Source organism: Ochlerotatus camptorhynchus, unplaced genomic scaffold (genome assembly GCF_037179485.1).
Source record: "Ochlerotatus camptorhynchus isolate MF236.1 unplaced genomic scaffold, CSIRO-AGI_Acam_v1.1 ptg000081l, whole genome shotgun sequence".
In the NCBI taxonomy this organism is placed as follows: domain Eukaryota; kingdom Metazoa; phylum Arthropoda; class Insecta; order Diptera; family Culicidae; genus Ochlerotatus; species Ochlerotatus camptorhynchus.
In genome coordinates, this window is record NW_027040571.1 from 1,462,627 (window position 1) to 1,750,984 (window position 288,358).

Genomic DNA, 288,358 nt, shown 5'->3' on the forward strand with positions numbered 1-288,358 from the left:
TACAGAAATATTCAAAACGCTTTACTTTTGGAAACATTTTTTTTTTTTTTTCCTTTGGTTTGTTTTTTCCGTCGATCTTGTTTTCCGTGCTGAGCACCAATGCTACCGACGTGCCAGGAAGGCAGCTCCCACACCTGGACCCTACCTATCGACCCATCAACTCATGAACCGGGGACCAACGGCTTTACTTCCCATCCGAAGGAAGGCGTGATCAGAGATGTTATGCCTCAGAACATCCCGGCGGTGCCGACTGGGATTGAACCCAGGCCTGCTGGGGTGAGAGGTAATCACGCTTACCACTACACCACCGGCGCCGTTACTTTTGGAAACATGGTATTCGTTGTTAGTAGCATAAAAATATTCTGAAAATGTTGCAAAATATAATTTTCCGATATTTTTTCAACCGGATACACTTTGGGAGTATTGATTCTTATAGTTGAGCCACAGACAAACAGACATAACACATTGAATATTTCTCACTGCAAAACATCGTCGCTAAAACATTACCGCCATCTGTTGAGTACACTGTGGTGGGTAGTACGCTGAACAGATGGCGGTAGTGTGTAAACGTCAAACTCAAGAGAAATGACTATGCACGCCACAGGTGGCGGTACTACCAACTATGATACTTTTAAATTGACCGTTAAATGCTTGTTCGATGAACAACTTCCAAGAGTTATGTCTGTTTGTCTGTGGTTGAGCCATTTTAGCACTCAAATGTGAAACGTTGAAAAAGGTGTCGAATTTGGCACGGTCTCGAATTTGAAAATATTGTTTTAGAGATATTTGAGTTTTCTTTCTATTTTTACTCAAAATACGAAAAAAAAAATACCATGCATATATTTTCCACAGAGAACTTATTTACAAAAACTTTCGCTCAGACGTCATTCCGATCAGAAGTCACGATTTCGTGCTACAATTTATTGCAAAATTACAAAGACACCATTTTTGTAAAATTGTGAATGATTGCCCATAACACACAATTATGTAAAGTGTTATGCAATTTCGATATTTTTCTGATAAGCCATTTGACGTTATTATTATTAGAGCTGCGACGAAATTATTGATTGCTGCCACCGTGGCTTGTATCGATTAAATTGATTTGTTTACATTTGTTACTTAAGACCTTTTGAAAAGTTATGCGAATTTTTTTGACATAATACAAAAGAAATAAAAACATGTACGTTTACGTGTAAAAGACGTGACAGAGTAACGAGCAAAATCGTGGTGAAGCAACACACTTGCCGCCATCGCCATCACGGGTGACGTCTGTCTTCGTCTTCTATCGGCTGGGCGAAAAGTCGGATAAAAAGAGTAAAAAAGAAGCATCCGGAAAAGACAGCCGATATGTCATGTGTGTAAACAAGTCGTGACGAAAATAATAATCTTGTCATCACGTCGTTCGTCAAAGGGTGGGATGGAATTTTCCGCTATCTTGTGAAATGTTGGCACTGAATACGTGCGTGGGAAAACTTCTCCTGTTGCCAATCATGGTGCTTAACTAGTAAGAATTAGGTACGTGTAAATTTTCTTCATCTTTTGGCTATTTAACCTTCTTTGGGTGTAAATATTGTGTGACGAATAAGATGTTAACGGATCATATTGATTTCAATCTATATTTGGATAAGGTTTTCGTAGTCAAACCAATGAGTTTTTATAGTCAAATTATTTTTCAGATTCTGAATTATGAGTTTCTGGTATATAGAATGCCAGAATCGATGCCGAATGGGGTCAGGTTTGACCACAGTGCCGGTATATTGGTCGCTCATCAAATATCGTAAATCAATTAGGAAATAGAGCCTAGATGCATCAACATAGTGAAATCTATACCTTACTGAGGACAATGATGGTCAGAACCAGTAATTGCTTCTAAGTTTAATGACTATTTCGTGGAGAGCGTTTCACTGATTAATCAATCTATTGAACTGATCAATGAACCGGACGAAATAAAACAGCCGATTAATAGTAACTGTAGATTTGATGGTTTTCACCCAATTACATTAGATGAACTTTAAAAAATTTGCATTTCATTAGGAAAAATGCCTGGAGTAGATAATGTTAATGCTAGAGTTATTCAAGATTGCTTTCATGTCATTCGACACACCCTGCGGGACCTTATTAATCAATCATTGCAATCTGGGCACGTGCCGCATATTTGGAAAGAATCTTTAGTTGTTCCTATACAAAAAGTTGCTGGGGCGATTAAAGCCGAAGAGTTTCGTCCCATCAACATGTTGCACACATTAGAGAAAATTTTAGACCTTGTTTGAACTGGCCTTCTACCAGCTGTGAGAATAATTAAATAGTAACTGTTTGTTGATACCGGAACAATCAGGATAACGGGAGGGTCATTCTTGTGAAACCGCGTTAAACTTAGTGTTAGCTAAATGGAAAGAAAATTTGGAGCATAAAGATACGATTGTTGCTGTGTTTTTGGATCTAAAACGCGCTTTTGAAACAATTTCTAGGCCCTTATTGTTGAGAACAATCAAGCGCTTTGAAATTGTATCTTGTCCCGTTGACAATTACCTTGGAGTGTCTCAGGGAAGTGTATTAGGGCCCCTTTTATTTATTATGCATATTAATGACATGTGACGAGTTTTACGGCTTTGTGATATTAATCTTTTTGCTGACGATACTATGTTATTCATTGCTGCTAAAGATTTAGAAGAAGCCGTTTCACGCTTGAAGGAAGATTGGCGTTCTCTAAGTAGATGGTTGAAGTATAAACAAATATAAGTAAAACTAAATTGATGGTAATTTCGCGGAATCGTGTAGATGATGATGTCTCTGTTGTTATTGATGATAAGACAATTGATCGAGTTCAGGAAATTAAATATCTTGGCGTGATTATTGATGACAAACTCAAGTTCAATTCTCATATTGACAATATCATCAAGAAAATTGCAAAGAAGTATGTAATTCTATGTCGTTTTAAAAATGATTTAACTATTGGTAGTAAAATACAGTTATACAAATCAATCATCTCCCCTCATCTAGGCTTTTGCCCTTCCATTTTATATTTGGCCAATGAAACACAAATATCGAGATTACAGCGTTTGCAGAATTAAGTAATGCGTTTGATTTTAAGATGTGATTCACTTCCTCAACTTTTATGCTGGACGCTTTGCAATGGCTGTCAGTGAAGCAAAGAATTGTGCTTTTGACTATGGTGTTCATTTTTTAAGTAGTTAACGGTATTTGTGTGATCGGATTGAAAGAGGAAGTGATTTTCATAGATATAACACTAGAAACGCGGATGAAGTAAGAACACCACATCTTTTGAATAATGCTTCACAAAACTCATTATATTTCAAAGGTATAAATGTTTTCAATTCGATGCCTAAACACATCAAGCGTGCAACTACACTTACAGAATTTCACAATGGAAGTGTCTATTCGTTTACATCAAATCTATGGATATATTAATTTTGCTAATTGCTCATTGTCCTGATTCAAATATTACGGTTTCCATTACCAGAGGCTACAATCAACTTTGTCATAAAAATGATCGTGTGACAAAACAAAACACATCAAATTCTCGATTAATTTTTCTAAGGAACGTATCAGCTTTTGTAAACATTGCATTTGATCGTTGGTTTGGCGTAACTGATAGCTCGCACACACATCAATTTGATGTGTTTTAATGTGTCACATGACCATTCTTATGACAAAAAAAATAATTGTAGCCACAGGAAACGGTATCTGGAACATTATATTTTTATTATTTTATATTTTTTTAAGTTGTTCACACATTGAATAACGTTTTCTCAAAATTTCGCGATTATTGGATAAAGTTTCGATTTTTGACAGCACATTGCTGAGTCAGCTGATTTAGATGATTTGTTGTCATAAATATCAATAATTAAAGATTCATTTAAAATACCAGTCCAATTTTGAATCAATTTGGTCACAACAAGTGTAGTTTTGAAGGAAAATAGAAAAACTTATCTAGACTAACCTGTGATTGTTTTATAATAGTGAGTGGTACAAAAAAACAGTATTATTTAAGAAAATGTATACAACACAATCTACTGAAACAGTTCGAAAAGATCACATGTTATAGATTCTATGGTAAATCGTCTATACTTTTTGAATTTATGGGCCCCGGCCTGCCCCTCATTGCCCCGAGGGGCTAAAATATCATGTTTTTGATAAATGACCTACATTGAGTAGCATCGTGAACGTAAACAGATATTTTGTTAAAGGGGTTGGAAGCGATTTTATAAAATTAGTTGCTAAGTAGAATGAATGGTCAGTGATGATGTTGTGGATTATTTAAAAAAAAAATCATTTTTCATGGACGGCACCTTTTTTGTTTTGCGTAAGGTGATTTCGATAGTAATATTGTTTTGATTTCAATTAATACATTTATTCTTTATGTCGTGTAAACCAGTGACATTATCCTTACAACATAATCGGCATCTTCATCAAAGACTAACAAATCCCGCACTTTTTCGATTAGGAATTGTTCCCAAACTACGTTGACATTTTTTTTAGATATGAGTGATATTTGCCCCTTCCTACCTCTGCATGGACAATCATCTATACAAATCCATAAACAAATAATGAACAATATTTATACACTCGAACACCCCCATCATTACCCCCTGCTCCCCCCCCCCTCACACAAACACTGTACACGTGCAATATGGACGGCCACCTACGATACTATTAACTTGCTTTAATCAGGTTTTCATTTTAAACAAGTTCTGCCGGATAGATTGCACCAAAACCATCCAGTCAAATAATCAACCATTTTAAATTACACACTTAGAAAAAAATAACACCACGTGAGAGTAGCACAGCATTTGTTTTCAAATTGCGCTATACCCCGAGTAAAACATCTCAGAAATGGTTAATAAGAGTGTTTATCGAAACAGATCTGATGATTTATTACTTTCTCAGATATGTTAATGATTCCTGAATAAGGGCTAAATTCATCAAAACAAACAGAAAAATATAATGGATTAATATAGGTGTAGCCAGTTTTGACACTAGCAGGGTGGCCAGTGAATTTTCATTTTGAAATTCCCGGTTTTTTCCCGGTTTTCCCGGTTTAAATCTTAAAAATTTCCCGGTTGTTAAAACGTGGCCAACTATAAATTTTGGGAGGTTATTTGTGGGAGTAATAAAAGTAAAATTATAGATAGTATTTGGTAAAACTTGATTTTAATGAGAATTAGAGGAAATTGTTAGGGATATCGGATAAAGAAAATGTGTCTTAACTTCGTTGTCTATACTAACATAAATATTAACCTTTCAGTACGCACGCTGATGTACAAATTTAAAAACGAAAAAAAAAATGTGTACATCCTACTGACGTTGGAACTCGCTCAACGTGAAACTAAACATGGTTCATTAAATTCAATACCCACGTCCAATAGACCAATACTGAAGAATATTACTGAAAGGTAATTTACTGAAAAAAATTACTGAAAGACTAAACAAATGTGATTTAAGAAGATTCCCAAGATTCTGGGGCAACTTGAAGAACTTTTCTTTTTTTTTCAAATTTTGTGATTGATAACAATCTGCAATGCAAGATTTGGAGAAAAAATATTCAAAATGCGAGATTTTGCAAATTTTTCAGGATCACAAATTTGAAGAAAAAAAACTACTTATGAGTCGTGGAGGCATTTTAAGGGTTATACAAATAAGAGAACAATCTATAGAATCTTGTGGACAAACCCTAATTTTTTTAGTATAATATAAAAGTATTCAATGTGTTGATTTTATACAAATATTTAGGAGGATTCGCCCAAATTTTCGAAGAAGAAGTTCTGAACAGAATTCCATAATTATTCTAATATGAAGTCCTTAGATATTTTTAGATGAGTTTTAAGGAATTTCTGAGGAAAAGAATGCAAGTTCTAAATTAAATTCTTAAATAATTTTAGTTTGAAACCTTCTTAAATTACCTAAGAATTTATTTGAGAACTTGCATTCTTTGTATCGTAGGAGTTGTGAAAAAGTTTAAGGAAAATTCCAACTAATCTGAGAATATTAGTATGGGGATCGTAAGGAAAATGACAGATAAATTCCAAGAGAATTATAACGAGAATTCAACAAGAAACAGAGTTCTAAGAGTTTTCTGGTGATACCCTAGTGCAAAAGATTAATCACAAAGCTAAAAAAATAATATAATTACTAAAAAATGCTGATCTTTACAAAGAAATTCTTTAAAATACACCAAGGAGTTCCAAAAAAAAAATTGCGAAAGATTTCTAAAGATTTCTGCTGTTTTGAATAGAGTTTAAAGAAAAAATTTAAACGAATTTCAAAGGAATTAAAGTCTCCGAATAGGTTCAAGAGAATTCTAAGGATTCCAATCAAATTCTTAGCAGAGGTTTAAAGGAAATACTAAAAAGAATTCAACTGTAATTATAACGCGGAGTGTTTTCTGGTTTATTGCAGAAGAGTTCAATGAAAATTCAGAGCAGAATTCCAAGTTAATTCTGGAATTCATATCATGAGAAACCCTGGAAAGAAATAGTTCAGTTTCGGTTTTTACAAATATTTGTTTCCAAAGTCCAGAATCTTCAATATTTTCTTTTAAGATCCATGCACATTACATCTGAAATTGAAACGATAAAAATCAATTTGAAATATTGCTAAATGATTAGATTCTAAAAACAAAGACTAAGACGGGAAACCGAAGAAAATTATGCAGCAAACGGAGCAAGACATTCATTTGGTAAATAATTACTCTTTTTAATGGTTTCTTCTGAAATTCTGTTGAAACATTTCTGCCTATGGTGTGATTAATTTATTTTTCCCGGTTCTCTCGTCGATTTCCCGGGGTTTTCCCGGTCTTCCCGGTCACTTTTCAAATTCCCGGATATTTGCCGGTATTTCCGGTTTTCCCGGTTTGCTGGCCACTCTGCACTAGTTAGAATGCATATTCAGTTTTCACATTTTATAAAATAGATAAGCTCATAAGTTGAACTAAGCTATAGCATTTAATTGAAGTTAAGACCGCTCTGAATATTAAACAGATGTGACATCTTTTAAATTAGAGTTACAATAATCTTAATAAATAATTTTAAACTTCTAGCTCCAGTGCCAGTTTGGACATCAGTTGTATGCTCGAGTTTTAGGCTTTAGTGATTATTTCAATGTAGCATTCTTCCATTACTAAAAGGTGCAATGGAATCACGCAGGTTTTGAAACATTACTCATAAATTTAAAGAATTTAAAAACCCAAGTGACAGTTGAGATCATTCCACTAGAGAGGGCTACCCGAATATCCAACAAACATATACATAGCATACACAGCTAAAAAAGTAGTGTATATTTACGTTACTATGATGTATGTATGTAATGTATGTAAGGTATCCACCATCCCTTCAGAGATCTTGTCTTGTATGCAGCTCCACTTAATAGCAAGATCAATTTGAGCTACCGATCTGAATTCACAATATCGCTGTATGAAGGGCCAAAACGGAGGGGTGGACCCGTAAGCAGAGGCACTTACGCGAAATCCACGGAAATTTAGGAATCTCCTTCCAACGATACGATCCAACAAATCGAATAACACAATTCGCAATACTTATTAAGCTACCTACAGGATGGATTGTTAAGAAGGGTGTGTCAATTTCACTGAAACTGTTGAAGTAGAATTCACACCACCACAATCAAATCGGTAGGATAAAGAAAATGATAGTGTTTATTCCCTCCTAGACCCCGGTTGTCATACCACTCCATCGTCCATTTCCAGGTCAGATGATACCCTGATACTTCCTCCCAACCCAGTATTTATTTATATAATGAAAATATATGTAATGGAGAAATGAAATATAGCAGAACATGAAATATGAAATAATGAATATAAATTTATATTAATAAAATAGTTAATATTCTGCAATGAAAATAATAATTATTTTACATAGAATAAGATGCAGCTCTATGTTTTCTCAGCTCACAATATCAAGTGGATGAAGAAACACTGAAATTTCAATGTTATATTAAGCAAATACACATTTTTATCTCTAATAACTATTACTGTAAGGATGTAAATGTAAAGTGTAAAGTGTGATGTATAACTAACATGACTAACAATAAAATGGGATTACGAGAAAAATAAAGGAGAGATCTCACCCGATATGTTACAAAGGAATCCATGACATCACGATGATTTCGAAGAGCTCCAATAGATATGCTGCCGCTACTTCTTCAACCGGTGTTAAAAACAGTACTCTCGCCTTTCGGTTCTCACACAGCAGCGCAAACCCCATCAACCACTAAACACACTCTAGCTGCTCCAACTAGACGAATCTCAGCGGAGAAAAAGTTGGAAGGGTTGTATACTAGATACGACCGCAGGGTTGGCGTTGGATAAGGTCTGTTATGTGTTGTACTTAATTGTGTATATTATATTTTTGCGAAAGTTTGGTGGCCCTGAAAAGGGCCGTTTTGTTGGGCTGATGTTGTTGGGTTTACTCTACTCTGTCCCTGGAGGAGCTTTGGAATGATGTTGGTAGTTCGAAGACAGACAGCATCTCCCCTTCCAGCGTTCCCACACCCCAGTATAGTCCCCAAATTTAAGTGTAACTGTGATATTCTGGAAAGTAATTGTCTTCAAAACTAACTCTTTGTCGAATTATTGGTGGCCCTGAAAAGGGCTGTTTTGGTTGTGGTTTTGGAATAATAGACTGAATAAATGATTATGTTTGAAAAATTTCAGTTTTTGCTCCGATCAACAACCATACGGGGCAATATGAGCACCCCAGTAAAAGTTAAGGTTTTGACAGGTTTTCACTAGAAAATAACATGCAGGAATCAAGTGAAATAGATACATAAGTTCTTTTAGCAACAGTTACGTGTATTGCTCGCTGTAGAACCAGCGGATCAGTAAAATGTTATATAGTGAATGCGATGCTTGTTTTCTTGACTGCATATCTTATAATATTCTAGAGATTTTGAGCTAATGTTATATTTCCATTATTATCTTAGACATGTAATTGAATTTTGATACGGTTTTCATGGAGATGCATATTAGAAGCATTTTCAACAAGTTTGTAAAAAAAATAGATTGAGTTAATAGGTATTATGCCCAAACGAAAGGTGGCCCATCTCGCCCCGTATGGTCTTCTTGCCCCCATCGCCTCTATTGGACTGAATTCGGAAACGCTCATGTCCAACCGGTTTTCGTTTTGGGCTGGAAATTCTCTAAAGCAACATATTTAAAAAATCTGGGAAAAGTCCGGAACATAATTAAAAATTCTTGAAATAAACGTAATAACATATAAGTGAATTATATCTGGGTAAGTATCTGGCAAGACGATTGAAAATCTGGAAAATCAAATAAATCAGGAATACTGGTAACGCTGTCTCGTTTCATGCCCGTAGAGACAACCGACACTGATCCCATTTTTGTGATGGAGTATCTGACCGCTGAAGTTCTCGAGTTGGCAGGAAATGCCGCCCGTGACAACAAGAAAACCCGAATTATCCCACGTCACCTGCAGTTGGCCATCCGCAACGACGAAGAGCTGAACAAACTTCTTTCCGGAGTGACCATCGCTCAGGGTGGTGTTCTGCCAAACATCCAGGCCGTCCTGTTGCCCAAGAAGACCGAAAAGAAGGCCTAAATTCGATCGAAGTTCCCACCCTTTAACAAAATCCGTCCTTTTCAGGACGACCAATTTGATGGCAAAGAGTTTCGTTTTCAAAACAGTTTCCTTCGTGGTGTGCAAGGAGTGATAAAATGAATCCATTAAAAACATGGTTGAATCTTTCTGTCATGCTCTCCCTAGTTAATTGATATCCTCATCGAGTAGGTTCGATGATGGTTGATTAGTGTAGGCGTGTCTTGAATTCCAAGTGCAGTGCAGTGTTATTATTCCATCCATATCTAAAATTAAACTATCGACTAAATTTTCAATAGCGCCCTAAAATATCCATCAGTACCGTCCCAACGACGCGTTCATATAGATAAGATTGGTAAATAGCAGATTTTTAGCGATGGGCCCAATCTTAGATCCATTTCCCCTACCTTGCAGAGCTGCGGTGGCCCTGGACTTATGGCCTACATTGATGCAGCGGAATGAAATTCAATATTTTGATTGCCGAAGCATACACTCAAAAAATTTACCAAATAGGTATCTAATGGATGAAAACCATGTGAATTTCACATAGCTAAAAATCCCACCACAAAATCACATGAATATCATGAGGCCGATGAAAGTCATATGAAAAAAGTGTCGGAAAGGCATTAGAAAATTAATCGTTAAACTCTTTCTTGATAATGTTGTGGCCCTAAAAAGGGCCATTTTTCCAACGCGCTCGGCGTAGTTGCCCTTGCGGAGCATACGGTGAATACGACCGACTGAGAACTGCAGCAGCTGGGCATTCCATGACGGTGGCCCAGTATACCGGAGCACTGGCACCAACGCACTCGGCGTAGTTGCCCTTTCGCCCCCAGGCTCTGCTGCCGCTGCTCTGCTGCCGTTGCTCTGCTTCCGCTGCTCTGGTACTGCTGCTCTGCTGCTCTGCTGCTGGGTCGACGATCGGATAGACAATGATGGAACGGGCGACCTTGTTGGACGCTTATATAGTAGAACAGAAAATATCAGAGGTGTCAGATACTCGCATCTGATGTCTCGGTTGGAGAAAGTATAAGAATATAAAAAAATCAATCGATTTTCACCATTTTTAGACAATGGTTTACTTTTAACCATTTTTCAATAGTTTACAGAATGAAATCAATAGTTTTGATACATTCAGCAAATTGCTAGAAATATTTCCAATCGATTGATGCCATTATCTCGTAAATCTATCGAGAGACGGTTGAGTTATTATAAAATCTTTTAATTTTTCGTAACGCATCCAAAATGACTGTTTTCAATTTTGTACCCCCGTATGTTGCCGAAAGACGTTATCCAACGTCAAAAAGGACTGCATCCACTTTCCATCATCAATCACTCGCGACACAACGGCTTCAGTTCGACAGTACACTGTATGTAATACGCACCGCCAGCTCCTCACCGCGAGAATCAACTCGCGACCAACGTCGAAATCAGAGCCGAAAACTCCAGCGACCGAAAACCCACGCGTCTATTAGCGGCACACTTCGATTGCATTTCTGAAACACAACCTCAACGCACAAACACGACGATGACAACATTCGTCCGGGAGGCGGAACGCCAGCACGCACAAACAAAGGGAAGACAAAATGCACATACTGAACACGGCACGAGCTGAACTGCTAACGTTGAAAGCCAATCGCGAACTGTGTATATTTACGTATACGTAAATATCGTATATACGTATATATCCTAGAAGTTAATATTATTGTTTTGTTTATTAATTTATTTGATAAGGCTCAACCGAATTAACTTTACAGAGCCGAGGATTCTTGGTCACTATACAATACATTTTAAAACTATAGTCAAAAGGTACAACACAATAAACACTTTATCTTCTGCTATCCAAAAAGCCTCCTCCATCAGAACTGGAGCCGCTTCCAGAAGTTTCATTGTATGGCAAATTGTTGTACGCCAACGAGGGTCAGAGCGCGTCCATTGCAGCAATGGACGCAAAACGTGGTCAACACTCAACACATTCATCACGAAACGGTTGCTTTTCAAAGTCGACGACGCATCGACCGAAAGAACTGCTGATGAAGAACAATGAGGTGGACCACACAATGGTTGCTGCCGAGAAAACAGACGATCGCGTAGCACACATCGAGAGTGGCCTGCTTTTGTCGACAGCCGAGTGAACACTGAGAAGTTAATATTATAGATCGTGTAAATTTATGAGACATGCCATGCAATATTCCATATATTGTATGCAACTGTCCACCTTTGTTTGCAAAATTTTTTGCAAGCTACTAGTTAACGTGAAAAGGAAGTTCACATGCATGAATGTTTCCATACATGGATGTTTACATCACCAGTAAAATTCAGAATTTTTTTCTGTGTAGCATAGACCAAGTCACACAATTTCGTAGGTGGTACAAGCTCTAAACTTTTGTTATGAAGAAGACCCATCTCGATTCGTAACTGTTAAATAGTAGTTTGGAATTAATCACTATCTCTTAGCTAAACGACGATTCACCTTCCAAACGCCCAAAGCTGTCCTGGTTACATCCTTTATGGAAGCAGTAAGTACTGGTTGAGAGTCTAATCATAGCCTTTGATGAACAGCCCCGTTTCATTCTAGGACCAAGATATGCAGCAGCAGTGATATTCCGGAGGTAAAACTTGGTAAGATCTATCTCATTTTAACAACAATTATGAATTATTATTTCCAAAACTACTAAATGGGGCATATGGGGCTAATTATATATGAAAGTAATCACGGAATTGGCAAGATTTAACAAACATTCTGAAACGATTTTTTGGATCACATCATATTGTTGAACATGATGGTAACATGTCACTTTATGGAAACATATGAATTATCTCATTTCATTTTAAATCGATTAAGATCACTTTTATAGTGAAATTTCCGGTAGCATTGATAATCGAATCAAAACGAAAGCAGCGGTGCCTTCTCGTTTAATTCCCCACTGATTGCTTCCACTGGCTTCTCCGCTTCACTGAACTGCCCAGACTATCAAGGATAACGTCAGCATATCCTAGATATGCTATCAACCTGTTAACATCGAAATATTCAACCCAGGAATTGCTGGGATTTAAGTTTCACCGATTGATTTAAGAAACTCAAACAACGTTTACTACCCTGATCAAAAAATTGAGGAAACTAATCAAGGAGCCAGGAGGCATCTTTTACAACTAGAACCACAGAAGGAGCAAACGAGAGCAACAGAGGATTTTGAATAAGTAATTCTTCAATTGAAAGAAACGGTTGATGCAATGAAATTGGCTTGTTAGCGGAATGCTTCAATAAAACAGCAAGAAAGGTTATCTTTCATTTAATTCCACTTAATTAATTTGGGTATCTATTACAGATACGTATTTCGACTACAATGCACACTGGGCCAGGAACCGAAATTAACAAGACAAAACCTCTGGCGCATTGGGTTTGCATTATATTGAAATGGTGTCTTTGGCAAAGTTTCTCGGTTTAACATGCGCCTTCATCTGGTAATGGAAATTAGTTCCAATTTTCTCTGCATAGATGGTGCTGCGATACTAACTTTCTTATTTCACATGATAGAAGTTTTATGTGTTGGGCAAAGTTGTAGAACATTTAAAAATGCCCACGGTTTCAAAGTTCTAGGTCTTCAATTAACAAAGATATAGTGAATATCGTAAAATTTAACTGAAATTTACGTTTTTTGTACTATTTGCCATACAAGCGACAAATCCTTCATTTTTAACGCCGTTTTTCTTTTAAGTCGGTTAATTTGCAAGTTTTAAGAAAGAGTTCTCAATGTTTTGGGTCGATACAAGCAAAATTTTAGCCAAAATAGTGAAAAATACCATATTCTTCATAATCCGGTTTCTCGAAAAGTGGCAAGTATTAGCAAAAGGTCATTTACTTTCTGAAATGTACCATTTATCATCAATCAAAGGTGAAAGTTTGCCGGACATATAATTTTATATATTTGAGATATCTGAATTCATAGACTACAATGTTTATTCAAGCAGAAACGATGGAATATGTCTCTTATGCTTCGTCAGCTGCACGTTGGCGAACGCTGTACTAATGTATGCACAAAGCTTCTTCATGTATATTCTCGATGATGATAGTGGATAGAGCAGTGCACGGTCCCTAACCTCACTTTTGGTTCCAATAATTTTGTCTCTGAGTAAAAGAGATGGCAACGAATGGGAGCCAAAACAAACCACCCAAAACTGTCAAAATTTACGGGTGAGAGAAGAGTGCATCAAAACTTCGTGCACTGATCTAATGTTGAAATGAGAATACACATGTACTACTTACTGATTGACTAACTGAAAATGTATGTACGAAAACGGAAGCTCTGTTATTTCGAAGTAATGTTGTCTCTTCCGGTGGATTATAATTTTTGTTATTTTGGAGTATATAACTGATAATTATGGCTGAAGGTAGGTTATTTTTAATTGTTCAGAAGGTATTTATTTCATGACATTGTCCCCTTGGTAAAAATGTCAAGATCACAGGTAGACAAATAAAACTACATCGGAGCTTACCTAACTAAAGAAAACAAAGGTAGACATACGAAACTTCTTACAAATGCAAACCATTTTTACTAGGCTTTAATGAAGATAATTTGCAAACTGAATAGTTTGTATCTGAGGCAATTTTGCTTGATCCTATTCCGTTTAGCTTTATAAAGACATTAATGGTGGCAAAGTTGCTTGGAAAGAGAAACTTAAAGAAGGTTAACTCCAACTTGAACTTTTCACCTGCTCTCAACACAATGTTCATGATGATACAACAAACCGCCACCCAAGCTCCTCTCCTGATCCTATTCTTGGACAATGTACCCCTCTAACCTCGGGTAAGCCGCGAGTATTCGGCCCAACTCCTAATAGAAATAAAATTGAAATCAGTCGAGTATTAGTACAAGACACTGAAGAAGTCTGCACATTGTAGACGAAATACGTGCATCTGTCAAGGATAAGCAAATAAAGTAGTGGAATTAAATGGAAAATACTAATCCTTCTCTCTCTCATTATACAGGTATTCCACTAAGACGCCCACATTCATCAGGATATATTGAATTTCATTAATTATCGGCTCCGTAAAGCTAACGCGATTGAGCTTTCCACATAAATGAACTAGATAAAAAAAACTCAATGTTCTTTGCAGTCTTAGTATGTTTAAAAAACCAGAGCCGTGAATTGAGCTCACCAGCGGTCGTGGGCATTTTTTGATATTATTTAGATGACATATAATAACTATTATTATAATTATCACGGTGGAATTAGGAAAGATCAAAATTTAATGTATTACGTAAGTAAATCATTGGAAGCCAAGGTTTACGATCCTTACGTAACCTAAATATCACTAGTGATGATGCATTTGGATAACATCATTGCCAAATTTTTCCGTCTCACGTTTTTACGTAAATATCCTTTCATCTTCTAAATTTCATCGCCAACCAAATCAAGTTCGACAAGCAATCTCCAAAACGGATGACCTAGAATCAATTTTTCAACTGCTCAATGCCAATCAACGCCTCTTCGATAACGAAAGGAACACCGTCTCATCACAACAAAGCTGAATCATATTTCATCGGTCTTGGGGCAAAATTCTATTCACGTACAAATAGCACATGATGATTAACTGTTTTCGCCCGCTGGGTGTTGAGCACATACCCGGTATGTCAGAGAGGACAGCGTAGTTGAAAGAAAAATAAAATGCCGCAACCTCCCCTATCTCCATGAAGGGCGCCGCTGCTGCCTGGTAGGCTGGGTAAACACAATTTTATTGCAATTTATTATGGAGTCTCGTAGGGGTTGTTCTGCCTTGCGGTTTAAGATGTCCTGATGGACTCCTTTTGTGGTTGACGATCTGTTTATATCAGGTCATAAGAGTGGCCCGGTTCAATGCTGAGAGGTGAGAAATTAGGAGTTGTTTTTGTTTTTTGCATCTAATTTATTTACTCTCCCTAATCTCTTAGGGTGTTCCACTGTGAGATCCTTGTTCTCGTAGCCACTTCGAAACTTTATGTGCACAAATATAAGCTTCTACAGCACGTACAATATTAAAACTATTACTTCACGTTTGATGCACTGCAGCATGCCTGAAGTAGCAATTTCAGGTGAAATGGGGCACTGTTTTCCGATATTTGCGTAATAGAAAATTCGAATTGGAAGTGCATGTTTAGCCTACTTGCCGCCACTTGTGGACTCTTCAAGGAATCACCTTAATGTTTTGTTTTATGGTGTATTTCCAAGTAGCATTGTAAGTTGTATCGAGGTCCTCAAGCATCCCAAAACAAATTTGGGTTGTTATTGTATTGTAATAAAACTTAGTTTTGGAAATAAAAAAATCTGCCTCTATGAACTTTCTAAGGCGAAAAAATTCCTCTATGGAATATTTCTTTATTGTTAAAGGTTTCATTCATCACAAATAATTTCCATTCAATAATTGCCAACATTATCATCTTTACAATCAATCATTAAAAAACCCAAAATGACCCAATTGTTACGTGTTTAAATTAATTCCACGATAGCTTTCGTCGGCTACTACGGCTGGGCATTAACCCGACCGCTAATGATAATAGAGGTAGAATGTGAAACAGATTATAATGGATAAAATGAATTGAATAGCATCCGGACGGAGCACTTAAGGTAGCAAAACAGTGGCAGTTGATCGTCAGCCGTTAGTTTGTGATCGCGTAGCAGTAAATTGGATAGTGATGGTTTTCATTGAATGCAAGCAAATTCCAAAGATTTTTATCTAATATGTAACTCATCTAAAGCAATTCTCCGCAGGTATTGTACTCACACTGGTTGTGCTAACAATCCAACAGGATACAAATTACTGTGAAGATAATTTGTGTCGATTTCAAAAACCTCATATTGCCTGCAATGCATCCTCTTCCTTCGAGCCAGAATGTGGCCCAGAAGCTTACACGGTTATGATGAACTCGTCCAACAAGGCTTTAATTATAAATCTACACAACCAATACCGGAGCAAAATTGCTCGGGGTAAGCAAAACTTCACCAGTGGAGGTTTCTTACCGCCTGCCGTTCGGATGCCCACAATTGTAAGGGTCAACCCATTTTTCTCAATTAAGTGCAAATCGATATGAACATTTATACAACCACCAGCAATGGGACGACGAGTTGGCATACATTGCAGCAGCGAACACTCGGCGATGTATCTTCAAGCACGATAACTGCCGGAACACAGCCCAGCTGATGGCGGTTGGGCAAAATCTGGCGTGGATTTCCTACTACGGCATGGTACTTACGGATGCCGACTTGATAACGCAAATGATCAACAATTGGTACGGTGAATACGCGTATGTGAATCCAAAAATCATCAAAAGATATCCGCGAGACTACCAGGGGTATGTTGATTGACTTGAACTTTGAATTTGAAATTCTATATTTTATAAAACTTACAGACCAGCGTTAGGGCATTTTACGGCTATGGTGGCAGATCGTTCCGATCGAATCGGATGTGCGATGATCAGTTTTGAAGATTCCCCCTGGCTAAGAAAATATCTGGTTTGTAACTATTCCATCACGAATATCTTCGATCAACCTGTGTACAAGATGGGTATCACAGCATCGAAGTGTGCAACAGGACAGAATCCTGAATATCCTGGTTTGTGTAGCGTGAATGAAGAGATTAACTCTAATCCATTTTGAACTGGGAAAGTGATTTTCAGTCAGTTTAGGGTTCGCGTAGTCAAAATTTCAATCACAATAAAGTTTATTCCAAATTTCAATTTCACTGCATAATTTTATTTAGACACATGTTTTGGCTCACCTTCTCGCACTCAGGTCAAATAACGCATCATTCACGTCATCATTATCGAGCACATAATACTGGAGTTACTCTTTACACTGGTAAGTCATGAAATGTTCCAACCTATTAAAATTCCTGTACCGAACTGTAAATTTATCCAACAGTATGGTCTCGCTTTCATAAATTTTCAACATTTTGACGTAGACTACGTCTCGCGGGAAGGTACTGGGGGTAAATCGAAAATCTAAAATTGCGACCGCCACGAAAAGGTGTAAGATTTTGAACGCTTATAGCTTTGTCATTTATAGATGAAATTAAAATCCAAATTCACCAATCGATAGAAAATACCTTTCGTAAGCTGTTGCAATAAACGTTTTTTTTTTCAATTTATAATAAAAAATTGTTTTAAGAATGGACAAATAAAAAGTGATAATGTTATCACTGTTTTCATGAAATAAACGTTATCCCCAAACCCAGTCCTCATAATCAAGTACAATTTGGTTGCACATCGTGCTGCTTGAATCTGAAAAGCTATAAAACAGCGCTGCTAATGAGCCTCAACTCACCTCCTTCGGCCATGGCACGAAGAACTGTCGTATGAAACCACGCTGCGACTAGTGTGCTATGGCCCACTTGACGGCGACCTGTGCTCAAGCTGATGACACCAACCCGAAGTGCGTGAATTGCGGCGGAACTCAGAAGGTGGCTACTAGCAACCAGCCAGGCCGGCATCGAAATAAACGTGCACCACCAGCCATCACGGACGAACAATACCCGGCAATCCATCCTCATCGTCTGCTCCCAAATCTTCCACCGCTACCTCTCAACAACAGTCAACGAGCTGCCCCCTCAGCTCAGCATCGCCTCACTGCTGCTACAGCTCTGCCAAATCAAGCTTCTGCCTCGGCGCCTGGACTATCGTATGCGCGTGTTGCCTCAGGTGACTCAGTTGACGAATCTCCGTTAACATCAGAGGAACTAGTAACGCTGGTTGCAGAGGTGATCGTCATTCTGCGCACCTGCAAGACTCGATCTGAACAGCTTCATGCTGCCTTGTCACTCGTCACCAAGTATGGACCGTGAAGCTATAAAAATTGCAGACTGGAACGCTTGCTCACTGACGAACAAGCATAGAGAGCTACTCAATTTCCTCAACACCAAGGAGGTCGAGCTGAAAACAATTGAAGCCATCGAAGTGGAGGTGAGCACATCACTTGGCCCAATCACCATCATCGCGGCCTACTGCCCCAAGCAAACCAACATCAGGAACGGGTCGTCCTCCGGGTGGCCCTCCGCAAAGACATCATCAAACTCACCCGGAGGAGCGGGAACTTTATCATCGCTGGCGATCTGAACGCAAAACATCAAGCTTGGGGCAACGGTCGGAGCAATAGAAACGGCATCGTCCTCAATGAAGACCTGCAAGAGGGCCACTATACCATCTTGGCCCCGGACTCTCCCACCCGGTTGAGTCGGTCTGGGGTCCATGCAACCATCGACAGCTTCGTAAGCAACATGGGACACAACGTCTCGCAACCTGTGGCATTCCAGGAGCTGAGCTCGGACCACTACCCGGTGGTGGACGAAGTTGGATCCTCGGTAAACCGATTCGAAGCTTCCCGGCGCAACTACCATCGAGTCAACTGGGCGCAATATCAACACTGCGTCGACACAACCATCGACTACGATGTCCAACCGGGGACGTCGGAAGATGTTGACCGGTGTCTACAAAACATCGAGGAGGCGATTTCCCGGGCCAGGGAGCAACACGTGCCAGTATCCAGACAGGTGAGTAACACTCTGCACTTTGACAGCCCTATCAAAGATCTCATTAGACTCCGTAACACCATTCGTAGGCAGTACCAGCGTACTGGCCTGCCTAACTTGAAGACCAATTGTAATCGATTAACAAAGATCATTCAGGCCAGGATGGTGGATCTCAGAAATAACGATTTTGCTAGTAAGATCCGCTCTCTCCCAGATTGTGCTAAGCTCTTCTGGAAACTTACAAAAATTCTTAAAAACAAGCCTAGGCCCATTCCCCCACTGACCCCACTGGATCGTCCCGGCGACCCAGTGGTTCATTTGATAACTCCTGAAGAGAAGGCTGCCGCGATAGGTCAACACTTCGTCAGCTCCCATAATCTCGGACAAAACATCGTCAGCCCTCATGAATCTGAGGTTGCTGAAAATGCAACCAATCTTCTTCAGATTCCTAACATTTTTCCAGAGGAATCCGAGATTACGGCTGACGAACTGTTGGCCTATATCAAATCATCTAAAACATGAAGGCCCCAGGTTTCGACAACATCCTGAATCTGGAACTCAAACACTTGAGTTCCAGATTCTACAACCATCTGGCACTGATTTTCAATCAGTGCCTCAGACTTGGCTACTTCCCCTCGTGTTGGAAGTCAGCTAAAGTCATACTCATTCGGAATCCTAGGAAGTATCCGTCCTCTCCTTCAAGTTATCGACCAATCAGCCTTCTCTCAGGGTTATCAAAACTGTTCGAAAGAGCACTGTACCACCGGCTCCTAACATCTGCCGATGAAAACAACTTGTTACTCGAGGAACAGTTTGGTTTTCGGAAAGGTCGTTCAACCGTCCACCAGCTGACTCGAGTAACAAACATTCTCAGACGGAACAAGTCTGTTTCGAAAACATCTGCCATGGCGTTGTTGGACGTTGAAAAAGCGTTCGACAATGTCTGGCATGATGGCCTGGTGTTCAAATTGCAGCAGGACGGTCTTCCAATCTTCCTAGTGAAGATCATAAACAACTATTTATCAGACAGGACGTTCTCTGAATGGCATCACATCGGATGCTTTTAACATCGGTGCCGGGGTTCCACAAGGAAGCATCCTTGGCCCCATCCTATTCAACCTGTTCACCTCCGATATGCCGGCTCTCCCTGATGGTGGATCGTTGTTTCTGTTCACAGATGACCCATCCATCGTCTACAAGGGTAGGGTCATCGGAGCTCTGACTGCCAAACTTCAGAGAGGCCTGAACGTCCTGTCTGAATATTTCAACTGCTGGAAGATCTGTATCAACGCGGCAAAGACCCTGGTCATTATCTTTCCACACTCTAAATCTCCTAGACTTGTTCCGTCGGAGAATAACAAATGGAATGGTCCAAAGAGGTCGTGTACTTCGGGCTAACACTAGACAGCAAGCTTCTTTTCAGGGAGCACGTTGACAAAACAAAAACCAAGTGCAACATCTTGATAAGATCGTTGTATCCACTTATCAACAGGAAGTCAACCCTGTCCCTGAAAAATAAGCTTGCTGTCTACAAACAAATCTGGGAGAGTTGCGCAAAATGCCATCACCTTAAACTCCAAAGGATCCAGAAAAAGATTCTTAGGATGGTCCTAAACAGTCCCCCGCGGACTAGAAATTCTGAGATCCACCTCCTGGCTGGAATTCAGACATTAGAAGAACGGAGAGTATTCATCCTGGAAAGGTTCAGAGACAACTGTCTGAGATCAAATCATCAGATCATACGTGATCTAGCACGTTAGGTTAAGTTATACTCGTAGTTAGGTAGGTTATCACTTTTTTCAATTCAAATAAAAAGGGATATTCTGTAAACTAGTTGAAAAACGCAAATATTAAATTAGAATATCAAATTAAACAAAGATGAAAAAAAAAAAAAAAGATGAAGAGCCAAGTAGGCTAATCAATTAAAATGATAAATCAATGTACTAGGGGAATTTACGTATTCTCGGCAACCTAAGCAGCGACCTTCTTTCTATAGCCTTTTTCTCTATGGAACGCACACATATGCAGTATTGGTTTGTTTACAATCTTTTGCTGCCAGCTGCTCTAACAATTTCAGTCGAAAGAATTGTCAAAAACTGTTTTGAAACGCTTTTACAAAGCTCCAATCTTCTCTAGTGAGAGCGAGTATTGTCGGCAACCAGTTTTTCTTCGGCAACCGTTCCATTTGAACTGCATGTAAATCTGCTGTTCTATTATCGGCAACTCGAAATCAGCTACAATTTGTAGTGCGTGTGTTTCATTTCAAGAAAACCCTGCTAGATTGCTTTTTCTCAGTGGTAAAAATATAGTCAAATTGAAGCTGAAAGCATAAAGAATCGTTTGCATGCATTCAGCGAAGTGTTTTCGTAAGAAAATCCAGTGAAAATATTGTTTCAATTTGGGTTGCCGAAAATATCCTGGCATGCCGAAGCCGTCATTTACCATAATCAACAGAAATAAACATAATTTTACTACTTTACTACTACTCCCTCCTGAAAGTCCCTGAAAATTATGCTATAGAACGGTTTATACATCCCCAGTTTTTTTTTTTTGCTGATGGGGGCGAGGCATAGCCAGCCGTTCGAGTGCATAATTCTTCAAGTAGGAGGGACTTGCAATGCTTATCTCTTAGCATAAATAGAGGTACCGCCGAGTTTTTTCAGTGCTACACAGCTAAAAAAAAAGTAGTGTAAATTTCCGTTACTATTATGCACATAAATGGAGCGTCATATATCATACAAATTTAGATTATAGATCGTGTAAATTTATGAGACATGTCATGCAATATCCCATATATTGTATGCAACTGTCCGATTTTGTTTGCAACATTTCTTGCAAGTTGCTAATTTACGTGAAAAGGAAGTTTACATGTATGAATGTTTGCATGCATAGATGTTTACATCGCCAGTAAAATTCAGAATTTTTTGGTGTGTTGGTTTTAAAATTCGAAAGTGAGCGTTCAGAAGGGTCTACTTGTAATGTTCGATTCTCTTCATCGATTTTTTGTTTACATTGCTACAGCTAAGCAAAACAATTCAATCTGAACATTGCATTAGGTCCAAAGTAACACTGACGAGATTCTCTTCGTCGACTTTCTCCTTGAATCCACTCGGCCCAGGTATTTTCAGCACACATATCGATAAAATAATATAAAATAAATTTTTAAATAAACCTGCTTATCCAGCAGACTTATTTCTGACGGACAAGGAATCAATTTTGACAGACGTTTTCTCGAAAATCGGCCGATCAACAACAGGGATTTTCGAACATCTTAATTTATTTTCGAAATGTCCAATCTAAGTGAAAATTTTCCGAATGGAACACAGCCTTAGTATTTTTTTTTTATTTGTGCAATCGATGGATAAAAGATTTACTGGGAACTTATTGGAGGGATCCGATCAACTATGAAATGTTGCGTAACATTGGTGCACTCCGTTTTTCGTTTTGAAGTTGAATCGCTGAGGAAACCTCTGATCAATCTCATTACCACATAAAAATTTCAAGAGCACAGATATCAGATCTCACAAAACTTATAACAAAGAAACTGGAACTTCACGTTTGTTGCAGTCCAGTACACAAGGAGTTTCAATTTCATGAGTGTTGTCACAACCGTCCAAGATTTGTGTCCTAGAAATCTTGAAGTGCTAGTGAATATCAGCCATCATTACGGTTATTGTTGGACGCTTCAATGAATCACCTGAAGAAAGCCTTACTCATATCAGATTGTTATTTAGGAACCAAATTTAATAGAATATGTATTCGCATTTTTATGAGGTCCTGAATTTAACCAAGTTTTACTAAGTAGGAAATCGAAAATATGTACATAGGACCGAAATCATAGGTTACTTCTACTGTATTTTAAATCAATATCTAGAAAAACGCACGAGAATTTCGCTACACAGCTTAACGTAGTCTACGTCAACCATACGGTCGTGTCTTGTACACAACCTCACCGTGCAACAACCTACAAAATATTTTTGTGGTTTCTAAGTTAAATACTAAAGCAGCTAACCCCTCATTAATTTTTACGAAGCCAAAAGCTCAATTGCCTCACAAAAGTTCTACCTACACGGCCGTTTAACTTAACTTATATTTAAATTCCGTTCACTTAAAAAAAACGTTTCGAATATGAGGAATATTGAGAGACGTTTCACTCAGCCTATTAGTGTACTCCTAGACTCAGTAATTTTGTTTGTCAATTCTCCTCATATTCGAGCAGATTTTTGAACGAGGAAAATTTTACTCAGTCTATGAGTGACCTACGTTTTTGTGATTCTGAATGAAAACCACTCAATTTTGAGTCGATCTCATCGGCCGTGTACTGTAGAAAATCCGCACAATATCGAAGACCCATTTCCGCTGCTTCACCATAGCAACCAGCACCAAACAGTTTTATGCCCACACGAAAGCATGGCCACATAAACGCACCTCGTCCCGACCCACATGGCGTCCTCACTACCACCGTCGTAGATCTTACTCGGTGCTGGAATGACGACACATTTCCACTTTTTCAAGAACGCCTCTCCTCGTGTCCGTCTTGAGTCTTCACAATAGAAACTGGTATAACGAGCTCGTTACAGGTAATAAGATAGCTACTTTAGAGAACGCAAATGGGCGAACGATGGAAACTGCCTCCCCCTTGTCATTGTGTGAGTGCCTAAAAGCTTTTGCATTCTGCCACGCGACAACGGCACCGATGATGATGTCAACGCTGCTGGAAGGCGGCAGAGCACAGACGCGACGCGACCAAGGTCGTTCGCGCGTTTATGTTATGTGAACAACACTGGCAAGCTAATCCCTGGTAGGGCAATTGGAAGGAAAATTGACTTTTCCTACGCACTCGCGCCAGGAGTGGGATCCAACGTTGGTTGTTTGATGGAGCCTGGCGAGGGTTGGGTACCTATGTATACGTAGGGTTAGAAACTGCTTGGGACCGGATTAGCGGGGGTGGAATATGAACGGATTGTCCAAATTATAGAGAACCGCTAATCTGGGATTATAGATTGTAAATTGGAGTTGAAATTAGATTTGGGATAAGCATTTGGCAGCATGTTCTGTTATTGGTCAAGCTGAAAAGTCGGAAGCAGTTATTGATCAAAAGCTGGTATACAAAACTTTTTTTTTTTTATTTATTTATTTATTTGTACAGGCTCAATCGAATAAACTTTACAGAGCCAAGTTATCATTTGCGTTATACATAGTTGATGTCTTAAATCTAGATTTAAAAGAACTGAGCCGATTACTCGCGGTCATCTCGAGGTTAGTAGAGATTTACAGTGTTATGGATGGGGAGAGGGAGGAGATATACAAAACTTTGAAAACGGCAAAACTTCGCAAGCGTTGAAAAACGATTATTAGAACGCTTAAGTAGACTGAAAAAGCCAAAATGATTTGACAAGCTGCAATTAGACCTTTCAATCGTATAAGAAAACTTAACCCTTAAGGGGAAAATTACCTAGCGAGTAAATGAAAATTCCACAAATGGATTTCTCTGTGACATCACTTTAGATTGGAACAAGCCCTCAACGATATTTTTCTTTTATTATAGTATTTCGCAAAAAACGACGAGATACTGTTTTGTGCGGAATAATAAAAGGAAAACATTGACAAGAGTTTGTTGCAATCTGTTTTGATGACTCAGAGAAAACTATCTTTGAAATTTGTATTTACCCACTTGGTCACTTTCACCTTAGGCAGTTGGGGATTATTTTTTTAAATAACCGACAAAATGGACAGAAGGGTCCCCGAATTTATTGACATAAATTTCAGAAAATTCCAAATGGTTAATATTCCCGGAAAATTTTAGTTGAAGTGGAGAGTGGATTCTTTTAGAGAGGGTCTAGTATAAGAGAGGAGTGGGCTGGCCGGTTTTGAGCCTAACTAACTGTCAAAGCCAGAGCCAATCCAGCAGCGCCTATGTTGATTGCATTGGCAGTGTCCGAACCGATGCAGGTATTTCCAGAAGCAACCGTGGCCAGACAGGAACTGCGTTAGATGGAAGTTGACTTTTTCGTGTTCTCTGTTCACCCAGGTCGTACTAGTCTATGTGTCCATCTAACGTTCTCCGTCGTATTTCACTCGAATTTCGCACTGGCACTTAGCCAATGCCTCCGCATTCACCACTTTCCGTACTCTTCCGGATTCTCTCCGCCTGCACTATCTATCCTCCACCAGGGTGATGCCGATAGGGATCATTCCGGCGATCATGCATACTGCTTCCGATGAGATGGTTCTGTACGCACTCACGACTCGCATGGCCATGAGCCGGAACGTACTGCTCAGTTTCCTTTGGTTCTGCTTTGTTTCCAGCGCTGCAACCTAGGCTGGACGTTCATACCTCAGTATCGACGACGATACACTGGCCAGAAGACGCCTCTGCTGGGACCAGAGATGTTCGGCATGATTCTAGCTATCGCGTTGATAGCCTTCGAAGCCTTCTCACAGGCATATTCGACGTGGCTGTTGAAGTTTAGCCAGTCATCTGCCATCACTCCCAGGAATTTCAACACACGCTGTGAGGCTATGGCGTGCTCCCCGACGGTGAGTTCTGCCCGCTGCATCGTTTTACAGTTACTGCACATGTGCGGGGACGCCTGCATCGCCACTTTCAACGCCACGTTGGCGATCCCGGATCCCAACTGAGAGCTTTCTTCGCCTTCAATCCTTTCGCCACTACTGCAAGTTCCTCATTGGTAACTTCGATGTTATCTCCCTCTCCGTACGGTGTAGGTGGCTAGGTGGTTGGGTCGTGTTTGGGGAAAAGTCCTTCCATGATGACTTTCAGCTTCTCTGGGCACATTTCAGCGGGCATCGTTGGACCTCTGATCTGCGCCATTACGACTCGATATGCGTTGCCCCGAGGTAGCTTGATGATATCTCGTCGAAGGTCCGCTGCCGACCCATCCCTGTTGTTGACTAGTCTGGGGCAGTAAGCCGCAATTATGGTGATGGGGCCAAGCGATGTGCCAACTTCAACCCCGATGGCTTCGATAATTTTGAGTTGAAAGTTCGGCAGCAGGTGGCAGTTGATGTTACGCCTCACAACAACGGCTACTCCCCCTTCTCTTGCACTGGTTCTGTCGAGTCTCAAGAGCCGAAAGTCCGATAGGTAGATGTTGACTTCCGGCCTCAGATGGGTTTCGGTGATGATGGTAATGTCGATCTCTTTGGCTTTAAGGAAGTCAAGCAGTCCGATATGCTTGTTTGGGGCTTCCCTTAGCTCAGTCGGTAAAGGCGCAGCTACAAAGCAAGACCATGCTGGAGGCGGCTGGGTTCGATTCCCGGTCCGGTCTAGGAATTTTTCTGGTTGGAAAATTTCTCGACTTCCCTGGGCATAGAAGTATGATTGGACTTGCCACACAATTATACCAATGCAAAAATGGTACAGGCATCGAAAGCTCTCAATTAATAACTGTGGAAGTGCATCTAGAACACTAAGTTGAGAGCACGCAATAAGCTAATATGCGATATGCAATAAGCTTAAAATGCGAAGAAGAAGAAGAAGAAGAAGAAGAAGAAGAAGAAGAAGAAGTTCTTCAGCGAACAAGTGTTCCTACTTGCAATATTTATAACTTCACGGTCCATACTTGGTGACAAGGGACAGGGCAGTATGAAGCTGTTCAGATCGGGTCTTGCAGGTGCGCAGGATGATGATGACCTCTGCCACGAGTGTAAATGGGGAATCTTCGAAGGACTCACCTGACACGATAAACATACGATAAACCAGGGGCAGTGGAGGGACCTTAGTTCGGCTGCAGCGGCCCAGCAGTGAGACGATGCTGGGCTGATGGGCGGCTGGGGGCCGCTTGCTCTGTTGGAGAATACCCAGCGGGGTGCTAAGGGCTCGTTGAAGGGAAGCGGTGCTAGGTTAGGTTCCAGTCGACGGGGCTGGATTGCAGGGTACTGAGTATCAGTGTTGGCCGGGGGCGCACGATTATTGCAGTGACGACCGGTCTGGTTGCCTGTTGCCGCCTTTTGGCGATTATTAATAAATTCTGCTCGCTTGGGGCAGTCGCAAGTGGACGCACGGTGGTTTCCACCGCAGTTGGCCCACTTTTGCCAGTTGTCATCAGTTTGACGCTGTTGGGTATCTCCACACTTGTCACAGCGTGGTTTCATATGGCAATTTTTCGAGCCATGGCCGTATAAGAGGCAGTTCATGCACTGCGTTACATCACGGTGTTGAGGTTTGTACGACTTCCAAGAGATGATGACCTGGAACAGATCCCGGATGTTGTGGGTGTTCGGCAAGGGTCACCGATTCATCGAATACACTGCCTCTGGTTGTAAACCAAGCCGCTCCAGCTCAGCCTTCACAATGGCCGCCTCGAATGACGGCAAATCTCGCAAAACTACCTTCAGTGGCTTTGGCGATGGCAAATCTTGCGTGTAAAAATCCACCTTGTTGTCCGTCAGGAAACTTCCTATCGCCATGTATTCCTCCAGACTAGAGCACATAATTTTTGTTCCGACGGTGCAGAGCTTACACCGAGGCTGTAGGTTGTGATCTGTCAACACAGTCCTTAGCTGGCCGACATCCTTCATTGAAGGGAAGTGTGGAGGAATCCCGAGCAAAGGATTATACCAAATTGTTAACAAGTTCTAATACCCGATTATCAAGATTTGATAACTGAACATGTTATCTTTGTGGTTGAATAAACAGCCAACATAACAACAATTATAACAAATTAATACTTGTTTGATATCACAAAAATAACTGATTTAGTTATAATTGAAAGCATCTTGATAACAAATCCTGTGATCCATACCAATATTATCAACAAAATTCCAAATTATTTTATCGATTTGGTATTAAAGCCGTACGTTAATAACTGAAATATAATTGGCAGTGTTTTTTTTCCCACCATGTGAAGTTTTGAACTAACCTTGCATCATTTCATTTTCTTTCATGATACCAATTGATAACAAAATAAGTCGAGGTTGATAACTAAAATAGTTATGCGATAACAACTGAAAACAAAATGATATCTGGAATAACAAGACTTGTTTTCAAGATGATATCAGGTTGTTATTTAACTTTGCTCGGGATCCGCTCCTTTTTTGTGATGGAAACGGCGTCACCAGAACCTCTATTGTCTTCCTCGAGCACTGAAAACTGGTTGCTCATTGACGCTCCGGTCTGCCTTCGGGCCTTCTTCGTAGGCCTCCCTACTGCTGATGCGCTAGTACGCTGACGCACCATCTGGTTTTGGAAAGTTGAACCAAACTTTCCAGAGCGTGTGATGATGACGGCCTTTCCACGGCGCAAAATAAAAAAACGAAGAACGAAACAAACTTAAACCAACAAATCGAGAACGGAACCGGGAATCCGAACCGAACTGAACTGCTTGACGGTCAAGCAGAGAATGCCTGATCAGCAGAGGCACGACAGCAGCGCTGTTTTATAACTTTTCAGGTTCAAGCAGAACGATGTTCAATCAACTCGAAGATGACGACTGGGTTTGGAGAAAACGTTTATTTCATGAAAAAAGTGATAAAATTTTCATTTGAACTTTTTTTTTTTTTTCCTTTGGTTTGTTTTTTTCGTCGATCTTGTTTTCCGTGCTGAGCACCAATGCTACCGACGTGCCAGGAAAACAGCTCCCACACCTGGACCCTACCTATCGACCCATCAACTCATGAACCGGGGACCAACGGCTTTACTTCCCATCCGAAGGAAGGCGTGATCATAGATGTTATGCCTCAGAACATCCCGGCGGCGCCAACTGGGATTGAACCCAGGCCTGCTGGGGTGAGAGGTAATCACGCTTACCACTACACCACCGGTGCCGTTATTTGAACATTTTCAAAAGTTGTTATATAAAAATATGGAAAAGTTTTTATCAGCAGATTTCTAGTATTATTTTCTATCGATTGGTGTATTTGGATTTTAATTTCATCTATAAATGACAAAGTTATTTGCAGCCGAGTATAAGCGACACAAAGACGTACACACTAAGAAAAAATCATGTAAATTTAGGTGCTCTGAGAGTGACATATACGAGCGTCAATTTTGACATAAATTTGAGTCATAACAGAAGTGAAATATAGCTTAATCGAACGTACTTTTCGTCGAGCATTCGTACGTCGTCGAGCTCTACGTAAAAAACTGAAATCCCAAAGCGTAAATTTTTGATTGGAGACTATTTTGGAGGGGACTTTGACTGCAAGCCATCCCCAAAAGCTATGCCGTAGACAGCTCAAAATTAATCTTTCCGTACTCTAGTTAGTTTAGTTAGTTAAATGATCTTTATTTCTTGTGTTTGTGTGGTTTACATGTATGAATTTTTTTTTTTTTTTTTTTTTTTTTTTTTTTTTTTTTTTTCAAGTGACACAGATGCGTCTTTTCAACTTTAGTACAGTGAGATTTTAATTATTATTTACAGTTTCTAGTCCTATCAGGCCTATTTTAAAGTATGACCACCTTGGTGGGATTGGTATGATTTGAATTGGAAAAAGGAGTCTACTTATAACTACTATTTACAACTACAACTAACCTACAACTACTATATACACCTAACCTACTATATACAAATTGCTTATCAAAGCATGTTCTGATAAATTACATTTTTGTGCAAATTTAGTCTTAATTTCGTTAATTTTGGAATCTATTTTGGCAATGCCTGCCTCTTCATGTAAATTTGTTATTCTAGTGTCGAAAGGACGATCAAGAACCATCCTCAGCACTCTATTCTGAGCGACCTGAATTTTGTTCCTGTGAGTCTGTGCACATGATTCCCACACCGGAGCTGCGTAGAGGATCGCAGGTGCTACGATTTGTTTGTAGACGGCCAGTTTGTTCACCCTTGAGAGGCGGGATCTGCGGCAAATCAGCGGATACAGACTCCTAACCAAGGCGGAACACTTGACTACGGTTTTCTCCACATGCGAGCGGAATAGGAGCTTTTCGTCAAACAACATCCCGAGATAGGTTACTTCGGCGGACCACTCAACCCTTGTGCCATCCATGATTACAGTACAAGAGGGAGCCGGTTTTAGTTTAGGTGATTGTCGATGGAGGAACATGATTGTTTGTGTTTTGGAAGCATTGATTTTGATTTTCCACGTGGTGGCATAATCAGCAAAGGCGTTAAGGCATCGTTAAGGCATCGTTGAAGTTTGTTCGTTATTTCGCGAGGCATCCGTCCTTTGACGGCTATTGCGGTATCATCTGCGAACAGGAAAAACATGCAACCGTCTCCGAGGGGAGGAATATCGGAAGTGTAAATGCTGTAAAGCAAGGGGCCCAGCAGACTGCCTTGCGGGACTCCTGCTGGGATGGAAAACGTGTCGGAAAGACAACCATTCAACGATACCTTAAACGACCTTTGCTGGAGGTAGCTACGGGTGATTTTAACCAGATGTAATGGAAAGTTGAAGTTACAAAGCTTGTATACAAGCCCATTGTGCCAGACAATATCAAACGCTTTCTCAACGTCTAACAATGCCATGGCTGTGGACTTGGATACAGCTTTGTTACTTCGGATGTTATTCATCACCCGCACTAGCTGGTGATTGGTGGAGTGCCCCTTTCTGAACCCAAACTGTTCCGGAAGGAGAATGTTATTTTCCTCGACAAACTTGAGCAAACAATTGAGAATGAGTTTCTCGAACAATTTGCTCAGCGCTGAAAGGAGGCTGATTGGTCTGTAGCTTGAAGCTAGCGTTGGGTCCTTCCCGGGTTTGCGGATAGGTATGATTTTCGCTGTCTTCCAGATACTTGGAAAGTAGTGCAGTTCCAAGCATCTGTTGAAGACAGCAGCCAGCAGAGAGTGAACCTTCATGCTGAGATTTTTCAACACTAGGTTGAATATTCCGTCAAACCCGGGGGCCTTCATGTTTTTGGTGCATTTCAGCGCTGAGCAAATCTGTTCCACTGTGATTCTATCCTCCGGAGGGATGGCACAAGGGGAGGAATCAAGGTTGAGTACGCATTGCTCAACCTGAACTTCGAGCGGACTTTGGATGTTGGAGCCAAGCAAGTGCGATTTGGCAATATGCTCACCAATCGCATTTGCTTTCTCCTGAGGGGTGATTATGAGCCGATCGTCATCATTTTCATCTTTTAGTGGCGGAATGGGTTTAGGGTGCGTCTTTAAGACCTTGGCAACTTTCCAGAATGGTCTGGAGCGGTCGTCCAGATTCTGGACAAGCCGCCCGAAACTTTCGTTCCGGAGTGAGACCATTCTGGAAGCAATCTCCTTGTTCAGATTGGCCATTTCACGTTTCCTCGCTAGATCTCCAGTCCTCTGAAACTGGCGTCTACGAACATTTCTCAGGCGAATTAAGAGTTGGGTGTGGGAATCAATGGCAATAAACTTACCCCTCACAGGAACTCGTCGGACGCACGCCTCGTCAGCCACGGTTATGGCTTGGTGGAGTACTTCCAACGCTCGGCGATGTCCTCCACGGAGTCAAGCGGCGGGTTGTCGATGATGTGCCTGTCTACCACGCGTCCAAACTGGGCCCAGTTTACGCGATGGTAGTCCTTGCGCAGGCTTGGAGCAGCAGCTACGTTGTATCCCAGTTCAGCCACCACCGGTTGATGGTCGGAGCTGAGTTCGTTTAAGGCTACCGGCTTGGACAAGCCGGTATTTGAAAGAAACAGGTCTAGCGTCGATGGGTTGCCTGCCGGTGAGATGAATGTTGGCTCGTCCGAGAACCAAACGGAGTACAGCCCATGCTGCGAATGGTCGAACAGCAGACGACCGTTCTGGTTCTGCTGGTAGTTCCGCCATGCCTCATGACGAGCATTCAGATCTCCTCCAACAACGAAGCGGGAACCGGTACGGGTGATGGTGGACAGGTCCTTCTTAAATTTGGCCGCTAGTCCACTGCTGGCGGCACACTGTCGAGGGCAGTAGACGGCGATATACTGGACGTATCCAGTCGACGACTCCACCTCCACACCAAGGGCCTCGATGATAGAGGTGCGGATATGGGACAGAGTGTGGTATTTTATTCCTTTCTTGACGACGACGGCAACACCACCCCCCCCCTGGAGCTGGTGCGATCAAGCCGGATAATGTTGTGGTCAGGCAACCAGAAGCTGTCGCCGGACTTTAGATGGGTCTCGGTTAGAAGGCCCACGTCGATGCTGTGCTTGCGGAGGAAGTCGGCAAGCTCAATCTCTTTTGCTCTTACAGAGCAAGCATTCCAGGTGACGACTTTCCGTACTCTAGCTTCATCGCCTGCTTAAATTTGATATTGCTTCCATTTCATCAATTCTTGATAGATTTTGATGAAACAACTTTTAATCGCCGGTGGTTAGAATCCATTCCCCTCACGTCAAAGTCACGATTTCAATTCTCACCCCAGACAAGTCACGAATGACCCAAGAGCGTTAAAGTGACTATAATTAAAAAAACAAAAAAACAAAAACTTTCAATCGATCGGAAATTGCTTCTTGTGTTCGGTTTTCTGAAGGTTGTGTGAACTGTTAGTACAAGTTTAGAATAATTAGAAGATTTATTGGCGGCAAACCATTTTTTAGAAAATAGTTTTGACGCCATGATTTTTTTTTAAATATTTTATAAAGTCAGTAAAATTGATGAACAACCGTTACAAAATCAAAAATTAAGAAGCCCCTTATCTTAGAAGTTACATCATCAAAATCAGTCAAGACATGAAACAATGGGAACCGTATAAATTCTTTAGGCGAAAAACTTGAGTACACAAAGGTTAAGAACGCCAAATATGTGAGTACTAGGTTTTATACGAGCTTAGGAAAGATGCTGTCAAATTTTGGGTTTTTTGTCAAACAATCCGAAATCATCACAATGCAACTCACGTAGAAGCTTCTGAGCATCTCCATCACTCATTGGAACAGTTTCAAGCAAAGAGGCAATGCTTTAACACAGAACCATCTTAAATCTAATATGATTAAAAATGTACACTCGCAGTGTTGTTCGGAAAAAAAAAGATTCAGAAGATAAACTTTTCAGCTTGCCAGTAACGAACACCTATTTCAACAGTCGGACACATCCGCACCAAACCGCATAGAAATTTTCGAGCAGCTCCTCTCTTATAACATTCTATCAGAAGGAGGAAACCCAGAGAGATAGTATCATCAACGCGCCTTTGGAAGTAGGTGTATACAGGCATAATCCTCGCCGTATTTGCCTGCCGAAACCATGCAGTAGCTCAACGAACATCGCCCGAAGCGCAACAACCAACAGAGGAAAGATAAATTCAATTTTTTCCTTCTTTGCTCACCTCATCACTGGCTCCTTCCGTCGCGTCGCCACACTCAGAAGAATCCGTACCCTCCCCGAATAATTTTTCCACGGAAAACTTATCTCTACCACTGTGCTGCTTCTTCTTCTTCTGTGACTTTTATACGGTCCTAATGAGACTTTACGCCGGCCCTCAACTGTTATTTGAACACTTCCACAGTTAATAATTGAGAGCTTTCTTAGCCGTTTATCGTGTGGCAAGTACCAATCATACTCTACGCCCAGGGAAGTCGAGAAATTGTTCAACCCGAAAAATCCCGGGAATCGAACCCAGCCGCCTCCAGCATGGTCTTGCTTTCTAGCTGCGCCTTTACCGACTGAGCTAAGGAAGGCCCCCGCTGTGCTGCATATCTCTTCATCCCTGGCGTGGCTTTCTTTCGGGGCTGGGCATTATCATCGTTATCCTGTTGAATGTGTGTGCAAATATTTTTTTTCCGTATATATTCGTGAAATTTCATCGTACATTTGCACCATTATTCTTGTTGTCAGCTTGTAGGGTTTTGTGCTTGGTCCTCATTTGGATTCCGGTGAGAGGTTTGCGGATTTCCGCCAGCAAATAATAGCGCCAATGTTTTGAGAAAAATTAGCACCAACTGTTGTGTGCTGCTCGAAATGGAAGTGATGAAATGATCAGGAGAGCGGATGTGGTCCAGACTGATTACGTTTGAGGAATTGTAAGGGGGTATGAATGATGCGGAAATGTGAGAATCATTTTCTGTTGCATACAATGGACAAACATAATCTTTCATCGACAATTTTCACCTGGTAGAAACACCCGGCAAAGCAAACCCAAAACGAAGAATAAATCATTTCGCAATATTCCCATTCATGCCAATTCCATAAGACTCCTTCATCCTGACGTTCATGCACTGATTCGACTGACATTGACAAATTCCGACGAATCACGTCTTGCTTGGCTGTGCCTCACTAGGCATACAAATCACGTTCACCGACAGCAGCCAGCCGGTGGGGTCCGGAAGAATTTCGCTTTGAAATAAGCTTCAATAGATACGTGGTGGCGGGAGTACCATCAGAAGCAAATATTATTAAATCTGGCAGACCAACCGACAACGCGTAGTAGCAAAGCCATACCGGAGAGCATCGACGTGAAAGTTATGAATTTTAATTCGAATAAATTTTTCATCACAGTATCAGCATGAAAGATTGCTGCAGATGATGTTTGATGCGAGATGCTTCACTGTTAGTGAGAGGTTGGATCTGTTTCGTCTGCGAAATAATTGCTTCGATGTGAATAAGAGCAAAAGTTAGCCGTTGATCGTGAGATGGGTTTGAAAGGAAGCAACAACAGGCTCAAGCTGAAGAGTAAGATGGAAATTTTAATCAAATAAGGTTCTTCTGGGGCAAACTATTCAAGTTCGGTATAATCGGGACTGGATTCGAAGAAGAATATTAATTGCATATTATATAGACAGCTCACCTTTGACTCGAAGCAATCAGTAGTCCCACAAAACGTGTATCTGAAATGGAAGACAAAGTTGTTGTTTCAGTTATCTGAGACGGATGAATTTTCTTGAATTTGACTCTATCCTGAAACTCCCCGTGCAATAACCGATGATGGATAGAAATTGTCCTTGTCCCGAAACGGACAAGGAGCTTGTCTGTCAATCGTATTCTCTTCTTGCGTAGAATTCAAAATCATTTCCTCCAGTCGGACGGTAAAAAATGTCGATTGTGCACTTTCGAGTTTTCTTTTCATTCCCTCTGCCCTGACACACACCGACAATATTCTGTGACTTTTCACAGTCAATGGAAAGCGCACCGACATGGCAAACGGAGAGATAAAAAGAGATGAAAGTCAAACCGACGACGGTCGTGTGGACAACTCTTGTGGACAAGCGAAAGATCTTTTAATCCCTCCGTAATCCTGCCTGGTGAGACGATTACGACAAATTGAATTTTATCTACCTCATTGGAAGGCGCTTCTGGAGGGGTCCATAAATGGAAGTATCATCAGGGATGAAAGTTATGCCAATCCCAGGTGATTGAAGTCTAACTGGGGGAATTTGATTGTATCACTCGCATAAAAGGTAATAGGATTAGAATGATAAATTGGTAAAGGTGAGCTTTCGTTATTACTTATTCAACTATGAAATCTAGTTCCAGTCTGGTGATATTGATAAGAAAAAAAGAATACGGATAAATCCATGCATGTACAAAACGTTAGAGACTTACGTATGTTTAATGGACATTAGGCATTATGGACGTAAGGCATGACATATTATTCTTATATGGGTGTTTTTCAGGTATATGTTCTGCTACTCTTAACTTAAATCGGGCAACTCAGTTTGCACTGAGTTCATGAAACCCTTTATTGCCTTTACAAAAAAAAAATGTTTTCCGATTGAAAGGCTTTGTGTGCCTACATCAATCGTTGAGTTATTAATCTCTTTGCTGCACCCAACCGGAAAATGTAAGATTCTATTACAGATTTGCATAAAAAGTATGTGCAAAGAAAACTGGGAACACGGCTTAGGCCAAATACCGGTTTGGCGTAAAAAAAATGTATGGCTGGCAAGGAATCAAAAATAGCACCAAATGACAAAATGACAAGCGATCAACAAGCCGAATGATAGCGCTATGTCAGAAATGGAAATCAATAATGATATAAATGTCTTCTTTTCATGCCAAACGACCAAATTGTTGGCAAGCTGCTTCACGAAGTAACGCCGAAGATGATACACGTGTGTTAATGGGATTTTGTTTATGTCTGTGCTCGATTCCGATCAAGCTATGTCCTCTACCGTGTATATCAAGCTATATTCCAGTGTTAGATCAAGCTATATTCCAGAGAGAGTTTATCCTGGTAGATAGATTGAGCATGTTTCGAGTTTTCTTTGTAATATTAAGTGAATTAAACATTGAAACTTGTTTGAAGTGCATTTATTTAAAAACGATCCATGAAACTAGTGACTATAAGCATGGACAGACGTCTCACTAGAATTGTAAGTAATTTATACAAGGAACGCATTCAGTTTAGTTGCTTAACAGAATTTATAAACAATTGTAGACGCTGGTGTTGGAACAAAACAGGAAACCAGTGTAGAAAAATAATATTAATTGTACGGAGGTGAATTGAAATTATTATAAGGAAATCCAGATTAATTGAATAATTTAAAAAAAAAAAATGCAGTTTGAGCTGCATTAACGCCTCTACAAAACGGTGATGCATTTCTTTTAAAAGTATTTCGAACATTCTAAAAAATGACAGTTCAATGACTCCCTGCGCTGCCTGCTCAGCAACTTCTGAGACAAATGAAGGGATGATTGCTGCGATGGCTGCAACGAATGATTCCACTACCGGTGTGTAGGTGTGCAGGAGAGCAATATTCGGGATCAGAAGAAGTGGTTCTTTCCGACGGAGAAGTGCCAGAAGGTTGAAAAAAAGCAGGCAAAGCAACTGGAAGATCCAAAAAAGAAAGGGAAATCTTCCAAAAAGATGCTCATAACGAGCGAGAGCTCCGACAAGTGTAGTGTCAAGTCCAATCGGCAGTCCGGTTCCCTTTTTGAGAAAAGCTAAGCAAAGAGCGAAGAAGAAAAAGTTGGAGATGGAACGTCTGTTGGGGCAAACGGGCTGTTCATTAACTACGTAGACAGTTTTTTTTTTTTATTCTTGACCACCCCCTCCCCTTGCGTAAACAATTGCCCATACAATTCACTGGAAGAACATTCGAAAGGCAACAAGCTAGCGCAGGAGAAGAACCAAAACGGATTAAAGCCGACAAAGATTACAATAAGTGGAAAAATGGAAGCAAAGCCTGTGGATTCGGAAAATGACGACAGCGAAAAAGAAAGCGGGGAAGAAGAATCTGATTCTGTAGATGACGGATTTTATGAAAAGGAAAATGAGGAATCCGAGGAAACAAACGACGCATCTGAGGAGGAATCAGAGGAAGAAGTGAATCCGCAAAAAATAACGAAGAAAAGGTAAGTTAAGAAGAAAGTAGAACTACACGGGCTGGGGCGAAAATCCGTTGGACCCACGAAGCCATAACTGGCTGCGCGGAACGGAATCTCTGGGAAAATTCTCATATTCACTGGGAAACCAGAGAAACGGCCTCTGTTCGTAACTGCGAAGCGTCGAACGAAGCATGTGGATACAACGAAATCGAAAATCTTGTTCGTCAACAAGAGAGCCTTAAAGCGCTAGCATTAGAGAGCGTTCGGGGATAGTTGCTGCTACCGAAATCCGTACCAGTTATATACAAGCTGCAACAACTCTATAGTCGTTCCGAACAACTGTTACATTACCACCTAGAGAAGGTGAAGCAGTTGGATCTTCCAAAAGCCGAGAAATTGGGAAGGTTTATTCCTTTCGGAAATATAGTAGAGCAGCTTTGTGACCACCTTGAAGCGGCGGATCTGAAACAGCATCTCGTGAATCCGTTGCTGGTACAGACTCTGGTGGACAAACTTCCTTCATCTGATAAACGCGAATAATTGCGCTTCAAAACCAAAAAGAAGAAGGCCACCTTGACGATATTTACTGATTTTCTCTCGAGAATTGTATCGGAAGCATGTTAAGACAATACCTACGTCTAAGTAAAAGGGGAAGCCAAGAAAAGTCGTTCCGGAAAAGCTGGTATAGGAGAAAGGAGCAATGTATAGCCACAACGTGACAGGAAACTCGAGAGAAAGCAACCCAGTTAGCACCACTGCACCCGAGAGCAGAGTTGCGACCTATCACAATCACGATCGTCAAACAGCTGATGGTAGTAACGCTTTATACATTCCTATCAATGTGCTCGTCGAAGCTCTCTCCATGACCATCCATCAAGTTGACGAAAGAAGTAAAAATCAACTGGTGAATGTCGTCTTCGGTTGTGATCCATCACCGATCTGGTCATTCTCGACAATCACGACACTCATCTGTGCTCGTTTTGAAGCAGTTGCTGCTTTGCTTGTTTATGTGAGTGTGTTGGTGAGTGAGCCCAACAGCTTCCGTTTAATGTTGCCTGCTTTGTTTGTAACTCACACAGTCGTGCCTGCCGAGACGAACTTGGAATGCGTAGGCATTGTTTTCATTTTCTTCTGTCGTTCCGCTTTTTCTCTGCAGAAGTATTCACTGTTTTCGTTGTGCTTTTCATCATCAGCAGCGAGTGTAACGTTTTGCTTGTGAGTAACGACCATTATTGGTGATAGTTGTTTGCCAAGGCTCTACCTCTCACTGCGAGACAAAACGTTCTGTCAGCGATAGTCGGTTGATGCGTAGACGAATGTCACGTGAGTGTCATGATATTTTGCATCACTGCCCGAGAGTCTGAAGCCTTGCAAAGTGTGCTAGCGCACAGATCACCGGCTGCGGTTTTGTCAAGACTGAAGGTCGTTGACAAAAGCAAGCTGTGTAAAATCTGCCTGAATGACGACGGAAACGCAGCTTGCCGATTCAAGATGCGATGTAACGTCGGCGTCGGCGAGTGTTGTATGGTATGAGACGAAGCGGCAACGGTAAATGGTATCTTTTTGAATTCCCAGTTGCTCACAGGTCCAGACATGCCACTCCACTACCGGGTGTTCTCAATCGTTTTCGGGAGCGACCCATCGGATTCGGCGGAGATATTCGTGAGATGTATCATCAGCTACTGATATGGGCGGCAGATAAGAAAACACAGATGTTTGTGTTCCAAAATTCATCAAACGAATCTCCAAGCGGGTTCACAATGGATGTAGTGACGTTTTGATCCAAATGCTCACCGTGCCAAGCGAGGGGCGACCCCGGCGTAGTGGTCAACATCCATACCTCTCACGCCAAAGTCACGAGTTCAAATCTCACCCCCGGACAAGTCACGAATGACCCAAGAGTGTTATAGTGACTATAATAAAAAAAAAAAAAAAAAAAACCGTGCCAAGCGCAGTTTGTGAAAAATCAGAATGCCATCGAGTTTTCCACCCAATTTCCAGAAGCAGCAGTAGCGATAATAGAGAAGCACTACGTCGACGACTACTTCGACAGCGTCGATACAATCGAAAAGGCCATCACTAGAGCGACGGAGGTGAGATATGTTCACTCGAAGAGGGGTTTTGAGATTAGCAACTGGATGTCCTACCAAGAGAATAATTCTGAGCTGCGTGATGGGATTTTTCGATCCGTTAGGCTTGCTCACACCGATCACAATCCACGAAAAAAAGGTGGTGCAAGATCTGTGGCGAACAGATTGCGAATGGGATGACGAAGTAGACGACGAAAGCCTTCATAAGTGGGAACGCTGGACGGGTCTATTGCCGAAGGTGGAAGACATACATATACCTCGCTGTTACTTAAAAAACGCTCGCCAATCGCCCATCCACTCTCTGGAGATGCATGTTTTTTCTGATGCAAGCATTCACGCTACACGGTAATGCTGTCTACTTCAGAGCTGTACTTTATCGACGGAGATGTAAGGATGCTGTAAACGGTAATATTAAACAATTCACTTCCCATTTCCAAATTCGTTCTGTTCACTGATTCGCTAACGGTGCTGAGCTGGATCCGGTCAAATCAGCACAAATACAAGCAATTCGTTGCTTTCCGAATCAGTGAAATTTTAGAACTGACATCCACTAACGATTGGATGTATGTTCCCCCATAAAAAATAACATAGACGAATGGTAGCTTAAATCATAGAACTATTCCACGAATGGAATGGATGTGTGTGTGTGTGTGTGTGTGTGTGTGTGTGTGTGTGTGTGTGTGTGTGTGTGTGTGTGTGTGTGTGTGTGTGTGTGTGTGTTTTTTTTTTTTTTTTTTTTTTTTGGCAAGGAGGAAACCTTCAAAAAGGCCATCGTGCCACCGCTTGACGACTGGGCGCACAGTCGCGGTGACACGGTGTGTGGGATTCTTACCGCACTAAAACCTCCTTAGACGCCTTGCCCTTTTCCCCCGGAACCACTTGTCGTATTACTTCGGAGGGGGCCGTGCATTACGCACCTCAATTTGTGAGCCATTTAGCTCCCAGCGTCACGTTCTACTCGGTTATCCCTGGTGGTGAATACAGCCTACTCTGACGGAGAGTTCTCCCGGCTTCGGCTTTCAGTTCGCACTTGTGTGAGCACATTTCTACTTTCTAGTTGGTCTTCCCGCCATTTTCGCTGCAGCGCTGACATGATCTGCGTTACTGCTCTGCTGACGGCGTTAAAGGTGCCCTCCTCTCGACACATTTCTTCGACGACATTCTCCGTGCTAAGGGCGAGCATATCCTCTCGCACATCATCAAATCTAGGACATTCGAAGACCACGTGCTCTGGTGATTCTTCCACATTCCCACACTCCGGACAGAAGGGTGACGTTGTGTGTCCGAACCGATGCAGGTACTTCCTGAAGCAGCCATGACCAGACAGGAACTGCGTCAAGTGGAAGTTGACTTCTCCATGCTTCCTGTTCACCCATGTCGAAAGAGTCGGTATTAGCCTGTGTGTCCATCTACCGTTCTCTGCTGCATCCCACTCCTGCTGCCACTTAGCCATCGACTCCGTTCTCACCATTTTTCGTACTCCTCTGGTTTCTCTCATCATATAGCACTCGTAGTCCTCCGCCAAGGTGATGCCGATTGGGATCATACCGGCGATAACGCATACTGCCTCAATCGAAATGGTTCTGTACGCACTCACGACTCGCATGGCCATGAGCCGGAACGTACTGCTCAATTTCCTTTGGTTCTGCTTCGTTTTCAGCGCTTCAATCCAGGCTGGACCTCCGTACCTTAGTATTGATGAGGACACACTAGCCAGAAGACGTCTCTTGCTGCTGCTTGGACCAGAATTGTTCGGCATGATTCTGGCTATTGCGTTGATGACCTTCGTCGCCTTCTCGCAAGCATATTCGATGTGGCTATTAAAGTTTAGCCGGTCGTCGATCATCACTCCCAGATACTTTAGCATGCGCTTCGAAGCAATGGTGTGCTCTCCAACGGTAATTTCTGCCCGCTGCATTGCTTTGCAGTTACTGACCAACATCACTTCTGTTTTGTGGTGGGCTATCTGCAGCTTCGCTCCTTGCATCCAGTTACCAATCGGATCTATCGCCTCGGCCGCCAACATTTCCACTTCTTCCAGCGTCTCACCGGTTACCGTCAAGACGACATCGTCCGCAAAGCCAACGATCTCAACTCCTTTGGGCAGCTTGAGCGTAAGCACGCCATTGTACATTCCGTTCCACAGCGTGGGACCTAGAATGGAGCCTTGGGGAACCCCCGCCGTGATTCTAAGCGATTTCTGCCCCGTGTCTGTCACGTAGACCAGGACCCGGTTCTGGAAGTAACTACTTAGAATCCTGCAGAGGTAGTCTGGAACCCTCATTCTATGGAGCGACTTGGCGATGGCCTCCCAGCTGGCGCTATTGAATGCATTCTTCACATCAATTGTAATCACGGCGCAGTATCGATTTCCTCTCCGCTTCTGTTTGGAAGCTTTCTCGGCTCTGTCAATCACTGTCCAAATTGCATCCACCGTCGATCTCCCTTTCCGGAATCCAAACTGTCTCTCCGACAATCCGTGTTCACTCTCCGTGCATTTCGTCAGCCTGTTGAGGATGATCCTCTCCAAGAGCTTTCCTACAGTATCCAGCAAGCATATTGGCCTATACGAAGCAGGATCCCCCGGCGGTTTTCCGGGCTTCGGCAACAGCACAAGCTTTTGTACCTTCCACCTATCAGGGAACTGACCCTCGTCCAGACATTTCTGCAGCACCATCCTGAACATGTCCGGGAACGTCTGGATCGCCGCCTTCAACGCCACGTTGGGAATTCCATCCGGGCCGGGAGCTTTATTCGCTTTCAACCCTTTCGCTGCTGCTATGAGTTCCTCGTTGGAGACTTGTTCAACGTTGTTTTCATCTACCTCGCCATATGGTGTAGGTGGCCAGTTCGTTGGGTCATGCTGTGGGAAAAGTCCCTCCACGATGACTTTCAGCTTGTTGTGACACATTTCAACCGGCATCGTTGGGCCTCTGATCTTCGCCATCGCAACTCGGTATGCGTTGCCCCAGGGGTTGGCATCGGCATCGCGGCACAACTCCTTGAAACTATTTGACTTGCTCAGCTTTATATTTCGTTTCAGTGCAGCCCTGGCCTCTCGGAACACCACCCTGCGCTCCTCTCTTTTTGCTTCTGTTCTTGCTCTCTGAGCACGCCTTCTGGCTAGAAGACAAGTAGCACGGAGGGTGCTAATTTCCTCGTTCCACCAGTAGGCTGGACGCCGCCTGTTCGTTGGCTCCAGTTTTCTCGGCATAGTTGTGTCACATGCCCTTGCTAATGATTCGGTCAACTCGTTCGCGCTTAGGCCCGGGACGCTGTTGTCTACCCTTAGAGCTTCGATGAAGAGATCCTTATTGAATGCCTTCGTCTTCCACTTCCGCTCGCTTACTTTCGACCTCGCATTTCCACCGGTGTCCGTTCGCCGATACTGTACCGGATCGCCTGATGGTCACTATGGGTGTACTCCTCGCACACTGTGTGTGTGTGTGTGTGTGTGTGTGTGTGTGTGTGTGTGTGTGTGTGTGTGTGTGTGTGTGTGTGTGTGTGTGTGTGTGTGTGTGTGTGTGTGTGTGTGTGTGTGTGTGTGTGTGTGTGTGTGTGTGTGTGTGTTTTTTTTTTTTTTTTTTTTTTTTTGGCAAGGGGGAAACCTTCAAAAAGGCCATCGTGCCACCGCTTGACGACTGGGCGCACAGTCGCGGTGACACGGTGTGTGGGATTCTTACCGCACTAAAACCTCCTTAGACGCCTTGCCCTTTTCCCCCGGAACCACTTGTCGTATTACTTCGGAGGGGGCCGTGCATTACGCACCTCACTTTACCTCAGCTAATTGGCGCTTCCAGTTCGCTGATCGTCTCTCCAATTTGTGAGCCATTTATCTCCCAGCGTCACGTTCTACTCGGTTATCCCTGGTGGTGGATACAGCCTACTCTGACGGAGAGTTCTCCCGGCTTCGGCTTTCAGTTCGCACTTGTGTGAGCACATTACTACTTTCTAGTTGGTCTTCCCGCCATTTTCGCTGCAGCGCTGACATGATCTGCGTTACTGCTCTGCTGACGGCGTTAAAGGTGCCCTCCTCTCGACACATTTCTTCGACGACATTCTCCGTGCTAAGGGCGAGCATATCCTCTCGCACATCATCAAATCTAGGACATTCGAAGACCACGTGCTCTGGTGATTCTTCCACATTCCCACACTCCGGACAGAAGGGTGACGTTGTGTGTCCGAACCGATGCAGGTACTTCCTGAAGCAGCCATGACCAGACAGGAACTGCGTCAAGTGGAAGTTGACTTCTCCATGCTTCCTGTTCACCCAGGTCGAAAGAGTCGGTATTAGCCTGTGTGTCCATCTACCGTTCTCTGCTGCATCCCACTCCTGCTGCCACTTAGCCATCGACTCCGTTCTCACCATTTTTCGTACTCCTCTGGTTTCTCTCGTCATATAGCACTCGTAGTCCTCCGCCAAGGTGATGCCGATTGGGATCATACCGGCGATAACGCAGTGTGTGTGTGTGTGTGTGTGTGTGTGTGTGTGTGTGCGTGTGTGTGTGTGTGTGCGTGTGTGTGTGTGTGTGTTTTTTTTTAACATAGACGAATGGTAGCTTAAATCATAGAACTATTCCACGAATGGAATGGATGCGTGTTTTTTTTTTTTTTTTTTTTTTTTATAGTAAGGTTTAGGAAAGCTTCAAGAAGCCTGGCCTGTAGTGAAGGTGGCACGGTGTGGTATCCACTAATTGCCTAGTGCAGCTCCACTAAAACCCATTCCTTACTCTCTCCTCTGCCTGGATCCCCCCGGGACCACTGTGAAGCGACTACTTCGGGGGGTGGCTGTGCTCATGCACTTGTCGTACTCTCAGCGCTAGCTGGCGTTGCTAGATCGCTGCTCTTCTCTCCATTTACGCTGCAGCTCTGACATAATCTGTGTGACTGCCCTGCTGACGGCATTCCAAGAGTCCTCCTCTCGACACATTTCATCAACGACATTCTCCACGTTAAGGACGGGCATCTCCGTTCGCACTGCCTCGAACCTTGGACAGTCAAAGACCACATGCTCCGGCGTTTCATCGACGTTGCCACACTCCGACGTTGCCACGCTGCGTGTCCGAACCGATGCAGGTATTTCCTGAAGCAGCCGTGGCCAGACAGGAACTGCGTTAGGTGGAAATTGACTTCTCCGTGTTTTCTGTTCACCCAGGTCGAAATAATCGGTATTAGTCTATGTGTCCATCTACCGTTCTCCGTCGTGTTCCACTCCTGTTGCCACTTAGCCAATGACTCCACTCTCACAACTTTCCGTACTCTTCCGGCTTCTCTCTGCCTGTAGCATTCGCTGTCCTCCGCCAGGGTGATGCCGATAGGGATCATACCGGCGATAACGCATACTGCTTCGGACGAGATGGTTCTGTACGCACTCACGACTCGCATGGCCATGAGCCGGAACGTACTGCTCAGTTTCCTTTGGTTCTGCTTCGTTTCCAGCGCTGGAACCCAGGCTGGACCTCCATATCTCAGTATCGATGATGACACGCTGGCCAGAAGACGCCTCTTGCTATTGCTGGGACCAGCGTTGTTCGGCATGATTCTAGCTATCGCGTTGATGGCCTTCGAAGCCTTCTCACAGGCATATTCGACGTGGCTGTTGAAGTTTAGCCGGTCATCGATCATCACTCCCAGGTATTTTAACACACGCTTCGAGGCTATGGTGTGCTCCCCGACGGTGATTTCTGCCCGCTGTACCGCTTTACAGTTACTGACCAATAACACTTCCGTTTTGTGGTGGGCTATTTGCAGCTTCGCTCCTTTCATCCAGTTACCAATCATGTCGATTGCCTCGGTTGACAACACTTCCACCTCTTCCAGCGTCTCGCCTGTTACCGTCAAGACGACGTCGTCCGCAAAGCCAACGATCTCAACTCCTTTGGGCAGTTTCAGCGTTAGCACGCCGTTGTACATCCCGTTCCAGAGCGTTGGACCAAGGATGGAGCCTTGTGGAACTCCCGCTGTGATCCTAATCGATCTCTGTCCCATGTCTGTCTCGTAGACCAGAACCCGGTTCTGGAAATAACTCCTCAGGATCCTGCACAGGTAGTCAGGGACCCTCATTCTATGCAGTGCTTCGGTGATGGCCTCCCAGCTGGCGCTGTTGAACGCATTCTTGACGTCGATCGTTATCACGGCGCAATATCGATCTCCTCTCCGCTTCTGTTTGGACGCCTTTTCAGCTCTCTCGACCACTGTCCGAATTGCATCCACCGTCGATCTCCCTTTCCGGAATCCGAACTGCCTCTCCGACAATCCGTGCTCACTCTCCGTGTATTTCGTCAGCCTGTTTAGGATGATCCTCTCCAAGAGTTTTCCGAGTGTATCCAGCAGGCATATAGGCCTGTATGATGCTGGATCCCCCGGCGGTTTTCCTGGTTTCGGCAGCAACACTAGCTTCTGTATCTTCCACCTGTCAGGGAAGTGACCCTCGTTCAGGCATTTCTGCAGCACCATCCTGAACATGTCCGGGGATGACTGGATCGCCGCTTTCAACGCTACGTTGGGGATTCCATCCGGACCGGGAGCTTTCTTCACCTTCAATCCTTTCGCCACTACTACGAGCTCCTCGTTGGTGATTTCGACGTTATCTCCCTCTCCTTCTCCGTACGGTGTAGGTGGCCAAGTTGTTGGGTCGTGCTTCGGGAAAAGTCCTTCCACGATGACTTTCAGCTTCTCTGGGCACATTTCAGCGGGCATCGTTGGACCTCTGATCTTCGCCATCACGACTCGGTATGCGTCACCCCAGGGGTTGGCATCAGCGTCTCGACACAGTTCCTTAAAACAGTTCGACTTGCTCTGCTTAATCACTCGTTTAAAAGCGGCCCTGGCCGCTCGAAACACTTCTCTTCGTTCCTCTCTGTCTGCTTCCGTTCTTGCTCTCTGAACACGTCTTCTGGCTCTGAGACAACTAGCGCGGAGAGTACTAAGTGCCTCGTTCCACCAGTAGACTGGACGCCGTCTGTTATTTGGCTCCAGTTTCCTCGGCATGGTCGTGTCACATGCTCTCACTAACGTTTCTGTCAGCTCGTCCGCATTTAGATCTACAGGACTCCCGTCCGCACGAAGTGCCTCAACGAACAAATCCTTGTCGAAAGCTTTCGTCTTCCACTTTCGGTCACAAGTTCTCGTCCTCCGTACTGCCACAGTATTCTGTTGACCGATGCCATATCGTATCGCCTGATGGTCGCTATGGGTATATCCTTCGCACACTCTCCAATCCATGTTTGCCATCAGCGACGGACTGCAGAAAGTAACGTCGATAATGGATTCTCGGTCATCTCTGCGAAAAGTGCTGCTGGTGCCTTTATTGGCCAGCATAACTTCCAGTTTTGCCAGAGCTTCCAGCAGACTGTGCCCTCTTGCATTGGAACACCTGCTTCCCCACTCCACTGCCCAAGCATTGAAGTCTCCTCCGATGACTACCGGTCGTCGTCCGACCAGCTCTTCGGTAAGTCCATCAAGCATCTCGTGGAACTTCTCCATCGTCCATCTGGGGGGTGCGTAACAACTACACATGAAGATTCCGTTGATTTTGGCGATGACGAAGCCTTCGTATGAGCTCGCAACCACTTCTTGAATGGGGTATCTGCCCATAACTTGTATAGCTGCCATCCCAGCTCTATCCGCAACCCAGTTACCGTTATCGGGAGGGACTCGATACGGTTCCGCAATGATTGCAACGTCGCACTTTGTTTCTGTTGTCGACTGCCACAACAGTTGCTGAGCAATGTCGCAATGATTGAGGTTTATTTGGGTTACCTCCATTACTGTTGGCCTGCCATCGCCTTTTTGTATGCTAGGCATTTGAAGCCTCCCGTCGTATGATCGTTACCGTCCTCTTTTTTGCAGAGCATACACCTCGGATGCTTCGTGCAGCCTCTTGCAATATGGCCTTTCTCTCCGCATTTCCTGCACAGATCAGATCTGTCAGGGCCATTGCAGTTCCTCGCCTGGTGACCGAATCCCATGCACTTGAAGCATCGCTCCAATTGCTTGGTAACCCGAGGAGTGGCTTTCAGCGAGCACAATGACCAGCCAACCTTGACCTTGCCCGTCTCCAACAGCTTATTCGCTGCAGCTGTCGAAAGCCGTATAACCGCCGTTTGCATGCCGCCGTACGCCTTCCTCATGCGGATTGACATCGGGACATCTCCCAGATCGCAGTGCACTCTCAACGCACTTCTTAGCTCCTCTTCTGTGGTGATCTCGGATGGATGCGTGTGTGTGTGTGTGTGTGTGTGTGTGTGTGTGTGTGTGTGTGTGTGTGTGTGTGTGTGTGTGTGTGTGTGTGTGTGTGTGTGTGTGTGTGTGTGTGTGTGTGTGTGTGTGTGTGTGTGTGTGTGTGTGTGTGTGTGTGTGTGTGTGTGTGTGTGTGTGTGTGTGTGTGTGTGTGTGTGTGTGTGTGTGTGTGTGTGTGTGTGTGTGTGTGTGTGTGTGTGTGTGTGTGTGTGTGTGTGTGTGTGTGTGTGCATGTATTCACTCTAACCCCCACTAACCGGCAGTTTTATTATGGAAGAACTCTCTCTACAATGTTGCATTTATGGTCATTGTTGACAGCTTTAGTCCGGGAGTTAGAAGGTGATAGCTCTATTACAGATCCAGCAACCCATTTCAGAATGTCTGGAGAGTCACGCCCATTCCGAGGTTACTTTCACTCACAATAAGCCCCGCATGTATGCATCACCGTTATCAAATGTATAACACTTCCAGGTTCGAAAATATTATTTTCAAACTTGGCATGTATTTAGTTTAATTTTGATATTTAATTTGGACAGCTCTCACCATATTCTGCTCTTCCGCCGCCGTTAATTGCTTCTTTTGGAATCCCTAGGAGTTTTTCTCTAACGCTTCGTATTTCATTCCGTGCTTCACCGGCAATTTCCTTCCGTAGACCGTCCGTGGTCAGTGTTGACATGAGTCCGCCTTTTCCGGGTTTTTCTTGTTTTCGTAGCGAGATAAATCCGCACTAATTTCCGTTCCTGGTTCGATGTTGACTCCTTCCTCGTTGGTTGTTAGTAGCGTGTAAGTTCTTTTAATTATTCGAAAATCTATTATCTTAACTCTTTCTGTATTTGGATTGGTGGCCCAGAAAAAAGCCTTTTGTTTTTCAAATAATGACCCTGAAAAGGACCGTTATTTTGTTTTCTCCACCGAAATGGTTGTTGGAGTTGGAGGGTACAGAACGAATAGGTACTAATTGCTGTTGTCTTTTGGCGCTCCTTTTATTTTGGCGCTATTTGTTGATATTGCTGTTGTATTTGATTCAGTGGATGGAGAACTAACACGAAATGCATAAACGAGCTACCAATTGACGTCTGCGGGAAGGTTTAGAGCTGAATTATTTACATAAGTTAATTCTCTCACGGAGACTCAATGACCCAAAGCCGACAGTGATTTTCTGAACACTGCTTCTTTTCTGTTATTTCTCTCCATGGTTCAAAAATATTTCAATTTTGTGAACCTGTTTTACCCACCATCTAGAGATCTTAAAAGAAATTCTATAACGTAGAAACATAATGACCCTGAAAAAGGCCATTTGGGATCCAAGAGATTTACATTGTGGTACTTTTGTGATGGCGTGCTTACACCATTGCATAGCGGTTGAAATTTTACAGGTGATCAATGTTCTAACCGAACGACTGCAGTGGAACGTCCGGAAGATGGTGAAGCTACTCAGAGAGCCTCCGATGTCCGCGTCCTTCAGGGTCCTACCACAGTTGTAGTGACCATCTTCGTCGCAAATGAAACTGCCATTTTGGATCGATGCGCACAAACTGGTGTGCTTGGGTATCTCCAGAGACAGCGTGCTCAGTTGGCTTTCCTGGCAGCAGCATTACGCAGATAGATGATCATTGTAGTCAAACTCAGCTGTGTAACGTTCGAATGATGTCGTTGCCGTTGGTGATGCTTATCATTCCGTAGTGCGCGTCCACTTTCTGGGTCTTTCAAATTAGTTGTGACGACTGTCCCCACAGCTAATGGAATTGCAACTGATTACGTTCACTGAATTACAGTCTGTTTTATACTAGCAGAATAGCTAATTAGGCTCATCCTTTTTGGAGTATTTTTCGTCGGAGCGTTCCTAGCTGCAAGTATATGGCAGCATTCACACCAGACCAAGACGTGCTCCGACCAGCATTGAATTGGATTGTTGTGAAAGAACAACTAGCGCTACTTGACTCTTCCACACCAGTGCAAGTCGATGCCAACTGGATGACGGCGACCCAGTCATGCTGCCTATTGCGGGATGGCTTTCCTCCGGTCAATGTGGGTGCATTTGTCGTCGTTTTCGTATTGGTGCGATGCGTGCTGTTTCACTCATATTTACGTCGTATTCGACGCTTATCCGTCCGTTGCTCGAAAGTAAATGACGAAGAAACCTAGTACATAGTAGTAAAATTATGTTTATTTCTGTTGATTATGGTTGTACATTGATTTATCATTTTAATTGATTAGCCTACCTGGCTCTTCATCTTTGTGTAATTTGCTATTCTAATTTAATATTTGCGTTTTTCAACTAGTTTACAGAATACCCCTTTGGGGAGGTGTTTTATTTGAATTAAAAAAAAGTGATAACCTACCTAACTACGCGTATAAGTTAACCTAACGTGCTAGATCACGTATGATCTGATGATTTGATCTCAGACAGGTGTCTCTGAACCTTTCCAGGATGAATACTCTCCGTTCTTCTAATGTCTGAATTCCAGCCAGGAGGTGGATCTCAGAATTTCTACTCCGCGGGGATCTTGTTCTGGATCCTTTGGAGTTTAAGGTGATGGCATTTGGCGTAACTCTCCCAGATTTCGGACGAAGAAACCGATTTGGCAAGCGTTTTTATTACCGCTGATTTTCTCCTCCCTTCAATTCATTGGTGAAATGGTGAGCGGTCAACCGAGCAGTGAGCTCGCTCATGTGAGCATGCGCAATGTGTCGTGTGTTCGATTTGCACTTTATCGTTACGTCCGTGTTTGGGATTTTTCGTTACATGTCTGAATTTTGGTTTTTTAATGTGACCCCCAGATAGAAAATAAATACGTAGTCCTACGTCAAAAACTTTACGAACCTGCCGAGAACACAGTGCAGATTAATCACCAGTCCTTACGGACAAGTCAAGCTGGCTCTACAAATTGAACCCGTTCATCGATGTCAACGGAATCGTTCGTATGGGAGGAAGATTAGCGCTGTCGGAATCGGTTTCTTTCAATAAGAAATTTCTAATAACCCTTCCGAAGCGGCATCAAATCACAACCATAATTATAAAATGCTACCACGAAAAATATACGGTCATGCAAACCGGGAGACAGTGAACATGGGAGTGGACTATCTGGGACCGGTAGAAGTGCTGGTCGGACGTACGAGCGAGGTGGTGACTACGCAAGCTTGCATGATGGCCATACGAACATTCATCTGCAAGCGAGGTTCGCCGGACGATTTCTTTTCGGACAACGGAACCAACTTCAAGGGTGCAAGCAATGCAATGTACAAGGCGAAGCAGAAGGTAAGTGCGGAATGCACTGAACGTGTCACAAGTCCAACGATCAAGTGGTACTTCATCCCTCCCGGAACACCCCACATGGGCGGTAACTGGTAAAGAATGGTGAGATCTGTTAAGGAAGCTATGAAGGCATTAAACGACGGCAGAAAGCTAACGGATGAATTACTCCTAACCACGTTGTCCAAGGCGGAGGATATGTTCAAGTCACGTCCGATGACATATTTTCCACAAGAAGCTGAAGAAACCGCGAGCCATCACACCGAATCACTTTTTTTTTTTTTTTGCGCGGGCTATCAAGGAAGAGGATTAGATGGTCGAGGGTGAGATCGAGCTGGCAGATACTCTAAGGAACGTTTATAAGCGGTCACAGTACCTGGCCGATAGGATGTGACAGAGGTGGAGCAAGGAGTACCTGCCCATTATCAATCGTAGGACGAAGTGGTACGAAGAGCGAAGCCCCTTGTAACTGGGAGATTTGGTGTTCATAGTAGATGATACACAGCGGAAGAACTGGGTCCGCGAAATAGTTGAAGAGGTTTTAAAAGCTGCGGATGGCAAGATCCGGCAAGCCATGGTGAAGACAAATAAAGGCGTATTTCGGAAAGCAAGTAAGTCCCAAGTAGCCCGCTAATAGTCCGATAATCGCTCTTTTTGCAATATAAGGTTAATACATATGGTTTCCATACTTTATAATAGCCATATATCAGCTTTATATTGCAAAAAGAGCAATTAACGGCTTGTTGTTTACATGGGGTGAGCAACCTTGCAGTAGTGGAGATTCCCGGTAATTCATGGACAAAAGCGGAACCAGAGTTGCCGGCTGGGTGTAAAGAAAATTGGGAACACGGTTTGAGCCAAATACCGGTCTAACGTAAAAAAAATGTATAGCTGGTAGGTATTGAAACTTATTGATGAATAGTCAAAATCAAAGAAGAGAGAAGTACACTGTAAGAAAAAAGTACCCAACGGCCAGTTTACTTTTACCTACTTTTGACTAGTTTGTCTCCTTTTCTCCTTCTAATGTTGTCAAAAACTGAGGAGTAAAACCACCCAACAGGGGTAGTAAAGTGTGGGAACCCAACGTTGAGTATAATCATAGTTACCTACTGTTGGGTACAACTAACTTACTTTTGGATTGAAAGCTAGTGGAAAATTCCATACGAATTGCACACAATTAAATGAAAATAACTTTGACCCGCCTTACCTACCATTGGGTTCCTGCACTACCCGAGAAGGAGAAAATATCTAATGAATACCTAATTATGATCTGATACCAAAATTTAGTATTGACCAGCATGACATAAGAGGTAAAATACCAAAGAATAATACCAAAAAATTACATTGAAAATACTTTGTAAATACCAAAAATTGATATTTGGATACCAAAAGAACACCTGGGTGGTATTGTTTTGGTATTGCATTATCATAATTTGGTATTGGAATGGTATTGTGGGAACATTTTTTTGGTATTATTTTTTGGTATTTTACCTATTATGTCAGGCCCATCCATACCAATTTAAGGTATCGAGATATTCGTTCCTGCTCGGGTATAGTGCCGAGATGAGTGAAAAGAACTTATTTTTGGGTGCTTTTTTTTTCTAACCGTGTAGGTTTTCGAATGGATTTAGTATGCTTCGAGTTTTAATTGTAATATTAATTGAATTAAACATTGAAACTTGTTTGAAGTGCATTTATTTAAAAACGATCCATAAAACTAGTGACTTTAAGCGTGGACAGACGTCTCACTAGAATTGTAAGTAATTTATACAAGGAATGCATTCGGTTTAGTTGGTTAACAGAATTAATTTACAATCGTAGAGACTGGTATTGGAACAAAACATGAAACCAGTTTAGGAAAATAACACTTATTGCACTGAGGTGAAGTAAAACTATGAATTGTGAATTTAAATTATTATAAGAAAATCCAGATTAATTGAAAAATAAAAAATTCAGTTTGAGCTGCAGTAACGCTGCTGCAAAACGGTGGTGCATTTCTTTCAAAAGTATTCCGAACAGTATGTATAATTTGCAATATTTCGTGACATGAACAGATTCTGTAGCATGGTCCCCGGAAGGTTTTTAAAATAATTTTGTAATTTTTATATTATATAAAAATATGCATTCTGTGAAAACTTGTACGGTGCAGTCCATTGCATGATCTGCCAATACATTTGTAGCATGAATCATATATGCAGTGGAGGTAATAAATCCAACCTTACATTAGATGTAAGAAAAATTTGTTTTTGCGTGTGTTAATCATGAATTATGAACTGCCTCATCATTTCACTCTTCAAGCAGATTCAATTACATCCGCCAAAAAGACCGACGTCAACTGGCTGCACGAGTCTGTGAACCTACATACATGTGCAAGGTATACTACAACCCACTTATCCAGTTTTACGACCCGCACTTTGCACCATCTAACGAGCAAACAAAGGAAAAACATGCCTCGCAAAGGATGGATTTACTACCACCGTCAGATCCATTCGAAACTGCAGACAAATTTTTGATTAAAAATCTGGCCCCATCCACGTGGGCTGGGATTGTTGTTGTCTTGTTGGTCTTGTTTTTTTTTTGCTATCACTTTACAGCGCGCAATAAAAGTTGACAGCGTAAATTGCAAACTTTTTTTCTCTCCCTTACTTTACACACCGAAGGAAGGGGAACCTGAACAGAAAAGTTCACCGCCAAACTTTTTCGCTCGGAAATTTAATTCTCATTTATGTAGATTGTCGCCCAAAGAGAAGAGGGCCCGCAGTGATCCCCCGGTTCAACAGTGCGAAAATGGCACAAGCATATAAAATCACGGCATGAAATTAGAAGTAAATATTGTTTATCTCGTGCTGTGCACATGGGCCACAGGTGCTGAAGTTTACTCGACCATAAAAGAATTTACGATGTTGCTACTGCTGCTCGTCGGTAGGTATAGCTAGGCTGCTATTGCTGTTACACAGCATCCCAGTATCCGACTGCAGTGCAATGTTGGGATATGGAGTGCAGTGGACTTGGAAACTGCTTACTTCAGCTGAAAAATTCTACTGCAGGAATAAATAGCTAGGTCGTTTTAAATGGGAGCCTCCAGGGATGAAGTCTGGTTGATCTCAGTGAGGTACATGTTGGCCGGTATCGATTTGAAAAAAAAACCTGTTGTTATCAAGCAACGGTCCATGTGAGAAATTTTTCAGGACATACTTATCAAAGAGATTGTTAGATGAAGCAACCATTTCAACTAATACGTCCTTGTTTATTGGCATGATTTCTATCTTTAAAAGAGGACAGCGTTTGCAAGTGTTGCATTGCTGGTCTGATCTATGTAAGTATAATAGCATTATGGTTTTAAACTGTATAATAACCATTATACCCTGTAGCGGCCGATAAACTTGACACGGAAAGTATGCAAGAATGTCGTTAGTGCCACCGGTATCTTCAGTGCTTCGTCTATCTTGCAGTTAAAATTCACTTGACTTGCACTCGAGATCTCCTTGACGCTTCATCGTCCAATGTATCCGTCCTAGACATCATCAGTTTTGTTAACATTTCATGGAGTTCGGCCGTAAAGTAAATTTGTTTCCACTGCGTTAATTATTGCTAAATTTAATGACCATTTCCAAAAGTTAAAAATTTAAGAGTGATGTTGAGAATTCGTAGAATTTCTTCGGTACTTTCAAACAATCCCTTAAAGTCTGGAAAATCCGTAGCATGTTATGGTCAGTCCGTAGATCCGTAGTAAATAAAAAAATTCGTAGATCTACGGATAAACCCCAACACTAGACTGGTCAACAGAAATAAAAGTTCGGGCCAACCTCTAGATTTGTAGGTGAGAAAACCATTTTCTAAAAGTTTTATCTCATTTGGCTGTAGGATGAGGTGGCGCTTTTAGTTTGAATTTTGTATGAGGAATTTTGATAAAATACTTGGAAAAATGACACTCCTTCTCTCTATCGATCATAAAATAGTTTCCTTATTCTCGATTTGCTTCAGATTTTAAAACCTTTTAATTCAAATCAGTGATGGAAAAAATCAAAAAATCCAAAATCAGGAACGGCCGAAAATCACAAAGCAGAAAAATCAAGGCTGATTTTAACCTTAGCTGATTTTGAGTTAACAAAATAACCAAACAGAAAATCAATAGCTTGGTATTATAGTCAAAGTAAAAAACCGACATCCACCGACATTTTGGAATCCAAGATGCCGGACCAAAATCCAGTATGGCGGCCTCCGGACAGGGAATATGCATCGAAACGCATACAATATGGGTATCTATGGAATGGGCTCGATGAGTGGATGTGAAAAATTAACATTCACCGCCATTTTGGAATTCAATATGGCGGTTCAAAATCCAATATGGCGGCCCCTGGACAGGGAATATGCACCTAACTCCATGCAACATGGGTATCTACAGAATGGGATCGATGAGTGGAAATTGACATCCACCGCCATATTGGATTTTAGTCCACCATCTTGAATTCCAAAATGGCGGCAGATGTCAAGTTTCCACTTTCACTTATCGAGCCCATTCTGCAGATACCCGTATTGCATTGGGGGACATTCCAACCGGAATGTTGACTTTAATTTCGAAATGCCCCAAACTCTAGAATTTAACATATCTTCTAATGCTATGATTTTCGATCATTTTGATCTTGGTTGATATTGATGCTGGCTGGTTTTGGGAATCAAAAATCACGGCTGATATTGATCGAAATTCACGTGTAAATTTCGTGGTGGTGATATTGGTGCCTGTGATTTTAGGTGATATTGATCTTGAAAGATAGCTGATTTTGATTTTCTGATCTTGATTTTAGCCAACACTGGTTCAAATAATGAGTAACAACATTGGTGAAGATTGCATCATGAATCCAGTTAGTTTTATTGAGGTATTCGCTTTTGAATGTATATCAAGCAGAACATTGCATTAGGTCCTAAGTAACATTGACAGATTCTCTTCGTTGACATTTTCTTTGCATCCTCACGGCCATGTTAAGATATTCCCAGCTATTTTCAGTACACATATCGATGAAAGAAGCTATTATCTATCTTCTAATACGAAAAACTATCCGTAAAAATAAAGTAGTGATCTGGTGAAAGTGAGGAGATGGTTTCTGGCGTATAATGTATTGCCGCCAGCTCAGCAACATATATGGAACAAGGAGCTTGAAGCATTCGAGAGGCGCTATGAAATTCGTTATGAATACCAAAGCCGGGGGACGCCTCTATTAGTGATCCATCTATGAAGAACGATCTTGCGGAATCAACTTGGCCAAACTTTGCAGTGTATAATGACGGAACAATCATGGAACGATGATGTTCTGGGATTCCGCGAATCTCTTGCGCCATAGATACATCAAAACTAACTGAATTGCCGAAGTCGAAGAAGCATACACGATGAGGATTATGCTGTGACGGGCTGACATCCACTGTTATCTACCCGTAGTACAATGACATAAAACGAGTTTGAGGTTTCAGCTCAAGAAGCTTCTCAAAGTTTTCGATTACCAGTGGGTTCATAACTTCACAACGGGTGAGGAGCCTGAGGGACAATTCCGAAAACCGATCAGAGAGTGGCAACATGCCCGCTAACACTTCGAGACTCATCGTATAAGTCGAATGCATGCATCCTAACGCGATACGAAGGCAACGATACTGGATCCGTTCCAGTTTGATGATGTGCGATTTAGCCGCCGACTGGAAACAAAAACTACCGTATTCTAAAACCGATAAAATCGTTGTCCGGTACAACGTAAGAAGATCTTGTGGATGAGCTCCCCACCACGTTCCGGTAATTGTTCGGAGAAAATTGATCCTTTGTTGGCATTTTCGTCTCAGATACTCAATGTGGGATCTCCAGGTGCATTTTGAATCGAACCAGACCCCAAGATATTTGAAAGATATGAAATGAGTGATCGTTTTACCCAAAAGTTGAAGCTGGGCTATGCTTCGTAGAAAAAAACGACCAACTCAGTTTTCTCCGCGGAAAATTCGATACTGGATAGCCCAAGTAGACAAATTGTCTAAGGTATCCATAAGGGCCCTGTCATAGACACTACGCCGTCATCTGTAAGTTGTCTCAACTTAGACAATTGTCAACAATTTCTCGGACGTAGAAATTCTCAGACATGAGACCTAAGGGAGACCCATGTAGCTAAATCGTGAAGCTGTAGAGTTTCCATGAGAAAAGCTCATATGTTTCTCTGACAGCAAATTGTACAAAAAACTATTAATTAATGGAGAAAGACCACAAGCGTGGAGTTTGACTGAAAGGACTTAAACCGATACTGAATCAAAAGCCCCCTTAATATCCAAGAAGACAGAAGCCATTTGCTCTTTTTTTGACAAAAGCCAACTGAATTTCAGTGGAAAGCAACGCGAGACAGTCGTTCGTTCCCTTGCCCCTACGGAAACCAAATTGAGTATCTGAGAGTAGGTGGTTCATCTCAATCCATCTGTCCAGGCAAAAAAGGATCATTTTTTCCAACAATTTTCGAATGCACGATAACATCGCAATGGGACGATACGAGTTATGATCTGACACGAGTTTACCAGGTTTTTTAATGGCTATTACTCTCACTCGCCTCCAATCATCTGGAACAATATTGAGCTCCAGGAACTGACAAAACAAGTTCAACATGCGCCTCTTAGCGACGTCTGGGAGGTTCTTCAACAAGTTGAACTTCATCCTATCAGCCCCCGAAGCCGAATTGCTACACGAAAGGAGCACGAGGGAGAGCTCCAGCATTGAAAAGGCCGGCTGATCTCGTCTACCGAATTCGTCGTTTCGCGAGGAATCATCTGTGCTGGCACAGAATCAGGACATACTTTTCGCGTGAACTTGAGAATCCAACGATCTGAGTACTCCTCGCTCTCATTGTTCGAAGACTGGTTACGCATCCTTCGTGCCGCGTTCCAAAGCGTATTCATCGACGTTTCGCGCGATAATCCGTCCACGAATTGCCGCCAGTATCCGCATTTCTTGGCTTTGATGAGGCCGTCGAATTCGCATTCCACGTTTCCGGAAAAGCTTAAAAGCTTCGGACTTTTTGCGATAAACCTCAGTGCATTGCTGGTCCCACCAAGGGGAAGGAGGTTTCCTACGGAAAGACGTCCCTGGAACCAGCCGAGTTTGAGCTTGAAGTGCGCTGTCCAAGATCAGATTGGAGAAGAAGTTATATTCCTCCAACAACGGTGGAAGCCCTTCTACCGACGTTAGTGCTTCATATATCACAGTCTTGAACTTTGTCCAATCGATATTTCGGGTAAGATCGTACGCGGGTTCCGACGGACTGAACGGCAAGTGATCACTACCGTGGGTATCTTGGATCACATTCCACGTGCAATCCAACGATAATGTGTTAGAGCAAAGTGTGAGGTCTAATCTACTTCAATTCGAGGATGGGCCAGCCAAACGTGTTACTTCTCCATTGTTAAATATTGTCATATTGAAGCTGTCGCAGAGGTTATATATTAAAGTAGAACGATTGTCATCATACAGTTCCCCCCAGCCTGTACCGTGGGAATTAAAATCTCCCATAATCAACCGTGGAGCAGGAAGTACCGATATCTAAAAGTTGTTTTCGGCTCTAGGAGGAATATAAACAGAAGCAATACAAAGGCTCTTACCTTTAATAATAGCCTGACATGTGACAACTTCAATACCTGGAAATTGTGGAAGATTCACTCTATAGAAGGAATGGCACTTTTTGATCCCCAAAAGTACTCCTCCTCAACGCGAGTCCTCGCGATCCAGTCGAATAATGTTTAAATCAAAAAAATGAAGCTCGATATCTGAAGAGAGCCAAGTTTCACAAAGAGCAAATGCATCACAATCATTATTGTGAACTAAAAACTTAAAAGAATCTAATTTAGGAATGAGACTTCGACAATTCCACCACAGTGATCAAATCCCCGACCTCGTTTGGAAAATTATCCATCGAAGGAAATGATTGCTGCAAGGAGGGACCACTTCAATGTCAATTGCTTCAAGAGTGTCTTCACAGTAGGAAGCATTGCCAGAACAATCCTTTTGAGAGTATCAGAAATATTGAGGTACTTGAGAATATCATCCACAATTTTATCAAATGAAAACAGCCCAGAAGGGGCTTCTGTTCTTAAAAATGGGATATCAGAAGTTTTAGACGTCCCCGGGAAAGGTGGAGAATTCTGGGTATAGTCAGTTCTGCGGAATCCAGGAGGAGTTGAAACTTCCTTTTTTCCACCACTCCTTGATTTGGGCAAGCTGATTTGGGGTTCCTGATCTGCAACTTTCCACGAACGGATGCGTTTTCGTTTCCGTGCAGAACCTACCGGAAAACTGAAAGAAACTCCCTCCTCAGCCAAGTCAGAGTCAGACTCGTCATCAGACAAAACAGCAAAGGGATTTTTGTCGTCGGTCGATGGTGTGGCTGTCTTTAGCATTGCAGCAAAAGACTGCCTGGAACGCTCCTTAAGAGAGCGTTCTAGTTTCTCTTCTCCCCGCGATGTTTGTACGCCGGGCACGACAGGAGACCATGAGGAGTTTCCTTACAGTACACGCATTTTGGTGCAGAGACTGTGCAGGCCCGCATTTGGAACAGCGTGCCTTGCTGCCACAGTGAGAGGTCGTATGTCCCAACTGTTTGCAGTTTTGGCAGTTCATGACCCGGGGAACGAACAAACGCACAGGTAGTCGAAGTTTTCCCAGCTCGATGTAGTGAGGAAGGGCTGAACCAGAAAAGGTTACACGAAACGAGTCTGTGGGGGTAAAACTCTTTTTACCCTCGCTGACAGATACTGAGCCCAGTTTTTGGACATCCAGTATCTTCACCTTTTTGAAACGGCCAACCGCTTGCTTCGCCAAGATCTCGGGGGTCAGACTCACTTGAGTGACCGCACCTTCGATGTCCACATCACGAGCTGGGATGTAAACTCTATACTCGAGCGTAAAGAGCTGGGAAGAAACAATCTCGTTAGCTTGCTTCAGGTTGGAGACAACAACACGAAGTTTATTGTGCCTAACCTTCGAGATTTCGGTCACGGCCGAGAACCGCAACCATCACTTATGAAATGTATTTCTGATATAGCCATAACACATTCAATGTGGTATTATTATTGCTTATGAGGTTATCTGATTATATACTCATTCAAAGTTTCATATCTAAAGAACTAAATTGTTTGAGTTTCACCCATTTTTTCTACATTCATCGAGCATTATCAAAGTAACCCCAAATCAAAATACTGAAGTTCGGTCACAAAACTAAAAAATAGTGTAAATGCTTTAATTTTCGTCAAACATATTACTAACGAATTAACTCTTGGATCCTCAGTACTTGTTTTAAAAATATAAAATTTGAAAAACATTCATTGTTGTAAAAAATATTTAGAATATACCTTAAAAAACTATCAATGTTACCCCATTTTACGGTACCATTTGATGTTGTTAACTTAAAATGAAAATAGCAACTCAAATAGGACAGACATTGTTACCGTTTGTAACATTTGTTGATGTATTTCTGTATGTTTATCGTATTCTGCATGTCCATTTGAATTTAAATAATAATTGCCAATTTGATACCCCTAGTTTTAGTACACTATACAGTACCACAGTTTACTACCAACTGCTGGAATAGGTGATGAGCCAAAAATGTGAGTTCAGTGGAACATAAGAGAATGGGTACGAGAAGTACAGAGAAAGGGAACGGCGAGTAGCACGGAAACTTCTTCCGCCACTTGCCAAGTAACCTTAAACGAGAGCAGTTGAACAATCTAAAAAAACCGTTAAAATTATAGAGAAGAAAAGTAAGAGTGTCATAGTAGCAGGAGTGGAGCGAGAGAGTCAGGTATGGTACAGGGATTGAAAAGGTCACATGTCACAATCGGGCCTAAGACCGTTTCTTTTGTGCACTATAGGACCCGTTAAGTTTTCCTATTAAGAACGCTCGATCGAGGGGTTCGGCCAGATCACGCCGACAGGCCTTCCGTGAGCGATTGACCGCTGGAGAGCCAGTTCCGTTCGACGGCCCGGAGGATAGGACCACTTTGGACCTTTCCGTTCCGAACGAGTTCCAACCGAATTCATACCCCGATCGTTCCCGCAGAGCCACAGAATCATGAGAGGGACCCGTCAGTACCCCGTGTAAGGTGCCGGGACATAACCTCCCACCGAAGAAGACACCTCTCCACAGTCCACCATTGTGACTTGGCATACCTACTGGCGCCACCAAACGCCCTTAAGCAACCACCGTCACCATCACCAACACCGTAGTCTCCGGTGTAACCACGGCCAGCGTCACCGCCATAATCGCCGCCACTACGGACGTTAACAACGCCGAATCCACCACCAGCCTGTACAGCATCACCACCGCCGTATCAACCACCACCACGTGCAGCATCACCGCACAAAAGACCCAGCAGTCGCCGGCCGGCCAGGTATCTGAAGAAAACCTACACTATACACGCCACACACACACACCCATAGAATGTAATTGGTAGGGAAATAAACCTCTAAAGTGTAATTCAGTAGCTTTTTCCCTTCAATCACACTATATCCGAGTCCTGATTAGCCCGGTAAATCACTCCAGCCGACCTTGAGGCTAAGAATTGCCCTCCAGATCGAGCTAGCCATCAAAAGAGGTCGTTGAATGACCCACCCTCATTGGTAGGCCGTTGCTTAGCCAAGCCCGCCGAGGTGTTTGTCCTGGTAGCCCCCTAGGTACCCCACCCTAGCAGCAACAACATGCGGTAAGAGACAGTGATTCTCCTGCAGTAGCTCTTATTTTACCATACGGGCAATCCTGAATATTTACATGCATGTATATCAAGTATGCTGCATTTGGGCTACAACACACAAACATTGTGCTTTTTCAAAGCTAGATGTCGGATTCCATTTCCATTTGGTGCCGGGTGTCGATAGAACTAACAAACGAAGTAGTGAATAAACTTGCTATACGTTGGTATCTCTTCCTTTCGATATGGAAATTCAATTAAGATCTTGTTTCCCTTTAAGGAAACTAAGGCACGTTCATCCAATGGAAAATTCTCTTCTGTTTTTTTTTTCAAGCCCTCAATTCAGTATTTCCCGATAATGAAGTTCGAATTTCAGTTACTGACTTCAGCAAAACAGATTGCATCACAATTTGAAGTTCCGATACGACCATAACACTTGAAGCTTTACATTCAAAATCTAACCGAATTCTTTTCCGTTCCAACCATTTCAATAGATCCAACTCAAACTCAATGCAATCCTTAATGAAAATCTGAATCCTCTTGCAGATCCCTTCTCAGCACAGTCGTCACGTAATGGCACTATGTTTCCAATGGTTTTCCATTCACAGTTTTTCCATCCTGTGGATCGTTGCTATCAGTTTTTGTAGATCTTTTTACGGCGGCGTCAAAACGAAAAGAGTGTGGTTCCGAATTGGATAAAAGAGACATTATATTTCGGAGTGGTTAAAAGCTGTTTTATACAACAGCAAGGATGCAAAGGGAATTGAAATTATATGATCAAACGTTAATTGGTATCATATGGATTATCTGGAACAATGCAAGAATAGTTGTAATGCAAACACAATTCCAAAATCAAACATCGGAGAAATGCAATTTATTCGCCATCATTACAGCCCATGCTGCATCCAAATCGAAACCTCCTTTTGGAAAATAATCAAAGTCCAATGGATTCAAAAACATCCACCGAAATACGACAACATCCATTCGCATAACTCCGGATCGAGAATGGAATTTTACGAGACTGACAAACCCTCCCTCGTGACTCGAATGTTGATGGCAATGTGCCACTATCTGGAATTTCGAGGCTCACGAGCAACAGGAGCCTTATATGTGCTCCCTCTCATCACCGCTCCGATGCTGCCTGCTACTGGGAACGGATGAAATTCGGTACGGGCTCGTTAGACATTCGGTATGGATGGAATATGCAAATGTAATTTTGTGTTGTTTGTCCCAGTGACTATAAATATGATTACCGTTCGGTGGAGAAGGTTTTGGTGGTGGTCAGGCGAAAAGGGTTTAGGAATTCAGGAGAGCGAGTTGTAATTTATTCAATGTGTGGATAGAATTTGATGGCCCAACAGCATTAGACTTATGCTGAATAATAGCATCGAATTAGCCGTGATTTATCCCATTATTGTATGCAACATAAGAATTATTAAACTTGGGCGTGATTTGAAATTTTACATGGAAATCTATCTTTTTTCGTATGGGTAAAATTGAAAACCAAGCAACCCGTGATTTTGTTACGTTAACCAAGTATTTATCGATTACTTTTTTGAAGAGACGTATCAGCTTTTGTAAACAATGCATTTGATCGTCGATTTGGCGTTACTGGTAGCTCGCACACGCTTACTAACACCACTATCAGGTAGAGGAAAATTTCCCCTATCTGATGGTAGTGTTAGCATGCGTGGGTGAGATACCAGTTACGCCAGATCGACGATCAAATGCATTATTTACAAAAGCTGAAACGTCCCTTTGAAAAAGTTATCGAGATTTAGAAAATAAACGTTCATTCCACTTCTTTCCTTCAAACCAATTTTGATTTTGTTTTGTTTGGTTGTTCATACACTGGGCAACAAAATATTAACAAATAGTAGTTAAGTAGATTAATTGGTGAAATATTTTTTTTCCTTTTTAAGCGGTTGTGCACCGCTTTTACCCAACACTTATGGCGTCTTCGGATACCTACGTTGCTAGATACTACCAACCGTCTTCGAAAGGACCATGGGTTGTCTTTTTTCGGCCCAAAAATAAACCTTTGAAAACTCTCGACATTTCGAGAGACTTGCTGCGTAAGTATCCGGGAATCTTGGTACATCAGGAGAGATTCAACAAACTGCGTGTAGAAGCACCGACTTATGATGTAGCAAATAAAATTGCTGATCACGAGTTGTTTAGTGTTGAGTACAACATCTACATCCCTTCTCGAGATGTGGAGATAAAAGGCGTGGTCTCCGACGCAAGTCTGTCTGTCGAGGACTTTAAATGTGCCTCGAATTGTTTTAAAAACAGAAAAGTCACAAGCGATCTTGTAAAGATACTGGATGTTAGGTAACTGCATTCAGTGTCTTTACAAGATGACAAGAAAGTTTATCAGCATTCAGACTCGTTTCGGGTGACTTTCGCTGGTTCAGTTCTCCCAAACTTTGTCAAAGTTGATGGTGCTTTTTTCCGGTGCGGTTGTTTGTACAGAGGGTTTATAATTGGGTTTATAACTGCAAAAGACAGGGACACTCGGCCAGCCATTGCGGTAAAAAAAACTCGTTGTGGCAAATGTGGTGAAAACCACAAAGAGGATTCTTGCCATAAAGAATCAGTAAAATGCGCTTACTGTGGCGAGAATCCTCACCCCTTGCAGGATGAACCCCAATGTACAAGCGGCACTCCGACAAAGTGCAGCGTTCAATCTCAAAACGCTCCAAGCAGACATATGCTCAAATGGTGAAGTCCAAGATGCAAACCAATTTTCGATTTTGTCAGCTAAATAATCGGACTCTGATGGAGGTGATTCTACGGTGGTACACGCACCTTCAAAAATGGACGAATCAAAAAGAAAATGCCCCTCCCCGAAAGTGCGCCGTAAGCAAACTAAAGTCACCATCAGAAGATTGGCAAATTCCCAGGGTAATGGGGATGAAAAAACGAATCCGAAGGCTTCTGCTGAACCAATCCCTGGATGCAGCAGGAATTTCCCACCATTGTCCTAAAAAGATAAGAAAAAAAAAATAAAGCTGCTTCTCAAACTTCTCAAAAGAAATCCATGTCCGAACGAGGTTTGCTAGCTTTTTCGGGCATTGTGGAATTCATATTAAATATGTTCAACATACAAGACCCTCTTAGAAGCTTAGTTTCTGCCTTGTTTCCAACATTAGAATCATATCTTAAGCAATTGACTGTTTCATGGCCCCTCCTTGCAACAATCATATTTTTCGATGGATAATTCGTCGAACGAGGTTGAAGATATGATCACTGTGCTACAGTGGAACTGTCGTAGTCTACACACTAATCGAGTCAGTACGGTTTTACTGAGTTTTTGAATTGCGGAACTGTTCGGTAAAAGTTAAAAAATCTGTGGAAAATTTATTAATGAGAAAATTTGTTCTAAACTTGTACATAATTAGTTCTTTTAACCCCATTTAATAATAGAAAATATAATTGGTCAATTTCATTGATTCTTTACGGATAACGGTCATTTGAATTTTTACCGACTTTTTCAGCAATTCAAAAACCCAGTAAAAAAATACTGACTCCTGTAAAAAAATCTTAGTGTGTAGTGCCTAAACTAGACTCGTTCAATTTTTTACTTCACAATTCTGATTGTGATATATTTGCTCTCTGTGAAACATGGCTTTCTTCCGATAAAGAACTCAACTTCCACGATTTTAACATTATTCGCCTGGATAGAGACGATTCTAATGGAGGAGTACTTTTAGGGATCAAAAAGTGCCACCCTTTCTACAAAATGTTCCTTCCTGTTTTTTTTTCCTTTGGTTTGTTTTTTCCGTCGATCTTGTTTTCCGTGCTGAGCACCAATGCTACCGACGTGCCAGGAAGGCAGCTCCCACACCTGGACCCTACCTATCGACCCATCAACTCATGAACCGGGGACCAACGGCTTTACTTCCCATCCGAAGGAAGGCGTGATCAGAGATGTTATGCCTCTGAACATCCCGGCGGCGCCGACTGGGATTGAACCCAGGCCTGCTGGGGTGAGAGGTAATCACGCTTACCACTACACCACTGGCGCCGTTCCTTCCTGTTCTATCAGGCGTCAAAATCGTCGCTTGCCAAATAAATGTGAAGAAGAAAGACCTTTGCATAGCTTCAGTTTATGTTCCACCAAGAACCTCCATTTACCGTAGTAAACTCTGGAATCTAGTTTCTAATCTTCCATCCCCAGTATTAATTCTAGATGCCATGAACTTCCATGGTGGGGCGATCTATACGATGCCAATAGAGCGGCTATTTTTTACTATTTATGCGACGATTTCAACTTGACTATTTTGAACACTGGTGAAGCGACACCAGCGAAACCTCCGGCTCGAGAAAGCCAACTTGACCTATCTTTGTGTTCAAGATCGCTATCATTGGATTGTCTATGGAAGGTTATCAATGATCCCCATGGTAGCGATCATTTGCCAATCATCATTTCAATTAAGTGTGCCCCTCACTCTGCAGAACCATCTCGAGTTCCATTTGATCTTATAAGGAACATAGATTGGCAGAAATATGCAACGGCAGTGACAATCGGTGTCGAATCAACAATAACGCTTCCACCATTGGAAGAATATCGATTCCTCGCCGATTTGATATACAAAAGCTCATTGGAAGCACAAAAAAGAAAAGTTCCAAGTGAACCCTTCAAAAGGAGACCAGCCACACCTGGATGGGACGAAGAATGCACAAAATTGTATGTAGAAAAATCTGATGCTTTCAAAGCTTTGAAAGCTTTGAGACAAAGAGGAAACAATTAATCAAAGCAAAAAAACGTGGTTATTGGCGCAATTTCCTCGAAGGACTATCACGAGAAACCTCAATGAACACCTTGTGGAGGGTGGCTCGCAACATGCGTAACCGCTCATCTTCTAATGAGAGTGAAGAATACTCCAACCGATGGATATTCGATTTCGCTAAAAAGGTCTGTCCGGACTTAGTTCCAGCACAACACATTCTCCGAGAAGCGTCTCCGAGCGGCAGCTCTCTGGATAGATCATTCACAATGCTGGAATTCTCTATGGCTCTTCTTTCATCGAACAACTCCTCACCGGGAAGCAATATGATTAAATTCAATCTTCTGAAAAATCTCTCAGATATCGCTAAAAGACGCCTGCTAGACTTATTCAATTCTTTACTAGAAAACAACATTATACCGCCTGAATGGAGACAGGTCAAAGTAATAGCCATTCGAAAACCTGGCAAACAAGCGTCTAACCATAACTCACACCGTTCGATTGCGATGCTTTCGTGCATTAGGAAATTGTTGGAGAAAATGATCCTTCGGAAACTCGATCACAGATACACAATTTGGGTTCCGCAAGAGCAAAGGAACAAACGATTGTCTAGCGCTGCTTTCCATAGATATTCAACTGGCCTTTGCGCACAAGGAGCAATTGGCTTCAGTATTCTTGGACATTAAGGGGGCTTTTGATTCAGTTTCCATTGACATCCTGTCAGACAATCTGCACAGATGTGGACTTTCCGGAATTTTAAATAATTACTTGTACAATTTGTGGTCAGAAAAGCAAATGAACTTTGCCCTTGGACAACTGACATCTTCCAGAATAAGCTACATGGGCCTGCCCCAAGGCTCATGTATCAGCCCTCTTCTTTATAACTTTTATGTCAAAGATATCGACCACTGTTTGGCAGAACAATGCACGCTAAGACAACTTGCAGACGACGGTGTGGTTTCCGTAAGAGGTCCGGATGCAAGGACCATTGCAAAGATAACTTGTCGTCTTGGGCTAGGAATCTAGGGATCGAATTCTCGCCGCAGAAAACTGAACTGGTAGTGTTTACTCGAAAACTGTACCCAGCCCAAATGCAGCTTAATATTTTGGGCAGAAACATTACTCAATCATTTTCTTTCAAGTACCTTGGGGTCTGGTTTGATTCAAAGTGCACTTGGAATACCCATATTACGTATTTGAAGCAACAACTTAAACAGAGGATCAACTTTATCCGTTCAATTCACGGCACATGGCACTCCAGACCATGCTCACTTCACCAATCGCAGTTCCTCAATTGAATATGATCTGACCATGAAACAAGCAACTCATGGGATTCCCGATCAACTTCGACCTATTATTATCCCACGTATTTTTCCTGAAAAGTACCAACACGTCAATTGCGTGAACAGATATTTTACAGACGGGTCTCGTCTCAGTGGATTCACTGGCTTCGGTGTATTCAATGAAAACTCTAGCGCCTTCCGCAAACTCCAGGAACCTTGTTCCGTTTTTGTTGCTGAGCTGGCAGCAATCAACTTCGCATTTGGGATGATATCCAACATGCCCGCAGACCATTACTTCATCTTCTCGAATAGTGTCAGTTCGATTGAGGCTATTCGGTCGATGAAACCAAGTAGGCACTCATCTTATTTCCTTTCAGAGGTAATGGAGCAGATGAGTGTGCTGGTCGAAAGATTATATATGATAACGTTTGTATGGGTCCCCTCACATTGCTCAATCCCAGGCAATGAGAAGGCGGACTCTCTCGCAAAGGTAGGCGCGCAGGAAGGCGAATTTTATGACAGGCAAATTTCACACGATGAATTTTACCATTTAGTGCGTTCGAGTACCCTTTCGAGTTGGCAAACCGATTGGGACAATGGAAATCTTGGATGGTGGTTACATTTATTTATTCCTAATGTTTCTTCGAGAGCGTGGTTTAAAGGTTTGGGCTTAAGTCGTGACGTCATTCGCGTGATGAGTAGACTTGTGTCCAACCTACAACCTACTACTCGCTAGATGCCCATCTCAATAGAATAAACCTCGTGGACAGCAACATATGTCGGTGTGGAAACGGGTACGATGACATCGATCACGCAGTTTGGCAATGTACGGATAATGACACCACCAGAGAGCGACTTTTGAATACCCTCGAGGCCCAAGGAAGACAACCCTATATTCCTATCAGAGACGTGTTGGGAACTCGCGATATCTGCTATATGCAGTCGGTTTATGTGTTTCTTCAAATGTCTATTATAAAAATTTAATTCCTTTGTCTTTTGTATCTCTTTAATAGTTTTTGTTTGTCTTGTCCCCGTGAGTCTCATCGTCGCCCACTGGTCACCATAGCCGGTCGAACTCCAGACGAAACTAGAACCGCACTGCCGTTCATACTGGCGACAACGCTCTGATGAGACAACGAAACCTGACCTCTATCTCTTCCCCTGATCCTATCCTTCGACAATGTATCTCTCTAACCTCGGGTAAGCCGCGAGTATTCGGCCCAACTCCTACTAGACATAGAATTTAGTGATTTTTTTACAAACAAAGAACAATGAACTATCGGTTCCGTAAAGCTAACACAATTAAGCCTTCCAAATCAACAAATTGTTTAAAAAAAATCTTCGCTTTATTTAGTACATTGCGGTATTTATAAGTCATACCAAGCACTTGTTTGAACATTTTTCAGGTTCTATAATTGTTTTTGACTCCCAGAAGCTCCGTTAGGGAGCATCCATAAATAACGTAGCATATTTTGATCAATTTTAGACCCCTCCCCCCCCCCTCCCCCTTCGTAGCGTATTTGGCTATATCCAATACATGGCCGGTCACAAATTCTGAAATCCCCTCCTCCCCCCTCAAATGCTACCTCATTTATGCATGTTCCCTTATCGACATGAAATTTTTCACTTCTGAATGAAAATCATCCGATGCTAACGCAAAAAAATCTGGCTGCCGGTTACTCTGACGAAAAATAAATCACAAACAGTGCTGCTTCGCAACATTTTCTCTTGGCGGGACTCTTATTACAACATCGACTCTGACCTATATTAAGCGAACCCCACACGGTAAGAAATATTGTCAATACTTACAAGTATTGACAATAATATTGATGATGTGAATACAGAAATATTGTCAATACCGATGTATTGACGTCAATATAAAATGTATTGACAATACGATTATTTTAAATAAAAGCAATCGTGTACGGTCCACATTAGAAATACTCAGAGGGAGAGATAGGCGGAGAAAACAAAATACAATTCGGCAGCAGGGATTTGTTCCTAAATTATCTTGCAACCCTTGCTAGAAGCTAGTATTTCAAATGTCTTTTATTTTTGATTCGATTTACGTAATAATTGATTGCATTGCAATATTTTGCACATTTCTTGTTGCCATTCATTAACCAACGAAGATCAATTAATCAATCGAGTTAGAATATTGCTTTTGGTTCCAAAAACTAGTTGAATTTGAGAAGCACACAAAACATAAAGGTGATTGAATTTCTGTTCGATTGCAATACTCTTAAATTTATTCTAGTAAGAATAAGAAATCCTCGGAAAAATTCTAATTGGAATGATCGATTGGCTCAAATTTTGACAATTCATTTGGCTCAAAACATTCTATCCGTCCATCTCTCCCTCTGAGTATTTCTAACCTATATGTAGTCACCTTGCTCGGTCTGACCATAAACATTAGTTTGACAGCGATTTGTTATTTATTGTCTTATTTATTGTCATCAACCGGACGTGTAAATCTCTATTGCTATTGTAATTTTAATTTATTTTGCTACGGTAGAATCTTTTATCAGGTCAAGTAAAAACCCTAGCAGGATTAAAAATAGTCATAAGTATGACTTTTTAGGTACACGTTCATAACGACAGTCCTTCCTGCAAATCCGTTGTCTAAATATTTTCGTGAGCATCATGAAAAGTTTGCACGATCTACCTGTTGAGGTAAGTTTTAGTGCGCTATTTTGTGATTATCCTGATATGAGTAAATAGATTTTTATTCTTGACAAGATTCTGGACTACATCTTTACCTTGCTACGGCTGGAGGATTGGAAGCAGGCATCATTGGTATGCCATCAGTGGATGGTGCTGTGCTCCTCTCGGAAATCTCTGGCAAATGTCGTCCTGACCTTGATTCCAGAAAAATCCGACAAAAGTGAACTATGTCGAATACTGTCCGGAAGCATTCGCAAATACCGTAATATCATATTCGAAGTCTACGAAGATGACGATTATGTAATTCCAATTATTTTGGAGACATTCCATGAGAGTCTGGAATGCGTAAAAATTAAAGGCTACTACGAGATGGTCCTGAATTTCAAAATTGATTATCTAAAGAGATTGTTTGAATGCATAGTAAAGCTGAAAGAGTTACGTGTGCAGGCTATAATAGAAATCGATGATCTACCTGAAGATGGTGAAATACTGGACCTACCCAGGATGCCTTATTTGGAAACCCTATACCTTGAATTTGAATCCTTGGAACGTGCTTGTTTCGATTGGTGTCAAATAGCGCCCAACCTCAAACATCTTTATCTAGGACGCAATCGCTTTTGTACCAATTTCAATCAGTTGATGAGCTTCTACAGTCAACAGTTGTGCAGTCTAGGAATAGCGATAGATGGGTCAAACAATTATGCTTTCGGTGCGAAACCCGTCAAATTTCCCCAACTAAAAAACCTGACCGTCCTGTGTTGGGCAGAAGTGGAGCTGAACCAGGCTGAACAGTTCTTTAAATCTTTTTCTTCCAATCTAACGGAGCTCACCCTAGGATACACGATGATTCCGGAAGTTTTGGCATCGACTTTCGTATTATTCCCGTCGTTGGAAACCGTACGCTTGTACTTCATTCTGCCCGAAAATGGCTTCCACCTTCTGTCCAAATTACCGAAATTGAAAGTAAGTGCTCATTATAAGGCAGCAATATTTTTTCATTGCGTCATGTAGGTACCTTATGCTATTCATTTTCAGCATCTATTTTTATTCCGGGTATCAATAAGCTACAGTGGGTTTGAATTAGCCGATTGTTTCAACAGTTTACAGCAGCTTTCGTTAAAACATGTTGAAATCGATGTTGTGGAAGAGTTTTTCAAAATACTTCCTGGGAAAATGCCAAACGTCACATCCTTGGAGATCACTGATGATGGAGATAACGAGACTTCTCTCGTCTGTGCTAATCTATTAAATCTACGACGATTGACTGTTTCCTGGGAATGTGTATGTGTCTAGATAAACCTCCTGAAATCGTCCAGTTTAAGATATTATTTTTCAACAGAAGATTCTGGGATATTTCTCCTGCTGTGACTTCAACCGCTTGGAACACTTACGTGAGCTGCGGCTGTTCTATAATTCACTGCGGAGTGAAGATTTTTCCTGGATGAGTTTTGCTCGCTGTCCCAGCGTTCACAAACTTCTCATCCCAGACAATATGGTTGGCAAAGTAGTTCGCGTTGTAAAAATAAAATTAATTATGTTTTTTTTTCAGATTGCCTCGTTCTGCACAGTTGAAAGGAAGACCAGTGAATGGCAAGCAATTGCGCAGAATTTTCCATTTCTGGAGAGGTTGGAGATTGTCAGAGGGACCGTTACACGATCTGATGTTGAAATTATCCAGCATTTGCTTCCCAATTGTGATGTCAGGATTGTCTCGAATCCTGTAGCTTTCCTGTCAGAAAATGTGGACGCGACGTTGCAGTTAGAAATGAGCATTTAAGAACACTGTTAATTTATTCCTGAACTGTTTATACTTAATTTGATAAATATTTACATGAGAAAGGTTATAACTACTCTCCTAACGTAAAAATAATAACTAATCTTACTGCCGTTACACGCATAAATGTCCATAGGCCATAAGGATTAAGGATTGCATAAAACATGGAACATTTATGCTCATAACGGTAGCTTTGTAACTGAGTTATATGGTTGTACCTGATATTTCGAATAAAAGTTAAAGTAATTGATAACCGACCTTTCTTATAACTGATTATCGTTGGACATGCACTTAAGAAAGTCTGATTCTTAATCCATGATAGGGTTGATATCTATAATGTTGGCCTAACTGTCCCTTATATTGGGCCCATGGATAATTTCCGAATTAATGCATGCATTGAACCGTATGAGTAAATACTGAAAATTTAAGTTAACTTTATTCATAGTGTATTGTTTGCATCTGTCATGTTTCAAAGTTATTCATACAGTAGTTCCAGCCATGTCGTCTAAACAAGAAATTGTCCGTGAACAAATTTTGTGCACTTACAATTAAAATCCAGAGGCGTCCCACCGATGGATCGTTAAAAAGCTTAGAATTGCAAATACAACTGTGCCTCGTGTGATAAGAGCCTTCAAAATGCGTCTGGGTGCCCGAGAGAAGAAAGGGAGTGGTCCAATGGACAATAAAATGGCCAGGAAAGCGGTGCAACAGTTCAAGAACCGTCCAAACATGTCAATTCGAGATGTCGCTAAAAAGTCAAAGGTGTCAGTCGGTTTTGTACAGAAATTCATGAAGCGTGCTGGGTTACATATTTACAAGGAGCAAAAAGTCCCAAACCAGAATGAAAAACAAAACATCACTGCGAAAATCCGCGCCCCCGGAAACTTGCCCGGAAGTTGCTCACCAAATCGTGTTGCATCGTGATGGATGACGAAACTTACGTCAAGGCCGGCTTCTGTCAACTTCCTGGGCAAGAATATTTCGTTGCCAAGTCTAAGTTCGATGTTCTGGAGGATTTTCGAAAAAGAAAAATTATCTAAATTTTCTAAGAAGTTCCTGATCTGGCATGCGATTTGCGGATGTGGTGAAATAAGCGCTCCCATCATCGCTTCCAGAACAATCAACGATACGATTTACACGGAAGAGTGCCTTAAAAAGCGTCTCTTGCCATTCATAAGGAAGCACAAAGGATCAACTCTGTATTGGCCTGATCTACCATCCTGCCGTATTGGAGTGGTACCGAGCAAACGGAGTCAATTTTGTGCCAAAAGATATGAACCCACCAAATTCATCGGAACTTCGCCCAATTGATAAAATTCTGGGCAATTATGAAAACGAAACTTCGTAAACATCCCAAATTTATTAAAACAGAGCTGGAGTTGAAGAAAATTTGGGTAAAAACAACAAAAACACTGGGAGAATCGGTTGTACAAAATTTGATATGTGGAGTGCAAAGGAAGGTGCTGGCATTCGGGATGGGAGACGAAATTTAAATAAACAAAGTTTGTAAATCACAACTCATTAGTAGTTGATCATTCCCTGAAAATTTCAAGAAAATCCGATAATCGGTTTAATTTTGCTGAGTAAATATGTGTGTGCCATTTTTATCGAATACACCCTTTAGATCTACAGGCCAGTATTAGAGACATTTCCTTTATATTTTACTACCAGCGGATCAAGGATGTTTCCAATATTCAAGATTCCTTAATCGTTAACATTTTTTTTAATAATATGCCGAAGACAAAAAAAAGATTTTCGGCATTATCAAAGCCTATGTGCAGTTCAGAAATTAAAGAGAATTCCTAGGAATTAGAGAAGGATTTGGTAGTTATTTCTCGATTACTTTTTCAAAGCGTAACTGATAGCTCGCCAACGCATACTAATTTCACTATCACGCAGAGGAAATCTCCCCTAGCTATTACACCAGACTTATTTCTGACAGACAAGGAATCAATTTTGACAAACACCTTTTCGAAAAACAGAGGGATTTCCGAACCTTAAAATTTATTTTCGAAGAGTCAAATTTGAGTGAAAATTCACCAAATGGAACTCAGTTCCAGAATTGGACGAGAATTGTTGAGTGGATTTCAAGAGTTTCGTGATGAAAATTTCTAAAACATTATGAAGAAAAACTTCAAGGAAATGCTAGAGAGGATTCTAAAAATTTTTGACGTAGGACTACGTCTTTGATTTCTATATGTGGGTACACTTTATGAAAACCGAAAATGGAACATGTAGCAAATTAAGAAAGATTTTGAACGTTAATAACTCAGCTGCCCCTGGTCCAATTTCAATAATTTTACTACCAATTGATCAGAAATATGGCTACGCATCGCTTTCAAATGTTGATTTTTAACAAGAAACTATTGAAAAACTGGTAAATGTCCAGTATTGTCTGCTGATGAAGAACAATGAGGAAGACCACACAATGGTTGCTGCCGAGAAAACAGACGATCGCGTAGCACACATCGAGAGTGACCTGTTTTTGTCGACAGCTGAGTGAACACTGATTGGGAAAATTTCTAAATCCCTGATTTAAAAATCTAAGAATGTAGCACATGATTTTTTTTTTTTCGACATGCTTCGGCTGAGAAAAACTCGGAAAATTTTAAAATAAGAAGGATACATTTTCAAGATTTTTTAGACGTAGGACTACGCCTTTAATTTCTATACTGGGGGTCACATTAAAAAAAATTAATTCAGTGTAAATGTAACAGAAAATCCCAAACACGGAAGCAACGATAGAACGCAAATCGAACCATCGACACATTGCGCATGCTCACATGAACGAGCTCAATACTCAGTTGATCGCCCACCATTCCACCAATGAAAGAAAGGGAGGAGAAAAGCAGCGATTATAAAAACGCTTGCCAAACCGTTTTTTCGTCATGGATTCTCTGCTTGAACGTCAAGCAGTACAGTTCGGTCTTTGCTCGCTCTGTCGAGTTGTTCGAAAGTTCCTAGTTTGTTCCAAACATTCGCAGTTTAATCGCGTAGTGTCGGTCGCTTCGTGTGATGGGAAGACCGCTCCCGGAGCAGGCTCCGTGAGAAAGCGGAAAAGAAGAACAGTGATGAGGGTAGCTTGAGTGTACCTATTTCGAATAGGTACGCTACTCTTCCCACCGATGTTGGGAATACCAAACCAGTCCCGGTGAAGCGGACGAAAAAGAGGAAGAAGAATCAAGGACAGTCTGATGTGTGGCATCTTCTCTGGTTTTAATATTTTTGGGGGGCCCAACTCGCTTCCAGCGAGTCAGCCCCAGATGAAACTTCACCGATAACTTAACGGTACGTGGATTTGATATATTTGTACAACTGGACACAACCGATGTTGGAGTTAGAATGTGCTGTCTTTATTTCTATGCATAGTAACCAGCTACCTGACTTGAAACATGCTGACGAGGAGTCATTTTTAGTTGAACAATTTACGGTGAGACACGATGGAGGCAATCGTTCCCATACTTGCTGGTTATGCCAAAATGCTGACTTAAGCAGACACTGAAGTAGCGTTGCTTAATGTGTCTATGTTAAATGTTGATGGAAGCATGTAGGTACGAGCGGACGCGACGATGTTACCGCGACGCACGCCAGCGACATTGGTGATTTCGGCTGGGCATCGCAGCTGAGTACAAGATCAGCAGGATCGGCACTACACAGATAAAAATTCTGAATTTTAATTGTGATGTAAACATTCATTCACGTAAACTTAAATTTTATTTCACACAATCGAGCAACTTGTAAACAATGTTGTTTACAAAGATGGGCTTTTGTATACAATATTTGCTACATTGCATGAATTGTGCTAGAACTTTACATGATATTTAATGTAAAATTATATGATATATGACGCTCCATTTGTGTGCATCATATTGAACAGAAATTTACACTACTTTTTTAGCTGTGTAAGGTGATGCTCCGGACGAAAGCGGAATACGAAATCGCCGTCAAGAGAAGAACTCAAGGACCGGTACAAGCTGGCCCCAACCGGTGTCTTTCGGATGACGAGGAGAGACGAAAACGTGAAGACGTACCCAAATTGTCTTTTCCTGATGCACTTCCAGAAGGGATCGGTGACGCTGAATGCGCTGCAGGCTATTCGCTCAATGTACTCCATCATCGTAAGATGGGAGTCGTACCGTGGAGGCCATCGCGATGTGACCCAGTGCCAACGATGTCTGAACTTTGGACACGGCACTCGCAACTGCAACATAAAGCCACGCTGCAGCAACTGCGCTCACGAACACGCCACTTCTGACTGCCCTGCGGATGGAGCCGTGGCGTTAAAATGCGCCAACTGTGGTGGTGCATATCAAGGTTCCGACAGACAGTGCTCCAAACGCGCAGACTTCAAACGCATCCGAAAACAGGCGGCAACTAATAACCAACCAGGACGCAAGAAGGACAAAGTCCCGCCATTTCGGACGGAGGATTTCCCGCCTCTTCGTGCTCCTCAGCAAAGGCAAGCGAATTCGCGGGTGCATCCCACTCAAGCAACTTCCGGTGATTCTGCTGGCCAAAGCTCTCCATCCCCCCTGGATTCTGGAGACAACCAACAGCGCAAAACAACAACCCCGATCTGTTCTCAGCGGATGAACTGATGGAAATTTTCGTCAACATGTCCGGTGCTCTTCGTAAGTGCCGCAATAAGCCCGAACAGATCCAAGTGCTCGGTAAGCTCATCATCCAGTATGGCGTCTAAACCGCTAACTATCGTCACCTGAAATGCTTGCTCTGTAAGAGCAAAAAAGATTGAGCTTGCCGACTTCCTCCGCAAGCACAGCATCGACGTTGGTCTTCTAACCGAGACCCATCTAAAGTCCGGCGACAGCTTCTGGTTGTCTGACCACAACATTATCCGGCTTGATCGCACCAGCTCCAGGGGTGGTGGTGTTGCGGTTGTCGTCAAGAAAGGAATCAAATACCACACTCTGTCCCATATCCGCACCTCTATCATCGACGCCCTTGGTGTGGAGGTGGAGTCGTCGACTGGATACGTCCAGTTCATCGCCGTCTACTGCCCTCGACAGTGTGCCGCCAGCAGTGGACTAGCGGCTAAATTCAAGAAGGACCTGACCACCATCACCCGTACCGGTTCCCGCTTCGTAGTCGGAGGAGATCTAAATGCTCGTCATGAGGCCTGGCGGAACTACCAGCAGAACCAGAACGGTCGTCTGCTGTTCGACCACTCGCAGCATGGGCTGTACTCCGTTTGGTTTTCGAATGAGCCAACATTCATCTCTCTGGCGGGCAACCCATCGACGCTAGACCTGTTCCTGTCAAATACCAGCTTGTCCAACCCGGTAGCCTTGAATGAACCCAGCTCCGACCACCAACCGGTGGTGGCTGAAATGGGCTACAACGTGGCCCCTGCTCCAAGTCTGCACAAGGACTACCACCGCGTAAAATGGGCCCAGTTTGGACGCGTGATAGACAGACACATCATCGACAACCCGCCGCTTAACACCGTGGAGGACATCAACCGAGCGTTGGAGGCACTCCACCAAGCCATAACCGTAGCTGACGATGCGTGCGTCCAACGAGTTCCTGTGAGGGGTAAGTTTATTGCCATTGCTTCCCACACCCAACTTTTGATTCGCCTGAGAAATGTTCGTAGACGCCAGTTTCAGAGGACTGGAGATCTGGGCAAAAAACGTGAAATGGCCGATCTGAACAGGCAGATTGCTTCCAGAATGGACTCACTTCGAAATGAAATTATCGGGCGTGTTGTCCAGAATCTGGACGACCGCTCCAGACCATTCTGGAAGGTAGCCAAGGTCCTGAAAAATCATCCCAAACCCATTCCACCTCTCAAAGTCGAAAATGATGACGATCGGCTTCTAATCACCCCACAGGAGAAAGCAAATGCGATCGGCAAGCATGTCGCTTCATCGCATTTGCTTGGCTCGACTATCCAAAGTCCGCTCGAAAACCAGGTTGCGCAATGCGTTCAAAACCTAGATGCCTCCCCTTGTGTCGTGCCTCCGGCGGATATGATTACAGTACAACAGATTTGCTCAGCGCTGAAATGCTCCAAGAACATGAAGGCTCCCGGGTTTGACGGTATATTCAATTTGATCTTGAAGAGACTCAGCATGAAAGTGCAGTCTCTTCTAACCGCTATTTTCAACAGATGTTTGGAACTGCACTAATTTCCAAGCATCTGGAAAGTAGCTAAAATCATACCAATCCGCAAACCCGGTAAGGATCCAACATTGCCTTCAAGCTACAGACCCATCAGCCTCCTTTCAGCGCTGAGCAAATTGTTCGAGAAACTCATTCTCAATCGTTTGCTCAAGTTTGTCGAGGAAAACAACATTCTCCTTCCGGAACAGTTTGGATTCAGAAAGGGGCACTCCACCAATCACCAGCTAGTACGGGTGATGAATAACATCCGAAGTAACAAAGCCATGGCCTTGTTAGACGTTGAAAAGGCGTTTGACAATGTTTGGCATGACGGACTTGTGTACAAGCTTTGTAACTTCAACTTTCCTTTTCCTTTTCATTAAAGATAAATCTGTATATGTGACATCACTAAGACGACGACGAAAGCACCCATATCGACCGGAGGAAAGGCTCCCCGCAATAGGCAGCATGACTAGGCCACCGTCATCCAGTCGGTGTCGACTTGCACTGGTGTGGCCACCATTTGAAAAAACAACCTACTACTTTTCAGGGCCACCAATTCAAAAACGGAAAGAGTTAAGAACTCAATGATCAAGATATTTGTTCCGTCCACTACCTAAGTTGTTTGAAAATGTACAGCTTTCATGTCTTCGGAAACTTTTCATAAAATTCTGCGTTCTACAACGTTGTCGAAGATGGAAAGTTTGTATCGCCAAACCATCTTTACGGCCAAAACTTGAATTATTTTTATCCATCAAATTGTAGTCCTAATTAATCCAAGAATCTGTTTTCAAGACGTCAACTCAATTGGATACAATTTCAGAGCGTTATTATTTTTTTTCCTGCTAGATTTAATTCATGACCCACTGCGCAGTGGTTGCTGAGAAACATCTAAGAGAAGAGTAGACAATACGGGGGCGAAAACAAATCACTTTTCTGTCAAACGCGAACCGGCTCGTGATTGGCCGATTTGAAGTGCGTATTATAGATAGAGATAGAGATAAAAGAGTAAGAAGCCAGTTGTCTCCGCTTTCTCTTATAGCGAATTTGTTTATTATCGGGGTTGGAACCAGTTCTAACCCAGTGTGAAACCGAAACCGAACACTCTAACCCAGTGTGAAACCGAACCAGTGTGAAACCGACACCTTCAAATCACTGTAACTTTTGAAATATTGCACGTAGGAGTAAATTTTTTGCTAAGGTATACTGTCGCTATTCGCATAACAGTCCTATGTAGATAGGAAATTCACAGCGGCAGTATAGCTGGGAGTCATTGATGAAAAATACTCTTATTGGTGTTTACATTCCATGTTTAGTGTTCAAGATGGCGATGCATGAAAAACACGTGTGCGAGCGGATTTTGTACGGACGTAATACAAATCCTGACTTGTCATTGATTGTCAATACGGGAATTTGCAAAAAAAATGGATTTACCTAAATCCACTGCACAGTGGTACAGGATTGTAATTTAGCAAGACAAAAGTCCATAGTACTTTTGTTTAAGGATTTAGACGTTTGGTGTCTTCAGTGAAGTTTTTTTTTTCTAAAAACTATCCTTCTTTTGGTGCCTTCAAACATTAGGGAGATCCTTCAATTTTTTGAAAACCAAAAACTAACTTTCTTATTTGAAAAAATAAAGACACCCATTGTTCAAAAATATTGTTGGTGAGGTAATTTCAAGCAACTTTGTTGGAAAAAGTTTTTTTGTATCTCTTACCGTTTTCATTTTAGAGATTATTTTTCTGAACTGCGTTAGGGTGCACCCAAAAAAATCAGTTTTTCAGCTCTAACTTTTTTATTTCAAATTTTTCGAAAAAACTGCTTGAAGAGAACTTTTAGAACTTGTCAAAATACACAACTTTGATCAAGAAATAAAATCTGTATCTCTCGACTATCAAAAGATATTGAAGATTTTCTATACAAAATAGGCCCTTTTCAAATGTCAACCACTCAAAATGGGGCAAACGTACAGACATTATTTAGCCATCTTTTGAAAGGGCATACTCTAGTGTATATTATGTAAGAAAACTGGAGATGCATTTTTTTCTTTATCTTAAGTTAAACTTATTTAAGTTCACTCACTTTTGCAATTAAATTTGGTAATAACTCCTTTCGATATTTCAAAAGAAAAACGTGTGTCTTGCTAAACAACAAAAGTCTTTCCAATTCCTTTTTATGTAAAATTGTAAATTAACAGGAAACAGTCAAGAAAAGGTTATGAAATTCCTGCCCAAAAAAAGTGATCTTATTCCTTATTAATTAATCAATTTATTTAATCAAAATTAAAAATAATACTAATCTAATCCGCCAGCAGATATTTCGCATTATCTGGTAATTCTAAAGTAGATTTATTTGGTGAAGTTCTATTTCTAAGGGAGATCAGGGGGTCAGATGTCAAAAGCAACCTCAAAAATACATCTTCAATATTAACAAGCCTATTGAACTTTCGCGCGTGAAATTCTCGACTTATTACGCGTTTCCTGCGCTTCTTCGCTGCATATGCCAATCGGTAGTATGGTGTGCTTAATCAATCTCGCTCCATGAATCAATAATTTATGGACCGTTGGCGACAGCGGATACCATCCATATTTAATAACATATAACTTACGCGTTTCTACTGCGTAATTTGCTTACGGCTGTTCACGATCATCAAAATCACATGCATGCTCTCGATTATATCACTGTCTAACCCTGTGATTTCGCATATAATTGTTGGAAAAATTTTCTGGCGGTATTTCCGTCGTTGGTTGGTCCGTTCCACCTCCAGGCAGCGGTTCACCTATCCGAAGCCCCAGCCGATTTCTTATTTCTGAAGCAATATACTTTTCCCTGTCTTTTACTGCGGCGTTAGTTTTAGAGACCCGCCAACCTTGCTTCCACAAATTCAACCAGGTTATTCAATGTCTCTTTCAATATAAGGATATCCGCTAAGGCTTTGTATGCAATTTCCAGTTGCAATTGTGCAGACATTTTCACAAATCGAACTAATAACAATTACCTATTGTGGTTTGTAACCAGCCTGCTATGCTAAACACGTGCTGAAACCACTGACATAAGCAGACAACTCTAGATAGAGCTGGAATTAGGGCGTAACAGCTTTTGTAAACAATGACTTCTCTCGATGATTTCTAGAAGCTCAAGGCTCGCCCATGCAAATCAATATCACCATCAGGTAGGGGAAGTCTTTCCCTAACCGATGGTTATGTTGGTTTGCGTGGGCGTGGCTTGAATTCCTAGAAATAATCGAGAGAAATCATTGTTTACAAAAGCTGTTAGGCCCTAACTGCAGAACTATCTAGAACTATTTAACTGTTGTTTCAACCCGAACATTGCATAAGGTCCAATGTAACATAGAAAGATTCTCTTCGTCGATTTTCTCTTTGCATCCCCACAGCGATGTTAAGTCATTTTTAGCTGATTACAGTAGTTATTATCTACCATCTCATACCAAAAACAGGACAAGTAACGGTTTTGTAGCCAAGTTATTAACAAAAGAGAAAGCCGACGAAGAGAATCTGTCAATGTTACATTGGGCCTAATGCAATGTTCGGGTTGATTTACGTTGCGTTGGAAACGCACGTAAAAAAGCATGTACCGTTAATATGACCGCAATTAATCTGAACACTTTTCAGTTTGACCTTGCTCCAACGTCATTCAGAAACAGATCGCAGAACATAACGAAAGAAGAACATAAGCTTATTATCGGAGCGCTCTTTCGGAGCACTGATAGTGTTATTTTATAAATAACCTGAATTTAGACGAGAGAAGAAGAACAAGACGAGAAATAAGGAAAAAAATAGTACTCTAAGCTAAGGATTAGAATTACTAACACATTAAAATTTGCCGTTTGGTTGGTCCTCTGAAAACTATTTTTTGACTGTTTTCGGTTAATTTACAATTTTACATAAAACACAAAGGTATTAGAAAGACTTTTGTAGTTTAGCTAGACACACGTTTTTCTTATAAAATATCGTCTTTCCTCTATTTTAGAAGGAGTTATTACCAAATTTAATTGCAAAAGTGAGTGAACTTAAATAAGTTTAACTTAAGATAAAGAAAAAATGTATCTCCAGTTTTCCCATATAATATACACTATAGTATGCCCTTTCAAAAGATGGCTAAAAAATGTCCGTACGTTTGCCCCATTTTGAGTGATTGACATTTGAAAAGGGCCTATTTTGTATAGAAAATCTTCAATATCTTTTGATAGTAGAGATATACAGATTTTATTTCTTGAGCAAAGTTGTGTATTTTAACGAGTTCTAAAAGTTCTCTGGAAACAGTTTTTTCGAAAAATTTGAATAAAAAAAATCTAGAGCTGAAAAACTGATTTTTTTTTTGAGTGCACCCTAACGCAGTTCAGAAATAGTTCTCTAAAATGAAAATGGTAAGAGATACAAAAAAACTTTTTTCAACATAGTTGCTTGAAATTACCTCACCAACAATTTTTTTCAACAATGTGTGTCTTTATTTTTTAAATAAGAAAGTTAGTTTTTGGATTTCAAAAAATTGATGGATCACCCTAATGTTTGAAGGCACCAAAAGAAGGATAATTTTTAGAAGAAAAACTTCACTGAAAACACCAAACTCCTAAATCCTAAAACAAATGTACTATGGACTTTTGTCTTGCTAAATTCCAATCCTGGACCACTGTGCACTGTTCACGGTGTGCTCGAATAATTTTCGGAACGTTTAACGGTCGAGAGGAAACCCAGGTGATAAAAACATTGAACGTGCAGATCCTGTCATGGACCGAAAGGGAAAAGGATATTGAAGGAAAACTCGAATCGCTGTTCGAACGGTGGCTCGTAAAATAGGAATGCCACCTGGTTTTGTCCAAAAATCAAAACAGCGTTTGGGGCTGAAGTCGTATACAGTAAAAAACAGTTCCAAGTCACAACAAGTAGGCATCGAAATTTCCCAAAAAATACGTTATTTCGCAATTTGCACGTGTGGCCTAAAGAGCAAATCTTTCATCACTACAGACGCAATCAACAAGGAGAAGAAAGAGTGCCTGCAATGGCGATTGCAATCCTTCACCAAAAACCACAAATAAAACCCTTTGTTCTGGCCGGATCTGACATCATGCGATTATGCTAAAACTGTGATGGAGTGGTACGATGTAAATCAAGTGAATATTGTACCCAAAACCACAAATCAACCAAATTGTTACGTCCAATCGAGAGATATTGGGCTCTGATGAAGCGGAAGCTTTCTGGAAAGAAACAAATAATCCAAGCTATAACTTCCAAAAAATTTGGACAAAGACGGTCATCACGGTGTTTGATGGAGTTAAGCGCAAAGTTCGAAAATTGTATGCAAATACCGAATAACTATGTTTTTTGACTTCGTAAATCTTTAAATCATATCTCATGAATCTGAAATAAACAACTACGATTGAAATATGATGCGAAATTTTTGTTTTACTTAAGTTTTGATGTATCCGAATTATTGTGTTATATTACCGATCCTCCGGACTTGGATCAAAAGTCGGTTTTTTAAGCGATATTCCCTTGTGGCCAATTTGGTGGAATGAACTTTTTTTAAACAATTCCTTGCTTAGAACACTCTTCCATAATGCCAGTCAGAAGACCACAATGAAGTATCCAAAACGATAACCATTATATCATGGTTTGCCATCTCTCTGCACCAGTACTGAAAGATACACAACTGGTTAATTGTTATTAAAACTAATTTGCATTATCAACCAACTTACATCTTTGGCCGCGCGCGCTAAAAGTATTCGATGCAATAATCTCACAAACGTGACAACACCGCTATCACAACGCTTGTAGATTGCATACAAACGGCGTCACAAGTACAATCACCATCTCGTCGGATAAGGGAATTCAATTTAATATTAATAGCCTTTTACGATCGAACACATTCCTCCAACAGAAGCAGCCAGGCGACGCACGCGGGAATAAATCTGTTTCCAAATGAGGCGCTAATAAAAACGTGCCTCCTTTTCACATTCAACCCCAACCGCACTTTCCCGGCTGCTGCCCTGCACACAAATGTGAACCTATTTATACCTACAGGGTGAGGCGGAGTAACCGTTCCTTAATAGAATTACTGTCAAGATTGAACGTTTGCATGAATGTTTGTTATTAGTATTTTTCATATATAAAGGGTGATACGGTCAAAATTTGGTCAAGGGAAAACGCGTGTAAATCGGTGAAATCGTTTATTTAAAAAATCAAATTAAATTTCTTTTTCAAGTTCAATTAGTATAAAATTCAGGAAAAATATTCAGTTAGGCTTCCGCTTTTCCAAATCCGAATTGCCGGGCCTTACGCTTGACCCCTGCCATCAGATTTTGTACAGCCACCTTGTCCACCTCCTTCGCCGCAGAAAGCCAGTTTGCCTTGAACTGCTGCTCGCCCTTAGCAGTTTTTTTGGTCTTCTTTAGGTTCCGCTTGACAATAGCCCAGTATTTCTCAATTGGGCGGAGCTCTGGCGTGTTGGGAGGGTTCTTGTCCTTGGGAACCACCTGCACGTTGTTGGCGGCGTACCACTCCATGGCCTTTTTACCGTAATGGCAAGATGCCAAATCCGGCCAAAACAGTACGGAACAACCGTGTTTCTTCAGGAAAGGCAGCAGACGTTTATTCAAACACTCTTTCATGTAAATTTCTTGGTTGACAGTCCCGGAAGCTATGAAAATGCTGCTTTTCAAGCCACAGGTACAGATGGCTTGCCAAACCAGATATTTCTTTGCGAACTTTGACAGTTTCATGTGCTTGAAAACATCTGCTACCTTTCCCCTTCCTTTTGCCGTATAAAACTCCTGTCCCGGAAGGTGCTTGTAGTCGGCTTTGACGTAGGTTTCGTCGTCCATTACCACGCAGTCAAACTTCGTCAGCATCGTCGTGTACAGCCTCCGGGATCGCGCTTTGGCCGTCGTATTTTGTTTATCATCGCGATTTGGAGTCACTACCTTCTTGTAAGTCGATAGTCCGGCTCGGTTTTCGGCTCGATGCACGGTTGTAGACGATACACCCAGCTTATTTGCGGCATCTCGGAGAGAGAGGTTAGGGTTTCGCTTGAAACTACCGGCAACTCTCTTTGTCGTCTCAGCGGCTTCCGGTTTTCGATTTCCCCCCGATCCAGACTTCCTGGCTGTCGACAAACGTTCCCCAAACACTTTAATTACATTTGTAACGGTTGATTTGGCAACTTTTAGCGATTTTGCCAACTTTGCGTGCGAGTAGCTCGGATTTTCGCGATGCGCGAGCAAAATTTTGATACGCTGCTCTTCTTGCTTGGACGGCATTTTGACAACTGAAGAGTGAATTCCAAAATCAAAATAGGAGCAACATTCTACACACACACACCTTCAAAATGAGGGGTGTTCAGGTTTTTTAAATGCAAAATTGAAAGAAATACGTCAAGTTGATATTGACCAAATTTTGACCGTATCACCCTTTACTACATATATAATCTTCAACTCAGCATAGCTAAATTAAAATCTCTCTTTCTTTGCCTTAACTACCAGCCACACATGTTTCAGTTTCAACTATCAATACAAGTTGATATTTGTACACCCTTTAAAACGAAAAATCCATTTTACCCATTGAAAATTACATGTGAAATCTGTGATAGTTAATCTATCTCACCCTGTACAGGCATTTGACAAGACCGAAATGGATCTTATTTCTCGAAGGTGAAAGGATTCGCACGTTTACCGCGGTGTGGAGATTAGCTCTGAAGAACAGCGGTGATGGTGGAGGTGTTGGTGGTGGTAAAACGGAACCCAAAAAGGGAAAATGGACGAAAATGACTCGAAAATGGTTGATACAGGATGAAAATGAGGTCAGAAAATTCTTTTACCTTCAATGGCTTCTGATTCTGGAGTTCGTCGTGGTTCGTGCGCGAGGGAGTGTTGAATCGAAAGTCATAATAATAACAGTAATAATAAATCCTGGTATCGATTTTTCCCCTGGCAAAGCACGGATAATGCTTTTGTGGGGTGATAAGACGAGTCAAATTGAGATGGTTTTTCATTTTACGAATAATGAAGCCAATTTTCATTAGCAATAGGAAATCGAACCATCGTGTGGTGAATATAAATTGCAAAATTATACAAAGAGATTATTGCCAACGATTTTTATACGATTACGATATTCTACCCTTTTGACCTTGTATTACGCAAGCACATTCATCCTTACGAAATTTCAACTGCCATTGACATTGATCTTCAAATTGATGAACGCTGTAGTTTGGGCATTATCGTTCTTGGCTTTTCTTCTTTCTAAAAACTATCGAATAAAAAATCGACCCCACCGGAAAAGAGACATAAAAACCCATGGGTTTGCTCCAAACAGCTCCAGAAGACCGTAGATTTCCGAAAATAGCATCCAGCAAAAAGGGCACCCGGGTGGTTACCATTTCGAGGCGGAGATAATTGCACTGAGATAGGATGGGAGCTTTTAGCAAAAACAAGAAAATAAAATAACGACTTCCGACCAACAAAAAACATATTTCTTGCTTCAAACAAAGAGGAATTTTCCCCATTTTTCACTGTCCACCATGTTGCACGCGCAGTCGTCCCTTCATTGCCTTTCAGACCGACCGAACGAGACAATAGCAGCCCCATGCCATGATAGTTGGGTTGAGTTTATGCAGTGCTTGTCCGCTTGTCGTCAGCCATAGTTCCGGATGATGGTGTTGGTAAAAGTCTACAGAGTGGTGAACTTTCGCTTTTAGTACAGATGTTTTCGCCCCTTGCAGTCTCTCCGCTCTACAGCCGTATGTCGTTATAAAGCTATAAAGTGCAAATTGTGGTGACTTGTTAATGTTTCCAGAAATGGAGCCAAATAGAAGGTTAGATTAAGCTCATAATGGTAATGGAATGGTTAGATGAATATATTTAACAACTTCTGCTTAAGAAGCTGTGCTGAAATCCATTCGTATGATTGTACTAATTTATATTGAAGAGAACATGAAGTTACACAAGCCGGTTGCATGGAATTCCAGTGAATTTTCTTGGTGAATACACAGTGAGATGGTTCAACATATAGATTTTGCTCCACCAGGCTCAATTGATTCCAAATCAGGTCCTGATCAATATCCTAAAGTATGAGCTCATTTGTATCAAATTCATACTCATGCCTCTTTGAAAGATGACCCTCACATCAAACAACCGCAAGGAGTGCCTTACCACCTCAACTATATGTGACATGGTTACACCACTTCTGATATACATAGATCATATATGGTGAAAAATGAGTAGAGATAACTTTCCCGGTGAGCGTTACAGTGATAATGAAAGCAGAAAAGATTGATTATCTTGGTCAGATTCAGCACGAGTGAATGTCAGAGTTATCAAGCCAAACGAGGACGACTAGAAGGAAAAAGCATATCAGGAACCTGACAAGAATGAAACGGTGAGGACATACAGAACTTTCATTGCCATATGTACGGGGGGCTAGGGAGGGCTAAAGACCCTCTAGTATGAATGTAGCTCCCCAAATAAAAGTAAAAAAACGAACTTTAATCTTTGACCAATGGTTCTTTTGTAAAATCGTGCGCTGAATCCAAAAATGTATCCTAAAAATCTCAGTAGGATTGTTTTCGAGATACAGCTAAAAAATTAAAATTTACTTTAAAAAAGTTTGTTTACTAAAACACAAATATCTCCGGTTTTAATGAGACTATATAAATTATGTTAACGCTAAATTAAAGGTAAGACAATTTTGTTTCGATTAACTTCATATCAATTGTCAATGAGATAAGTGGTAGGGGAAACGCTCCTATATTTGCGGTACGTTAGAAGCGTTAGGTTCCAATAGTTGTGCATGGAGACTCAATACACAACTATAGGAACCTAACGCTTCTAACGTACCGCAACTATAGGAGCGTTTACCCTATTGTTGTTAATTAATAGTTTGTTATTTTTTTTTATATGTTGCAATTTTCTAAAAAAAAATGAATTTATGCTAAATTTTTAAGCAGTGTAAATAAAAATGTTTGTAGTAGTTGTACCATTAATCTCACGGAAAAATAGGAGTTAAACAATCGAAAGAAAATTTTATCACCTTTAATTTGGCGTTCAAATAATTAATTTAACTTCGTTACAGTCGGAGACATTTGAATTTTAGTAAACAATTTTTTTCAGTGAAATTTCAATTTTTAACTACACTTCGATAACTACGTTATTGAGATTTTTTGACGTAGACTACCTCAAACGGGAAGGTACTGGGGGTGAATCGAAAATCTAAAATTGCGACCGTTACGAAAATGTGTAAGGTTTTGAACACTTTTAACTTTGTAATTTATAGATGAAATTAAAATCCAAATACACCAATCGATAGGAAATAACATTCGTAAGCTGTTACAGTAAACGCTTTTCTCAATTTTTCATAAAAAAACTGTTTTAAAATGGACAAATAAAAAGTGATAATTTTATCACTGTTTTCCTTACTCCTTACCTTACTCATATCTGATTGTAATTTAGGAACCAAATGTAATAGAATAAGTATTCGATTTTTATGACCTCCTGAATTTAACCAAGTTTTTACTAAGTAGGACATCCAAAATATGTACATAAATAGGACCGAAATCATAGGTTACTTCTACTGTATTTTAAATCAATATCTAGAAAAATGCACGAGAATTTCACTACACAGCTTAACGTAGTCTTGACGTAGTGTCTTGTACACAACCCCACCAATTTTTTTTTGACTACATTTTTGGATTCAGCGCACCATTTTACACGGGAAATGACCATCAGCGTACAAAGTTCAAATTTGCTGTAAACTAGTGTTATGAGTTCTTTTTTTTATTTCTCCTGCTTGAGCTTCCTGCCTTGCTCGCAATTTCCTTAAGGTGATTCCTTGTAGAGTCCACAAATGGCCGCCACGTAGGCTATACATGCACTTCCTCTTCGAATTTTCAATTAATCGGAAATCGGTACCCCATTTCACCGGTGGCTGAATAAAAACGGTCCCCATTAAAATTCTCAATATTTCATTTATTCCAAGAGTAAGTTTTACGAAAATTGATCATAATATTCGAGAGTCAGTGTAGATTTATTCAGCACCAGCTTATTCAAAATGGGAGCCTTTTGCTCGAATAACCTTCGTCAAACAATCAAAAAATCAAAAAACACTGGAGCAGCTGGCTCGCACGATTTCTTCAGAAACATCATCCCAGGCTCTTTGTATAGCTACCATAAGAGCGTCCTTATTGCTTCTTGGCTTAGCATTAGTTGCGGGTTAATTTCCAGAGATGAAGGAGGCCACATTTCCTTCGACCAAAAATTATCGAAGTTCCGTTGACACCACGCTTGAACGCGTTTGGCTGCGTGGACAGGCGCAGAATCTTGGGTGAAGCAAATCTCTGTGCCTGTGAACTCCGACTGGACCCATGGGAACACCTTCTGTTGTAAAAAGTCCAGGCATACCTCCTGATCGGACGAAGACCGGTAGTCATCGGAAGAGACTTCAATGCTTGGACAGTGGAGTGGGGAAGCAGATGTACCAATGCAAGAGGGTTAAGCCTACTGGAAGCTGTGGCAAAGCTGGAAGTTAGGCTGTCCAACGAAGGCACCATCAGCACTTTCCATAGATTCGGCCGCAAATGCATTATCAACGTCACTTCCAGCAGTACATCGCTGGTGGCAAACATGAACTGGAGAGTGTGCGATGGGTATACCCATAGTGACCATCAGGCGATATTTCATCGTCCAACGTAATCCTGCAGCAACACGGAGGACGAGAACATGCGAGCGGAAGTTGAAGACTCAGGTTTCGATCTCTTTGTTGAAGCACTTCGTGTAGACAGCGGACCCGCGGACTTGAACGCGGATAGGTTGACAGGAACGTTAGTGAGGGCATGTGATACAAACATGCCGAGAAATCTGAAGCCAAAGAACAGACGGCGCCCTGCTTACTGGTGGAACGAGGCACTCAGCATCCTCCGTGCTAGCTGCCTCAGAGCCACGTGGCGTTGAAAGTTGTGATCCAGGTGATTCCGAACATGTTTAGGATGGTTCTGCAGAAATGATTGGATGAAAGTCACTTCCCTAGCAGCACAACTGTCACTGAATAATTGTGGTTACTTTTGTGCAACTTATTCCAGTCACAATAAAGTTGCAGCAGCTTATTTCAATGGAAGTGTGCTGCTTGGGTTCCCAGGCAGATGGAAGATACAGAAGCTAGTGTTGCTACCGAAGCCAGGAAAGCTATCGGGGATCGTATAGGCCAATGTGCCTGCTAGATACACTCTGAAACTCTTGGAAAGGCTGACGAAATGTACGGAAAGTGAGCATGGATTGTCGAAGATGCAGTTCGAATTCCAGAAAGAGAGATCAACAATGGAGGCAATTCGGACAGTGATCAAGAGAGCCGAGAAGTCATCCAAACAGAAGTGGGAAGGAAATCGACACTACGCAGTGATAAAGATAGACGTCAAGAACGTATTCAATAGCGCTAGTTGGGAGGCCATCGCCCATGCACTACATAGAATGAGGGTCCCTGACTACATGGGCAGGATCCGGAGGAGTTATTTTCAGATCCGGGTTCTGGTATACGAGACAGGCATCCCAAGTAACAATTTTAGTTTTATGAGGGTTCTGTAGACCATGACTTATAGAATGCATTAAAACCTCGATAAATCCTGCAATGTTACTTGCACACCAAAAAATTTTACTGGCGATGTAAACATCCATGCATGCAAACATTGATACATGTAAACTTTCTTTTCACGTAAACAAGCAGCTTGCAAGAAATGTTGCAAACAAAAGTGGACAGTTGCATACAATATATGGAATACTGCATGACATGTCTCATAAATTTACACGATCTATAATCTAAACTTGTATGATATATGACGCTCCATTTATGTGCATCATAGTAACGGAAATTTACACTACTTTTTTTAGCTGTGTGGGATGGGGCAGAGATCAAATAGGATCAAGGCGGGAGTTCCACAAGGCTTCATTCTTGGTCTAACGCTCTGGAATGGAATGTACAACAGAAGCTGCCCAAAAGAGTCAAGATCGTTGGCTTTGTGGAGACGACGTCATCTCAACGGTACCAGGCGAGAAGCTGAAAGTGGTGGATATGTTGGCGACCGAGGCTATCGACACAAATAACGAAGGTGCAAGTACCCCACCACCAAGCACTATTGATCAGTAACTGCAAAGCGGTGTGGAGAGCAGAAATCACCGTCGGGGAGCTCATAGCCTCTAAGCATGTCCTGAAATACCTGGGAGTGATAATCTATGGCCATCAACGCGGTAGCTAGAATAATCCCAAACAACGCTGGATGAAGCAGTAGTAAGAGGTGTCTACTGGCTAGTGTATGCTCGTCGATATTGAGGTATGGATGTCTAGCCTGGGTTGCAGCGCTGGAAACCAAGCAGAATCTAAGGAAACTGAATAGTACGTACCGGCTCATGGCCAGGCGAGTCATGAGTGCGTACAGAACTATCTCGCCAGAAGCAGTATGCGTTATCGTCGGAATTATCCCTATCGGCATTACCCTGGTAGAGGCCAGCGAGTGTTACAAGTGGAAGTAAATCAGAGCAGTACGGAAAATGGTGAGAGTAGGTCGATGGCCAAGTGGCAACAGGAATGGCTTGGACCGGTAGATGGACTCATGGTTCTTTCGACCTGTTTTGGATTGATGTATGTTGAATTGGTCTATTAACATTTCGGGTTTTTTTTTTTCTAATTATTTTGAATCAAAGAATTTCAAATCAAACAAAATATTTTGAATGGAAAGGGTACGAAATTTTTTTTAATTGTTTATGTTCCTAGAGTACATATAATCCTTTCCCCTTTGTCCTTCTTATTTACCTTTCTTTTTCCTTTCCCTCTTCTCTTTTCAGAAAGTGAGTAATGGCGCTACAACCATAAGCCATAAAAGGCTAGGACAAGAGTTAGTGCTCATGTCCCAACCGTCAGAAGAAAATGGAGCATCACTTAACCTTTCTAGCTTTGATGCTTCCAACAATCAACCAATCAAATAATTACCAAAATCGGAACGTACGGTACGAAATGTCCACGTTTCATCAATTTATTGGATTCCATAGCATCGTGCTTAAATCCTCGATTTAAACAGGTCCGATGTTTTCTGAATCATCTTGTCCCCACAAGCATGCACAGGAATCTTGTTAAGGAGGGGCAATTTTTTTTATGGTGCATTTAATCTGGGGATGGGGAGCACTCCAAAATGCGTGGGAGATGGTGCTGTCCACCCACCACTGTTTCCCTACTGTTTAATTTTGCTAATTTTATTTATTTTTTGCTCCGGTGGTGGTTCATCTTCTTAAATGCAAACTGCGAAAATTGGCAATTTAATCGCATCGACGATAATGAACCGTCCCAAAGTACCGTCAGTCGGGGTGACAGAAAATGATGCCGAACATCAACATGTTTTAAAGATGATATAAAAACAAACCCGAATTTATAGCAACGCACATAAACAGCTGTAACTTTTTATTCACGATTCTTAGACAAATTTTTAGTAAGAAACAATAAACCAAGGTTCAATGGCAAACTAATATCCACTTTTCAATTAGGGAATCCAAAAGCTGTCTTTAACATTTGTACAGTTGCGAAAAAGTCCATTCTCAGAATTCCTTGAGCTCTTTTGAAATTCTTCTAAGAAGTCCCCTAGAATTATTTTTAGAACTCTTCTTGATTTTTACTCAGAACACCTTGGAACTGAAATTCGCTTAGAGTTTCAGAAGAATTTTCTCAAAAAAATGTTCCTGGAATGAGCTAGAAATTATCGGTACTCCCTTAAAATTTTCCTCAAAATCCCTTTGGCATTTCACTCCAAATTTAATTTTCTCGGTATTCTTTTCGGAATTATCTAAGAACTATCTGCAGGATTCACTAGAAATAATAGGCAGACTTTTCTTGGAATACTCCCCAGAAATCCATTGGAACTGTCCTCAGAATTCAATATCCTTGAGGTTCTTCTCGGATTTTTTTTTTGAACTCTCCTAAGAGCTCTTTTGAAATTCTTCTCAGAAGTCTACTGGAATTATATTTAGAACTCTTCGTGACTTTTTTCTCAAAACTCATTGGAACTGAATGAGCTAGAAATTATCCTCGGAATTCGCTTGAAAATTTGCTTAAAATCCCTTTGAAATTACACTAAAAATTGGATTTTCTCTGTATTCCTTTCAAAATTGTCTTGGCTATCTGCAAAATGCACTAAAAATCATCTGCAGAATTTTCTTTGAATTCTCCCCAGAAATATTTTGGAACTGTCATAAGAATTCAATATCCTTGAGGTTCTTCTCGGAATATTTTAGAACTTTTTTTTTCTCAGAACACCTTGGAACTGAAATTCCCCTACAGTTTCACAAGAATTTCCTCTGCATTCTCCAGAAAGTCTTCCCAGAATGAGCTTGAAATTATCCTCGGAACTATCTTGAAATTTTTCTCAACATCCCTTTGGAATTTCATTCAAAATTTGATTCTCTTTGTATTCTTTTCGAAATTATCTTGGAACTATCTGCAGAATTCACTAGACATTATTCGCAGAATTTTTATGGAATCATCCCCAGAAATCTTTTACTTTAGAACTGTCCTCAGAATTCAATACTCTTGAGATTCTTCTCGGAAATCAAGTTTAAGTTGTCCGCCCGTTCACGAAATCGTTGTAGTTTTTCTACCATAAATGTTCAATAAAGCTTGCCCATTCACCAGAACTGTGCAATTTTTACATCAGGCAGATTGTTGCAAAAAAATTTACCACCGTTAATGTTCAATAAAAATTGCTTCTTCAATCTTCTGATTGGTGCAGATTTCCTTTTTTCCATTTTCCACCAGACATTTTCAATATAGCTTGCTTCTCCTATCATCAGAATGTTGCAGGTTTTCCACCAAATAAAGCTTGTCCCTATTTTTAGATTTTTCATCATAAATTTTCAGTAAAGCAGCAAATTGTACACCAGAAATTATTATTAAAGTTTGTTTCTCTATTCAGCACAAGGGGTAAGCCAACTGTACTCAGAGTTAATATTTTTGCAGCGAGTAAATTTGAGAAGCTCATGATTACTCAAAGTTGTTGAAAGTAGCCGCACATTCATCAACAAATAAGGATTAATAACTGTTTTAATAAACATTAACTGTCAGAGTGATCTTTTTCGTAATATTTTCATATATTGATACTAATATTAACCAGGCAAATTTAATTAATTTACAGCACATCAGCCAGACTGGATGATTAACTTGCAGAATTGTAGAATCAAGCGGAAGCCTTTAGGTAAGAGTGAACAATAAAATAGAAAACTAGATAGATAGATATATAGCTCCACAGAAGATGCCATTAACAGTGAACTCGTTGTCGAAACATCCAGAAAGGTGTGCATAATGATGGATGTTTTAAGCAAATTTGAAGTCTACAATTGTAACTGTAAGCTACAGTGATTCAAATAACATAGATCGAATTTACGAAGAAGGAAACTCAATATCCTTCTTGAGTTGAGAAAAGCTTCTTTTCCATCGATTCCGTGACAAACTTTCTAGAAAATGGAATGTCTTTTAATTAATATTCCAGAAAACCATGTGAATCCAAGATGTGGATCAGGCATTGCTAAATAAATACAAAGGTTATTTTCTTAGTACCACTAATCTATAGTCGTGATGATGCCACATGATGTTATACTAGAAAAGTAACGGGTTTCCTACAACATTTTTTAAATGATTTTCAATGGAAAGGCTAAATCTATGTTAAAAAAATATAACCAGGAGCATTACCTAGAATAAAACAAAGATTTTTTTTATATTACTGTGTTAAAGATATTATGACAATTTAATTTACTATTCTTAGAGACGCTAAAATGCTTGGATTTCTATTACGAATGCAACACTCTAAGCTACGATTACCTATATTTATCGCTTATTTTTACCGATAAAAATCGTTACTTTTTACTTTAAATTGGATATTTTTTACTATAGGACATTTTTAACGTTAATTGGTAATCCATAATAGCCGATAATTTAGTTCTTCGATTATCGGTAATTTTTAACGATATCTGGGTATTCTTTACCGACTTCTAGGTATGTGCATCTTAGCGTGAATCTTCTCCATGTTGATGGTGATAATTGAATGATGATTGTCTACATTCAATTCAGGTGAAAACTACTTAGTAAGGTTTAACAAAAATGTACAAAGATTAAGAGATTTGAGAATAGTGATCCAGTATGATACGTCAATGGATGGTGATGGGTTTGAAACTTCTGAAATGTTTGCTTCGCCAAACATCTGACGGCGACATTTGGGAAACACACACGTACACAAACAGGCTGCTGTGCTACCGTGCATTCAATAATGAGCAACTCGAGTTACTCAGAGCTACTCAAAATTAACTCCAATATTACTCGTGATTAAAAGCTGTTTTGCCCCTATATTCAGCAAAAGAATCCAAATTTAAGACCAAGATTTTTCCAAAAAGCTTGCCCATCCGTTCACCAGAACGGTGCAGATTTTCCACCAGAATTTTTCAATATAGCTTAATTTTAAATAAAGCTTGTGCCTTCATTTACCAAACCAGTGCAAGTTTTTCACCAGAAATTTTCCGTTAATTTCATTTATCAGAGCGATGCAAATTTTGCACCAGAAATTTTCAATTAAGCATGCTCCTCCATTCACCAGAACGGTGCACCAAAAATTGTCAGTGAAGTTTGTTTCACAATGCACCTTTGTGGTGCAATTTTCAGGCTTTGCCTCTTCATGCACCAGAATGCTGCAAATTTCCACCATAAATTTGCAATGAAGCTTGCATTCATGAGAACGATGCACCAGAAAAATGAATAAACCTTGCTTCTACATTCACCGCAGTGTAGCGAACTTTCCACCAGACATTTTCAGTTAAATGTGCACCTCCAAATTTTTAGCGTGATTCAATTTTTCCAATTTTCATTTTGATTTTTACATCAGAAATATTCAATAAAAAGCTTTTTCTTTGATCTACCATAACGAAGGTGAATTTTTTTCAACCTTAAATTTACCCTCTTCTTTAAACCCTCCATGAACCACCTTTACACCAGATTTTTTTTTGTATGCACCACTGTGGTGCAATTTTTTGACCAAAAGTTTGTCCCTTCATGCACCTTTGTGGTGCTATTTTCAGGGACCATCTCAATGGAATTGATGCAATAAAAGGTTTTCAGTGCTCTTATTTTATGAAATGAAGTTATTTTACCCTCAAATCAAGTTATCAAGAAATCTAGTTATTTTATATCATAATTTTGTAAATGTGGAAATCAAAATCTTATTTATAAAAGAAAGGGCAATTGCCCCACCTTGCCCCACCCTGTGCACGCCAGTGAAATGTCCCTTAAATGCTGCACAGTAGGTCTGGCCGTTTTGGTATGTGTGACGCATCTTCGATGTGAAACGAATATCAAATAGATGAGAAAAATGATGGAGGTTGGTGTTAGATTAGGTTAGATTATTTTAAAACCGAAATTCTAGTAATGAAAATGTTTTCACTGTATTCCGGTTGGCAACAGTGAACACATTTTCAATGACATCTCACGCTAGAAGTCGTGGGTTTAAATCTCTTTCCTGAACAAGTCACAAAGTACTACACAAAATGATTAAAGTGACCTCAGACACCTCTCCAATGGAGAGTCTCCATAGCTCAATGTGCCATCTATCAATTTATCTTAAGTAATTTTAACTCTGGGTACAGTCATTTATCTCTACTTCTACATATTTTGATCTCGATATGAATATAGGATTGAAAGGGCATAAGAAAGCAAAAGTGAATAATGAGTAGGGCACTGTTTTGAGATAAAACGGTTTCAAATCATGAATGTATATTTTAATTTAAATAGAATATCAAATCTGAAGTTCTTAAATGAATATCAGTGCATATATCGAAGAATTTAGGTCCAGCCTCCAAGCATAGTTATCTAAAAGAGTAGCATAAATCCGGCTCAGAAAGGAAGTGGAACATTTTTTTCTTTTATTAATTGAAGCCACTTTTTCTAAAAAAATTCTGTTATAAAACAAATAAGAGATTGGTTAAGGTTCATTTTATAGAATGCAAGCATATTATTTAAAGCCGGAACGTAAATCCTACTTTAGTGTAAAGCGTCGTTATATAATTAACAACAACAACATCAATCATACGTTGACAAAGCAGATGAATTGGATTTTTCATGGAAATGCGTACATTTAAGACTTTTGTTTTCGCAAAAACTTTACATGCAACATAAAATCAAAAATTGTTATTGGATTTAACGAAGAAAAATCTATAAATTAATTTTCATAATTAACTTTGATTTTAACAACCAGCGAAATCCATAAAAGGTACGAGGGAGTTGTGAATGCGTATCTTAATATTCAAGGGGGTTTAGGAAAATTTTGCGAGACATAATTATCGAACGCTCCTTTGGACCAAAAAAGTGTTTTATAAGTAAATTATAATAATTTTTTTTTTGTTAGTTCTTTCTACTCTGTTTTGCTTTATTAAGACAGTTGGGCCTTTCCAAATAAACGAATTAAACGAAAAAATGCCTCATGCTATGGCAAATGTACATTTTTTGCAAAACCATCGTCCAGAGCGAAGCAATACAGACATCACACGAGCGGTCGTGTATACAGTAATCCCTCCGTATATGCGGTGGGTGGTACCGTCCACCCACCGCTGTTACTCGGCTGTCCTTCATCCAATTTCACTGATTTGTTGTATGTGATTAGTGTCAACTATAAACTTGTTATCTATAGAAAGTCAGCTTAATTGGTGGAAGGACAGCCGAAAAATAGCGGGTGGTGAACGGTACAACCCACCGCATACACGGAGGGGTTACTGTATGTACATTTCAAGCGAATGACAGAGATAGAGAATAGGGAAAGGTAGCAGACCTTTTTTTACAAACAGTTTATTATAATTAAATTTTAGCTGTAAGCTTGCGTGTGACAGCAAATGACCAACTCCCTTATTTACGCCTAATTTCAATATCTTTGCCTATGAATGGATAGTACTCAATCTTATCTTTTAATTTATATGCAATAAACATCAATTTAATGCAATAATTATCCAGAAATCTGCAAAATTCTACGGGACATTAATTTATACTGCGTCTGCCGCTGGTCTTGTCTGCTTCTTTGTGCGAAAATGTTCCGTCGCTAGCAGAGAACAGTTCAGAAATGTCACGTCATTTTTGCCGCTTGCCAGTTTATTTTTGTGTTTCCTCACTATGGTAATTGCGAAAATGTGAAATATTAAGGGAAAATGTTAAACCCAGTACTGGTGCCACCACTGCTCACGGAACTGCTATAGGCAAACAGTCAAGTTAAATCAAACTGTGAAATTGTATAAAGAACATTAAGTTTTTAAGGCAACCAGTTGGGAAGTGATAGTCATATAATTAGAAAATGTCCTAAGTTGCGTTCAGTTTTCGGAGCATAGAAATGTAATCGAATATCTAAAATGGACTTGAATGACATTTTGTAGAAAGCATTTGATCGGAAATGTGATTGAATGAGATTTTCCTTTTAAGAAAATTATGTCATCAGATACTATTTAAGACAAAAGTTCTAAAGCTAAAGCTAATGCCTGGTTCAAAATTATGCTGAAACAAGCCAAGTTTGTGGCAGAAATGGATGCCACAATGTTAATCAGCTACGAAAAACTGTTTACATCGTGCTACATCGTTATTTTTAATCAGCACAAGTGTAAACCGAGCATAACGAACGGACTCAATTGCCAATCTAGCACGCTTTTCAACCAGCATGGGAAACTCTAAAGCTTTTAACTTTCAGTCCAATTTGTAGCCCACGTGGAATTAATATAAAACTTTTTACCCGGTCCCACGTTTTCAACCACCCAATAAGCTATTCATAGAAAACAAATTGGGTCACATATGGTCGCTTTTTACTGGTCTCCAGTTCCCCGATCAGACCCAAACCGTTCGGTTCAGTCCCGTCACGCTACCGTGCTGGGATGTAAAATAGCTTTTCCAATTCCGTCATTTTACTACTTTATTTGTTCACCTCTTTATCCAAGCTAAACGGGATGAAATCCACATCGAAAACGTGTGTTTTTCGCCAATAGACAAAAAAGGGGTTTCCCCGTGAGAGCACCCTCGTATCGCTAGTCGGCTCGGCGATACCGGACAAGTGCACTTTCGTGTGGTTGCGTCGAAACGTCCAATGATCCTATCTCGATTCGAAAGTTTTTGGAAAGCTCTCTATTTCAAAATTAGTTCATCCGCGAAACGAAAAACTTCACTTTTCACTCAGCCCGAACAACGAATTTCCCATGGCTCTAACCAACGTGTGTACAAGCACGTATGACTTAACACATTTTACAGCTTAGTCAATGTCTAGAATACCACTGTTGGTTGCTTCGGTGGCTGGTGGGTGGCAGCGGAAAGACACTCTTTTCGCTTTGAGCTTATTTAATATTCGCCCGTGAATGGGGAGAAGCAAGGAAATGAGCCAAACAACAACGGATCGCACCGGTTCCAACCGTCTGCCGCGTGCATGCCACCCCATGATGATGCTAGTTCGAGAAGCATTCTCGATATCAGCGAACTAGGCTTCCTTCCTTTGCTATCGAGTTTCCTTCGGATGTTGGCAGACGTGCTCGGTAGCTTCCTCTGCAATGTCGACGGTGACGACGACGGTCGATACGAGCTACTCGGTTGCATTCATCGCAGTATCGAGGGATGTCTAAATGAGGTCGCACGTGTAACTCAAGATGATAGAAGCCATATTTTAACAACTATGCTGGAAATTGTGTCCATCCCTAACAGGGAATCATCCACGCCGAAGGAGTTTTCATAACTGTTTGCAACGAGTCAAGAGTAAACATCACTCATCAAGTTCGGCTCAAGTATGTTTGCGTACACTTATGTTTGTCACATCTCCTTGCTGCGTGTGTGCACTAACTTCAAGTGGAAGAATGAGCCGAGACTCTTCAAGGAACTGTTGCAACCACCTTGGTACACGACCGAACAGATCTATTCAAAATTGAGTGTTTTTTTACACCAAATCACTAAAACGTAGGTCACTCATAGACTGAGTAAAATTTTCCTCGCTTTTCCTCAAAAATCTGCTCGATTATAAGGAAAATCGACGAAAATTTTACTCAGGCAAGGAGTATACTAACAGACTGAGTGAAACCTCTTTCGATTTTCCTTATATTCAATAAGTTTTTCCTGGCAAGTCGAGGGACATTTTCTCAGTCTATGAGTGACCAGATTAAACCGAGCTGTGTAGGATATATTTAAAACAAAGTTTTCAATAATGAGAATCAACACGATTGGCTTATGTTGAAAAATTTCAAATTTAAGCTATTTGTTATTTATACTTTTTCCAGCTTCGGTGTTAAGTATTTTTGTACATGCATGTACAAAAAAAGAATGCCTATCTGCCTTGAACTGATCAAAACACCAACATAAATTGAGTAAGAAAATCCATTCATCCCCAACACAAAGTATCGCAAACACAAAGACAAATTCCAAGAACCAATCGTCTGACGCCGACGACGACGACGACGACGACGACAAAGATGATGTATTTCTGAGTTGGATATTGGGGAATGTACTACGCTGAACGAGCCTCCGGGTATCCAGAAGGAAAGAAGAGAAGGGCTGCTGGTTGATTGGCAAAAAGAAAGCTTTCGTCTGCTTGAGTAATGTTTCCTTTGCTTTGAATGCTTTGCTTCCCGCTCAACTGTACAACTTAAAGCAATAGCGAATCTTTTAAATTTCTTCTGATTCGAACTGAACAAACGCGTGCCCTAAAGTTTTGATAAAAAAACTTTAATGGACAGATGAAAGCAAATTCAACGATAAGGCTTCAGATGGTTGAAGTAGTCTGGAAAATGTATCGCCTTGAAACGTGTAACTGGGAAACATGGCGGTGGATCTTTTATGGTGGGGCAAAAGAAGAGAGCCCGACTGAACATCTACGGGACGACATAGGACGAGCAAATCAAAAGAAGCACATTTCCAATAGGAATAGAAAGACATTCACACTCAATCTAGCTCGGTAAAATCTCCAACAGCTGATTACGTTGGCAATTGTTTTTGCTGATATCTCTGCAAAATATCTGTTTATTAACTCAGTCTTCGCAATTGTTTTACTGAATTTCAGTAAAATAAATTGCAGAATTACTCGGCTGTTGGAATCTCGCCAAAATAATGTAAGTGTGTACACACCAAAGATGCAAGACTTCATTTTTGCAGACATTTACCAGACTTTTTTAATTTTTTTTTTTGTCGCAGACATTTATAGATGTTGGAAGTCATAGATCTAGTCACACTTTAGCTTTTATTATCAATATGGATGATTTAGACGTTTATATTTTATCTATCAAATCAGAAGTACTATCAAATACCTGATTAACATTGCCACTATGCAAGCCAAATATTGGACACATCTACTTTACTGGTGTAAAATAGAGTATTTATGGCCTATACTGGAAAGCCAATAAAAAAATTGTGTAACGAAAAAGTGTTAGGTTTTAAACGCTTATAACTTGGCCATTTATTGATGGCTTTAAATTCTTTTTACATCCTTTGGTTCATAATTGCTGTAAGATTTGTTTGGTGTAAAGATTAAAGAAATTTATCTTTAGTAAACTATTGAAATTTATCGAACTTTTAGGCCGAAATCAACCAATAACGTGCTCGCTTGATATAACTATCGAGAGAACAGATAGAAAGACGACCGGTTGCGGGGTTATAAAAGAGCTTACCTGTACGTTTTGCTTCAGATTGTTTAGGAATGTGACGGTTGTCACATCGATGGACGTCGTGCACGACCGATGAGACTAACTTTGAATTTGTTTAACGGGTATCTCTTTATTGCCCAATGGTGCTACGCAATGTAATGCAATTGTGAGTAGAATTCAAAGTATTATGTTACTTCTATCGGTCGTGTAGACTGGGTTAGTTAATTCTCTCGATTTTCGCCAGTAAATTTTTGAAAAAAAATTTGTCTTACTCAGTAACCCCTCCCCTAGAGTAACCCTGCTTTCATGATTTTAAGTGAAATGTTCAGTGATGTCATAGTGGTTAGAACTGGTGATCTTCCAGGGTAACCAGTTATTGAAAAAAAAAATTATCTTTATTTCCTTCTATTTATTCCTTCCAAAGGATAAATTTAAATGAGTAACCAGTTCTAAATTTACCATGACATCACTGGGTTGCGGTTTTCATCAAAGCTGTTCAGATGCATAAGGCCTATTGGAAGTATATCACGTTTCAAATAAACCGCACGAAAAAAAAATAGGAGATTGTATCCAAGACACGACCGTAGATTTGACACATATAGACCCGTAGACCAGAGATGAACCAGATGATGGCTGAAAGTCTCTTTAATAAAGAAAGATAAGATAAGATCTGACGTAGGATTACGAAAGGTAGTTTTGATGTCACAACAAAAGAATAGTATATATTAAATTGATTTCTTAACTCGTTATCAGTGAAAAAGGATAGGTTGAAATTCGGAAGCAATTTGAGCGTTCAGTTTGTGAGGTGCTCTGTCGATGTCCATGTAGTATAACCCAAGTAACAATTTCCAGTTGAAGAAACGCTTTCGTTTTGATTTTGTTCAGCTGCATGTTGAATAATAATTGCACAATGTGTTCACCACAACTTTTATAAAACCCTTGTTTACACTGGTTTGGAGAACCTATACAACTGCAACACAAAGGTGTTGTCTAACGTATTCAGTAAAACGTTTACCCAAAATCAATTTCTTGTTGAAGAAACGCTTCCATTGTGATTTTATTCAACTGCATGCTGAATAATAACTGTACAATTTGTTTATTACAACTTCTGTAAAACTCTTGTTTACACTGGTTTGGAGAACCTGTTCAACTACAGCATTATATGTATACGCGGTATAGGAGTAGAAGCAACTTTTATACAACGTTTATAGATACATATTTAAACTCAAGCTTTATTATTTTGGTGAAAGCTCTTATACAACATTTGTAGACACTTCTTGACAGCTGCTTTGAAATTTAGTAGAGAGTAAACCTGAGAGGCGTTTGTGGCACTCTTTCATGACTCCTAAATAATCATTGTACAGCAAGCGGTGAAAAGCGTTTATAGCACTTTTCAATGACTCCTTAACAACCGGATAGAAGCAACTTTTATACAACGTTTATAGATACATATTTAAGCTCAAGCTTTATTGTTTTGGTGAAAGCTCTAATACAACGTTTGTAGACACCTTCTAACAGCTGCTTCGAAATGTATTAGAGATTGAACCTGAGAGGCGTTTGTTACACTCTTTTATGACTCCTAAATAATCACTATACAGCAAGCGGTGAAAAGCGTTTATAGCACTTTTTAATGACTCCTTAATAACCGTTGTGTAAGTACTCACAATATTCACAGATTAAAATTAGTTTAACAATTGCCGTGGTACGCCAAAATAATTGCTTGTACAGTTTTTATTAATTTAATTTATTTGTGCACATTGAAAAAATATGTAATTATGCCATAATTCACATTCTGTGATCATGGAGGAAGTAGTAACAAGCATCTGTTTAATCTTTGATTGATATTCTTTCAATTAATCTCTCTAATTATTAATTGAGAGAATTTATTTAGAAATGTTATCGTTGATGATATGATATATGTCTGAAATTAATGTTTGCATTTATTAATAAACACCTATATATAATTTACCTCTACTCCACCGAGGGTTTCTCGAAGCAAGATTCGAACTCTTTCTATCTGCTCTATTCTTGAATACATATTTTGATCATATGAGAGAAGTATATGAAGCTCATCTTGAGTGACTTCTCTTGCAGTCGAATAATCATTGCCTTATGGTCATATAAACGTGCCTACAACTTGTGCTATTTTTAGCAACAAAATTGTGGTTGGTGGTTGGTCGAACGTAAACAATCATTTAAGAGTGCTCCAAGCAGCTTTTGAAGCTTTTAACCAAATGGCAATACAACTACATTCTTGTACAACTCTGGAAACTATTATTCAATGTTTGATCAACTCAGGTGTTTTATAAGAGCTCCCAATTGTTTGTTTTGATGCGTTTATTCCACATCCTATATGGCTCCTGTCAAGAGCTCTCAATCGTTTGTTTTGATGCGTTTATTCCACGTTCTGTATAGCTCTTGTGAATCAGTTAAACTAAGGTGCTATAAAAGTTATCGTAGGTCTTATAAAGCATATAGTTAAACCGAACGTAAACAATCATTTAAGAGTGCTTCAAGCAGCTTTTGAAGCGTTTAACCAAAAAGGAAATACAACTACATTCTTGTTCAACTCTGGAAGCTATTATTCAACGTTTGATCAACTCAGGTGTTTTATAAGTGCTCCCAATGGTTTGTTTTGATGCGTTTATTCCACGTTCTGTATAGCTCTTGTGAATCAGTTTAACTAAGGTGCTATAAAAGTTATCGTAGGTCTTATAAAGCATATAGTTAAACCGAACGTAAAGGGTGTCCACGATGAAATTGCCACACACAAAATTGATTCGCAAAATTCGAGTTTTCATCCGATTGCCATCAAATTTTCAGGGATTGAGAAATAACTATTAAACTTCATTTTACCATTTTACTCGTATTTTATTTACAGTCCATACGCAAATGCCCGCACCTTGGCCTTAACCCCGGCCATAAGATTCTGCACAACCTGTGAATCAACCGTTTTTTGCATGTAAACCCATACTTTCTTCAGTTCCTCGACTGTCTTCACTACCTTAGGTCGTTTAAAAAGGTGCTGCTTCATAATCGCCCAGTACTTCTCGATGGGGCGGAGCTCCGGAGTGTTGGGAGGGTTGAACATTTTCGGCACGAAATTGACATTATTGTCCACATACCACTTCAGCACGTCCTTGGAGTAGTGGCATGAGGCCAAATCCGGCCAGAAGATTGTTGGGACGTTGTGGGCCTTCAGGAGAGGAAGCAGCCGCTTCTTGAGGCACTCTTTTATGTACACCTGTCCGTTCATCGTGTCCTGGGTCACGAAAGGTGCACTCCGCTTCCCGCACGTGCAGATGGCTTGCCAAACCAGGAATTTCTTCGCAAATTTGGACATCTTCTGAGTGCGGACATGCTCCGGAACGCTGAACTTATCCTTGGCCGTGAAAAACAGGTTGCCGGGGATCTGTTTGAAGTCGGCCTTCACATATGTTTCGTCGTCCATGATGCAGCATTCAACTTTCGTCAGCATGTTGAGGTACAACTTCCTGGCACGGGTTTTGGCGGACTTGTTCTGCTTCTCGTCGCGATTAGGGGCCTTTTGTACCTTGAACGTTCGAAGCCCAGCCTTAGTTTTGGCCTTCTGGACAAAACTTCGGCTTAGGTGCAGCTTCTTAGCCACATCCCTAACGGAGGCGTTCGGATTTCGGTTGATGGCCCCAACTACGCGGTTGTGATTTTTGGTGTTGTACGGAATACTTTTTCCTTCACTTCTGGGCTTCCGATCGGTGGTCAACCGTTCCTCGAACCGCTTAATCACTCGCGACACCGTGGAATTCGCGATTCCCAACGTTTTAGCGATGGAACGATGCGAGAGATCCTTGTTCTCGTGATGAATGCGCAAGATTTTATCACGCACGAGCTGTTCTTTCGACTCCATTTCCGCGAGTTTTGATCAAAGGACTTTAAAACTTGCAGGATGCACTATGAACTAAATCCACCCAAATTTTCATTAAATTCTACCCAACGGTTAAAAAGTTAGAGCAATTTCATAGTGTGGCAATTTCATCGTGGACACCCTTTAAACAATCATTTAAGAGTGCTCCAACAGCTTTTAAAACTTTTAATCAAATGGCAATACAACTACATTCTTGTACAACTCGGGAAGCTATTATTCAACGTTTGATCAACTCAGGTGTTGTATAAGAGCTCCCAATGGTTTGTTTTGATGCGTTTATTCCACGTTCTATATAGCTCTTGTCAATCGGTTTAACTAAGGTGCTATAAAAGTTATCGTAGGTCTTATAAAGCATATAGTTAAAGCGAACGTAAACAATCATTTAAGAGTGCTCCAACAGCTTTTCAAACTTTTAATCAAATGGCAATACAACTACATTCTTGTTCAACTCTGGAAGCTATTATTCAACGTTTGATCAACTCAGGTGTTTTATAAGAGCTCTCAGTTGTTTGTTGGGAAGCCAATCTTGGACGATAAGTCTTGGATTCAAGCTCTTACTTTTTAGTTAACTCTTTTATCAGTCATTTGTGGTCCTGAAAAGGAATAATGGAATGATTCTCTTAATAGGAGGGGCTTAAGGGAAACCCCTTTTCCCATCACGAAAACGCTTCGTTTTCTGATGTCAAATTTACGCATTTTCATGCACAAAATGCATAGAACTTTTGGTTTATTGAATAGATAATAAAAAAAAACGAAAATTGATTGGAGGAATCTCTTGCTAAAATGTTCCCAATAGTGAGATATTCACGATCAATCATATAAATTCGAGATTTTTGTGCTTTTTCTAGCGTCCTGGAAAAAAACCTTACGAAGTGTTTCTGATTATTAGACATGGCCATGTGGGGGTATTCGGTCATTGCGAAAAAAAATTATACACCACTTCAAAACTTGATGCATTTGACCACAAACGTTTGATTGCTGCGAAAATTATCAAAGAGGTTTGGGGTGATGTGGCTGGCAGCAAGGCGGGCGAACGTTCTATAAAAATTAACTGTTAAACAACAATAATTTATGGTGGTCCTGAAACGGACATTTTTGGCGTTATGGTGATGCTGAGCTATTATGGTGTTTAACACGGATGAATCTGACAAGCTGTATGTTGTTTGGAACGAGGGTGACGCGCTCGGCATAGATGGCCCACAGTGGCTCACGATGAGCAAATGAATCCGATCAGCGGTTGAGGGCTGTCTTGATATCTAGCTGCTTGCTGAGAGCATTTTGTTGTGTACTGGAGAACACCACCACTCATCACACGCGGTGATTGAATGAACAGCGTTCGCTGAGTCCAAATGGAAATCGATTTTGATATCTGTGTTAGGGAAAGCGCTGTTTGCAGCCTATCGGTGATAATTTTGATCCTCATTGCAGCAGTTGGACATTTGAGCAATTGTCAATAGTGACCTATTAAAAATTTATAAAGTGTTCATTTAAGCATATTCGTAGAAAAAATTCTAATCGATTAGCTAGTTTAGAATTAAAATCCATCCGCTATTGACAGAGTTATATGTGGTCAAAACATGACCACTTATCAAATGCAGTCAATTTTTGGTTTTTCACTGGTTTATTCGTAAATATTAGGTCAACAACGATTTGCAGAAATTTTGTAAAATTCCCAGACATATCTAATATTCATCGCAGACTTTCAAAACAAAAATCATTTGGCATCTCTGGTACACACTAGAAGTTATAAATATAGGAGAACCTACACACGTGTTGAATTTTGAGGATATCAACTGTGAAAATTGGATGTCTATATCTTGTTCGCTCAAGTATCCATACTTAATTGTACGATCATTTTTGCACCAGAGTGTGTGCTAAAGGGTTATACGGTCAAAATTTGGTCAATATCAACTTGACGTATTTCTTTCAATTTTGCATTTAAAAAACCTGAACACCCCTCATTTTGAAGGTGTGTGTGTGTAGAATGTTGCTCCTATTTTGATTTTGGAATTCACTCTTCAGTTGTCAAAATGCCGTCCAAGCAAGAAGAGCAGCGTATCAAAATTTTGCTCGCGCATCGCGAAAATCCGAGCTACTCGCACGCAAAGTTGGCAAAATCGCTAAAAGTTGCCAAATCAACTGTTACAAATGTAATTAAAGTGTTTGGGGAACGTTTGTCGACAGCCAGGAAGTCTGGATCGGGGGGAAATCGAAAACCGGAAGCCGCTGAGACGACAAAGAGAGTTGCCGGTAGTTTCAAGCGAAACCCTAACCTCTCTCTCCGAGATGCCGCAAATAAGCTGGGTGTATCGTCTACAACCGTGCATCGAGCCAAAAAACGAGCCGGACTATCGACTTACAAGAAGGTAGTGACTCCAAATCGCGATGATAAACAAAATACGACGGCCAAAGCGCGATCCCGGAGGCTGTACACGACGATGCTGACGAAGTTTGACTGCGTGGTAATGGACGACGAAACCTACGTCAAAGCCGACTACAAGCAGCTTCCGGGACAGGAGTTTTATACGGCAAAAGGAAGGGGAAAGGTAGCAGATGTTTTCAAGCACATGAAACTGTCAAAGTTCGCAAAGAAATATCTGGTTTGGCAAGCCATCTGTACCTGTGGCTTGAAAAGCAGCATTTTCATAGCTTCCGGGACTGTCAACCAAGAAATTTACGTAAAAGAGTGTTTGAATAAACGTCTGCTGCCTTTCCTGAAGAAACACGGTTGTTCCGTACTGTTTTGGCCGGATTTGGCATCTTGCCATTACGGTAAAAAGGCCATGGAGTGGTACGCCGCCAACAACGTGCAGGTGGTTCCCAAGGACAAGAACCCTCCCAACACGCCAGAGCTCCGCCCAATTGAGAAATACTGGGCTATTGTCAAGCGGAACCTAAAGAAGACCAAAAAACTGCTAAGGGCGAGCAGCAGTTCAAGGCAAACTGGCTTTCTGCGGCGAAGAAGGTGGACAAGGTGGCTGTACAAAATCTGATGGCAGGGGTCAAGCGTAAGGCCCGGCAATTCGGATTTGGAAAAGCGGAAGCCTAACTGAATATTTTTCCTGAATTTTATACTAATTGAACTTGCAAAAGAAATTTAATTTGATTTTTTAAATAAACGATTTCACCGATTTACACGCGTTTTCCCTTGACCAAATTTTGACCGTATCACCCTTTACTAGAGTCACTTACAAAGGAGAGGATACAAGATGGTACTCTGAACATGAGTTCTCAATGTTTAACCTCCTAGTTATACTAAATTATTTATTCTTGCGATTGCATCTTGCATAGGTAGTTACTTCAGATATTTATCAGGTAGTGTGCGAGCGTTTGAGTATTCCAAATTGTATCAAGTTAAAGTTGGTCGATTCAGGTTTCACTCGGCTGTCGACAGAAGCAGGTCACTCTCGATGTGTATCACACGATCGGTAGCAACTAGTGTGTGGTCCTCCTCATTGTTCATCAGTTCTTTCGGTCGATGCGTCGTCGACTTTGGAAACCAACTGTTTCGTGATGACCGTCCGCAATGGAAGCGTTCTGCGATACTGTATGCCGATACTGCCATATAATGAAACCACTGGATGCGGATCCTATTCTGATGGAGGAGGCTTATTGAATAGCGGAAGATAAAGTATTTATTGTGTTGTACCTTTTGCCTATAGTTTTACGATGTTTTGTATAGTGAACAAGAATTCTCGGCTCTATAAAGTTAATTCGAATGAGCGTTATCAAATAGTGGCACCGGTGATGTAGTGGTAAGCGAGATTGCTTCTCACCTCAGCAGGCCTGGGTTCAATCCCAGTCGGCGCCGCCGGGATGTTCTGAGGCATAATATCTCTCAAGGGAAGTAAAGCCGTTGGTCCCCGGTTCCATGAGTTGATGGGTCGATAGTAAGGGTTCAGGTATGGGGCGTCGGTAGCATTGGTGCTCAGCACGGAAAACAAGATCGACGGAAAACAATTCAAGCGTTATCAAATAAATTAATAAACAAACAAAAAGCATTGGCTGAAGCGAAGTGACAATAAGCCAAGTGTAAACAATGACTTGAAACACAAATTTCTCACGTAAACTAACGGCAGCATCTGGTAGAATAAGGTATTCTCTACCATATGGTGTAGTTGGATTGCATGAGAGTCTTGTGATTCGTGTGAAACCGATGCTTAAAGTCATTGTTTACACTTGGCTCATTGGCGCTTGTCACATGTTCGGCTAGATTTAAACATAACATAACATTTAGTATCTAAACTAAAGCGTATTTTCACTACACTCTCTAGATGCAAAGCTGCCATCTCATTGCGTATTGCAAATACAGTGAGTGACGAAAACACTCATTTCACAATCTGCCACTTCAGCGTTTTGTCAATTTCCGACCTTTGAACGAAACTGTACGCATTCTTTTTTCCCTTATCACCCCTCAACACCGGGCCACCATTAGCTCCGTCGGTAAATGCGGAGTTATAAAGCAAGACCATGCTAAAGGCGGCTGGGTTCGATCTCCGGTTCGGTCTAAGAATTTTTCCCTGGGCATAGAAGATGATTGTTCTTTGCCCCACAATAATGCCAATGGTACAGGCTTAGAAAGCTCTCAATTTCAAACTGTGGAAGTGCTCACACTAAGTTGAGAGCCGGCGTAAAGTCCCAGTGGGGATGTTATAAAGCCAAACAAGAAGACCCTGCATCCCCCTCTGCCGCAGCCTGCTCAAGTTGATTATTTTCCTTCCTTTCCCATCTGCTGCCAGCTGGCATACGCCCACGAAGGGAGCAAACTTTACGCCAACAGATTATTATCAAACATCAGCTTATTTCTTTTGCTCTCTACTGCGGGTATTCCCAGAGATACTACTGAATCGAAAGACCGAAAACCAAAATAGAAAAGGAAATGAAAAAATCGATTGGTGAATATTAATGAAAATCTACGGATTAGCATCGCGATATAAGCCGTTTCGACGATAATATTAGTACTACTGCACACACAAACGGACAACGAATGGGTGACATCCGTTCCGGTCGTTTTGGGCTTTGGAAAGGACGACTTCTCGGGTGGAAGGGGTGCCGCTGAGTTTGTGTTTTTGTTTGAGTTTGTCAGTTTGCTAAGCTTATTAGTTGTATTGATCATTCTCAACAACTGAAGTTCCAGGATTGGGATTGCCTGTTTAGTTCAGCGTAGCCATTCAATAATAGCGGAAACCGCAAATACACACACACAAGCAATAAAAATAGATGTCTACAGGCTGGAACTAAAGGAAGACGATCTTGTTCATTACAGTTGTCGACGTTTTACTGATTGGATGAAAATGCAGAAGTTCGATGGCGTTTTTCTTATTTGCAAGTCAAACGTTTTTGGTTGTGTTGTGTTGGAATGAGAACGAACTGGGAGGGTGATCATAAAGTACATAGACAGTTTAGGGGGTAACAGTGGTTCGAGATGTACCATATTGGGTTGTATTATCGACACCTTGTGTCTTGAGCAAAGTTGATCCTTAGTATGTAAGCCTCAATTTGTGCTTGGAAATTCTACCGCTAGGGCAGTGCTGCTCCGAACTTTTTATTAAAGCATATGCTCTTAGAGAATGCCATTTTGAGCAACTCTTCTCGCGATAGCAGCTTTTTAAGCTCATCAGTTTTCGGTATGTTGAACTTAGTCCAGAACAAAAATGTGGATTGATGACTTTTACCCAAAGCTTTCGCTATTTCAACATCTTAGATATACTATACAGCTGAGACCATTTAGAAATAATACACATTTTCGGCACTGACAGCGATCCTAGTGAACGGATTTGGTAACTTTTAACATCTACGTGTTTACAATAACAATAATCCGCGATTTAATTTTGGCTCTCATGGCGAACGCAAGAATCATCTACATGAGTATGGTTTCAAAATTCCAAGGGATGGTAGAATTTTTTGCAATGCTTGTATTGTATTACTCAATTAAAGTGAACTCTCTGCAACTCGATATTCAAGGGACGATCGAATAATAGAATTATTAATTATATTATCATTCTCATACCAAATTACCATCGAAGTAGCTATGAAATTCAATTTTACTATGATTCTATAACTCGATATCGAGTTAGTGGACATCGATTTGTGGAGAGTGGACTGTATTTTAATTATATTGGATGAAAAATGAAATCTAACGAATTCATGCAAAAATTGAGAAAAACTCAAACATTGTCTTATGCCGTAGAAGGTCCTTTGAGGATTTTACCTCCGTAGTTACAGCACAATTGAATTAAAATGCTAACAAAATGATATGCAAGCATTAAAAAGTTATCTCCCATACCTCACCGTGAAGGATTTTTGAAACCATTATCATTTCGATAGTTCACGCTTTCAGCTCTAGGGCCAGCTTTTGATCTCCAATAAGATTTTTTAGCTACGCAAATCATTCGCATTCAGGATTTTTTTTGCATTATGCTCCAACCTTTATAAATGAAATTAGACAAGAAGTTCTCGATTTGACTTTGTGTAGTTCAATAATCTCGGACTTAATCAAAAATTGGCATGTATCAGACGAAACATCTTTGTCTGAGCACAAGCACATATTATTTGAATATGAGGCTGTTCAACAGGTCACATGAACTTTTAGAGATCCTAGGAAAACAGACTGGGAGTAATATAATTCAGAGCTAGTGGCAGGAAGAGACACGATAGTAATTAGCTGAAACACTTGTGAAGAATTTGAGGATAGTTCTAAACAGTGTTGGCAAAATCAGCAATCAATTGATATTTTTCCGCTCTCATTCGCTCTCAATATCACGCGTGATATTGGAACAAATTATCATGCTTGATATTGATTTTACAAGCTCCTTTGATATTACGAGACTATTCACAACATGCAAAAATCAAGCTGAGAGTTGACTCGACACAAAAATGATTCCGTTACACATCGTTTTCTTAGAAAGAGAAAGTATAGTTTGCTATCTCTTTTTACTCTTCACCGATGGCTGACACGAAGTGACTGCTACCAGCCGTTATGGAAGTTTCGGTTGCATTCGGGTATAAAGCAAAAGTCATGAAACTCAATCTCACCACAGTTTGTTGAGGTTTGCAATTGGTGAGTTTTAAAACAATTGTTAGCTTGATACTCCGGATCGAAGCAGGTCGCGCTGTAAAACTGACGTGTTTTGTTTTTACTGCGGCTTCCCTTTCACTAATTTTACGAATGTTGTGGTGAAAATTCAGTGTGGAAAACGCGAAATTTGTTTATTTGTTGATAAGAAATTGTGATCATTATCGAATCATGTGCAGCAAAGGTTTTGAATTCCACGTGAAGTTTACGGACAAGTTGCATCCAGCAGTCAACTAAATTGGTGAGTTCACTCATGTTTAATTGTTTTTTTTTTCATATACTTAGGGGCTGTTCATAAACTACGTAGACTCTTTACAGGGGGAGGGGGTGTTAACAAATGTCTACGGTCCATACAAATTTTCAAAAAAATGTATGGTCGATTGTCTACGCCGGGAGAGGGGGAGGGTCTAAAACCTCTAAAAATCGGTCTACGTAGCTTATGAACAGCTCCTTAGCTAGGGTAGGATATTCAAACAGATGCTTGAGCCTGGGAAAAGAGGGAGGAAAAGATATTAAGATATTATATATCTATCCCAGGCCGTTATTTAAGAAAATCGTTACAGATAGAACTCTGGTTTGAAAAGCATTGTTAACTGCTTTCGGAAACGTCATTTTATTCAAATAGCTTTTTATCCGGACTTCAAATATCGTCTTTTGTAGCGTTTTTGCTTCTCTGTTCGGGACCAAACACTACTGCGACCAGTAAATTGATCTATTGTAGTCCTATTGTAGGCGTTTTTGCTTACTGAGCAGAAGATTATGGGTTAGCACTCAAGCCTATTTGCATTATTGAGTTGATCAATCCTGGGTCTGTATTATAGAAAACCGTTAATGATATAACTCGGGCGAAACGATACGGTGTTTTTAAAGATCGCATTATTTTCCAAAATGAATTCAAATCTAATTCATACTTGTTACTAACAACAACGCCCTTCGCCCCGTGAAGTAATATAGTAACAGGTTTCCTAATGACTACTGACTACTGATATTAGGCAGAATATAATTTTTCAACAAACACGTGTCGGTCGAATTAGGATTTATCCCAGGCTACTATTGTAGAAAAACGTAATTGATAGATATTGGGCGGAACGCGTCAGAATGTTTAGAAAAATAGGGCGCACGCTTGATCCGGTTTAAGATACATTGTTGACTGCTTTCGGGAACGTAATTTCATTTTAATAACTTGTTTACTTGTTTAACCAGGGCTTAAGCAATCGTCACGTCGGTCATAGCTTGTTATGATAGCCTGAACAATGCGTAAAGAGCAAACCGCGAAACATTGAACATCGCGTGAAAGTGGAACTTAATGAAGGCCTAAGTGCTTTTTCGTAACTTTTAGTTTTCGGATTAGAAAAATCATCGGTTGCAGGACAGTGTTACCGATTTATATTGGATGATCCAAAGCTATGTTGATCATTATAACATTAAATTTTTAATAACAAATGATAAGACAATCTTATTCAAATGTCATAATAATACCTCTGACCAAGGAAAAATGATTTATATGGTTTTCATAAAAGTTGACGATACAAATACTAATGAGGAAAGGAATTCCGCATTTCCTTTTCCCAAGTCCTTTTCCTCTCCTTCCCTTCCCTTCTTCTCTTTTCAGAAAGCGAGTAATGGCGCTATAACCATATGCCATATAGGGCTAGGACAAGAGTTAGTGCTCAGGTCCCAACCGCTAGAAGAAAATGGTAGCGAGCAAGGGCGCTATAACCTAGGCGAATACAGCATTCCCTCCGTATAGGTTACGTCCGCACACCGCTCTCTGTTGTCCTTCGACTGAGGTCGGCTGGATCGATTGAGGGATGGCAGTGGGTTGGCGGTGCCGTCCACGCTTGTACGGAGGGAGGACTGTACGCTCGAACACAAGGGGTAAATACCTGTGTTCCATCCCAGGAGATCGGACAACCAAGGAGTGTACATTAACTTTCTTAGCTCTGTCACTCCCAACGATTTATATAGCCTATTTTCAAATCCTGCATACGGAGCGGTTGGTACGGTATGTCCCCACTCTTTGATTACCTGTGGATTAAATGTTAACCACTGTCTATACTTATTAAGTAGACATGGTAAACATTCACTTCCACAAAAATTAACTAAACGCTACACAGTAGGCCTGGCCGCTTTATTGTTTGTTTCACATCCTTGATGTGCAGCAGGCATTAATAATGACAAGAAAAATGATAGATGTATCATTTTCCAGGATTCTTTCAAGTACTGGCTGTGTATGTGTAGACTAGACTAGACTAGAATTGTTAGCTTGATACTCCGAGCTGCGATATCACAGCTTGCAAAATCAACCGCAGTTGTTTGCTTGTTGATTTTTGTCTACGAAAATCAAGTGTGATCTTGGGCGTTTCCATGTTCTATTATCAATTCAAACGAAGACCAAAACGCAACGACAACAGTAATTGGTATCGATGGAGTTTGGAGTTTGTGCCGTGAGGAGGACCCGGATATGATTATTTTTCATTGGTAGCTCTCCTAAAATAAAGCATATTTGCATATTTCAATCTTAAAATATGCCCAAATTTTCCTTAAGATTTTCAGTCCTTTGCACCTATAGTTGCAAAGTTGTGTTCCTATAATAGTGGAACCCATAAGAAACCAACGCATACCACTATTACAGGAACCAAATTTAGCAACTACCACAACTACTGGAACAGTGTTCCTATTAATGGAGGACGAGTTTTCTAAAGTTGTATGCAATTATATTACAAAGTAATATTCTTCTATCAAAATAGAGGCTAGAGCTATAAATTGACGTATAACGATTGTGTGTACATCGTATATTTATTTTTTATTAATAAATTGGCTTAGTACCTCCACTACTGGCTCACCCATCCTAACTTTTTGTTAGTCTGAATTCTTTACATGGAAGTCTTTACAGAGAATCTTCGTCCATTTTCAGAGTTCCATTTGAATCATCATAGAATTCCATCATACTTCTTTTCTGGATGCCCCTAAAATAATCTTGATAATATCCAAACGTTTTTAGTAACATTCTAAGAGTTCTCTTGTTATCTCTTATGAATCACTCTCCGGTTCCACAACTCCCTCAAACTAGCAATAATTTCCATGAATTGGCTTATTTTGTTTTCATCATTCTCTATGAAATTAGAATATTCTTAATAATTTCCTTGGCACACTCTTCAGAATGACCGTCACACTATTCTCAGACTTATCCGATAATTCCCTTCGAGCTGCTTTGTAGGTAAGGTCAGAATTGTTTTTGAAATCCTTTTCAGTACAATACTTTGCCAAAATGGCATGAAAGTCTCCCAGAAATTTCCAGATGTTCTTATGGCATAATTCCGATTAAATTTCTTAAAACTTTCTAAAAAATTAATCTCCATAGAAACATTGAAAAGAATTCCATTGAAATTATTCTCACGATTCGTATCAGCATACTCCTTAAGTTTCATCATATGAACTTTCTTTGATTTCTCTTCTATTCTATTTCCATTCTTCACAATATCTCCATGCAATTGTCATCAGTGTTTTTAAGAGTTTGCACAGATTAAACACTTAACACTAGAAAACTGACAACACATCACACCCAGTAGGCCAGTAGGGAAATTTTCAGGTTGTGAAAAGTTCCACTGGCTGGAGCGGGAATCGAACCCTCACTTAGTGGCACTCATAATACGCTTGAAAGACGAGTGACACCACACGACCACGAAGCTTACAAAGATGGATGGAACTCTACTCAGAATTAACTTGAAATTCTCCTTTGGTTTCGCAAAGAATTTACCTCACACTTCACTGTAAACTATTTTCAACATAACCTTAAAATTCTGAAATTCTAGTGCAATTCAGAATTCTAAAGAAATCCAGACTGCTGTAACTCAATATTCACAGGTACTTTAAAAAATGCTAAAAATTATCAGATGCCTTTCAAATTTTTCTTATCCTATCCTAAGAATCCTATCCTATATCCTATATCCTTAATTATCCTCAAATATCTCACAAACACACTTCAAAGTCCTAGTGGTTGTCTAGATTCAAAAGCCACTTCCAAGGCTGAATTTATTGTTTTCAATCCTGAACAGTTTTCGATTTCTCAAAATTAAAAAAATATGAAAATTTCTCCATATTGAAAATATGATCTTTTTTAAATTTGGAAAATAAATAAAAATTCCAACTAAACAAACATTCAGGCCCGCTATTTTTAAAAGATTGAAGATTTTTTCTGAGAATAATCTTTAGAAAATGACTTCATTTTCATGATTCTGCAACCCATTAACATGCAAACATGGTGTAACAATTCCATGTACGATGCTGTAATAATTTCCAACGTGGATGGCCTTTAATAATTAAAGAAGCAGTTTCATTTTTTGATTACAATCAATTGCAATGATATTTTTAAGCAACATGTTTGAAAAATCTGGGAAAATCAGGAACATATTTAAAAAATCTGGAAATATACATGATCTGTCTGTGTATCTTGTCGGATGACCGAAAATCTGGAAAATCCAGATAAATCTGGAATACTGGAAACGCTGGGGTCCCGTTAAACTAAGGGGCTGTTCATTAACTACGTAGACAGTTTAGAGGGGGGCAAGAATCCCTAAAAACTGTCTACGTTGTTAATGAACAGCCCCTAATAGCCCCTGTGAGTCTGTGCACATGATTCCCACACCAGAGCTGCGTAGAGGATCGCAGGTGCTATGATTTGTTTGTAGACAGCCAGTTTGTTCACCCTTGAAAGGTGGGATCTGCGGCAAATCAGCAGATACAGACACCTAACCAAGGCAGAACACTTGACTACAGTTTTCTCTACATGTGAACGGAAGAGAAGCTTTGCATCGAACAACAAAGGTTACTTCGGGGCAGACCACTCAACCCTTGTGCCATCCATGATTACAGTACAAGAGGGAGCCGGTTTCAGTTTGGGCGATTGCCGATGGAGGAACATGATCGTTTGAGTTTTGGAGGCATTGATTTTGATAATCAGCAAAGGCGTTAAGGCATCGTTGAAGTTTGTTCGTTATTTCGCGAGGCATCCTTCCTTTGACGACTATTTCGGTATCATCTGCGAACAGGAAAAACACGAAACCGTCACCGAGGGGAGGAATGTCGGAAGTTAAAATGCTGTATAGCAAGGGGCCCAGCAGACTGCCTTGCGGGACTCCTGCTGGGATGGAAAACGTGTTCGAAAGACAACTATTCAACGATACCTTAAACGACCTTTGCTGGAGGTAGCTACGGGTGATTTTAACCAGATGTAATGGGAAGTTGAAGTTACAAAGCTTGTACACAAGTCCGTCATACCAAACATTGTCAAACGCCTTTTCAACGTCTAACAAGGCCATGGCTGTGGACTTGGATACAGCTTTGTTACTTCGGATGTTATTCATCACCCGTACTAGCTGGTGATTGGTGGAATGCCCCTTTCTGAATCCAAATTTTTTCGGAAGGAGAATGTTATTTTCCTCGACAAACTTAAGCAAACGATTGAGAATGAGTTTCTTGAACAATTTGCTCAGCGCTGAAAGGAGGCTGATTGGTCTGTAGCTTGAAGACAATGTTGGATCCTTACCAGGTTTGCGGATTGGTGTGATTTTAGCTACTTTCCAGATGCTTGGAAAGTAGTGCAGTTCCAAGCATCTGTTGAAGATAGCGGTTAAAAGAGACTGCATTTTCATGCTGAGTCTCTTCAAGATCAAGTTGAATATCCCGTCAAACCCGGGAGCCTTCATGTTCTTGGTGCATTTCAGCGCTGAGCAAATCTGTAAGCTCACTCATCAGTGTAAGGGCAACCAAAGGCTTCAAAATAGTTGGCTTCGCAGATGATATAGTCATAATTGTACGTGGCAAATATGATTTTATTATCGCTAACAGCATGCAAATTGGCTTAAATTTTGTCTCATCATGGTGTGATAGGGAAGGATTGAACATAAGTCCTTCTAAAGCTTCTATTGTGCCATTTACGCCAAGGAAGAAATTTTCATTAGACAACATAAGATTGAAAGGAACTTTCTAATGCTGTCAAATATCTTGGAGTAATCCTTGATAGAAAACTTAATTGGAACATGCAATAAACAAAGCTACTAGTGCTCTATGGATATGCAAAAGAACATTCGGTATACAGTGGGGACTGAAACCGAAAATGATCCATTGGATTTACTCGGCAATTGTGAAACCCAGGATTACTTATTATTTTTTTTTTTAAAGAAAAACTCTCTCAATAATAGGTGCAATGAGAAGTACACCATCGAAGGTATTGGATGCTTTGCTGTATATGCAACCATTGCATCAATTTGTACAATTAGAAGCCGAAAAGTGTGCTCTAAGGATTACAAGGTCAGTGAAACTAGAAGGAGACCTTAGAGGACATCTCAGGATTCTAAAAACTGTTAGTATCAACTCTCTAGTAAGGAACAACGAAGACTGGATGGAGAAAAGATACAATTTCAACCGATTTTTTTCAAGTATTTGACTTGGGCGTATTTCATGGCAGTTTGGTGGTCCGATTCTTCGTCCAGGATCGATTGTTTTTCATACAGATGGTTCAAGATTGAACAATCAAGTGAGAGCAGGAGTAACTGGCCCAGGGATAGACATATCGGTTCCTATGGGCAGATGGCCAACTGTGTTCCAAGCTGAAATCCAAGCAATTTCAGAGTGTTCTATTATATGTTTGCGTGGAACCTATAAGAGTGCAAATATATGCATAATGTCCGACAGTTAAGTTGCTCTAAATGCTTTAAAATCGGCGACATGTACATCAAAACTTGTCTGGGAGTGTGTTCAATCACTTCAAAAATTGCCTTGTCATAATCAAGTCAACTTATATTGGGTTCCTGGTCATTGCGGGATTAACGGAAATGAAAGAGCTGATGCACTAGCAAGACTCGGATCTTCTCATAAGTTCATAGGGCCAGAGCCCTTTTGTGGCTTATCGGCTGCATCTCTTAGAATGGAGCTAAAAGCGTGGGAATTTTCAAAAGTGGAGGTAAACTGGAAGAACACTTCCATTGCTAGGCAGTTGAAGCGATTCATTAATCCAAACATTTCTGTGACCCACAAAATCCTGGAACTTTCTAAGAAAGATCATAGGATATATACAGGTCTTATAACAGGTCATTGTCTGAGCCGTTATCACTTGAAGCTGATTGAAAATCTTCAAGATGATGTATACCGCTTCTGTGGCATAGAAAAAGAAGACTCGAAACATTAGCTATGCAAACTATCCGGCAATTTTCAATAAAATACGTAAGTTCTTCGACAAGGGCCTGATAGAACCCTTTGACATTTGGAGAACAACTCCCAGTACGGCAGTGCACTTTGTTCGAAGTGTAATGCCTTGCTGGGATAATGCTATTAGTCAAACAATGGCAATCACTCCTAATAATAATGATACGGCATCTTGATAAAGCTAAAAAAAAAGGGGGAATATATCACAATTGATCAGAAAACACCCGATAAGGATTTAGAAAAATGAGCTCGGTTGCTTTAGACATCCGTTTTTGCTTACTGAGCAGAAAATCATGGGATCACACCCATGATATTAAAGAGTTTTACAGTCAAATTGTGTGTTTTGTGAAAATTGTCGTCGTTTTCATCGGTGCCGGAAATGGTTGCTACTACAACTCGAGTATAAGTGGCGGGATGCGATATGAGGGGCTCGGGGGCTAAAGAGAGCCCACTTTTGCATACTGAGTAGAACATCATGGGTTCTCATGCCCCTTCACATTCAAGATTCGTTGGTCGCTTTTTTTCTTAACTCGAACATACTTATTACTTTAATTCAGCGTCAATCATGCTCATGCTCATGCAATTACCAATAAATCCAAACATGATCCGTAGGTTGCAAGAGTGTTTGATTTCCCAAGATATATCGTAGGGTAGTTGAAAAAGTACAAAACGCAACGACGGCTGTAAAAATTCAAATGAAGCATCGGAGTCAACCGTCAACTGTGGTGGAATGTTATGCAGATCAACCCAGGTCAACCCCATACTACATTTTGGTCAAACACTTCGGTGCAGCCGACAGGGTGTGTTACGATTGCACGAGATTAAAAGAGTTCAGTTTGTAACAAACCTACTCAATTGTCGCTAGTTTTGGCAGCTATGGGAATGCAATATTAAAACGATGGAATGCTCCATTAATGTTGGAAAAATGCTGCTTTACTGTGTAGCAACTCATATTTACTGCCCTGCCCATGTTTGTTTTTAGTCAGAGGAGCGGAGTGACGGGCAAGCTTCTAGTATAAGCTTCCAAAAGATGTTTCTTTTAGAATCTTCTTAAGGAGCTTCTTTGAGATTCTTCTTAAGAATCTTATTCTACAATCATCTTAAGAAGCTTCTTTTAGAAGTTTCATTTAGAATCGTCTTAAGCAGCTTCTTTTATAAGCTTTTTCTTAAAAATATTATTTAAGAAGCTTATCCCTTAACGATGCCCGTTGCTCCACTCCTCTGACTAAAAAACATGAGCAGGACAGTGAATCTGAGTAGCTTAGCAGCAAAGGGGCATTTTGCCAAGATTAATGTTGCATTTAATTTATTTTATATTACGAAAACAATTTCCCCATTGAGTAATGCTAAGCAATAATGATAGGGATGCTGAAGGTAAAGGATAAAGTTACCAAAACCAGTAGATATATGAAAACCGTTCATGTGGGCTTATATCGTTGGTTCATGCTACTATTGCGCATTTTTACAACCGTTCTAAGATACTTAATCACCTTCGATTCGCCGACATTAATTTCCAAGCAGATATTGACTTCCCTTTTAGAGCAATCGTCAACCAACTATGTCTTAAGGAAGCGCCTGTGCATCTACACACTTAGAGATTATCACCGACTTCGGTAATTTTTACCACACTTTCAACAGCTGAACGCTCGGTAAAACTTTGACCGTCATTTCAAAAGATGTTTCACTAAATTTGATTTTCAACACACTGTTTACATAATCGAGTCTTGCCATTGTGGTGAAGTTTCCCTTGTTTTAAAGCCTTAAAACTAATGAATTAAAATGCCTGATTTTTTATCAAACAGTGCAGCTTTCAAGTTTGGTAAAAACACCGAAGTCGGTGATAATCTCTAAGTGTGTATAGATGCACGCAAAGCCACGGGACATACCATTCTAATGATTATTTTGTTAACAATCCCTAACTCGCTTTTGAAAGGACTGTCGAGTTAAGGAGGCAAATTTTGGAAATTTATATGAGAAAAGTGATTGAGGGATTCTCAAATTTGTAAGAAAGGAGGAATTGGAAAATGTTACGTAACAGATTGACTAAAGTGAATTGTTTTTATCAAAATCGAAAAAAAATATTAAAATATATTTAACAGTAAAAACTTTTCAAACTGTTAGTTAATCATGTTACCATGCTTCTGCGTTAATTTTCCTTCAGATGTCACTGCTGTTCTTAATGGTGACATCTATCAGAAATTACGCATACTCCGTTAAGGGGGCAGTGCGGTCAAAACATGTATGGTGCCTCTATATATGCATTTAGATTAACATCCAAAGTCCCTCCTTTTAACATATTCTGCACAAAACATGCATCCGAAGTACCTTCTTTTTTTTTACATATTCTGCACACAAAATACTTTCTTAGCCCCGCCCCTAACAGGATTTCCAGCCATTTTTTTTAGAATGGGGGCAGGACAGAAAGTAGCAGAAGTAATACTAAACATATAGTCAAAGTACATAACTCTGGATGGGAGCATACCATCAATTACTGTTATTGGTCGAAAGGTACAGTAGCAGCACCTACCCCACCCGTGTCCCCTCGAGATCGTCAAGTAGACGATGACAGGAGCATATACCGTGGTAGAGGTAACAAAAGCTGCAGTTTCAAAACCTACGACTGGATGCCTTCCTTCAGATAACAACTGGAGTGCGATAAAAATCGGTAGAACTGTTTCAAACACATCGTTGGTATATGAGCGGGTCGGTGATCATCTCTTTTTGCCAGTGGTGGCGGGGGGGGGGGGGTTTCACCATCCCTCACCAAAGGGGGAGTTTGGTAAAGAGAGATGATAAAACTGATTTGTACCTTCCTAAAAGTTGTCTAGCTCGCTTTCTACTTCTATATGCAATTTTCACACTGCCGTACTCTAAACGGAACTATCAATTCTATACTTTCATCTCCTCATCTATCGTATAAAAATTACCACTTTAGTCTGTTATTTGAAATTAGCATCTTCAACTACAGAAAATATATTTTGTGCAGAATAAGTAAAAAAAGAAGGGACTTCAGATGTTGATTTAAATGCATGCCACGTTTTAAAGTGTCAGGTACTCTATTTTGAAGTCTGTGAGAGGGAAATCATACATAGAGTGTCTTCAATATACATGGCATGTTGAGATATTGAGCTCATGGGAGCGAATTTTCTCTCTCAAATTTTGACTTTTTTTTTTTGGCTCTCTGGAGACTGGTAATAAAAATGGATAAACTGTATGGGGAAAAATCATTTTTATTTAATTGTAGCTTGTTTAATAATAATTTCGGGAAAATAATTGAAGTTTTTTGTCTTTATTTAGGAGATTTTTAGCCATAGGCTAGTTCATCTCTAAAATAAGTAAGGGACAAAGTCCATGAATGATTTCCTTAGGCTGTCGTTCTCTTTTTTGACCTGAATATGCATCAAAAGCGAATTATTCCCACTTCTCTCAATTTTATGGAGATTTGAATTACTTCCTACCAGCGGAACAGCACCATCTCTGTAGAAAATTGCCTGATGATATGATTGATTGAGATTTTTTTTTTCAATCTTCAAAAAAAGTGAGTTAGAGCTACGTAGTTTGGGGGGAGTGATCATGTAATAATGACATACAAGTTTTGAAGAGCTGTAGCACTTTATAGGTGTCTCATTTTTCCGGGAACAGACCTTAGCGCTGGTTTTGCTGCACACAGCAAAAAATCTGAATTTTACTTGTGATGTAATGGTGGGTAAAAACTAATATTAACGCAAACCAGCAGCTTGCAAAAAATGTTGCAACAGTTGAAACATTGTATGAAATGTCTCAGACCATTACACGATTTATAATGTAAATTTGTATAATATGTGATGCTCCATTTATGTGCAACATATTGAACAGAAATTTACACTACTTTTTCGAACTGTGCAGCATATGGAAAGTTTCAGATGAATCCATTTGTTATTGTTTTTAAATGTTCAATAATTAACATTTGAAAGATTTGGTTACCATTTCTGCTTACTGAGCATAAGGTGGGGAGTTAATTTTTTTTTCCTATCCAGTATTTCATTGATTGCTATAACACATCTGCCAGCAAAACTTACCGAACGCATCCTATGACTTAACCCTCCTCACTTATGAACCTTCAAACTCCTTATGAGAGGATGTAATTCTCTGCATTCCACTTAAGTAGCGTTCAAATAACAATATTTCCCATCTCCAGCAGTTGCATGTACGTGGCCAGGACAGTCCTCGATTGTTGGAGAAAGTGCGCTATCTACATCTAAAAAGCTAAGATCAATCCCAAAATCTAGGTCAAAATACGGTAATGGACGGAGGAGGCAGAACTCTTTAACAGCGGACTAGGACATGTACCATCTACTAATTTGTGCAACTTGCTCAATGCGAATGTGAATTCCCATTTGAACGATTTATGTTATATTATGTAGATGGGAACACCAAATAAACAGAACACATCTGATTTCTCAAAATAGCTGTTTGTCATTTGTTGTGCAGTATCCAGTCACAAAAACAAAAAACATTTGATTTTCCTAACGATCAAGGGGTAGAGAAAAAGTTACCTCTGCTCTATTGATTCCGTGAGCTGTTCCGCAAGACGAACGGCAAACTGCAGTTATCGTTTCACTTTCTCAATGACCCATTTCCACCGCACGCCAAACTGAGCCCTATTAAACGGAAAGGCGAATGTGAACATGTGAATCAACCTTTCGCAGATCTGAAACTTGTTCGCGCTCCATGCCCAAGCCCGGTTCTGGTCGATAAATCTGAAGAAACCTTGTTCTGCCTTTATACCAGCCATGCCGCTCACAAAGGAAGCCATTCAGGATGGCAGAGGGCAAATGTCTCATCTAATATTCAACTCATGGAATCGATAAGCGTGCGACCGAGACACGGACTGAAGTGAACAGCGTACTGCCAACTACTACATGTATATGTTAATTCCGAAGAATGTAGAACATTGTAGAACATGATGGCACAACGAGGAAAATGAGGATAAATTGAGGACGCATTACTGCAGCCCAAGGCGGTTGGAGCTGTTCCGCTATCTCCCGGAAATAGGGACTAATGGCACCCCGTGTTCACCAGGATTCCCAGTCCCCTGGATCAACAGGATGTCCCAGCTACTACTTAGGAAGATATTTTCGGGGAAGGATAGCTCTTGCATTGATTTCAATTTCAATTTATTCTTTCTTTTCTTTTCATCACCAGCAACATCCCTAAAATTTCCCAACCGCTTGCAGGCGCTGGCAACACCAGAGCCACTGCCCTCGTCCGTTCCTCTTCCACCGATGTGCAACAGCAGGAGATTTGCCCGCGGGTTTACTTATGCAATATGCAGCAAACGTATTCCGACATGTTGCAGCACTATTCGTTCAAGTTCTCCGCTCTCTACGGGCGCTACGATTCCGACCTTCCTGACGATGATGGTGAGGGAAGGCATCTCGCTGTTCGCTTCAGAAGGATAGTTTTGCAGAAACATTTTTCTTCATACCATTCTACTTTTTATTTCTTTTTTGTAATTCAGGCTTCAGCTCAGTAAAAGCCAAGCAGTGTACTGTAGGGGGGTTTTGAACATTATTTCATTTTTTCTACTTAAAAATGTTGTTTCACTACTTCGGGCTGGAAGGAGATGAGAAAGGAATTTACTTGTTTGAATGTGATTATCCTTTCACTTTATTATCCACCGCTTGAAATGGCTGTTCACGTTCGGTGGTTCTATACCGGTTGATACGTATTCTTTCCCGGCAGCATGTGCTTCCATGATGGCGTACGTTTATGTGGCGGATGATAACCTTGTTGATTTTTATATGATTTATTCTGCAGAGAATACTGGGAAATGGGATTCAATGTCGCTGAGAAGTGTGCCAGTCGTACATAAGTACACATCTAGGAATGTATTTTTGTAGCATTTTCAATTAACCTAAATTTTGATTGTAGTTGCCATTAACATAATAGGGTCGTTATGGCATCGAGGATGGATAATTTTATTATCACAATAATATATTATAGTAAAGTATATAAACAGTTAGAGATTGACTAACCGCACATTGGACCAACGACCAACATTATTTCTACATGGGACTTTCAATCATTAATCCACCCTTTAATTATCAATTTTCAAGTAGTTTGCAGTCGTTAATTCAGAGTTTTTTTTTTGTGATTAAGGGTCTTGCATAGCTCCCTCGGAAAATACGCAACTATAAAGCAAGACCATGGTGGACGCGGCTGGATTCGATTCTCGGTCCGCTCTGTGAATTTTTTGGGTTGAAAAATGTCTCGACTTTCCTACGCATAGAATATGATGATACTAGCTACACAATAATACTAATGAAAACATGGTACAGGCTTAGAAAGCTATCAATTAAAAACTGTGAATGTTCTTAAAGAACACTATGCTGAGAGCCGTCTGAGGACGTAATAAAAGCTAAAGAAGAAAGACTAAGTGGAATAAGGATCATGACCAGGGCGTCACAATATCAGCTTCGACCAATCGACCAAATCGATGCTTCGCAGCATTCTCTCTTTCTCCCGTCGCTCCATTGCACAGTGGTTTAGAATGCAGATTTAGGTGGAATGTGGTGGAATGATATTTTTTGAGCCAGAAATTGAAAATTTAGACTAAAAGTCTCTTCTACAAAGTTGTTCCTTATAGTAAGGCCCTCATTTTAATGACAATGAATTCTAGGGTGGTTCTTATTATCATTAAAATCAAAACTCTAACTGTTTTGTTTGAATAAATTAAGGTATGTATTTTTCGGCAAAGTTATAGCTGAGCTAATTTTAAGCAACTTAGTAAAAAAAACTTTTTTTGTATCTCTTAAATTTACCGGTTAAGAGCTATTTTCTTGAATTGAGTTAGGGTGTCTCTAAAAAAGCAGTTGTTTTGAACTAGTTTTCTAATTTCAAATTTCTCAGCAGAGGTGTCTCCAAATAACTTTTAGAAGGCGCAAATTTTTGCTGCACAAAGCTTGTCAATATCTTTCTCCGATCAAGAGTTATCGACGTTTTTCTACTAAAAATATGCCCTTTTAAAATATTAATATCTCTGGTTGGGGCAAACAAAAAAAAAGTTTTTTTACGGTCAACCAGTTTTAGTAAAAAATATGAATAACTTCAAATTGATTTTATACGAGTTTAAAAAATAACTTACCTCTAATTTTTTCGCATTATTGAGAATAACATACGTCCATTCAAATGACGTAAAAAAACTTTATTTTTGTTTGCCCCAACCAGAGATATTAACATTTAAAAAGGGCATATTTTTAGTAGAAAAACGTCAATAACTTTTGATTGGAGAAAGATACCGACAAGCTCTGTGCACCAAAAATGTGTGTCTTCTAAAGATCTAAAAGCTATTCCACGACACCTTTACTGAAAAATTTGAAATAAGAAAACTAGAGCAAAACAACTGTTTTTTCAGAGACACCCTAACTCAATTCAAGAAAATAGCTTTAAATCGGTAAATTTAAGAGATGCACAAAAGTTTTTTTTTAACAGAGTTGCTTAAAATTAGCTCAGCTATAAATGTATACCTTAATTTATTCAAACAAAAAAGTTAGATTTTTGGTTTTAATGATTACAAGTACCACCCTAGAATTCATTGTCATAAAAATGAGGGCCTAACTATAAGGAACAACTTTGTACAAGAGACTTTTAGTCTAAATTTTCAATTTCAGGCTCAAAACATATCATTCCACCTAAATCTGCATTCTGGACCACTGTGCATTTGTCTTTCTTTCAAGCTTCGGTGAAACGGACAAGCGAAAGAGCGTTCGACTTCGATAGTATCGTCTTTAGGCCAAGGGGGGGAGGTGGCTGTCAAATACGAACAATCGTCGCCTACCTCGCATAACTGGTTCCAAACGTAAACAAGCCATAAGAAACCTACAGCGTTTGTTTACGTTTGGAACCAGTTTCATACAAGATGATCAGTAGGCTGATTTGACAGCACATCCCCCCCCCAGCTTTAGGCCTGTATAGAGATCGAAGCGAAGCGAAAACCTCATACAAAATACTAAATTTTTCACCTGCGTGAAAAACGCAATTGGCAAATTTTTCACTTCACTTTGAACTGTAAACAGATACGATCCAACGAAATCTAATTTTGTGGATCGTATCTTTTTTTTTTTTTATTATTATAGTCACTTTAACGCTCTTGGGTCATTCGTGACTTGTCCGGGGGTGAGATTTGAACTCGTGACTTTGACGTGAGAGGTATGGATGCTAACCACTACGCCGGGGTCGCCCCCCTGGATCGTATCTTTTTCGATTACGTTTATTTTTTTTTCGCGCATGCAGCGCTAGCGAAAAGAGCAGCAGCTATGCGAAAAGTTGACGTTTCGAGAAAGAGCGTATCTGTCAGATTTTCGCTTCACCGGAGGTGTAAACTGATCGATTTCGTTTCACATGACTTGTAAACTGCGAAAAAAGGAAACTGTAAAATGTTCCACAAACATTTTTTCACAACCTTTTCGCTAGCGAAATTTCATGATTTTTCGTGTGCTTCAATTTTCGTTTCGCTTCGATCTGTATACTAGGCTTTTCATGAAACACATCAACAGAGGTTTCATGACGTAGGGTAAAGCGCTACTTCGTCGTAATCGCCCGTTCTATCGATCAGAAAAGATCAATAATATCAATGATTTCACCGTGCACAAATCAATAATAGGTTTGTTCCGATGCGTTAGTTCATTAGCTACAACATAAATACTGTTAGAGCGCATTGTATGAATATTTACGCTCATTGTTCTCAAAACAAAAGAAACGCTCCTAGCAAATCCCCTTTTTCTACGTTTATCCGTAGGACGAAGAAAATCTAATGGCGTTTCAATGCGTTACGACGGAATTGAAACTCGTAGAACGAATTTAGAATCAAGAAGCAGTGTTAGATTTTAGATAATATCTCAACAATGTGTGACTCTTTATCAAATCCAACGGTACGTATGGAAAGGTGAATAAATTTGCAAGTCATCTTTGACAGAAATATTCTATTTTTTGTTTAAAATCGTTCAGAAAAGAGAGGTAAAGCGCGGGTTGTGCTTAGTAGGACGGAAATTAGATCAAAAACCCTATAAGACGGAAAATTAAAAAAAGATCTTTAAAGCATTTCTCACGTGAAAACACTTGAAGATTACACGTAATATGATTAATTTATCTTCCATCCACATATTTATCTAAAAAAGATTTACGAGAACGGGATTATAACGCATTTTAAACAAATTGAAAGAGCGATGATAGAGTGTTCGTGAAAGGGGATTGAAAGCCATAATGAGGTTACGTTTAACAAGAAAATCAACGTTACTTACATTGAAAGCGATGAGCAAAGCAACGACGAGAAGATCCACAGCCAGCCTTTGCTTCTAAGCGTGCTACTATTTTATTTTTGTTTCTTGCTGATAGTCTAGCTAGGCGTTATAGAAATGAAGCGTTGAACACCTTTTTACGAGAGAAACAAAACTGGAGTTCATGTTAAGCGCCCATTACACATATCAATATATTGACAATAAATTGACATACTGACAATATTATTGAAAAGGTGATATTGAAGACGATGATTGATGACAAGTATTGACGAAAAGCTGATTTTAATTTCACTTTGTCAATACTCAGAATTTATTGACCATAAACCGTCAATTTCGCCGTCAATATCATCAATATACGAACCCAAGAAACCATTCAGAGTCACAAATAAGCATATATATTGAAATGCTGTATAACAGTTTACAATGCTGAATAAAACGGGTTATCGAATTATGTGCTGAAAAAAGCTCATTGAGATCGATCGGTGCACATTTGTTCCGCTGTTTGCTCTGATCTGATTAATTTACTTATTAAAAGCTTTATAAACGTTCACTGTCTTCTCGATTCTACACCAGAAGTTTGATCTAATAACAAACTGAATAAGTGTAATTTGCACATACATCGATGCTTTAATTCGACACTTTTCAATTGATTTAATAACATGCTTAATTAGACGTCCAATAAATGTTTTCTAGCTTCATTATTAGATTTCATTGTATTGCTTTACAATATTGCTGAATTTAGGTGGATACAGTCAGCATAATAGCTCTTGTACCACTATGCGTCCTTGTTGTAATCGCATGCTTTGTAAATGCTTTATAAACGACGTATTCATTATTCCACAACACTACTTCAGTCTTGTGTAGTGGTTACCGTTTCTGCTTTCTAAGTAGAAGGATGCGAGTTCAATCCCAAGCACAATCCTGTTTTTATTTGTGCTCTTCATCTAATCAATTTAAATCGTTATCATCGATCACATCACTCACGACAATGAATTCACTGATCTAGTTTAAAAAATATAACCTAGCATCCTTTCTTTGGAAATTGGAGAGATGAAAGAGATGGACTAAAGTAAGACAACGACGAACGAATTAATCATTTCCGCTGCACCTTGAAGGAGATATAGCCATAGAATTGCTATCAGGAATGTTGATAGGTGTTCAGTTTCAAGCAAGCTTTTATTGGTTATTGAGCTGCCCATAAGATGTATTCTAGGATAGCTCAGATGACAAGGCAAGCGGCTGTTGATCGGAAGGTAGATGGTTCGAATCCCATGCAACGACATGTTGTTGTAATGTGTTTAATAAATTTTCTAATATTTGTGTGGTGCGCCGCGCCGTGCTTCATCAGAAAAAATGCAAACAATCACTAAACAGACGTTTTTATTGTTCGAGTAAATTTACTCGCAGTTGAATAATCGTTTAATAAATGTATAATAGTGTCTTATTAAACGTTACTTCTTCTGATAGCCCAAGCGTATACAGCATCGCTGTTGAAGTAAACAATTATGTCTAATAATTGCTGAATAATCAAAATTTTGATCGAATAAGCTCTGTTACAACTCATGTAAGTCAAATAAAAGCTTCTCGAAACAGTTTATTCAACAACAAGTAGTTGAATGTTGTGGTTGAATAGATTCTCCAGATTTGTGTGAACAAAGCCTGAATAGAAGCTATTATTAAAAATTGTACAAGCATTATTAAGCATGCAGTTGAATAAAATCGTCAAAAAGTCGTTTCTTCAATAGGCGATTGTTTGTTGGGAATATTGACAACATTAATGACAAAACGTTAGAGGCCTTTTTACCCAATGTATTAAGATCAATATTACTTGTCTAAATTTCCCCACACAAGAAACATGGATCAACAAAAAAAGCACTCGGGTCCAAACAGAAACGATTGCTAAACCTGTATGTATAGAAAATACTAGCTACACACTGAATGAATTCGGATCACCGAAGTCGGTAAATTTTGCCGAGTTTTTGAACAGCTGAAAAGGTTGGTAAAATTTCAAATAGCCGTTACTCGAAGGAAATCAATAAAATCGACAAATTTTATTTGTATCATTGAATGAGGTTTATAATTTTTAAATTTTTCACAGTTGTGTAAACTTTTACCGAACAGTTCCGCAGTTCAAAAATTACCAAACAGCGGAGTCCTGTTTTAATTGATATATATAGGAAACCAATTTTCACCCAAAATTTACTTATACTTGCACATTTTAAATTAATTTACAGGATTTATAGAATAAATAGTTAGAACAACAATGTTTACCTAATTTTACCCATATCATAATGAAACACTAGTTTTATCATGATGAAAATCTTCTCATACTTTTTGGAAAATTACTATTGATCATTATCAATGTCGACTAATCACCAGTTTATTAACTAACATAGGATGTACCCAGTGGCGTACGCAAAGGGGGCATGAATAGCATGTTTGGTTACACATGAATTTCATGAGTACACATAAGAACTATGTGTCTGACACATATATATCATTTGTTTATCACATTGCAAAAATTTATGTGTGGGACACATCAAAATAATCATTGTATTTTTATTAGTGTAGGAGTCTTTATTTTTATTTTATTTCAAACTTTGATTATACCAATGCAACTGGAAGGCGTTTGTAATATTTGATAGTTATTTAATTGAATTTGATTTTAAATGTTTTTTCTTTGATTATATACATGCTTTTGGAAGGCGTTTTGATTTTTCCATTAAATTTAAATGGTTTGCATTATAGGACGCTAAGAGTATTTATTTTTATTTCTTTTTAATTTAATATTTAGTTTGAGAAAATTTGATTTTTCCTTTTAATTTTTTTTAAGCAAAAGGGGTGCAAGGGGTATTTAGTTGAATTTGATTTTATTTTTTAATTTTTGTTTCCTGAAATTGGAATTGTTGGTTTGTAACAGGGGGTGCTAGGGGTATTTAATTGAATTTAATTTTTTGTGTTTATTTTGATGATGAGCATGCTTGTGGAGGGCGTTTGAAAAATGGGGAAATTGGATGTGTGATTTCAAATATCTCTGCTGCAACAGGGGGCGCTAGGGGTCATTAACTGAATTTGATATTGTTTATACTTTGGTGGTGATACTAATGCAACTGAAAAGCATTTAAAATTGTTGAATTAATTGGAAATGTTGGTTTTAATGTTCCTGAAGCAATAAGGGGCGCTTGGGGTCTTAAAATGAATTTCATTTAATTGTTTAGTTTTTGTTTCCTGCAATTGTAATTATTGATTTGCAAAAGAAGATGCTAGGAATCTTAATTTAATTTCTTTTTGATACCTTAATGATACTTATGCAACTGAAAGGCGTTTGTAATGTTTGATGAAATTTGAACTGCTGGTTTAATGTCACTGAAGCAAGTAATCTTTAGCTAAATTTTATTTTATTGTTAAATTTTCGTTTCCTGAAATTGGAATTTTGTAACAGGGGGCGCTAAGAATCTTAATTTGATTTTTTTTTCATACTTGGATACTAATGCAATTGGAAAACTTTTGTATGACGAAATTGTAATTGTTGGATTTAATGTCACTGAAGCAACAGAGCTAGGGGTCTTTAATTGATTTTTTTTTGTTTTATTTTGATCATGAGCATGCTTTGGAAGGCGTTTTAAAATGGGGAAATTGCATGTGTGGTTTCAAATATCTCTGCTGCAACAGGGGGCGCTAGAGGTCTTTATTTGAATTTGATATTTTGATAACTTTGGTGATATTAATGAAACTGAAAAGTATTTGTAATGTTTCATGAAAATAGAAATGTTGGTTTTGATGTCCCTGAAGTAACAGGGGTGCAAGTGATCTTTAATTGAATTTGATTTTATTTTTTATTTTTGGTTTCCTGAAATTGTAATTATTGGTTTGTATCAGGGTGCGCTAGGAGTCTCTATTAAAATACTTATGATTATACTTATGCAAATGAAAGGCGCTTGAAATGTCTGATAAAATTGGAAATGCTGGTTTTAATGTCACTGAAGAAACAGGGGCGCTAAAGGGTCTTCAATGGAATTTGATATGTTTACTTTGATGATATGCATGCTTCTACAGGGTGTTAAGATAGATTCCAGAATTCAGCATTGTTGGTTCGTAACAGGGGGTGCTACGAATCTTTGTTTGAGTTTTATTTCATGCATTGATGATACTTATGCAACTGAAAAGCGTTTGTAATGTTTGATGAAATTGTGATTTTTGGATTCAATGTCTCTGAAGCAATTGAATTTGAATTGAAATTGAATTTTTTTCTTGTTTACTTTGTTGATATTCATGTTTTGTGGTTTCAAATATCTCTGATGCAACAGGGGGCCACTAGAGGTCTTTTATTGAATTTGATTTTATTTTTTATTTTCGGGGCATTGTGGTCTTAGAACTACCTCTATGATATAAAGCTGCTGCTTGTTTGTCACATTCGAGGCACACACACTATTTATGTCAAAGAATCAGTTGTACCTGAAGCAGTCATCCACAACTGAAATTTTGTATAGCTGCTAATCTATCTAATTTCGTCGTACTTCTAAAGCACGTTTTGGCTGTATCCCATAGAAACGTATTTTTCACTTTTTCGACCATAATTAAATTATGGACAGAAGTAAATAAATAAGGTTGTTACGATTTCCCACAACATGTGAAAAATAGCATCCAATTATTATTATGCCATCAGCGTGAAGGAATTCAAGAAAAATTAAAATAATTTAAAAAGCATTGATTTTCACCAGAAATGCGCAAAACTACCTCTCACTCATCTGGTTATATCTCAAAAGCTATTTGTCCAAATCATTTGCCCTTGAAAACGCATCAAGTAGAAGAGTTTTTCAAAGTGTGGTGAATATTTGAGCCCAAAATATTAAGAAATAAAAAATCCCGCCCATGATGAAAATAGGCCATTTTTTACAATTTCGATACCTGCCGGTAATCAGCCTGTTTACTGTAGCTACTATAACGATAACAAAATGTGGGAGCACTTATAATAATTTAAATTAAAAAACCTTCAAATTGACGTTCTAAGATCACAAATAGGTTATTTGGTTTTGGATTAATCTCTTATGAAGGTTGAAATTTTAAAAATCTCGAAAGCGCAGGGGTGTAGCCCAGAAGGATCTAGGCACTTTGGAGCAAAATAAAAATGCGTTTGTTCAGAATGCCAAAATAAGCGTTTTGGTCAAGTTTGGCTCAAATCGGTGACAAAGACCACAGGTTATGTACCCCCTTGAGCTGGAATGACCCATATTAGAACAGTTAGAACCAGCAATTGCTTCTAAGTTTTATGACTATTTCGTGGAGAGCGTTTCACTGATCAATCAATCTATTGAACTGGTCGATGTACCGGACGAAACAAAACAGAAGATTAATAGGAACTGTAGATTTGATGGTTTTCACCCAATTACATTAGATGAACTTAAAAATATTTGTTTTTTTAGGAAAAACGGCTGGAGCAGATAATGTTAATGCTAGAGTTATTCAAGATTGCTTTCATGTCATTCGACACACTCTGCTGGACCTCATCAATCATTGCAATTTGGGCACGTGCCGCAAATTTGGAAAGAATTTTTAGTTCCTGTACAAAAACTGGCTGGGACGATTAAAGCCGAAGAGTTTTGTCCCATCAACATGTTGCACACATTAGAGAAAATGTTGGAACTTGTTGTAAAAGGCCAGCTGTTAGAATATTTAAATAGTAACTGTTTGTTGATACCGGAACAATTGGGATACCAGGAAGGTCATTCTTGTGAAACCGCGTTAAACTTAGTGTTAGCTTAATGGTTAGCTATTGAAAATCTGGAAAGCAAGGAAAATGTAAGTAAGTAAATATTAACTCTTCAAAATTATTGGCGCCCTCAAAGCTATGAAGCGCCCCCTTTTGGAAGGTGGGCCTCCCCAAATGAAGAGGGCTGCGCACGCCAGTGGATGTACCGTGAACGTGGGTTATTCTGCGTGAGCAGTAATTCCGCGGACTTGTAATACATACAGTGTATCTCAAAATTGAGCGTAGGAATATCCTTAACTTTTAGAAAAAAACAGCTTTAAGGGGAGGTTCTCATTCAAAATTTTCGAAAGATCGATTCTTTTGTTATTGCAGTTTTTGAAAAGGAAAAGTGTCTACTATATTGTGTTGAAAGGGTTTTTCGATCCACGCACAAGAAAAGTTGCTAAAGGCCATTGTTCGATGCGGCGTCCCGGCCGCCATGGGACGCTCTCGGCTTTAAACGCGTTTATCTCGAAACATGATTTCTCGAAGCTGCGTACAACCTCATCTGAAAACGGTTCAATTTTTGACCATTCGAAAGAAAACCTTTTCATTGGAGGAATGACCAATAAAATCTACAAATTCTTCTGAAGCCTTAAAAAGGAAAAAAGTTGTGAAAAATCGACCAAAAAGTTTGAGATCGCACCTTTCGTCAAATTTGAAGTTTTTGTATCCGTTCGTAGGTCATTCATCCAATGAATTTAGTTCACTTTAAAGCCTCATTAATCGTGTTGTGTTTCAGATCGATCCTGAGGTACCAGGCTGTACGCAGTTTGACAATTCCAGGCGTACACTGACTTACTCAAAACGTGACCACGGGCGCCATTTTGATTTTTTTTCACCTTGTAAAAATTTGGAAATAAAGACCAAGTTCTAAGCTTTTTTTAATTTCAAAACCGCAATGTTGGGCTCATTTGGTTGCGATTATTAAAAGCAAGAGTTGTTTGAGAAAAACGCGTTTTCCTTGAAAAACCTTAATATCTTGAAATGTAATTAACTAAACGTTTTGAAATTTTGCTCATTTTTAGTAATAATAAAGACTATTCATATTCCACTAATTTTAATAAAATTCGTCCACTAGGTAAACAGTTGTAAAGGGCGAACACGAAATTATTGCGACACATTCAACAGGGCATAATTTTTTACCATTGGGTAAAAATCAACCAAATTTTGCACACTTTCTCATTGATGTGTATTGTGTACATGCTGTCAAACTCGAAGTCGTGTTTTTCGATTCAACGAAAATGGAGGTGAACCAACGCGAGTTGAGAGAACAAATTCTTTCAAAACACCTGGAATTTCCTGACCTGTCGCACCAGCAGTTGGGAAAAATGTTGAACATTCACCATTCAACCGTCTCCAGAGTGTTGAAGCGGTTCCAGGAGCGGTTGACGTTGGACCACGGCAAAGGAGCTGGAAGAAAACCGGGACCGGAGAACAAAAAGACGGAGGGAAAGGTGAAGCGGATGATTAAAGCAAATCCCAACGTCTCAAGCCGTGATTTGGCTAAAAAGATCGGCATGTCGCAGAGCTACGTCCAGAATGCAAAGAAGAGAGCTGGACTACATACATACAAGGTACAGAACTTCCCAAACCGCGATGAGCGGCAACAATCGACGGCTAAAACTCGGGCACGGAAGCTCTACGAGAAGATGCTGACAAGATATGGCTGCTGTGTGATGGACGACGAAACGTATATAAAAGCCGATTTTAAGCAAATTCCGGGGTTGGAGTTTTTCACCGGCAAGAGCAAGTTCGATGTGGACGACAAATTTAAGAAGAAGAAAATGTCGAAGTTCGCCTCCAAATATCTCATTTGGCAGGCCATCTGCTCTTGCGGACTGAGGAGTGAGCCTTTCGTGACAAAGGGCACAGTAAATGGCGAGATCTACAAATCTGAGATTTGGCATCATGCCACTATTCTAAATGTGTCCTGGAGTGGTATGAGGCCAATTCTGTCCATTTTGTTCCAAAGGACATGAATCCGCCAAACTGTCCGGAGCTACGCCCGGTGGAGCAGTACTGGGCAATAATGAAGCGGGAACTTCGGAAGAGCAAGAAGACAGTCAAAGACGAGAAGGACATGTTAAGAAAATGGAAAAAAAAACTGAGAAACTGGTACCGGATGACACTGTAAAGACTTTGATGGAGGGCATCAAGCGAAAATGCGTTCAATTTTACACTCAAGGCTCCATCGATTAACTTTTCTTTTGATTTTTGAAGTAAATATTAAAACTACCCTAAAATTTTGGTTTGATTCTAAACATTATAAGAAAATTGGCATGACATTTTCGGTGTCGCAATAATTTCGTGTTCGCCCTTTAAATCGCGCGTTTTACTAAAAAGAAATCTAACTTCATACAGGTTATTCAAATGAAGCGTAAAACTAAAACGAGAAATCTGTTTAACCACCAACCAAGATTAAAAAAAAATCAGAATGTTTCAAAAAATGTTCCACTAGGGTGTACGCTCAATTTTGCGATACACTGTACATCGTCATCAATATGACCATTTAAATAATATTGTCAGTATGACCATTTACTATCACTATATTGACCCGTGTAACGAGCGCTTTAGCGTGTTGTAATTAATGTTGTCAATATTTGTATTGATAATATTGTAAGGAAAATTGACAATACGATATTTGACAATATCGATGATCGATGCAAAACAAAATCAAGGAAAAAACCCGAATTTATCCACCTATGGTGTGATCAGACCCTTCTTACTTATTCAAGTTTATTTATTTTATTGTCATTATCAGTGACCAAGCCCCCCACCCCCGTGTCATCCAGTGACGCTACGCCACTGCCTGGGGGTACCCGGAATATATCCGGGTGTAGTCTATTTGGTGAGGCTACCAATCACCTTATCATCGTATTTTAATGTGATTTAATGGGTTTTAATTCAATTCATATTCAAGCAACTTCCCCGGGGTACCCGGAACATGTCCAAGTGTGTCCAATGTGGTCTGGAACACTTAACACGACTTGCATTGATCTTATTTTTGAATTCTGTAGTAATTTGATGTGTCGCATGATGGTTTTGATACGTTTTCCGTTAAATCCAGCGTGAAGGCCCATATTCACCGGATCTTATTCCGGCCATATCTCCGGAACCGGTTCACCGATTCTAAAACCGTTCAATAGCGTTCAATGGGACCCCAAGACCTATCATTTGGCGCCGAGTTTGTCCAAATCGGTTGAGCGGTTGCTGAGAAACGTGAGCGCATTCATTTCGTTACATACATACACACACACATACACACAGACATGTTCCGATCTCGTCGAGCTGAGTCGAATGGTATATGACACTCGGCCCTCCGGGCCTCGGATCGATAGTCGGTTTTTCAAGTGATATCTATACCCTTCTTTGTAAGAAGGGTAAAAAGTAATAGGGGTTTTGATCTAATTTCCGTCCTACTAAGCACAACCTGCGCTTTACCTCTCTTGTCCGAACGAGTTTATACAAAAAATGGAATATTCCTGTCAAGAGTCACAAATTGTTGAGATATTGTTTAAAATCTAATACTGCTTCTTGATTCTAAATTCGTTCTATGAGTTTCAATACCGTCCTAACGCATTGAAACTCCATTCGATTTTCTTCGTCCTACGGATAAACGTAGAAAAAGGGGATTCGTTAGGAGCGCTTCTTTTGTCTTGGACCCTAGGGGAAATGGATGTAAGTCGGCCTAAATGCTCCTAATTTGGGCCCATACATAATTTCAGCAATCGACTAAATTTTCAATAGCGACCAAAAAATATCTATTAGCACCGTCCCAATGACGCGTTTATCTTGATAAAATTGATAAATAGCAGATTTTCAGCGATGGGCCCAATCTTAGATCCATACGCCAACATTAGAGTCATTTCCCCTAGTTATTTATTTCAGAAACTAGAGCGTGGAAAATTCAGAATATTTGTGTACACTGATTTTTTTTTTTTTGAGCAATTTTGGACGCTACTTTGAAGCAGTAACTAGAGGTTTGAATGATGCTCAGCACGGAAAACAAGATCGACGGAAAACAAATCAAGGAAAAAAAATCAAGAGATTGATTGAGTAGTAGAAAAATAAAACAAAAAAGCTAAAAACTGGAGCCCTAGTGCCATAAATGACAAACGCACCCTAGTTTGCAGGCATTTTTTAGCATATTTAAGTAATTTTGGAGATTTAATTGTCGTTTTGGCTTGGCCAGGGGGTGCGACATATCTAAATCTCAATATTAGGTGGTTCAAAAATTTCTCGCTAGCGAATCACGAGCGTATACGAGGTAATATTTTTTCATACGTTGCATCTCAATCCATCTACTTGCATCGCTCTCCACCTTTTTGCAGGAAATCTTCAAAATTTCCATAATTCTTCTTTCTATCTACTAAGCGTGAGCGCATTTCTAAACAGCAAGGCATTTTTTTCTTGAAACTTAGATAAAGTCGCCTCATTCGGGCTTGACAGTTGTATTCTTCTGTATTCAATATTGGTGGGTCGCGAGCTTATGGAATCTCTCAAAGTGGGTCACATTCAAGAAAAGATTGAGAAACGCTGCTTTAAATATTTCATAGTGAAGCTGAACTATCTTTCAAAATAATGTCAAAAAACGCTTAAGGAACATACATAAATGTCGTGGAACTTGATGGGAGTGGGGGTTTTCAAAAGTTATGACAAGTAATGTATAAGTAGACTGGCCCACATTTATATGGGAGAAATTTTTTATCATTTTTTTCAACGGGCCAACCCTCAGATTTATGCCAATAAGTGAGAAAACCACTCTCTGTGAATGTCAGCTCATTTGAATGTCGCACGAGCAGGTGCTTTTGATTTAAAGTTCATATGGGGATTTTTGGTTGAAAAGTGTGGGGAAATAACATTATTTCACGCTTCCGTGCTTAGAACTGGTTCAGCAAACTCGATTTTGCTCAGAATTTAAGCACATGCAGTTTAAACTATAAGATACAGTAAGTATTATAGAGATATTCATTCTTGAATTTATAAGTGCATTTTGTTGGTATATTCCAACAAATGCAACGTATCAACTAGATTACCAATAAAATTTAAAAGTTTGCATTTTTCACAGGTCAACATCCAGACTCTTGTCCCGCTCTTTGAATGTTTCAGTTGTTTTTGACGTAAGACGGGCTGGCACTTTGGGTTTATTTTTTATATTGGGGATTTGGTTGAAATTTTCAGATACAAAACAATCATATGCATTCAAAAGCAAATATATCAATCAAACTAACTGGATTCATGATGCAGCATTCAGCAAAGTTGTTACTCATTTCAAACAAGTTTTGAAAATCTAAATCAAATCTAGAATAAGCGAACCTTTTAATGATCGAAAGAGTGTAGGGATGTCATTTTTTCATATATTTTATCCAAATTTCCCATACAAAATTAAAACTAAAAGCGCCAGTTCATATTACAATCAAATGAGCTGAAACATTCAAAGAATGGTTTTCGCCTCTAAAGGAACAAAGCTAGGGGTTAGCCCGGGGAAAATTAGAACTTTTACTTTTGTGGGCCAGTCTAATGTATAAGGTTAGCAAAATTGGTTAAAAATATGCTACTTCATTTATGGATGGTCCCTTATGGATATTTCGGAAATAACTACTTATGCCCCAAATAGAAAACAAAATCCCATACTTATATCTGTTGCCAACAGTAACAACGATATTGCACAGGGCCCTAAAAATAACGACCTCAGAAGAATCCTTCGGCAGCATTTTTCCGTTTCCTATAGCATATTCTTCCCACGTATAATCCCGTGCCTGTGGGTGGTGCCACCCCACCCACTCCGGCTATAAATATCGATTAAGTAATCACTATTATCACATGTATTAGTGGTGGGTGATACAGAGCCACACTTGCTGTGTGCTGCTTTTTGCTGTTGCACTCCTTCTTCAGATGTGTTCTTTCTAATAGACTTTGCGAGGACGGAAACGAAGAAAGAGTACAAGCAGACCGCATCAGTGGCAACCAGTTACGCCGTCTTAGGCTTAGCAGCACATGCACGCTGTCACGCCAAAATTCATTCCCCAGTTAAAGCACACCAGGGGAAAAATTGTACTAAGAAATCAAAAAAGTGAGCCGAAGTGATTAATCACACTTGGAGGGTTTGAAGAAGGAACTTAATGTATTTCCATGAAATATTACTTTGAAATGTATGTGTGCCGGGCCTTCCGAAAAAGAGGGGGTGAATTTTAAATGGGATCACGTATCGTTTGATTTTTTATTTGTGTAAAAGCACTCGTAGAAATGAACGCGACACACATGAATAACAATCATGCTTGGCTGGTTTCGAAAAAAGGTAAATGGTGAATAAACAAAAATCAATTATCCGTCAAGTGCAATCCGGATGATTAACGATACAAAAACGCTAAGGGTGTTTTCACAGCAAAATCTGAAACTGAATCGATGAACCCAGCACACAAGTGAACACATCGATAAAAAGGTTAATTATGTGTAGATCCACTACAGACGGTTCACCCAGTTTTATGGCACAGAAATCGATTTCTGTTCTCCCTCGGTTTGCTACATGAATGACGGAAGACAGATCCATTTGTGTACACATAAATATAGCGACTGAATTGAACTTGCTTGGATGTGTTACCGTTACCTCGATTAAAACCCTTGAACTAGATTTGGACAGTTTCCAATTTGCAGCAACTTCTTGAAATTGATATAATTTTATACGATACCTACATGTGATAAATCGTTACTGCAGAGTAACACATACACTTGCAGACGATGATCATGAGCGACCGTCATTGCTGAACTTGATCAGAAAAATTCAAAGGTTTCCATTTTCAGTATGCTAAATTTATGCGGCCTCGGGTATAACTTTTGCTCATTAAAAACCATTTGTTTTTGTCCTTTCACATCGTTGCGGCCAAAGCTGAACCGATGTTTTCGTTCGTTAGATAGGAAATTATTCCAATTTAAAATAAAGGAGATGAGTCGGAAAAAAGTTGATCATTTTTCACAGCGTGTGAAAAATTGGATTTTCACGGTGTCAGAGTACAGCGGCGGTTGGCGATTTTTTTTTATGTGTCAGTTTGTTTACATGCATACTTTTTCTGCCTTTATTACGTAACATGAATTGTGCTTGTTGGCAAAGTCAAATTAAGTAATAAAAAATGTGTGAGTAATGTTGTACACCATGATTTTTATGCTTCCTTGACTTATTCTAGGCTATTGATTATAATGCATCATTTGCATTGGTTTTTGCAACCGTGGAAAAAATGTGGCTATTTTCTGCCGCATCTCATCGACCAATCTATGATGATTATGGTCCCACCTCTTACCCCTATCGGCATTTGCAATTGGGTTGTTCCATCTCATGTTGCAATTGGTGGTACAGTCAATTCTCCTTAACTCGTTATTGATAGGACCATCGAGTTAGGGAGGATATCGAATTACGGAGGTAGGATTTGAAAATTTATATGGGAAAAGAGTCAAAGTAGCCGAGATTTCCATTGAGTTAGGAAGAATATCGAGTTAGAGTAAGAGAGAGTTGACTGTTTATCTGGAAAGGCCTCCTGCGGTCTTTCTTTCATTTAAAAAGTTTAAAAAAATCCATTTCTCTAAAATGCTTCGATATATTGAATAATGGTACTTTATTGAAATTAATGGGTAGTTTTTCATAGCAAGTCCTAAATAAAAATGATCAGTTCATTAAGTATTATGAAAATATTTGCGATAAGCTTCGATTGCAAAGTGGTCCAGAAGCCGTACTTAGGTGGAATAAATTGTGTGTGCCTCAATGCTCACCAATGTAAATTCTAGAGCAGTGTTGGAAAAATCATTTTCAAAAAAAGTTCTATCACAGCTCATTGCAGAGATAAATCCCAAAGGAACTTCTCACAAAAAGTTCGCGAACGAGAGATGATAAAAACTTCATGAAAGCGTAGAGCGAGAGAAATTTTCATTTCGTATCGCGAAAGATCTTTTGTCTCTCCATCTCACATCATTTCATACGTACTCGTGATTCGAACCAACCAAATATCCCCTCAGCTTTGTTTCTTTTTTTCCAGCGAGTAAAGGTAGGCGATGATCACGCGAGAGTGTCTGTTTGTTTTCTTCTCGTTCTCCGATATTTTTCGCATCCTTCACATTAAATACCATTTCCAGAGAACTTTGAGATTTGGGCGTAATTGCTTTTGTAAACAAACACGTCATTCAGCGATTTCTCACGAATCAAAGCACAATCTAGCGAACTATACTATACCAAATGAATCATTCATCTACCTGTCTGTGTTGTTAGTTTTTTTAGATTGAACTTTAATTCACGAGAAATCGGCGAATTAAGTGTGTGTTTACAAAAGAAATTACGCCCTAATCTCAAAGTTTTCCGGATTTATTTATAGTTTTAGTTCTCAATGCAACCAGCTAATAATAGATACTTGTAACCAGTGCTGTAAATTTTCATATCATTCGATTGAAGATGAACCACTGCAACCATTCACAGAATTGTGTAAACGAATTCTCACATGACCATAATTTGAAGAGCCCCTTTCTCATTCGAAGCTCATTGTCACTGTCAATTGATTCACTCAGTATCATTGGTATTGGCTCAGTAGTGGAGTATGGAAGAAATCCAGGAAAATGGTCCCGAACAGACAAGTCGACCCGATGTCGGATCAATGTAAGGCTAATTTAAGGTCGATGTCGACCCAATGTCGTGTTAATGTCGGGTCAATTTTGGGTTTATGTCGGGTCAATGTCGGGTCAACATCGGGTTGGGGTTTGATAGAAGTCAGGTTGGTGTCGGGTTGGCTTAGCTTTTTCGCCGGAATGTCGACCAGAGCTCCGTTTGTGTGTAGGTTACACTCAATCGAATGATATATAGCGTTTCTCAAATGAGAATGATCCATGCCTTCGTCAAATGACTAAGCAACTGATATCACCCATTCGGAGGAGGTCCCCTTTGATAGCGAATAGCTACTTTTCTAATTTTCATCAAAAATGTTCAAATGATTTTGAGAATTTACAGCACTGGTAATAGCACAGTGAAAAAGTTCACCACCACCTATATTCCCAACCATCCCCCTGCATATAATTATTGCATAAGAGCTTACAGGAACGATATTACGAACACTAGTGATGAGAGGAGCCATGCATTAACTGTATTTCGTGAAAATGAGGATACATTAGGCGCTCCTCCTTCCGCAACCCCCTATCCTGAGGAACGGTTTTAATATAAAAATTGCTAGTCACAAAATCTTACACTACCCTCCCCGTTCCTCGTTAATGTCGCGTTGACACTTGTGCTGATTCATTCATTTTTTTTGCCAGAAACCAATGCACCAATCAATCAGTTGCACAAAACTGTTCACATCATCCTGATAACGGCTACTTTAAACAACAGGCGCCAGTAGACAGCCAGGTACCAGACTTATCAGTCTTTAGATATTGTATTGATTTACTCGGGATAGCTTTCTGTCTATAATCTTTCCCTTGTGAAATGTGCAGTGCAATTTTCAAGAACGAATGTGGTGTAAAGAGATAGAGAGAAAAAATGATCTGATATTTCTCGTATCCTCACGTTGGTGATTCGAGTTAAAGTTCGCGATATCTCATTCTCTCATCCCAGAAAGTTCGCTCAGGAAATATTGGAGTGTGAAACTAGTGAGGGAAAGTTCCCAAGAGAAAACGTATCGCAAGCGAAAATGATATTTTGGTGAGAATTCCATCACTGTTCTAGAGTCAAGTCGATTTTTTTCGAGTGCTCTATTTTTATTTTCTTGACAAACCTTATAAAAAACACATGAAGTTCTGAAATCCTCGTAAGTGGTGAAGATGTGGATGAAGACCTGGAAAACCGATGTCAATAAATCGAATATGCTAAGTCTAGATAGCTAATTCATCAAAATATAAGTAGCGCTAGCTGCCATCGCTTCATACATTAATGGAACATCGTGTTTACTTACTATGAAGGGCCGTAGTCAACGTTGGCCATGGATTAGTGTGTTGTGTTTTTATTGGATTTTTTGATTAAATAATGAAATGTTAATTGCAATGTAATTATAATGAGGAACATACTTTAAGAGTTCTTCTTACTCTTCCTTGTAGGCGGCTTCAGTTTAGCTTCCACCTTCATCCATGCCTTAAAATCCCTTACTTCTTTAATTTTTTTTTCCTTCAGCAGCTTCCCGGTTCTTGGCCTCCTCTTCGTTCTTTATCCGTTCCTTCTACTATCCACTATCTGTAGTAGTAAAAAGAATAATTGTTGTACTTGAAAACAGGTTGTCCAATACCACCACCTCTTCTTACAGGACCTCAACCGCTTCCTCGTTTAGCGATGCACCTCCAGTCGCTACACTAGTGTACGTACTGGTCTCTTCCTCATTCCGTTGTTGGTTTTTCTCTTCCGTTTCTTATTGTACTGGAGGCTTCCGATCCATCCACTTGGGGCAGATGCCACTCCGTCTTACAAAGGAAACACAAATTGGTGTTCCCTTGATAGAATATGTTCCCCTTTCTATTGAGGAAATGCTGCGAGCTGGGAATCTCCTTTTTTACATTCATATAAAGACCCCGTAATGTGTGCATATCGAGACCTAAGGCATCTGGATATTGCTCCCGAACTACACGCTTTACATCACCGCATTTCCCTAGCACCAATGCTAGATCGTTATCCGTGACTTTTGCAAGGAGGTCGTACACTCTAACATATTGCAGGCGACATGCATACCTCGACTGACTTCCCATCGGCATAATGGAAAATTAAATGTTAACGGGTATGTAGCAGACAATGAAGCATCGAATCCTCTGATTTGAATTTGATGAACATAGATTATTCCTCCGCTATGCAATATGTAGCGATCTTCTGAGTGGGATCCGGGTCCGGCGATTGCAAACAAAACAATTCCCAATTTCTTCCATTGATGGTTTCGGTGAGCCATGTGGGAAGCTGAATCTTATTGTCAGCTTTATTTTAACGGACTTCTCCAGTTGTTTGCATCCAACGGTACAACGGCAAAACCGAACGAACTTCAAACAATGAAAAAGCACAAACACAATGAGTTGCTATCGAAAAACGGACTATCGCGTGATTCGGAAAAAAAACACACACAGCTGCTTGTGTCGACAGCTACGATCAAACTGGACTAGTGGCGTCTGTAATAATGAAATAAAGACAGATGACAAATATGTGTCTGTTTTGTAGCAATTCGCTGCATATGAAATCGCGATACAACAAGGTTCAGAAAAATGATAGCTATTATTTACTGTTCTACAGAATGTGAAATCGCGCACTCAACTAATTGCAAAATGGACGAGTTGCTTGCATCGATGAAAGCCTTACAAGCAAGCATGGTAAAAATCGTTTCGTTTTGCATTTACTACTGACTCACACGCATACAACATCCGAAACGAGCAGTAGCATGTTCGAGCCGCACTGATTTCGTTCACATTCACATTGCTTCTATTTTCTTCGATGAACGCAGTATTGAGCAAAACAGACAACTGAGCGAAAAATGAATGATATTGAGTGTAGTTGTGTGAATGATTCCTCACTTATTATTTTTTGCATGTTGATTACGATTGCATTCTACTGAGCAGTACTGAGATTTGTCATTCGCAGACTTTCTCCCGATATTAACAGATTTTTTTTCACATAGTCAAAATCTTATCAATTTTTTCGTCAATGACATAGATTCACCTGGTATCAAAAAGCGTGATTTAGTGCATTCTGTGCCACATTATTGTTGTCCATACGTATATGATATGTGACGCTATTATTTGCACCGTTCAGCTTGAGTTGGTCCTTTCCAACCAACATTTTCAGCTTTATAAGCCAACTTTTGTTTGACAATCTGTCAATTTAGCCCCACTGATAGTGCCTTATTCATTTTTCGGTTTTCAATAGCGCACTTTTGCAGGAATTTAATATTTTGCCGTTTTCTTTAATTTAATTAAATGCAAAATCTGAATGGCTGTGAGAGCAAAAACAAAAAAAAAATAACCAACATCATCTTCAATGGAATTGTCAAAGTTTTCATCGCATTTCCCAGCGGTAATGAACGCGCAAAAATTATAGAAACTGCAAACGTTTATGTTTTTTTATCAGTAACGGTTTACAAGTGCTATTGAAGCTTCTTTGATTGAAGTGCTATAGAGAGAAGATTCAAGTTCAAACGGAGGCCACTTGTATGCGGGTATTTTTCAGCCAGAAATTGCTTCTCAGTAAGACATCGGATATGCAATAGATAGAATCAAGGAAAGGATGCTGATTGTGTTGGTTTTATTTTTGTTTCAGCCATCAGAAATCAGCTGGCCCTGTTGTACGTCGATAACCGCGAATTGACCCAGTGCCTACCAGTTCGCCATTTGGCCGTTTGATGGACAAGATTCATTATAGGGTAACTGATGATGGTTGGACCTATTTAGGCCGGTTTCACACGACGTCAACATTCATGTCGTATTTTTATTATGAATTCAACATATAATTATGAAAAATGCGTGATTAAGGGAAAGATCTACCTCTCTTGTTCCTAATAATAACATAAAAAGTTAAATATTATGAACAAATGATTTTATAAAACGTTTTTATTCAGCAAAGAATTATGATGGACCTATACTGATCTTGGTTGGACCTATTTTTGCAAATGCTATTATTGCCCATATTTGTTCAAAAAAATTTGTTTAGAGCTTATTGGTATCATGAAAGAACCCTTTTATACAGTTTTTATGAATTTGCTATTTAAAAAAATCAAGAAATTTGAGTTTGACTTCGTTTTTAAAAAAGTTCACTTTCCACGCGTTAGCTATTCATCATGGCTCATTTTCTCGGAAATCATTGACCCGATATGGAAAATTTTTCACGTCTAAATATAGGTATTGTGGTCTCATTGAAAGCTATCGAATATTTTTGGAATCGGTCAACTGGTTCCGGAGATATGTATGTCTGGAACAAGTTCCAGGGTATATGGAACATGGACCTAAATTGACATGGCAGGAATAAAACCTATCATGCGACACTTCACATTACTTCCAAATTCGATAACAAGATCAATAACAAAATTGATTGCCTTGGACCACAATGGCCACTTCCGGGCATGTTCTGGGTGCCCCGGGAAATTTAGGGGCTTAAAATGACAGAATATTAGAACTTAATTCCGGTTTTATAGTTCTTTTTCTTCTAGGAGTTTTTTCTTTCGCAAATAAGTTTCAGTTAGCAATTTTTAGTTTGTTAACATTTTATTTCAAGTTAATTCACACATAGAAGGTGTATGAGAAGTGCTTAATGAAAATTCAAATAAACAGATTTTTTCTGCGCTTTCGTGGTAGTTTGGAAATCGGTGGTTACCTTTTCAGCCAACCTGACGATGGAATTCCTCCTTTAAATTTACGCCTAGCTAGTGATGCAATGTCTTAAGCAGCTTCCAAGATTTTTTTTTTTTTTTGGTCGTCTTGGGACTGCCAGAAGCAGCGCACATACAAATCCAATCCGCAGGCTGGTTCTCCAAATCAACACTCAACACTATTTCCCTTCCATATTTCTTGCCGCGGATTCTCTTAATTTTTGTGTGAAGTGTCGTTTTCGGAATATTGTACCTGTTCTGTGCCTGATACGCGGTAAGTGCTTTATTTCTTACTAAAGAACAGCCTCTTGAAGATTTTCGACCGTATAACTCTTGAAATGGCTAAAGAACATTTTTTCAATCGAAGAAACTGATCACTCGACCAAAACGAAATCGAATTTCAAATCAGCTGCGCATGAAGGATGTAGACAAACCGAAGCGCACCTAGCGGCCGTCTTAGGAAACACATAGGTCCATCCATCATCATGCGTAGGTCCAACCATGATCATATTCATCTATTCGAATTTCGTCAATTATTCAAACATTTTAGTGAAACCAATGGATAAATGGCGTACTAACGTGCTGTTTACACCTTAAAGCAGTATTTTACTGCATGAAAATAAAAATAAATGTGAAAAATATTCCCTTTTTGTATGTTTGAAAGTAAGGCATGATGACGAGCTAATGCGTTAAAAGTGAACTGTTTTGAAAACACATTGAAACTCAATTGTTTTGAAGTTTTTTTTTTCATTAAAACAAGGAAAGAGTTTTTTATGATAGTAAAGTGATCTTTGAAAAAAAATAGCGAAGATTGACTAAACAGCGATTAAAAAAAAAGGTCCAACCATCATCAGTTTTTGGATAGGTCCAACCAAAATCAATTACCCTAGTTAATTTGAAACCGCGGAGATCGTTGTGCGAAGAATTTCTTGTACCGTTTTTTTCGTGTTTTGTGAAGTTTAAATTAGTGTTCCTTCAACCAGGTTCCATTTACTCTATTGGCTATTCAGTACCTCTTCAACCGCCGATCTTCAACATCGATCGGCTTGGTTGGCCTCTCGGGAGCTTGCACCAACGCACTATGGGCAAAAATGGGTCAAAAATTACCCAAAATTCAATATCTCAACAGCACGCTGAATACCGGCCATGAAAAAAAACTTTTCCGTAGGGAAATCGTTCGAGGAATCGATTGCACGTGGTCCTATAGACCGGAGAGCCTTGTAGGTATGTGTTTTGGACCATTTTACCCCATTTTTCTCTACCTTTGGGAGGAAATGTTTTTTCACAACTCTATTTTTCGTAAAACATAAGCACTTTATGCATGGTTTTAGAATACTTTGTCTTTACACAACAGCTCATGAGATATTAGGGGAATACGGGGTACACTTTATAGGGGAGTAAGGGGTAAAAGTGAACCCTCGCTAAATTTATTTTAATTCATAAAAATGTTGAACGATGCGATTATTTGAATGAACCCAAAGGTTGCCTGCAAAAATAAGATTTTTTTTTTTGAAATTTTAAGGTTAATTGGGGTTAAATAAGTTTTAATTTACTGCTATCTGTTTTAAAAGAGTTTTCACTTTTTTTGTCTGTATACAGCAAAACGATATAGTGGTTCTCAGAATTTTGTAAAAATTGGCAGTTTTGTTCCTAATCGCAACATATTAGACCCTTATTTTTTATTTTGTCAATAGGGTGACTATTTATATATTAGGGCGGTCAAAAAAAAAATTCGATTTTTTTCAAAAATTTATAACTTTTGAACTGTTTGGCCGATGACGGAACTCAAAATACCAAATGAAAGATAATTAAAAGTATTTTTAAGAAAAAATATTAAGATATTAAAAAAAGGATTTTGTATTAAAAAACATTGATTGTTTTTTCACTTTTACCCCTTACTCCCCTATAAAGTGTACCCCGTTATCCCCTAATATCTCATGAACTGTTGTTTAAAGACATAGTATTCTAAAACCATGGATAAAGTGCTTATGTTTTACGAAAAATAGAGCTGTGAAAAAACATTTCCTCCAAAAAGTAGGGGAAAATGGGGTTAAATGGTCCAAAACACATACCTACAAGGCTCTCCGGTCTATGGGACTACGTGCAATCGATTTCCCGGACGATTTCCTTTTGGAAAAGTCGTTTTTCATGGCCGGAATTCAGCGTGCTGTTGAGATATTGAATTTTGGGTAATTTTGGACCCATTTTTGCCCATAGTGCAACGACTGGCCTTGGTTGTTCTTTCCGGTTCTTTCAACCAAAAGTAATCTTCGTTCAACTTTTCTGCTGGCGATCAACTGATTGACCACACAGGATTTTTAATTCGCTTGTATTCATGGTTGGTTGTTATCACCGACACTAAAAATATACAAACCTATTATCGTGCTCAATCAACCAACCATTGATTATGGCGATCCCAATAACGATAAATTGTTTATGGATCGATTTGGTGAGTCCGTTCCCATTTATTCTTTTAATTATTTCCCTTATATAATTGTTATGATAATCGACGGAGGCGACCTGTTGTCATCGTCGTTGCAGTATCATTCGTATACTTAAAATCAACCGTCGAAACTATATGAATTATCGCGTATCTCTGACATTCGACATCTCAAGCGAAAACATAATCGTATTTAGTAGTAGAGCGTTGTGGTTTTGAGATGCTCGATGACCCGCCAGATCATTTTTGCTTACTAAGCAGAAAATCATGAGTTTAATCCTAAGCTCTTCCACAACATAATAAATCTCCATCACAGGGTTTCCAGAGTATAAAGCGCCAGAAAACCATAAGTTGACATGTTTAAATCATTAATACATTGAAACTAATGCTTACCTCTCGGTAACCATGAATCGTTAAATGTACCAACACTAAATAAAATTAATATACTCTTCCGATAGTCGAAAGATTAAATGAGCAACACATTTAAAACATCTGCTTTTGGTTGTATCGCCAGCTTCAATTCTCCAACTCCGTAGCACTTATGAGGGTGTCGCTAAGTCGGTGGCCTCTCGTTAAGTTATTACTACGGTATCCCTAGTTACGGCAAAGATGGGCGTGGCTGGGAATAGCGACAGTCATGCTTTTGGTATCCTTGTTGAAATAGGAATTATTGTTTACTCCCCAGCATTCTTCCTCAAAGCAGTCTGACTAAGAAATTTCTAAAGAGACGTGAGTATCACTAGTATTCAATCTACGTAGTATACCGTAGAAACGCTAAACCATATTTGCTTCTTAATATGAGGTAAAACGGAATTCGGTTGGAGGAACGAGTACTTAAAGAAAGTAATATTCAAGGTTTAGGTTTTTTTTTTCTCTGTTCGGGACCTAACACCACTGCGACCAGTAATTTGATCTATTGTACATAGTATATCCCGTGTCCTTAGTTTAGTGCATGTCGTATTACTGCATCACTATTGAGAAATGATGAAGTATTCGATTTTTTTTACAGTTGTCATTCTTGCATTTATCGCAAGGATCCGACTCTAATTGAAAGGTCCCGCTATTTATACCCTTTGGAGTGTTGAAACACCCTCCAAAAATGGATTCCGTAGCAACAAAATTAAGGAATACCGATACCGACAGTGCATTAATCTCTTCAAACTAGGGAACAACAAATCGAAGATTAGGAATCACATAGATGCAGACTACCTCATTTTTTCCTTGTTTCAATATCATCCTCGGTGGACAAAGCCGAGTCTTGTCACTATCAACATGGCATAAAAAATAACAAGGACTAAGATGTGTTCGTTTGATTACTGAAAAACCCTGTTCCCCTAGTTTGAAGTAGTCCAGACTAGGAATCGGTGATAGATCATACATCCCGTAACGTACATCGAAAAGGTGATCTACGCAGGTTTCGGGGCAAGGATAGACGTATTGATCGGAAATTTATAACAAATTCTTCTCTAGAATAGTTGTTAACAGGAACTTGGTCGTAACTGTTTTGTGAAATGTAGAGCTCGGTGGCCTTGTGGTCCGATTTTGCTTACTGAGCAGGAAATAATAGGTTCAATCCCAAGTTCCATCACATTATAGAGTTATACTTTAACTCGGTTTTCTTTAATAATATATTATAAAGCGTTATGAAGTTCGGTTGAAGGAACGGGTACGTAAAATAAGTAATATTTGTGTTTTATCAAAAAACGGAAATCCATATCAAATCCTTCTCAAAAGCAGTTGTTGACGTCGTTGGTGAGGTCGATGCTGGGTTCGAAACTTACTTAAAACAAGTTGAACTACCGTAATTTTTTGTGATAGAAAGAGCTCGGTGGCCTAGTGGCGACTGATTTGCCTTACTGAGCGGAAGACCGTGGGTTCAAACCCAAGCTCCTTCGCGATATTGAATCGTTAGAACATCAATATTGTTTACCAAAACGAATCATGCTGCAATATCAACCCTTTTATCCACCATTCCAGTGATTTCTCATGAAAGTGCAGAGGTGTCCTCGGCTTTCATTCAAGCGAATATTACGTCAACATATTCCTACCCAATTCCTTTCTTGACCAGCATTCGGACGTGGCCGGCGTTTTAGATCACCAGCATTTACACATTGAGGAAGATTTCTAGTCCCAAGCAACGTCTATTGGTTCTCTGTGTAATTACAGCTGGTCTGGCAATAACGGAGTTGCATCCTCAGGCAGTCACTCATGCTCATGCTCAACTGCGAAATGAAAATGTGATAAAATCATACTAAGGGTGCTGTCTTCGGTCTATGAAGCTCAGCTCCGCACGAAATTGACTTTCTACAAAACGATAATTAGACTGGTAATCCTCTTCGGCCCCGAGTATAGCTTCCGTACCCCAACCAAGGTTGCAAATACTCATTTCAGCTAAAACAATGTCTTTTTTAATTATGAAATAATTAGATGCTATGATCATATTTTGAATTGGTAAGATACAAAAAGAGGTTGCAAAGACCGATTTTTCACACACTCACTCACTCACTCACTCACTCACTCAGCGATCAGCAAATCGCTGATTGTGATTCATAGAAAGCAAAATTTACAGATTTTATGTTTCAAACGCATACTTTGTAACCTCTTCTTGTAAGTTACAAGTAAACCATGTCATCATACCATCTTTTGGTTTTATTATTCCGAAAAACATTATTTTGGTTGAAATGAGTATTTGCAACCTTGACCCGAACACGTCACGCTTTTTTTGGTACCGCTCGCTTTATGGTACACATTTCATAAAAGTAGTGTAAATTTCTGTTCAATATGATGCACATAAATGGAGCGTCACATATCATATACGTTTACATTATATATCATTACCGGAGGCGAACCAGCCTCAGGCTGAAAGCCTCCATAATAAAGAAAACTAACTAGCTAACTATATATCATGTAAAATTCTGACACATTTCACGCAATGTAGCTAATATTGTATATATGCTCGGTTGCGTGAAATGAAATACAAGTCTACGTGAATGAATGTTTACATCACAATTAAAATTCGGAGCGGAGCAAAATTCGCGTTGGCAGGAGAGTAGCAACTAGTACTTTTCTCCCTCTCGTACCTTCGCAAAATCTCACCCCACGGCACGTGGAATATCGCTCAGGACGGAATCCAGTTTTATGGTGTATTCAGATCTAAGCGTGCATTAGCAGAGGACGGAATCCACCTTTAAAGTGCATAAATTCATCACGAAAAGCCTGCCTGCTTCTTTTTTTTTTTTATTCTTTGATTACTTTGTTAACGTGTTAGTGAAATACATTGCTGTGGTACATAGTATAAGGTATGGTAGAACATTAAAAATAATATTTTATATTGATTCAATATACAATTTGCTTAGGAGTAAAGTTTAATTTAATTTTAAGTGATTTAAGATAACCGTAAACCCATTGGACCTTGTACGGACTGAGGTTTTCCTATCTCAGGGGAAATATGTCAGAAGGGTATAACTCGAAACGTAAACAATGACTTAGAACGTCGATTTCTCTTGAATGACCACACACCCACGGAATCTGACTACACTAGCTCATAGAACAAACATTTCTCTGTCAGATGATTTAGTTAGTTTGAGTGGGTGTGTAGTCATTCGTAAGAAAACGACGCACAGTGATTCCTGGCTGGCCAAAACCTCAAAAATTAAAGTTGATATTTTTTATTTCAATATTTTTTTATCATTTTTAGATGGTAAGAGTATCTTAAATTGAATGATTTGTGCAGTTCTGTTGATTACATATTTGTTTATGGTTGTTATAGTGTAGCGATATAACAAATTTTTGAAAACCATTACATTAAATTTAAATACATTATCTCATGCGTAAGATGAACCGTGGTCTGATTATACTAACATGAATTGTTGCAAGTTTTGAACCATAACCGAAACATTGAAATAATTTAAAAATTTAATTTAAAGTATTATAATCAAAAATGCATGAAATACATCAATTTTGCGTAGTTCTACGTCATACTGCGGTCGTGTCTAGGACACAACCCTTTAATTTTTTTTTTCTCTTCGCCTAAAGGGTGGAACGGTCAAAAATAGGTCGACTCAAATTTGGTGATTTTTTTTAATCGTGCATTTAAAAAATTTGAACACCCCTCATTTTGTAGATCTGTGCGTACGGAATGTTAGCTCTATTTTGTTTTTGCCATTTTCATTCATTTGTCAAAATGGCGTCGAAGCACGAGGAACAGCGTATCAAAATTTTGCTCGCGCATAAGCGAAATCAAAATTATTCCCACGCAGATTGTTTGCGTCAGAAATTTGATTGCGTTATAATGAACATTAAAGCGGCTTTCAAGCAGCTCCCACGAAGAAAAGTAAAGGTTCAAGAAAAATTTAAGCAGAAAAAGTTGTCAAAGTTTTTGAAAAAATACTTGGTTTAACAGACGATTTGCACCTGTGGGCGAAATTTTCGTGACAACTGGCATTGTCAACCAAGATATTTATCAAAAGAAATGTTTGCAAAAACGATTGTTGCCTTTTTTGAAGAAACAAAGTTGTTCCGTGCTGTTTTGGCCAGACCTCACTTCCTGTCTCTACGGGAAAATGGCTCAGGAATGGTATACCGCAAGCAACTGCACACAATTGAAAAATATTGGGCAATCGTTAAGCGGAATCTCAAGAAAACTCAGAAAACAGTTGGAAAGTTCTAAGCAAATTGGGTTGTTTAATGGTATTGAGGTAAATACATATTCATTATCTGCATTAAAAATGTAACCGAAATCCAAAATTTCATAAATTTTGGTACACTGGACCTATTTTAAATATGTACAATTACATTAGCAAAAATGTATGGGACTTTGTATGGGAGCGAATGTCTAAGGGAAGTTAAACAGCCCAATTGACGATCAGCATCAAATAAGGTTGATACACCAGGGGTACAAAAGCTGATTGAAGGTATGAAACGTAAAACCCGACAGTTCGCATTTGGAAAATCGAAAGCCTGATCAGATAATTTTCCTGTATTTTTCAGTCATTGAACTTCGAAAAGAAATAAAGTGTTATCACTTAATCATAATTGACCAATTTTTAACCGTTCCACCCTTTAAATCATAAAGATTAAAAAAAGCAGATTTATTCGATTCCATGCCTTCAACTGTTTACAAAATACATGTTTGAAGTTTTCGGGAGCCTGCATCGACAGTGATGATCGAAGAGGATTAAACGAAGAATCAGAAATATTTTGTTTACGAGTAAATTGCATGCTTTTTATAAAACTCGTCCTCCATTAAGAGGAACACTGTTCCAGCAGTTGTGGTAGTTGCTAGCTTTGGTTCCTATAATATTGGAATGCATTAGCTTCTTATGGATTCCACTATTATAGGAACACAACAGCAACTGTAAGTTCAAAGAGTGAAAATCTTAAGGAAAATTAATTGTCTTGCGTCATTTTTGGGTTAATTTTAAGTTTGAAATATGTAAATATGCTTTGTTTAGTCAAGCTACCGATGAAAAATAATCTCATCCGGGTTGTCCCCACTATTCCGGTACAACCCTCACACTGCAACTATAGGTACATCACTACCCAACAAACAATTTGAGCTTATTAAAGGCTGAATAAGCTAGCTTTTAGCTTAATAAGTATATTTTCGACTCAATAAGCTCGTATTCTGCTTCCAATGTTTGTTGGGTATTACTGGACCACCTACCCTATTAATTCCAAAGATACACGCTTAGAAATAACTAATTTTATACGTGATGGAATCCATCTTTAAATAAAGGATGAGACGTAAAAACAAACATGTCATGTACTCAACACCACCTGGTACTTGGCACTGATGAAGTCTGCAAGTAGTAGACGAAATACTCGTATCTGTCAAAAGATAAGCAATTATAACGGAATTTGAAGGAAATAAACCAACCCACTCAAAGCTCTTCATAAAGGGATTCCGTTTAGAGGTTCGACAAATTTAAAGGATTGAAACATTTCAGTAGTGCTCCAACTCGACCAAAAGTACGTTTGATTGAGTTGAATTTCGCGTCTTTATGACTCAATTTTATGTCAAAATTGACGCTCGTATTAGTCAGTCTCAGAGCACCTAAATGTACATGGATTGTGTATGGTAAAAAGAAAATGAATGTTTCGTCTTTAAAAAGGGGGAGTAGAGGTTGGTCATCAGAGCCGGGTCATAGTCCGATCGGCTGAAATGTTGGCCCAGTAAGTAATTGCACCAATTTTCGTTCCAATCGGAAAGGGTCAATGAAATTCTGAAAATTTTATGATTACCTTGTGATGGAATGATCCAAATATAATACCTTTTGAAATGGTACTCCTGATATCGTTGACGTAAAAATCTAATATAAATATTTTAAATTTATTAAACAGTCCAACAAACGTATATTACCTGTACGCTTCGTTATTCAAATACATCCAATAGTCTGGTCCGGGAACATTTCAGGCACAAACCAAACAACTTTTCCGAGACTTTCTTGATGTTCAAACACAGTTGGTATCAGTTTTCTTCAACAAATGTCAACACAAACTTCCAGCGCACTCTCAGTGTCAAACGTCCACGATTCACCGTCGTCGCACTAAATTGGCAAGATCGTCTATAAAGCAACGGAACGCACTAAACTAGAGCAAGCAAATGCTTTCGGCTGCACGAGTTGCGGTGGTGGGTGAGTTATGATGATAGCACTCTCCTTCCATCTCCATCGACCCCCAACACATACCAGCCACACAGACAATACTGGCAAATCAACCGACTTTATATGTCTACCCCGGTCAGGACACCGGCATAGACACTTTTTTGAATGTACAAAGCACAAAAGAACAAACGAAACGAGACAAGGACGTGTATCAAAATACACCCTGTAAAGCAACGCTCCTAGTGTCACTCGCTCCGACTGACTGATTAAACTTTAATGTTTATGATTTTCTCATACCTATTTCCACAGCGGCTGCTGTTGCTTGCTTTTTCCACGGCCGCCACTGTTCCGAACGATTTTTTCTACTTCTGTTTATTCGCACATCGTGTTTACATTTTCTTCTTTTTCTTTTTTTTTAGGGGTAATGGGTTCACTTTTCCTCGTCCACTTTCGACTACACTAACCTGGTGCACACTTCACCTTGGGAACTGTTTGCTTTGCCCTGTGCTTCCTGTAGAATTAGCTGCTATTGGCGGTGCTGCCATTGTGGATGTTGATGACGATGTTGATAGAGACGGGTGCGCCGAAAAACAGAGTCAGTTACTGCCAGTATTGGATAATTCGATTTTCCGCTAGGCAGTCAGTGGATTAGCTGCGATACACAAGCACTTAACCTTGTCCAGAAGCGGAGAAGCTCTCGGACTTTGGATGGGAAGCGCAACGTATGAAGATTTGGCGAGAGGATGTTTATTGGATTACGGGGGTGGGTAGAAGCGATGTACGGATCAATGAAAATTGAAATGAAATCTTGCTCGATTCACAGCGATGGCAGTGCAAACAAACATTACGTAGGTGATTTTCCGAAGCTGGTTTGAATTAATAAGTTCACCGAAAACAGACAACAGTCCATGTAACGATTAGTTTAAATAACAAAGCTAGACAAAGATTTATGCATGTTCTATGTTTCAAATTTTTATCGGTGATACGTTGTGTAATGTTTTGTTGAACATTTACATTCCACATCGCTACATTAAATAAATTAAACAAAAATATTTACAAAGTATACCCGAATAAAAAACGAATGAACCACCCTAAGGAAATATTACAAAAAGAAATTCCAGCTATGGATGGAAATGAAATAACAGTGTTGCTCTTATAGAAGGCAGATATTTCATTTTCTAGAGATTTTTTAGATGAATGTTGTGCAAAGTTTTTATAGTTGCTCAAATATACATTTTTGGACGACCCTATTGAAAAACAAATGAACCACACTAGTGAAGCATCACGTATTCGATGGCTTAAAATGACATACAAGTAGTTTGGAAATAGTTGAGAACATCTTTAGAAGTCAATTCATCAATGTTCCATATCTCAAATCCTAGTCATGAAACAATCCAGAAAAGTTCAAAAAAGTCGATTTGCGACAAAAAAAAACAAATTATAGATAACACCAGATCTCAACGCTTCATGCATGTTTAAGTCATTTCTAGATAGAGCTGGAATTAGGGCGTAAAAGCTTTTGTAAACAATTACTTCTCTCGACGATTTCTAGGAATTCAAGGTACGCCCACGCAAACCAACATAAGCATTAGATAGAGGAAGCCTTCCCCTATCCGATGGTGATCTTGATTTGTGTGGGCGAGCCCTGGTTTTCCAGAATTCTTCGAAAGAAGTCATTGTTTACAAAAGCTGTTACGCCCTAATTCCAGCTCTATCTAGATTTGACATAAAACAAATCGAAAACCGACATTTCACGTACGTGGGTAATTTTTCGGTTCTCAAAAAACTCAAACTTTGACTATTTTGTGCCACCCAAAATCAATTTCGATAGAGCCCAAAATTTACACAGGGTTTATTTTCGAGGCAAGGAACATTTTGCACATGGTCGGCTTTGGATGATCATTTTCATTGGCTCCCTAATGGCAGAGACATCATATCAAAAAGACTGACAATTTTGCCAGAATCCAAGCGTGAAGGTGGAAGCAACACATAAAAAAATGAGCAAATACACAAACCTTTCTTCTGAGGATGTAATCTTTGCTATCAAATTCGTTCGAAGCATTTACCTTTAAGCGACAGATGACGCGATTGTACCTGTCTCATAGCATTCATATGAGAAAAAGGAAGAGTTGCCAGTTGATTTGTTGTCTTCGCTAATAGACATATCCAACATTCGAAATTGAGTGTAACCACTAGATAGAAAACCATTAGGTCGAATGAGATAAGGCAGGAAAAGCCACAAAGTGCTGAAATTAATCTTTTTAGAGGTTATGTGGCTTTCGATCTTTTGATGCTCAAAAACGGGGTTTTAAGTTTTCATCTGACGTTTCGGTCACATGTATTGTGCCTTTTTCAAAAATTCACTAAATTCCGTTTTAGTGTTAAGAGCTGTTTCTCGGCAACCACTGAACCAAATTGGACACAAAAACCACCAAATTAAAGCTACCATGGTCCCATAAAATGCATATTTTTGGGATCGGTTCACTGGTTTCGAAGATATGGTCGGAAAATGCTCCGGTGAACACGGGTGTAAATACAAATGGTGGTCATATTGAGCGTGTAGAACCGAATTGGACCCATCCGGATATGTTACCCATACCCCAGAGGAAGTGGCCGGTTTCTTGAACCAAAATTCTTCATGCGACACCTCAAACCACATGAGAATCAAAAAACAAGTGCCCATGATTACATTGAATACATCCGAACATGTTCCAGTTTCTGACTTGGTTCAACATCCATCATTCGACACCTCAAATCACAGGAGAATCCAAAAACTAGTGCAATGTTGGTTATATCAAGTGCCCAGCATCACAGTAGACACAATTGTACATGTTCCGAGTACACATGAAATGAATACGTAAGAAAGGTCAGATCTCACCATAGGTGGATGAATTCTATTTTTTTTTTATTCCAATTCCTGGATCTTGAAATGCTTTACTGTGCCAGAAAACTTGTTAAATTTTCTATGTTAACCTTGATATTTTTCTCGAGGAAATCTTCCCAGGATTTCTTTGCAAAAATAGCCTTAACAACACAGAATTACCTCAGGTCAATTTAACGGATTCTTCAAAATTATCCATGAGCTTATCTTAGAATCCCTAGCGTAAGCAAACTCACAGTAGATTACTTTCAGTCTTATAAAAGTCCCGTGTACCTTTTTAGGGGGTCCTGGCTTTGCTCTCAAATGACAAAATTACTGGCAGTGCCAATTTGAGAGATTTTTTTCCAGTCATCAGAATTTCCTTGGAAAATTATTCTGAAGTATCAACAAACTCTTCAATAATCTCTCCAAAAAAATCCTAAGGAATTCTTTTGAAAATTATAACCGACTTTTTCCATAAATTTGTTGAAGTTTTGCTCACAGGATTCTCATGAAATTACCCTGAAAAGTGTATTCCCATGTGTTGGGGCAGGTTCGTGATTTCCGATCAAATTTAACCGGCTGAGAAATTCGATGTACACTGTAACTATGCTGAGCGGGGTTGTGAGCATTGGCACAATTATTGGTTCAATTATTACACAGAACTTTTCGGTTTTTGCCTAACCGCCACTAGGAGTCTTTTTAAAGGAACAAAATAGCAACTGAGATTGTTATAAACAGTATGACTACAGGGGACGTTCGGATTATTACGCGTATTCCGCTGATTAGTTTGTGATTAATCGATTTAAGATCGGTTAAAATTGTCGCTGTTTATAATGTGTTGTGATTCAAAAAGCTCGATTGAGATTTTATGGTGGTGGTTTTTGCATTAGGAAGAGGGCTATGTTTCCTATTTATGTGCTTTTGTGTGAGTGTGTGTATTTTTTCTTTTCTTTATTTTTCGAAATTTTCCAAAATTTGTGTAAGGTTGTGTTGGTGCTGCTATGGTGATTGTATTTGGTGAGCTTGTTCCAATTAAAAACAATCCACATTTCGGGATGTCCTCGATCGCGTGTGATCTATTTTGCGTTTTTGGTAGAACATAAGAAAAGCGATACTGTCGATACTTCATTACATTACGATTTATCCCAAGCCACTATTTTAGAAAACTCAACCTGTTTGATCTTGGGTGGAACGCTTTGGAATGTTTAGAAAAATAGAATGCACGCTTGTCCAGTTTGGGATACATGATTGACTGCTTTCGAGACCGTAATTCCATTTTAATATCTTGTTAAATCAGGGCTTTAACAATCTTTACGTCAGTCATAGCTTGTTATAATGTAAGACTGTAAGAGGCACAATAGCCTGAACAATGCGTAAAGAGCATATCGGGTGAATGTGAAACTTAATGAAGGCCTAAGTAGTTTTTAGATTTCGGATTTGAAAGATCGACAGTTGCAGTGGCTTGCTTACTGAGCAGAAGAACGCTTACTGAGCAGAAGATTTATGGTCAAATCGCTTATTTATCGTGTATTTTGCGAAACTAGTCGTCGTCGGTGCCGGGTTTGAATTGTTATAACAACTCGAGGTATGATGTGATATGAGGGGTTCGGTGGCCTTAGAGCGATCGTTTTTGCTTACTGAGCAGAACATCATGAGTCAATTGCTTTATTTGTTAATATGACTGCTTGGTAATAGCAACAACTCGATGATCAAAAAGGAGCTCGATTGCAAAAAGGAGCAAACGTTTTTGCTTACTGAGCAGAAGATTGTGGGTTCAATCCCAAGCTCTTTTGCGTTAGGACGTCAATTCAGCATATCGTTTACTAAAACGAACCCTGCTGCAATCCCAACTCTCTTACCCAATATTCCAGTGATTCCTCGTGGAAGTGCAGAGGTGTTCTCGGCTTCCATTACGTCTCACGTCAACACATTCTTACCCATTCCTTTCTTGACCTGTGCTCGGGCGCGGCCGGCGCTGGTATTGCCTAGTTTGAGATCACCAGTTTTTACACATTTAGGATGATTGCTAGCCCCAAGCATCGTCTATTGGTTCTCTGTGTAATTACAGCTGGTAATAACAGAGTAGCAACCATGGGCGGTCAATCATGCTCATGCTGCTGCTCATGCTCATGCTTAAAGGAAAAAAATTGCAACTGGAATTTGGATTTATTCACTTGGGCTGGGATACAACTTTGACATGGTTGATTCGATAGTTCAGTTTGGAAAGATTTATTACTAATAATTTAGTTATCTCTGAACCAAATTTACTACTACTACTAATAACGTAATTAATTTGTTATTGCAAATAACATTTGTATAGCACTCATTTTTAGTACCAGAATGTTGAGATCGGCGCGAATCTATAGATTACATTTGGGAACTGGTTGAGAACAAACACCATGAAATGCAAATTCCCTTAGAGCTCCCCTCCGCATTTTTTTGCATTCATCATTTTTCGGATTCATTTCAGGATTGCCATTGAAATCCCTTTAGAGTTGTCATCGATTTTTTTAGAATTCTGCTTAAGAAAATTCCTTAAAATTCTCCTTAGAACTCTTTCGAAAAATTCCGTTGAATTTGATTCCCTTTTAACTATCATCAGATCTCTCCTATGCAATGCATCTTAGAATGGCCTATGATATAACATCAAATTATTCTAGGAATTATCATTAAATTTCAGGAGTACCCCCCAAGTACCCATGGAATGCTTAAAACTGTCTATAAAAACAAGATTCTGCTAGTCCTCGAGGTTCCGATAGTTTTGAGACTTTAAGGGAGATCCAAGAGATTTTTCAGAAATGCTGGAAGTTTCTGGAGTTCCAGGAGCTCTTCAGACTCCTTAGCTGATGGAACTAAACTAGCAATCTTAGCTGAAAAATTGCTTATACAGGCAAAATTTAGCTTATGCAGCAAATGTTTACCTTTAAAAGCTGTTCTGCAGCTTTATTTGCTTGTTGGGAAGTTTCTGTACTTCCTTAAATTTCGAGTGATTTACATCTAGCAGTTCCATCTGAAATTATTAAAATTCTGAAATTTCACAGAGATCCATAAAACTAGGGACTAATAAGTAATAAGTTGTACTGAGAATTCTAAACGGGCACCCACATTAGATCGGTTTGCATTGCCTTGACCTAAATTTGACAGTTAGACAATAGATTTAGCTGTCACTTTCCACAACGGGTCATACCCGGCTTTAGGTGGCACTTGAAAGTTTAGAGTGATTTTAAAACTCCCGTAACTTTCGATACCTTTAGTGGTGAGAACTTTCTGAAATATTATTTTATTGTCGATATTTTTATCAACTTTAAAATCTTTTTGAATTCTTGGACTTTTTTCTCCTCTGTTTCGACCTGTAAAACCACTGCAACCAGTAATTTTATCTATTGTAGCATATCCCGTGTCCTTAGTTTAGTGCATGCCTTATTACTGCATCACTATTGAGAAATGATGAAGTATTCGGTTTTGATACAGTTGTCATTCTTGCCTTCATCGTAAGGAATCGATTCTAATTGAGAGCACCCACAAAGGCACGTTCCTTTGTCAGTCAAAATTGGATTCCTTAGCAACAAAATTAAGCAATGACACCGATAATGACCATGCATCAGAACCCTAGTCTTAACCACTTAAAACTAGAAAACAACGAATAGAAGATTAGGAATCACATAGATGAAGACTAACAAACTCATTTTTTTTTCAATATCATCCTCGTTGGACAAAGCCGAACCTTGTCACTATCAACAAGGCATAAAAAGTAACAAGGACTATCATGTGTTCCTTTGATTACTGAAAAATCCTGTTCCCCTAGTTTGAAGTAGTCAGGACTAGGAATCGGTGGAAGATCTTACATCCCGGAACGTACCACGAAAAGGTGATCTACCCACGTTACGGGGCATTCTTGGATTACTAATGAGTCCAGAATTAAAATCGAAACTCTAATATCTGCAATAAACGTGAGATTTCTCATTACATTCGTAGCTCTTACAACTCCCACAACTATCATTTGCATTTAAAACTTCTAGATCCACAATCCTCAGAGCTCTAGAGAACATCATGAACATCGAATACCCCAGAAACCTTCAAAAGTTCCACAGCTTAAAGATCTTTAAAACTTCCAAACAATGAGATCTGATAGTGCATTCAGAACCTTCCAACTTCTGGAACTCTAGCAATCCTAAGAACTTGTAAGAGATGCTGATGCTGGTGAAAACCTAGGTTTGGAAAATACTAGCACGAACACTAGAACTTTTAAAATCTTACCAATTTCTAGAGCTCTGAGAATCAGAATTCAGTGTCATTAGAACTCCAGGAACTTCTCGATCTATAGCAATGCTAAGAATTCTTTCAAACTCAAAGAAATGCTGGAAATCTCTTACCACAAAACCCTCAGAACTCCAGCAATTTCTGATACTTCAACAATTCTTAAAACTCCATGCATCTCCGGTAATCAGAGAACAGTGTGGTGATGTATTATGTTCACGCAAGTGTGGTGTATTTTTTTTTTAATATATACATATTGCTTATCCTTTTAAACTACTTGTAAACTAACCAGATTCAAAATAAACTGGCTTAGTAACCCATGCCTAGGCGGTTTCTAGTAACTCTGCCAATTCAAACAAGATAGTCGCTGCTCGATGAGCTCTGACTTTGACAGTTCATTTGGCTCCAAACAAGCCAGTCCGCTCCTCTCTTATCCTAGACTTTCTCTTTCTCATGTACTCAAGTACTTCAGTTCTTGCACTGGAGAAGTATATAAGTAGTGGGCGAAATACACGTGTCTGTCAAAGGATGAGCAACTATAACGGATTCTGGAGATGCATAGTTGGACAGCAACAACCAGCCAACGGAGGAAGTAATAGAGGTCCTGCATGAGGAGGAGGTGAACATGAAAGTGGTGACCCCGGAGAAAACGAAGCCCAACAGTCTGAACCTAAATTGACTTGGTGCCAGCGACAGCAGAAACATTGGGTAGAACAGCGTTACTGGTTAGTTATGTCCCTATGTTCTGTAAGTCCTTCAATATTAGCAGTTGCATGGAGACGCACGGTTGTGTATAGTTGTTATACCAATAAGGAAATAAATATGCATAATTCATTTTTTATTGATAATGTCGCATTTAGTTGTAGCAGTAGCTGACTGATTCAAGCTGTGGACACTTAAGCCAACTTCAACTCCGTTCCAATTTATAGTTGTTCTGGTGTTCTAAATTATGTTTTATCATACAACATATGTGTACATTCTGTGAATGTCTATTCAAAAGTGAAGTCTGATATTACTGGTATAGCTGCACATCAAAATATAAAATTTTAAAACAAACAACTGAGCTAAAAATTATTTCATTGAACTAAATTTTGATTTCCTTGATTTGTTTTCCGTCGATCTTGTTTTCCGTAATGAAACCGATGCTACCGACGCCAGGGAGGCAGCTCTCACACCTGGACCCTACCTATCGACCCATCAACTGATGGACCGGGGCCCAAAGGCTTTACTTCACTTCCGAAGGAAGGCGTGATTTAAGCCTCAGAAAATCCCGACGGCGCCGACTGGGATTGAACCCAGGCTATTTGGAGTGAGAGGTAACTGAAATTTAAAACAGTATGACTGTATGCATAAGCTGCTGTCATAAATTGAATTTTAACTATCGCATAACATAGTCAAGCTAAGCGTCAGGTAAGATTCAAAATCATCTACTGATTTATATAAGAGAATTAGGATTGTTATTTGAATATCTTACTGACTCAGCCTACTGGTATTAATTTGTTTTGAACGTGAAAACATACATCCAGTAATTACAAATTGGGTTCTTTACTTAAAAAAAATATGTTGGTTACTATTCATCATCTCAGAAGGTTTTCCAAAATTATTAGCCATCTGAAACTCCGAACAACAAGAGCTTAACGGTGCTTCAATGAATAGAATAGAATAATGATTGCACAACGCTCGAAACTCGAAATAACAAGCATTCTGTAGTGCGTAAGTTTCATTTCAACAAAAACCAGTTGATAGTCGAAAAAACCTTATCAGATTTAAGCTGCAAGGCTAAGGAATCGTTTGAATGTATTTAGCGAAGTGTTTTGATGAGGAAATCCAGTGAGATTAACGTTTCAATTTTGGTAGACGAAATCAGCTACCGCCGACCAATGCCATCGTGTACTCTACAGCAAGTCAGTATATCCCAATTCTGGAGTGATTTTCAATTTAGGAGTAATTGCATTTGTAAACAAACACGTCAATCCCCGATTTCTCGTCAATCTCGAAAACTAATAACACCATCAGATTTTTCATTGAAATCAAAGAGGAAGTAGAGGGATTCCATGAACCTTCACCATAACTGACACCTAAACATCATGTCACGAAACATAAATAAAACAGATGACCTTCACGGGAAAATCCAACCGCAAAAAAAGTTGGGCGTGTTACTACCGAAAGAAGAAAGATGAAAATGTTACTCGAGGGCACTGTTACTCTGCCGGTCGTTAAAATCTACTCATGCAACCGCAAACGTACACCACGCTCTCACCGTACTCTTCAGTCACGCTCGTATGCTTCCGAGAACATTCCATGAACGGCATACATTTCGCATTTCAACGCAACACGCCTAGACCACTTTCGATTAACCACGTATCGACCGCAGGGGGAATCATTCCGTGCACATGTTCCACCTCAGGAGAACGACATTCGCCTCCCATCCAAGAACATTCGCAGTAATTGACTCTCTTTCGTCGCGTACCGCAAGAATTTCTTCGTTTCAAAAAATAATATTAAACACCTTTCACTGTCGACTTTGTTCTTCGGTGCAAATTTTCCACCACATAAGAAAGCACACGTGCGATTTACTCCCACCCACTTAGAAAGAATCTAATCGCACAAACACTTTCGGCAATTCTGCCCCATTTCCAAACGCCACCGAACAAACGACCGTCGCTTCACTAAGATCACAGAGGACAAATATATGTTCTCTTGTGGGTGTTGTATCGCATTTCACCATCGTCTGGTCCTCGGAGCCCCAAGATTGAGCCGCGTAGTAACCTTACAATCTGACTATGTACCAAGAACGACCAACAAAGGGATAAAAGCCACCTGCAGTAGCTCCTCTTTACTTGTTACACAAATCTGTTTTCTTTGCTTAGCCGTGGTCGTCACCGTTCCTTATTCTCGCAGCAGTTGATGCTATTATTTTTTATGATCACAATTCCGGAGTGATTCGAAATTTGGGCGTAATTGCTTTTGTTAGAAAACACGTTAATCACCGATTTCACGCGAGTAAAACCTCAATCTCACGAACAAACTATACCAAATGGTAGAGGAATCATTCCTCTACCTGATTGCGTTGTTAATTTCAAGCTTCGGCATTTATTCACAAGAAATCGGTGCTTTACCTGTTTGTTTACAAAAGCAATTACGCTCAAATCTTGAATCACTCCGGAATTATGAGTATCAAAAACACACCACACACAGGTACCGAACACCATACCGTTGATCCCTTTCAGCTAACTAACCTACGACCGGTCCGGATCAGAGAAGGTCAACCAAACGTCTTACGAGCCGAACAGAAACTGACTGACTGCTCTGACAGACAGCTGCTTCAAAGTGAGTTGGAATTGTACATGCACGGAAAACTACTACTGTCGGAAAATCGAAAACCCCCATATCCTGCCCTCCCTCAATGTCCTCCCGAAGGCGATGCTCGTGAATCGTTCGAGCTACGAGCGCCACCCGACTAACCACGTGGTAGTGTGTGTGTTGGTGTTTGCGCGCCGTAGTTTATTGCAGCTCCATTGTTGTTGTTCGGTCTTCGGCAGGAACGGATGATCCGGTCGGTGTTTTCCATCAACGAACGGTTGGGAAGATGGAGGGGGAGGGGTGGAAGGAGGCTATTTTGACAGATTTTCCTCTTTGAGCGACGCGGTTCTTTGTTTCTTTGTTACATAGTATGAAACATTGATTGTTTTGATCGGCTACGAAGGTCCTGAGACGTGTTGTTGCTGTTGAACTGGGACATGAAATAATAATGAAATAATTAATGATTGAAAAATTTTATGAAATTATTTATAATTCCTATAAAACATAAAAAAAACATTAATACATGTCTGTGTAAAAACACAGAAGTTGAATAGATTAGCGGTGTTCTGCATACACCTGTCATAATATGATAGTATTGCCGCGGATACACTTGTATGACAAACTATGAACATGAGCATTATTTGTATAATAATTATGAGTGCTATACAAAAACTATATAAAACTTTACAAGTGGCACCATGGATCCCAACTAGCAATTTTCACAATGTAAACGATTTTCTCATTTCTTTTATACAGCCTCAAGCTGTATTTAAATGATATACGATATGAAGTAACCTTCACTCAACCTCTATACAATAAAATCTGGCGTACTTAGTCAGCTACTTACTTATGGCTGTTGCGATGGTTATGACAAGCCCTTATTGCATATCCAGTTACGCTTGCTTCTATGCAGATGTTTAGCTGTGTGTGAACTTGAAAGGCGCTAATTCAACATTTTCCCGATTATTTAATAATCGCTACACAGTTCGAAAAGTAGTGTAAATTTCTGTTCAATATGATGCACACAAATGGAGCGTCATATTTCATATAAGTTTACATTATATATCATGTAAAGTTCTAGCACAATTCATGCAATGTAGCAAATATTGTATACAAAAGCCCATCTTTGTAAACAATATTGTTTACAAGTTGCTCGGTTGTGTGAAATTAAATTTAAGTTTACGTGAATGAATGTTTACATCACAATTAAAATTCAGAATTTTTATCTGTGTACACAGATTTATCTTGAAGCCGGGTTAAATATGGTGCACTTTTTTGTTGGAGGAATTTATTGATTTTATTTTGCTGCGAATCAAATTAATCGACATTAGTTATTAGCACACCATCAAATAATGACCCTGCACCGGAACCTGGACTCAACCTCGAGACGACCGCATTGGCAAACCTTGACACTACCAACACAGAACAGAAGGGGAAGTGCAAACAAATCGGTGAATCAAAAAGTGTTTCGTTTTTCTGCTCAACAAGCGATGTGTTGTGGTAGCGTTCCACACGGGCTTCCTATGTGCACTCACACTATCATAGCATTCTGTATATCTTAACTGCAGGCAGAAGATGCCTTCTACCGCTAGGTGCGCTAGTGTTCGCAAATGACAAGTGGAGCCACTTTCTGATCCGAAGTTTCACTGCTACCAACTTAGGAACGCTAACACTTTGAACTGACGTAAAATAATCTACATACCTACATTGTGTATGTTATTCGTCAAGAGTGGTTGGTTGTGTAGATAATATCAAATGAGTAATATATTCACTAATAAAGCTTTGTTTTGCAGCTACAAGTTAGAAGTTGATAAACATGTGCATAGATGAGACATTGGCGTTTTTTGGCTGCTGATTAATAATGGTTGAGAAACAGTTGAATAAACGCTCTTCTAAACTATTTTACTAGCTTCTGCTTATAACTGTATTTTCAATTATTTCTCAGCAACTTTAATCTCGTACAATACACATCATACTCGAGATGGCAAAAAAGTCATCAAGAAACTTACCCAAACAAGCTTGTCACTAGGGCGGTAAATGTAAACTATACCTTTGTAATAACAAGACTGTAGCCAAGCAGTGACTTTTTTTTTTGTAGAACCATCATCATTAATTCCTTTACATGCGGCAATGTAACAAACCGCATGCGCCTAAATGGTACTGTAACCAACTCCCGCTCTAGTACTACACCCATGCTGTAATGACTCGTATTCGCCAGAAATTTTTCTCCTACTGATGGAAAATGTTTTCATTCATAGAAGCGGAACGAACGGTGGTGGTGTGGTGGATTTTTAATGGAGCAAGAGGGGTGCAGTGAGCATTCCAAATTCCAATATACCTACGTCGTTGGGAGATGGGTGCCAATGAAAAACTAAAACAAACGATTTGTGGAAATTTCGCGAGATTGACTTCGCACTCGATGGGTTCCTACGTACGTAGATATAGTTTGGATACACACTAGCGTTTGTGGTAAGCATTAGATATACCATAAAGCAGCCAAGCAAATGGAACTGATCCGCGGATATTGAGAGCAAAATAAACTTCCCTGTACAGCATTGCTTATATTGAAAGCTGAATCATACGTTCGTTTTTCAGTGGTTTCAATTTTTAGGGTACCATCATCAAGTTTATTAGTGTTTACTCGATACCGAATAAACATGATCTGGTGATATTGAAATGAACAGAGAAGAGTTTGTTCAGAAACTTTAATATAATTGCATGGTATTAAAGAAACTGCCACACAAATATTTCATAGCATAGCCATAAGCCATAAAAGGCTAGGACAAGAGTTAAGGCCCAAGCGCAATGACAGCGGAAGCGGAGCGGCAGCGGCAATGGAAAAGCCCGATCTGAGTAAACCTACTTGTCGGATTAAAAACTAGTTAGAACCAAATCGACTTCGGTTAGGCAACTTGATGTCATTTGTGACAACTGTCAAACTTGCCGTTTCCGTTCCGCTTTCGCCCACATTGCGTTTGAGCCTTTGGTGATTATGTCCCAACCGTCAGAAGGAAATGGAGCATCACTTAACCTTTCTAGCTATGATGCTTCCAACAACCAACCAATCATATAATTACCAAAATTGGAACGTACGGTACGAGATGTCCACGTTTCATCCATTTATTGGATTCTGAAGCGCCGTGCACAGGCCCAATGTTTTCAGAATCATCTTGCCCCTTAAATGCTGCACAGTAGGCCTGGCCGTTGTGATATGTGTGATGCATCTTCGAAGTGAAACATATATCGAATAGACAAGAAAAATTATGGAGGTATATCCATCATTTTCCAGGATGCTTTCAAGAACTAGCTGTGTTGGTGTTAGATTAGATTAGATTAGATTAGATTAGATTAGATTAGATTAGATTAGATTAGATTAGATTAGATTAGATTAGATTAGATTAGATTAGATTAGATTAGATTAGATTAGATTAGATTAGATTAGATTAGATTAGATTAGATTAGATTAGATTAGATTAGATTAGATTAGATTAGATTAGATTAGATTAGACAGTAAATGCATAACATCTATATTTTATTATTAATGTTTTAAGTTTTCAAGCATACAGGTTATGCGAGAAGCACGGAGTGCACGGCGAATGAGAACGACCCAAATTTGAGTTTAATTCACTCATAATCGCCCAAAGTGCAGGAACTCAGTGATGAGTAAATTTGCCTCATGGTTTCTTGTGGAAAATCTAAAAAATGTGCCGGAAAATGAGAAAAATTGACGAAAATTTTACTCAGTCTAGAAGTAGCATCAATAGACTGAGTGAATCAATCTTCACTTTTCTCAAATTGGGGAATTTGTGCCTGGACAAACCTGGAAAATCCTGGAAAACATGAGGCAAATTTACTCATCGCTGAGTTCCTGCACTTTATGGGATTTATGAGTGAGCTAAACACCCCGCAACGTGGGTAGATCACCTTTTCGTGGTACGTTACGGGATGTAAGATCTACCACCGATTCCTAGTCCAGACTACTTCAAACAGGAACAGGAACAGGATTTTTCAGTAATCCAAGGAACACATCTTAGTCCTTGTTACTTTTTATGCCTTGTTGATAGTGTCAAGACTCGGCTTTGTTCACCGAGGATGATCTTGAAACAAGGGAAAAATGAGTTAGTTAGTCTTCATCAATGTGATTCCTAATCTTCTATTCGTTGTTTTCTAGTTTTAAATGGTTAAAACTAGGGTTCTGATGCATGGTCATTATCGGTGTCATTCCGTAATTTTATTGCTAAGGAATCCAATTTTGACTGACAAAGGGGCGCGCCTTTGGAGGGTGTTTCAACACTCCGAAGGGTATAAATAGCGGGACCTTTCAATTAGAGTCAGATCCTTGTGATAAATGCGAGAATGACAACTGTAAAAAAAATCGAATGCTTCATCATTTCTCAATAGTGATGGAGTAATACGACATGCACTAAACTAAGGACACGGGATATACTACAATAGATCAAATTACTGGTCGCAGTGGTGTTAGGTCCCGAACAGAGGAAAAAAAAAGCTAAACACAAATTTGGATCATTCTCATTCGCCGTGTGGAGGAAGGTGGAAAAACCTAAGAGGAAGAGGAGACAATACGGGGGCAAAAACGAACCACTTTTCTGTCAAACGCGAACCAGCTCGTGATTGGCCGATTTGAAATGCGTAAGATAGAGATAGAGATAAAAGAGTAAGAAGCCAGTTGTCTCCTCTTCCTCTTAAGCTGGGTTTAGACAGGGCAAGTCAATTGATCAAGTCAGTTGAATTCAACTGACTTGAATGCGAATTGAACGTGTAAACCATGCCATTCAATTGACTTGATCAACTCACTTGAATTGAAAAAAGTTGACCTACCTAGTCAGTTGAATTCAACTGACTTGATCAATTGACTTGCCCTGCATAAACCCAGCTTTACGTAAAAACTCGCGGAAGCAATTTTAAAGGGACAAATTCCAACTGGTCTCTACGGAATACATTGGAAACCAATTGGATAGAAGACAACATTTATAGGGACGTATTATAGGAAACCAATTAGATTCTAATAGCAATTCTTGTTAGATGGCGTCATTTATAGGGATAAATCTAGTGGGATTCGTAGAACTTTTTTTTTATACAAGATAAAATGGATTGTTACATTTGCATATTAACCTGTAAGCTTGAAAAATCTTGATAGTGACTATACATACGTAAACGCTCCTTAGATTAAAGTTTATGCTAAGTATGAATGACAGTCAAAAAGTCTTCCAAATGTTTAAATTTCTAGAATGGTGATGCTCTAATACAAGAATAAGATCAAGTCATGCGCAGAATACAGCACCCGAATGCTGTGAAACACCTTGATGTCCGTCGAAAAGCACGAATAATGGTTGGAATGAAGCATCCGTTCACAATCATAACTGTGTACAACACGATCTATGCATAAAGCATGTTTATACTAAGTTCGTATTCTCCCTCTTTATACCGAACTACGGGTCAACCAGGCGAATAGCGATTGAGTGTGAATTTTAAACTAGTTAGTTTAGATTTTCTCTGAGTGTACCTTTTTGTAATAATGCGTTTTGAAGTACTACTGAAGGATAATAAAATTGATTATCCGTACTTAATGTAATTAAAAGTACTGAAAATGGAATTAATGTGCTTTAATTACGAAATTTCATTCTAAATAGGGTTTTTGATCTAATTTCCGTCCTACTAAGGACATCCCGCACTTTACCACGCTTTTTGGAAAGCTTTTGAACAAAACATGGAATGTTTTCATCAAAGATAACTTCTAAATTTATCCACCTTTCCATACGTACCATTGGATTTGAAAAAGAGTCAAACAATGTTGAGATATTATTAAAAATCTAACACTGCTTCTTGCTTCTAAATTCGTCCTACGCGTTTCAATTCCGTCCAAACGCATTGAAACGCCATTAGATTTTCTTCGTCCTACGGATAAACGGTGAAAAAGGGGATGCGCTAGGAGCGCTTCTTTTGTTTTGAGAACAATGAGCGTAAATATGCATACAATGCGCTCTAATAGGATGTATGTCGTAGCTAATGAACTAACGCATCGGAACAAACGTATTATTGTTTTGTGCATGGTGAAATCATTGATATTATTGATGATTTCTGCTCGATAGAACGGAAATGGGCGATTACGACGAAGTAGCGCTTCCCTAATTGACTTCAAAAAAAGTTAATGTTCTACACTGTGCAATAAATTTAATTAAAGCAGTAGTTAAAGGCTATTGCGTGCCCCCAACACATCCCATCCAGCTCACTTATCAGGAAGAAAATAAAATAAACAGAAATGAACTCAACCACCGACCAGTTTACCAAAGCTTATATATTTGCATTAGTGTGGGTTATTTTACCGGCATCTCACTCACTACTTTCAATCGATCGTTCCTACATATGTCAATCTACCGTAAGGTAGCATTTACTGAACATTTCCTCGGACTTATGCCATACTGTCACAAATCAAATTAAAAATATTCGAAAGTGTCACTTGGTTTTTAATTTTACATGTAGGTTATATGCCTGGATTGTAATGTTTTGTCTACATTACCATAGGGTGTATAGGTGTATTACAATATCCATAGGGTGTAATACAGTGACATTGGTTTTTGTTTGCTTTTAACCGATAAAACGGAAATTTGACAATATTGTATGAAACAGACGATTTCCAATTCTGCCTTTGCTGTCGTTTCGCGTCTATACTAAACTAATTTGTTAAAGCGAGCAAACAGCTTACAACGATATAGGTAACAAAATACATTTCAACACCACCGCCCAACACGGTACTCAGCTGTTGAATCATACGGTCACGATCAAGTGGGCACACACATGCGCATCGCACAGCATTCATTCGCGGTTCTTCATTGCCACAAGCACATTAGTATTTTGCGCCTTCAAGAGCAGGGAGGGTAAATGAATTCCCCACACAAACACTCTGCTTTTTGCACACCGAGAAGCTTTACAACTGTTGACAGCAGTATATTTGATACCGATAAATCGAACATCTCGGAGCCGTTCCGCTTCCATCGCTAGAACTGAAACGATTATTTCATTGTATATATACCAGTTCAAAACCGAATAATGATGGGTAGTCTGCCATGCCTCTACGGTATAAAGGGATGAGATACCTTAACATCTCAAAAACCATGATCCGCAGTGCGCATCGAAGCGTGACTCTGATAAAGAAAAACTCCGTCAAGATAATTGAGGAAACTAATTCATATACATATGATGAAACACTACTATGAAGTAATCAAGTAATAAAAATAATTTCGTTACGAGAAAACTTTAAATTACCGAGGGGCAAATTCGACTACTTTTTAGAATTTTATTTTTTGAAATTTACTATACGTAAATGACAAGATTCGTAAATTAAAAAACAATCTTAAATGTAGGTACTCTTAATGATACGAAAAATACCATGACAGACCATCTTCAGTATTTTGCTATTGGAGAGAAAAATGAAGGTAGGTTATTGAAACAATTTATTTAGGTTTTAGAAATACAGTCGATGTTTCGAGAATGTTGATTGATTTAAAGTTCTCTACCTTCTGCTAACGAGAAATCACATGGAAAGATACTAGACACACATGACATGCAACTTTTTTTTTTCACATTAAATTGACAATTCTTACACTACGATATTTGATGCATTTCAGAATACACAACTGGGTACGGGAGCGGTCGAATGTGCAAATATTATTAAAAACAAAACAAAATTGCTCTGCCAGCGATGTGATGGAAATTTCGATGTGCCTTTCAGTAAAAGCACCAGGCTTCCCGTACTTGCTTTTGTGATTTTACTGTAGCTTGCTACAGCTTTCTGTTAGTTGCTGTAAGAAAATAATTTGGTGCAGAAAGTACGGGAACATGCTTTTGCTTTTTATTGTTTTGTGATAACTACACACTTAGAAATTACTATTTTACACGAGACGTAATTCAGCTTTGATGTAAATCATGGAACGTAAACAAATATGTCATGTAAAATTAAGTGTTCTGATTCTGAAACATATACCACTCGACGAAAAGTACGTTTGATTGAATTGATTTTCTCGTCCTTTTCAACTGATTCTTATGTCAAAAGGGTCGCTTGCATGTGGTGGTCTCAGGGCAATGAAATTTACATGAATTTTTCTTAGTGTGTACCCCATATTCTATTAAGCACATCTCGTACTTAGTCTTTTTCAATCTAGCGTAAAAATTATTCGCAGAGTTTTCTTGGAATACTCCCCAGAAATGCTTTGGAACTGTCCTCAGAATTCAATATCCTTGAGGTTCTTGGCGGATTATTTTAGAACTCTCCTAAGAGCAATTACAATTATCAATTATCCACGGCCCATACAAATTTTAAAAATTTTGCATGGACAATTGTCTACGCAAGGGGAGGGGGGGGGGTCAAGAATCCCAAAAAACTGTCTACGTAGTTTATGAACAGCCCCTAAAATAATCTCAGTGTGCACGCCACGATACAGACTGTTCGAATGATGGTTTTAATAATATGTGATTAATTTAATTGTTTTATATGAATAATATAATATGAGTGATTGATTTTAATGCACTTTGTTAACATTATAGAAAAACAATTTGAGAATAAATTTTGAAAATAATTACTGAAAGGAACACCTAATTTTAAGTAATTTTTACCCAGCTATCACTCTCTATGAAAATGCTAGATTTTATTAAAATTCGATATACTGCAACTAATTAAATGTTATCTTGTCGCCAATTGTCTTGTTTTCAAGAAGGGTACGAAAGACTTAATTTTTAGGTTATTTGATATTCCGTTTACGTATACAATATTTCCAAAGTAACCACCGATCGTTCTAAACGGTACATTGGACAATGTTTTACCTATGAAATAAATGAAAGTAAATTACAATGGGTGTTGGCATCGATTAACTCGATTTGTTTACATTTGTTACATAGGAACATATGCAAAAATACTCGAGAATTTTTCATATCTTGATTTAAATATTTAATCATATCTTCAGACCGTTTTTCACAGAGATGGCGCTGTTCCGTTGGTGGGAAGTAATAATTACTACCAGTACCAAGAGGGCCAAATCCAAGAGGGAAAATTTTCCCTCACGAGCTCAATCTCTCAATGTGCCATGTATATTGATGCCACACGATATGTGATTTCCCTTGCACAGACTACAAAATATAGTACCTAGGTCTGAAAAAATGTTGGAACCCTTAATTAAACAATTAGATTTCCCATCCTAGGGTGGAGCTTGGCAAGCATTTTTGTCGTCGAATATGTAAGAAAGGAAGGACTTTGGATGTAAATCTAGCCGAATACATAAAGGTACCATACATGTTTTAACCGCACTGCCATCTGTTGACAATTAACGGAACTAAGTGTATGGGAAATTTCCGATCGATGTCACCATCAAGAACGGCAATGACATCTAAAGAAAAATTAACGCAGAAGCATGGTAACATGATTAATTGAAGCTCTGTGATTGTACCATCTTGGCCGCTACTGTATTGATGCATTTGTCCATGCATGTGGAGTAGCATGAAACTACATGGCTACGCATCGTTATTCACCGGTTCCAAAGAGGGGGAAATGAATCTATGATGAACATAAGATGCCTGGGGAAAATATGCTTCGTCCAACATCAACATAAATAAAACTCTACAATTGTTTCTGGCATTAGTTGTATCCAACAATCAAAACAGCATGCAATCACTCTTCGACTGTCGCTAGATCTAAATCAATGAAACTAATCTATATATAGCACTTCAAAGCCGTACTATGTCGGGTAGTCTGCCATGCCTCTACGGGAAAAAGGTGCGAGTTACCTTAACGGCTCGAAAATACATAAACATGAAAACTTCTCTGTTAAAGGAAACTCCGTCAAGATTGAAAACCAATTAATAATATAAAAGTAATCAAGTAATAAGTTCGTTACGAGAAAACTTTAAATTACCGAGGGGCAAATTTCGACTACTTTTTTGTATTTTTGTTTTCGATAGATTACTTGTAGGGGAATTTACGTGTTCTCGTCAATCTAAGCAGCGAGCACACTTCCATTAGCAATTTCTCAGCGTCACGCACAGATACGGCGTACATATTTGTTTGTTAACATTTATCTGCTGCTTGCTATTCTATCCATTCCAATCGACAGAACTGTCCAAAACGGTTTGAAAACGTTTTCACAACGCTCCAAACTTCTCAGGTCATTGTGACTATTGTCGGTAGCCTCGTTTTCTACGGCAATCTTTCTATTTGACATGCGTGTTAACCAGTTATCGGAACCTCGCAATCAGCAGTATTTTGTCGTGCGATGTTTCATTTGAAGAAAAACCTGGCAACAAACGTTTAAATTCGTTCAGCGAAGTGTTATGGCGAGAAAATACAGCGAAATTATTGTTTAAATTTTGGTGGCCGAAAAGAGGCAATGGGTGCCGAGCCATCATTAACCCTAGTTTGTTTGTATTTTTCGTTAATTATTAAACCAATTCGACAGTCGATCATCGCAGTTGAGCCATTATGCATACTCACTGTCGAATTCAATGTTGCTCCTCAAATCGCAATCTATTTCAAATCAGTTTTATCATCATCATCGGATAACATAAAATTTTGAAGCAAACACGGCTAACATCAAATAAATAACAAGTTCAGGGGAAACATGTCAGAAGGGTATAACTCGGAACGCAAACAATGACTTTGAACGTCGATTTCTCTTGAATGACCACACACCCACGGAATCTGACTACACCAGCTCGTAGAACAAACATTTCTCTGTCAGATGATTTATAGTTAGTTTGGGTTGGTGTGTTGTCATTCGTAAGCAACCGACGATCCAAGTAATTGTTTACGTTTCGAGTTAGACCCTTCTGACATGTTTCCCCTGAGTTGACGATTTTGTGTAATTACCAACTTCCATCAACAATTCTCGAGTAACATTTGAAATGGGCCTATTTCCAAAACGTAAACAAATCGGGGTTTGATACCATTCTTTAGCACCGCTTGATAGCTACTAATCGTTTAGGAAAGTTCCGCATAATGTATGTATGTATGTATGTAAGTAGCCACCATCCTAGCTTGGGTCTTGCTCTGCATGCGGCTCCACTCAACAGCAATATCAAATTCCGTCATCATTCTGAATTCAACATACTGCTGTATGAAGGGCCAAAAAGGGTTGGACGGGCCCGTAAGCAGAGGCACTTACGCGAAACCCGCGGGAATAAGAGAATCTCCTTCCAACAATATGATCCAACAAAACGAATAACGAAATTCGCAATACTTGTTAAGTTTTCCACGGGATGGTTTGTTTTAGAAGAGTGCGTCAAATTCATTGCAACTGTTGAAGTGAAATGTAATTATCTAAAATAACAGTACACATTCCCTTCTAGACTCCGGTTGGCACTCCACTCCATTGTCCAGCTACAACTTCAATGATTCCCTGATGCCACCCCCCCCCCCCTCCCAGCATATTTAATATAAGGAATAAATTTATAATTAATCTGATATATTTAATGGAAATTTAATATATAGGGATATGAAAAAATATGTAAAATAAATAAATAATACAAAATACAAATAACCTTGATTTCAATGTATTGTAAATAGTTTTTACTAATGTTTTATTATTATAATACTAAAGTAATGAATCAATAGATCGCAAAATCGAGGTTATTTGTATGTGGGACATTATATTTACTAAGGATACTATTTAAAATTTAAACAATGATTATATTTACTTAAAACCGTGAAAAGGTAAAATAATTAAATAACTTGACATGTTTTTGTGAAACTCGTAAGCAGAGACACTTACGCGACATACGCAGGAAAATTATAGTATCCTTCCAATGATACGATCCAATAATCGAATAACACAATTCTTATTACTTATTAAGCATCCCACCGGATGGTTTCTTAAGAAGGGCTCCAGCTCGAATGATATCCTAATGCTCCCTCCTATCTCCGTATTAGTTTAATGTAAATAGTAGTATTTAATATGAAAATAAAATATGCATTGTTTTATCCAATAATATCAAACAAATGTATGTATCTACATATTGCAGTTATGCTAATTCTGAAATTAAAAAAAATTCATTCCGCTGTCATTGATTATCAAATTTTTATTTATTGGAATCCGATAACTAGAAAACTGAATCCCTCCTACAGCTGCCCTGGATGATCTAAAATGTTTAACCATGAATTAAGCTAATATCACATAATTTGAAAGTGTAGAAAAGTTCCGGCTTAATCGAGAAAAATTATTAAAAATAACTCGATTTTCGAAACAGCAGATCAACGAAATTTTTCGATTCATTAAGAGGCCAACCATTCTTTTATTTCATTTCATTTCATTGATAAGCCTAGTAACGTAGAAGGGCCGATGATTGAAAATGTTCAAACCAAAGCTAGGCCCTACCATAGAGGTAACTCTAAGTTCAGAAGGTCCCGAAGAAACGAACTCAACTTTTTGGCTCAGCTCTGGTACTATCTTCGGTCCCAAGCTAATCGATGCACCCCTCGAAACATAGGAAAATCCACGAACCCCTCATTTTATCTTTAAAACTTTCATAGCGAATCAAAATAAACATAGTGTAGTACTGGTAGTACTGGAATTTATACTAGAATGGAGTACGTTAGTCGATTTGCTTGGAACCAATAGGCTAGTCAAGTAGTGAGCCAATTTAAAATCGTTAGTTTCGAATTGATTGTTGGCCCTACTGCTTGAAGCAGAGCCGATGATTTGTTTTGAATTTATTTGACGTTGCGAAAAGGCTTAGCAAAGGGCGTACCATTTCAGATGACAAGCACAACGGCTTAACAATAAGAGCCTATCCATTGAAAGATTCACAAAAAGGCTTATTAATTTATGAAATTAAATTGTTATCGATTTTCATATATTTTTGAAAGCTTTTCGCATATTTTGGATGTTGTATATTGAGATAAGTAAATATTGTTATTGTGAACAATATAAATGCCTATAATACTTCAGTTTTCTTAAATATGAATTGAATAGTGGCGGAAAATTTTTAAATTCTTTTTCTGGTTTGTTTACGTTTTGGACATAGGCCCATTTCAAATGTTACTCTAGTATTCTGCTATTACTCATTGCCCTTTGAAACAGGTTTTTTGGACTTATTTTCCGATGTTCAAATCAAACCATGATCTAAGCAACTGGTGTCAAATTTTCACGCAAATAAAAATAAAGTAGGGTAGAGAAGTACTTCGGCCTAATCGCTCATTTTGGGCCTATCCAGCAGAAAATTTCAAATAAATCCGTGATTTCAGAGTTAACAAGCCAATTATACGTTTGGAACGATACATTAGTTAATAAGCTTCCGAACGAAGTCAATGAGAACGCGTGATGTGAAGGTTTGCACCCATTATTCCCAAAAACAAAAGAAGCGCTCCGACCAATTCAATTTTTACCTTCATCCGATAAGCCGAAGTGAATTCTTTGGCGTTTCAATGGCGTTGCAATGCGTTAGGCCGAGTTTAGAATCCGTAGGCCGAGTTTGGCGTCAAGAAGCAGTGTTAGACTTTTGACAATAGCTCAACGATTGGTTTTTTTTTTCTTTATCAAATCTTACGGTACGTACGGAAAGGTAAATAAATTTGAGAGCCATCACTAATAATAATATTCCGTTTGGTGCTAAACTGCGCTAGATTAAGAAAGACTAAGTGCGGGTTGTGCTTAATAGGCCGGAAATGGGGTGGTTAACTCTATGACACACAGAAACTTTCAAACTGCACCACATCATAAGAAAATTGGAAAAATCTACCCGCATAAAAAGGGATCTCTGCTGCTGCACGGAGGGGTTGCCAAAATAGGGTAATTACTGTATCATTGAATTCAATTATGTTGTCGAATTAATTTATTATTTTGAGAAATATGATTATTCGAAATAAGCAAAAGTAAACTGGCTTGAAGATAAGGAACAACCCTGCTGAAGACAGCATAATGATTCAAGTTAGCATTATTGTTTTCCGTGCTGAGTACCAATGCTACCGACGTGCCAGGAAGGCAGCTCCCACACCTGGACCCTACCTATCGACCCATCAACTCATGAACCGGGGACCAACGGCTTTACTTCCCATCCGAAGGAAGGCGTGATCAGAGATGTTATGCCTCATAACATCCCGGCGGCGCCGACTGGGATTGAACCCAGGCCTTCTGGGGTGAGAGGTAATCACGCTTACCACTACACCACCGGCGCCGTTAAGTTAGCATTATGGAAATATTAATTAATTATGTGCAATCTGCTCGCATATTGCTACAAAATACAGACAGCTTATGCAACGTATCAACTAGATTACGACTAAAATACAAATTCATATTTTCCACAGGCCAACATCCAGGCTCGTGTCTTTTGGTGCGATAACCTACCTCTGAATGTTTCATCTCTTTTTGGCGAAGTAATGAAATTGGGTTGTTAGCGGAATGCTTAAATAAAACAGCAATAAAGATTGTCTTTCATTTAATTCCACTTAATTAATTTTGGTATCCATGGAATTAGATGTGCTCTTTTTGACGATGCAATATTGTTGTATGATTATAATAATGACAATTTGCAATTTGGTTGATGTTCAAACTGGCGAATTTGGTATTTTATTTCCAAAATGGTGTATTCAATAAATTGGGTGTTTGATGATATAAAGGGCGTACAATAGAGGACCGAAATCTGGACACCTCATGAGAAAAGTAGGTATTCTGTATGAAGTGTACGGATTTTGGTACGGCAATCGAATTATTTTGAATACTTACAGATATGAAAAACAACTTATATTTTAAGTTTTAGAATAATTATTCTATAAAAACCGCTTTTCTTGGTAAAGATGTTCGAACCATTCTAATAACCCTTCCCGATCAATTTGGAGCAGCAACTGTGTGAAAATGAGAGTTAGTCAAGATGTTGCTTTAATTATTTTTTTTTAATATTGTGCTCGAGCAGACTAGTGAAATTGTCATCCTATTTTTGTCATGCTGCGTTAGTCGGTTTGTGCTCCGGTCAATTTTTGTTTCTATTGTTTGATGCTCCACCCCCGCACCAGGAAGAAGAGTTCTATTGTTATGTTTTTTTTCTTGATGCTGGTGTTCTACTTTCTGGTCAATAACCGCGTTTGAAAATAGCGAAAAACGTCGTCTGATATCAGAAAAATTCCACAAATATAGGTGATACAAGTTCTAGATTATTCAACAAGTGATGAAGGCGTTCATCTGTTACCTCATAGGCAGTAATTTTTGATTAATCACTATCACTTAAAGCTGAAAGTGATACTACTACCAACGATCGAGAACTGTCCTGATCCTTGAACCTTGCGGGAGAGGGAGTCTAAAGTCTCTCAAAATTTTCTTGAGGTACGCCTTTTTACGAAAAACGTGGCTTACAGATTACGGCACGCAAAAAAAAACCGTTCCGGTATTCGTGAACAACAAATCACGAAAGCATTAACTGCTAGTTCGTTTGAATTCATGACTCAGTTCTCGTAAACGTGATCGAATAAATAACTTTCCGTGAAATAAATTCCAAATCCATGAACTTAAGTCACGCCATCGATTTCATAACGCTACAGAAAACACAAAATCAAATCATGATTTCGTGATCCATGAACCCATAAGTGTGATTTTCGTTCCTGAAATCGTGAGCGGGAGTCACATGGAATGCTGCAGCAGTCATTTTCAGTTGTTGTTGATTTTATCCTTATAGAGTGCTCGGATCCGTCGAGAATAGTGTCTCGATTATTAGTGAGTGAGCTGAGCCGTATCATCAGCATGGTGGTCCGGCACAATGACAGTGGCTGGTACATGTCATCATACTGGCCGTCCTCGAAGAAAAGAATCCCCGAACGCATCTTTCTCCCGCCGCTCCGATGGAAGTCGAAGGTGGTGTTGATATTTTGAGCTGAAAACTCGGCTGAAAGTGTGTTCATTCCATCTGCTCGACAGATACCTGCTGCCAGTTTGGGATGCGGGTAAAACCTTGCGTTGTTTTCATTCCACTTCCTCACTCCATTTAAAATATTGGTAATTATAATGAAGTTTACATTTTACAGTCCATGAAACATGTTCCCATTTTCGAGAACAAGGTTCACGGTATCAATCACAACACATGAACATAAATCACGTTTGACAGAACTAGATCATGATTTTCCGAACATAGTTCACGATTCAATGACTTTTGTTGCCTTTGCAGGCGTTACGTTTATTTTGTGGATTTTGTTCACGATTTTATGATTTTTATTCATGGTGTACTTTCGTAAATGAAAAATTTACTTGATCCGAAAATCGTGACTGGAGGTTGACGAATTTCGGAACGGATTTTTGCCCGTGAGTACAATTAAATGTATGGGATTGTACAGTATTTACAGCATCAGGGGAGTTCCAAGAATAATTCCATGGAAATCGAATTTCAGAGAAGAATTCCAAAGAAATTTTAGGAGAATTTCTCGAAATTCCTCGGAGCACGTCTGAGCAGATCAAAGAGAATTCAGAGAAGCTTGGGTCATTCGTGATTTGTCCGGGGTGAGATTAGAGCTACGCCGGGGTCGTCCCCAGGTTCCAGTCTTTATTAAGTGATAATATTAATTAACTTTGAAATTATTTTCATAACACATTGACATCAAGACTTATTATCGAAAACGATAAGTCATTCTAAACTTGCAGGTTTGCAAGCTGTTAAAATAACAATAACAAACTTTACACTGTTTCAATGCAATGCACGTGAAATTTCTTAACGTCGATCAAAAAAAAAATCCTCTTCTCAGCGTTTTTTTTTTAATTTTTAACAAGCCAACCCAGTTAGCGAACAAGTACTGAATTCTTTTGAGAAATATAAAGAATTCGTAATGAACAGAGTGAATTACGAGTGCTTTTTCTAACTATATGTTTATGATGCATTTGTTTTTTATTTATTTATTTATTTTTGTGATTTAAAGCTAGTATTGTAATAGCTGTCTTCAATATTGGGGTGTTTTTATCTAAAACAATATCTTTGACGCAGCGAAGGTGGGGTAAGGGTTCAACCCCCTGCATCCCCCCCTCATGCCTTAAGGCAAATATAAAATTGTCTTTTTATACAAAATGTGAGTCGACTTTCACACTTTTTTATATGAACATAAATATAATCAGTTTGAGCAATGTTTGCTAATGACTACTTTGCACTCAATCCTTTATCAACATATATGCTTGTTCATGATCCCCTCATGAAAATTTTCTGAATTAGTCTCAAAATACTAATCGGGAATATTTTCGAATACTGATTTTATTTGTATTTACTTTATTTTAGCAAGAACACCGCTGGATGATTTAAGCCTACGGGAAAGCAGGTTGAAAATTGGTTTATATTGTTTTACGATATTGTTCTATATTGTTGATAGTTAGCTATATTAAGATCTTTTATGAACTCCTTTATAATCACCATAAAGTATTCAATAAATTAAAACATTTTGTTTAAATAATTGATTTACCCGGAATTTCTTCTTGAAATCAACCCAGAAGATTCGTCCTACTTCTGCGAAAGTAGTTATTTATAGCTTGTTTCAGAAGATTTATCCAACTACTCCAGGAAGTGTCATTCAACTTCCCCAGAATTTGATTTCCAACTTTCCCCGGTTTCTCCTAACTGCCTTCAGGACTTTTTAATTACTACCTCCGGATGTTACTTCTGATTTCCGTTGAAAGATTTTGCAGGCAGTTTTTTTTTATCTTCCTCCGAAAGATTCTTCCTTTCGTAATTCCATGGAAGCATGGTCAAGTTTTACTATGAGGTTTGTTACGGCTTCCCGTGAAAGTTTCTTCTGACTTCCACGGAGTTTCTCTCAACTTTCTCTGAAAATTTATTACGACTTGTCCTTCGACTTTTCCAGAATGTCGACAAAGTTGCTCAGTATCTTCTAAAAGTTTTATTAAACTTTCATTAGCATCCATGATTTTTCCATTAGCATCCACTGGAAAATTCTCAAAATTTAATGATAGTTCTACACAGAGTTTATTTCTCGGGGCTGGTTTCCTGGGCGGTTTAGGCTACACACTAAGATTATTTTACCGAAATCTGTGAAATTTTACCGAAATCTTAACAGCTGAACGTTCGGTAAACATTTCGGTTATTTTTCATCGAGTATCTGTGAAAAATCACAGAAAATCTGAGAAAAACCACCGAACTGGTTACCGACCGTTCATCTGTTGAGATTTCGGTAAAAATTCACAAATTTCGGTAAAATAACCTTAGTGTGTATCTTCAGTGAAAATGTATGACTTTCATTTAGCTGTTGCCCGGTAAATCGAACAAGTTTCCCTAGAATTGCGAAACTTGTTTTTGGCGAAATTAGTAGAAATTTATAAAAAAAAAAATATTCATGTAATATTTACAATCCAGACAGAAACCCTGCCTGCGCCACTGAACCACTGCTACCATTAATTAAATCTATCATGGTGTCCTAGCATTTTATAAATTTAAACACTGTTAGATCGTTACGAATATGAGACCATCCCAAGTAACATTGCAAACTTTATAGAGGTTTTATAGCATTCTACAAGTCTAAAACATGGTCTACAGAACCCTAAAAAAATCAAGATTGTTACTTGGGATGTCACCCATATTCTCATTTCCCGTTTTTGTATCAAAATGCGGCTCGAACGGGAACAAGAATAGAGTTGTATAAACTCTGACCAGGGATCCCTGACACACGCCAGTCATCGGTAGCACTTCTCTCGAATACTTTTGACTTTACTCAGTTTTTCCTCCTTGTAAAACCGGACCGTAGATACCCATTGTGCATATTGGGCTGAAGATTAAATTGAACTAAAGGTCAAGTTGGACTAAATGTTAAATTGGAATAAAGGTTAAATTTCGGAACAATATCATTGCAACTCGAATGGTATATAATATTTACATGGGAACAGTCTTGTACTTTATTTCTATGCAACTAAAGTTGCATATATTTCTTATTACTACACGCTGTAGACTCGGTCACGTCAACATTTAATGTCAAAGAAATAAAAAGGCATTCGTTTAAGGCACTTTAAAAAACTTATTTTTCTATCTATCTCGTAACACTTTCAAAGGATGCGAAGCAAAATAGAGCAGCTAATTAAAAATAGATCTTAAAAAAGACTGACATGATTTGAGTTCGTACGGAACTGACATGAATAATTATTTCCATTTGACTAGAAAACCGCTTAAGAGAACCGTAGGTGTCAGACGCCCTACATTACAATACAGTAGTAGTATTATTCCAGTACTGTTTGATCATATCGGCTGCCTTTTCGCCGATCATAATTGCTACGGCATTCGTATGGGACGCTGGTATCACAGGCGTTACTGAACAATCCGCCACCCGAAGACCTCGGATGCCATAGACTAGTAGCTCCGGACTCACGACTGCGCTCTGATCACTGGGCGGACCCATTTTGCACGTTCCGGACTAAAACATTTTAAAATATTAGGCAATTTCGAAACACATTCATGATTTCTCGTACAAACCTGATGTTGTAGACTTGTTCCGATTCTTCGGATACAGCACTCCCAGTATTCGTCGCTTTGAAAACGATGATTTTCACATCCATAGAACGGTGTTTGATGAAGCCTAGCACCGAATCTAGCGAATTTGGATGATTCTGCTACTTGGACAGCCAGTTTTACACCCTCTCGCAGCACTTTTAGGTCATCGTAGTTTTGAAAGAAATTTCCCTGCATACTGGGCCAATGAAAAGGATTCCGACTCTTAAGCATGATTCGCCCCCTACTTTTGGGTTTCAGCAGAACGGGTGATATAGCGAAAGCATGCTCACCCTTGATTGAAGCATAAGTATTCTGATAGAATTCCGCTGTCAATCCAAACGCTGCACGAAGTGAACCGGAATCATCGTTATTGAAAGCACCTGTTCCTAGCACCAGCTCTATATCCGGAACGTCCGGAGCTACAGATAAAGAAAATAGCTAAGTTTAATATTACACTGAGATAAATTGACCATTTCTTACGTAATAACGAAATGTTCGTTTTGATGAATGCCACTCCTTCGGCACCGCCAGGTAGCGTGAATGGCCCTTTTCCGTTGACCAAATAGTCTAACACAATCGGTGGAGCTTGCACGTCTCTTTCGCGAATTGTAACTGGCTGATTAACGGTGAATACCAATCCTGGTAAAGTCACGTGGTCTTGCAGATTGAAACCGACATTAAGATCCTTGACCACAGGAACTCCTACCTCCTGGAGGTGTTTCTTGGGTCCAACTCCCGACAGCATTAGAAGCTGCGGTGAAGCTATGGCTCCCGCCGAAAGGATGACTTCTTTCCCAGCTTTTACCGCAAATCTTCTCTTATTCTTTATGAACTCGACTCCGTAAGCAGATTTTGTGATTGGATCAATCAGAATTCGCATCACCCTCGATTTTATGGATATGTGTAAGTTCGGCCTGTAAGCCGCGGGTCTGAGAAAGGCCTTAGCCGTACTACACCGCCTTCCATTACGCATAGTAGCTTGCGCTTTCGAGAATCCCATCAAATTTTCTCCATTGGGATCAGTCTCCATGTAGCCCAACTGTTTGCCCGCTTCAATGAACGATCGCAACATTGGTGTTTCAAATGACGAGTGTTCAATATCCAGGTAACCGTCCCCAGAGTGATAGGGAGATCGTTTAAGTTTGTTTATTTTCATACGTTCTGACTTTTTGAAGTACTTCAGCACGTCCCGGTAGCCCCAACCCGTGTTTCCTGCTCGTTCCCAATCGTCGTAGTCACGCTTGTGACCACGGGTATAGATGAGGAAATTGATCAAACTGGTTCCGCCCAAACCGCGACCTTTGGGCCAACCGCAAACACCATTTTGCAATCCGAGACAGGCTCCCGGCATCGGATCGGCCTTGTAGCCCCAGTTGTAACCTAAAACGAGATGAAATACAAGCGGGTGGTTAGATTCATCAATGGTGGGAAAAAAGGAGATCAGGATTTAGTTGCAACAAGGTGTTCGATAATGTTTATGCGTTACGAACACGGAATAAAAAATCTGAATATTTTTTCGAAGAGCATTAAACATCCATGCGTATAAATATGCAAATCCTTACACGCAACAAGTAAATTAAAAGAAATTATCGATAAAAATTATATACTTTTTGAAAATATTTTCTAATGTTCTACGAAACCCACGCGCTTTTTCAGTAGTCTTAATGCACAAAAGTATACCTTAAGCATCCATCTTGGAGATCAATAAGAAAGATTTGGAGTTACGATTATGTTAAATTATTGACAGATGAAAGTGTGAAGCGCAAAGGGGTTGACAAAGTCAGGTGATTACTGTATCTAGAAAATTTCACGAAATGAATCATAAATTTATACGATCTTTTATGTAAACTTGTATGATATATGACGGTCCATTTATGGGCAGAACTGTTTAATACGGCGACTAATTAATCGCTACTTATTGCAAATGTCGTTATAAATGCCGGCAAAAAAGATATAACTATAAACTAATGGTATTGAAAACAGAACCTTTAATTAGACTATTGAATTTGAAATTGAAATTGAAAATCATAATGTGGGGTGAGGAGGATCCCTCTCATAAAACATGAAATTGCATTTATACAAGACATTAACTATTTAAACTAGGGATTCCTGAATAAAAAATTTGACGCAAAAACTTATTTGCAAAGTAAATTTTCAGTAAAAATAACGACAGTGCGGGGAAGTTGACTACGATACCATTTAACCAACTCTTCTCAACAATCACAGTGAGTAATTATTCTTCTAGTACCACGGGCGGCTTAACTTTGGGTGGCTGGCAGATCGGGAATCTTTGAAATGACAGTCTTCGCACCTTAATGACGGTTCAATATTGGATTTTAATAAAATGAACATGAACATTGCATTGTATTAAAAATAGCTTGATCAGCTTTGCCATATAATTGAATATGGCATACAGATATATAACAATACATACTTGTAATTTAGAAACAGAATATATGGAATTTACATGGGGATACTTTTCCCAACGATTGCCCATTTTTAGCACTAGTAAATTCTACATTAATATGAAGCACACACCATCAGTAGTAAAACAAATCGAATGAAACAAAACAAACCAAACAGTTATGCCTATACCTATACACTACAGCCCAGGTAGGTACCTCAATAGCAGCACATCGTTTTCATGTGCATAACGATATTCCTCAACCGGTCGGTGTGCAGAGGTGAGATCACTTTCATGAAATGAACGCTACATTCGATTCATCCACGTCACACAAACGAACACAGTGCCATGACTGCCATGCGCGTCGTCCATAATAGTTGGTGGGGAAAAGGAATTCATCTTACAAATACTGAACCGAGCTTTATATGTGTATTCATTGGCAACGCCGAACAAGTTTTTATAAATAAATTCGCAAAGGCACTACAAATGTTGCAAACACCAGACCTGCTGTCAGTATAGGTTTAAATCGATCGTTGGATTTTATATTGGATAGCTCTGTCTTGTTGCGAATATGCTTGCAACGAAAATATATCCACCTATTTACCTGTAATGCTGGTCAGTCCAGCGGTCAGAGGCACATCGGTCAGCATGTTTTCGTCTTTGCCCGCTTCCAGTAGCAGCACGTTCCAACCTTTGATTTCCGACAGTCGGTTGGCTATAACCGATCCGGCTGAACCGGCGCCAATCACGATGAAATCATACTCCTTCAGGAAGTGATTGGTGTCAGGGATACGTTTTACAGTGTCATTACGCAGGAAGAAACTGGTCTCGTCGAATAGCAGCTCGAAAAAGTTTCCATTAACGGGGACCTGACCGGAAAGTACTCCATGCATGATGGGTAGCAGTAGTAGCGTTAGAAGAAGCATCTGAAATGAAAGCAATGAATGAGGAAATATAGTTTACAGGTATAGGATTTAGTTCTAATTTTGGGTCTACTGAGCACAACCCACACTTAAGCTCTCTTTTCCGAGCGGATTTTAACACAAAATGGAATGTTTCTACTATAGATGACTTCCAAATTTAATTACCGTAAGAATTTATGAAGAGTGGCAAATTGTTGGAATATTGTTAAAAATGTATCACTGATTCTTGATTCCAAACTCGGCCAACGTATTCTAATTTCGTTCTAATGCACAGTGGGACGAAATAAAAAAAAGGGACATAGTTATTTGCGTTGAAACTATTGAGTGTAGCATTGTGATGTCTTCTAGAATGCTTCGTCATTTTGTAAGTACTTTATTTGACTAGTGAAAAATTGGAGTTTACACTTAGATAATAAAATCTATTTTATGTTTCATTAAAATTAATAACCTACTATGGAAACATTGAAGATGAAGTTATTTTGAGGAACTTTGTTGAAGACGAAAAGTTTCTACCTCTGAAGTGGATGAAGTTATAGGGTGAAAATGGAGTAAAGGGTGTCCACGATGAAATTGCCACACTATGAAATTGCTCTAACTTTTTAACCGTTGGGTAGAATTTAATGAAAATTTGGGTGGATTTAGTTCATAGTGCATTATTTACATCCTGCAAGTTTTAAAGTCCTGTGATCAAAACTCGCGGAAATGGAGTCGAAAGAACAGCTCGTGCGTGATAAAATCTTGCGCATTCATCACGAGAACAAGGATCTCTCGCATCGTTCCATCGCTAAAACGTTGGGAATCGCGAATTCCACGGTGTCGCGAGTGATTAAGCGGTTCGAGGAACGGTTGACCACCGATCGGAAGCCCAAAAGAGAAGGAAAAAGTATTCCGTACAACACCAAAAATCACAACCGCGTAGTTGGGGCCTTCAACCGAAATCCGAACGCCTCCGTTAGGGATGTGGCTAAGAAGCTGCACCTAAGCCGAAGTTTTGTCCAGAAGGCCAAAACTAAGGCTGGGCTTCGAACATTCAAGGTACAAAAGGCCCCTAATCGCGACGAGAAGCAGAACAAGTCCGCCAAAACCCGTGCCAAGAAGTTGTACCTCAACATGCTGACGAAAGTTGAAAGCTGCATCATGGACGACGAAACATATGTGAAGGCCGACTTCAAACAGATCCCCGGCAACCTGTTTTTCACGGCCAAGGATAAGTTCAGCGTTCTGGAGCATGTCCGCACTCAGAAGATGTCCAAATTTACGAAGAAATTCCTTGTTTGGCAAGCCATCTGCACGTGCGGGAAGCGGAGTGCACCTTTCGTGACCCAGGACACGATGAACGGACAGGTGTACATAAAAGAGTGCCTCCAGAAGCGGCTACTTCCTCTCCTGAAGGCCCACAACGTCCCAACAATCTTCTGGCCGGATTTGGCCTCATGCCACTACTCCAAGGACGTGCTGAAGTGGTATGCGGACAATAAGGTCAATTTCGTGCCGGAAATGTTCAACCCTCCCAACACTCCGGAGCTCCGCCCCATCGAGAAGTACTGGGCGATAATGAAGCAGCACCTTCTTAAACGACCTAAGGTAGTGAAGACAGTCGAGGAACTTAAGAAAGTATGAGTTTACATGCAAAAAACGGTTGATTCACAGGTTGTGCAGAATCTTATGGCCGGAGTTAAGGCCAAGGTGCGGGCATTTGCGTATGGACTGTAAATAAAATACGAGTAAAATGGTAAAATGAAGTTTAATAGTTATTTCTCAATCCCTGAAAATTTGATGGCAATCGGATGAAAACTCGAATTTTGCGAATCAATTTTGTGTGTGGCAATTTCATCGTGGACACCCTTTACAAACGGTAGTACCCACTAAAATGGCGTTTTTACCATAACTTTATCCTTTTTGTTGATGTTTTATAAAGCTGTATGTGCTTTGAAAATACACATTTTGACAGAAGGAAGCAAATCGTTAGCTATTTGTTTTAAGGATTGAGATCCGTTTTTATAATTTGTATCACTATGTGATCGCGCACGGATAGGACCCAATTTGTACGTTGTGTGATAGTAGAAAATAATGATTTACACGATAGATTTACTGACCGTCCTGCCATGGCGGAGGTAAAAGTACTACAGACGTTTATTTACTGTAACATAATAAGCTATAACAATGATACGGGGACAAGTGGTGACATCTATGGGTAGGCACAGTACCTATTTTATGTTAAGGGTAGAGGCAGTAGTAGTCGCCTGCACGAACACTATGTTTAAAGGGATGGATCCTGCAGGTTAGCAAGTACCAGCAGCTAATCTTAACGTCATTTAGGTCAGCAACACAAAAGTGGATACGTCGATTTGAATATTTATGCTTGAATTGATAATTATCGCCATCCGCATGATCGAAGAGGGCACAACCATACTAATGCAAACGGGTACTGAGTAATGACATTATCCAGAAGGCCTGTATTACTTACAATGAAAATTAATTTCCCTCCATTAGCAACAGATATACAATCTGTTCCTTGAAATCTTATCTCCAACATCACAACATGAGCATGACAAGACATGAAAGACAAGAAGAACAACAGTTTACCAATAGGGTGTAATATTAGACAGTTGACGAATAGGGTGTAATATAAGGACAATTGACTGGAAATACGTTCAATTTACGAAAAATGTGTTTTATGTACGAAAACCGTTTTAACGAATCTAGAATAACAGAAGTAACGAAATACTATTTTCAGTTAGTAGCTTTTGCTTTACTGTATCGTACTAAACATATAATTGACTCGTTTACGCTGAAATCATGGATATATTTGATATTTCCTGATCGGCCAAAATAAGGCGATTAGGCCGAAGTAGTCCTCTACTATACATCGATTGAAATTCTAATAGCGGTAAGCTCCATCGAGGATACTACGTCAATCTTGAATTATCCTTGATTTTGCTAAGCATCAAGTCGTATTAACCTCAATTACCTCGGATTTCACTTTAATATGCCGATTTCGGATAAAAATACGCAGCCAAACAAAAATCTTCTATTATCTCTCTCACACTCATATATGCATGAGCAACAAAATCAGTGCAAACATTTCAAATGGGCGACATTGCTATTCAGAATTTCGAAGGTTTTAATATGGTCCTCTGGATGTTTTTCCTAGACTTCAGGATGATTAGAACTGTCCAACAATTCAAATCACGTCTCCCAAATATTCTGTCATGAGACCCGGTTGCTCAGAAATTATTCCATAGGCCATCAAGATTCCAAAGATCTTAATAATAATCGCTGTATATCTTTCCAATACTTCAGGAGCCAACATTGAAAGCTTAATAAGAACTGATTATGGTAGAAATATGCTTCTTTGGGTAAAATATAGCTTATTAGCCTTTATTCAGCTCAAATTGTTGGTTGAGCAGGCATTATACGGAAAATCTAGAACTGTTCAGAAATTCAAACCATGTCGCTAAAATATTATTTCATGATACCAGGCTGCTCAGCAATTATTCAAAAGACCTTCAGGATTTCAAAGATCTAAATGAAGCTCTCTGTAGATTTTTCCAAGACTGCACAATGACAAAATATTATCCTGAAGATCTAGAACTGTTCATGAATTCAAATCATGCCTATTGGATATTCTTTCACCTTCAAGATACCAAAGATCTTATGAAAGCCTTCTGAATATTTTTTTCAATACTTCAAACTTATCAGGCATTATCCCTGCCCTTTGGTTCAGTGAGGGTTCGGGCGCGTTTTGCCAGGTTGGTCGAGACAGATTTCATGCGTGAGTAAGTGATGAAATTTGCTATGTGCAATTCACTTTAAAAGGTGCGTTTCATATTTCATCACATGTAGTTCCAAAGAGCCTGAACGAAATGTGGCGCTTGCGAAGATCACTTGAAGAAAAGATATGACGGACCATTGATACTAATGGTATAAAACACAAGTAAATTCTTCCAGAAATAAGTTACGATAACATATTGAAAAATGTGTTAATTGTCAGTGACCAAATGTAATGTTGCATTGAAATACTTAAAATCGTGTTAAATTTAAATGTTCCTTCATTTCACATTCGTTAAACCATTCTGAACGGCCATCCCGTGGTGGTTATGTCACATCATTGCTAATAATGTATACATGTATATCTTTTCCGGTACCATGGAGTCAACAAACTAAAAGTATAAGGAGAGCTGCGAAATTAAGCACGTGCGATACGAACATGGAATGATGCTCGTGTTACGGTTTTATAAGACGCAACTAAGAACTCAAGATCATCACACTAAAAATGTGGACGTCAATATATCCTGGATCACATCAGAAATGACATGGGAGACTTTCAGGAACTAGCAGTGATGCAAAGAAGGACAACGACAAATAGACACGAAAATTGGACAGAAGAGCGAAATTTGATGAGATCGTTTTAAATTATTGTTCATATTTATACAAACATTGCTTATACTAAATAGGGGAAATGGCTCCAAAGCTGGCGTATGGATCTAAGATTTGGTCCATCGCTAAACATCTGCTATTTATCAATTTTATCTAGTTTTACGCGTCATTGGGACGGTACTAATGGATATTTTTGGTCACTTTTGAAAATTTAGTAAATTGCTGAATTTATGAATGGGTCGTAATTAGGGGCATTTAGGCCGACATTACATCCATTTCCCCTACGCGCCAAAATATTAAAAAAAAATTAATCTGGCAGTGTGAATGCATTACATGTATCCAATTGATATGTCGATGTGTTCATGCGGGGTTTATTGTATTTGAAGGCGACCTCAGAATGTACGTGTATGAACAAGCATTCTTGAAATGGGTCGTTGGATGTACAGTAGAGCGATCACCTTCCATCGCCAGGGCTAAAATGTTTGCATCGATGTATAAAAATAGGTGCAAACAATTTTCTTCCATAAAAGCACTGCTGGCCAATGGGAAATGGATTGTAGACACTCACACACACACACACACACACACACACACACACACACACACACACACACTAGAAAAAAACACATTCATCATGGTAATAATGGTAATAACTTCCCTTTCGCCTACGTCACGTTCGGCATAGAAATTTTTTTACGATGCACGGAACATTGGAACTGTCCGCTCACAGATTTTTATAAAATTTTAGGAAACCTTATCGAAACTTTGACTAATTAAAAGAAGTTTACGGAACTTTCAAGAAGGAAACGGAACTTAAGAGAAGTGCACATCCGGAAAGTATTGGATCTTCATGGATTCATAGAGAACCTTCTGGACTTTTTGGAACTCCCGAGAAGGTTTCCGAGCCTCGAACCGCACGTAACTTCTGAGACGTATACGGAATTTCCGACATAATCCAGGAATTCCAGGTCAAATTCTGACGACTACTGATGAGCTTTGATGAGTAGCTCGTTTTGCAGCAACATTTTTTTAACTAGTTCGTTTATTTTGAAGGCTCAATCGCGTTAGCTTTACGGAACCGATAGTTCATTGTTCTTTGTTTGTAACAAAATTCACTTAATTCTATGTCTAGTAGGAGTTGGGCCGAATACTCGCGGCTTACCCGAGGTTAGAGAGATACATTGTCGAAGGATAGGATCAGGGGAAGAGATAGAGGTCAGGTTTCGTTGTCTCATCAGAGCGTTGTCACCAGTATGAACGGTAGTGCGGTTCTAGTTTCGTCTGGAGTTCGACCGGCTATGGTGACCAGTGGGTGACGATGAGACTCAAACAAAAAAAAATGAGACAAACAAAAACTAATAAAGAGAGACAAAAGACAAAGGAATTAAATTCTTATACTAGACATTTGAAGAAACACGTATCTGATAGGAACATAGGGTTGTCTTCCTTGGGCCTCAAGGGTATTCAAAAGTCGCTCTCTGGCGGCGTAATTATCCGTACATTGCCAAACTGCGTGATCGATGTCATCGTAAACCTCGTCCACGAGGTTTATTCTATTGAGATGAGCATCTAGCGAGTAGTGGTTGGACATAAGTCGAATGAAGTCACGACTTAAGCCTTTAAACCACGCTCTCGAAGAAACATTAGGAATAATTAAATGTAACCACCGTCCAAGATTTCCATTGTCCCAATCTGTGCAAGTTCTGTAGCAACATGGCACTGGCTTTTATTTTCTATGTCGAAAGTGATATAAGTGTAAGGAAATTATGGGTATTATTCTGTTCGTTTTCTCCGATCCACGTAAGGGATAAAATTGCTACATTTGCAAGGGTTTGTGCACTGAAATCTAGCACTTCATCCTCCTTGGATACCACCGTCTTCTCGTCTTGGTCTTGTGGGCCCTTTTCAATTGTTGCTCCAGAAATAATCTTAAAAAATAACGTGTTGGAGGTTATGTGGCTTTCAGTCTTTTGATGCTCAAAAACGGGGTTTTAAGTTTTCATCTGACGTTTCGGTCACATGTATTGTGCCTTTTGCAAATAATTAACTAAATTCCGTTTTAGTGTTAAGTGCCCACAGCATAGGCACAATTGTCACGAAGTTCGGTATCGTATGTTGACCACTCCTGTTTTGCGGGAAATTCAAAATGAACCAGCTAGCAGGACTTGGGTGCAGTTTCTCGTTTTGGCGCCACTTTAACTATAAATTGTGCACCCCGTTTTTGAGTGTGCATTTTTAGCGTTCTGAAGAAGCCCTACCTTAACCACCTTGAAAATTTACTCAAAACCTATTACAGGATTTTATTAGAATATTTTCAAATTTTTCTTTTGGAATCATTTCTCTTCATAGAGGATATTTCAGATTTCTTCTTAAACAAGTTTGAGATTTTCGCTGGGAGTTCCTAAAAATATATTTATAACAGTCTAGAAATTATTTGCAAATCAATCCAAAAAAGCATGAAATTTATCCTTAGCTTTTCTTAAAAGCTTCCTTCAATAGTTCTATTTAAAATTCGGTTGAATTCTTATTATAATTCTCAAGTAATTTACTTCAGAGTAGACATGAAATTTTGATCAGAACTATTTTGGAGATCTCCTCTCAATTCTTCTAAAAATTTTCTTAGAAATTTCCTTAAAAATCTATTCTCTAGACATTCGTTTCGTGATGTGCTTGGACTTCCCTTAAAATTATTAAAAATTCAATTCCCTTGGTATTTTTCACGGATCCTGGGAGTTCCAATCGAGTTGGAATTTTCCTCAGATCTACTTAAAAATTATATTCCGAATCCAAACTCACACAAGCAACTTGGAGTGAAAGCCTGAAATCTTTAAGCGTTTAAGTTTTACCTTTAATTTTCTCTGAAATACATTGGTGTTATCCCTGACATTCATTCTAATATCTAAAATCTTCTCAAAATTCCTTCGAAACAAAAATTATAGTCTGGTCCGAAAAATTTATGATTTTTCAAAGGCCTAAAATCTTATTTGATTGCTGAAAAATAGATTACATTTTTTTTTCTCGATTTGTCATCGAAATTCATGGGTTTTCCCCGGTGACTTTGTATTCTCGGATTTTTCTAGATTTCTCGGTTCACCCTGCTCATATCATATCACAGGAAATTGCACACCCTTTCATACATCAACCTTTGGAACCAGGACGCACTGAAAATAGCATTTTGGAAGCCCCTAGTCTCTCTAACACGGTCCTGCCCCACCTTCTGCTGCCTTTGATCATCGAAGCTGCCCCAATGCTGTTATCAGAAGTGAAATTAGGATGCCCAAAAGTTCCCTCTCATGCGAGGTGTACACAGATTCTCAACGTGTTGCTAGTACTAACCAGGACGTCGCTATTTACTATCAGAACGTAGGCGGGATGAACTCGAACGTTGAAGACTATCGTATATCCGTATCTGACCGATGCTATAATATTATTGCTCTCACAGAGACTTGGCTCGACTCCCGCACGATCTCCAATCAAGTGTTTGGATCTGAATACGAGGTTTTCCGTTGTGATCGTAACCCCCGCAACAGCCGAAAATCAACGGAAGGTGGTGTCCTCTTGGCTGTCGGTTCTGAATTGAAAGCCAGAGCAATTGAAAATGATCTGTGGAACAGCGTAGAGCAGGTCTGGGCAGCTGTGAACCTAGCGGATCGCACGTTGTTTGTATGTGTGGTCTACATACCTCCAAACCGAGCTCGAGATATAGATTTCATCGACGCCCACTGTCGTTCAATTCAAGCTGTCTTAGAAAGCGCAACTGCTATTGACGAGGTTATTGTCTTGGGAGACTACAATTTAGCTGGTATCTCGTGGCAACCATCCCATAGCGGTTTTCTGTATCCGGATCCAGAACGATCAGTGTTCCATTGTGGAGCCACTATGCTTCTTGATAGCTACAGTACGTCTACGTTATCGCAAATCAATCATGTAGTCAACGAGAACAACCGCAGCTTGGACCTTTGTTTCGTCAGTTCTTCAGGATGTCGCTCCATTCATCTCCTTTGCACCCGCTCCACTAGTGAAACCAACACCACATCACCTTCCTTTGATTGTGACTGTGGAGAGCAAGTTACTTCACGATTTCGACGAAACGCCCGTTGCTGTTTCCTACGATTTTCGAAAAGCAGATTACCGCAGCATCTCAGACTTGCTCTCCAGCTTGGACTGGGAAAACATCCTCGATCATCACGATGTTGAGGTAGCCGCAAGAACGTTTTCACACATTTTGGCGTATACTATCGACAGACATGTCCCGAAGATAAGTCACCAGAAAACAGCTCATCATCCATGGCAGACTAAGGAGCTCCGTAGACTGAAATCTACTAAAAGAGCTGCACTACGCAAATACACCAAGTACCGTACGTTCCAATTAAAATGCTATTATGTTCGACTAAACCATCAATTCAAACGGATCAGTCGCCAAAGCTATTCGCGATATCAGCAGGGAATTCAGCGCAGGATGAGATCACATCCGAAATCCTTTTGGAACTATGTAAACGAGCAGCGAAAGGAATCCGGTCTTTCATCGTCCATGGTGTTCAATGGCGAAGTGGGATCCACAAATCAGGAGATTTGCCGACTCTTCTCTCTCAAACTTGCCGATGTTTTCACTGACGAGAGCCTATCTGACGAATATGTTAACCTCGCAGCAAGCAACGTTCCAATGCACGGCGATACATTAAATGGCATCGACATCAACGATATGACTATTTTAAGAGCTGCTTCCAAGCTGAAATCTTCTTGCAACCCTGGACCCGATGGAATCCCGTCCGTTTTTCTCAAGAAGAATATCGATAGTCTATTGACTCCGCTCTGTCACGTGTTCCAATTATCGCTTCGCTGTGGTATTTTTCCTTCTTGCTGGAAGTTTGCTCACATGTTTCCTGTTCACAAAAAAAGGAAACAAACGAGATGTCAACAACTATCGTGGAATTACCTCACTGAGCACCGTATCGAAGCTTTTTGAACTAGTCATAATGGAACCGCTACTTTCTCACTGCAAGCATGTTTTAAGTGATGATCAGCATGGCTTCATGTCAGGTCGTTCCACCACCACCAATCTGCTATGCCTCACATCTTATGTAACTGATAGCATGGTTGACCGAGCTCAAACGGATGTGATTTATACCGATCTGTCAGCAGCGTTCGATAAGCTAAACCATGCTATTGATATTGCTAAACTAGACAGACTTGGGATCAATGGTAACCTATTACAATGGTTTCGATCGTATGTAACCGGTCGCCAACTGATGGTTGCCATAGGCGATTACCGATCTGATACTTATCCTGCTACATCGGGGATACCCCAGGGTACCCTAGCAGCACACTTGTCACTGAAAAGTCGTGGTAACTTGTTTGCAACTTATTCCAATCACAATCAAGTTGCAGCAACCTATTTTGATGGAAGTGTGTTGCTTGGGTAGCCACCTTGGACCTTTGATCTTCCTGCTCTACTTCAACGATGTGAATTATGTGCTTGACGGACCTCGACTCTCGTATGCTGACGATCTAAAAATCTACCTTCGGATTCGTTCCATTGCCGACTGTCACTTTCTTCAACGCCAGCTTCATGCTTTTGCTGACTGGTGCACCTTGAACCGAATGGAAGTTAACCCGGCGTAATGCTCAGTAATCTCCTTTTCTCGGATAAAAGAACCAATCATCTTCAACTACAACCTATTGGGTTCAGCAATTTAACGAGTGAGCCACGTGAAGGATTTGGGAATCATTTTGGATTCGCAACTCACATATAAGCAGCATATTTCGTATGTCGTTGATAAAGCTTCCAGAACACTAGGCTTTATCTTTAGAATAACCAAAAACTTTACTGATATTTATTGCCTGAAGTCATTGTACTCCTCACTGGTCATATCAGTCCTTGAATATTGCTCAGCAGTTTGGAATCCAAGCTACAACAATGGTGTTGAAAGATTCGAATCAGTCCAGCACCGATTCTTACGCTTCGCCCTTCGGCGATTGCCTTGGAGAGATCCTTTCCGTTTGCCTATAGCTATGAAAGCCGATGTCAGCTGATTGGTTTGGAAACTCTTTCGACCCGAAGAGACGCTGCAAGGGCTTTACTTGTTGCCGATACATTGCAAGGGAGAATCGATTGTCCTACTATCCTCGAAAAAATCGATTTGAATGTACGACCACGTGCACTAAGAAACAGTCTTATGCTGAGACTTGCCTTTCGTCGCACGAACTACGGAATGAATGGAGCAATAAACGGACTGCAGCGAGTTTTCAACAGAGTTGCCTCAGTGTTCGATTTTCACGTACCACGTCAGACGCTTCGCCGAAGTTTCACCTCGATATTTTCGGGCACAGGTAACCGTGAATAGCAGTGTAATATTAAAGTTTTAAGCACAGACAATCATGTTGTTTTTTGTATTACTTAACATCATTGGGGCTTATTGAAGCCTGTTGATGGAATCAATTAAATAAATAAATAAATAAATAAATAAATAAGTTATATCCACATCCCACACTTGCCCCATATCATTCGATCGACTCTCCACAAATGAGAGAGCAAGGTATATCGTCGAATACGTGCAATACTGGCATATCTCTAAATCTGTGAATTTTCACAAGCAGCGTTTGAAAATTTGCGTTCAAAAAACCTTCTGCATTTCTGTGTTCAGTTTCTCAATTTTATGAATCTTTTCATTTCCATTGGACTGAATCGAGTGTGTTTCGTTAATACTATCAAATATCAGATAAAAAAAACAGTTTAACGATTAATGTCTCCGCGTACATCGTACGGGTTAGGCAAAAGATGTGCGTTTGACTTTAAAACTGTCGCATTAATGGCCCTTTGAGCGAACTCGAACTTCTATTCAATTTTCATACTGCCGTACTCTAACGGAACTATCCACCTACCCTCTTCTACAGATCATTCTAGCTAATAAATTATCACACTAAAGCTTCATGTTAGCATTTCCAACCAACTCTGATTAATGCTGCTTTTTATTTGAGGTGTGCCTTTTTGTCATGCAAAATTGGATTTACTTTTTTAAGTTGTAACCATATTGCATGAACAAATTTCAAAATTCCATATTAATATGGGCAAAATAGTCGCAACTCAAAACGTGTCTTTAATGTTAATTTATTTTTGGCTGTTTTGAAAAAGTAGCAAAGGCATATAACTTTCGATGTTTCATACATTTCAAAATGGGTTTTTGTGTGATGAAACTTTACACTATTTGCCGTTATTTGCCTTCAAAATCTCAAAAATGTTAAATTTCGACTTGTGACAGTATTGCATAATACTGACGATACATAGAAAATCGCCAGTCAGATCGGATGATATCGGATCGGTGCTAATTGAGCTTAATTCAAAAACAGCTCTCGTTGAAAAGGTAAGTTTCTTCCACCACACCACTGGTTGTAAAGGTGATCCACTCATCACGCCTTCTGCTGCAAGGATTTTTTCTGTACGACGGCAGAGAGAGGGATAAATTCCGCCTTTTAGCGCTGACGAGCGACTATTTGCTGTTGGTACATTGATCGATCCGCTTACCACGCCACTCGATGCAAAAACTCTACAGGTCCAAGCAGAATGATGCCCAACCAAGTGGTACTCGATTATGACGACTGGGTTAGGGATTTTTTTTTCTTTTTTCCTTTTTTTTTCATGAAATCAGTGATAAAATTTGTAGATTTGTAGAGCTATATCCTATCGATTGGTGTATTTGAAATTTAATTTCACCTATAAATGACAAAGTTATAAGTGTTCAAAAGCTAACACCTTTTCGTTGCAATTTTATATTTTTGATTTTTCCTCTATACCTTCCCGTTAGACGTACTATACATCAAACAATTGAATCAAATTGAAACTAAACGACTAAGAAATCGTTGGAATTCATAGGTACAGCGAAGTGTTTCATTGATAACATCTAGAATTTCTTCATTCCTTTATTTAACGTCGGTCTCTGTTCCGCAATCTAGTGCCAATCACCGACGGACATCGATTGCCATCCATTGACGGCAATCGAATGTGCAGGAAGGCAGCTTCCACACCTGCGTAGGATATCGCACCCATTCACACATGGGCCGGGACCAACGGCTTTACTTCCCTTCCGAAGGAAGACGTGACCAGAGATTTTTATGCCTCAGAAAAATCCCACCAACCTCGGCTGGGATTGAACCCAGACCCATCGGGGTGTTAGAAAGCAGTCACGCTTACCACTACACCACCGGCGCCGGCTACATCCAGAATTTAACGTCTCAATTTTTGGTTGAAAAATACAGGTACTGCATGCTGAGGTCGTTATTTACCCTATACGTTTTAAATCAAATGGATCTGTGAAATATCAGTCCATTTGATGATTAGGGATGGATGATTGCAGAAATAGAATGAATACCGACTTTGGCCATATATTTACTAAGTAAACAAAGTCCTTTTGCGATTCCATTTGACCAATCGATGCTCTGAAACATAATGTATATTAATGCACAAAATGAGTGCTCGAGAACTTCATCTACCTCCTGACGATAATAGGTGAAGATATTGCCTAAGCCATCGTTTACACTATTACGTTCTAAAACAAAATAAATGTTTTGTACTCTGACTATTTGAATTAATTTTATTATAAAACCACCTGAACTGGATATTGCTTCCCGTAGTCTATTTGCCAAAAACCAGCAACAACTCAATTTTCACACAACCTAATACCAGATGGTCAACAGCAATAACCTCAAAACTCTATTATACAAGTAAACTAATATGCTACCGAAACGAGATCCAAATCACCATTAGCACAGTAGATTATCTCTGCCAATCCCACCAAAGGGTGACGAAGCAACAGGTCAACCATTATAGCATCTATTCCTTGCACACTCATGCCACTTGTTCGTTGGTAGCTAGAATAGAACCCTGGACACTAAGGTCAATCAGTTCAATTTCTGCTTGAAACTGCTTCTGTGCAAACAGCTCCATTAGATCCCCTGATTGATCACGATTACCGACTGTCGCTTTGGACACATTTGTTGCTATCAATACGCCAACATGATACATATGACAATGAAGTTTAAAGCCCCCTGGGCATGCCCACTAGACTGATGCAAAATTTGAAATTTTCACTCCACAGTGCTTAAACGGTTCCAAATTTTTTCAGCTACAACTTTGTTCAAGACTACTTTTCAATCAAATGTAAGGAACAAAAGTTATTAATGATTCAAGTCACTGATGTCTTATGATTATGCTCATTCAACGGTTCAGCAGGCAACATTGGTGTTTCTGGTGCGAAGAATAGAGCACAAATTTAATATCATGGCTACTATGTCACACTGTAGAATGCAGTGTTGCCCACAGAACAGCTGCTTGATCATGCCATAAGATTATCAATGTCTTAAACAATTAATATCATTTTAATTTGACATTTGCCTGAAAAACGGTGTTTCGCAAAGTTGTAGCGTAGAAAATTTCCCACAAGAATAGATATAGAAATTTTTGAAAAAAAAAACAATATGGAAAATGGGTAGAAGACAATGAACAAAAAGTTTGGATTTCCCATAGTAATTTCCATATAAACTTCAAATAGTTTGTGCCAAGTCAGTTTCTTACCAACTGAGTTTAAATTTTGGGAGGCTAATCAGGACCTGATTTGAAACTATTTAAGCACTGTGTGCCGAAAATTTCAAAATTTGCATCAGTCTAATGCCCAGGTAGGTAGGTACAAGATTGCGGAAAGCTAATCACAGAAATGTATTAGCTGGCGTTAGACGGGGAATCAGTGTTTGATATAGCGTTGAGCGGAAGAGGTGGCTGAACCTATAGGCAGCAACCACAATAATGGCTAAGCTTAGCGAAATTTTGCACGCACTGATTACCACAGCCAACGCCCCGCATCCAAGGTCTGTTGTGATGATCTTTCTCAGCCAAGGTCAGCGCCAGACCGGTCGGAGGAAATTGCTGAAAGTTTTGAATTAATTACTCTTGCCGCATGGAGTTAGCAATGGAACGCGTTCATATTCACCGCATGTTATCGTTTTAGTAATAGCGCGCTGCGGTTATCATTTATTACGAAGCATAAGCAGCATGCGCAATTGCACTGTAGAACCCTTCGATGCGGTACAAGAAAACGATGAGCAAAGAAAAGAACTGACAGAAACAGGTTTAACCACACCGCTGCAGATTGTAGATCAATTCTTGTATGAAAGGTTGATGCAGTGATCGTATGCACTTCGAAGACTCTCGTTTTCAAGTTTAACCATGTACCATGTAGGTCAACCACGCGGGTGAGAGAAGGCATGCGTTAAATAACTGTGAAGTGGTTACATTATGTGGAGGCAAGGTATTGTCATTCAGGAGGCAGAGATCGGGTTTACAGTTTCACTTTTACTTTTTAACATTTATTAAGCTGTTCAGCATTGGAAACAGGGATGGTGGAACGATTTCGTACAGTTACAATGTGTCTAAAGTCAACTATAATTTTAATGCTTCCGATATGATTTCTTGTGCCTGATATGTTACGTCCAATTAGTCTTCACTACAAATCGCAGATGTTTATTGAAGGCTTCTAAACCAACAAGCAATTTAGCTGGTTAAAAGCTGAATAAACTTGTTTTAATCTGTATAAGGAATTTGTTGCTCGTATATTCTGCAGTTAAAATTGTTTGTTGAGAAAGCCTACCGTAAGCATAGAAAACTTTCAATGTTTTGAGACAAGCGCATTACATCTAACAGAAGTGCCATATTGCTACAGTCGATTATGTTGGATAAATTATTATCGAACTTTATTGCTGCTTGCATTTGGTCAATCTAGCAGCTGGTTTGCATACATAAAAAAAAACTAGCTTATTTTACCTCAAACTTTGATAATATTCTTTCCAGAATCCAATTATTGTCTGAATAAAATTAAAAAAAAAAAACAGTGTTCAGGACATACTTGGAGATGCTTAACGTCAAATATCAGACTTAAAGTGGACATTTTATACGAAAGATAAGGAGATGAAAGTATTCATAGTTATAGTATGGCGGTGTGAAAATTGTATATAGAAAGTAGAAAGCGAGCAAAGGAAAATTTTGAGGATGGTACGAATCGGGTTGATCTCCCCTTTACCAAACTCACCCGTTGCTTTAGGGAGGGATGGTGAGGAGAACGGAACTATCAACTCTATACTTTCATCACCTCATCTATCATATAAAATGTTCCCTTCAAATCTGATATTTGACGTAAATCATCTCCAACTACTTATGTAAAAATCGTTAACTTCACGCATGAAGTAATAAGTATCATTAGTTCTAGTATACAGGAATTTAATTAATCAGTTTATTAGAACTGCACTTCATATCTTCAACTTAGAAAATTTGCTTTTATAATCAAAAGTATAATGCTTTCGGACTCCATTATCACGGATTTAAAAAATATGTTTCGCGATTGGATTTAAAAATTAATAACGCTTGCTGCATCAGTGACTCGGGAACCTCAGAACATGGCCCGTTCAGGCACGGTTTTACCAATTATTTCAAGCACAAATAGTTTTACTCTACTCACTTCATTCAATAGACACACATTACGGTGCAAATTTCTGCCATTTAATTCCTTCCTTTAAACACGTACTCCAACGTCTTATGCGATGCAACTTTGACAATGAAATGGAACGCTCAGTTAAAGTGTAATCCAACCATAACTATGCACATCATTGCACTATGCCGGCTCAGTCAGTGAATCAATGTCATCGTGCGCGCGCATTTGCATACGACATCAGATCTATGCCATGCTATTATGGTGCATCTCTCAAAAGGACATTAGCATTCTTCGTGTGATATAACTTTCAACACGCGTCTATTTTGAATTGTTGATTAGAAAGAATCAATCACGCGATGAACGACGAAGCTCCCTTGTGAACTCATCAACAACGGGTCTAGAATTTTAAAGAATATGTTAAGTATGGTCGCTACTGGTAGCTCGATTGTGTGGGTTTCGTTCTTGGCGTTATCACCCCAAAAATACCGCAAAACCCGTTAAACATATCAATTCATTGGCATAAGCAGCGTTGCCAGAATTCCAGATTTTTCTGGATTTTCCATATTTTCAGCCTTCTTGCCAGATACACAAACAGATCACGTTTATATTCAATAATAAATATGTTCCAGAATTTTAATTAAAAAATAAAAATCCAAAACAACTACTTAAATTATAAAAGGCCATCAACGTCCATTGGACACTATTGCAAAATTGTACATGGAATTCATACCATTTGAATGCTGCCAAAGTTAAATTTCAGGTTCATTGTTGTATGCTTCGTGGGAGCTGACATATGAGCCGTTGAATTTTGGAATGATCATGACATCCATCAAAAGATAAAAATCCCAAAGGCTACAACTATTGGAACTATACAAATTAATAGTTGGAGATGCTTAAAATCTATTATCAGACTTAATGTGGTCATTTTATACCATAGATGAGGAGATGAAAGTATAGAGTTGAAAGTTCCGTTAGAGTACGGCAGTGTGCTAATTGGATATAAAGCGTAGAAAGCGAGCAAAGGTCAATTTTGAGGAAGGCACGAATCGGGTTAATCATATCCTTTACACAAACTCCAAAATAAAAAATGAAGATAACCCAATAAGCTTTCTTAGGAAGAAATTCAAATAGGACATATCTAGTTTCAAACAGGGGCACAATCATACGAGTTTAGAGTTCACTCATTTCGAATAGAATTAAAGTAAAATTTGGGACTTTAATTTTACTTTAATTCTATTCGAAATGAGTGAACTCCAAACTCGTATGATTGTGCCCCTTTTTGAAACTAGATATGTCCTATTTGAATTTCTTCCTAAGAAAGCTTATTGGGTTATTTTCATTTTTTATTTGAAATTTAGATAGGTTTGATTGAACCCATTCGGTGCAAATTTATTATTTACTCGTACTTTATACGGATAAGAGCTTTTCCGATGTCTTTTTTAATTATTTTATCATAAAACACAGACATAATAGGACCGAATCGCCGAATTCGGTAATTTTTACCAAAATCTGAACAGCTGAACTGTTCGGTAAAATTTATGCAATTCAATTCAATTGCTTTTCAGCTACTTTAAAACTAAATCTCCTCTAAAATGTCAAGACTTCGTCATTCAAACAAGGTTGAATATGTTTTAAAATTATTTTCAAATTCAATAGCCTTTAAAATTAAGGTCAAAGTTTCACCGAACGTTCAGCTGTTCTGATTTCGGTAAAATTTACCGAACACAAAAACAAAATCTTAGTGTGTATACAATCTACATTATCCTGGAGTATTAATACTTGACAAAATAGCGAAATTACCAGTCTTTCCTAAAGAAAGTGTACAAATATGTCCATTAAATGTGGATTCATAATTCAATATTCCATCAACTTCTATTAGCTGGAGTACTTTTTTATATGTTCTGATCAACTTACAGTCTTGAAAGAATATATGAGAAACCTAATTTGTATTTTCTAACAGTTGGAGATCTTCAGAACTTGATCAACCTGAAGTCTTGAAAAAATACCCAAAGAACTTTACTAATATCTTCCTCTGTCTGGAGATCTTTTGAATATTACCTGCTGTTTAGGAAGGATGTCTGAAAGAATATCCAGTAACCTATGCAACGTTCCCTAAACATCTACAAAACTTCATTAAGTTTTACTAAATTTTCTCAGCTTCTACGAAGCTGCCTGAATTTATTCCAAATGCCATATGTTTTCCATCTCTCTTAATTCTACGATTACTTCTGGAAAGCCCCCAGTATCTACAAATATTTTTGAACATCTGAAAAGTTCATTAAACTTCCAAAAAGTTCATTGACCTTTTTTGAAGTAAGATCTTTGATAAACTACAAAGAAGTTCCCTAAACTGAAGCGAGGATCCCTGAAGATCTTAGAAGTATGCTGAACTATTTTTTGATCTTCTACAAAAATCCCTGAACTTTGGGGAAATGGATGCAATGTCGGCCTAAATGCCCCTAATAGCATAATTTTCAATAGCGACCAAACATATCCATAAGTACCGTCCGAATTACGCGTTCATCTAGATAAAATTAATAAATAGCAGATTTTTAGCGATGGGCCCAATCTTAGATCCATAGGCCAACATTAGAGCCATTACCTCTATATATGAAGTTTTATGCAGCTCCTCAGGATGCTACGAAATTCCCAAAAATTCTACAAGGTTTGCTGCACTTCTACGATTTTCGTTGATTTTCCGCGAAGATCCACGTATGGAATTACTTGAACTTGTATGTAATTTTCTGAACTATTCTAAGCTCATGAGGATTCAAGAAAGTATTCTGAAATCAGATGAAGATCACCGAACAATAATGAGATTCCCTGAAATTAAATAAGGTTTAACTTTTATGATGATCCCAAAACATCAATAGAGTTCCCACTTCTACGCAGTTTTCTGAACTTTTCCAAAGCTCCCTGAGTTTTTCTGAAGCTCTATGAAGTTCTCAGAATTTCTACTAAGATTGCTTAGAAACGAGCCCCTTAAATTCTGGTGGTGGAGTTCAACTTGTTGTTCGATCAGTCTTTCAATCTTGGCAGCTCCATCCACCTAGTTGTACTGGTGTCGAACAACTGTGAGTGTCAATCTCTCTACAATGATGAATGCAAATGACGACATCCTCATAATTGGTGATTTCAATATATCGTCTATCAAATGGTCCTCGAATGACGCCGGGTTCCTCCATACTCAATCCAGTTGCTAGCGCTAGTTAAGCGTCATCCACCTCTGCAGATATCATTGAAATTGAACCAAGCATTTTCATTTCACTATGTAACACTATGGATAGCATTTCATATGACTACTGGATGTTGGGATGACTGCCTTTTTCGAGCATAAACTGCGATGAAGAAGTGCGTGATCGTGACTTAAATGTTTCCTGAACTATTTTTACGAATATTGTTGTTTATGCAATCGATCAGTTCGTACCGAAGAAAGCTCCAGTCATACCAATTCACCCTCCATAGTCAAACCCTCTTTTGAAACGTCTTAAATCATTTAAACGGGCTGTTTTGCAAACTGTGAACTGACGTGTCGAGAAAGAAATACATGCGCATTAACAAGCAGTACAAGCAGCTCAACAAGCAACTCTACCTAGACAACCAGCGTCAATTACAAAATAAGCTCAAAACTAATCCTAAAAGCGTCTAAAATCAAGTGAAAGGAATCGAGTCTGCCCTCCACGATGTTCAACGGGGATCGAGAAATGTCTAATGTGGATGGTATCGCGGATCTATTCAGGTCACATTTCTGCAGTGTTTTCGTCAACGAGGAGCTCTCTGACGAATACGTTTCAGATGCTGCAAGTGAGGTGTTGAATCTTATCCACCTTTATCGGTGGGCAGGGCTTCGCTTAAAAATTTCTTCCAGCAGAGCCAATGGAATTTCATCTGTGATGATTAAAAACTGTATAGGAGTCTTGAGCGCACCACTTTCATTCATATTCAACCTTTCGTTGAATTCTGGAATCCTTCCTGAGGGCTGGAAGAATTCTTTAATAAAGGCGATAAACAGTCAGTAATCAACTATCGAGGCATTGCGGCTTTGTGCGTAGTTTCAAATCTTTTTGAGATGATTTTCAGTGGAAATTCCGTATCAAAAAATTGCTCACCGAGTTCTTTTTTTGCCGTTTGACGACGACGGGTTTGCTTTCACGAGAGTGACGTTTATTGGATCCGTTTCTTTGTACGGGTGTGTTTTTTTGTAACCAGCGGTGTGTAAGTGTGCTTGTGATTTTCATTGCCTCCCAGGAGGCCGGTTCAACGTGTTCGGATGTCACGCTTTCGGCGTGTAGTTCTATCGAAAGTCTCGTCATCGTGTGCGAGTTTGAACACGGTACAGTTGGGAAATTAGCCGGGGAAGTGCTGATAATGTATCCGACGCGAGTTTTGGTGGAGATACGGTGGCCGATGTGGCCGAGAATCAGCAAGTTTACGGCTTGCAAAATGTGTCAGTCTGCTAGTCTATCGCCAGTTTTGAAGATTGAGAGCAAGCTGAAGGATGCTGGTGGCCGTGAATGTTACCTAGGGAAAGCACTAGACGCGAACCTCCTCCCAGATGACCATGACCATGACCTTCGTAGTCGCTGTCGTAATTGCCGTCTTAGCCGCCGTAGGCAGTACCGTTAATATATTTAAAATTAACCATCAGCCGCTGAAACTAAATGAACTATCGCGTATTTCTTTTGTTTATTACATACCTAGTGAAAACTCAATCATATTTGCCGTGGTTTTGATATGCTCGATAACCCTAGAGGGTTATGCTTAATGAGCAGAATATCACGCTCTCCCACTACATAATAAACCGCCATCGTTGGGTTCCGAGAGCATAAAGCGCAATTAATAACCAATAGTTGAATTGTTTAAACCATGAGTTTTGGAAAGGGTGTATGCGTGAGCAAGTTTGGAAGACATTGTTGGCTGCGTTCAGAGACGTCGCTTCATTTGAGTAGCTTTTCGTTAAGTCGGTTGTAGATTGTGGTAATGTAAGGGGCACGATGGATATGGAGCAACCGTTATTGCTTAATAAGTAGAAGGTCAACCTTCTGTTGACCCGATTGTTGGTGGTATGAAAATGAATTATCAGTTCTTCGATTATGGAACACTTTTAGGTTAACATTATAATGATTATCTTTTCTTTTCAGCTCTTTGATGAAGGAATACCTTTCACGGGAGGTCAATCAAGTTCATGCATGTTTTTCATTTAGCTTCTACCAAAGCCCTGACAGGTTCGTGTTGATGTCAAGCAGACCGTCTACAATTATAATTATCACGTAAGGAGGAAAGAGATATCTGCGATGGGTCGAAGAAAGTATGCGAAAGTATATGCTCACAGCTCGAAAAAGAAGTGTAAATTTCTGTTCAATATGATGCACATAAAAGGAGCGTCACACATCATACAAGTTTACATTATAAATCGTGTATAGTTCTGAGACATTTCATGCAATGTAGTAAATATTGTATACAAAAGCCCAGCTTTTTAAACAACATTGCTAACAAGTTGTCGTTTGCGTGAAATAAAATACAAGTTTCAACGCATGAATGTTTGCATCATAATTAAAATTCAGATTTTTTATCTGTGCTGTTGGTGCAGCTCCACTTGGTTATTTGGGTGAAATCAATCCTTTTTATTTATTTAGACAGTAACCCCTCAATATCGTTAGAACATCAATTCATCATTATCGTTTACCAAAAAGCAACCCTGCTGCAAACCCTACCCTCTTACCCAACATCCCAGTTATTCCTCGTGAAAGTGCAGAGGATTTCTCGGCTTCCATCAAGACGAATTTTACGTCAACACACCTACATACCCCTTCCTTTCTTGACCAGCGTTCGGGCGCGGCCAGCGCTGGTATTGCCTAGTTTGAGATCACCAGTTTTTTCACATTGAGGATGACTGCTAGTCCCAAGCATCGTCAATTGGTTCTCTGTGTAATTACAGCTGATCTGGCAATAACAGAGTAGCAACCGTGGGCGGTCAATCATGCTCACGCTCATGTTCATGCTCAGTAGAGTATCATCATAACTCTAATGACAATTGCTTAGAGCTTGTGTGGAGAAAGGAAAAAAAATCTGAGAGGAATCATAGAAAACTCTTAAGATGAATTTTAAGTAACGTTGATGACAAATGCAAGCGAGAATGGCTGGGAGCATTTGCAAGTAAATCTGAGAAGAATTCTATGGTTATGCTGAAAAGAAATAACGCTATATAATGACACTATATTTTTATAGTGAAGATACCCAACATCCTATTGCATGTATGTCAATAGTTCAATTTACCATAAATGTTATGGTCGATAACCTTTTTATCAGTTGAGATACGCATGTCGCCTGCGAAGGTCACCGTTCAGTACGTGATAGTTTACGACCAATCACCAGAAGTCCCAGATAATGATCTGTCGTTGGTATAATTAAAAATAGTGACGACTAAAGTCATCATGAAATGGGATATAGATCTTGGAATCCTAATAAATTAAAAAATTTGATGATTATTACAAAATACTCAAACAATTTTAAAAACCAAATTCTATACATACCCAAATATAGTACCCATTTTAAAAATGTAGGCATTTAATTTAATTTTTGGAAAAATATTAAAAAAAGGGATCGAAAAATTTATCAAAGACCATTTTACGGTAATCTTTAAAAATCTGTCCATTCATTGCGCAATTCGTTGATTCTTATTTTTTTAAATAGGTGACAGTTTGAAAAATCTTTTAAAAAATTCTTAAGCATTGCACATACAATTAAAATCATTTTTTTATATTCTGAATAATGGGTATTCCATTTTGGTGGGCACATTGTGCCAATACTTTTCCTCATTTTTAAGGATTTTATCAATACTATCAACAATTTATTTTTTTAAGAGGTTTTAAATTTAAAAAAAAATCATTTGCCTCTAATGGCAGATCATGGATACAGGTAAGTAGACAGTTTTCCGACAGTTTTCGTAGACTGGCCAGAAAACGAGCAGACGTTCCACAGGCAACACTGGCATACTTCGCATTGAGGGGGGTTGCGGGTACTTCCTAAATGAGCGTGCGTGAGTTTGGTATGTCCAACTCTCAATTGGGATAAGATCCTTTGTTCTTTCCGCTTTTTTCTGTCGAATTGCTTTATATAATATATCCACACTTATAATTCCTAAAGTCTTCAAAAAAATTCTGGTACTATGAGTAAATCCAGAGGATTATATTGTACGATATTTTCTTCTTCGGGAGATTTGTACATCAATTCGATTTCAATAGCCTTGTTTAAAATTGAATTTTTCAGAGAATTCTTGATTTTTAAAGATTCTATATTGTAGCTGAACCAAATTTCCCTGAAAAACACCTGGCAGCGCTGGGCATAAGTGTGTCGATGGCTGTTAATACTACTACCGCCACTCAACCAGAAGGTGTGTCACAACAGGTTGTTTTGACTATGCAAAGCCGGTTAGAGTGTCATCGTGCTAGGAATATTCATCATACTGATTAATTTCTAAGTTTCATCTACAAACGACAGCTAACGGAATACTTGACAGCTCATTTTTTATCAGAACCTGCTACCTTGATTTGTTTTTGGAGCCAGTAAAAGTGTTGTAATGCAGCTTCCCTTCTCTGATCAATTCGATAGGAAAAATTAACCTTCATTATTTCGGTTTATATATTTCGACTGGCAGCAAGTGGCGGAACAGCAGAGGCCTCTACATCTACGAATACCATCGAGTCAACGGAGACCAATAATTAAAACCAGTTTTGCTTTTCGTTTTTCGCGTGTTTGGATCGCCTCAAGTCAAGGTCATTCCAAACTGGAGACAATCACCCCGATCTGGCTGGTATGCTGCAGTTGTGGGGATGCAGTTTTTGAGGAGATGCACTTTTATGTTTATACGAATATCATGCAAATGTGTGAGATGAATGATGCAAACGGAACAGGCGAAGACATGGGTATGATTCGATCCAATCGACGCCGTCACGCCGCCGACGGGGATGTGCTCGTACTATGTGTGAGTATTCATTTGACGAGGGGTATGGGATTGTTTTGCTCGATTCTACCGTGAGACCATGAGGATTGTGACCAACTTGATGAAGGTCGTCCACTGCCTGTATAAAGTAGTGAACTTTATGGAATGCTTGAGCTCATTAAACGCGATACAAAATATATCAATTTTTAACTGTTATATGATTAACGACAATTAAGCGATCTACCGTTATGATTTTTCACTTCGTAAGAAATGCATCAGTGTTTGCACAGTGTCTGAGAAGTGTCATAAAATTTTGGCGATCCTAATTCTGAAGCAAACTCGCAGCTTTTAAATATCAGAATAATTTACTTGTGAATTGGAATTACCCTCTCTGGTATCATCAATCATATCGAAGGTGTTAATCAAATTAGAATATTAGCATGTATCCATGACACGTTTCATAGAATCCACAAAGATCCAAATGAACAGACGCTGCCGTAACAGTCTTCTCAAAATATTGATCTTCTTCCACCAGACAGGTGTGAATTGGCTTGACTGTCAAGAACTAATCAGAAACTTCTACAAGTGCCACAATTTTACCTTTCCTTACCATCGATATCGCTAAGGAGCCCAATTGTTTTTGTAAATAATTAGAAGATATTGAGAAGCACTCATCGGTAGGATGATCGGTAGAACACGTATGTGTTTGTGAGAAATTTTTGCGAAAAAATCTTCGGCAACCGGTGGGATTTGAACCCACAACCCAGGGATTTGAACCCACCAATGTATACTACCGCTAAGGAACACGAAATATTTGACTAATGACGTGTAGGCAGTCTTGCTAGATTTAAATGGCATTTGTGGGTTCAAATCCCACCGGTTTCCGTAGATTTTTTCGCAAAAATTTCTCACACACGCACACGTGTTCTACCGATCATCCTACCGATCATCCTACCGATGTGATTCATGATTTTTCCATAGAAAAAATACCTGAAAAATCCGTCTATTTGTGAAAATTGATAAACATTTTGAGCAACAATCTAATAACATTACGTAATAATGATATTTGCATTAGGGATCTAAGGAAAATAGGGAATTCAATCATCTTACAGAAAACCCCTGAGAGAAAAAGTATCTACATATACAGTTTATGTTTACAAATTAAATCATTAATTATTTTGGAGAAAACTAACCTTGATTTTTTTGCGCAGAAAGCAAGTGGGAAAGGCTAAATGCTTTCCAGCTATTTTTAGGACATCATTTCAGCATTCTTTTGCGGGGGGTGACACGTTTAAGTTTCAATCCTAACATGTCCGAAAATCACACGCCAGCAAATCAATCGATTTTAGACCTAACCTATACCTAATCCCATGACCGGTCACAATTTCTGAAACAACCCCCTCCTCCTTCAAATGCTACGTCATTTATAGATGTCGGGGTATCATCGTTAAACTCACTTTGGGTCATTACTTATCTCAATGCACCACGGGACTGACATCAAATGTTTCCACTATGGGATTTCACAAATTTGACAGTACCCTCTTAACTGGTCACTACAGTTATGGCCCATAACAAACTTGAACAACACATACAAACTTTGCGGCTGTAATGCATGTTTTACAGCTGTTGCTTACACCGCATGTGTTTGTTTTACGTTGGTTGTAAGTGTGTGAGTGAAAAATAGCAGCCAACCAAAAAATACTGGATTAGCAGCCCCTTGCAATGCACGTACTATGTTTGAGTCACATCCCCGGAACCAGTAGACCAATTCCAAAGATATTCCATAGCGTTATATGGGACATCTGACCTTGAATTAGGCTCAAGTTTAATTTGATTAAGTGTTGTAGGGTTAACTACCCCATTCCCGGCCTATTAAGCACAACCCGTACTTAGTCTTTCTTAATCTAGCGTAGTTTAGCACCAAACGGAATGTTATTATAACTCATGGCTTCTAAATTTATTTACCTTTCCGTACGTACCATAAGATTTCATGAAGAGAATCAAATTGTTGAGATATTGTTAAAAGTCTAACACTGCTTCTTGACGCCAAACTCGGCCTACGGATTCTAAATTCGGCCTAACGCATTGAAACGCATTCAAACGCCATTGAATTCCCTTCGGCCTATCGGATGAAGATAAAAATTGAGTCGGTCGGAGCGCTTCTTTTGTTTTTGAGAAAAATGGGTGTAAACATTCATATCACGCGCTCTCATTGATTTCGTTCGATAGCTTTTGAACTAAAGCAGCGTACCAAACGCATAATTGACTTTTTAACTCTGAAACAATGAATTTATGTGATGTTTTCTGATCGATAGGCCCAAAATGGGTGATTAGGCCGAAGTAGTTCTCTACCCTATATAAATGAAAATCAAGGAACAACAAATAACAAACCGCTATCAAAGGCATTTTGACAGATCAAGTATGCAATGAAAATAATAAACATCTTAAAATGACAATACGTGCCACACACCAACGGTTAAAACGTCACTAGGGTAAACGCACATATAGTGGAGGTACGTTAGTTAATATCTAAAGAAACCTTTAAAATATCAAATACCAGTAGGGGAAAGCAGTCACCAGACAGGTTTGTTCAACAATTTTTCATTTTGTTCAGTGAAAGTTACGAACAAGCCCTTGACTCCATTCGAATGGCATAGGTTTATTGATGACTTGAAAAAGTTTCAGGTGGATTGGTCATTTAGTTACTAGCAGAAATCTAAAGGTAATTTTTTGTCTCTGTGTTCCTAACTAGAAAGGAACAGTGAGACAAAGAGTCTTGAACATTGCGACCCATGTTTCAACTTTTGGCTCTACAAACATAATTTCTCAACATTTTTCTGCACAGCAAATTGCATTTTATCGGGAATCAATTCAAGTTATTGAATTCGTCTGGTAAAAATTTAGATCAATACATGGTTCCGGAGTTATTCCGGTTTTCTCTTGGGGTCACTCTGCGCGGGCATTTGGATTTACTGTTATGTAATAATTATACACACGATGAACAAATACTTTCTCACTCAAATGATGTAATTGGACCAATGGCGGCTATAACGATGGTCTATGATCACAATGGGCATCCCGGAAACTGCCCCTGGGGAAGTGGCTAATTCTCTAAAACCCGTCGTGATACATATCAAACTTAATAGTTTTTCAATACTAAGCGGGTAATGGCTTTATTGACTGTCCGCGGTCACATTGGCCATCCCGGAAATATTCTGGTGCCCTCGGGGAAGGGGACAGTTCTGAACCAGAATTAAAACTCGTCGTGCGACACATCAAACTTCATGATTTTACAAAACCTGGCTGGTAGGTCCGTGGTCTCACTATCCCTCCGGGGCATGTTCCGATACCCCCGGGGAAGTGGCCAATTTTCGATGAAGAACCAATACTCGTCGTGCGACATATAATACATCATGATTTTTTAAAAAGCTCGGCATGTAATGACCTTATTGAGAGTGCATGGTCACATTGCCGGATATGTTCCGGTGTCCTCGAAGAAGTGGACACACATCAACCTTCAACACGGCCAGTAATGGTCTTATTGAGAGTCCACGGTCATATTGGGACTCCCGGGCATGTTCCAGTGCCCCAGGAATGTTCTGATGCCCCCGGGGAAATGGAAAATTCTCGACAAGAACCGTATCAATATCGATGATGATATCACATTCAAAACTTGCGTCACCATTCCTGACGAAATGACAACAGCCCAAGTAACAATTTTAGTTTTATGAGGGTTCTGTAGACCATGATTTGAACTTGTAGAATGCTATAAAACCTCGATAAAACCTGCAATGTTTCTTGGGAGAGCACATTTGGCACACAGATTAAAACGTCGTCCATCTGCTACTCGAATGAAGTAAATTTTAATGAAGATTCCCGATCAGAAGGGCATCACAAAATTATTACACAATTATATTAATGGTTGATATTTATATCAACGTGTGTTTTGTTTTGATATATTAGTGAAAAGTGGTCTGTGCGAGGTTTTCCTCACATCAGAATTATAACAAAGTCAGTTATAATTTCTATCAATACATAAAGTCTATATTAATGATTCTAAAATATAAGTTTTCCAATATTTTGTTTGATTTTGATTGACGATCATTAGAGGCATCTGCGTATAAATAATAAGAAATAATAAGGTTTTCAATTGATTGTCAAACTTTATTTGCAATTAATTATTTGACTTAGATTCGATAAATGTGAAAAAGAAATGGCATAACCATTGCCAGAAATATGGCAATTTTTATATCTAACTTATAACAACGGTTGTTATAGATGTATAGTTTTGAATGCGATGGATTATATCTACTTTTGTAATATTTTCAATATAATCATATCAACGTCGGTTATAATTTTGTTACCACTAGATGAATTTTTGCTATTTTATTTTCTTTGATTTGTTTTCCGTCGATCTTGTTTTCCGTGCTGAGCATCAATGCTACCGACGCCAGGGAGGCAGTTCCCGTACGTGGACCCTACCTATCGACCCATCAACTCATGAACCGGGGACCAACGGCTTTACTTTCCTTCCGAAGGAAGGCGTGATCAGAGATGTTATGCCTTAGAACATCCCGGCGGCGCCGACTGGGATTAAACCCAGGCCTGCTGGAGTGAGAAGTAATCACGCTTACCACTACACCACCGGCGCCGCTGAATTTTTATTAGGATTTCTGTTATTTTAACAACTAACCAGTCAATGTTTATAACACGTTATGTTACAATTTTTTTTAAGTTCATAACTCTAGTTGTTATAATTTTATTATGCCGTTCTGATCGGGTTACTACGCGAATTTTATCCTAAATCACTCCATCTCCTTTCCTCACCCGCAAATATTGACAGTTATGCCGGTTATGTTTTGGTCTCTATTCGTTCCTATCTGTTTCATTCTCATGGAGAAAGGAAAAAAGAGAACGGCAAAAAGAGCGATTAGCTTTTGCGTGTAGTGCTTTATTGAAGCTCTGATGCTAATTTGAAAGCTCCTGCTGTTCGTTTACGTTAAATAGGGATAGTATTCTAGATCATTACCATGTAAAGTATGATACACGTAAATTTTAGGCGTTTAAGACAATTTGATTAATTATTAACTACCTTTGTGGACTGAAAAGAGTGCTTTTGAGGACAATGAATGCGTTATCAATTGCTCAAGGTCTGACCCAACTAGCAACAAGTCCAATTAGGTTCAGTGGTGGTCGAGAAATATGGACTCTCAATAGGGCCTTTGGCCGAGTTCTACACATTCATGAAGTTCGATATGTTCAACGACGGGTTTTGGTTTTTGTCGTGAATCGGAGGCACCGTAACATTTCTGGGCGCATCAGAACATGTCCGGGAAGGCTAGTGTAACCGTGGACTGTCAATAAGGCCATTCCCGGCCAAGTTTTGAAAAACCATCAAGTTTGATGTGTCACACAACGGGTTTTGATTCTTGTTGAGAATTGACCACTTCTCTAGGGGTACCATAACTTTTCTATAGGCGCCAGAAAATATTATGTTTACCGTGTGTATAAATATTACAGAATAGTAAAGCTGAATGACGACCCAGAGTGACTTCAACAGAATCCGGAATAACTCCGGAACTATGAATTGATACAATTTTTTCCTGTTGGATTCAAAAACTTGAATAGATTTCCGACAAAAATTATGTTTTTAGAGTTAATTAAATTTTGAAATCTATACAAATTAAGACGATATGGTTCAAATCATAAAATTTGGGTTCGACCAAACCTAAAGTGATATTTGAGAGGTCGTATGGCTTATCGAGTATCCGTTAATTGGTCTTCTACATCGTGGATTTGATTTCGATAGTCCAGTTATAGTTCTTCGATATCTGTGATAGTTTCTTAGATTTTCCTGTATAGAACCAGATGCCGTTGAATGCTAATTAAATTTCCGTCAACTTGGTTGTCAACTATCCTATCTATCCTATGAGTTCTTTGCTTAGCTTTTCACAACGAACGATTCCACGTCAGTTGCTCTTTTTTAAACTTTATTTTATTTTATTCAGCCTCATATATTTCTTCAGCTTCTCATTGTGCATGTTGCAGCAAAGTAGACCCCTGCACTGCAAAATCCCACAGATTTCATTTCGCTTAGTATATATGATTTTCTTTTGTAAAATGTAGCATTATATTACATTGAAAATGGTCAATTTGTATGTTTACTGGTCTAAGCGAAAAAAATGAGGGATTATTTTCAGCACAGTAGTCCACTTTGGTGCAAAATGCACAATACATTTTGATAGGGACTTATCCCAAGTAACAATTATGGTTTTATGAGGGTTCTGTAGACCTTGATTTAGACTTTTAGAATGCTTTAAAACCACGATAAAACTAGTAATGTTACTTGGGATATTGAAACTACTCGTTCAGTACATGGCTTGTATTCATTGTATACACTATGCGTCGTCACTATGCTTAGAGATATCAAGAAAACTTTCAATATCCTCGAATAAACATGAAATTGGAACTGTCACTCTTCTTTCTTCATTTATGTCTTATTCAGGGTAACAAACTATCCATTCTGTAACAAGTTCTATTTAAAACATCGATTCTCAAAATTCCTGTTGGTTCCATGTCATAGCAGTGATTTCATTTTCCGAACATTATTTAACTTCTAGAATCGCACTTCCGTTCATATACTGTCGATAATGCTCTGATGAGACAACGAAACCCCACTCCAAACTCCGTCCCTGATCCTATCCTTCGACATTATCGGCTCCGTAAAGCTAACGCGATTGAGCCTTTCAAATAAACGACCTAAATGAAAAGAATTATTCAACTTGCTCTTTATACTACTTTTGGAGGCCTCGTGGTCGTGTGAACAGCGGCGACAAAATTGCCTACTGGTCTTCTGGGTATTGTGAGTAATCCTTTGCCAAGAGTTAATTATCCAGTTTGTGCAACTTCTGGTTGAAAGCGGCCTCAATGTTTCTCTTAAATTCTCCGATGCCTTTGTGTATGCATATTCATCACTCTAATTCAAAAATGTCGAACCCTACCATAACATACGGAAGTCATTATCTGAAATCATGGCAATTTTTGACTCATTTAGAACCACCAATTATTCGACTTTTATGAGGAACAAAACAAAAAAGCTCGAGAATGACGGCGACGGTTCGATAGATTCCGGTTACTACAGTTTTCCTTCAGCACCTCGGCGGCCGGCACCTTTCGAAAACAACGAACGTGACCGGCTTCTCCCGTAACATTGAACTTGAGAGCAGTCTCTCATCTAGCTTACCAGATGCCGGTGCGCTAGACCGTGATGGATGGATACGAGGCAGTATTGTTGGACATCTATTTATCGTTTCTCCTTCATTGGGTCAGCCTAAGTCGCGCCGTTGTCGTCATGTCACTATTGGATAACCTTATTTTTTACATGATTTCTGTGGCCAAGATCAATCGGTAGGATCAAGTTTCGAAATTGTCAAAATTTTATGAAATCAATCAGCACAGTTCAAGCTAAAGTCGTGCATTGATTACGAAAACGAGGGTATTTTACTTAATTTTGAAATCCTCGTCGCGGCGAAAGGACGCACGCTGGTAATAACATTCGGCATATAGCTCCGAAGCATGACTTGGCAAAACACGCGGGAGAAAGATCACACGTCTAACGTGCTGTGAATCATGATACAGAGGTAAAATCAATAAAAGCAGATCATTCATCGGTTTGGCAGCCAGTCGGATAAACTTGAAATAGTCATGAAATTTTACAAGCACACTGTTGACCGAATGCTAATCAGCGACAGTAGCTTGGTGTCTGATGCAAGAAAAAAAAATTGCATCGAATTTTCAAGTTCAGATTATTAGCAATGCATGCCTCACAACATTTTTTTTTCTTCTTCCCAATCGTATGGTCGTTGACATCATCACACCCATGAACTTGAATTAGATTCAGAAGCGGCTAGATTCCACATCAATGAACCTAGTATGTAGAAATGTATTTGTCTTGACGGGAGCAGGTTTTTTTGCACGAGATGGTTTGGATTCCAGTTTTAATTATGTGCACTCGGAAAGTATATCACTTCCGAGAATGGGCAAATATTTAGGGGTTTTATAGATCCGGTTGATACAGTTTGATTGTTTATTTTGTCTACATTCTTTGGACAGCATTTGATTTATGGTCCGATGACTTGATAAATCTTGATAGATCTGGAATTTGGGCGTAACAGCTTTTGTAAACAATGACTTATATCGATGATTTCTAAAAAGTTTAAGCTCGCCCACTCAAATCAACATAACCATCAGGTAGGGAAAGTCTTTCCCTACCCGTTGGTTATGTTGATTTGTGTTGGTGTGCCTTGAATTCCTAGAAATCATCGATATAAGTCATTGTTTACAAAAGCTGTTACGCCCTAATTCCAGCTCTATCAAGATTTATCCAGCTCTATCTAGAAATAAGGATTGCATGACTCACGCTAGCGGCGCTGGGAGTGTAGTGGTAAGCATGATTGCCTCTCACGCTAAAGGGCCTGGGTTTGATCCCAATCGGCACCGCCGCGATTTTCTGAGCCGTAACATCTCTGATCAAGACTTAATAAGAAGTAAAGCCGTTGGTCCCCGCTCCATGAGTTGATGAGTCGATAGGTAGGGTCCAGGTGTGGGAGTTGCCTCCCTGGCGTCGGTAGCATTGGTACTCAATACGGAAAACAATATCGACCGGTTTTCATACTTTAGTTACTTTAGATTTACAAATAATTGTGACACAAAAAGGTGTAATACGATAGACCTCCATTAATCTGAATAGTTCTTAATGTGAACCACGCCAGCGTGTTTTCAGCTGTCGCTGAAGCAATAGGGGCAGCAGTTGTCCGTTTGGTTTAGATCACGCGTGCATATAACCGGTAAAGGTTTTTATTCCGGAGCTATGTTCATTGCCTGAAGCTAGTTTTGTAATTATTCAGCACCATTGGAAGCAAACAAAATCGGATGATGTCTGAAATCGAAGTCAAATTGTTTTTACTTCAAAAATGCAAGTGCGAGACCGATCTGCAGCGAGATTGCCAATTTCATCAAGACGCTTAATGCGAATACTGCTGAAATACAAACAAGTTACAGGATATCTGATGAGAAAGCGATTTTCATTAAGTTCAAATCTGAGAAGCAATGCTGTATGCTTTATGACACAACAGTGATGAATTAATTTTCCACCATGCGGATGGGAAGGTAGTGAAGGTACATATGTCACCTGTGGGAGGCAATATTCAATACGTGTGAGTGTATGATTTGCCACCGGTGGTCCCGAACAATACTCTAGCGTTAGTGTTATACGGAAAAGTAACGCGTATCGTTCGGGATCAATAATCCACGGAGATAGGGCTCGACATGCATACTGGTGTACGCGGTGTGAAAATGGACGAAAAAAGGAGATTTCCTCATCGTTTAATTTTCTCAATGAACCGAAGGAAATGGTTTCTGTATGTTTTGGCCATCAGATAACACAACTGTTGTTTGGGTGGTCTGTCGAAAATTACTCATAAACTGCTTTTTGTTACTTGATAACAGGACAGCGTGTAGTCAAAAATGCTTGAAATCCCTTTCACAGACTACAAAATAGGGTACCTGACCAACATGTCTGGTACCTCTTAATATGAGTCATTCCGCGCAAAATGACCGAAAAAAAAATACAAAAATGTAATTGACCTCTTCTGATTTGGTCCAAAAAGGGAGAACATGTTTATATTAGGCTGTTAGGAAATTTAAGAATCAAATTTTTTGGGATGATCGAAACACTGTAACGATTCGTCAAAGTAATACAAATAAACAATGCAACCGTGTTTTTCATGCTTCCGCCATGGCAGGACGGTGAAGAAATTGGTGTCTTTTAATACTATCCGTCTTCATAATTATCATAACAATCAACACAACGTAGGGATCTCACCCGTGCGCGATCAGAGTGATTTTTTTTACGTAGGACTACGTCTGTGATTTCTACATGGGGGTACACTTTGTGAAAACCGAAAATGGAACATGTAACAAAATTATGAAAGATTTCGAACATCAATAACTCAGCTGCCCCTGAACCAATTTCAATAATTTTATCACCAATCGATCAGAAATATTTCTACTCATCAATAGATTGGTGATTTTCAACAATAAACTATTGAAAAAGTGGTAATGTCAAGCATTGTCCAATGCACAAATAAAAAGCGATAACTTTAAGCAACAATGACTTCGTGGTTCTTCGTGATAACCGCCATTCATCGTCTGGTTCACCGTGGCTGATCTACGATGTGTGCTGAAAGTATTCCTGGAAAATGAGATCCGTGATGCTGTCACCTACACTGAACACGCCAATGGCGAGCGGCCATGGATGTCATTGACGATTTGAAGTGACAGAGACGCACTCTGTACGGTTTCGGAGGTTAAATCATCACCAACTTTGGCAACAAAAGGGCCCTTTTCAGGCCCAAAAAGCTTATGGCAGTAAGGAGTTGGAATATTTTTTATTTGTGCCTGTTTGTCCATATTCAGAACCACATGCCCCCCCCCCCCCCCCCAACGACCACGAAAAATGCTCTCCAGAGTTTTAATCTTGTAACCAAACTTGGAAGTAGGGGTGCAAGTGATTTTGATCGATTATCTTCATCAACTTTCTCTGTGAAAAAAATAACTACAAATTTGGTATGTAGGCGGCAAGAGTTAAGATAATAGATGATCGATCAATTAAAAGAATTAAATGCTCTTCACATTTGTTCCATCCACTAGCGGTCCTACGTCAAGCTTCCGTTTGTGCCCCTAGGCACAGACCCTTCTACTTTTTTTTATAAATAGACAAAGAATCTAAATATGAATTTGCTATTTTTGTACAGTGTTGGCAAATAGTGTATATTTGCGTTTAAAAACTTTAAACGCAGTTTTTTTCAGAACGAGTGTATTTAGACATCAAATTTAATCACACAATCATCTTCCCCTTCCTTATTTACATAGGCAACACCTATCGACAAAAAATTTTTAGCATATTTCCTAAGAAACAGCTTTCTAAGTGATAGAACTCATTTTTCTCACCTATTGTTTCAACTGTTTTTTAAGATTAATTTTCCAACTAAAAAGGGTTTTTGTGTGCATATATTTGATTTGATAGCACTATCGTGTACCATAGTCTGTTCTAGATATAAAATAGATTAAACTAATAAAGTTTAAAGTAAAGTTGCTGTGATATAGAGTTTTGCTTGTTTTTTATATAAAACATGACAAGGGTTTTTTTTTACAACTTTTTCAAAGCAAATTAAATTACTCTCCAAACCTATTCTTTCGAAACATTCATATGAGTTAGGTAAAGGAGCGTTTGACTAGGCCCTTTGCTCATTTTCAACTTCTATTCAATTTTCACACTGCCGTACTCTACTGTCAACCTACCCTCTTCAGAACTTTCTCTAAATTATCACACTAAAGCTTCATGTTGATATTAGAAAGCATTTTCAACTAAATCTACCATTATTTGCTAAGTGCCCTCCACAGTGTAGTCAACAGATGGCAGTAGTGTGGACGATGTTTTACAATCAATAAAGTTCACAGTATTATATCGGATTGTCTATGACGTCACATGTCTATTTCGTGACGTGTTAGAGCAAAAGTATATTCCAGACTTAGACTCAAGTGGCTATTATATGTTAAAACATGGTTGAATTTTCCTGCCCTAATTCCTGTTTGTCGCACAGTGTTATTTTATAATGAACACTTCTAGATTGGGTTTGCATAATTATAAAAGTAGGCTCGTGTCTTTTTAAAAAATTCAGGGATGAGAAAAATATATTGGAGGATCAGTGAGATATCCTGCTCCAGTCTATGAATTTTTCGCGTTGAAACATTTCTTAACCTCCCATCAGTTTAGAAAGCTCTCAATCAAAAACTGTGAAAGTGCATCTTGAACGCTAAGTTGAGGGCTAGTGAAAAATTCCATGAGGGTTCTTATAAGCAGAATAAGAATGACGCTTTCAATAAATTTATCATAAAATAAACAGGTTAAGCACTTAGGAGGTTCGATGTACTGAATTGTTTCAAAGAATTTCATATGTATACACTGTAGGGTAGGTTTCCCAGTAATAGTGGTGTACCTATAGTTGCGGTCGGTGTAGTGAAGAAGACCCGGATAAGATTTTTTTTCATCGGTAGCTCTCCTAAAATAAAGCATATTTGCATATTTTAAACTTAAAATATGCCCAAAAGTGGCGGAAAATATTTAATTTTCCTTAAGAATTTCACTCCTTTGCACCTATAGTTGCGGTTGTGTTCCTATAATAGTGGAACCCATAAGAAACCAACGCATTCCACATTTATAGGAACCAACTACCACAACTACTGGAACAGTGTTCCTATTAATGGAGGACCATGATGCAATTTTATTACAATGCAATATTTTTCTATCAAAATAGACGTTGAAAGCTATAGATTGACGTATAACAATTGTGTGTACATCGTATATTTCATTTTAATTGATAAATTCGCTTAGTACCTCCACTGCTGGTTCACCCACCCTATAGCATTACAATTTAATAGGTGGATTGAAAGTACATACAGTCGGAAATCTTTGCTCCGTATTCGTAGGTGATTCAGCTTTGGCTGTAAGAATACTGACCGGATATGCTATCCTTATCAGCGATCCAACGGCGTCCAAGTACCCGGAAAAAGAATACGGAATAATAAAAACCATCCGGAAATAATGATTTCTGGCTGTAGTACGAAACTGTGCATCGTTTACTTCTCATATTCGTATATCAGTCTCCTATGGTTACGAATCGCAATTCCCATGTATATATTATAGTTTTTTTTAGTAAATTCATTGATAATTATTTTAGAAGTTAATATGGCAATACACAAAGCAGAACTTTAAGTTGTTTTTTTTTATTATTCCTTTATTTACAAGGCTTTCAGCCATTGGCTGGTTCGCCTTGGAAACTCCAGAAGGGAGTTCCAAATGGTTTGTAAGAGCTGCTATAGTGTTTGTATAACCATTAACACCATTAACATAAAACACAAATCAGTATAAACATAAAGGACATATTAAAATAAGAACTAGCGTGGTACATCTGCGTTAATTCAGTTGGATTTCCAATTGGATTGCGGTAAGTTGTCATCAGGGTTCAGGGTTGAAACGTATCGTGGTGTATGCCGGTAGTTGGAACTAGTCATTGAGGGTTGCGTGGGTCGGGTAATTTAAATCATATTGAAGAGTCCGGTTTCCTTCAGGATGATGAAAAGCGTAGCAGTCCGAACGGGATCATCGGAGGGGACATCCCGGATGCTGCCGGAAGCTTCTCCTGGTTCCATCGTATTTCGGGCATATGCAGATGAAGTGCTCGACGGTCTGTGGGGTGTGGCAGTGGTCGCATATCCTCCGGAAGGGTCCGTCCCCCTTATAGTTGTGGGAGACGTTTGTGTGGCCGGACCGGAGTCGCGATAAAACGACCTGCTCACGGTGGAGAGGTGGATCCTCCCATCTGCTGGTGTCCCCTTTTATCTTCCGTATAAACAGTATACTTCCGGCGAGCCAGTCCCGGCTCCAGGATTGGTCTACGGTCTTGGTGACCCACTTCTTCAGATCCTGCCCGAGGACATTCCGGGTATATTTGGTCATACGACGGCCTGATCCGGCGAGATGATCAGCTTTCTCATTCCCTTTTACACCGCAATGTCCAGGTAACCAAATGAATACCGTGTTGGGTGGCGCGTACTCTTGGATGGCCTGTATCCAGGGGTGTCTGCGTGTTGCGGATACAAGTGCAGTGACTACACTAGCAGAGTCTGTGAAAAGTGCGATTGGCCGTGTATCCGGGGTAGTAACTTTCTGCGATAAAAGCTGCGGCTGCCTCGGCGGAAAAAATAGAGCACTCATCCGGGAGCCTGTGACACTCCTTTAGGTGGTCACCGGAGATGCCGCTGCCCACTCTTTTCTGAGCTACGGAACCGTCCGAGTAACGGATGGCGTATCCAGTGTACTTCCTTCTCTGCAAATCCAATACCGCCTGATTTACCGCAGAGGGTTTGGAACCAGCCTTGAAGTGCCGTTTGATGGTGTGGTCGGTCTTAATTGGCGGTTTGTTCCAGCCTCTGGCTCCAACCCAATGTGTCTTGCACACTGGGGGGAGAGCTCGGTTGGAGATTTCCCTGAGGAACTTGTTGGCCTCCTTTAGGAGGGAACCTTCCTCGTCTGTACCTGACGTTATCTCATTCAGCCCGATGACGCGTTTGCATATAGTCCCGGTAATCAGGCGATCGAAGGGGAGTACTCCACCCTCAATGCAGGCGGCGATCCGGGAGGTACCAGGAAGGAGTCCGGAAGAAATCCGAAGTGCTTGCTGGTAGACTGGTGTAAGCCTTTCCACCAGGCGCGGTTTGACAAGGTACGTAGCCTCGATGCCGTAGGTCAGCCGCGAGTTTACTATAGCCTTCGCAACATTGAAGCGTGAGGTCCGGTTGGCGTTAGGATGTCGGCCTGCTAGTGTCCTCAGGATGTTTAGGCGCGGTTTGCAGGCACTCTTTACCTCGTTCAGGTGCGTGTTGAATGTAAGAGAGCGGTCGAAATGCACACCAAGTATCCGAAGAGTTTTTCTGAACGGAAAGGATCCGGTGATTCGCGGGCAATTATGAGTGTACCCGCTTTTTGTTGCGGACATCTGGAACATCAAACGCGGGTGATGCCCAATTCGAGATGTAGGCCGTGGCTTGAATATTTTTTCTTCGAAGCGCTTTGACAGTCTCCTACATACGGATGATGTCGTCTGCATACACGAAAATGAAGATTCCGACCGGCAACCTCGTGAATACCCCATTCATCCTAACGAGAAAGAGGGTGACCGCTATCACCGACCCTTGCGGTACGCGAGTCTCCTCGTCGAAAATCTTGGATCGGCAGTTTCCCAGGACAACCTGGAAGGTCCGGTGCGAGAGGAAGTTCTGGATGAACTTCAACACGTGTCCTTTTAGACCCCAGGCTATCAACTGGTTTAAAACACCTGGCATCCATGCCCGGTTGTAGGCCTTCGATAGGTCAAGCGCAACCAAGTGTCAAGTGTCACCCATCCATTCCTGGTTCACCAACTCTAGCATCCTAGCCTGCTCCCCGAACTTTAAGTTGTCTTTTACATTGTCAAATGTAGGATAAATCTGAATCCGTAGCAGTATTAATACATAAAATGAAATTAGGAGCAAATCGCTAATGCGTATAGTCGATATATCAAAATTTACAAAGATTCATAAAGGATTGGTATGCGATTATAGGCAGTTTATGGGTTTTTGCGTTTGAGATACAATAACTAGATATGAAACATCAATACAATCCGAACATTTATATCTTATTGCCAATAGTAGATTGTCCTGGTCTTGACTACATTACCTACTATCAAAAACTAACTGTTAAATGAGGAAAGAAGATTATCATGTGATCTAAACTGTCTGTTTGTAAAAAAATAAAATTACCTACATTCAAACAAACAAAAAACATAAATGTGTTTTCAATTGTAAAGAATAGGTCTGCAGAGGGATTATCTGCTTTGGTAAATGCCAATGCCAATTTGAATTATTATTTTTACTATCTTTCAACATTCCACAGCAACTGGACGTTGGATAACAACAATGAACAAGAGGAAGAGGTCAAGGTACATGAATAAGAGTTGGTGGAAGTGAATATGACGTCCTAAGAGTCCAAAAAATTTAGTGACAAGGAAGCAAACGAATAAAAGCCCCTCTTTTTCAAGCACCGGATTGATGCGTAGGATTAATTCTACAAGTTTGGAAGGAGCGAATTAAGGAAGAACAGCTCAATATCAGCATCAATTGAAGTCGAGCATTCTAGCGCTAGCAGCTTAGTCGTCGTCTACAAACAAATCTTCAATCGTTTGTCTCTCTTTCTCCGTTCGCTTCATTCGTCTTTCTTTCAAGCTTGAGTGAAGCGTCTTTCATGAAACACACCATCCAATGAAACTATATATTTTAAGCATTTCTCACGTGAAAACACTTGAAGATTGCACATATTTATCTATATAAAGGTAACAAAAACGGTACATAGCGCAACAAACAAATTGAAAGACCGGTGCAGTGTGTCGCTGAAAGGGATTGAAAGCCATACTGAGGTTTAATTTCATTCGAAAATCGACGATACTTTATTGGAAGGGGTGAGCAAAGCAACGGCGAGAAAATCCACAGAGAGCCTTTCGATCTAAGCGTGCTGATAGTCTAGCTAGGCATTATAGAAATGATGCGTTAAACACGTTGTATGGAAAAAAAATAAGGCTCGAGTTCATTTTAGAGCCTCGAAAATGTTGATCCCTGGCGCTGTGGATGGAAAATCATTTGGTAGAAGAAAGGCAGTTGCGGGCACGGCAGAAAGCAGAAGTAAAACTCAAATCGCCTCCCAGGAAAAAAAAAAGAAGGATTCATAAGCAATTTGTCTCTTGAATATGATTGTTTGTTATTATTGGACATTTGAGCCCTAATAATTAAACTTATTGGGAAGAAAAGAATGTTTGAATTATGCAAATTTACACCTAGTTCAAATTGAACATTGCACAAACGTCACTTATAACATGGAATCCACAAATTACACTGTTTGAACTTTGTACGCTAATGGTCATTACCCAAGTAAAATAGTGCGCAGAATCCAAAAATGTAGTCAGAAACTATCATTGCCATTAGAAACCAACTCAACTCCGAGCTGTAACACACTAAGATCTTCAAGATGCAAGCTGTTTTAGGATCGTTTTGTTTATGAAAATAGCTGAATAAAATTTGAAGAATCATGAAACGTAAGATTGCTTGAGAGCATTTCCAAGCCAAATAGCTAACAAAAAACTAATTTCAGTCTCCACCTTCACCGATTTGCATGAAACTTTGCAAAATTGTTGTCAATTTGACAATCATTCTTATTTTTGCTGAGATTCGGCATTTTTCACGCAAAAAGCACAAATTATAACTCAAAAGCGTCGCTTCCAACCAAAATAACGTCGGAGACAAAGTTGTAGGAAAAAAAAATATTCCTTTTCGGGGAAAAAAAAAACACGTTAACAAACCAAAATAATGCATACATGTTACAGCATATTTGAACTTTGTACGCTGATGGTCATTTCCCATGTAAAATCATGCGCTGAATCCAAAAATGAAGTTAGAAAAAAATCAGTAGGATAAAAAAAAATTAAAAATAAGTTATACTCTCAATTATAAATGCCCAAACATTGTTTGCATTTTCACTCAATCGATTTTAACTTACTAAATTTCCAACTGATTTTTTCCATTCATATCTCATTTTCTTAAAAATATTATATTGTGTTTTATCTTGCTGAAATACTACGTTTTTTGGAAATTCGCAAAAAAATTAAAAACAATTCAACAATGTATTAAATAACAACGCCATATACGATATCAAGGGCATCCCACTGCGTCCTAGCAAGAAGTACGGTCGACTTGTTTCGCGCTCCGTTGTTTTGGAAGTTTTTTCGGTATTCGCTTGATATAATTTATCAGTTTTTTTTCTCACTAAGTGACTCCTGGCATAGTTCCCGGTAAATTGATCGAAAAGTGAGTTTTTTTTTAGTAGAAAGTGTCATTTTCGGAAAGATTAATCCGTGCTATTGGAAATTCGCAAACAAATTTGGGCATCATCGTTGCGTGGTCACGCATACGCGCTTACGCATACCCGCTCACGTATCATCATCATCGAGTGTGAGCACCCGTTTCTACATCTACATCGTTCATCATTCATCGTGCGCCTGTGTGCGCTGAGTGCCGCGCCTCGATCAAGTGCACCACAGCGAAGGTCATCCACGCTGCGCGTCGCTTCCCAGCCATCGGTGTAAACGCCTACACATATAACGCTCGGTGGTAGTAGTATAGGATTATCAGATAAGTTTTTGTTTTTTTCTTGTTTCTTTTACTCCCCCATTAGTTAAATCTAGATAGAGCTGGAATTAGGGCGTAACAGCTTTTGTAAACAATGACTTCTATCGATGATTTCTAGGAATTCAAGGCACGCCCACGCAGACCAACATAACCATCGTATAGGGAAAGTCTTTCCCTAGCCGATGAGGATGTTGGTTTGCGTGGGCGAGCCTTGAATTTCAAGAAATCATCAAGAGAAGTCATTGTTTACAAAAGCTGTTACGCCCTAATTCCAGCTCTATCTAGAAATTTTCATTTTGTATTTCTGTGTTTGTAGTGTTTTCTGTGTATTGTGTCTGTGCGTTCAGTGGGAGAGCGTTTTGCGCTCCCACTAGTTGAACAAAATGGATGTTTTGTCAGAAGACGACATGGATGACCATTCATCTCAGAAGAATGATGATGTCATCCCTGGTTCGTCGTCTCAGTCTGTCGATGGGCAGGCTGAGAAAAGCACCAGATTGCGGGCCTACCCGAATGACTCGACTGGCCCATGGGTTGTCTATTTTCAGCCCAAAAACAAACCCTTGAATGTTGTTCAGATATCTGATGATCTGACAAAGCGATTCTCTGCCGTGACCGAAATAGCGAAGGTTAGGCACAACAAACTTCGTGTGACCGTCGCTAACCTGAAACAGGCCAATGAAATTGCTGTTTCCCAATTTTTCACACTGGAATATAGAGTGTACATTCCAGCCTCTGATGTGGAGATCGAAGGCGTGGTCACTGAGGCGAGTCTGAACCCCGAGATACTGGAGAAGCAAGCGGTTGGCCGATTCAAGAACCCCTTGCTTCCTCCGGTAAAGATACTGGCCGTTCATAGAATGAAGTCAGTATCGCTCAGCGAGGGTAAAAAGAGTTTTACCCCCACAGACTCGTTTCGGGTGACCTTTTCTGGATCTGCCCTTCCTCAATACATCGAGCTGGGAAAACTTCGTCTTCCTGTGCGGTTGTTTGTACCTCGGGTCATGAACTGCCAGCATTGTAAGCGGTTGGGACATACGGCCTCCCACTGCGGCAACAAGGCACGCTGCTCCAAATGCGGGGAGAAGCATGAGGATGGCGCCTGCGCAGCTACTGCACCAAAATGCGTGTACTGCAACGGAACTCCTCCTCATGCTCTCTCGTCGTGCCCGGCGTACAAACAGCTCGGGGACAAAATGAAACGCTCCCTTAAGGAACGTTCCAGGCGGTCTTTTGCAGAAATGCTTAAGACAGCCACGCCATCGACCAATGACAAAAATCCCTTTTCTCTTTTGTCAGATGACGAGACTGACTCTGACTTGGCTGAGGAGGGAACTTCTTTCAGTTTTCCGGAAGGTTCTGCACGGAAACGAAAGCGCATCCGTTCGCGGATTGTTGCAAATAAAGAACCCCAAATCAGCTTGCCTAAATCAAGGAGTGGTGGAAAAAAGGAGACTTCTACTCCTCCTGGATTCCGCAGAACTGACTATACCCAGGATTTTCCACCACTTCCGGGGACATCCAAAACCCCTGATGCCCCAATTTTAAGAACAGAAACCCCTTCTTCATCTGGGTTGTTCTCATTTGATGACATTGTGGACGGTATTCTCAAATACCTCAACATTTCTGATCCTCTGAAAAGCATTGTCCTCACATTGCTTCCCACTGTGAAATCCTTCTTGAAGCAATTGACTTCAAAATGGCCCCTTCTTGCAGCTATCATCTCCTTCGATGGATAATTTTCCAAACGAGGTCGGGGATTTGATCACTGTTCTACAGTGGAATTGTCGAAGTCTTATTCCGAAATTAGATTCGTTCAAGTATTTAGTCCATAACAATAATTGCGATGCATTTGCCCTCTGTGAAACATGGCTCTCTTCAGAAATTGATCTCCCTTTTTACGATTTTAACATTATTCGATTGGATCGTGAGGATTCACGTGGAGGAGGGGTACTTTTGGGGATCAAAAAGTGCCATTCCTTCTATAGAGTGAATCTTCCCGAATTCCCCGGTATTGAAGTTGTCGCATGTCAGGCTACCATTAAAGGTAAGAGCCTTTGTATTGCTTCTGTGTATATTGCTCCTAGAGTCTCTGTTAATCGCAAACAACTTTTCGACATATGTGCGGTACTTCCCGCTCCATGGTTGATCATGAGAGATTTTAACTCCCACGGTACAGGCTGGGGGGAACTGTACGATGATAACCGTTCTACTTTGATTTATGATCTCTGTGACAACTTCAACATGACAATCCTTAACAATGGAGAAGTAACACGTTTGGCTGGTCCATCCTCGAATGGTAGCAGATTAGACCTCACCTTTTGCTCCAATTCACTATCGTTGGATTGCACTTGGCATGTAATCCAGGATCCGCACGGTAGTGATCATTTGCCGATCAAAATTTCGATTGCCAGTGGGTTCAACTCGTCAGAATCCGTTAACGTCGCGTATAATCTAACCCGTAACATCGATTGGACTAAGTTCCAATCCGCGATAGACGATACAGTATCGTCAGTGGAAGAGCTTCCGCCGTTGGAGGAATATAATTTCCTCTCTAATCTCATCGTCGACAGCGCACTTCAAGCTCAAACACGACCGGTGCCGCGATCGTCTATTCGTAAGAAAACACCATCGCTCTGGTGGGATCAACAATGCACGGAGGTTTACCGTAAAAAGTCCGACGCGTTTAAACTTTTTCGGAAACGCGGAACACGCGAGCATTTCGACGCATACACATCTCTTGAACGCGAACTCAAGAGCCTCATCAAGGCCAAAAAACGGGGTTACTGGCGGCAGTTTGTAGACGGATTGTCGCGCGAAACGTCTATGAATACGCTTTGGAGTACGGCGCGAAGAATGCGTAACCGGTCTACTAACAACGAAAGCGAGGAATGCTCGGATCAATGGATTCTTAAATTCGCGCGAAAAGTGTGTCCAGATTCCGTGCCGTCGCAGTTGATTCCTCACGAAACAGCGAATTCGGTAGACGAAATCAGTCAGCCTTTTTCAATGGTCGAACTTTCACTCGCTCTCCTTTCGTGTGGCAATTCTGCCCCGGGATCTGATAGAATCAAGTTCAACTTGCTGAAAAACCTCCCAGACGTTGCTAAGAGGCGCATGTTGAACTTGTACAATCAGTTCTTGGAGCTCAATATTGTTCCCGACGATTGGAGACGAGTAAGGGTGATAGCCATTAAAAAGCCTGATAAACCCGCGTCGGATCACAATTCGTATCGGCCCATCGCGATGCTGTCGTGTATTCGGAAATTGATGGAGAAAATGATCCTTTTTCGCCTCGACAAATGGGTTGAGACGAACCACCTTCTTTCAGATACTCAATTTGGTTTCCGTAGGGGTAAGGGAACGAACGACTGTCTCGCGTTGCTTTCCTCGGAAATTCAGTTAGCTTTTGCTAAGAAAGAGCAAATGGCTTCTGTGTTCTTGGATATCAAGGGGGCTTTTGATTCAGTATCCGTTGAAGTTCTTTCAGAGAAACTCCACGTTTGTGGATTGTCTCCATTAATGAATAATTTTTTGTACAATTTGCTGTCAGAAAAACATATGAGCTTTTCTCATGGAAACTCTACAGCTTTTCGATTTAGCTACATGGGTCTCCCCCAAGGCTCATGTTTAAGCCCCCTTTTGTACAATTTCTACGTTAGCGAAATTGACAATTGTCTTAGTGACAATTGCACGTTGAGACAACTTGCAGATGATGGCGTAGTGTCTATCACAGGGCCAAAAGAGGTTGACCTGCAAGGACCCTTACAGGATACCTTGGACAATTTGTCTACTTGGGCTATTCAGCTAGGTATCGAATTCTCCACGGAGAAAACTGAGTTGGTCGTTTTTTCTAGGAAGCATAGCCCAGCACAACCGAAGCTTCAACTTTTGGGTAAACCGATCACTCATTCCATGTCTTTTAAATATCTCGGGGTCTGGTTCGATTCCAAATGCACCTGGAGATCCCACATTGAGTATCTGAGAAGAAAATGCCAACTAAGGATCAATTTCCTTCGATCAATTACCGGAACGTGGTGGGGAGCCCATCCACAAGATCTTCTGACGTTGTACCGGACAACGATTTTATCGGTTTTAGAGTACGGCAGTTTTTGCTTCCAGTCGGCAGCTAAAACGCACATCATCAAGCTGGAACGGATCCAGTATCGTTGTCTTCGTATCGCGTTAGGATGCATGCACTCGACTCATACTATGAGTCTCGAAGTGCTGGCGGGCATGTTACCACTATCCGTCCGTTTTTCAGAGTTATCTCTGAGGCTCCTCACCCGTTGCGAAGTTATGAACCCACTGGTGATTGCAAATTTTGAGAAGCTTCTGGAGCTAAATCCTCAAACATGTTTTATGACTTTGTACTACCTATACTTTACACAGGATGTCAGCCCTTCAAGAAATATTCCCAATCGTGTAGTCTTCTCCGATTTCGGCAATTCAGTGAATTTTGATTTATCTATGACGCAGGAAATCCGCGGAATTCCAGAGCATCATCGTCCTATGATTGCTCCGTCATTATACGCTGCAAAGTTTGGCCATGTTGATTCTGCAAGAACGTTTTTCACAGATGGATCTCTAATAGAGGAGTCCGCTGGTTTTGGTGTATTTAATGAATTTCATAGCGCCTCTCGAAAACTTGAAGCTCCTTGTTCTGTGTATGTGGCTGAACTGGCAGCAATTCACTACACTTTGGAAACTATTGCTTCACTTCTTCCAGACCACTACTTTATTTTTACGGATAGTCTCAGTTCTGTCGAGGCTATCCGTTCCATTAGGCCGGTAAAGCACTTCTCGTATTTTCTCTTGAAAATACGAGAACTGCTTAGTGCTTTATCCGTGCGCTCTTTCATCATCACCTTCGCGTGGGTCCCTTCGCATTGCTCAATTTTGGGCAATGAGAAGGCGGATTCACTTGCGAAGGTGGGCGCTATGGAAGGCGACATTTATGATCGACAGATCGCCTATAGTGAATTTTTCTCTATTTATCGTCAGCAGTCGCTCGTTAGCTGGCAACATCAATGGAGTGAAGGGAGCTTGGGACGATGGCTACATTCAATTATCCCTAAGGTGTCGAAGTTTGCATGGTTCAAAGGGTTGGACTTGAGTCGAGACTTCATACGCGTGATGTCTCGTCTCATGTCCAATCACTATTGTCTAAACGCTCACTTGTTCCGTGTGGGGTTGGGAGACAGCAATCTCTGTGAATGTGGACAAGGTTACCAGGACGCTGATCACATCCTTTGGTCTTGTGTGGAGTATCGTGGAGTCAGATCACATTTTTATGATTCCCTTCGGGCTCGAGGTAGACAACCTAATGTTCCAGTTCGGGATATTTTGGCTAGACGCGATCTGGAGTTTATGAAACTCATATATGTTTACTTTAAGGATATTAACCTTAGATTGTAAGTTTGATTAACCTGTGTTTAGTTTGTGTTTTGTACGTCTGGGGGTTTTTTTTTTTCAATGTTTGTTTTCAAGATGAATAGAAATAATTTCATGCTTTAGGATTAATTAAATAGTTATATCGTAAACCACATTTAAAACCTCCTTCTTCCCTTTTCCCATCCAAAAAATTGTAAATCTCCACTAACCTCGAGACGACCGCGAGTACTCGGTCCAGTTCCTTTTACTTTAAATATAAGACAGTAACAATGTATAACGCAAAGGATAACTCGGCTCTGTAAAGTTTATTCGATTGAGCCTGTACAAATAAAGTAATTACAAAAAAAAAACGATATCAAGGGAAATGCCCTAAGCTACAATATGGAACCAATATTTTTAAGTCGGGAAAGGGCAGAGAGTATATCCAGAACAACATGTGAAAAGGGCATACAAGCTTTTTGTAAACAAACCTTCTTATGCCCTTTTCTCGCCACCCATATGACACCAACGCAAACCTTTAACATCACCGGGTAGGGGACACTTTCCCTTTCCCGATGATATTGCTGGTTTGCGTGGGCAACCCTCGGTTTATGAGAAAAGGGCCTACAAAGGTTTGTTTACAAAAAGCTTGTATGTCCTTTTCACATGTTGTTCTGGATATTAAATCACTATATTCTACTATCAAAATTAGCCACTTAATCAAAGATACCCCGTTTTACTGTACCAAATAAAAAATATATATTTGACTCATAGGGTTACTAGTAGATCAAATTAAAAATAAACCCCGTTAATATGCATGCGTGTCTCGATCATCTACGGTAATAATTTTCTGTGTTCACGTAAATGAGCTAATGTGGTTCTCCAAATTTGTTGGCTTCAGCTGGTTGATACCAGTTTATATTTTTTTTCAATGCCCAAATGACCAAACATATAAACCAATTGATAAAGTTTACGATTAGAATGGATGTTGTTTTTTTCTTGAAGTCTCCTTCGGAGATACACGTACCTACATGTTTGTAGCAGATGACTGATGGCGCGACCTTTACAGTGAACAGAACAATCGTGAAGAGTTCCAAAATTGAACAAAGGCATCTGCATTTAAGAGTCTGGATTAGAACACACGCATGCATTTTGACCTTTCGCATTCGATGGTATGTATATATATATATATATATATATAAGTACGGTTGCTGCAAATGTTGGTGGGATTCTGATTTAGTTTTTGCTCTCTGGTTTTTTGGTCAAACATAAAGATTGTTTTTGTGCAGATGACGCGATTCAACCGGTTAGGTCCTGATTTTATTAAATCCAGAAGTAGGATTTTACAAACCCTAATATCTCATGCGCAGATTCTTCTTTGGTGTATGTGGCTCAGACGCCAAAGCTCTGCCGAAAATTTGCGTCAACAGCATTCCTTATACAGACAGATGATAGCATCAAGCGACACGACGACTTAACAACCTGGTACATGTGAATCCGATTTGTGTTCCAGACGTTAGCTTAGATTGACGTCAATTGACGTTTGAATCGGGAGATCAAAGCACGATGCTATTAAAAAGAGGAAGTACACTACATGCCGAAATTAATAAGAAGACATTCCCAATCATGCTCTACAGTCAAATCAAACGCATACACATAGGATTTTTTTACCCAAAATAGTTGGCCAAATGTTTGCTAGTAATGTGTTTTCATGTAAAATTTTATGGAAAAGTTTCATGATCGATTGAAAAAAAACACTCTTAATATATTCAAATATGACGATCTAGGCTCTAAAAAAATGAATGCAATGGACAGAACTTTTAAAAATTGCATCCAAGCATATACAAAATTAAATATAATTTGGCAAAGAATACCAATATATCATAAATTCGCAAAAATTCATTTGTTAGAACCCTAATCTACCCAACAGTATTCTGCCCGAAAATGCCTGGAACATGCTTGGCATACAAAGTTTTGGTCTTGAACTGCTAGTTTGCTAATAACTTTGCACACAGTTGACGAAACATAGTTATTTTTGAAGCAGTAGATAGAATTTAGTTTAAGCTGGTTATTGATACGTAAAAAAGTAGATTTTAATTCTAGTAATAAACTGAATTTGTTCTGGCGTTGTAAAAATGAAGTGAAGAATGGTCGCTGCACATCTCGGACTTTAAGTGTAAAAATTCATTAGTGTTGATTCAAATGTTAAGATTTACCTACTCTTTGAATATCTATAATAAACTGTGATCCTAATCTATCAATTAGTTTAAAGAAAAACAAATTTCAACAACTGAGTGAAAATTTATGAACAAATGAGCAGTTGGTGGGTTAAAAATATTCTAAATACCTTTTTTTTAAGATACATTTTTATTCAGGTTGATGCTTGGCTTAAAATTCTAAAAACTTTTGAGAGAACTTTCCTTAGTTTCAAACGAAATTTCGACATGCAACTAACAGCAACTAATGGATAGAGTAGCAAGCAGCAAATAAATGTAAACAAACAAACACGTCAAATGTGTGCGTGACGCTAATAGAAGCACGGATTTATTTTTTTATTTTTTATCATCCCACTTGGCCTGGAACTGGTCTACTGTCTATAAACAAGCAATACTAACTAGATACGAGTAACATAGTCAGTTGCCAATCCCATAGTGTTGTGTTAAATTCCACTAACGCAAACTGCAAAGAATCCAGAACAAAATCCAAAGGATGTTGGAGATCATCAGTCCTCCATGAACTTAAAATACTTATGTCCAACGCCTGACAGGTCTTCAGACACAGCAGAAGGGTCTTCTTGGAAATGATGAAAGATTTCTATAGACGGTGCTGGCTCTGTCACTTGGCAGCTACGGGCAGCTTGGTGTCTGACACATCTCCATATCAAGCAGAGGAGGTCTCCCTTAGTACCCCAAATGGGTGCAGTTAACCAAATGCTATAACAACGACAATGGCGAGGTTCAGAATAATTACGACAATCAGGTTACAGCTCGAGCTCTTCTAGATCCTGGAACGGAAAGCTCGCACCACTAAAAAGTATGAATCTTGAGATCAATAAATTATGGCTACAATTCGATCAGGAAGGAGTCAAACATGCTGATCCGTTGATCTGTCTGTCATCATAGGTGCTGCTAATCACATTCTTTGACTCTGGGAGGAAAATTGTTAAGAGATCGATTTGCTCCATCAAATGATACCGTTTACGTCTGGTTATAAAACTGAAACAAACGGATCGCTTGGTAAACTAGTGTCTCATTTTTGGGCCAACGAGGAGATTGAAATCTATCAAGAACTATTTCAAGAGAAGCAATTTTTCAAATAAGCAAAGTTTTTCCATTGAACTAAGGAAAGGAGAACGTTGGGGCATTCACAGAAGCATCGACTTCAAACTTTAGATCTTGACAGGTTTTGATGTACAGCTATGAACAGACAACCATTTTTAACAAAAAAAATGATTCACTCCTGTTTTTGGATGGTGCCTGAGTTATTATATATTTGCAAAAACTTTAAAACATTTAGTTTATGTGCTTATGAACTACCTTAACAAAACAAAACATTATTGATAGAGTTCAAAGCTGATGCGTTCACGGGCATCTCCAACCAAAACGAGCGGCGTCAACAGAGACACCTTTCTCCCGAGATGCAGTCGAAAAGTGTCAAATATATCCAAATAAAAATCACCCATTCAATTTTCCGGATTTCATAGCCAAAACCATAACAGCAACACGTCCGACAACCCCAAATTTGCATTGCAAATGTCTGAATATTAGCGCCATGCGCATTCCATGGAAGTTATAAGCATCTTATTTACATACGACAAATCAGAGTGATCCTATTTTGGCCCGCATCTAGCGGAGATCAACAACAACGATAACAACGACAACAGCAGCAACGTCGTCGATGAGTAGTGCGACACCCAGCCAGCTTGAAATTAGCACCTAAAGCCGTGTTTAGCCACCGTGTCAAACAATGTAATTACCACGTACCTACCTACCTCTGCATGTGCTTGTCTATGACCGTCTTCCTTCGCCGAACTGCCTGCATCAGCACAATTCTAGGAAGCGCAAGTCGTAAGGTCACCGCACCCAATGTCGAGGATAATTTCGCGGGCTGCAATCTAAATCGGATTGTTTGATTGATGCGGAAGATTTCCCACCGAATCGCCGAACGGTTTATGTTATATGGAACCGCTACAATCAAGTACGGTCACGGCACAGAATCGTAAATATTGAATATGTTAATTGTGTTCGTGAAGTTTTTTTTTCAGAACCATTCACGCGTTTGTTTTCTATGGCTATATGCTAGACACCTCAGATATTCATGGCAAATATCAGAGAAAGGCTTACAGCTGATGGAAAGATGTCGTATGTCGTTTTAATGACACCGTTCCATTATCATTAACATTCAAACCATCACAAACTAATACTACTGAAGAATTCAACGGATAAAATTACGCCAATGGAAATTTCATGACGCAGTGGTTTGGCAGATTTTATTCAAATGAATAAAAAAAAATACCGTTTGAAAATAATGCCATAACGGTTCTTCAACGAGAATTTATTCCAGGTGCCAAAAATACATGCATGCTGTTACATATACTTTCATAGAAAAAAAAAACCTTTATCCTTGAACATCGAAATTTCAGAAAAACCAACTTCTTATTCAATTTCATCCTGAATAGTAAAGCTCAACTGCTCTCAACTTAAATAATGTTCTTTGAGCACTGCCACAGTTTTTAATTGAGAACTTTCTATGTCATTACCATTTTTCTAGCACAATGAACTTCAATGTCTAAAGAAGTCACAAAAACAATCTTTACTGACTAGACTATCGAAAAGCCACAAGTCAAAAAATACCGCTACAAATTATTCATGACATACATAGAAAAGTAATAATGTACGTTGTAAAGCTACAATTTCTTGCCCTCATTAGCATTTCTGACACAGCAGATCATAAACATTTGTTCTCTATTTTAGAACAAATGTATACAACTCTGAAAAGGTTTGTCATTCATTCGACTAAAAGTGGCCAGCACTTGGCACAGATCAAACAAAAAGAACGTCAATTTCGTTGACCGTATAAAAGTGGAATGCGAAAGAAACTAAAAGCTATGTTTAACCGTTATGTCATAAACATGAAGGTTAAGGTGGTTAGAATGGTTTTGATTATTACACATCTTCAGTTTCTTTTTTGGCTTTTACATTACCATGATATGAAACTGTCTGGTCCTTGCCGACTTTTCGTTGGCATTCAACTGTGTCAGACATAGTTTACTGGAAGCGAAGCTGAGGAGAGAATTTGAGTTTTCAAACTCAACGAGTAATTTGATCATCTTTCCTGGAGCAGTGAAGTCAGGTTGTTGACCTGGGTGGTGCTTCCTAGAATCCCCGGAATCTCATCAACAGTACGCCACAAGGATCTTGTCTAAGTACCCTGCTGTCAACAGCCTGTCCGGTTTGTTAAAATACGAGTATCACTTCTATGCGGATGACCTCCAAATCTTCATATCTGGCCACGCAAACGAAATTTACAGGCTTGTCGATACAATCAACGGTATCCACGCTATCGAACGCTGGGCCACTGAAAATCGTCTATTTCCTAACCCAAAGAAAACGCAAGTTATAGTCCTTGGAAATATGGGGCCATAATCCCTCAGAATGACATCCGTTTCTGTGGTGAGACTATTGCTTTGTCGAACAAAGTAACCAATCTCGGTTTTATTATGGACTCTAACCAAAAATGGACCGATCAAATCAACAAGGTCACCAAAAAGGTCTACAATACTCTTCGTACGTTTAGGCGCTTCCGTGGAGTGCTCTCCAGACAGATCCATAAGAAGCTTGTCCAAGCTGTACAGATGCCGTTCTTCTCTTACTGTGACGTCTACCCGGGACTGTCAGCCACGCTTAAAGAGCAACTGCACCGATGCTTCAAGTCGTTTGTGAGGTTCGTGTATGGAATCCGAGGGCGTGACATAATCAGAAAGGTGTGACCGACACACCATACTGATGCGATCTTCCAGAAAACTATCATCGTCGTACGGAGCCTACCATGGAAACCTCCCAGAGTACATCAGGCAGTACACACCTAAGGGTCGGAATGAGCGAGCTAGATCCTTTGTCCTACTGTATCACACCACAAGTTCCCGAAAAAGTGTTATGGTATCCGGAGTGTCTACCTGGAACGCACTACCACTAGCTACAGAGCTGAATAATTCTCTAGACTAAGAATAACATCAATAGTAGCTGTTGATTTACAAAATGTCAAATTTTTAGACCTAAAATTCCTAAATTTCCACAAGATTAATTTAAACTGATTGTTGTTTCCTTGACCTGACCTGATTTATGATCTTTAACGGACAGGTTTTCGTTATAGTAACAATAAATTACGAAGAAAAAAAAAATTAAATTCATGCAAATCCCATGTAACCGTAAGCCCCCGCGTAACGCGGGTAAATCACCTCTTCGTGGTGCGTTACAGTGTAGGATCTACCTTCGAGCCATAGTTCTGACTACTTCAAACAAGGGGAGCACGATTTTTCAATAATCAAAGGAACACATCTTAGTGGGGCCTCCCTTAGTTCAGTCGGTAAAGGCGCAGCTACAAAGCAAGACCATGCTGGAGGTGGCTGGGTTCGATTCCCGGTCTTGTCTAGGAATTTTTCGGGTTGGAAAATTTCTCGACTTCCCTGGGCATAGGGTATAATGGTACTTGCCACACATTTATACTAATGCAAAAATGGTACAGGCATCGAAAGCTCTCAATTAATCAACACTAAGTTGAGAGCACGCAATAAGCTAATATGCGATATACAATAAGCTTGAAATGCGAAGAAGAAGAAGAAGAAGAAGAAGAAGAAGAAGAAGAAGAAGAAGAAGAAGAACAACAACATCTTAGTGTGTAACGTTTTGGCCCCGGCATAGTGTTTAACATCCATATATCATCTCCGGACAAGTAACGGATAGCCCTAGAGTGTTAAAATGAATATAATAGTGGCAAAACACCGTTTGCTGCACCAAGGCTTTTCTTGAAACTATAGGATAAATGCACACTTAAAAATAACTAATTTTGCGCGAAACGTAAACTATATTGGACGTAAATCGTGGAAAGTAAACAAGCATTTCATGTTATATTAAGTTTTCTCAAACCAAAACATAAGCAACTCGACGAAGAGAACGTTTGATCATAGAGGTAACTCTAAGACTAGAAGGTCCCGAAATAACGTGCTCAACTTTTTGGGTCAGCTCTGGTACTCTCTTCGGTCCCAAGCTAATCGATTCACCCCTCGAAACATAGGAAAATCCACTAACCCCTCATTTTATCTGTCAAGCTTTCATAGCGAATCAAAACAAACATTGTGTAGTAGTAGAATTTCGACTAGAATGGGGTACGTTAATCGTTTGCTTGGGACCAATAGGCTAGTCAAGTAGTGAGCCAATTTAAAATCGTTAGTGCCGTATTGATTGTTGGTTTGATTGAATCTCGTTTCTTTCAACTGATTCTTATGTCAAAAGGGCCGCTTACATGTGTCAGTCTCAGGGAACCGAAATTTATATGACTTTTTCGTAGTGTGTGGGTTAGTCTTCTATGTGATTCCTATGCTTCTATTCGTTGTTCTCTAGTTTGAAGTGGTTAAGACTAGGGTTCGGTTCGTTGCGATCAAGGCAAAATTTACAACTCTAGACTAACATTTGAAAAGGGTGTAACTTCAAAATGTATCCAACCATATTTTGCCACATATAGAGAGAACAGTTCTAGATAAACATTTCAAACGGTCCTATCTGCATTGATCGATTCTCTTCATAGACTTTCTTTTTCGTCAATAACTCAGCTGCAAAACCTTTCCCTGTTGTATTTGACGTTTTGGACGCTAGATAAGAACCTCCTTATCAAACTATATGATAGAATTAGCGCGAAATCTGTTTGCATAGCAGTGGTTATGAAAAGAGAAAGTCGATGAAGAGAATCGATCAAAGCAGATAGGACAATTTGAAATGTTCATCGAGAGTTTACAAACTACTCGATAAACACGAAAAAGTAGAAGAAAATATCACTTCAAATCATCAAAAACGTTTCTTCTTACAAGGCGTATTTCCAACTTTCAACTTTATGATGCATCTGGTTGTTACACCTTGCACCAAAACTACAAATAATATTGTTTTAATATGCCAAACGTACTGATTCTGTAGTATCTAGTCACGCCCGATTATTTTGAAATGCATCCGATTGATATTTCATGTGTAAACAACGAACAAAAAGAAGACCAAAAAATCTCCGGGCGTAATTGGAAAATCAAAGTTGGCACTCGTGGAGAATAAAGAACTATGAAAGTGATGATGGTTTCAAAATTTTACACGGGAAGGTATTCGAGTGCCAGTGCTTTGAGAACAAATTATTTTAATAAAATCTGGTTAATTCTACACCTTTCGAAAAAGTAGTGTAAATTTCTGTTCAATATGATGCACATAAATGGAGCGTCACATATCATATACGTTTACATTATATATCATGTAAAGTTTTGACACATTTCATGCAATGTAGCAAATATTGTATACAAAAGCCCATCTTTGTAAACAACATTGTTAGCAAGTTGCTCGGTTACGTGAAATGAAATACAAGTATACGTGAATGAATGTTTACATCACAATTAAAAATCAGAATTTTTATCTGTGTACGTTAGTAGAAAATTTAAGGGCTACTCAAAAGACATATAATTTAAAAAAAAAATAATTTCTTTTCAGATTTTTAGTTGTATACATAGATTTAAGCTTTTCTACCACTATAGCAACAACCAGATTTAAATAAAATGCTTCATTTGCAAAATAAAAGCATTTAATGATTGCACTCGTATACCTCCCATCAGTGGAAAATTTTGGAACCATCATCACTTTCATAGTTCTTCTATTCTCCACGGGAGCCAACTTTGACTTGCCGATTCCACTCTCGCATAATTTGCGAACGAAGAACCAAGCCGAAAAACAAACAAAAAATTCCGAGGGTGTATTTCCACGGCGTATCACCAGTGTTGGCAGTTCAAAGGATGGAAGATCCGGGGGGTACCAACAAGTTAGAAATTATCAGGGCGTATGATGTTTTATTCTCAATTTCACGACAAAGAAAACTTTTTTTGAGTTTTTAGTGATGCATGATGATAGATTACACTATTAACTATATGTCAAGCTTATAAAATCATCCAGAAAATGGAAAGTCGTGAAATAGGATTAATTTTTAGGTCATCAAAATTCGGAAGCAATTTTCTCGATATGGTCATTTTGGAGTTAAGCCCTTTTCAAATGTTAGTCTAGAACTGTAACCAAACCGAATTATTCATTATTTCTCAATAGTTATGTAGTAACACGACATGCACTTAACTCAGTCACAGTGGATTTATGTCCCAAACAGAGAAAATAAAACCATAAAATCCACTAACTACCCGCTAATCGCCCTTTTCTTCTAGATATGGTTGATATAGAGCTTCCATACGTTATATTCGTCGTATATCAGTCTTATATTACAAAAAGGGCAATACCGGTTGATTATATAGTTATAAAATCATACATGCTTTAAGCTGAAAATTTTACAAATGGTGCACTATTCTCAAGCTGGCGGAAATCGAGGAAGTAAGTAGCGGAGCAGTCCAAACCGCCATTCGGAAGTTCGGTGAAGAAGTTACCTTCGAGGACACATCGAAAGTGAACCAGAAGATCACCAAGCTTTCGTCAATAAGAAAAGTGCCTCCGGTCGAGATTTGGGCAAAAAACTGAGAACATCGTGCCAAGGCAAGAAACGGTCTGAAAATGTTCAAGAAGCAAAAGAAGCCGAAACGCAGTCATAAACAAGCTGCATCCGTTAAACCCTTGGAAGTTATATGATAGCCTATATGTGCTATCATGGACGATGAAACATACGTCAAATTTGACTACAAGACGCTTCCTGGAGACCAATATTACACAGTCTGTGATGGTCAGGAAGTGGACGATGCCAATAAGGGATAATGTCAAATTTTCTCAACTGCAACTTTGCCGAAGACCGCATTTGAATGGCTCTTCTGGATAATTAGTTTAATTAGTGAGTTATTAATTCATTAGGAAAATTATTCATACTCCATAAACCGCTCAGCAGGCAACATTGGTGTGGTTGTCGCGAAGAATAGGGCAAAAAATCTAGGCTATTATGTCCTGCAAGACGCAATGTTGCCCTGAAAGTAGTTGATTAATCAGGTCAGAAAGTTTTCGGCTTCAAAATCATTTAACAACTAATTACCTTGAAGTTTAATCAAAAATTGGTCTTGAGCAAAGTTCTAGGACGTTGAGATCATAAAACTCACCATAATAATTCCCTATAGGAGAAAGTGTGGCAGTTTGGCCACCTTAAGAGAATCATCACCACCTTAAGAGAATTACGAGTACTGCATATAAATGGTTTGAAAGCTATTTATCTGACAGAACTCAACGGACTGTTTTTAATGATTCTGTTTCCAGTCCCGTGGGGAATAACCTTGAAGTGCCCCAGGGAAGTGTATTAGGGCCCCTGTTATTTATTATGTACACTCTTAGAAAAAATCATGTAAATTTAGGTGCTCTGAGAGTGACATATACGAGCGTCAATTTTGACATAAATTTGAGTCATAACAGACGCGAAATATAGTTCAATCAAACGTACTTTTCGTCGAGCAACGAACTTTTCAGTCTCAGAGCACTTAATTTTACATGACATGTTTGTTTACGTCTCATCTTTTATGTCAAAGACGAATTCCGTCACGTGTAAAATTAATTATTTCTAAGTGTGTATATTAATGACTTGCGACGTGTTTTACGATTTTGCGACATTAATCTTTTTGCAGATGATACTGTGTTATTCATTGCAGCTAAAGATTTAGATGATGCCGAAGATTTGCATTCTCTAAGTAGATGGTTGAAGTACAAGCAGTTGAAATTGAATACAAGTAAAACTAATTTATGGTAATTTCGCGGAATAGAGTAAATGAGAACGTCTCTGTTGTAATTAATGATGAGACTATTAATCGCGTTCGGGAGATTAAATATCTTGGCGTTAATATTGATGACACACTTAAGTTCTACTCTCACATTGACAATGTCATCAAGAAAATTGCCAAGAAGTATGGAATTCTATGTCGACTGAAAAACGATTTAACTATTGCCAGTAAAATACAACTATACAAATCAATCATCTCTCCTCATCTAGACTTTTGCCCTTCCATTTTATATCTTCAACACAAATATCGAGATTACAGCGCTTGCAGGATAAAATAATGCGTTTGATTTTGAGATGTAATAGATTCACTTCCTCAACTTTGATGCTAGACGCCTTACAATGGTTGTCGGTGAAGTAAAGAATTGTATATTTGACTATGGTGTTCATTTTCAAAGTAGTTAACGGTTGGCTGCCTCGATATTTGTGTGATCGAATTGAAAGAGGAAGTGACATTTATAGATATAATACTAGAAACGCGATTGAAATAAGAACACCACATTTCTTGACTTGTGCTTCACAAAATTCATTATATTATAAAGGAATAAATGTTTTCCATTCGATGCCTAGACACATAAAACGTTCGCAACACTTACAGAATTTAAAAGACACTGCATTTCACACGTTAAAACTGTCTTTTGAACAGTTATCCAGTGTTTTTTTATGAATTGACAAATTATGTATCTTGACGAAGTTATCTCTAACGGATTATTTTATATGGATAGCTGTCATAACGACTTTTTTAATAATTATTGTAGCACTGCAAAAACTATTTCTGTTCGCCACGATGGTGATGATGGATTTTTAATATTTGATTTAATAGTAGATTAATTAAAAAATAAAGAAGTCTACAAAGGTTTGAGCCTCGCGCGCGTATTACGGATATAGAGGACTGAATTTAACATTTGATAAAAAAAAAATGCAATTTCGAAGCTTATTTGGAAGATACCTTGAGTTAGTTGTAAGTTTTCTGGCAAATGTTGGGGGTTCAAGAGCATTCCTGACATTGCTGAAAATTATGATAGCATCAGATTGCGGGGTTGCTAGTGTAATAGGATGCTTTGTTGATTGTTCATTAACTCTTGATTGCTTGTAATACTTATGAATATTTTAGAAGGACAAAAAGGCGAACTAAGAGGTAGACGCCTGAGTTTTTCCACATTTATATCGCTGTGAAGCAACTGTAAACTCTAGAGGGATTTTATATCTGTAGCTGAAACCAGTTCGATTTTGTTTGCTAACCTGGTTAAAATGTCATATTTAATTATCTTAAAGATAAATCGTCCAGCTCAAACCTTTGTAGGGTTAAGAGGTGGGACCATCATCATCACTAATGATATTAAATGCAGTGGAAAATTCGAATGATTTTCAGCCAAATTTATAGTATGAAGCCCTATTAATATCAAGAATACAAATTGAATATTAAAAACATACTTTTGAATCCTATGAAAGAAGATTTTAAAAATGTTTTGTAACCGAAATAAAACCGTTGGGGTAATATGAGCACCCTATGGAGGTGGTATGAGCACCCTATGGAGATGGTATGAGCGCCCTTGTAAACAACCGGTAATAATATTCTGTTTTCATGAGGATTTAAGAAGGGTCACCAATGTACAGTTAGCTTAACAAAATTTAAAAGAAACACTTATTTCTGTAGAATAAATTAAATTTAAAAAGTACTGTCTATTTTTGGCTATACAACAGTTCCAGCCCAAAATCGATACCAGTTGGACATGAATGTTTCCGATGCGACGGATGCATTTTTTATTTCAATATTTTTTGCTGCAGAGTAACTTTTAAAAAAGGCGTATTCAAAAAACCGACTATATTTTTTATTCAAAAAATCATAGCATGAAAATGATTGATTTGATCAAAATTACAGTCAAGAAGAAATTGTAGGTAATTAAATATTCTATGAGAAAACAAAAGACTGAAAAAAATCATAATAAAAAATGAAGTAGAAGTAATGCGCTAAAATTTGGTGAAGAAAGTGGCTTGCGTCAAATAGATTCAATATTTTATATATATATATATTTTTTTTTTTCAAAATATAACGAATTTGCATATTTTTTGGTGAAACAATGATTTGTTTTTTTTTTTTATTTTTATCATAATTTTTGATGAATTTTCACACATAAAAACTATTCCTAAGTCCAGTCAATCTCAAGTTAATGCGATTATAATAATTTTGAAACTCCCACATTTTAGACAATTTTCTAATGTTAGTCGTGATGTCCAGTAACAAAATATGTTTTCCATGATTATATATTAAAAAACAAACAATTCATTCACAGATATGGTGGCTGATACACTTGTCCGTTTCTATCTAGGCGCAGTGGAAGAGAAACAAGTTTATAGGTAAATACAATCCGATATACCCAAATAATCAACAAACCCGCTAATATGTCTACCATTCACTCAGGACTAATGTGTCTTAAAATAAAAAGGTATCCCACGATATCACAACTACTTAAAAAGCACTCCGTAAAGGCTTCCTACATTGACACTTAAAAAAATTTGCGATAGCTAGTCAATTGTACCTAGTGAAGATAGGTATAATTTCAACATTGTAGTCATATTGGGAAGTCCCTCCCCTGTTCCATTAAGATGAACTCTTAGTGTTTCAAGTTAAAAAGCAAGTAATTGTTTAATCATGGATAAAAAAATTTAAGTGTTGTGAACCAATACCCAAATCAAAAAATCAAAAAACTTGTCAGATGGAGTTATGGAAAAACTGAAATGCTTCAGTTGTAACATACCTATGGATAATTCTTTGAAAATTTGTAGTAAATGCTGTTCTAAAGCTTATCGTTTGCCATCAATCAAAACGCCTTCCAATAATATACGATCATAGTTACATTTTGCTATATTGCTACGGAAGAACACAAAATCGGATTTTTTAGAAAGTAAAACCAATTCCTGGAATTGAAAATGACATAGTTATAACCAGATTGCAATAAAAATATTCTCTAGTGCTAATGATGCTAATATTTTAATTCAATAATACGGAAAGACTTAAAAAAATGATCATATGTTCAAATTTATTAAAAATAATGCGCAGATTCCAAATAAATACTTTTTTTATTATGATATATGTAATTTAAATAAATTGTTATAATCAACAGAAATTTAAAAAAATTGATTTTTTTTAAGTAAGTTATCAGTTCACATCCTTTAACAAATTTTAGGGCATTACTTCAGCTTTCTTTACATAAAATATAATAATCGAAGGGGAGGTGTTTTGAGAAAATCTTAGTTTTATGTATGTATATTATGAATCTACTGGGTTTTTTTTTTTCTTTCTGTGTATTTTTTCTCAAAGAACATTTAATTACTTTCAACTTCTTCTCAAATGTCATTTTGATCAGATCAGTCATTCTCATGTTATTTTTGAAAAAGAAATATTCCAGTTTCAAATAACCAAATCACAATAAAAATATTCTCTAATGCTAATGATGCACTTAAAATATTCAATAATACGGCAAGACTTAAAAAAAATGATCATATGTTCAAATTTATCAAAAATGATGACCAGATTCCATATAAATATTTGTTTTACTAAGAAATATGCAATTTTAATAAATTTTAATAATCAACAGAAATTAAAAAAAAAATGATTTTTTTAAGCAAGTTATCAGTTCACATTCCTTAACAAATTTTAAGGCTTTACTCCAGCTTTCTTTACATAAAATATAATAATCGAAGGAGAGGTGTTTTGAGAAAATCTTAGTTTTATGTATTTATACTATGAATCTACTGGGTTTTTTTTCTTTCAGTGTATTTTTTCTCAAAGAACATTTAATTACCTTCCACTTCTTCTCAAATGTCATTTTGATCAGATCAGTCATTCTCATGTTATTTTTGAAAAAAATATTCCTATCAAACGGCCTTTTCAAAAGTTATTCAGGAGAAAAATAATAATCATACTTACAAAATGAATAACGTACACTTGAAGAATTAAAGCGGAAAATGTTTGAACTATCAGCGGTGCTCATATGGCCCTGAATGGACTTCAGTAATCATTTGTTAAGAAAATGTTAACTTAATGTTTGTTCTTGTGTTGGTTGAAAACTTGGAAAATATCGTGTCATTTAAAAAACCAATGACCATTTATATCCCAAGTATCAATTTAACAGCAACTCTGACTTATCATGGTTTTGTAACGGCAATTAACAATATTTTTAGATTAAATACAGTATTTAATAGTGCAGAACATTCGTGGTCAGAAGTTCAGCATTTTGCTGTTTTAAAAACCTTTTAAAGTATGAAGATAAAGCCTAAACGTGTCTGGTTTTTAAAATGAATTTAATACAGCACTCTATCCTTCCATACAAATGTTCTGTAAATCAATCATAAACCTCCTTACTGTTTGTTTATTGATGGCACGACAAAATACTCCATAAAGGTGTTTTATCATTATAAAACCATTTGTTTCAAAAGGGATAAAAAAGCATATATTTTTATCATTTGGTGTAAATAAAGGGTACCAAAAAATCCCCCACTGTTTACAAAATAAACAAAAAAGATGGATCCGCATAGAGACAAACCGTGAAATAATTTATTGAGTTGGGGTTTCAAGGAACCACAAGGAAATTCCGAAGAATAGTCGAATTCTAGCAATGCTGACAACGGATGGTAAAAGCAATCCAATTTCAGAACTTCCTGGGAGGTTTAGCAGCTGCAACTGAACCGATAAACAACAAGAGAGCAGCCAACTAAGAATAATGAAGTGAATGCGGTCCATGAAGCACTGAAAGCCGTCAAATTAGACTCTTAAATATTCCGTCATGATCTGATTAAAAACAGACCAGCCTTCTTCAGAAATTTCAATTCCATGATGATCATGTAGCTGTGCCTTCGGAAATCTACCGACAGGAAAATGTTAGTCAGCTGGAAATTGTCTGACTTCCGAATCATAGGAGTGATTTCATTCGGCGAAAGGGTTAACTGTTCCAAAAATGTCAAGCAAGCGTACATAAACTTTTCGGGAACGATTGAGCCTCCACTTGTTCCAAGTTATGTAAGAGCTGCTTCCAATGCAATGGGAGAAAATCATCCTTAATGAGGATGTCACGCAACTCGTTGACCCAATGCTCGAGTCGAACCTCGTTGCAATGTTAAAAAAAAAAACAAATTTTAACGTTTAACTTTTTCAAGCCGTCATAAAACTAAAGGGTTTTTTTACCAAGCAAAATGGCTTCAGATAGAAATAATTCAATCTTCAAATTATCTTCATAATGCCGCCTTAAAATGTGTTAGCGATTTCACGGAAGTAAAAAAGCTTACTCACAAATGGCCTATGGAATATAAATTTGTATGCCATCGCCATGTTGCTGCTATTCCATTTGTCTTACAATCTTCTTTTTTAACGATATATTTGTTGAATAATTATTCAATATTTATTTTGTAAACCTTGTTTTTCACAAACACATAAACATCGAATAAACACTACCTTTCAACAATAGCATCTACTGCATTGAAATTCTAAATTATAATCAATCCGATATTCGCTGCACTCCTCAGCACACTTTTCACTTTTTCACTTTTTCACTTTTTCTCTTTTCTCCTTTTTCGATGAATCCCAACAATCGCCTCACAAATTCACAAATCTCATTCACCCGAGATCGGAACTAGAAATCGTTCTGCACGCGACGCGCTCCAGTCGATAACTGAAGCACTTGTTTTCGAAAAATGAAAAATCATACCAAAATCCCTTATCGCACAGCGCGCCGCGTCTGACTGGCTGAATTGTTATTTTGTCTTCAGCTGGCATCGTGTGTGTTGCCTACCCACTAACCGCGCCACAGACCAATCGATACACTAGGACTGCTGGCACAAGCGTGCTTCCAGTATCAGCGGATATAATTCGCGCGCGCTTGCGAACTGCTCTGCTGAGTTCCTTATATCCACAGTTTGACGCTCGACACGACGGCGCCCTCCGACCGGCGCGGCGCTAGCACTCACCCACACAGACAGAGCCGAGCAGCACGGTCGAAAGTAAAATTGCACAGTACGCATGACAACGCTTTTAGGACTTTTTTGCCATTCGCTACGATCATCGACATGGATGGTAGCTAATATCGACACTAGCGTACGATTGCACACGTGAGTGAGCTTTAGCAACTTAGCAAGGTGGTTGTTCACATCCTCGCTCGCACAAAATCGGAATAGAGTATTTTTCACACCCACTTTGAGCTTTAACCAACCGTTTTCAACTCACGCCGCGTCTGTTTGTTGGACTTGATTTAGGTATCTAAGAACTATCTCCATCACATCAGACAGCATACAACAACGGTGGTCTGTGGAATGTAGTTCTAGATTCAATACAGTTGGTAGCCGGTAGCAAGATTTTTGATATCCTCATAGATAATTTGACATCAAGGTGAACTTATCAATTCCCCTGGTGCCTTTTACGTCGTGACCTAGAACAATAATAAGGACATGTATAAGCCAATAAAGGTAATAGTTTAAAATAAATGCTTTTTTTTTTTTCTTCTGGGTTCTATTCTGTGTTATACACTGACCAATAGAGATCCATATCAATTTGCAAGCATTGTATTTCGTATATGATTTTTGCATGTTTTCAAATAAGGTATATTATATTCGTACACAGGCTTCAATTGCTCATTACAGCTAAAATGCTTTTTTTTAATAATTGTGAAACTATGAGATACTATAATGATAATTTTTATTTGTAAGAAACAAGAATAGGTCTTAAAGTTTGTGTATGACATATAAAATTTGTAATTTTGCTTTCAGAAGGCCACAACCAGCGATGTTATGATTGCTGAATGCTCGCTCATCGCATTGCTCATCGTTACAGCTAATCGCTATTGTGACCCTCTGAAAGCAAAATTGACAGGTTTTATGTGTCACACACACACGTTACCTTCTCTTCTTGCATCTTGTAAATAAGAATTATCATTAAAATATTTCATAGCTTCATAAATCCGAAAAATAGCATTTTAGCTGTAATGAGCATTTGCAAGCTTGTTCTTACACGCAAAACAAATTCCTCGTACATTCAATAAAAGGTGAGATTTATAACATCCACTGCATATGTTTCATACAACAAATGTTTAGGCAGTTCTTGCAATGAACTGCAGCGTGCAAGCATTTTATTTCCAAAATGCATATTTTTGTATAAAACCTGTGCGAGATGATTTTCTACACGCCATGCATTTGGGCAAACTAACTTTGTTCGATTGTTTAAAAAAAAACTTTCCGACGACCACATTACAAAATCGTGAATGACTCGAGACATTGCATACTTTCATGAAAATCTGTAATTGAATCTTACACTTCCCTGTTGGGTGTAGCAGAAGAGATTTCAACAAATTTTATGGACAAAAATCCCCGAAATAGAACAGAAACTGATTGCTAAAAGATTGAAACCGGTTCATCGCGCTGGCACCACTGCTAGATTTTGAAATCGGAATGATTTTTACTGAACACCTTTAGTTTTTTTTTATTCAAAAATCAAAACAATTATAAATGTTAGAGCAATTTTCTCTAAAACCGAGTCGCTATTTCTAGAGCAATATGTGAAGGAGCATATGTTGCAAATCAAAACAAACAAATCATTAAATGCATTTATCTCAAACAAATAGGCACGATTTTTGGCCTTAATCGTTAATAAGACCTGAATCGAGAGTGTTTGAGTATTCAAAATCTTTAAGTGCATTGATCTCCGTAAACGTCAATCACGATTTGAAGGGTGCTTTGTTGCTCGAAATACATTCACCACCGTAAATAAAGCCTAAATCGCAATTAGAGGGATGTTGACTATCTTTAAATGCATTTATCTATGTTGAACCCCATATTGATTCACTGGACAGTTGTATAGAACCTTGGTTACACAGGACAATCTCGTTTTTGAAATTATCAAGACGAAAAATTAGGCCCTTATTTTAGTCTTCGATTGTCTTAAAGGAATACTGGTACCAAGGGATTTTAAGAAAATAAATGAATATCGAAATAAAAAATAATAATAATTTATTTTAAGGGATTTCACATCCATTCCTCAATCACTATTTCATATTTTTTCGATCACTATTTCATATCATTTATCACGAATATCCTAAAAGTGTTCAAGCGGCTATAATTATTTATAACAAATTATTTAATCAATCTCCTGAATATCCTATTATCCCAAGTATTATTATAATTACTCAATTCCAAAATGTGAAGTAAGTACATTCAACGTATCGCCTCCCATGTGAGAACTATTTTTTTTTCGCGAAATTTCCTGACACATACAAATGTATGGTGAACCCTAGGGGCGAGGGAACTTCGGTCAATATATCAACATATTTTTTTTATATTGACCCTTACTAAGAATAGCCTTAAAAACGAGCATATTCGTAGAACAAACATTGTTCAGCTAAAGAAGCTCTATCTTTTATATGTATTAATTTGAGAAAATCTCTTTTCAAATTCACTTTGAGAATTCTTCAAGAACAGTTGTGTGTTTTTGCTCGCAGCGTGCTTTTATTTTATTGTTTTGAGCTCGGGCTGTCTTTGTGATGGCGTGTAGTTTTTCGGTGCTCGTATTTGAATAGTTTTGTGTCCCGGGCACGATAATTTGATTTGGAATGGTTTTTGTTGATGTTTTCCCCCTATTGCTTAGGTGCCTGGTGCAAGGTTGCAAATACTCATTTCAGCTAAAACAATGTTTTTTATTAATTATGAAATAATTAGATGCCATGATCATATTTTGAATTGGTAAGATACAAGAAGAGGTTGCAAAGAATGTGTTTGACATATTAAACCTGTCTATTTCACTTCATTAGAGTCACAATCAGCGATTTTTCACACACTCACTCACTCACTCACTCACTCACTCACTCCTACCTGAGTACCTGATGGGCGACGACTCGTTGAATTCAAATCTGCGCCGAACGAAGTAACCGTCTCCATTGGTATCGGTCCTCAGCCAATCGCTTCCAGTCGCCTTGGATGTTCAAGGACCTAATGTCCTCCTCAACTGCACAAAGCCAACGCGTGCGTGGCCTACCCCGAAGCCGACGTCCTCTTCTGGGTTCCCTGCTGAATATTGACTTCGCTTGACGCTCTTCCGGCATTCGTGCCACATGCCCAGCCCACTGTAGCCTGCCGTGTTTTATAAGCTTCACAATATCCATGCCGTTATATACTTGGTACAACTCGTGATTCATGCGACGCCGCCAGATGCCATTTTCCAGTTTACCGCCGAGTATTTTTCGCAGCACTTTTCGCTCGAAGACACCGAAAGCTTTCCGATCGGCCTCTTTCAAAGCCCACGATTCGTGGCCATAAAGGGCTACCGGCAGAATCAACGTCTTGTACAGCGCGAATTTCGTTTTCGTACGCAAGCTGCGGGACTTCAGCTGGCTACGCAACCCGTAGAAAGCCCTGTTCGCGGATGCAATACGCCTTTTCACCTCGCGGGTAACATCATTATCGCACGTCACTAAAGTACCAAGATAAACAAATTCGTCCACAACTTCAAATTTTTCGCCATCTAGCACCACTTTACTACCAACACCACTATTGCTCCCACGCTTTCTACCGGCGACCATGTACTTCGTTTTGGTAGAATTTATCGTGAGACCAATCCTCGCTGTCTCCCTCTTAAAAGGCGCGAACGCCTCTTCCACTGCTCTATGGTCGATTCCAATGATTTCGATGTCGTCCGCAAAACCAAGGAGCATGTGCGACTTTGTGATGATGGTACCGTTCCTCTGCACGCCAGCTCTCCTAATCGCTCCTTCGAGGGTGATGTTGAATAGCAAGTTCGAAAGAGCATTTCCCTGCTTCAACCCATCTGAGGTCACGACCGAAATCTCGTCTGCAACCCGTACACATGATTTCGAACCATCCAGTGTTGCACGAATCAGCCTAATTAGTTTCGTCGGAAAACCGTTTTTTTGCATTATCTGCCATAGCTCGTTTCTCTTTACTGAATCGTACGCTGCCTTGAAATCTATAAACAGATGATGAGTATGCAAGTTGTATTCCCAGAACTTCTCAAGGGTTTGACGCAGGGTAAACATTTGATCCGTCGTTGATCGACCCTCACGAAAACCCGCCTGGTATTCGCCGACGAAGGATTCCTCACGCGGTCTCAATCTGTTGAACAGAACACGTGATAATATTTTGTACGCCGAATTCAGAAGCGTGATTCCTCTGTAATTGGCGCACTCCAGTCTGTGTCCCTTTTTGTAGAGGGGACAAACGAGACCATCCAACCAACTAGAGGGCAATTCTTCCTCCTCCCATATCTTGAGCAGTATACGGTAGATCATCTGGGGCAGCTGCTCACTTCCGTGTTTGAGAAGTTCGGCCGGGAGCTCGTCCTTCCCCACAGCCTTACTGTTTTTCAGCTCTCGTATCGCCTTTTTCACCTCTTCTAGCGTTGGTGGTTCCACAGCTTGACCATCGTCGTCGATGTGTGTTCTGTTTGTAGATGCTCTCTTGTTCTCTCCGTTCAGCAACGTCTCGAAGTACTCTTTCCACCTGGCAGCCACCATCGTTTTATCTGTCAGCAGATTACCTTCACGGTCATAGCACATGGCGCTGTCTTACTCCTCACGCCATTGACAGTTGCGTAAAACCTTCGCATATCATTCTGCTCCATACTTTCTTGCGCCTCAGCAATAACGCGTTCCTCGTACTGCCTTTTTTTTCCTGCGATGGGTTCGTTTCTCGGCTGACCTTGCTACCCTGTACCGCTCTCTGTTCTGACGGGTACCAGACACCAACATCCGGCTTCTGGCGACGTTCTTCTCCTCTGTCACTCGCTGGCACTCCTCGTCAAACCACCCGTTCCGGGGGCGCCTCTGAGCTGTAACTATCACCTCTCGTGCTGTTGTGCTCACCGCTCCGTGGACAGCTTCCCACAGATTGTTGGGATTCTCGTTCATGTTGATTTCCGCTATCCGCTCATTCAGCTTCTGGTGGTACTCTGCAGCAACACCATCTACTGTCAAACGCTGGATGTTGAAACGCATCGATCTCCGGTTTCTCGAACTCGTAACGGTCTATAGACGCGCTCGAATTTTCGCGACAACGAGGTAGTGATCCGAGTCGATATTAGAACCCCTGAAGGTCCTGACATCTACGACATCCGAGAAATGCCGACCATCCACCAACACGTGGTCGATCTGGGAGCAAGTTTCGCCATTAGGGTGTCTCCAGGTGTGCTTTCGGATATCCTTGCGTGCAAAGTGGGTGCTACTGATGGACATATCACGAGCAGCAGCGAAGTTTATCAGCTTCAGGCCATTATCATTCGTTGCAGAGTGAAGGCTCTCTGTTCCAATGATTGGGCGAAAGAATTCCTCTCTTCCGACCTGTGCGTTTGCATCTCCGATGACAATCTTCACGTCGTGTTTAGGGCACGAGGTTTTATCCAGGCTTTCATAAAACGCGTCCTTCACGTCATCGGATTTATCGTTAGTTGGTGCGTAGATGTTGATCAGGCTGTAATTGAAGAATTTGCCACGAATCCTCAAAACGCAGATGCGCTCGCTAACCGGTTTCCACCGCATAACCCGCTTCATATGTTTCCCAATCACTACGAAACCAACTCCGTGTTCTGCTCTATCACCACCGCTGTAGTAGATATGGTATTTGAACGATGTGTTGGCGATAGGATCTACCGCCCTGAATTCACGTTCTCCAGATCTAAGCCACCGTACTTCTTGAATAGCAGCCACACTCACATTTACCTTTTGCAGTTCACGGGCCAGAAGGCCCACTCGTCCAGGTTCATTTAATGTTCTGACATTCCAAGAACCGAGTTACCATTCATTGTCCTTATTTCGTTGCCGTTGGGTCAGTTGCCGAAAATTCCGTTCGTTTTTTCTTCTTCTTACTTCATTTTTCTTAGTACATTTATAATTCAGTATGCTACCGTACCAGGGTCGCGATACCTACATCGTGTTGATGGGGCTACCATCTTAGGTTTAGTTGACACAATTCAACATTTCTTGTTTCAGCTGCTGGATGCCAGACAGACGCTGTTTGAGCCGCACCTCCTGGTGGACAGACGCTCGGGTTATTGTGTAGATGGGGCTGCCATCTTGGATTCAGCTGACACAATACAGCATTTCTTTTTCAGCCGCTGGATCCCAGACAGACGCTGTTCGAGCCGCACCTCCTGGTGGACAGACGCTCGACGATTCGCACCTCCTCAGCCTTGCTATCATCACGATATGGGTTAATCGTGATGACATTGCCCACACCCCGCTACCAGCACATATATGGTCATATACTGGCTATCATCATCCGACACGTGGAAGCGTGAGGTAGGAGCTTGTGAAGACCAGAGCTATGTTGGACGCTCTTTCCCCTGTGGTCCTCACCATTTTGAGGTGCAACACTCACTCACTCAGCGATCAGCAAATCGCTGATTGTGACTCATAGAAAGCAAAATTTACAGGTTTTATGTTTCAAAAGCATACTTTGTAACCTCTTCTTGTAAGTTACAAGTAAAACATGCCATCATACCATCTTTTGGTTTTACTATTCCTAAAAACATTATTTTAGCTGGAATGAGTATTTGCAACCTTGGCCTGGTGTGCTCCCGCTTCTCTTTGTTGCCGGTGTGACTCGACCGCGCTGATCTATTGTTAGTTGTTTTGCGATGTGCATTGCTTTTGTGCACAGAGTGACTTGAAATAGAAAAGTTATATTTAGTTATTGTGTGGTTGGAATCGCTGGAGGAGGAATTGTTTCAAAATGACTAGAGAAAAATATGCGTGGAAGCATCGGGAATGCGCTCGCTCCCGGGTGTAATGATTTGGGGAGTACGTTCCAGTTGAAGATTGTTGAAAAGTGTATTTGTGGTGATGCAAATTATGGTTTCAAATACGCACAGGGCATCTTCTGCTGACCATTGCCGCGGGTATATCGTGGGAGTCCCAGGTTCCCGGTTCAAGCTTTAGTTGGCAGCGGTGGCTCTTCTTGGCCTTCTACCCCCTGAGTAGTAAATGTAAATAAGGGCGTCAATGTGATGTTTTGCTGTACCTGTTGTGGATATCTAGTGCATCCTGTTCCTTTAACTTGTTGAGGACACCCTGTCTAGCCTCAAAAGTTACCCTTTAGTACTAGTCTTCACAACATAAAGGACACCATTACGGAGCATTAGATTTGATCAAATTATTCGCAGTTCTACTTGTCCAACGTCTCCGGTGGGTGAGGGATGACACACACATATTAATTTGAGAAATTCTTTAAACTTTTCCGATTATACTATTAAATACATAAATATATTGGGGTATACATCCATGTTGCCTTGGTACTTAACTATACTTAAGGGTTTGAAAAGCATTGTGAAATACTTTCTTTTCAATTCTTCAGTCTCAAATATTTCTAAACTTGTTGGTTCACGATGTTTTATATTATATCTCAAGCGTAGGTTTTCACGACGTTTTTCAAAACATAAAAAATATTAATCGTTGAATAATGCTTTAAAAATATAAAAAGTATCGAATATTGAAATTTGCTATACCATTTTCCAAAAATACTAGCAAATATCATCCGGTAATACCGGTTCCACAACCCTAAGTATGAGCATTTCCAGGCCAAATAAAAAAAATATTTTCAGACACGACCTTCTCAAATCCGCATGAAAGTTTGCATAATTGATTGTTATTGTCAATATCTCACATTTTAGCTAAAATTCGGTCATTTTGAATCTTAAAAAAAAAACTTAAAAATGGCGTATTAAATATTTTTCAACAAATCATAACTTGAAAACATCGCTTTCAATCGAATCCCTTAGAAGACAAATATACACGGTAAAACATTACAATTAGTTTTGAGTTATAAATCCTAAAATGTGTTTAAAGCATTAATATCAAAAACTAAACCTCTTCAATATTGTTTTAAGTATAAACTATACAGAAAGTATAGTGTGAAAACTTAAAGATAGACACTAGAACAACAATGTTTGGTAAATGTTTTGAACTTATTCTTTTAAATTTGTGCTCAAAAATGATATTGATTACCCTAAAGCTATTTCTATGCAGTTTTTGTTAATTTTCATGTCTCAAATTTGAAATTTTCACAAAATATAACATTTTATGTGGGCTTTTTAAAGAAAAATATTAAAGATGGTATTAGTTATTTAAGTTTTTTTTTATATTGGATATTACACTGAAAATTATTTTAGTTTTTTTTTAACGTGTATGTATATCTTTTCTGAAAAGGAAACTTTATCTTACACTCCTTTACAATTGGAGGTGATGTTTTCGAGTAATGATTTCTCGTGTCACTTTTCAAAAGGTCCTATTTAACAAATGTAAACAAATCGAGCTAAGCGATACAAACTGTTGCTCTTCTATCATTGTATGTGATACAAAAACATCCATCCAAATTTTCTTTCATTTATTTAAGATAATCATAGGTAAAAAATTGTCCAATGTACAGTTTGAAATTATAGGCACATGATTGTTACTTCGGTCATTCGGACTGCCTAACATGATTGATGCTCATTTTCTAAAGGTAGGGCCAATCGAAAGTTAGGTACTCTACTATGACATCTGTGAAAGGGAATCTAGTAGCATGTAGACAAAACGTCCAGTGTAACACTCATTGATTATGTCATTAAGAAAAAACGTCCAATGTAACATGTCCGATGCACAACTTGACTAGTCAAAACGTCCTATGTTTTTTTTTCTATATTGTAGCATGCAATTCAAAGTAAAATTTTGATTTTACCGTTTCTACTGAATTTTCAACGTTATTATTCACTGACTACATTAAAAATAATATTTCAAAATGTATTGTTTCTTAACAGTTAAAATTTGCACCGGGAAACCGGGCAAAAAAAAAGGGAATTTCAAAGTGAAGGAGGAAAATTTTATAACGATTGTGAAATGAATATCTAGTTCATTTCTGATGAATATTCTAAATAACTTCATTATGGGGGCTGCCAAGCCTTTGGGAATTTTTCTTGATTATAGAGTTGTATAGATTTTCTCCTTTACTTTACTTAAAACTTTGTTTTTTTTCAGTTAGGTAGGTTCCGATTCTACACATTGTAGTTTCATTTTTATACATGTGATCTTGAAAATTTTTACTCAGGGGATGAGTACTTAAGTAGGTCAGATTTAGATAAGTCTTTAGTGGGATTGACACTGATGACGACTGCACATTGTAGTGTAAATACGTATGTGTCCTAGATACCAACATTTATTAAGTGGAATGAAATGGAAGATAACATTTTTTGCTGTTTTATTTCTTTTATTTTAACGCCAAATTAAAGATGACAAAATTTGCTTTCGATCAACATGAAATCATTTTTCAGGTTAGTGGTATTTTTGTAAATTAATAGGGGGAAATTTGGCTTCGGCAATACCTTAACCTATTATCGTCAGGGGGTAAACAACTTCCTTGAGAGCAAATGTAAACAAATCGAGCTAAGCGATACAAACTGTTGCTCTTCTATCATTGTATGTGATACAAAAACATCCATCCAAATTTCCTTTCATTTATTTAAGATAATCATAGGTAAAAAATTGTCCAATGTACAGTTTGAAATTATAGGCACATGATTGTTACTTCGGTCATTCGGACTGCCTAACATGATTGATGCTCATTTTCTAAAGGTAGGGCCAATCGAAAGTTAGGTACTCTACTATGACATCTGTGAAAGGGAATCTAGTAGCATGTAGACAAAACGTCCAGTGTAACACTCATTGATTATGTCATTAAGAAAAAACGTCCAATGTAACATGTCCGATGCACAACTTGACTAGTCAAAACGTCCTATGTTTTTTTTTCTATATTGTAGCATGCAATTCAAAGTAAAATTTTGATTTTACCGTTTCTACTGAATTTTCAACGTTATTATTCACTGACTACATTAAAAATAATATTTCAAAATGTATTGTTTCTTAACAGTTAAAATTTGCACCGGGAAACCGGGCAAAAAAAAAGGGAATTTCAAAGTGAAGGAGGAAAATTTTATAACGATTGTGAAATGAATATCTAGTTCATTTCTGATGAATATTCTAAATAACTTCATTATGGGGGCTGCCAAGCCTTTGGGAATTTTTCTTGATTATAGAGTTGTATAGATTTTCTCCTTTACTTTACTTAAAACTTTGTTTTTTTTCAGTTAGGTAGGTTCCGATTCTACACATTGTAGTTTCATTTTTATACATGTGATCTTGAAAATTTTTACTCAGGGGATGAGTACTTAAGTAGGTCAGATTTAGATAAGTCTTTAGTGGGATTGACACTGATGACGACTGCACATTGTAGTGTAAATACGTATGTGTCCTAGATACCAACATTTATTAAGTGGAATGAAATGGAAGATAACATTTTTTGCTGTTTTATTTCTTTTATTTTAACGCCAAATTAAAGATGACAAAATTTGCTTTCGATCAACATGAAATCATTTTTCAGGTTAGTGGTATTTTTGTAAATTAATAGGGGGAAATTTGGCTTCGGCAATACCTTAACCTATTATCGTCAGGGGGTAAACAAAGTCCTAGAGCACTCAAATTTGACTAATAGTTGCTCTGAAACACAATGTATCTACATGCCAAAATTGAGCTCTCAAGGAAGTTGTTTACCCCCCTGACGATAATAGGTTAAGGTATTGCCGAAGCCAACTTTTCCCCTAGTTATTTTTTTTTTTGTATATTTCCAAGAAACGTTGGATTTCAGCTAAGTTTTTATGCAAGGTCAAAAGGGCCAATAATAACACCAATCTAACTAAAAAAATGATGTCCAATTGATCAAAAGCAAATGTTCTAAAGTTTGGCGTTAAAATAATTGATATAGCTCCATTAACGAATGTCGTTAATTTCAAGCGCAAGGGAGGAAGCCATTCAAACAAGCTCTACCGCAGGCCAGATCATTTCATATTCATCCCCGTCAATTGGGATCACTTAGTACTCGTCATCATGGCTATTTGGATTAAATAAATGGTGCTACATTAGGGAGATGCATTTTTATCCAGCTTAGGAAACACGAGAACGCTAGCTACAGATCGTTTGGGTGAGACCCTTCCTTCTTATTTGTTTACATTATATTTCAGACAGTATTTATTAAAACTTTACCAAATAAGGTCCCAAAATTTAAATTGAAGAGCTCTGCTTTTGCCTCATGGGGCCTCCCTTAGCTCAGTCGGTTAAGGCGCAGCTACAAAGCAAAGCCATGCTGGAAGTGGCTGGGTTCGATTCCCGGTCCGGTCTGGAAATTTTTCGGGTTGGAAAATATCTCGACTTCCCTGGGCATAGAGTATGATTGTACTTGCCACACAATTATACCAATGCAAAAATGGTACAGGTATCGAAATCACTCAATTAATAACTGTGGAAGTGCATCTAGAAGTTCTACTAGAACACTAAGTTGAGAGCACGCAATAAGCTAATATGCGATAAGCAATAAGTTTGAAATGCGAAGATGCGATGCTTACTGAGTAAAAGATAATTGGTTTACTCCCAAGCATTTAAAAAACAAAACAATTACTATGGCCGCATCACCCGCTTAAGCGAATTCTGACCCAGCTCCTACCCGACTGTGCAACTCCGTAGCGTCTATGGGGGCGACGGTGAATCGCTAGCTTCCATTCCCCGTAACGGAGAAGATGGGCGTGGCCGGCAATGGTAATTGACGGCTTTTCCTGTTCCGAACTTAGATTGGAGAGTTACACGGCCAATGAGAACGACCCAAATTTGAGTTTAGTTTACCCATAATCACCAAAAGTGCAGGAACTCAGCGATGAGTAACTTTGCCTCATGGTTTTCTATGGAAAACCTCAAAAATCTGCCGGAAAATGAAGAAAATTGACGAAAATTTTACTCAGCCTAGGAGTAGTACCAATAGACTGAGTGAATCCAATCTTTACTTTTCTCATATTCGGGATTTTTTCCTGAACAAACCTGGAAGAACATGAGATAAATATACTGATCGCTGAGTTCCTGCGCTTTTTGTGATTTATGAGTAAATTAAACTCAAATTTGGATTGTTCTCATTGGCTCATTCCCAAATAGTTTTCCTTAGCAATCAGAATAAGATCGTTAAAGTAGATATATGCCAGTTGCCAGTATGCAATCTACGAATTACTCCGTTACATCATTGAGAATTTTAAAAATAAAAATTAGTTGGCTTGACACAAATTTAAAATTCCCACAGGTGATCCAACCAAATCGATATGAGTTTGGAAAATGTTGTTAACGGGATTTGAGAACAAACGTAACATAAAATATTGTAAAAATTAGGTGTTACTCCAAATGTATTGTTCATAAATTTTGATATGTTGCTTGGAAATAGCGCTAAATACTTGCCAAGAAAGTTTCCAACTAAGTAGGCATACAAAAAAGTTGTGATTGAAATGGTGTGACCGTTTTATAAAGTAAACAGTCCTTAAATAGTGTTGAAGTGACAGTAAAACACCAAAGTTCACAATTTGTTCACAATTCTTTTGAAAAACCCATGGCATGGGTGTGGACTACTAAATTAAAAATAAATACAATTTATGAAGAAGGTTCATTATTGACGCTTTGATTACAACATACTGTTGAAAGCTGAATATTTATCATCATTTCATAACAACCCCCCCGATAACAAATGACATTCGGCCATTGACCAGCAGAGTAAGGGTGTGCAATATGATAATTGTATGGTCGTTATCGTTTATAGGGTCTCACTTAGCACAGTCCTTAAAGGCGCAGGTATAAAGCAAGACCATACTGGAGGTGACTGGGTTCAAATCCCGGTTCAGCCTAGGAATTTTTCGGGCTGGAAAATTTCTTAAATTCCCTGGGCATAGAGTATGGTTGTACTTGCCACACAATGGTACAGGCATCGAAAGCTCTCAGTTAATAACTGTGGAAGTACATCTATAACACTAAGTTGAGAGCACGCAATAAGCTTGAAATGTGAAGAAGAAGAAGAAAGACAATCGTTAGGAATCGAAACGAGTGTTTGGTTTTAACAATCATAACTATTTCGTGGAATTCAAAAAACAACATTTTTGATTTAAAAAATTTCTATGGTGGATTTCCACGAAAAATGATCACCCTTTTCATGTTATACACCTTTTTTCTCGAGGATAACTGAACCGATTCGAATACAACTGGTTCAATTTTATTTTTTTTGAATTCCATAGAACGCTATTGATTATTATCCCTACTGTAAAAATGAATATGAAGTTTTGCAATTTATGCAAAATGAAGATTTGTTTAGTACGAGTCGTAGTTTATTAGTTAACAAGGCTTGGTTAATTGCATAATTTAGCACTCATTACTGAAAAGTATCACTTTTCGGCACTGTTTTGAATAACATAATGGCCTACTTTTTCTAAATAAAATGATAGTGTCGAAAAGTGCTACTTTTCAGCACCCAGTGCCGAAAAGTTCTACTTTTCATCACTCTTTCAATGGTTATTTTTCACTCAAAAGAGTTACTAGCCCACTTTTCTCTAAGATAACTATCCCGATTTGAAAGCAATCAGTTCCATTTTCTTTCAATTTGACTCCCCCCTTGTAAAATTAATCCTGATCGGACATGTGTTTACGGAAATGTAACGAAAAAATATGGAACTGAAACTAGCTGAGACAAAAGCGTAACAAGCGAAGAAATTTTCGGAAACAATTTTAATGTATTCCGGCTCGACCAAAATCTGCATCTTTCTGAGAAAAGTCAGGAGGTGGAGTTCTGATTGCCATCAATGGAGAATTACTTCCGAAGAAATACAAACTAATAAGCACAAAGAATTTGAACATGTCTCGGTCATAGAACATTTTTACTTCTGTGTATTTCCCATCTGAACATGCGAATAAACATTCTTTTGAATTGTTTTTCCAATTTGTCGAAACTTTTTTATCAAATATGAAACCAAAAAACGAATCGATTTTACTTGCGATACAATTCAATTTTTCTTTGACAAAATCTCTTATTTAGTGAAGTAATGAAATTGGGTTGTTAGCGGAATGCTTAAATAAAACAGCAAAAAAGGTTATCTTCCATTTAATTCCACTTAATTAATTTTGGTATCCATGACAGTATTTCGACTACAATGTGCAGTCTTCATCAGTGTCATTCCCACTAATGAACTTATCAAAATCTAACCCCCTTAAGTACTCATCCCATAGGTAAAAAAAGTCAAGATCACTAACCAGCTAAGGTATAAAAATGAAACTACAATGTGTTGAATCGGAACCTACTTAACTAATAAAAACCAAAGATTTAAGTAAACTAATGGTGAAAAATCTATACAACTCTTTAATGAGGAAAATTCCAAAGGCTTGGTAGCCATCATAATGAAGTAATGAAATTGAGTTGTTAGCGGAATGCGTAAATAAAACAGCAAAAAAGGTTATCTTCCATTTAATTCCACTTAATTCATTTTTGATTACAATGTGCAGTCTTCATCAGTGTCATTCCCACTAAAGAACTTATCAAAATCTAACCCCCTTAAATACTCATCCGTGTCATTCCCACTAAAGAACTTATCAAAATCTAACCACCTTAAGTACTCATCCCATAGGTAAAAAAGTCAAGATCACAGATATAAAAATGAAACTACAATGTGTTGAAACGGAACCTACCTAACTAATAAAAACCAAAGATTTAACATTCAAAGTGTTTTTTTATGTTACTTCATACGCGAAGTTAACGATTTTCAGAGTTGGTTGGAAATGCTAACATGAAGCTTTAGTGTGATGATTTATTAGCTAGAGAATGATCTTTAGAAGAGGGTAGGTGGATAGTTCCGTTAGAGTACGGCAGTATGAAAATTGAATAGAAGTTGAAAATGAGCGAAGGGCCATTAATGCGTCAGTTTTTCAAGATAGACGCACATTTTTGCCTAACCCGTACGATGTACGCGGGGACTTGAAGTATGTCTCCAAGTCCACAGGCAAAAATGTGCGTCCCTCTTTTTGCTCATAAACTGACTGCGGCTGTGGTGTAAAAATTGCACAAAATGGTTGTTTTTATAGATTGTAGTATAAATATTAATGATATTAACTGTCAAGCGGAAAGCTACAAAGCAAAAAAAATAACAGTGTAACTTTAACGCATATTGTTTTTTCCAATTTGTCGAAACTTTTTTATCAAATATGAAACCAGAAAACGAATCGATTTTACTTGCGATACAATTCAATTTTTCTTTAACAAAATCTCTTATTTAGTGAAGTAATGAAATTGAAATAATGAATTACGTTTCACCGTTGTTGTTTATGGTTACTGCAGCTTTCTGTTTGTCATCATTTTTGCCTAGATTTTCGTTTTCGATAGCTCTGATCGTTTTCGGCTTCGGCTTTTAATGATAAAAACGACACTGGACGTTCCCCCAGCAGCAAATCTCTCCAGGTTACAGGCTCATGGCGAATCGAGAGTAATACGACCACGGAACCATCACTCTGGGACTCCGTTTACAGGGACGGCGTAGTCAGTCGAGTCCCGTTCCATCGGAGGACAGTACATTGATTCGCAGACGTGGAAATTAATGGCTATTTCCTGGGAACGGAAGTGCGGCCGAGTTTATTAGAACAAGGAGCGGATTTCGGTGGCGGTGGCCAGCAAGATCATCAAGGAATGACTTGCCTCTCGTGTGAAATCCATTTTTGATTAAACGAATGTCAAATGTACACTTTACACCAAACATAGTCAAACACAAACAAACAACTGTCAGACTAAGTATAAGATTCGCAAATATCACACATATTAAAATATTTAATATTTCCACCATCGGTATTGATGCCGATACTTGGAGCTGTCCTTCCCCTAGACCTCAACATAATGTCCCTTAGCCATTGCGTTAATAGAAAATGTTACAAAATTAAACAGATTAGTAGTCGTTGAACGTCCTTCAATAAAACCATGCTGTTTGCCTGTAATTAAATGTTTAATTTGTGCAAAATTGATTTGATTTTTTATATATTCAAATAGTTTAGGAATGCAGGACAATATAGCAACTCCACGGTAATATTTTGCGTCTGTTTTTTTTTTCACTTTTGAAAATTGGAATCAAATATGATACCTTCCAAATTAACGCTAGAAAACAGGATTCGAGAGAAGAGTTGAACAGCCATAAAAATGGCTTTACTTCCTGCGATACTGATTTCAAAAATACAGGTGGCAATCCATCTGGTCCTGCACCCTTTGATGCATCCAATGTATTTAGAGAATGTAAGATTTCGTTGAGGGTAACATTATTAACTACAATATCTTTCATTGGCTCAGGAAGGTATGAGAAATACTGGTAATCCCGGTCTTGGTCATCATGACTTGTGTAAATATCCTGAAAAAAAAACTCAGCAAATAAGTTACTGATCTCACTAGTCGTTTTTCCTGCTTTGTTGTCTAGGTAAATTTTCGAAGGATAATTATTTGATTTCTGTTTGTTACTGTCAAAGTTAAATGATTTTGGGTCTGATTTAATGTTGTTTTCAACCTAAGTGTTATACCGTTCGTATGCTTTTTTTTATTTCACAGTTCAAATGATCGCATATGTTCAAATAAATTGTGAGGTTACTATTATTTTGTTCTCTTTTATAGGCTTTATCAGCCTTTTGTTTTCTATTTTTGAGATTATTTATTTGCCTATTGTACCATTTTGGAGTTTTAGATTTCTTTGATTTTTTCCTTAGCTTTTTCGGTACTGTCGTCTCTAATATATCGTATACAATTTCATAGAACAAATCTACAGCCGGCTCTGAGCTCGAATTTCTAATCAAACTTTGCCAGTCAATAGAATTTAAATTGTTTTTGATAAGCTCATAGTTTGCATGCCTAAAGTCAAAATAGGTTTCCAACAAATCGCCATCCAACATTGTGGTGTTATCGTGTATAAATACGGAGAATTCTGTTGCAGCATGAAATATTTCATTTTTTCATAGAGATGCAGGAGCTTAAATAATATATCTAAATAACAATTGTTATGATTTCTGACATGATTGACTTGATAAAGTCCAATCTATGCGATTTTGTCAAATAAAGAATGGAGCGTTTCGTTGTCTCCAACATTCGGTATCAAAACAGATTCACACACCCCTTAGAATCATCGAGCATTATCAAAGTAACCCCAAATCAAAATACTAATGTTCGGTCACAAGACTAAAGGACAAGGATCCTCAGTACTTGTTTAAAAAAATAAAATTGGAGAATGATAATGTTTGCACCATCATACAAATATGGTTCCCGTTTCACCTGTGCATACAATGCCTTGGTTTTCTTTGCATGCACGTAACCTATAGCTCATACCGTAGTAGGCTATGTATAAAGGAAAATGATTTACTTAGTTTCACAGTTGCACCTTGAAGAAGTGGCAGCGTATTCGTGATTTGTCCCACGCGCAAATGTCGCAAAAAGACATTTCAATCGCCGTGGGAGGGTCCCGGTGGACCGTCAAAATGGTTTTAGACCGAGAGAAGAAACTATCCGCGAGGGTGGCCACAGGTCGTCCGTGGTCAACTCGGGTTCCGAGGGTTATCGCTGCTATCAAAAGGAAGATTCGGGTGAATCCAGTGCATTCAATAAGGAAAATTGCAAAGGAACACGGAATCAGTGACTTTACGGCACGGAAGATCGTAAAAGAAGATTGCGGGGCGAAGTCGAGGGCACGGAAAAAAACTCACATGATTAACAACCGCATCAGGGAACTACGAGTCGAACGATGCACGAAAATCTTGAACTTCCTTAAGCGAAAAAATCCGGTAATCCTGTTCATCGACGAGAGCATGTTTACCCTCGATCCCGTATCAAATTCCAGAACCGACCGGTATATTAGTTCTCTTCCGGTAAAAGACGTGGCCGACGAGCACAAGAACGTGTATCTGACCAAGCATCCTGCTAGCGTTATGGTGCTTGGATTGGTGGCTTCCGATGGCAAAAAAATGGACCCGGTGTTCATTCCAGAAAGCGACAAGGTCAACACGGAGGTCTACATCGGGATTTTAAGTAATTATGTTCTTCCGTGGATCAAAGAACAGTACGATCTGAAGCCAAATTTTGTATTTCAACAAGATGGGGCTCCGTGCCACACCTCGAACCGCACTCAGAAGTGGTTGCAGGAACATCTTCCGTTCTGGGCGAAGGATATGTGGCCGCCATCCAGCCCCGATCTTAATCCGCTGGATTACTCAATATGGCGCGTCACGAAGGCCTGTTCTAAACGCCACCCGAGTACAGCAAGCCTCAGACAAACATTGATCCGTACCTGGAGAGAAATGGATCCAGACTACATTATTAGAACCTTCCGTGCATTCCGGAAGCGTGTGGAGGCCGTAATTGCAGCAAGTGGAAACTCGATCGATGATTAACGTAGTTTAAGACTCTGAGAAACATCCCCCCTTTGAATAAATAAAAAAAAACTCAAAAACGAATTGTTTGAGAATTTTTTTAATTTTGACATTGCTCAATGGTACAAACATTATCACGCATACGGTACCTCGTTTTACGGTACTTTACAGATCGTAGATTTTACTAGTTTTATGAATTTTTAACCCATCGTACAATATTTTTTATGCTCTTTCATAATTTTAGCAATCATAACATCCATGGAAAAGTGAATGAAAATTTTAACATCAATGCTGTATGCCATGCATGCTGAAAATTAAAAATTGATTTTTATCGAGAACGAACCAATTCAACTTGTTCACAAATACAATCTATTGAATTTTGATTGCTAATGCTGGATGACAATTGTAAAGAGCACCTTCAAGTTGATATTAAGACTTCGAAAACCTTGAAATATTCAAAAAATATACTGGAAGGATGTGTTGAAAAAACACTGTCCGAAATCTCATGAGAGAAGCTTATTCTAAGATGATACCAGTCCCTTAACGATTTGTTTTCATTGTTAACTTTTAAAGAAGGACATGACATAAACAATCGAGGAACGTTTTTTTTTATTAAGAAGTATTTTACGATACAGTCTTTAGTATGATTTACTTGAAAACATTTTGAACCGTAATGCAAAAATATTCAACATCCAATTCCCTCAGCTTGTGCAGTTTCGGAGATTTATGATAAGAATTCGAAGCTACGTTTTTAATACAGATTATAAAAATATTAAATTCCACGTAACATTTTGAAAGCAAATTTTTCTACTTTGAACGAAATTGACCAGAATAGAATATACCGACAGCAATAAAATTTTGGCGAAATTCTGTTTCGAAACGAAATATGCGATCAAATTCTATAGATCGCACACCCTTTCAACTGCGATGAACTGAACAGATGGCTTGAATAACTTCCATTCATCAAAACCATATTATCTTCCCATTTATTTACGCACCTCCAAAACAGTGTCAGTTGGCGAAAAACGGAAAACATTTTAAAGTGCACCAACCTAAATGCAATATTTCGGACGAACTCCTCCTTTTCAGCATGACAACAATCGTCAGTTGATGAGAGTGGCAAAATAACTAACCAAAACCGGCCAAAGTCAATTAAACCACTGGAAGCCAGTCACTTTATTGGTAAGTAATAAAGTACCTGAAGGTCGCCTCATTTACATGTATATAATTTTTTTTCATTTTCACTCACTGTACCGGTCGAGGCTTGCGCTGAGGTGCGGTTGAGAGGCTTTTGATGCTTGATTGATCGCAAGTTCCATTCAAATCATTCTGCGAACAAAAGTCCTTGCAGTGGCTGCGCTGATAAAATCTTCCTAAAAAGAACCTCACATTTAACAGGTATTATTACTTCATAACAATAACTGTAGGAAGTGACTGCATAGATTTTTAACAACATGTAATTAAGTAAAAATAATAGATTCGGATTGTTCCCGTACTTGCTTTTCTGTAAGATTGATTATGTACAGCAAATATCAAAAATAGGTTCTTGTACATTCTGCATCATAAGATTTTCTTACAGCAACTTACTCAACTTAAAACTTACGGGGCCTCAGATAGCCTAGTCAGTAATAGCACGGTTAGATTCCCGTTCCGAAATTTTATCGACTTCCCTGTGCATAAAGTATACAATATACAATATACAGTAAGTATATAATATACAATTGCATGCATTGGTGTTGGCATAGAAGGCTCGCAACTAATAACTGTGGCAGTGCATCTATAGAACACTTGAGTTGAGAGGCGGCTAAACGCGCTACAGATGCGTTAAAAAGCCAAGTAGAAGAAGAACTTACACTTAAAGCAAGCTGAAGCAACTCTAACATCAAAAGCATGTACGGGAACAGACCTATGCCATAATAGCAAATATACAAAAATCAGAACCAGTATGTGGTAATTATAGACTTATTCCAGGTTATTCTGCGTGGCAAGTGACGTAAAGCGACTCGCTGTCACCAGTCAGTATTCGGAAAATCACACCTAGGGATGCTTACCTTTATTTTTGGTACTAGTATTAATTTTTGTTTGGAGTAAAATTTAATCTTAATCATTCAAATGCGAATTAAAGTGAGTGAGAGTATGTCAATTGAGCCTAATTTGTATCGAATCCAAGAGCTCACGGTCTCCAGTACCGACCCGACTACGAAATCCGGTTTTATACGTGAGCTCCCGAATTCGAAGCAAATAAGACTCAATTAACATATTTTACTTTATGTATCACCCTTATTTCCTTTAAATTACATATTTGGTGTTTAGGACTTTTTAAATTTGATTTAAAGTCAAAAATACTGCCAGAACCTAAAATACCGGCAAACAAACCTAGTCACATCGTGTGACGTGAGACTACGTTTGATTTGCACTTAGACTCTCAGAAAACCAAATAATCTTGTCACGTCACCTAAACCTATTTTCATATAACAAACTCTCTGACTGGTGATTTGTATAACACCACTAGTGACAGAGAATCACATGACTCGCAGACTAGGAGTGGAGTGTCACTTCAACTCACACGCCGTGTAGAATAATCCTGTTAGTGATGTACTTCTAGTTAAATAATAGAGAGCGACCTTTTGGATCAAAAACGATTAACTCAGATAACAATCGTCTGCTGCAATGACGCACACAAAATCCTGTTTGGTGTAAAACTGGGAACGGGCCAATCAATCCATAAAATAAAATAAATGTTTTATAAAAATGAATCACACCAACGCTACGATGAAACGCAAAAAAAATCTAAACCTGTAGTGTTGTACCGTGGGGGACCAAAATCCATACAGCATCGAAATCCGTACACCTCATACAAAAAGTAGGCGTTTTGTATGAAATGTACGGATTTTGATTCATTTCTTAGGTGTACGGATTTCGGTTCGCCACGGTATTCTTTTGCGTCAGAGTTTTGGGTTTCGCAAAGATTAACGTTCCAACGTTAAGATGATTATGATCCCACTCCAGGTTATTCCCATTTCTGCTAATGTCGCACATGCCACCGTTGCGTTGGGGTCAACGAACAAAGAGTGTGCATTTTTACTCATCCGACTAGAACCTGAAACAAATTAGAAGCGCGTGGACATTTTAAAATCGTGTGCAAAAACGGGTTTCAACTGGTCACATATCTTACGTAGAATTTCAAACAAAAATAGCTCGTGATCTGCTATCAACAATACGAGCAGATTTTCAGACTGAAATACCCGAACCATAACGCTGAAGTTGCCGAAGAATCTGAAATCCACCAGACATGCTATGACAGAACAAACCTGTTTGCGGCGCCTTGTGCGTTATCAATTAAATTAGAATAACAATAGTGATGATTGCTAACATCGAAACTATCGATATCAATCAATCGGAAGAACAACGCCTCCCCTTTGTAAAAAATCGATTAAATATAATTAGCATGTTGATTGACTCTTTTACTGACTATTAACCTACTGCGATTCAAAAAGGCTCAAAATATAGATGTGTTGAAAAGCTTGAGAAATGATTCTATGGTCAATGTCTACGTTTTTCCTTAAATTATCGGGTGTAATCATATAAAACCCTTGCCTTTCTCGTGTAGTATCAAAATGCATCATTTAATATTCTGGTTAGTGTTGCAGCAGCACCTGGAGCATGCCGGAGTATTGCCAATGTTAGACACACATTTTCTGTCAAAAATAACCCACATCGAACGATTACGAGCTTGTTGGACATGTTCGTCTCAATGACCAGTTTGAGCCGATTTGCATTTTTCTTTATTTTTTGCGTCACGGTAAGAAAACAGTCCCAACGGAAAGTTCACTTTTACCTACTTTTGACTAGTTTGTCTTCTTTTCTCCTTCTAATGTTGTCAAAAACGGAGGAGCAAAACCATCCAACAAAGGTAGTAAAGTGTGGGAACCCAACGTTGAGTATATTCATATTTACCTACTGTTGGGTACAACTAACTTACTTTTGGTTAAAAACCCAGTGAAAAATTCCATACGAACTGCACACAAGTAAATGAAAATTACTTTGACCCGCTTTACCTACACAGATAAAAATTCTGAATTTTAATTGTGATGTAAACATTCATTCACGTAGACTTGTATTTAATGTCATGCAACCGAGCAACTTGAAAACAATGTTGTTTACAAAGATGGGCTTTTGTATACAATATTTGCTACATTGAATGAAATGTGTCAGAACTTTACATGATAAATAATGTAAACGTATATGATATGTGACGCTCCATTTATGTGCATCATATTGAACAGAAATTTACTCTATTTTTTCGAACTGTGTACTTTTGGGCTCCTGCACTATAGTGCCGAGATGAGTGAAAAGAACTTAATTTTGGGTATCTTTTTTCTAAACGTGTATAATAAATTCCAATTATAAGTAGATTCGTTTCATCTTGTTCGTCTCTGAAATCGTCTGAAAATCTCGATTGAGTTCAACCTACTATAGAACTTACTGGCCATCTTGAGCCAATCGAGCAGTGAGAACAACTGTCAAACTGTGAGCCAACTGTGGTAAAATACAATTGCCTGTGCTCAAAGTGGTGCTGGAAGAAGCATTACATTTCAACTAGATACCAACCATCAACCTCTCATTAAACAAAGCTAATATCAGTTCTCAAGGAATATGCAAAGCACGTCTGGTTGGAAAGAAATTAATAAAGCTAGCGTTCAGAATCATAACGGCCTAGCTGCGATGATCGATTCTCTACATTGATTATCTCTTTCGCTAATAAATCGGCTGGCGTAACATTTCTCGGTGCGATTGATGTTGTTTTTCGTAGCTAATACATCATTTCACTTCATGGTATTGTAATAATTTCGGAAAATTTGTTCACTTCCCAAATAACAATCTAAATGCTTGGAAGATTTATTCTTATTTTATCATTGTTTTATCATAGCATCCCTTGCAGCCTGTGGTTGTATTACGATTTTGTGTGCTTGTCATAAAATCAGGCCGTCAAGTCGAATATAAAACTGTTTTATGACTACTAAATTAAAACTCAGACTTCATAGTTTTTATGGTAGCTGTAAGGTGGCTCTATATCACTGCTTATAACTGCAGAATAAAACCAAAACAAAACATACAATTATGTTTTATGGCAGACTTTTTATGACCGATATAAAACTTGAAGCAGTCTTAGACCTTCATCAAAACCTCATTACAACCATCATCTTTATCAGAGGCCTAAGATTTACAGATAAGAAATATACTACAACAATAACAAAAAATACTCTGAAAATTGTTACCAATATAAAAAAAAAACAAATCTATTGAGATACATGAAATGGAAACCCCTTCAGTGTTTTTAAACACGATGAAAATGAGACAATCGCCATTATGAAACTCCTGGAGTATCTACAGTTATGGGCTCCCTCATTCAACATAAGGCACAGTGTGGTGAATTAGCTTATAAAAATATTGAATAAGCGGCTTTCCGATACACTTCCGACAGATCCACGAACCCTTCTTAAAACAACGCAGACAGTTTCACTAAATCCGGTTGGAGATGGCCAGTATTTGCATCACGGCTTCACACAATGCATTGTAAAAGCTTTTAAAAGATCCAATAAGCATTTCTTACATCTTGATTACAAGAGAAAATAGGAGGATCGCTTGGAATGTTGACTTTTTGACAGGTTGCCATGGTTTTTGTTTTGTTTTGATTCGCTGTACCGAATAAAACCAGCAAGCTATTATAGAGCTTAGATATAACTTAACGTTCTTAATTCGGACTACGAAATGCTAAGATACAACCATTAGGTTTATGTTATGCTATAGAATTTTAATCTAGGAGAATATGTTATATTGAGGTATTTTTAAGGAGTAGCAAGTTATAACGAAAAAAATGTCACCGTATGAACAAAATTAACACAGTATGAATAATTACGCTTTAATTGATAGGCGATAAATTACTTTCACACATCTATGTATAATTAAATAATAAATGACTGGTTATTGCTCAACAGTAGTAACAGTTTTGTACTAAATGGATAATCTTTTAATGACTCTTTAATGCATGGTGCAAATGCAGACAAATTTAAAATATCCCTATTTTTTAGTATTCATATGGCGCACTGAATTTATGCTCCTATTTGGTATAATAATCACCACAAATATTGCACGGCATGCTGTGAAGCATATACAGATTGGTTTAAAATTGTAATAAAGTCGTCTTATTTTCAATATACAATAATATCAGGCATTATTACCAACTGACAAGGATCATGATTCCACATCAAACATCGAAAGAATAAAACCACAATAAAAGTTTTCTCAATATTAACTATCATCCAAAAACCCCAACTTAAAACCTTCAAGGTTGTCAAAATGTTTTGCGTATCATGTTTTATCAACTTCTTCAGGAGCGATTTATGCGGTTGTAATATAGTTTTATGGTAGTCATCAAAAGGTTGTTAAAACTTTCTGACCTGGAGGAGGTTTTATGTTTGCATTTTTAACAACCACGTGTAGAGTGTGATAAAACTAACATAAAACCTTTGCTCCTAAGGTAGTTCGCATATCAAGTTATAATGAATGCATTAAAACTGGGCCAATTGGCCATGACATGGCTGTATAGCGGTTCTCAGGAGGTTGTTAAAGCAATGTGGTCGTCGGTGAAGGTTTTATAATTTGGTTGTATCAACTGCTATAGAAGGTCAATAAAACAAAAATTGTTGCTTGGGTTAGCTGTATGGTAATGCGAAAAGAAAACCGATGAAGAGAATCCCAACTGACGAATCGATCAAACTTTACCTAGAGTCGGTGTATAATGAATCACGCCTAGAGAAAAACAGTTTAACTCCCATCACGGTTTCCGAAAGATTCCCTTTCTTTTCACTTCAGAGGACTTCTGGATCAACTTCAAATTACTTCTATCGAGAACAAAAATAGCGGCTGTAGTAAATCATTACATCAGTGATTTTGTCAAATTATCTTAACAAAAAAATTGTAAAAGTTCTCATTACTGATCATTACCAAACGTATCCTATGACAATTTAATGCTCACTGCGTGTTTATGATAATTTATTCGATTATATTTCATATTTTATTGCAATACCTTTCGTGGACCTTTCATAGCATCGTAATGTGTGTTTACTTTGCACGATAGGTAGCCGTTTTGACAGTTCAATAGGTAGATTTGGCTTCACTCTTGTCGTGACTCATTATACATCGACTCTAACTTTACCCTCTCCAAATTCCATGAAACCAAATTTCTCGCATCACTTTTCAACAGGTCCTATCGATTCCATTGATCGATTATCTTCATCGACTTTCTCTATGGATCGCCAAGGCCGTGTCAAGATATTTTCGAATATTTTCGACACACAGTTCGATGGAAGAAGCAACAATCTAGCATCGAATACGTCAAAGACAACAGGAAAAGTTTTTGTAGCCGAATTATTTACGAAAGAGAGAGTCGATGAAGAGAATCGATCAAAGTAGATTGGCCTATTTGAAAAGTGACGTGAGATTTGTGCTGGAATTCGGCCATTTCTTCAATAAATCCTGGAACGAAAACAGCTAATCTAATCGAAATGACGTCTTAGAGAGTTGCAGGAAAGTGGATTGCCTTTTTAAAAAAAAAATACTCCCTGAAAAAAATCGCTAGTTTTGGTCAAAAAATAATAAAAAAAAAACTGTTTAAAATCTCAATAACAAAATAGTGCATTTCTAGATTTTGAGACTTATATTTATTTAAAAGCCTTGAAAAAGTGCTAACTTTTCAGATATTGAACACAATGGACAGTTTGAAATTGACAAAAATCGTAAAACATAAACTTTTAGACGAAATTTTGAACTTTTTTTTTCGCAAATAGGGTAGAGAACTACTTCGGCCTAATCGCCCATTTTGGGCCTATCGAACAGAAAACTTGAAATAAATCCATGATTTCAGAGCTAACAAGTCAATTATGCGATTGGTAGGATACTTTAGTTAATAAGCTAGTCTATGAGAACGCGTGATATGAAGGTTTGCACTCATTATTCCCAAAAACAAAAGAAGCGCTCTGAGCGAATCATGTTTTATCTTCATCCGATAGGCCGAAGTGAATTCATTGGTGTTTCGATAGCGTTTCAATGCGTTAGGCCAAGTTTAGAATCCGTAGGCCGAGTTTGACGTCAAGAAGCAGTGTTAGACTTTTGACAATATTTCAACGATTGGTTTCTCTTTATCAAATCTTATGGCACGTACGGAAAGGTAAATAAATTTGAAAGCCATCAGTAATAATAACATTCCGCTTGGTGCTAAACTGCACTAGATTTAGAAATACTAAGTGCGGGTTGTGCTTAATAGGCCGGAAATGGGGTATTTAACCCTAATTGTTATTATTTATTTTTTTGTTATTGCGGAAGACTTTGGGTGATAAAAAAGTTCCAACATTATATTGAAAGTTGATGTTCTACGATTTTGTGTTTAATATCAAAAAAAGTATGCATTTTTGATAAGCTTTAAATTATATTGTTTAATAATTTATTTGATAAGGCTCAATCTAATTAACTTTACAGAGCCGAGGATTCTTGTTCACTACACAAAACTTCGTAAAACTATAGTCAAAAAGTACAACCCAACAAACACTTTATCTTCCGCTATCCAAAAAGCCTCCCCCATGAGAACGGGATCCACTTGAAGTGATTTTATTGTATAGCAGCATCGCCAACGGGGGGCAGAGTGCTTACTTTGCAGCAATGGACGCAAAACGTGATCATCTCTCATACACTCATACATACGAAACGGTTGCTTTCCAAAGTCGGCGACGCATCGACCGAAAGAACAGCTGATGAAGAACAATGAGGAGGACCACACAATGGTAGCTGACAAGTAACAGACGATCGGGAGACACACACATCGAGAGTGGCCTGCTTCTGTCGACAGCCGAGCGAACACTCCCTTTAAGCTTCAAATAAACATAGGATTAGAATTATTGCTGTTGAAGTTTTAGGCATAATTTTTGTTTCAATTTTTGTCAAAAAATTGTGAAATTTTTTAACAGTGCAGTTATTGTATGACGTTCTGCACCAATTATTCAACACTCAGGCATGTTCCGGGTACCCATACGATAGATCATTTCACAATGAAGCCATCAACACATTTCTCGAAAATAAGCCCTTTTCATAAGTTTATCGTGATTCTAAATTCTCTATAACTTCTTCTTAGACACAATTTTGGTACAATAAACGGTTTTGAAGTTAGAATATTTGTTTTTAAATTAATATGTGAAAACACATACACCCTTTTCAAAAAATTATCTTGAGTCAAAATGGTCTCGAAGACATTTTAAAAGGTTCATTAAAATCGAAAGGGGCTCGTGCTAAGTCGTTTGCTCATTGGACAGAAAATTTTGCCAGACTTTTTAGTATCCATACATCATACTCATTTTTTTTCATAGTTAAGAACAGTTTAGACCAGTGGTACTCAGATGAATTGTGGGCCATATTACTAGCTCATACGTAAAGAACGAGCCACACTAGGTTTTTATATTCTCCGCAAATATTTTTTGTTTGTGAAAAATCTAATTAATGAGTCGTTTTTAATATGTATTATAGAAAAAAAATATCTGTAAGCGATGTGGAGGGACTTGCCCTGTACTTACACATTTTTTAATACATAAAGAGCGTGGTTGAAAACAAAACTGTTTTTTTTTTCCGTGATTAGTTTTCCGTCGATCTTGTTTTCCGTGCTGAGCACCAATGCTACCGACGTCAGGGAGGCAGAGCTGGACCCTACCTATCGACCCATCAACTCGTGAACCGGGGACCAACGGCTTTACTTCCCTTTACGGCGTGATCAGAGAAGTTGTGTCTCAGAACATCCCGGCGGCGACGACTGGGATTGAACCCAGGCCTGTTGGGGTGAGACGTAATCACGTTTACCACTACACCACTGGCGCCACTGAAAACAAAACTGTTGTAACGCCTGGTTTAAACGTCAATGCAGCGTTCAACTAACTTGAACTGTTAATTGACCGTTCAGAAGTTGGACGATGTCCAACTAGTTTTATTCGATTAAAAACCACTTGAGTGAGGACTAGCAGATCGTGGGTAAATTTAATCAATTCTTCTGATCTGAACCGTGTATGTTCGCCATTATGGAAAATCACATACACTCAAAAATATTACAAAACGAATATAGATTAAATTTTATGCATTTTATGGTTTTTCAAAGTTTATACATTGGTTCGATTAAAATTTTCGTCAAAATTATACTAAGTCCAAATAGCGGAGTGGAATTCGATCAGTGTTTACTAAAATGATAGGAAAAAGAATATGTGGATTCTCTTCGGAGCTTCGTACTGGTGAAGAGCTTCGTCCCGGCGGATTTCTACTGCGCCTGGGCAGCTAGACTGCGTGAGCACGAGTTTATCCTAATGAACATCAAAAGTGTAAGTATTTTGTATATTAATAAAAAATAAAATAATTAAAAACCTTCCTTAGACAATTTTGATTTTTATTTGAAAACAATAAGATTTGCCATAAATAAAATAAAGATGCGAAAAATACATTCTCTCGAATAAACCGTATCTATGCATTGTAAGTATATTTCGATTTTATACTATGGCACGCATAAACCATTTTTATACTAAGTTTGCATTCTCTCCCTTTATACGGACCTTTGCGTCGGTACGGAGAGTTGCGATTTAGCGTAACTTTTATACTATTTAGATTTCAATATTTTTTGAGTGTATACGCCCGTCGAAGTTGACTCACTCTCTTTTTTCCCATTCAAGCTTGGTAAAAAGTGGAGTTACTCATCACAATGTGCATCTCCACTTTTTACGAAACTGAGTAAATTGTGTATGAACAAAAAATAAATGGTGACTCAAATTGACTCAGTCTCTGAGACATTTGCAACGGGTGTGTAGGATTTGCTTATATTCAGCATCTCACTTTAAGGTGGTTCTTGAAGTGATTTGATAGAGAACAAGAAAATTTAACATCGATTATCTTTCTGTTCGATAAATTCGCAATTCAAGCAACTTGGACGCAAGCTTTAGTATTCGTGTGATCTTGCAGCAAGCAGTCTATTATGGACTACTTGAGCACATGCATACATAGGTGTAGCCTGAGGAAGACATGCCCACATTAACTCAGCAACAATGGCGTTTGGCCAAATCCTCCATTGTAAAAAAAAATCGCCCCTAGATCCGAAACCTGGTTACGCCCTTGAATGCAAACTGATGGTACAAACTCAGAAATTATTATCGTAGTCGGTATTTTTTACTGAAACCTCAACCGCTGAAAAATTTTTTTTTTTTTCGTAAAACTTTGAACATAATTTTAAAGGCTATTGAGCTCAAAAATAATGTCAAAATACGATCACCCTTATTCAAATCATCGAATCTAATAATTGTAGTGAAAATTTCATGTATTTTTTTAAATCTTTATTATAGAGATGTTTAGCCGAAGACTAGTTCATCTCTTAAATTTCATGTAATAGAAGCTTTATAATAATTAATTTAAACTGCTTAATTTTTTCGAACAAACTATATCAGCTATAATTACACACTTAGAAATACCTAATTTTACACGTGACGGATTCCATCTTTGACGCAAAGGAAGAGACGTAAACAAACATGTCATGTAAAATTAAGCGCTCCGAGAATGAAAAGTTCGTTGCTCGACGAAAAGTACGTTTGATTGAGCTGAATTTCGCGTCTATTATGACTCAATTTTATGTCAAAATTGACGCTCGTATATGTCATTCCTAACCTAAGTCAGCACCTAAGTTTACATGATATTTTCTAAGTGTGTATGATAGTAATAATTTCTAAGCTTGAATGATTTCAAAAATACCGTGCACTAACGGCATGGACAAAACTTTCCCACATGTAAAGTTTACAGAATCAATTTTATGAAATCACAAAACACATAAAGCATCTTTTAAATTATTCGCGTTCCAGATGCAATCCTCGGGCTGAGAGCATACCGCGGGCCCAATGAGTTTAGACAGTGTTATCAAATAAAGGAATAAGTTCTCGTTTCTTCCAAATGAAACTTGTTGCGCTCCAATCCGTTCATCATTAGTAAAGCAAACCAGGCATTTGAAAGCATCCTTGAGATTGTGGTATTAGGACTGAATCGAGAAGAGAACCTTATTAACATCATGATAAAACACCAATCCACGATTTTACAGGGCTGGACTGCATTTGCATTTCCATTTGTTAATTTGGTTAATATTATTAATTCATTTTGGTCTGATGCAGTACCTCTTCACTGCGTAAACCTTTCAAGACAACCATGAACAGACGTTCAGTTTTGGTGTTGTATGTAAAAAAATGTATCGCTTTTCAGCAAGACACTCGCGGAAACGTTGATGTTAGGCCAAGGATTGTACCAATTGACGGCATGCACCGCGCCGGTCGGAAATGAAGTCTTGCCTTTCGCTGCACTGCGTTTTCTGACGGCCAAATCCGTGATCGAAATGGTTTTACCCCTGAAAAGTTATCTTATTGATTTGCTATCTTCGAAGATGTTTCTTTTGGAAATAAACTCGTTATTTTGAAAGTATCTCTTTCGTGATTAATTTCACTAGAAGGGAGATGAAAATTGTTTTTTTTTTACGTTAGTGTAGATGGACTAATGTTTTCATCAGCAATGTTCGCATTCGCATTAAGCTAGTTGCACAAACTCGTAGTTGGTACAAGTCCTAGACCATTGTATGATAGTAGTGCCACTTCCGTCCGTTACTGTACAGACTGAAATTGGGGGATTTTCTCGGTCTATGGCGTACGAGAATTAAATGGGTTATAAATGGAACACACCATAATCGGAACGCACAGCCATAACTGGTGCACCTGCCCTACAAGCAACTTTGCTGAATGATTATGAAAAATTATTTCCTCACTCTTAATCCATTTAGTTGACAAGGCTTAATTGCGTAAGCATTGCGGAGCCCTAATTCAATGTACATTAACAAGATTCATTAAAGTTAGTAGAACGGGGCCGAATACTCGCGGCTTACTAGAGGTTAAGAACATACATTTTTAAACAGGTTGGCAATGGACTACACAGTTCGAAAAAGTAGTGTAAGTTTCTGTTCAATATGACACCACATAAAAGGAGCGTCACATATCATATAAGTTTACATTATAAACCGTGTAAAGATCTGAGACTGTTCATGAAATGTTGCAAATATTGTATACAAAAGCCCATCTTTGTAAACAACATTGCTGACAATTTGGTCGTTTGCGTGAAATGAAATACAAGTTTACGTGAATGAATATTTACATCACAATTAAAATTCAGAATTTTTTGCTGAGTAAGTACAATGTACAAGGGAAACTGAAAATCAGTTTACGTATCAAAACTATGGCTGGCTACTTTTGGTACTCTACAAAATTGTAAGCTTTATTTAAAATTTTATCTCACATATTTTCAAATTTATTTCAGATTTTAAGCTGTAACAACCAACTAATATTTGTAGGGGTTAAAACGGGCAGACATTTAATCTGGCATTTAACCAAATAATTAAAACGCTAATGATACTATACTGCCCCTAACAGCATATCAGTCCTATCTGGAAAAACAGCAAGCAGAGAAAAACACTGTTGAAAATGTATTTTTCCGTAGGCTCATATGGATGAGACAACCTTATTTTGGTAATTTTCTCGAAATTTTCTAAAAAATCATTTAACTTTTAGTGCTCAGTGTAAAATGTCGGTAGTTTACAATCGATTCTAATGGATCGCTCATTTCTGACAAAAATCCATATTGGACTGTTATGCTTTTATGGGCAGTATAGCTAATCAGACTTTCCTCACTTGCCCTGAACAGATAGCCATCTAACTCGTTAATCATTAGGGTGAAAGGCTAGGACTATGGGAATAAAAAGTTCCCTTTTCCCACAACTTCCTGATTTGTAATCGATTGAATGGAATGGAGCAAAATCAATTTTTCGGCCACCCTAATGGCCATGTTCTTGGAGTCGATGATTCAGAAGTCGTTGTCCTTCGTAAGCTGTAAGCTTCGCTAACCGGTCTAAATTCCTTATCCCTGGTCAATCTGAGTATTGGGATCTCCGTTTGAATTTTGAAGTCATGGCTGTCGAACGCTCGATCCAGCTCCGCGTAAAAAGAATCTTTATCGTCATCTTCACGTACTACTACGTTACCTGACTAAAAGTAAGGTGTGTTTCGGGAAGATAAGTTATAAAATTTGCACCAGCTCTGGGGCCAACCACCAAGAAAAATTCAATAGTAAAAGGTTAATCTTATTTCAGGGCATGATTGCAATTTTCTTGAAGATGACTTTAGGAGTATCAGACTTTCGATATGTCATCAGGAAGGTGGAATTGCGTATAGTGTGAGTCAGCGGGACAAAAGTTAGATTCGTGAACGAAACAGTGCCGATACTTGTCAATGTCTTTGACAGACTTTCACGCGACATTGACAAAATTGTTTTTCACATAGTCACTGATAGATTTGACCCTCAAAAAAACCTTTGTCAAAATCTCATTAATTTTTTCGTCAATGACAAAGATTTACCTGGTAACCAAAAGTGTAATTTCGTGTCTTCTGAGTCACATTATTGTTATCCAAGCAGTTCAGGACGGCTTTACTTCCCTTCCGAAGGAAAGCGTGATCAGAGATGTTATGCCTCAGAACATCCCGGCGGTGCCGACTGGGATTGAACCCAGGCCTGCTGGGGTGAGAGGCAATCACGCTTACCACTACACCACCGGCGCCGCTTAAATTTTCATGTCATTGGCAAGAACATGATAGATACTTATTATAAAACTTTTATCAAGCGGAGTTGGTCTAGCTACGAAGTAATATTTCTATCACGGCAAGGACCTGTGTTCTCGAATCCCATGTTCATTTTTTTTCCGGTGGTTTTTATATGTTTCCAAAACATGTTATAAGACCAGTAATTAGTTTTATAAGCTCCGCGTCTTGCGCTTTTTAGGTTGTATAAATGTATTAAATTATGTTTATTAAAGTATTATTGATTCTATACGTAAGTCATTGAAAAGAATTTTCAACTTCAATATGACAAGCCGTGTTGCTTGGGTAGAGTATTTAAAGATTTGTAGCGGCAAACCTTCTCAAAAACTTGTGTATGAGATTAGTTTGACTCCAAATGTTTGAAGCGCAGAAACCAATTCCTTTGGTTCATTGAAAAATGTTAAAATAAATGAACAGATATAAAATCCAAAGAAAAATATGAAGGCTTTCAAAGTTCTGTAAAGACCGTAAGGACCTAATCGAAATAATGAACATCGCGTAAAAGTAAAATTTAGTGAATGCATAAGCGATTTTCCGTAGCTTCATGTCTCCGAGTTTGAAAGATTGTCGGTCGTAGGGACATATTTATTCTGGAGTAGCCGTCAGGTTCGAACGGGTATAGCATCAACTTGATCAAAAGTGGTGTGTAATGATATGAGAGGATCGGCTGCCTCACACTGCCATTTTTGCTCACTGAGCAAAAAATCATGAATCAAATCGAGGCCTCATCATATTAAAGAGTTTTATAGTCACATTGCTTGCTCATCCTGTGTTTTGCGAAAATGGTCGTTGTTTTCGTCGGTGCCGGGTTTGAATGATTACAACTAAAAATC

At 39.1% G+C, this 288,358-nt stretch overlaps 4 protein-coding genes and 1 long non-coding RNA gene across 6 annotated transcripts in view; 3 read left to right on the forward strand and 2 right to left on the reverse strand.

The window, feature by feature from the left end:
* The first annotated feature begins 13,972 nt into the window (after positions 1-13,972).
* Positions 13,973-17,225, forward strand: LOC135698037 (antigen 5 like allergen Cul n 1-like). The gene is made up of 4 exons (XM_065217906.1): positions 13,973-13,982; positions 16,341-16,615; positions 16,680-16,921; positions 16,979-17,225. The coding sequence occupies exons 1-4, from the start codon at positions 13,973-13,975 to the stop codon at positions 17,223-17,225; spliced, it is 774 nt and encodes a 257-aa protein (XP_065073978.1).
* A 17,502-nt stretch (positions 17,226-34,727) lies between these two features.
* Positions 34,728-167,412, reverse strand: LOC135698025 (uncharacterized). The gene is made up of 3 exons (XR_010517456.1): positions 166,950-167,412; positions 157,077-157,843; positions 34,728-34,804 (listed from the first exon to the last, which is right to left on the reverse strand). It is a non-coding gene; the product is annotated as an uncharacterized LOC135698025 (long non-coding RNA).
* Positions 70,020-147,313, forward strand: LOC135698031 (uncharacterized). The gene is made up of 7 exons (XM_065217900.1): positions 70,020-70,215; positions 70,282-71,169; positions 71,242-71,487; positions 71,546-71,710; positions 77,206-77,533; positions 125,167-125,352; positions 147,231-147,313. The coding sequence occupies exons 1-7, from the start codon at positions 70,186-70,188 to the stop codon at positions 147,311-147,313; spliced, it is 1,926 nt and encodes a 641-aa protein (XP_065073972.1). The 5' UTR covers positions 70,020-70,185.
* A 19,211-nt stretch (positions 167,413-186,623) lies between the features above and the next one.
* LOC135697997 (glucose dehydrogenase [FAD, quinone]-like) lies at positions 186,624-190,531 on the reverse strand. Its single transcript, XM_065217862.1, has 4 exons — positions 190,210-190,531; positions 187,682-188,581; positions 187,184-187,620; positions 186,624-187,124 (listed from the first exon to the last, which is right to left on the reverse strand). The coding sequence occupies exons 1-4, from the start codon at positions 190,529-190,531 to the stop codon at positions 186,912-186,914; spliced, it is 1,872 nt and encodes a 623-aa protein (XP_065073934.1). The 3' UTR covers positions 186,624-186,911.
* A 23,263-nt stretch (positions 190,532-213,794) lies between these two features.
* LOC135698011 (glucose dehydrogenase [FAD, quinone]-like) overlaps positions 213,795-288,358 on the forward strand; it is a 92,324-nt gene continuing 17,760 nt past the window's right edge. For both annotated transcript variants that reach the window (XM_065217876.1, XM_065217877.1), the window contains exons 1-2: positions 213,795-213,862; positions 214,040-214,366. In XM_065217876.1, coding sequence (XP_065073948.1) covers positions 214,232-214,366 — 135 coding nt within the window. In that variant the 5' untranslated portion in view covers positions 213,795-213,862; positions 214,040-214,231. The remainder of the gene's footprint in view (positions 213,863-214,039; positions 214,367-288,358) is intronic.

What these genes read in the sequence shown, in the direction of transcription:
- LOC135698037 (XM_065217906.1), top strand. An exon ending in CCGTTCGGATGCCCACAATT is followed by an intron (nt 16,616 to 16,679) that starts GTAAGGGTCAAC and finishes TACAACCACCAG; the next exon opens with CAATGGGACGACGAGTTGGC. An exon ending in TATCCGCGAGACTACCAGGG is followed by an intron (nt 16,922 to 16,978) that starts GTATGTTGATTG and finishes TAAAACTTACAG; the next exon opens with ACCAGCGTTAGGGCATTTTA.
- LOC135698031 (XM_065217900.1), top strand. Translation starts at nt 70,186, where the DNA reads ATGAAAAGTTTGCACGATCTACCTGTTGAG. An exon ending in TGCACGATCTACCTGTTGAG is followed by an intron (nt 70,216 to 70,281) that starts GTAAGTTTTAGT and finishes ATTCTTGACAAG; the next exon opens with ATTCTGGACTACATCTTTAC. An exon ending in CGACCTTCCTGACGATGATG is followed by an intron (nt 125,353 to 147,230) that starts GTGAGGGAAGGC and finishes TTTTTGTTTCAG; the next exon opens with CCATCAGAAATCAGCTGGCC.
- LOC135697997 (XM_065217862.1), bottom strand. Translation starts at nt 190,531, where the DNA reads ATGCTTCTTCTAACGCTACTACTGCTACCCATCATGCATGGAGTACTT. An exon ending in TGGACTGACCAGCATTACAG is followed by an intron (nt 188,582 to 190,209) that starts GTAAATAGGTGG and finishes ATCTCGTTTTAG; the next exon opens with GTTACAACTGGGGCTACAAG. An exon ending in GAACAAGTCTACAACATCAG is followed by an intron (nt 187,125 to 187,183) that starts GTTTGTACGAGA and finishes AAAATGTTTTAG; the next exon opens with TCCGGAACGTGCAAAATGGG.